Source organism: Oncorhynchus kisutch, linkage group LG19 (assembly GCF_002021735.2).
Source record: "Oncorhynchus kisutch isolate 150728-3 linkage group LG19, Okis_V2, whole genome shotgun sequence".
NCBI classification, from domain to species: domain Eukaryota; kingdom Metazoa; phylum Chordata; class Actinopteri; order Salmoniformes; family Salmonidae; genus Oncorhynchus; species Oncorhynchus kisutch.
Window position 1 is genome coordinate 20,636,684 of NC_034192.2, and position 288,358 is coordinate 20,925,041.

General features: G+C 43.4%; 6 protein-coding genes across 12 annotated transcripts; 3 read left to right on the forward strand and 3 right to left on the reverse strand.

Annotated features, from left to right (window-relative positions):
- The first annotated feature begins 3,546 nt into the window (after positions 1 to 3,546).
- Positions 3,547 to 35,568, forward strand: LOC109864664 (septin-5). The gene is made up of 11 exons (XM_020452531.1): positions 3,547 to 3,555; positions 10,296 to 10,535; positions 19,385 to 19,481; positions 19,658 to 19,744; positions 19,947 to 20,070; positions 20,253 to 20,387; positions 20,468 to 20,585; positions 20,871 to 20,972; positions 34,923 to 35,019; positions 35,149 to 35,294; positions 35,463 to 35,568. Exons 1-11 carry the CDS (start codon positions 3,547 to 3,549, stop codon positions 35,487 to 35,489), a joined length of 1,182 nt encoding a protein of 393 aa, XP_020308120.1. The 3' UTR covers positions 35,490 to 35,568.
- An 829-nt stretch (positions 35,569 to 36,397) lies between these two features.
- LOC109864431 (septin-5) lies at positions 36,398 to 64,822 on the forward strand. Of its 4 annotated transcripts, XM_031797333.1 has the most exons (13): positions 46,369 to 46,636; positions 46,948 to 46,955; positions 53,289 to 53,690; positions 55,696 to 55,792; positions 57,622 to 57,708; positions 57,901 to 58,024; positions 60,304 to 60,438; positions 60,584 to 60,701; positions 63,195 to 63,296; positions 63,415 to 63,511; positions 63,787 to 63,949; positions 64,133 to 64,244; positions 64,352 to 64,822. In XM_031797333.1, the coding sequence occupies exons 1-13, from the start codon at positions 46,588 to 46,590 to the stop codon at positions 64,421 to 64,423; spliced, it is 1,566 nt and encodes a 521-aa protein (XP_031653193.1). In that variant the 5' UTR covers positions 46,369 to 46,587; the 3' UTR covers positions 64,424 to 64,822. The 4 variants fall into 4 exon arrangements, with proteins under 4 accessions (XP_031653195.1, XP_020307808.2, XP_031653193.1 ...); XM_031797335.1 differs by lacking the exons at positions 46,369 to 46,636; positions 46,948 to 46,955 and adding an exon at positions 36,398 to 36,713; XM_020452219.2 differs by lacking the exon at positions 46,948 to 46,955 and having other exon boundaries at positions 46,359 to 46,636.
- On the reverse strand, positions 64,766 to 82,991 carry mntb (MAX network transcriptional repressor b). Its single transcript, XM_020453188.2, has 5 exons — positions 82,669 to 82,991; positions 76,156 to 76,765; positions 74,839 to 74,992; positions 71,070 to 71,262; positions 64,766 to 68,252 (listed from the first exon to the last, which is right to left on the reverse strand). Exons 1-5 carry the CDS (start codon positions 82,739 to 82,741, stop codon positions 67,492 to 67,494), a joined length of 1,791 nt encoding a protein of 596 aa, XP_020308777.2. The 5' UTR covers positions 82,742 to 82,991; the 3' UTR covers positions 64,766 to 67,491.
- Positions 82,992 to 87,784: 4,793 nt separating this feature from the next.
- Positions 87,785 to 139,755, reverse strand: LOC109864432 (lissencephaly-1 homolog B). 4 transcript variants are annotated; one of them, XM_020452220.2, is made up of 11 exons: positions 139,414 to 139,755; positions 122,790 to 122,941; positions 119,374 to 119,458; positions 119,156 to 119,230; positions 115,141 to 115,347; positions 100,638 to 100,806; positions 92,323 to 92,425; positions 91,886 to 92,114; positions 89,540 to 89,641; positions 89,085 to 89,241; positions 87,785 to 88,910 (listed from the first exon to the last, which is right to left on the reverse strand). In XM_020452220.2, the coding sequence occupies exons 2-11, from the start codon at positions 122,819 to 122,821 to the stop codon at positions 88,837 to 88,839; spliced, it is 1,233 nt and encodes a 410-aa protein (XP_020307809.1). In that variant the 5' UTR covers positions 122,822 to 122,941; positions 139,414 to 139,755; the 3' UTR covers positions 87,785 to 88,836. The 4 variants fall into 4 exon arrangements, with proteins under 4 accessions (XP_020307809.1, XP_020307810.1, XP_020307811.1 ...); XM_020452221.2 differs by lacking the exon at positions 139,414 to 139,755 and adding an exon at positions 139,287 to 139,405; XM_020452222.2 differs by lacking the exon at positions 139,414 to 139,755 and adding an exon at positions 138,793 to 138,960.
- Positions 139,756 to 190,932: 51,177 nt separating this feature from the next.
- Positions 190,933 to 196,129, forward strand: LOC109864435 (F-box only protein 40). Its single transcript, XM_020452228.2, has 9 exons — positions 190,933 to 191,008; positions 191,152 to 191,193; positions 191,560 to 192,175; positions 192,287 to 192,825; positions 193,040 to 193,222; positions 193,599 to 193,840; positions 194,020 to 194,151; positions 194,308 to 194,656; positions 194,834 to 196,129. Exons 2-9 carry the CDS (start codon positions 191,191 to 191,193, stop codon positions 195,053 to 195,055), a joined length of 2,286 nt encoding a protein of 761 aa, XP_020307817.1. The 5' UTR covers positions 190,933 to 191,008; positions 191,152 to 191,190; the 3' UTR covers positions 195,056 to 196,129.
- A 74,910-nt stretch (positions 196,130 to 271,039) lies between these two features.
- LOC109865085 (beta-crystallin A1-like) lies at positions 271,040 to 275,770 on the reverse strand. The gene is made up of 5 exons (XM_020453214.2): positions 275,704 to 275,770; positions 274,700 to 274,895; positions 274,261 to 274,402; positions 273,667 to 273,809; positions 271,040 to 271,683 (listed from the first exon to the last, which is right to left on the reverse strand). The coding sequence occupies exons 2-5, from the start codon at positions 274,873 to 274,875 to the stop codon at positions 271,536 to 271,538; spliced, it is 609 nt and encodes a 202-aa protein (XP_020308803.1). The 5' UTR covers positions 274,876 to 274,895; positions 275,704 to 275,770; the 3' UTR covers positions 271,040 to 271,535.
- Positions 275,771 to 288,358: the final 12,588 nt, after the last annotated feature.

Sequence of the window (288,358 nt, forward strand, 5' to 3'; positions counted from 1 at the left end):
CTAATAGGTTGGATAAGGTATAGTGAGCAGGACTAGAGGCTCTACAGTGAAATAAGCCAATAAACACTAACCAGAACAGAAATGGACAAGACATATTGACATTAAGGAGAGGCATGCTTAGTCGAGTGATCAAAAGGGTCCGGTGAGTGGAGAGGTTGGTTGGTGATTTAGACAGCTAGCCAGGGCATCGGTAGCAAGCTAGCATAGGATGGAGGTCTGTTGTTAGCCACCTCCTGCGCTCCGTCAGTAGATTAGTGGGGTTCCGTGTGGTAGAGGGGATCAATCCAAATCACACAACAACAACAAAAATAAAAACAATAGATATAGTTATAGAGGCCCAAGAAGAAAACATAATAATAATAATAAAAAAATAATAAAAAATTGTCCGATTGTCTATTCAGATAGCAGCCGGTAAAACAGCTAACGGTTAGCAGGCCGCAGATGGGCGTTCAGGTAACGTCGCGACGGAGGAGCCAGCCGAATAACTCCTTCGGGTAGATAATGTCGGCAGTCCAGTTGTGAAGGCCCGGTGGGGCTCCGCGAAGGCAGCAAAACGGGTCCGGATAGGCGACTGCAGCCCAGGTGCGATTGATGGAACTCAGGAGTGATTGACGGAGCTTGCTAGTTCCGGAACAATTGATGTTTGCTCCGGAATCGACGAAGGCCGATAGTCACACGGATAGCAGCTAGCTAGCTGTGAGATCCGGGCATGAATGTCCAGAGAGCAGTCGAAATCCAGGGACATGGAGAGAAAAATTGGTCCGGTATGCTCCGCTCCGAGCCGCGCTGCGCCGTACAGAACTGGCGATAGACTTTCGAGCCAAAGGATAGCCGATGACCACAAACCGTGGTTAGCTGAACACCAACGACTTGCCAGTAAAGGAGCCAACTAGCTTCTGAACTAGCTTCTGGATTAGCTTCTGGCTAGTTTCAGGCCAGCCTCCTGGAGTTTCTGGCTAGCTTCTTGGAGGATTACAGATCTGAGGTAAATAATACTTTTTTATAAATATACATTGGTGAGGCGGGTTGCAGGAGAGTGTTTTGAAGATGAGTTGATGGAAAATAAAAATAAAATGTATGTGAAAAAGTTGTAAATATATATATATATATATACAGGACACGACAAGACGAGGACAAAAGACGTCTGAACTGCTATGCCACCTTGGAGATATGAGAAACAGACATATTTCTAACAATGTCAGACTAGTATTAGACGTACTTGACTACTCAGACCTAATAACTGAGGATAGCTTCATATTATTTTTAGATTTTTATAAAGCATTTGACACAGTAGAGCATTGAGACTTGGCTTTGGGGATTTTTTCTGTAAGGCTATTAAGACTCTCTATGCAAATGGTAACAGCTCTATCAAATTGAAATATGGCACCTCACCTAGATTTGAGTTAAAGAGAGGAATTAGGCAAGGTTGTCCTATCTCTCCGTACCTGTTTTTATTAATCACCCAACTTCTTGCAAATTCTTTAAATAATAGTCCTGTACAAGGTATTTCCATAGCTGGTAAAGAAATTATTATAAGCCAGCTGGCTGACGATACTACACTTTTTCTGAAAGACGCTAACCAAATTCCCATATCGATCAATGTGATACAATCCTTTTCCAAAGCGTCTGGTCTATATCTTAACATTAAGAAATGTGAACTCATGGCTGTCAAAGATTGTGTGACACCTTCATATTATGGTATTCCAGTAAAAGAAGAACTTACATATTTAGGCATAACCATTACAAAGGATCAGAAGTCTAGAGGCTTACTAAATTTTAACCCTCTTATTAAAAAAACCCAGAAGAAACTAAATCAATGGCTACAGAGGGACTTATCTTTAAAAGGTAGAGTCCTGATAACCAAGGCTGAAGGTATCTCTAGACTAACATATGGTGCTCTATCTTTATATCTTGACCGTAAAATAAGCAAGGAGATAGACCAGATGCTTTTCAACTTTCTTTGGAGAAACCGTACCCATTACATTAGGAAAACTGTTGTAATGAACACTTATGAGAACGGTGGACTGAATTTTCTGGATTTTACTACTTTAAATAATACTTTCAAGATCATTTGGATAAAACAATTCCTAAGAAGACCCACTTCTATCTGGAATTTTATTCCTCATCATGTCTTCTCTACTTTTGGTGGCCTTAACTTCATGTTGTTTTGCAATTATAATATTGACAAAGTTCCAGTGAAACTTTCTGCTTTTCATCGGCAGGTTTTCTTGTCATGGTCCTTAATTTATAAACACCATTTTTCTCCACACAGATATTATATATGGAATAATCGTGATATATTGTATAAAAATACCTCTCTGTTTTTAGAATATTGGTTCAGAAATAATATCCTATTGGTGAGCCAACTGGTAAATGCAGAGGGTTTTTTACTCAGTTATAAAGAATTCTTATCACTTTACAAGGTCCCTGTAACACCTAAAGATTTTGCAATTGTTTTAGATGCCATTCCCTCAGGTGTTGCTATGTTATTCAGGAACATGTCAAGACCTGACCCTCAGAGCCTACCTTCTATTGACCCTGTTGACTCATCAGTAGGAAAGATTTGTTTCTCTTTTGGTCCATTCAATAACAGAGCGATACGATCCTTGTTTCAGCAGGATGTTGTATCTATACCTTATGTCATGCCTTATTGGAATGGATTTATTGATAATATCTGTTGGAAAAAAGTTTGGATGTTGCCACAAACATACCTACTTGTTAACAAAATTAAGGAAATTTCCTTTAAAATGATTCATAAATATTATCCTGCCAACCACTATATGAAGAAGTTTAAGGAAAACATCAACTCAAATTGCTCCTTTTGTAATGACCACCCAGAAACAGTTGTGCATCTTTTTTGGCATTGTATGCATGTAAGAAAACTGTGGCAAGACATCAGTAGGTTTATAATTGAACACATTTATGAAGATTTTACACTATTGTGGAGAGATGTACTGTTTGGATTCTTTACATACAATAGAAATAAGCGGAATCATTTTTATGTAATTAATTTCATTATTCTTTTGGCCAAATTTCATATACACAAATGTAAATTTACAAACAGAAAACCACATTTTCGTACCCTACAAAAAGAAATTGAACTGTATTTTAAGACGGTTAAATGCTCTACTAACAAAAAAGCTGTTAGAATTGTAAGTATATGCATGTCCCTTAAGGTCCTTGTGTAATTGTAATGTGATATTGTACCCCCTAGCTCGATTGTCTATTGTTTGTAATCTATGTATGCTTGTGTTCCCTCATGTGCTTTATGTATTGATTTGTTGTTAATAAAAAAAATATAAAAAAAATAAAGATTGATTTTTTAAAAATGGCTTCCTGCGGAACGCAAAGCGTTTGATGCATCTGGTGGACATGAGGCGTAACACATGCTGTAAGTGCATCTTGGCGCCACTAGCACGTCGTCGAGCGCGCGGGTTTTATCTATATGTTGGTGTCCGAACGCATTGGGTATATAGCCTACTTTTAAATGTAACGATTCTAACCGTTGACCCTCGCTATCTAACGACATAAATACAATGTACAACGATGAACAAGGTAAACACAAGTTGTAGACAAAACGAGACCATAATAAGCCAGCCACATCAATATATACTAAAATGACATTTATTTTCACCCGTCCCGTTTGCTTTTACAGTATACATTAAATAAGCTATTGGCTGTCTCCAGCTAGCTTGCCTTGTCTTTTGATTGTGGGTTGAAAACAGCTTATATATATATATAAGTAGACTAGACGTAACGTAGGAAATGTAAATCCTGTATGTACAAATTAGTATGATTTCTTAGGTTTGATGTGGTTAACGTTAGCTACATAAGACAGGACGCGAACATCTAGCCGCCCAAATGTTGTTCAAATCTCATCACGGAGAACTTTAGCTAGTTAATTAGCAACTTCAACTACTGTACTTAGTACGTTTTTGCTCCTAACCAAGCCACCTAGCTGATGTTAGCCACATGAAATTAGAATTTGTAACATATCATACGTTTAGAAAATTCTAATCAAGTTGTATTGGTCACATACACATATTTAGCCGATGTTATGGCGGGTGTAGCGAAATGCTTGTGTCCTAGCTCCAACAGTGCAGTAATATCTAACAATATACAAGGTAATTCAGACATTTTATAATTATTAGGACGAGCAAATGTCGGAGTTGCACTGACTAGAATTCGTAACATATTGTACATCTTTCAAGTTCTTAACAAGTCATACAAATTGTAATTCGTAACATTATACGAAATGGATGATGGATATCCACAAATTAATTACATACCATACGAAACGTAACATATCAAACTATATTTGATTTTCTTGGGTTATTTACAATAATGTGAAGTCCTCTGAGACCAGGTTGAGGTAGTTAGCAAACAAATCATAACTTCCCTGCTTCTCACTTGTCCATGTGTGACTTTGTTGTTCAGAGATAACAGTTGAACATGGGTTATTTAGTCATAACATGGCATTATGCCATTTGAGTTGGTTACAAAGCTAACTTTTATTTGCTAAAACCTGAAACATCTTTCCACTCCAGGCACACAGACAGACGAAGGCCTTCCAGGTAGGCTAGTCTAAGAAGTCTTATTTGCAGGTGTCTGTGTACATAGCTACATGGTGTTAGTTACAGGGTGGTGAGGGTGAATTCAATTCTTAAACGTATTGCTAACTAGTTATCTAGCCTGTGATCATGACTCCGTTTCATTACATTACACGTAAGAGTCATTGGATGAAGTCATTTTCTCTACGGGGGAGTTTCATTAAGAGCCCAAATTCGTGGTCTGAACGTTAATACGCATCGCTTGCGGTACGTTTTGGGAAGCATAAGGACCGTTTTATATACTCAAGAAATATTGTAATAATAAAAAACGTTTGATACACACCTTAGGGTTAGTGTTCCCAGACAGCCATATCTCCATGTTACAGCGCGTGTTTACGGAAGACTGAGTGCTAATTAGCTATCTAGCATGCTCCAATCACCTGTGTAATGGAAGAAGGCTCCCAGAACGTGTCATTGAAAAATACCGTCGGCGGCAAAAGTGAAATCTGGTTAAAATCGTGTGTATGTTGCATTTGTGAAGTTATTTTGATGTCATATGAAAGTAAAGGGCTTTATGTTTCTAGATATCAGATTGAGAATCGATTCCTGTTTAGATGGAGTATATGGCTGTTTTGGCTCCCAAAGCCAGTCTACCTCAGTAAATAACATATAAGGGCCCTGGACCTTAGGGAGTAACGGTTGGCTCTTTAAGAGTACATCTTGGACTAGCTAGTTGTAGCCAAATGACTTTCTACAAATTCTATCTAGCTAGCAACATTAGTAAAGCTCGCTGCACAGGCACATTGGCTACCTTACAACATGACATACTTTAACATTTCTGGGCATATAATTAAGAATGAGAAACTGGGTGGTTTGAGCCGTGAATGCTGACAGCCATGGAATATCAGACCATATACTATGGGTATGACAAAACATGTATTTTTAATGCTCTAATTATGTTGGTAACCAGTATATAATGGCAATAAGGCACCTCAAGGGTTTGTGAAATATGGCCAATATACCACGGCTAAGGGCTGTGTCCAGGCACTCTGCATTGTGTACAAGAACAGCCCTTAGCCGTGGTATATAGGCAATATACCACACCTACTTGGGCCTTAATGCTTAATTCGAAGTACTGACGTTTTATCATATAATAGCACATATAGCTTTCCAAGAACTCAACTCAAATTTAGCAGTGGTGGAAAAAGTACTCAATTGTCATACTTGAGTCATTTTCTATTAAGATATCTTTACTTTTACTCAAGTCACCCAGTAAAATACTACTTGAGTAAAAGTATTTGGGTTTTAAATATACTTAAGTATTAAAAGTAAATGGAATTACTTAAGTACATTTTAGCATCAGAAGTAAAAGTATAAATCATATCAAGTTCCTTATATTAAGCAAACCAGAAGGAACAATAAAAAAAAAACATTTTTATTGACAGATAGCCAGGGGCACACGCCAACACTGAGACATAATTACCAAACAGCATTTGTGTTTAGTGAGTCTGTCAGGTCAGAGCCAGTAGGGATGACCAGGGATGTTCTTTTGATAAGTGTGTGAATTGGACCATTTTCCTGTTACAATGTAATTAGTACTTTTGGGTATCGGAAAATGTGTGGAGTAAAAAGTACATTATTTTCTTTAGGAATGTAGTGAAGGAAAAGTAGAAGTTCCAAAAATATAAATAGTAAAGTACAGATACCCCAAAAACTACTTGAGTAGTACTTTAAAGTATTTTTACTGAAGTACTTTACACCACTGAAATTTAGACATTTATGGTCTGCTTACATATATTTTAGAGGGTATTTATGCAGAAAATGTGTATAAAACATATAACATAATTTTAGGTTGACAATAATGCTATTACAACATTTCTGATACACTATATGACCAAAGTATGTGGACACCTGCTCTTCAAATCTCATTCCAAAATCATGGGCATTAATATGGAGTTTGTCCCCCCTTTGCTGCTATAACAGCCACCACTCTTCTGGGAAGACTTTCCACTAGATGTTGGAACATTGCTGTGGGGATTTGCTTCCATTCAGCCACCAGAGCATTAGTGAGGTCAGGCACTGATGTTGAGAGATTAGGCCTGGCTCGCAGTTGGTGTTCCTTTTCATCCCAAAGGTATTTGATGGAATTGAGGTCAGAGCTCTCTGCAGATCAGTCAAGTTTTTCCACACTGATCTCGACAAACCATTTCTGTATGGACCTCGCTTTGTGCACGGGGGCATTGTCATGCTGAAACAGGAAAGGGCCCTCCCCAAACTGTTGACACAAAGTTGGAAGCACAGAATCTTGTAGAATGTCATTGTATGCTGTAGAGGTAATATTCCCTTCACTGGAACTAAGGGGCCTAGCCTGAACCATCAAAAACAGCCACAGACCATTATTCCTCCTCCACCAAACTTTACAGTTGGCACTTTGCATTGGGGCAGGTATCCTTCTCCTGGCATCCGCAAAACCCAGATTTGACTGTCGGATTGTGAAGCGTGATTCTTCACTCCAGAGAATGCTTTTCCACTGCCCCAGAGTCCAATGGCGGCTTTACACCACTCCAACCGAGACTTGGCATTGCGCATGGTGAACCCAAATTTGTCCACCGGACTGCCAGATGGTGAACTGTGATTCATTTTTACACGCTTCAGCACTCAGCAGTCCCGTTCTGTGAGCTTGTGTGGCCTACCACTTTGCGGCTGAGCCGTTGTTGCTCTTAGACATTTCCACTTCACAATAACAGCACTTTCAGTTGACCGGTGCAGCTCTAGCAGTGCAAAAGCTTGAAGAACTGACTTGTTGGATAGGTGGAATCCTATGACGGTGCCACATTGAAAGTCTCTGAGCTTTTTGTCTATGGAGATTGCACACAGCCGATTTTAACACCTGTCAGCAACGGGTGTGGCTGAAATGGCAGAATCCACTCATTTGAAGGAGTCTCCAAATACTTTTGTCTATATAGTGTATATAACATGCCTTTAATTTTTCTTGCTGGCTAATATGGCTGTCATTTTCAAACCATCCTGGAACTTTGAGGGGTTTATGACACTTCTGTTCAAAAGTTTGGGGTCCTTGTTTTTGAAAGAAAATATATTTTTTTGTCCATTTAAAATAACATAAAATTGATCAGAAATACAGTGTAGACACATTTTTAATGTTGTAAATGACTATTGTAGCTGGAAACGGCAGTTTTTTATGGAATATCAACATAGGCGTACAGAGGCCCATTATCAGAAACCATCAGTCCTGTGTTCCAATGGCACGTTGTGTTAGCTAATCCAAGTTTATCATTTTACAAGGCTAATTGATCATTAGAAAACCCTTTTGCAATTATGTTAGCACAGATGAAAACTTGTACTAATTAACGAAGCAATAAAACTGGCCGCCTTTAGACTAGTTGAGTATCTGGATCATCAGCATTTGTGAGTTCGATTACAGGCTCGAAATGTCCAGGAACAAAGAACTTTATTCTGAATCTCGTCAGTCTATTCTCGTTCTGAGAAAAGAAGGCTATTCCATGTGACAAATTGCAAAGAAACTGAAGATCCCATACAGCGCTGTGTACTACAGCTAACCGATCGCTGCAGCTGTATATTGTCCATCTGTAAATAGCCCACCCAATCTATCTACCTCATCCCCATACTGTTTTTATTCTATTTACTTTTCTGCTCTTTTGCACACCAGTATCTCTTCTTGCACATCATCATCTGCTAAATTGTAAGTATTCGCTCCTATTATTGCCTACCTCATGCCTTTTGCACACACTGTATGTATATAGACTTTCTTTTTTCTACTGTGTCATTGATTTGTTTATTGTGTTATTGGCTTGTTTATTGTTTACTCCATGTGTAACTCTGTTTGTGTCACACTGCTTTGCTTTATCTTGGCCAGGTCGCAGTTGCAAATGAGAACTTGTTCTCAACTAGCCTACCTGGTTAAATAAGGGTGGGGAAAAAAACTACTCCCTTCACAGAACAGCGCAAACTTCCCCCAACCCAGAATAGAAAGTCCTCAACTGGCAGCTTCATTAAAGATGACCTGCAAAACACTAGTCTCAATGTCAACAGTGAAGAGGAGACTCCGGGCTGCTGGCCTTCTAGGCAGAGTTGCAAAGAAAAAGCCATATTTCAGACTGGCCAATAAAAATAAAAGCTTAAGATGGGCAAAAGAACACAGACACTGGACAGAGGAAGATTAGAAAAGAGTGTTAGGGACAGACCATTCTAAGTGGTCTGTCCCTTTTTCGTGAGATGCAGAAAAAATGAAAAGATGCTGGAGGAGTGCTTGACGCCACCTGTCAAGCATGGTGGAGGCAATGTGATGGTCTGGGGATGCTTTGGTGATGGTGAAGTGGGTTATTTGTACAGGGTAAAAGGGATCTTGATTCATTTTGCAATGCCCTGTGGACGGCGCTTAATTGGAGCCAATTTCCTCCTACAACAGGACAATGACCGAAAGTACAGCTCGAAACTATGAGAGAACTTTTTAGGGAAGATGCTGTCAGCTGGTATTCTGTCTATAATGGAGTGGCCAGCTGTGCTATATGGAATTTGCTGTGCTACCTGGAACCAGTGCCCCTAGGAAGAAAAAATCACTCATGGAATAATTGTTGGAATGTCCCGCAGCCACAGAAGTGCAAATATGTGGTAGCACAAAGAAAGGGAAAGGGACTGCTTATAAAGTAGCTAGGATTCATAGGCCCAATCTTAAAAATAAAATGTTCTGGTGCTCCTAAACCCTGTATTTTGTTATTGCTGTCAATTCTAATAATTTAAAGGGGCTTGCTGCAGTAGTAACTACATCACTTTTTGGACTTATAAATGAATGATGTAAACCCATTGATTATTGAAGAATATCACTTTTAAATGCCCCATGAGCTTAGTTTAATTGTTGTACCACATCAGAAGCCAAAATATAAGCTTATTTTTCCAAGGTTTGTAAACAAGCTAAATGTAAACAAACACTATATAGCCTCAAAACATGGTTCAAACTGTCATTTTGATATCATGGATGCATCCATCTATGAATTTGAGTGTGGTTACGTTTCTCCAGCCGCATCCCTCAACCTTTTACAGAAACAGTGGTGCGGATAAATGCTTTATTGTTTCAACTGCGGATTGCCGCGTTAAAACCTCAAATATTTTTTCATTGTGCTCCTACATCTTTTTACTTAGAGCACATTGCTCACTGTAGAGCCCTGCATAGAGCCCATTCAATAGAAATGTAACTTATTGCTGTCTGTCAGATACTCACATTTATTGGCTGCAATTTAGGTATGTTGATGTTATGTTCAGCAGGTGTAGACTAGCCTATAATATAACAGTAAGATTCTGCCCTTTGGTGTTGAAATTGTGCTGACATCATCCTGGTCCCCTCTCTCTTTATGATCCTGAATGTGTGTGTGTGTCTCTCTCCTCTGCCACCATACCTGCACTGCCTTCAGATGGAGAGGTATGTAGGATGCACAGAAAGCAGTTAAAACAGTATCTCCAAAAAAATTGTTGCTATCACTGTGCCATGCCAATGATGATGAAGTGTCATCAGATTGTTTTCTCCATATGTAAGCTACTGTAAACCCTACACTCAGACATACAGTAGCACAAAGCACACCTTTTTAATAAGGAATCTATCCCCCTCCCTCTCCTCTCCCCCTCTCTACTTCTCCTTCCTCTACAACCCTCCCTCCCTCTCCTCTCACATTCGTTCTCATCTCCCTCCTCTCTGTCCTCTGTTCTGCCTAGTTCTCCAGCCTGGCTAAAGATGAATTGGGGAACTTAAATCTGGAGAGTTTCATCAGGGAGTTTCCCCAGAACAGATACAACTGTTCCTCTCACCAGGGCACAGGATTGATCTCAGGAAACTTCTGTTACTCCTCCCCTCTCCCGGAACACCACTACCTGGCCACACCCACCAGCTGGACCTCTGACCGCCCCCCACGACCCAAGAGCCCCTGGGGCTGCCTAGACCCCTACACCTCTGAGGTAATTTAGCTATGGCCTATAGCCGAATTTATTCCTTAAGGAAGTAAACACAGAAAGACCCAATTGGCTTCACAAAATTGCGACCCTGTGTAGTTGCGTCGAGCTACAAATTGCGGGGTTGCACATGTCTACATATTTTTGCTACGCAAGTATGCAGAACAGCCATTTTGTGTAGTTGTGTTATTGTGTTGCGTACTTGTGTAAGTTCACAATTAGGCTTTAGGCACAGCGTAGGGTTGCACATTTTGCGGAATATTCAGAGGTGGAAACTTTCCGTGGGAATTAACGGGAATACAGTTGAAGTCAGAAGTTTACATACACTTAGGTTGGAGTCATTAAAACTCATTTTTCAACCACTCCACAAATTTCTTGTTAACAAACTATAGTTTTGGCAATTCGGTTAGGATATCTACTTTGTGCATGACACAAGTAATTTTTCCAACAATTGTTTACAGACAGATTATTTCACTTATAATTCACTGTATCACAATTCCAGTGGGTCAGAAGTTTACATACTGAGTTGACTGTGCCTTTAAACAGCTTGGAAAAATCCATAAAATTATGTCATGGCCTTAGAAGCTTCTAATAGGATAATTGACATCATTTGAGTCAACTGGAGGTGTACCTGTGGATGTATTTCAAGGCAGCTTCATTGTGGTGCTCTTATTCTTCTCACTTTGCTTGGTGAGGTAGATTGCTGCTATAACTTGAACCACATACAGTGGGGCAAAAAAGTATTTAGTCAGCCACCAATTGTGTAAGTTCTCCCACTTAAAAATATGAGAGGCCTGTAATTTTCATCATAGGTACACATCAACTATGACAGACAAAATGAGTAGAAAAAAATTCTGAAAATCGTATTGTAGGATTTTTAATGAATTAAAGCATTAAAGCATTTGGTCACCTACAAACAAGCAAGATTTCTGGCTCTCGCAGACCTGTAACTTCTTTAAGAGGCTCCTCTGTCCTCCACTCGTTACCTGTATTAATGGCATCTGTTTGAACTTGTTATCAGTATAAAAGACACCTGTCCACAACCTCAAACAGTCATACTCCAAACTCCACTATGGCCAAGACCAAAGAGCTGTCAAAGGACACCAGAAACAAAATTGTAGACCTGCACCAGGCTGGGAAGTCTGAATCTGCAATAGATAAGCAGCTTGGTTTGAAGAAATCAACTGTGGGAGCAATTATTAGGAAATGGAAGACATACAAGACCACTGGTAATCTCCCTCGATCTGGGGCTCCACGCAAGATCTCACCCCGTGGAGTCAAAATGATCACAAGAACGGTGAGCAAAAATCCCAGAACCACACGGGGGGACCTAGTGAATGACCTGCAGAGAGCTTGGACCAAAGTAACAAAGCCTACCATCAGTAACACACTACGCCGCCAGGGACTCAAATCCTGCAGTGCCAGACGTGTCCTCCTGCTTAAGCCAGTACATGTCCAGGCCTGTCTGAAGTTTGCTAGAGAGCATTTGGATGATCCAGAAGAAGATTGGGAGAATGACATATGGTCAGATGAAACCAAAATATAACTTTTTGGTAAAAACTCAACTCGTCGTGTTTGGAGGACAAAGAATGCTGAGTTGCATGGACTGATCCGTGGAAAGGAAAGAATGAATGGGGCCATGTATCGTAAGATTGTGAGTGAAAACCTCCTTCCATCAGCAAGGGCATTGAAGATGAAACCTGGCTGGGTCTTTCAGCGTGACAATGAACCCAAACAAACTGCCCGGGCAACAAAGGAGTGGCTTCGTAAGAAGCATTTCAAGGTCCTGGAGTGGCCTAGCCAGTCTCCAGATCTCAAGCCCATTTAAAATCTTTGGAGGGAGTTGAAAGTTTGTGTTGCCCAGCAACAGCCCCAAAACATCACTGCTCTAGAGGAGATCTGCATGGAGGAATGGGCCAAAATACCAGCAACAGTGTGTGAAAACCTTGTGAAGACTTACAAAAAACGTTTGACCTCTGTCATTGCCAACAAAGGGTATATAACAAAGTATTGAGATACACTTTTGTTATTGGCCAAATACTTATTTTCCACTATAATTTGCTAATAAATTTATAAAAAATCCTACAATGTGATTTCCTGGATTTTTTTCTTCTCATTTTGTCTGTCATAGTTATCATAGTACCTATGATGAAAATTACAGGCCTCTCATCTTTTTAAGTGGGAGAACTTGCACAATTGGTGGCTGACTAAATACTTTTTTGCCCCACAGTACCTAACCATTTCCTTGGCTCTCTTGTAGAGTGTGTCCATTGTTTTCAGTGCCATTATGTCCTTGAGGAGCAGATTCAATGCATGATTAGTACAGCCAATGGGTGTGATGTGAGGGTAGGACTACTTCACTTTAGACCAAGCAGCCTTCATATTTGCAGCATTGTCTATCACCAGTGGAAATACCTTCTGTGGTCCAAGGTCATTGATGACTGCCTTCAGCTCATTGGCAATGTAGAGACGGGTGTGTCTGTTGTCCCTTGTCTGCTTTTGTAGAATACTGTTTGAGGGGTGGAGATGGAGTTAATTATTCCTTGCCCACGAACATTTGACCACCCATCAGAGATGATTGCAATACAGTCTTCTTTCTCTATGATTTGCTTTACCTTCACTTGAACTCTGTATCCAGCAAAATAGTAGATAAAGCATGTCTGGTTGGAGGGGTGTATGTTGGGCAAGGAACATTCAGAAATCTCTTCCAATACACACTGCCTGTGAACATCAGTGGTGAACCAGTTGCATACACAGCTCGAGCAAGACATTCATCAGCATTTCTCTGACGACGTTCCTCCATTGAGTCAGAAAAACTTCAGATTCCCCGAGGACCATGAGCTGTTGCTATCGATAAGGTGTCTGGGTCTTCATTTTCACCACAAATAGAAGTACAGGGACTTTTGTCAGAGGTTGCTTGTTGTGAGCAGAGGGAACTTTATGCACTTGGCCTGATGATTCTGCATCTTTGTTGCATTCTTCACATATGATTTGGCACAGTATTTGCGAATGTACACAGCTTTTCCTTCTACATTAGCTGCAGTGAAATGTCTCCACACATCAGATGGTGCCTGTGGCATTTTCCTGTAAAGATTAGGAAAAAATAAATAAAACGAAATCCCAAATACAATTCCATGTACAGATAAAATTAAACAGTTAAATTAAATAACTCCTTTGTAAGATAAATGTTTTAAAATGAAACATGTTTGGAAACAGGTGAATTAACCCCCCTCAGTTAGCAGGCTCAAGCAAGCTAAAACCCACATGGTAGCAAAAACTAACTAGCAGAAATTGCTTACAAGTTAGAAATGATTTAAACACACGTTGCTGTAGGCTACTATTTACTACTTAACAAAAAAAGCATGTATGTCATATATATATATACTCACCTCACCCAGTATTGTAATCAAAACGTACCAGAAAGCATGTGGTCCTTGGCTCAGACAGCGTAGTAGTGTGAGCTCAATAGCATCTCATTAGTGTGCAAGATCTTGAGAATCAGCTGTACTTGTGATGGGAGAGTGCACTGCACATGTGATGGAAGAATGCACTGTGCCTGCAGAGGGTGGCAATTCCATTGAATTGGGGATAGTTTAACCAAAATATGCCACAAGACTTAGAATGTGTATCCCACAAAAAAAGGTTCACTGTTATAAGCTTTTTTTTAAATAAATTTAAGCTTCCCACCTGGCCAACATTCGGTGAAATTGCAGAGCACGAAATTCAAAATACCGAAATAGTCATAATAAACTTTCATAAAAATACAAGTGTTATACATCGGCTTAAATATAAAATTCTTGTTAATCCAGCCGCTTTGTCAGATTTCAAAAAGGCTTTATATGCGAAAGCATACCATGCGATAATCTGAGGACGGCGCCCCGCTTACAAAAGCATACAAACGTTTTACAACCAAGTAAAGGAATTACAAAAGTCAGAAATGGCAATAAAATTAATCACTTACCTTTGAAGATCATCTTCTGGTGCAGTCACAAGAGTCCCAGCTACACAAATGTTTTTGTTCAATAAAGACCCTCTTTATATCCCAAAAACTCAGTTTTGTTGGCGCGTTTTGTTCAGTAATCCACTGGCTCAAAGGCGATCAAAACATGCAGACGGAATACATCCTAATAGTACCGCTAATGTTCGTTGAAACGTGTCAAACGATATTTATAATTCATCCTCAGATTGTCTATTTTCTAAATAATTGATAATATTTCAACCGGACAATAGCGTATTCATTAGAAAGGAAAAACAACGAAGGTCACGCACACAACCAGCTCTGCTTGATTCTACAGTCCACATACAAAATGGTCTCATTCTTCTTAATTTTTCAGAAATCAAGTCTGAAACAATGTCTAAAAACTGTTGACATCTAGTTGAAGCCATAGTAACTGCAATCTAGGTCCTAACCATTTAGATTGAAATTGAAAACTACCCACATCAAAAAATCCCACTGGATGGATGGATTTTCCTCAGGTTTTTGCCTGCCATACCAGTTCTGTTATACTCACAGACATTATTTTAACAGTTTTAGAAACTTTAGTGTTTCCTATCCAATACTATCATGCATATGCATATCCTAGCTTCTGGGCCTGAGTAACAGGCAGTTTACTTTGGGCACGTTTGTCATCAAAACTCCAAAATACTGCCCCCTATCCAAGAAAGGTTAAGCAAAATTCCCCAATTCCCGGGCTTAACTTCCCATGGAAAATTTCCAGGAAATTTCCCAACCCTTTGCAACCCTAGGCACAGGGAGAGAACAGTGGTATTAAGAGCCCACATTGGCTCCTGTGCTGAGTTGTTAATGGAGTTAGATTTTGCTGTTGAAAATCCAAAACTTAGATTTCAAGTGTCAAAGGTGAAACGTGATATATGGTCTGAAAACAGGCAGCTTTCAGGGCTTTCTCATGATTCCATCATAACTATTTACAAATGCCTCTGTTGATTGAGCTACATATTATAAACAAACAAAAAATGTCCTCTCACTGTCAACTGCGTTTAGTTTCAGCAAACTTAACATGTGTAAATATTTGTATGAACATAAGATTCAACAACTGAGACATAAATTGAACAAGTTCCACAGACATGTGACTAACAGAAATTGAATAATGTGTCCCTGAACAAAGGAGGGTCAAAATCAAAAGTAACAGAGAGTATCTGTTGTGGCTACCAGCTACATTAAGTACTGTAGTCCATCTCCTCCTCATGGACTGCACCAGATTTGCCAGTTCTTGCTGTGAGATGTTACACCACTCTTATACCAAGGCACCTGCAAGTTCCCGGACATTTCTGTGGGAAATGTCCCTAGCCCTAGCCCTCACCCTCCGATCCAACAGGTCCCAGACTTGCTCAATTTGATTGAGATCCGGGCTCTTTGCTGGCCATGGCAGAACACTGACATTCCTGTCTTACAGAAAATCACGCACGAACGAGCAGTATGGCTGGTGGCATTGTCATGCTGGAGGGTCATGTCAGGATGAGCCTGCAGGAAGGGTACCACATGAGGGAGGAGGATGTCTTCCCTGGAATGCACAGTTTTGAGATTGCCTGCAATGACAACAAGCTCAGTCCGATGATGCTGTGACACACTGCCCCAGACCATGACGGACCCTCCACCTCCAAATCGATCCCGCATCAGAGTACAGACCTCGGTGTAATGCTCATTCCTTCAACGATAAATGCGAAATTGACCATCACCCATGGTGAGACAAAGCTGCGACTCGTCAGTGAAGAGCACTTTTTGCCAGTCCTGTCTGGTCCAGCGACTGTGGGTTTGTGCCCATAGGCGACGTTGTTTGTTGCCTGTGATGTCTGGTGAGGACCTGCCTTACAACAGGCCTACAAGCCCTCAGTTCAGCCTCTCTCAGCCTTTTGCGGACAGTCTGAGTACTGATGGAGGGATTGTGCGTTCCTGGTGTAACTCGGGTAGTTGTTATTGCTGTCCTGTTCCTGTCCCGCAGGTGTGATGTTCAGATGTACCGATCCTGTGCAGGTGTTACACGTGGTCTGTCTTTGCAAGGACAATCAGCTGTCTATCTCCCTGTAGCGCTGTCTTAGGCGTCTCACAGTTTGGACATTGCAATTTATTGCCCTGGCCACATCTGCAGTCCTCATGCCTCCTTGCAGCATGCCTATTGCACGTTCACCCAGATGAGCATGGACCCTGGGCATCTTTCTTTTGTTTTCCAGAGTCAGTAGAAAGGCCTCTTTTAGTGTCCTAAGTTTTCATAACTGTGACCTTAATAACCTCTTTGGTACCAGTGGGACGGTAGCGCCCCACCTCGACAACAGCCAGTGAAATTGCAGGGCGCCAAATTCAAAACAACAGAAATCCCATAATTAAAATTCCTCAAACATACAAGTATTATACACCATTTCAAAGATACATTTCTTGTAAATTCAACCAGTGTCCAATTTCAAAAAGGCTTTACTGCGAAAGCACACCATGCGATTATGTTAGGTCAGCGCCTAGTCACAGAAAACCATACAGCCATTTTCCAGCCAAGGAGAGGGCTCACAATGTCAGAAATAGCTATTAAATTAATCACTTACCTTTGATCTTCATCAGATAGCACTCTCAGGACTCCATATTAGACGACAAATGTGTGTTTTGTTTGATAAAGTTCATCTTTATGTCCAAAAACATAATTTGAAATTGGTGCGTTATGTTCAGAAATGCATTGTCTCCAACAATCATCTGGTGAAAGTGCAGAGAGCCACATCAAATTACAGAAATACTCATTATAAATGTTGATGAAAATACTGTTATACATGGAAGATATACTTCTCCTTAATACAACCGCTGTTTTAGATTTCAAAAAAACTTTATGGAAAAAGCAAACCATGCAATAATCTGAGTACAGCTTTCAGACAACAAAGCAGCCAAAAAGATATCCGCCATATTGGGCAGTCAACATTAGTCATAAATAGCATTATAAATATTCACTTACCTTTTGATCTTCATCAGCATGCACACCCAGGAATCGCAGTTCCACAATAAATGTTTGTTTTGTTCGATAATGTCCATCTATGTCCAAATAGCTTCTTTTGTTAGGGTAAACAAATCCAAAAGCTCGTTCAGGTCCCGCCGAACGTCGGACGAAAAGTTCATAAAGTTCTGTTACAGCCCGTAGAAACTTGTCAAACTAAGTATGGAATCAATCTTTAGGATGTTTTTAACATAAATCATCAATAAGGTTCCAACCGGAGAATTCCATTGTCTGTCGAAAAGCAATGGAACGAGGGCTAACTCCCTCCTGACCGCACCTCAGAGCCTGTGGCACTCTGCCAGACACCTGGCTCAAACAGCCCTTATGAGCCCCCACTTCACAGTAGACTCCTCAAACAAAGTTCTAAAGACTGTTGACATCTAGTGGAAGCTTTAGGAAGTGCAACATAACCAATATCCCACTGTATGTACAATAGGGGCTAAGTAAAAAATTCATAAACTACAAGCCTCAGATTTCCCACTGGATTCTTCTCAGGTTTTCGCCAATCAAATGAGTTCTGTTATACTCACAGGCATCATTCAAACAGTTTTAGAAACTTCAGTGTTTTCTATCCAATACTACTATTAATATGCATATATTAGCATCTGGGACAGAGTAGCAGGCAGTTTACTCTGGGTACCTTATTCATCCAAGCTACTCAATACTGCCCCCCTGTCACCAAGAAGTTAATGCAACCGCTGTGTCAGATTTCAAAAAGGATTTACGGCAAAAGCACACCATGCGATTATGTTAGGTCAGCGCCTAGCCACAAAGAACCATACAGCCTTTTTCCAACCAAGGAGAGGTGTCACAAATATCAGAAATAGCGTTAAAATTAATCACTTACCTTTGATTATCCTCATCTGATGGCACTCCCAGGTCTCCATGTTAGACAATAAATGTTAGTTTTGTTCGATAAAGTTCATCTTTATGTCTAAATACCTCCTTTTTGTTTGCGCGTTCAGCCCAATAATCCAAATTCATGAGGCGCGGGCACTAAGTCAGACGAAATGTCAAAAAAGTTCCATTACAGTTTGTAGAAAGATGTCAAACGATGTATAGAATCAATCTTTAGGATGTTTTTATCATAAATCTTCAATAATATTCCAACTGGACAATTCCTTTGTCATTAGAAATAAAAGGGAACGTGCTCACGACTCTGCACGTGACTCAACTAAAGGCTTTCAGCCAGACCCCTGGTTGAAACAGCTCTTATTCGCTCCGCTTTCACAATAGAAGCCTGAAACAACGTTCTAAAGACCGTTGACATCTAGTGGAAGCCTTAGGAAGTGCAATCTGACCCCATTTACACTGTATATTGGATAGTCAATCACTTAAACTACAAACCTCAGATTTCCCACTTCCTGGTTGGATTTGTCTCTGATTTGTCAGAGGCGAAAGCCTGCCATATGAGTTCTGTTATACTCAAAGACATCATTCAAACAGTTTTAGAAACTTCTGAGTATTTTCTATACAAATAATATGCATATCCTAGCCTATGGGCCTGAGTAGCGGGCAGTTTACTCTGGGCACGCTTTTCATCCGGACGTGAAAATACTGCCCCCTACCCCAAAGAAGTTAATTGCCTACTGTCTGTAAGCTGTTAGTGTCTTAACGACCGTTCCATAGGTGCTTGTTCATTAACAGTGTTAAAACCCTTTACAATGAAGATCTGTGAAGTTATTTAGATTTTTACGGATTATCTTTGAAAGACTGGTCCTGAAAAAGGGACGTTTTCTTTGTTTGCTGAGTTTATTTTATGTAAGCAGTGAGTACAGTATATTCTCTTTTATGCAAGTAGTGAGTTACAGTATAATCTGTTTGTCTTTGCTTTATGTTGGTTTGTCATGTGGTCAACCCCTGCAGGACCAGGACAAGGAGTATGTAGGCTTTGCTACTCTGCCCAACCAGGTACACAGGAAGTCAGTAAAGAAGGGATTTGAGTTCACTCTGATGGTTGTAGGTGAGGACAGGGGAAGGGCTGTCAGGGAGTTGTAGTTTGTTCACTTTCATGACAATGTTTCCACTGCTAAATTAGAAGTATTTAGCAGGGATATGATCAGGGTAAGCAGGATCTCTTGCGTTCTATCTCCCTCATTCTCTTCATCATTCTCTCTCTCCCTCCCTCTCTTTCTCTAGGAGAGTCTGGTCTGGGTAAATCTACACTAGTCAACAGTCTGTTCCTTACAGACCTCTACAAGGACAGGAAGGTGCTGAATGCAGAGGGTGAGAGTGTGATTTCTCAATGGGTCTATTACTGTTGATATTGTACTTCTGCAACATCAAGTTGTATCATGTGGAGTGGTTTGTCTCTACTGTACCTACCCAACCCTGATCTACAAGATAGATTTTATACAACCTCTGATCTTCTGTGTATGCATGTGTGTGTTTTTGTTTGTGTGCGTGTGTGCATCTGTGTGTTGTCCAGAGAGGCTGGCTCAGACTGTGGGCATCACTAAGAACACAGTGTGCATCGAGGAGAAGGGAGTGAAGCTCAAACTCAACATAGTGGACACACAAGGTTATGGAGATACCATCAATAATACAGACAGGTATATAGGTATGCACCGGTACATGTAGGTTCATAAAGATGCTAAATAGTAATAAGCTTAGCCTAGTCTCAAAATGACATGGTGTGCTCATGAAAAAGTCCTCCCCAGAGCCATTGTGAGTGTGTGTGTCATGGGAGCTGTGCTTACACACCCTTCTGTCCTGTGTGCGTGTGCTGCTGTAGCTATAAGTGTGTTTCAGACTACATTGACCATCAGTTTGAGCAGTACCGCAGGGATGAAATTGGCCTGAACAGAAAGAACATCCAGGATAACAGAGTCCACTGCTGCCTCTACTTCATCTCTCCCTTCGGACATGGGTACCAGACTACACACACACTCAAACTACACACTCAACCTATGCAAACGTTACACACTGTGTGTCTGTGTGTGTCGTCAGTCTGCGGCCATTGGATGTAGAGTGTATGAGGGCTCTGCAGGACAAGGTCAACATCATCCCTGTTGTGGCCAAATCTGATGGTCTCACTTATGATGAGGTTAAGAAGAAGAAGAGCAGGGTAAATAAGATGGTTTTCCAGACCCTAGTTAGAGTGACATGTCTCAAGCTATCACCTTTCCCACCAGTTGTTTATTTCACTGTGCAGATATTTTACCTTTATTACACATTTTCACTCTAAAATAGAAGCCATAACTCCCCCTCACTCCCCCTCTCTCTCGCTTCCCCTTTCTTGCCTTCTATATCTCCCCTTCCCCCTATCCTGCTCCCCTATCCCTTGTATTCTCCCTCCCTTTTTCTCTACTTCACTCTCCCCCTCCCTCCCCCATCTCCCTCCCCTATACAGATCCTAAGTGAGATAGATAAGTACAGGTTAAAGATCTACCAGTTCCCAGACTGTGACTCTGATGAGGACGAGGAGTTCAGGAGGCAGGACATGGAGCTCAAGGTGAAAACGGACAGACGGATGATGATGACAATAACAGCTTTGTCAGCAAAATGTTGGTTAAAACAATTTGAATTCAATCACTTTTTGACAGCACACCCTTTGATTTGAACAAAACCTTCCATACATATTTGCCCATTGTAGAAGTGCTCAGAAAGGGACTTTTTGGACCTGTATGCCAAAACATTCAAGAGATAAAGGTGCTCAAAGTTTACCTATTTAGTATCCCCCACCGTACAATGAGACATCCATGTCTTCATCACTGGAAAATATAAATGGTTGAGATTTATATAATTTAAAAGCCTATAAACAGGGTTGTCAAACTGTTTTATAATTTCTTAAAAATATATATATTTTTTTACTTTTAACGTCAATTATCAAAAAAAATCTATTCTCTGATTTCTTTCAAATTCAAATATCAAATTGTATTGGTTGCATACACATATTTAGCAATGGTATTGCGGGTGTCATGAAATGCTTGTGTCCCTAGCTCCAACACTGCAGTAATATCTAACAATACACACATCTAAAAAGTAAAATAATGTAATTAAGAAATATTAGGACAAGTAATGTCAGAGTTTTGTGTGTGTATATATATTGTTAAGTTCTGAACAAACCGACTAAAATCTCAGACGTCTAGAAAAAGCTAAAACTGTGTTTGGGCCCACTGGGTGCTTCTGCTGTGAACACAACATACAAGTCACAAAATAACATATTTATACCATCTGACTAGGCAGTCACCTCCTTTTATGTGTAAGATAAACAATTCTCAGTCTGTTCCTCTAACTGGTATTGTCATGGCCTGCCTAAATCTAGGCGTGGAAGTGTGTGAATATGGGATAGGACTGTAGTCAGATGGTCTTCAGGGTGGACCCCCATGGCCCCCCTCCCAGCAGTGTCTTCTCTCTTTAACTGTTGACTTATCTTGAGTTGCATTCCACATCCCTCATTGTCCTAGTTCCACAGAAGCTGGCCTGCCTTATCAGGAACTGAAACCAAACTGCTACCTTTTGCCTCCTTCCTTTAGAAATATTAATATTCAGCAATAACATGTTTGAACAGAATATGAACTTTCTGCACTTCCCCCTGTCTCACTCAGTAACTTTCTATACACAAAGTTCTTATTCACCCTTCATTGACCTCCAACATATACAGTACCAGGCAAAAGTTTTGACACACCTACTCATTCAAGGGTTTTTATTTTTATTATTTTCTACATTTGTAGAATAATAGTGAAGACCATCAACTATGAAATAACACATATGGAATCATGTAGTAACCAAAAAAGTGTTTAATGTATTTCGCCTTTGAGTTGTCTCGCTGAAATGGTAATACTCTTTCAAATGACTGTTCGACTTGTTGACTGCTCGTTCCACACAGTAGATATTGTGGGCTAGGTAAGGAATGCAGTGTTGCTTGTGTAGCGCAAAACTTTACGTGACTTCATTACGTCATGTAATTATATAGGTATGCATGTCAGCTTCGACATTGGTTTTGCATATCAGCGTTAAACTAGACGTCGGGCCGATACCGATGTTGGCATTTTTAGCTAATATCGATATGTTCACCGATTTATCGTGCATCCCTAGTAGTAACCAAAAAACGTGTTAAATCAAAATATATTCTTCTTTGCCTTGACTGTTTTGCACAGTCTTGGCCTTCTCTTAACCAGCTTCATCTGGAATGCTTTTCCAAAAGTCTTGAAGGAGTTCCCACATATGCAGAGCACTTGTTGGCTGCTTTTCCTTCACTCTGCGGTCCAACTCATCCCTAACCATCTCAATTAGGTTGAGGTCGGGGGATTGTGGAGGCCAGGTCATCTGATGCAGCACTCCATCACTCTCCTTCTTGGTCAAATAGTCCTTACAAAGCCTGGAGGTGTGTTAAGTCATTGTCATGTTGAAAAACAAATGATAGTCACATTAAGCCCAAACCAGATGGGATGGTGTATCACTGCAGAATGCTGTGGTAACCATGCTGGTTAAGTGTGCCTTCAATTCTAAATAAGTCACTGACAGTGTCACCAGGAAAGCACCCCCACACCATCACACTTCCTCCTCCATGCTTTACGGTGGGAACCACACATGCAGAGATCATCCGTTAACCTACTCTGCGTCTCACAAAGACACAGCGGTTGGAACCATCAAACCAAAGGACAGATTTCCACCGGTCTAATGTCCATTGCTCGTGTTTCTTGGCCCAAACAAGTCTCCTTCTTATTTGTGTCCTTTAGTGGTGGTTTCTTTGCAGCAATTCGACCATGAAGGCCTGATTCACGTAGTCTCCTCTGAACAGTTGAGTTTGATGTTTCCAAGCATTTATTTGGGCTGCAATTTCCAAGGCTGGTATTTCTAATCAACTTATCTTCTGCAGCAGGGTCTTCATTTCCTGTGGCGGTCCTCATGAGCGGCAGTTTCATCATAGCGCATTATGGTTTTTGCGACTGCACTTGAAGAAACGTTCAAAGTTCTGACTGACCTTCATGTCTTAAAGTAATCTTTGCTAATTTGAGCTGTTCGGGCAATAATATTGACTTGGTCTTTTACCAAATAGGGCTATCTTCTGTATACCACCCCTACCTTGTCACAACACAACTGATTGGCTCAAACACATTGAGGAAAGAGATTCCACAAATTAACATGGCACACGTGCTAATTGAAATGCATTCCAGGTGACAACGTCATGAAGCTGTTTGAGAGAATGCCAAGAGTGTGCGAAGCTATCCTCAAGGCAAAGGGTGGCAACTTTGAAGAGTCAAATATATTTTGGTTTTGTTAACGTCAAGATAATGGAATTCTTTGCCCTTGACAATCAACCGTTCTCTGTCGTGGGTGATGTTGGCTTTAGCGACTGGTCGAGCACCAGTACACACTACCAAGTGAGCTATTTTTCAGATGTTGCCCTACCGGAGTTGCACAGTAATAGTGTCACTGCTATTAGCTTCACGACATACTATGGAATGCCGTTTGGGTCTTTTCGTGTGAAAAAAGATACACGTCAAATAAGCTTTTAATTTGACATGTCAAATAACACAGTTCTATTATAGAATGTGTGTTCAGAATTTGCACGTGCAAGCCAAGCGCCACCACTACTATCAGTAGCACTGTCAAAGCTGTACAAAAAGGTCTGCAAACACCGGCCACAAATAATGTGTTTACAATAAAGCCTTATTTGTTCGATCGCAGCTTCTAGCGAGCTAGCTAGCTTTAGCTTGGTACCTAGCAAGCACCAACTCAACCAGCCTGAAAACAATGACCAGTAGGAACTGCAGTCATTTTCATTATTCTTGGCAATGATTTAGGAATCCTTGTGAGGTAAGTATTAGCTAGGTAGCCAGTTGTCGTTCGCCTATTGAAATTGAACTTCAGTTAATGAAAATAAATAGCTAGCCAGCTACTAAACCCTTTTGCCCAAAAGCTAATGTTATAAGCAGCCAGCTAGCTTCATCTGGCTAGTGAGGCTCGACCGAACTGGGTTATGTGTTGTGAAGGATTAGGGCACAATAGTGTAATTTGTGGTTTGCCTTCAAAATAAAAGTATCTCTTAGACAGTGATGCAGAAGGTTACGATTGGTGGAGTTATGCCGTATTTAGACTAGATAATGTTAAACAAGGTTGAAATGTGAAGCAATGAAATGGGGTATCAGTCTACTCGCTGACACCCGCAGAACACAACTGTGAAGAGTTTACGCAAATATTGGCGTTGTAGCTCTTATCTCGTGACTGTGAAATCACCTCCCTTGTCAGGCTATTGTTTGTGTGTTGACATTCATATTGCACTGTACAGCTTTACCTAAGGATTGGGGATCAGTGAAATGGGGTATCAGTTTATCAATACCCAAGCAATTATTATTTATTTTTTCTCCCAACATCCTCATCAGAGTTATCAGACTCAAACATCCACGCAGTATTGTTTTTCCTTGGGAATAGTGTTCAATACACATAGTGCCTTGCAAAAGTATTCATCCCCCTTGGTGTTTTTCCTATTTTGTTGCATTACAACCTGTAATTTAAATGGATATTTATTTGGATTTCATGTAATAGACATACACAAAATATTCCAAATTGGTGAAGTGAAATGAAAAAAATAAACTGAAAAGTGGTGTGTGCATATGTATTCACCCCCTTTGCTATGAAGCCCTATTTAACCAATTACCTTCAGAAGTCACATAATAAGTTAAAGGCCACCTGTGTGCAATCTAAGTGTCACATGATCTCAGTATATATACACCTGTTCTGAAGGCCTCAGAGTCTGCGACACCACCAAGCAAGGGGCACCACCAAGCAAGCGGCACCATGAAGTCCAAGGAGCTCTCCAAACAGGTCAGGGACAAAGTTGTGGAGAAGTACAGATCAGGGTTGGGTTATAAAAAAATATCACACTTTGAACATCCCACATAGCACCATTTAAATCCACTATTAAAAAATGGAAAGAATATGGCACCATAACAAACTGACCAAGAGAGGGCCGCCCACCAAAACTCACGGACCAGGCAAGGAGGGCATTAATCAGAGAGGCAACAAAGATTACCCTGAATTAGCTGCAAAGCTCCACTGCGGAGATTGGAGTATCTGTCCATAGGACCACTTTAAGCTGTACTCTCCACAGAACTGGGCTTTATGGAAGAGTGGCCATAAAAAAGCCATTGCTTAAAGACAAAAATAAGCAAACACATTGGGTGTTTGCCAACAGGCATGTGGGAGACTCCCCAAACATATGGAAGAAGGTACTCCGGTCAGATGAGACTAAAATTGAGCTTTTTGGCCATCAAGGAAAACGCTATGTCTGGCACAAACCCAACACCTCATCACCCCTAGAACAACATCCCCACAGTGAAGCATGGTGGTGGCAGCATCATGCTGCGGGGATGTTTTTCACCGGCAGGGACTGGAAACTGGTCAATTGAAGGAATGATGGATGGCGCTAAATACAGGGAAATTCTTGAGGGACATCTGTTTGTCTTCCAGAGGTTTGAGACTGGGACGGAGGTTCACCATCCAGCAGGACAATGACCCTTAGCATACTGCTAAAGCAACACTTGAGTGGTTTAAGGGGAAACATTTAAATGTCTTGGAATGGCCTAGTCAAAGCCCAGACCTCAATCCAATTGAGAATCTGTGGTATGACTTAAAGATTTCTGTACACAAGCGGAACCCATCTAACTTAAAGGAGCTGGGGCAGTTTTGCCTTGAAGAATGGGCAAAAATCCCAGTGGCTAGATGTGCCAAGCTTATAGAGACATACCCCAAGAAAGAGACTTGCAGCTGTAATTACTACAAAATGTGGCTCTCCACAAAGTAATGACTTTGGGGGGGTGAATAGTTATGCACGCTCAAGTTTTCAGTTTTCTTTGGTCTTATTTCTTGTTTGTTTCACAATAACTTTATTTTTCATCTTCAAAGTGGTAGGCATGTTGTGTAATTCAAATGATACAACCCCCCCCCCCCCCCCAAATCTATTTTAATTCCAGGTTGTAAGGCATTAAAATAGGAAAAATTCCAAAGAGGTGAATCATTTCATAAGCCACTGTAGGTTGACAAATGTGGCTCAATTCAGTTGTTTCAGAGTCCCGCAATAAGAGCTACGATGCTAATGTTCTCTGGGTGTCACGGAGTAGACTGATACCCCATGTCATTTATTCACAATCCATAGGTAAGGCTGTGCAGTGAAATAAGTATGCTCCCAATACAATTCTAAAGTATAATACATCCAGTGTGATTTCAACAGATATTTTGTCAAATTAACTAATTATTGTCTTTTGTAGATTTTTATATAACATTCCAACCTTGTTTAGCATGATCTATTCAATTATGGCATAATTCTACTATTTGTATTCATTTGCATCACTGTCAGTGACATACGTTTATTTTTAAGGATAACCGCAAAGTCCACTATTGTGGCTAATCCTTATTGTGGCTAGCTTCACATAGATGGGTCTGACCATTTAGTCAAATCAGAACTGTCTTATAAATTAGGGTTATTTTAGATTATGATGTGCTGGGTCATCGGTTAGTCGGGCAAATTGAGGTATTATGTACATGTAGGCATAGTTAAAGGGACTATGTATAGATGAAAAACAGAGTAGCAGCAGCATAAAAGAGGAGTTGGCGGGGGGAACAATGCAAATCGTCCGGGTAGCCATTTGATTACCTGTTCAGGAGTCTTATGGCTTGGGGGTAAAAGCTGTTGAGAAGCCTTTTTGTCCTAGACTTGGCACTCTGGTACCGCTTGCCATGCGGTAGTAGAGAGAACAGTCTGTGGCTGTGGTCTTTGACAATTTTTAGGGCCTTCCTCTGACACCGCCTGGTGTAGGGGTCCTGGATGGCAGGCAGCTTCCACCTTCTCAATGCCCTTTAAGTGTAGAGAAGACACTGTACAAAGTGACAAGCAACGGTCATTTTCATCCTGGTGTCTTTATTTTAACTTTATTTCACCTTTATTTAACAAGGTAGGCTAGTTGAGAACAAGTTCTCATTTACAACTGCGACCTGGCCAAGATAAAGCATAGCAGTGTGAATAGACAACACAGAGTTACACATGGAGTAAACAATAACAAGTCAATAACACAGTAGAAGAAAAAAAATGTCTATATACATTGTGTGCAAAAGGCATGAGGAGGTAGGTGAATAATTACAATTTAGCAGATTAACACTGGAGGGATAAATGTTCAGATGGTCATGTGCAGGTAGATATACTGGTGTGCAAAAGAGCAGAAAAGTAAATAAATAAAAACAGTATGGGGATGAGGTAGGTAAATTGGGTGGGCTATTTACCGATGGACTATGTACAGCTGCAGCGATCGGTGAGCTGCTCAGATAGCCGATGTTTAAAGTTGGTGAGGGAGATAAGAGTCTCCAACTTCAACGATTTTTGCAATTCGTTCCAGTCACAGGCAGCAGAGAACTGGAAGGAAAGGCGGCTAAATGAGGTGTTGGCTTTAGGGATGATCAGTGAGATACACCTGCTGGAGCGCGTGCTACGGGTGGGTGTTGCCATCGTGACCAGTGAACTGAGATAAGGCCGAGCTTTACCTAGCATGGACTTGTAGATGGGTGGGTCTGGCGACTAATATGTAGCGAGGGCCAGCCGACTAGAGCATACAGGTCGCAGTGGTGGGTGGTATAAGGTGCTTTAGTAACAAAGCGGATGGCACTGTGATAAACTGCATCCAGTTTACTGAGTAGAGTATTGGAAGCTATTTTGTAGATGACATCGCCGAAGTCGAGAATCTGTAGGATAGTCAGTTTTACTAAGTTTGGCGGCGTGAGTGAAGGAGGCTTTGTTTGCGAAATAGAAAGCCAATTCTAGATTTGATTTTGAATTGGAGATGTTTGATATGAGTCTGGGAGGAGAGTTTACAGTCTAGCCAGACACCTAGGTACTTATAGATGTCCACATATTCTAGGTTGGAACCATCCAGGGTGGTGATGCTAGTCGGGCGTGCGGGTGCAGGCAGCGAAATGTTGAAAAGCATGCATTTGGTTTTACTAGCGTTTAAGAGCAGTTTGAGGCCACGGAAGGAGTGTTGTATGGCATTGAAGCTCGTTTGGAGGTTAGATAGCAGTGTCCAAGGAAGGGCCAGAAGTATACAGAATGGTGTCGTCTGCGTAGAGGTGGATCAGGGAATCGCCCGCAGCAAGAGCAACATCATTGATATATACAGAGAAAATGGTCGGCCCGAGAATTTAACCCTGTGGCACCCCCATAGAGACTGCCAGAGGACCGGACAACATGCCCTCCGATTTGACACACTGAACTCTGTCTGCAAAGTAGTTGGAGAACCAGGCAAGGCAGTCATTAGAAAAACCGAGGCTACTGAGTCTGCCAATAACAATATGTTGATTGACAGAGTCGAAAGCCTTGGCCAGGTCGATGAAGACGGCTGCACAGTACTGTCTTTTATCAATGGCGGTTATGATATATCGTTTAGTACCTTTTGCGTGGCTGAGGTGTACCCGTGACCGGCTCGGAAACTAGATAGCACAGCGGAGAAGGTACGGTGGGATTCGAGATGGTCAGTGATCTGTTTGTTGACTTGGCTTTCGAAGACCTTAGATAGGCAGGGCAGGATGGATATAGGTCTGTAACAGTTTGGGTCCAGGGTGTCTCCCCCTTTGAAGAGGGGGATGACCGCGGCAGCTTTCCAGTCCTTGGGGATCTCAGACGATATGAGAGGTTGAACAGGCTGGTAATAGGGGTTGCGACAATGGCGGCGGATGGTTTCAGAAATAGAGGGTCCAGATTGTCAAGACCAGCTGATTTGTACAGGTCCAGGTTTTGCAGCTCTTTCAGAACATCTGCTATCTGGATTTGGGTAAAGGAGACGCTGGGGAGGCTTGAGCGAGTAGCTGCGGGGGGGGGGGGGGGTGGAGCTGTTGGCCGAGGTTGGAGTAGCCAGGAGGAAGGCATGGCCAGCCGTTGAGAAATGCTTGTTGAAGTTTTCGATTATCATGGATTTATCGGTGGTGACCGTGTTACCTAGCCTCAGTGCAGTGGGCAGCTGGGAGGAGAATTTCTGCTTGAAAATGCTGGCCTTTGCTTTCCTGACTGACTGCGTGTATTGGTTCCTGACTTCCCTGAACAGTTGCATATCACGGGGACTATTCGATGCTATTGCAGTCCGCCACAATGTTTTTGTGCTGGTCGAGGGCAGTCAGGTCTGGAGTGAACCAGGGGCTATATCTGTTCTTAGTTCTGCATTTTTTGAACGGAGCATGCTTATCTAAAATGGTGAGGAAGTTACTTTTAAAGAATGACCAGGCATCCTCAACTGACGGGATGAGGTCAATATCCTTCCAGGATACCCGGGCCAGGTTGATTTGAAAGGCCTGCTCGCAGAAGTGTTTTAGGGAGTGTTTGACAGTGATTATGGGTGGTCGTTTGACTGCGAACCCGTAGCGGATACAGGCAGTGATCGCTGAGATCCTGATTGAAGACAACGGAGGTGTATTTGGAGGGCCAGTTGGTCAGGATAACGTCTATGAGGGTGCCCTTGCTTACAGATTTAGGGTTGTACCTGATGGGTTCCTTGATGATTTGTATGAGATTGAGAGCATCTAGCTTAGATTGTAGGACTGCCGGGGCATATCCCAGTTTAGGTCACCTAACAGAACAAACTCTGAAGCTAGATGGGGGGCGATCAATTCACAAATGGTGTCCAGGGCACAGCTGGGAGCTGAGGGGGTCGGTAGCAGGCGGCAACAGTGAGAGACTTATTTCTGGAGAGATTCATTTTTGTAAATTAGAAGTTCGAACTGTTTGGGTATGGACCTGGAAAGTATGACATTACTTTGCAGGCTATCTCTGCAGTAGACTGCAACTCCTCCCCCTTTGGCAGTTCTATCTTGGCGGAAAATGTTATAGTTGGGTATTGAAATCTCAGAATTTTTGGTGGCTTTCCTAAGCCAGGATTCAGACACAGCAAGGACATCAGGGTTGGCAGAGTGTGCTAAAGCAGTGAGTAAAACAAACTTAGGGAGGAGGCTTCTGATGTTGACATGCATGAAACCAAGGCTTTTTCAATCACAGAAGTCAACAAATGAGGGTGCCTGGGGACATGCAGGGCCTGGGTTTACCTCCACATCACCCGCGGAACAGAGGAGGAGTAGAATGAGGGTGCGGCTAAAGGCTATCAAAACTGGTCACCTAGAGCGTTGGGGACAAAGAATTAAAGGAGCAGATTTCTGGGAGTGGTAGAATATATTCAGGGCATAATGCGCAGACGGGTATGGTGGGGTGCGGGTACAGCGGAGGTAAGCCCAGGCACTGGGTGATGATAAGAAAGGTTGTATCTCTGGACATGCTGGTTGTAATGGGTGAGGTCACCGCATGTGTGGGAGGTGGGACAAAGGAGGTATCAGAGGTATGAAGAGTGGAACTAGGGGGTCCATTGTAAACTAAAACAATGATAACTAACCTGAACAAAAGTATACAAGGCATATTGACATTTGAGAGAGACATAAAGTAATCACAGGTGTTGATTGGGAGAGCTAGCTAAAAGAACAGGTGAGACAACAACAGCTAATCAGCTAACACAACAACAGCAGGTAAAATGGCGATGACTAGGCAGAGAGGGTTGGATGAACTACACAGAGCCTGAGTTCGCGGCTGGGGCCGACAGATAAAAAAATAAATAAACAGAATGGAGTACTGTGATTAATGGACAGTCCAGTAGGCATCAGCTATGTAGCCAAGTGATCATAGTGTCCAGGGGGCAGCAGTAGATGGAACAGGGAAGCACCACTACGCTAGCGACACGGCGTTTAAAGTTAGTAGCGTCTGCTCCGACGGAGGCCGGATGAAGGCACAGCGGATGGAGTATTCGTCGGCAGACCAGTCGTGGTGGTGCGGCGGGGCGCCGTGTCGACAGAATCCAAGCCAGATGGCGAAAGAGGTATTGTGGAATTTTGTTTGCTAGCCGGGAGATGTGCCTGGCTCACGGCTAAGTGGTGCTAGCTTCGTGGCAGTGGCGTTAGCCACTATATCCAATCGGTAGCAGCGGGGATCCGGTACCAAGGTCCAGAGTTTACAGCAAGGATCGGGTGGAGTTTTGGGCCCTAGCCATGTATGAGTGGGGTTCGGGTGAACAGCTGAGTAGGCTGAGTAGAGCTAGCTAGCTGTGAGCTAGCGAGCTGTGAGCTAGCTAGCTGTGAAGATCAGAAGTAGTGGTCGAGGGATTACTGCAGGAATCCGGCGTTGTTGTGGAGAGACAGTCCGATATTGGTAGACAAGCGAGTATTATCCAGGCTAAAAACAGGGCTGGTATCTGTGCAGAAGGTAAAAGCCGCTAGCAGTGGCTAACAATGACTAAATAGCTTGTAACTAATTAGCTGGTTAGCTTCTGGAAATGATTGAATGTGTTCTAAAATTAAAAATAATAGTGATTCCGTATCACATTGGGTGAGGCAGGTTACCGGAAGGTATAATCGAATAAAAATATCGAAAAGATTGAAAATAAATTGATATATACAAAAAATGCGAAAAAATACAAAAGTACACGAGAGGACAAAACAAACACGTCTTCACTGCTATGCCATCTTGGATTTCTATAAAGCACACGTTTTACAGAATTCTTATGTTCACTTATTCTCTATTTCAAGCTTCTGGATGTCTTGCCCATGTACATTCTATCACAAACAGCGTAGGATGTAAATCACAAAATTTGTTATGGCCTTTAACGCTATCTTTTTCCAGACCTAGGGTGTCGGAACGCTGAGGTGTTGTATTGGTGTTGCACTGAGCTCAATTGCCACAGGGGTAGTTTCCGCCTCAGGGGAGTAAGGAGGGTTTGTTTAGAACCCGTGTTGAGGCTGGCACGGACTAGTCAACTGTTAAAATTGGGTTCCCGTTTGTAGATGAATAAGGGGGATCCTTGAATTCCTGAATTCCAGTGCTGGGTCTGAGGTGAGCATATGCCAGTGAATGTAGAAATGCAAGTAACAAACAACTCAGAAGTTGTAACTTTCTTTTGTGTATCTTGGCGAGGTTTAGAGAGCACAATTTGGTATGCCTCTTCCAAACACGGAGTGGAGTAACCCCTGTCCAGAAAACGTTGTTTCATGTTGACAGCTTTATCAATATAGTCCTCTGTTGAATGACACACGTTTGAGCCTATAGAACTGGCTCTTGGGCACTACGATGAGTGCTACTTGCTAGTGTCACGCCTTGGTCATTGTGTTTTGTGTTTTCGTTATATATTTGGTCAGGCCAGGGTGTGACAGGGGTTTATGTTATTGTATTTCGTATTGGGTTGTAGTATTTGGGATCGCGGCTGATTAGGGGTGTTGTATAGGCTTGGCTGCCTGAGGCGGTTCTCAATCAGCAGTCAGGTGATTCTCGTTGCCTCTGATTGGGAACCGTATTTAGGTAGCCTGAGTTTCGCTTTGTCTTTCGTGGGTGATTGTTCCTGTCTCTGTGTAGTTTCACCAGATAGGCTGTAATTAGGTTTCACGTTCCGTTTGTTGTTTTCGTATTTATTATAGTTATTTCATGTATCGTCACTTTTTTCATTAAAGACATGAGTAACCACCACGCTGCATTTCGGTCCTCTCTTTCGACAAACGAAGAACGCCGTTACAGCTAGGAGAAATGTGTTTGTCAGTCTCTTTCTGATATAGAGTGGTGATAAGTTCCCCATTAGCAACCTCGATCCACATGTCCAAGAAATTGACCAGCTTATGGTCATATTCAATAGAGACTTCAGGTCAGTGTTCCTATTGTTCAAAACGGAAGTGAACTCATTGTCTTGTTCAGTGCCAATCCAAACAGAGAATTTCAGCAATATACCTAAACCATTGGAGGATCTTGGAGAAGTAAGGGTTTCTGGTCTCATCACAGAAACATTTGCTCAAAATGGCTCACGTATAAATTAGCATAATTAGGGGCGAAGGTGGAGCCCATAGCAACTCCACTAACAAAGGTTAAAGTAGTTGAGCTTGTGAACTAGAGAAGCCAGTTCACAGAAGAATTCACTAGGTGGTGACATTTCTCCGTGACGGTCCTGTTGGTAATATCCCAGTGCATCTAGGGCTTTTTCATAACAGATTCATGGAGAGGATCTCTAGATCAAATGTAGCCAATAAGTTGCCAGGGAGATTAGACAGTTCTGATATTTTGTTAATCACATCTATAGAATCTTTGATGAATGCTGGGAGTTTTTGCACTATAGGCTTAATGAAGGAATCAACAAAGTTGGAGAGTGGCTCCAGAAGAGAGTCAATACTGGCAATTTTGGGTCTGCCCTTAGGTTTGTATAAGCTCTTATGGATCTTAGGTAGCATATAGAAAACAGGTATGACAAGGATTTTGCAATGAAGGTAGTCAAATTCATGTTTAGAGATCCAGTTCTGATCGACAGCAATTGTCAGATAGTTGGTTATCTTTGGAAGTCCGATGCCGGGTCCGTTCTGAATTTCCTATAGAAAAATATTCATCAGGCTGGTGATAATCTTCTGCCTTATAGTGTGAATGACTATGGCCCCTCCCTTATCGGCAGGTTTAATGACAATCCAAGTTCCTGAATAGCTAGTCTTTCCTCTCGGCTCACATTCTTTGGGGAATAAGTCAGTTTGGAATGAAAAATGTAAAACATTCTGTTCCACACTTGTTCCACAAGTGAATGGAAGGATTTGATACTTGAGGCATAAATATACTCTTGGGTTTGTACAGAGAGATATTGGCCCTTTGTGCATCATTGGAGTCATTAGACTTGCCAAATATATGCCTAAGTTACATTTTTCAAAAAAAGCTAAAAAAGTGATCTTTATTTCAAAAGAGTTGGTTTCATGTGGGGACAAAAGGGAGGCCTTTGCTTAAAGCAGACACCTGATGTGTAGTAAGTACCTTATAAGATCAGTTGATTACAGCGTCCTCGCTAGGTGAGGGGTGTACCAGCTAAATTGCAGTGGTCTGAAGGGACAGGTCCATTCCGTTACTTATTTCTATGCTTGAAATGACATCCACACTTTATTCAAGAGCATGTTGTCCCAACCGATGGCGGGCACAACACAACAGCTTCAGATGTGAAATAGGGTCTAAGCTACCACATATGCGAATGACAATCTGAGTTGACACGTTTTTAGATAATTGATATTAAAGGTTTAAAAATGTTTTATTTTTTATAATGATATAATCAAATAGTTTGACAACACTGTAAGCTTTTAAATGATGTCAAACTCAACCGTTTATCTTTTTCAGTAATAAGACGTTGTCTCGTAAAGTATGCAAAATGGGTGAACTTTGAGGACCTTTATCTCCTAAATGTTTTTGCATTCAGGTCAGAAAAGTCCCTTTCTGACCACCTCTTCCATGGGCAAACATGTAAGGAAAGTTTTGCTTAAATCAAAAGGGATGCTGTCAATAACAACAAAAAAATCTAATCCGTTCAAATGGATTTACCCTGCTGCTAAATGAGGAAGTGTGTTCTATAAGTTTCTGTCTCTCATTCTCTGTCAGAGGAGTGTTCCGTTTGCAGTGATCGGCAGTAACATGGTGGTGGATGTTAATGGTCGGCGGATCCGCGCCCGTCTCTACCCCTGGGGAGTGGTGGAAGGTGCAGATTAAATACAGACACACACACGAACATGCACACTCACACACCTTGTAAGTGAACTTGAGATAAATGTACTGTACACTCCATTTAAGTTTATTGCAGTTCACTGTTGTCTTGTTGTGCTGTCAGTGGAGAACCCATATCACAGTGACTTTGTCCACTTGAGGAACATGTTGGTGAGGACTCATATGCAGGACCTGAAGGACATGACCCATGACACACACTACGAGAGTTACAGAGCACAGTGGCTGTGCAAGAGCCAACGCACTGATGTGGTAGGGAGACACGCGAAAGAGATTTATCCTTGTGCTTATGATTTTGGTCTATTTTTTTGTTGATTGATGAAATAATATTGATTGTATTAAATAAGTTATTAATTGAATCGAATAATACTTTATTGCCAATTAATATGTAAAATCTCCATTAACTTCATTCTCTTTTAGGATTATGACTTCTGCCACACAATCTAATCCAGGAGGCCTTTAGTGTTAAACAAAAGATGATACACTGCTTTCACTATTGCTGGAATAAAGTCACAAGCTAAATGTACTATCGGTTTCCCTTTTTGATACTGTGTGTACAGTATACTGTGTCAGTTTAGTTCATTTTCAATCTTTCTCGTTCTATTGTGCTAGATGACAAGACAAAATGCTTTAGACTTCAGTGAGGAATGCTTTACTTAAGAGAACAAGGAGCATATCAAACACACAGTGGGTACTGACAAGTATTTTTCTCTGCTCATACAGGAGTAATAAAGGCCTAGTTAAAAAACTTTTTTTTACTAACTTTACATACATTACCGGTCAAAAGTTTTAGAACACCTACTCATTCAAGTTATTATTATTTTTTTTTACATTCTACATTGTAGAATAATAGTGAAGACATCAAAACTATGAAATAACACATGTAATCATGTCGTAACCAATAGTGTTAAACAAATCAAAAATATTTTATATTTAAGATTCTTCAAAGTAGCCACCCTTTGCCTTGATGACATCTTTGCACACTCTTGGCATTCTCTCAACCAGCTTCATGAGGTAGTCATCTGGAATGCATTTCAATTAATTTGGGGTATTTCTTTCCTTAATGCGTTTGAGCCAATTAGTTGTGTTGTAACAAGGTAAGGGTGGTATACAGATAGCCCTATTTGGTAAAAGACCATGTCCATATTATGGCAAAACATTACTTTAAGACATTAAAGATCAAGTTAATACGAAATAAGCCGGATGCATGTTATGAGAGAGAGCCTTTATTATGCTGAAATGTTAGCATAGGGTACTTGGCTGGCTTGACTTCATCTCATGCACAGCTTGACATTATGGCCGTTTTTATTTTTCTCCACAATTTGAGGCATTGGGAGATATTCACGTCATTGTGCAATATACCGTAGATGGTGTTCTCGGTAGTTTACCTATATTGCAGAGAAATCTGAGTTCTCTAAGGCAGACAGAAAAAACAATCGTACCTCCTTGACATAACGTTATTCCGTCTTGAGCAACTGGACGGACATGGGACATTTCATGGATACTAACTAATGCATCTTAAATGTATCAGAACGGGTTATGTGGTGACCCAAAACAAAGTCATACATTTACTTCTAGACCCCATGGACTGCATTGGGCAGAAGTCTCTGGGAAGGAGATCAGCTAGCTACCTTACCTTCACCACTAAGAGGACATAGAGGAACGGTTTAGGTAAGTGTCCTTTTTGTCTTGTAATTTCATATTTGGACGGTGAAACAATTAGCTAGCATGATTATATATTCTCTAGCACAACCAACTAGTTAGCAAGCTTTATCTGAATGATGCACTGAAATTAACTACTCTCGAGGGGATCACTATTGTAGCTAGCTATGGCTATTCTCAAGAACAAGCAATACCCTATCTGAGAAGCGTGTCCGACTGACTGATGGAGCATATTCAATGAACCTTTAGTCATAATTTTGATGTTCCCAGATGTACTTTATTGTTAAGATTGGGGGGAGACCAACGCGGATTTTAGCTAGCGACCGTTAGCATTGCTAGCTATGTTTTTGACTAACTTTGCTAGCTGATGGCAAAGTTGTTTCCTTCTAAAGATAGCAATGTCTTATTTCCAGACCATTTAGACAAAAGTCGTTTGCCTCTATCACGACTTTTGGGCACCACCATGGCGCTGCTGGCAGAGGGCAGTTTAAGTACATTCATAACAATGCTGGAGTTTGTTTTGCATGGCCCGGTGCCCCAGGTGAGCAGAGTTAGCTTGACAGCGGTGCAACCTATGAATAAATCAAATCCATTTTTATTGGTCACATGCCTAATACACACAAATCTAAGTAAAGGGATGGAATAAGAATATGTACATATAAATATATGGATGAGTGGCGTAGGCAAGATGCAATAGATGGTATAGAATACAGTATACACATATGAGATGAGTAATGCAAGATATGTAAACATTATTAAAGTGACTAGTGCTCAATTTATGGAAGTGGCCAATGATTTAGAGTATGTAGGCATCAACCTTTGTGTCAGTGATGGCTGTTTACCAGTCCGATGGCCTTGAGATAGAAGCTGTTTTTCAGTCTCTCAGGCCCAGCTTTGATATGCACCTGTACTGACCTCGCCTTCTGGATGGTAGCAGGATGAACAGGCAGTGGCTAGGGTGGTTGTTGTCCTTGATGATCTTTTTGGCCCATTACCGTGACATCGGGTGGTGTAGGTGTCCTGGAGGGCAGGTAGTTTGCCCCCGGTGATGCGTTGGGCAGACCGCACCACCCTCTGGAGAGCCTTGCAGTTGTGGGTGGTGCAGTTGCCATACCATGCGGTGATACAGCCCGATAGGATGTTGTTAATTGTGCATCTGTAAAGGTCTGAGGGTTTTGGGTGACAAGCCAAATTTCTTCACCACACTCTGTATGGGTGGACCATTTCAGTTTGTCCGTGATGTGTACGCCAAGGAACTTGAAGCTTTCCACCTTCACTGCGGTCTCGTCGATGTGGATAGGGGGGTGCTCCCTCTGCTGTTTCCTGAAGTCCACGATCATCATCTTTTGTTGACATTGAGTGAGAGGTTGTTTTCCTGACACCACACTCTGAGTGCCCTCACCTCCTCCCTGTAGGTTTTCTCGTTGTTGTTGGTAATCAAGCCCACTACTGCTGTGTCGTCTGCAAACTTGATGATTGAGTTGGAGGTGTGTATGGCCATGCAGTGGCTGAGCATGCAAACGTGTGGGGCCCCAGTGTTGAGGATCAGCGAAGTGGAGATGTTTCCTACCTTCACCACCTAGGGGTGGCCCGTCAAAGTCCAGGACCCAATTGCACAGGGCGTGGTTGAGACCCAGGGCCTCAAGCTTAATGATGAGCTTGGAGGGTACTATGGTGTTGAATGCTGAGCTACAGTCAATGAACAGCATTCTTACATTGGTATCCCTTTTGTCCAGATGGGATAGGTCAGTGTGATGGCGATTGCATTGTCTGTGGACCTATTGGGGCGGTATGCAAATTGAAGTGGGTCTAGGGTGGCAGGTAAAGTGGAGGTGATATGATCCTTGACTAGTCTCTCAAAGCACTTCATGATGACAAGTGAGTAGTAATTTACTTCAGTTCTTTGCCTTTTTGGGTACAGGAACAATGGTGGCCATCTTGAAGCATGTATGGACAGCAGACTGAGATAGGGAGCGATTGAATATGTCCGTAAACACACCAGCCAGCTGGTCTGCGCATGCTCTGAGAATGCGGCTAGGGATGCCGTCTGGGCCGATAGCCTTGCGAGGGATAACGCGTTTAAATGACTTACTCACATCAGCCACAGAGAAGGAGAGGTGTGGCCCGCAGTCCTTGGTAGTATGCCGTGTTGGTGGCACTGTATTATCCTCAAAGCGAGCAAAGAAGGTGTTTAGTTTGACTGGAAGCAAGACGTCGGTGTTCGTGACGTGGTTAGTTTTCTTTTTATAGTCCGTAATTGCCTGTAGACCCTGCCACATACGTCTCGTCTCTGAGCTGTTGAATTGCGACTCCTTTGTCCCTATACCGACATTTCGCTTGTTTGATTGCCTTGCGGAGGGAATAAACTACATGGTTTATATTCAGCTATATTCCCAGTCATCTTTCCGTGGTTAAATGCAGTGTTTTGCGCGAATGCCGCCATCTATCTGGTTAGAGTAGGTTTTAATAGTTTTAATAATACAACATCTCCAATGCACTTCCTTATAAACTCACTCACCAAATCAGCGTATAAATCAATGTTATTCTCTGAGGCTGCCAGGATCACATTGTATGATTTTTAAGTAATTAATTTGCATTTTATTGCCTGACATAAGTATTTGATACATAAGATACGGCGTCTTCAGTCTCTGTCACATGTGCTCAGTGTGAACCTGCTTTCATCTGTGAAGAGCACAGGGCGCCAGTGGTGAATTTGCCAATCTTGGTGTTCTCTGGCAAATGCCAAACGTCCTGCACGGTGTTGGGCTGTAAGCACAACCCCCACCTGTGGACGTCGGGCCCTCATACCACCCTCATGGAGTCTGTTTCTGACTGTTTGAGAAGACACATGCGCATTTGTGGCCTGCTGGAGGTCATTTTGCAGGGCTCTGGCAGTGCTCCTCCTGCTCCTCCTTGCACAAAGGCGGAGGTAGCGGTCCTGCTGCTGGGTTGTTGACCTCCTACGGCCTCCTCCACGTCTCCCAATGTTACTGGCCTGTCTCCTGGTAGCGCCTCCATGCTCTGGACACTAAGCTGACAGACACAGCAAACCTTCTTGCCACAGCTCGCATTGATGTGTCATCCTGGATGAGCTGCACTACCTGAGCCACTTGTGTAGGTTGTAGACTCCGTCTCATGCTACCACTAGAGTGAAAGCACCGCCAGCATTCAAAAGTGACCAAAACATCAGCCAGGAAGCATAGGAACTGAGAAGTGGTCTGTGGTCACCACCTGCAGAACCACTCCTTTATTGGGGGTGTCTTGCTAATTGCCTATAATTTCCACCTGTTGTCTATTCCATTTGCACAACAGCATGTGAAATGTATTGTCAATCAGTGTTGCTTCCTAAGTGGACAGTTTGATTTCACAGAAGTGTGATTGACTTGGAGTTACATTGTTGTTTAAGTGTTCCCTTAATTTTTTTGAGCAGTGTAAATTACTGATAGTGTCACAAGCAAAGCACCCCCACACCATCACACATTCTCCTGCATAGTTCACGATGGGAAACCACACATGCGGAGATCATCCGTTCACCTACTCTGCGTCTCACAAAGACACTGGTTGGAACCAAAAATCTCAAATTTGGACTTAACAGGCCAAAGGACAGATTTCCACCGGTCTATTGTCCATTGCTCCTGTTTCTTGGCCCAAGCAAGTCTCTTATTCTTATTGCTGTCCTTTAGTAGTTGTTTCTTTGCAGAAATTCGACTATGAAGACCTGATTCACACAGTCTCCTCTGGACAGTTGATGTTGAGATGTCTGTTACTTGAACTCTGTGAAGCATTTATTTGGGCTGCAATTTCTGAGGATGGTAACTCTAATGAACTTATCCTCTGCAGCAAAGGTAACTCTGGGTTTTCCTTTCCTGTGGCGGTCCTCATGAGAGGCAGTTTCATCATAGCTCTTTAAGGTTTTTGCGACTGCACTTGAAGAAGTTATTGAAATGGTCCATATTGATTGTCCTTCATGTCCTAAAGTAATTATGTACTGTCATTTCCATTTGCTTATTTGAGCTGTTCTTGCCATAGTATGGACTTGGTCTTTTAGCAGATAGGGATCTTCTGTATACCACCCCTACCTTGTCACAACACAACTGATTGGCTTAAGAAGGAAAGAAATTCCACAAACTAACTTTTAACAAGGCACACCTGTTAATTGAAATGCATTCCAGGTGACTACCTCATGAAGCTGGTTGAGAGAATGCCAAGAGTGTGCAAAGCTGTCAAGGCAAAGGGTGGCTACTTTGAAGAATCTCAAATATATAATATACTTTGATTTGTTTAACACTTTTTCAGTTGCTACATGATTCCATAGGTGTTATTTCCTAGTTGAGGTCTTCACTACTATTCTACAATGTAGAAATAGTAAAAAATTAAATAAAATAAAAACTTGAATAAGTAGGTGTGTTTGGGGAAGGCCCTTTCCTGTTTCAGCATGACAATGCCCCTTCCTGTTTCAGCATGACAATGCCCCAGTGCACAAAGCGAGGTCCGTACAGAAATGGCTTGTCGAGATCGGTGTGGAAGAACTTGACTGGCCTGCACAGTCCTGACAGAGCCCCCATCGAACACACTTGGAATGAATTGGGGGGGGAGGACCAACTCCATATTAATGCCAATGATTTTAGAATTAGATGTTCGACAAGCAGGTGTCCACACACCTTTGGTAATGTAGATGAAGTTTACATTTTTTTTTACAGATTGACCAATGGTGTTTATATAAGTAGTGAAGTGAACATGTCCCAAAATTGGTACACCTTTATGTACTATGTACTATTATGAAATTCAGACTTAACCCCATCAGTCACGATAGCCTGAGTACTGTCAGTAAGAAACCATGAACAGGTGGCCGAGCTCAGGCCTATTCAGGACAACTTATTCATTAAAATAGCATGATCAACAATATCAAAAGCTTTTGACAGGTTCATAAACAAAGCAGCATATTTAATTTGTGTCTAAAGCATGGACAAGATCATTAACAACAAAAGTGTTTGCTTTAATGATTTGATTTTGTTTTGATAATAGTGCTATGCCCATGCATAAACTGTGATTGATTTACATTCAAAAATACCTTTCTCATACTTTTGGAATATGTCCTGATAACAATGTTAAGTAAAAAAAAAAAAATGTTATTCAGCCAACAATAATAGGCGCTGCACACTTAAGCAGACCAGGATCCAATTGGTCGGCCTCTAGATTTATTGTTGTCTATTGCTAGCAAAGCAGGACTTATTTTTCTATAAATAGCCTAAAAGAAAAGCTTTGACTATCATTTCGCTGATCATTCAGCAAGTTTACAAAGTAAATTCGTATTTACAATGGTGGCCTACACCAGCCAAATCCGGACGACGCTGGGCCAATTGTTTGGCGCCCTATGGGACTCCCAATCACGACCGGTTGTGATACAGCCTGGATTCGAACCAGAGTGCCTGTAGTGACACCTCAAGCACTGAGATGCAGTGCCTTAGACCGCTGTGCCATCGGGAGCCCGCTGGAGTAAAATTATTATTAAATGCATCAATGATGGCCAGTGTCTTAATTAATGTCTTGTGGCAGAGAGGAAGTAGAACCCTTCAGGGATTTGACAGTTTTCCAGAATTTAGCCGGGTTACCATTACATTCTGATAGTGGTTACATAAATCAGATTTATCTATTCTGATTTGTTTTACAAAATTATTCCTGAGTTGCTTAAAAAGCTTTTCAGTCTGGGCCTAAGCCTGTGTTCCTGGCCTTTACCAAAACATCTCTTTTATGAATAACTTCTGATAATTCTGTACCAGGCATTCAATCTACCTTTAATCCTTAATTCTTTGAAGGGTGCATGACTTTCCACAATAGTATTGAAGACATCTGCAAAGAGGCAGTAGTCTAAATCAGGTTCAGGGATAGCTGAAATACAATAAAGGTCACTAAAATAAAGATCACTGAAGTTTTTAATGTTCTTCTTTGTGATGACACAAGGCTAAGATTTTTGGTCACTAATGTCTTGGTTGAAGACACCAGTAGAAACATACAGTGGGGCAAAAAAGTATTTAGTCAGCCACCAATTGTGCAAGTTCTCCCACTTAAAAAGATGAGAGGCCTGTAATTTTCATCATAGGTACACTTCAACTATGACAGACAAAATGAGAAGAAAAAAAATCCAGAAAATCACATTGTAGGATTTATTTATTTGCAAATTATGGTGAGCCCCACTGCTTTGTAAGCCCCACTGTATTTCTCTGGTGTATTCATTAAATTAAGATCAATCAGAGTTGACTTTGAAGGATCTCTAGGGTTGGGCCATGTAGGCTTAGTCAGCAGCTGGGTTAGGTTAAGATCATTACACATGATCATTACACACAGTTTCCCATATCCGTTATGATACTTGTTTTGTCCAACTACTCGGCACACCCCTAATTGTCAGCTATACTCTGGTCATTATTTGAATTGGCCAACCAGCTAGCTAGCAACGAACCGAAACATTGTTTAGAAAATTGTTTGTAGTTGCCTGGTTTGCTAGGTTGACATTTACTGAATATGTTTTAAACGGATGGGTTTATTGGTGTTAATATTCTGGAGAGAAACGCACATAAATATATTTTTTTAAATCCATAGCTGATATGGCTGACATGCTTAAACAAATTTGGTTTCTACTGACAATTGAGATCTCCAAACTATGTCATAAGGGGGCGACGAGCGGATAAGAGGCAATCTGTAATTTCGATTAGGACATTAATGAGCGAGCTAGGATGGATGTAGTCAATATAACGATTTGTTCAGCACTTTTGAAATGTACAGCGACAGAATACATGGTCCTTTCTTACAGTATTCTCCCTGTACACCAAGTCAGAACCGTAGGATAAATAAAGGGGGCATATAAGCAGACAATGAAAGCTCTTACAATATTTGATTATTACATTTCTCTAAAACAGGCTATAGTCTACATGTGCACCACCAAGTCAGAGCAGTAGGCTAAATTATGAGAGGGAAAGGGACCTAATTATTAGGTTGAGGCACATGGGCTACAAACAGCTTACTACACAACATACACTTAGTATTATTATTTTCTTAGCTACAGTATACATATCTCCCTGGCATATTACATCATTTAAGCAGCAGCATACAATACATTTTTGGACTCACCTTGTTGTGCTGTGCTCACTTAAACATGAAGGTGGCGTGGCGGTCCTTTGTGGGCCAATTTTGTCAATGTCTGACATTCCCTAGATTTATGGTGCTTTCAAGACAACTGGGACCTCTTAAAAAAAATATATAAAAAAAGGTTGAATCATTGACGTCAGTGATCTTCAGGTCAGAGCTCTAGAAAAAGGCCTGAGTTCCCGACTTGGAATTCCGAGTTGGATGACCGTTCCCAGTCGGAGCTCGTTTTTTAAAAATAATTTCCCAGTTGTCTTGAACTCACTGAAGTCTGAGATTACCCAGTTCTGAGTTTCCAGTTGTTTTGAGTGCAGCAAAAGTCATGCTGGATTGACAGCATGTTCAATGTTGAATGTTTATCCTTTTAAGCTTGGAAGAGAGACCCTTAAACCCAGACTTGGGCCACGCACCCACTCCAATGAGTGATTACTTTGCAAGGCTTGCAGTGAGCCACTGATTCCTTCCAAACCACTCATTGTTGAATATGCGATTTCCAACTTGTTGTGTAATGGTTATGTCCAATGGCCGATGAGCACCGATACGTTTTATCTTCATACTTTCTCTTCATATGACAAGGAATGAAAATGATTTGCCAGTAGATTGTTGACTTGATTCATGATGATGACTGCTAGCTAAGATTTTGAAAGTATGATGTTGACATGATCAGTCCAATGAAAGCTACAGTAGATATAACCTGATTTTAAATCATATCTGGTGCCAATGACCTTGAGCATTCTTGGAGGGGCACTTCTAATGTAACTGGCAGCACCCAAGGGGCTTGGATTTTTTTGTTATAACTGTAGATTTTGCTGTGACGCAGTCCCTATGAGTGACAGAACACTGAGCCAATCACGGCGCAACTAGAGAACATTACCGACCCCTACACTCTGTATTTTCCGCTGGTTGCCCCACAACAGAGAGCACTGATCTAGGCTGAAACACCTGCATTTTAGAGCTCCCTTATTCAAGAAAGTAAAAAAGAGACCATGTTTGTATGCAGAGCCCCACCTGTTTTGAGCCCCACCTGCCCTGAATGACGGGTCGCCACTGCATAGGCCTATGCACTTGTGATTTGAAACAATCCACAGCAACAAAAAAAAAAAGAAAGGTAATGATCCTGTGTAGCTAAGTATTTTAAATGATTTCATTTAGACAGGAGTAATTATATAGTTTTGGAAAAACATACATTTGGTTTAGGGGAACAATGCAGTGCACCCGCCAACTTTTCTTTCTAATTTGCAAATGGCTGAAACCAGAGATCCATATATAATGGATACAAGGCGGTAATGCAGTCGACAAATTTAGGTCTGCATATTGTTTTTATCGAAACACATTGAGCATATTCAGGACAGATTTTTGAGAGATTGACCCGTCTCGCTTCGCCTCTTCCTCTCTGCTGAAACAACACCCCTGTCTTATGTAGTCAATGTATCTGATACTGTCTGGACAAAAAAGGTGACATGCCATACTCCTTTTGTCCCGACAGCATCAGATACATGGTCTACACATACGGAGACAGAGGGGCGCTGTTTCGCTCGCTCGGATGCTTTATGTGAGATTGATGCATCTTTCTGTTGGCGCGCCTCGTCAAATAAATGATCAATATTTTACATGGCCAGCCCATAACGCCTGCCCTGAATGTCCTGTGTTTCTGTTAACCATGGCAGCCAGCATTACAAGTAAAGAGATGTGCAGAAAGATAATCAGTGTCTGTGGATCCTTTCCCTTAATGTATTGTATTAATGTATTTTTAAAGAAACACCTTTATTTCAATCTCTAGTTCTGGTCACAAGATGTTCCAGAAAATTGCGGTAAACAGTGTCACACAGACAGAAAACTGAATGTTCTATTCTAAGCCAGGCCCATCTTTTTAAAGTAAACATGATTTAATTATCTTTCTATTTGAACATAATAAGTAGTACTGTCGTGAATATTGTGATCACAAGAACATCCTAACAATTGAGATAGAGTGTCACAGTCATGCAGAAAATTCTGTATGTGAGAACAATTAGTTTCCCTGGCTGACATTTAGCTGCTACTTAAAATACTATAAGAGTAAATTAATAGATGATATTCAATATAAAAATTGCATAGCTAACACAGACCCACCGGAGTGACCGGACCTTTGACAAAGTATCTGTGTGAAAAGGCATCCCATGGTTTTTGTCAACGAGCTCAATGTATTCCAAACATTGGTGGTAAACAGATGATCCCAATAATTTAGTTAGTAAAGATGCCTCAGTTTCTGACTTGGAATTCCAAGTTGGATGACAATTTCTCCCCAGTCGGATCTAGATTTCTTTCAGAGTTCAGAGTTGTCTTGAACTCACTGAAATCAGATATTTCGGCATCTCTGGTCTTGGAGTGGTGCAGGCACTTCATATTAGTTATTTAACCGACCCGGAAGACCAGGCGTGTTGAAGTGAACTGATGAATGAAAAACGGGGAAGGGCTGGGTTGTGGGTTCAAAATTCACCGCTGCCCTTTTAAATGGGTCACTCTTTGCTGCAAGCCACACCCCCGCACACATCTCAAAGTCTGTTCAAGAACGTTTTGGGAAAACGTACAAAGTACAAACGGTTCTGCAGCGTAGCAAACGTTCAAGCAAACTGAACGTACCCCTGGTTTAGGGCCAAGTTGGAACAAAATCCGGTCATTGACGGAGCGAGATTGTTTTGACAGACACCGAAGGTACGCGATCTTAGCCGTCCGATGACCAGCTGACAGCGCACTGCACCGCAACATGGACCACATGTCGTCGCCTGTCAGGTTACGTAGCAGCTTCAAACCTGGTAAATTCTGGGTGCAGTCATGGGATAGCCCTTTGAAATAGCAACTGCAATATATTTTTTAAATAGCCTGATTTAACATTTTCTACTTTTACTTGCAGTTATGGTGTAATGTTGGATGTTTTTTGTGCAATAGATGGTCTATAATTTAGTTTATTCTGCTGTCTTTTTTCTTTTCTGATATCCGTTTGGCCAGGTCAGACAGTTTTACATTGATCAATTAATCTCTTTATTGATTGAACAGCATGTTATCTTCCCATAACTTCTTGTGTCCTCCATACTCTCTCCTATGGTTTCTTCTGCACTCTGTTCAGACATCCAGGTAGGACCTTTAGTACCCCATTCATAGACTTTAGTGCCTATAAACGATAGTATCTTTATTAAGAGCCCAACACATCCTCTAATAACTCGCACTGCTTGCGGTACTGTTTTGGAAACGTAAGGAATATATCTTTTATATCAGCAAGAAATGATAAAACAACTAAAGGTAAATTACTACACACCTTTTTTATAGGGTTAAGATTAGTGTTCCCACATTGCCAGATCCCCATGTTTACAGGGCTTGTTTTCGGGAAAGACTGGCCCCCACCTATGCTAATTAGCTAACTGCTTTGAACACCTGTGTGTAGCAAACTGGGGGAAGTGTAGTTTCTCAACTGGAGGCACACACGGTGTATGGATCTGTGCAAAACTGCTACAGTAAGTGTCTCTTTTTAATTTGAAATATTATTTCTCGCTTAAATGAAAGATAAGAGGCATATTAGTATATGTTTAGGAAACCCTTATTGAAAGCGCTGATTTGACGTTTCTAAACGTTAAAATAGTGTCGAAATTGTAGTTTACACAGAGCCAAATGTGGGCAAATGTAATTGCTGAAAACCCTACACACGGAGAAGAGTTTAAGATATATTCCTTTAGTTCCATCTATATTTGTAGAATTGTTGTAGGTGACAATGTACTGTAGTAGGTAAACAAGTGTGTGTGCTAGACTAAGTCTCCAACCCCCCCATCCTCTTACCGGAGATCAGCGTATTAGAGAGAGCCTAGCGTTAAGCCGGTTGTAGTGGGTTGTGGGTAATATGATGTGACGGGTAGGATTGGGCCCATAGAATTAGAATGATTAGAACAGTGGTAACCAACCGGTCACAATCGACCGGTCGATCTTCAAGGCATTCTTAGTCGATCACAAAACATTTTTGTAAAAAAAAAAAAAACGAAAACCTTGCATTACAATTTGTTTTTTTTGCGCTGTCAATTAGCAGCCCTCGCGCTGGAAAGGCAAATGGTGTCCAGAGAGCAAATCATCTCCGATCACTGTGTCTGTACAGCAGAGATCATCAACTAGATTCAGCCACGGCCAATTTTTTTCTTGAGTAGATGGTCGGGGAACCGGAACATAATTGCAAATCATTTGTTGACTGCAAATTGACAGCAAGAAGCCCAAACATATGTTTGACTAAAACATACATTTCCAACCTTGCTTACATTTGTACACAATCACGTGTCTCTTTATTATGTGTGGGAATACTTGGGAACAGATTTCTGAAATAAAATCATATGGAGCTCATTTCCTGGTGTTTTTACAGTCTTATGTCCAACAATAAATAAATGTGTGTGTGTATATATATAATGACACACAATATACCAGTCAAAAGTTTGGATGCACCTACTCATTCCAGCATTTTTCTTTGTTTTTACTATTTTCTACATTGTAGAATAATAGTGAAGACATCAAAACTATGAAATAACACATGGTATCAGTTAGTAACCAAAAAACGGTTAAACAAATCAAACTATTATTTGAGATACTTCAAAGTAGCCACCCTTTGCCTTGACAGCTTTGCACACTCTTGGTATTCTCTCAACCAGCTTCATGAGGTAGTCACCTGGAATGCATTTCAATTAACAGGTGTGCCTTGTTAAAAGTTAGTGTGTGGAATTTCTTTCCTTCTTAATGTGTTTGAGCCAAACAGTTTTCAGAAGATGGCCCTATTTGGTAAAAGACCAATCCATATTATGGCAAGAACAGCTCAAATAAACAAGGAGAAAGGACAGTGAAGGATAGTCAATGCGGAAAATGTAAAGAACTTTGAAAGTTACTTCAAGTGCAGTCGCAAAAACCATCAAGCACTATGATGAAACTGGCTCTCATGAGGACCACCACAGGAAAGGAAGACCTAGAGATACCACTACTTAAAGACACTAATAAGACTTGCTTGGGCCAAGAAACACGAGCAATAGCATTATACTGGTGAAAATCTATCCTTTGGTCTGATGAGTCCAAATTTTTGGTTCCAACCGCCATGTCTTTGTGAGATGCAGAGTAGGTGAATGGATGATCTCCACGTGTGGTTCTCACCGTGCAGCATGGAGGAGGAGGTGTGATGGTGCTTTGCCGGTGATACTGTCTGTAATTTATTTAGAATTCATGGCACACTTAACCAGCATGGCTACCACAGCATTCTGCAGTGATACACCATCCCATCTGGTTTGGGCTTAGTGGGACAATTATTTGATTTTCAACAGGACAATGACCCAAAACACACCTCCAGGCTGTAAGAGCTATTTGACCAATGAGGAGAGTGATGGAGTGCTGCATCAGATCACCCGACCTCAACCCAATTGAGATGGTTTCGGATGAGTGAAGGAAAAGTAGCCAAGAGTGTGCAAAGCTGTCATCAGCAAAGCGTGGATACTTTGAAGAATCTAAAATATGTTTTGATTTGTTTAACACTTTTTTGGGTAATACATGATTCCATATGTTATTTCATAGTTTTAATCTGTTCTCTATCTATTATTGTACAATGTAGAAAATAAACACCCTTGAATGAGTAGGTGAGTCCAAACTTTTGACTGGTAATAAATATATCAGCAAAAAAAGAAACGTTCTCTCATTGTCAACTGTGTTTATTTTCAGCAAAATTAACATGTGTAAATATTTGTATGAACAAAACAAGATTCAACAACTGAGACATAAACTGAACAAGTGCCACAGACATGTGACTAACAAAAATGTAATAATGTGTCCCTGAACAAAGGGGGGTCCAAATCAAAAGTAACAGTCCTGCAATAAGTACTGCAGTGCATCTCCTCCTCATGGACTGCACCAGATTTGCAAGTTCTTGCTGTGAGATGTTACCCCACTCATCCACCAAGGCACCTGCAAGTTCCCAGACATTTCTGGTGGGGAATGGCCCTAGCCCTCACCCTCCGATCCAACAGGTCCCAGACGTGCTCAATGGGATTGAGATCCGGGCTCTTCGCTGGCCATGGCAGAACACTGACTTTCCTGTTTTGCAGGAAATCATGAATAGAATGAGCACTATGGCTGGTGGCATTGTCATGCTGGAGGGTCATGTCAGGATGAGCCTGCAGGAAGAGTACCACTTGAGGGAGGAGGATGTCTTCCCTGTAAAGCACAGCGTTGAGATTGCCTGCAATGGCAACGAGCTCAGTCTGATGATGCTGTGACACACCGCCCCAGATCATGACGGACCCTCCACCTCCAATTCGACCCCGCTCCAGAGTACAGGCATCGGTGTAATGCTCATTCCTTCGACGATAAACGCAAATCCAACCATCACCCCTGGTGAGACAAAACCGCGACTTGTCAGTGAAGAGCACTTTATGCCAGTGCTGTCTGGTCCAGCGACGGTGGGTTTGTGCCCATAGGCGACATTGTTGCCGGTGATGCCTGGTGAGGACCTGCTTTACAACAGGCCTACAAGCCCTCAGTCCAGCCTCTCTCAGCCTATTGCGGACAGTCCGAGCACTGTTGGTTGAATTGTGTGTTCCTGGTGTAACTCGGGCAGTTGTTGTTGCCATCCTGTACCTGTCCCGCAGGTTTGATGTTCGGATGTACCGATCCTGTGCAGGTGTTGTTACACGTGCTATGCCACTGCGAGGACGATCAGCTGTCTGTCCTGTCTCCCTGTATCGCTGTCTTAGGCATCTCACAGTACGAACATTGCAATTTATTTCCCTGGCCACATCTGCAGTCCTCATGCCTCCTTGCAGCATGCCTAAGGCACGTTCACACAGATGAGTAGTAGAAAGGCCTCTTTAGTGTCCTAAGTTTTCAGAACTGTGACCTTTAATTGCCTACCGTCTGTAAGCTGTTAGTGTCTTAATGACCATTGCACAGGTGCATGTTCATTAATTGTTTATGGTTCATTGAACAAGCATGGGAATTAGTGTTTAAACCCTTTACAATAAAGAACTGAAGTTATTTGGATTTTTACAAATGATCTTTGAAAGACCGTGTCCTGAAAAAGGGACGTTTCTTTTGTTGCTGAGTATTTTTATATATATATATATATATATATATCACACACACACATACACGAATACAGTTGAAGTCGGAAGTTTACATACACCTCAACCAAATACATTTAAACTCAGTTTCTCAATTCCTGACATTTAATCCAAGTAAAAAATTCCCTGTTTTAGGTCAGTTAGGATCACCACTTTATTTTAAGAATGTTAAATGTCGGGGCCTCCCGGGTGGCGCAGTGGTTAAGGGCGCTGTACTGCAGCGCCAGCTGTGCCATCAGAGTCCCTGGGTTCGCGCCCAGGCTCTGTCGTAACCGACCGCCTAGGGGCCAATTGGTCGGTAGGGGTGTCCTTGTCTCATCGCGCACCAGCGACTCCTGTGGCGGGCTGGGCGCAGTGTGCGCTAACCAAGGTGGCCAGGTGCACGGTGTTTCCTCCGGCGCGGCTGGCTTCCGGGTTGGATGCGCGCTGTGTTAAGAAGCAGTGCGGCTTGGTTGGGTTGTGTATTGGTGGACGCATGACCATTCCAGGTGGGTCAGAAGTTTACATACACTCAATTAGTATTTGGTAGCATTGCCTTTAAATTGTCAATTAGTATTTGGTAGCATTGCCTTTAAATTGTCAATTAGTATTTGGTAGCATTGCCTTTAAATTGTTTAACTTGGGTCAAACACTTTGTGTAACCTTCCACAAGCTTCCCACAATAAGTTGGGTGAATTTGGCTTCATCCTTGCTGAGTGGCTTCATCCTTGCTGAGCTGCCTTTCAGTTTTTGATCAAGGGACAGAGCAAAGTACAGAGAGCTCCTTGATGACAACCTGCTCCAGAGCGCTCAGGACCTCAGACTGGGCCCGGCTGGTAATTTAACCATGATAACAATTTTGCCAAATTAGCTGGCCGCTAAACTATCTAATCTAAAAGACTATCAGTGACTGACCTGACAAGAGAACCGCTAATGCACTATCCTAACTCGCAAAAGTAGTTGAGACCTAGACCGAGTTCCTAAAAATAAATAAAAAGTGGATGGGGATTGATCCGAGGGCCTTCAAAGTGGGGACCACGCATCCCTGCCCTAGACAGTTTTCTTTATGTCACAATTAGATAACAGCCTCTCTTTGCTCACAAACTACTCGAAAGGTAAGTCACCATATTGGAATGTGTGGACTAGAATAGCCTAGTTATTTATAAGCCTGTTATTTTAGGTGTACCTAGCTAGTTACCTAATCATTCTCTTGCAGTTCTTGGCCATTACTCAACACTTGATAAAAATAAAAAATAAATGGTTTTGAACAGTGTCTCTACTCTTAATTGTTTTGTTTGTAGGATAGCCCAATACCAGATTGTGGCTTTAGCTAGCTATGAAGCTGTGCCTTGTAAGACCGCTACATAGATAAAGCCAGGCACAATCCACATGCACGTATGGGCTGAATAAAGCGGAAACATCCTCTTCATTATGCTTGTTTTAATATTATTGTTGGCTGCCAGAAGAGCACCGTAAGCAACCTGGTTAGCTACAGAAGATCTGTTAACTAGCAAGCTAATTAACAACAGCATGCGTCAAGCTAACTTAGCTAGCAAGCAGATGATGGTCCTCTTCGTCTGGACGCAGCTGGTTTCTTCCAAAGACCTCTTACAGTCAATGGTGCAAGTTGGGGTTCATTCAGGGGAATTTGTGCATTCGGGTAGGTCAGGTTGTGTGTTTTGATTATGTCAGGCCATTCCTTGGATCAAGGAAATATTGTTGACATATTCTGGTCGTGTGTCCTGGCACCCCCTCAAAATGCAGTTTACATACAGATGTCCACTTACTACTTTTACGTCTGTCGTTCTGAATTAAAGTGTTCCAAATTGCTTGTTGTTTTGGGTCAGTCGGTAGTTGGTGAATTTGCACATTGTGTCATGTGGAATCCAACCGACAGTAGGGTACACAGCAGTTTACATTGTTTATGTTGTGTCAGCACAGGACCCCCGTGTTTCACCTAATTGGGTCAGTGTTTACCTCAGACTTTGCAAATTTACCACCTATCGATCCCAGAGTGAAACACGCTGTTTAAGGTGTGAAGTAGGGCAATTCTATGGTTAACTAGTGTGAGAAGGTAGACGGGCCTGTTGATCAGACAGTCTGAGCTGATTCTTCCTTACGAAGCCCTGCATTCAGCACAAGAGGCTTCCTTTACTCATGTCCTTCAACATGAAATGACGAGACAGATGTTAGTAATGTGGTGGACAATCTGTTCTGCGGGTATATATCCTAGTTTCCCTCCTCCACTATGTTTCTGCTTTGTTTGCGCTTCAGTGTCTAGGCCGGTATTTGTTAAGCACTTTCAGACAAGTAAGAAGGCTATATGATTGATATTTGGCTTTATAACCCCCTCCTCCCCCAGTTGTCCAGTCTGTCTATTGAGGAGCCAGAGGATGCAGAGCTGGCCTACACCATGAGAGACCTTCCCCCCACCCCCCCACCCCGGGGTGCATCTGTGGACCAAAACACGACTCCGGGATGCCACACACCTGTCGTTGACCGAGAACCAGAAGGAACTGGGCTTGAGATGGGGCGATCCCCTCACACCCCAGGAGGGACACCCCTGCTTTCTCGGCCCTCCCCTAGTGGCCCCCCTCCCTTCACCCCCCCCAGGACCAAACGTGCCCCCCTGGAGGGAGAGTTTGAGCCGCTGAAGTTGAGGAAGTACCAGCTGACCTCTATGGGGTCGCGGTCCATGGACTCCTCCCCTCAGTCCCGACCACGCAGCCCCTGGGGACACTTTGACCCTTACGACTCTGCAGAGGTGGGTGAGGTGTGGATACGTGTGTGAGTGAGACCTATGTGTGCACAGATGTAGTGCTAGAATCATTATGAAAACTTCAAGAAGAGTGTGCAGAAGTGTGATAGCATTTGTATCTAATGATGTAGTGACTAATAAGCATCTTTTATAATGTGAAACTACAGTGCACTACAGGAAAGTATTCAGACCCTTGACTTTTTCCACATTTTGTTATATAACAGCCTTATTCTAAAATATATTACATTGAGGAGGAAAACAATCTACACACAAGTGAACACAGGTTTGCAAATGTATTACAAATAAACATACCTTTATTTACATAAGTATTTAGACCCTTTTGCTATGAAGACTCTAAATTGAGCTCCGGTGCATCCTGTTTCCATTGATCATCCTTGAGCTGTTTCTACAACTTGATTGGAGTCCACCTGTGGTAAATTCAATTGATTGGACATGATTTGGAAAGGCACACACCTGTCTTTATAAAAGGTTCCACGGTTGACGGTGCATGTCAGAGCAAAAACCAGGCCATGAGGTCGAAGGAAATGACCGTAGAGCTCCTGGACAGGAATGTGTCGGCACAGATCTGGGGAAGGGTACCAAAAAATATCTGCAGCATTGAAGGTCCCCAAGAACACAGTGGCCTCCATCATTCTTAAATGGAAGAAGGTTGGAACCACTAAGACTCTTCCTAGAGCTGGCCACCTGACCAAACTGAGCAATCGGGGTAGAAGGGAGGTGACCAAGAACCAGATGGTTACTCTGACAGAGCTCCAGAGTTCCTCTGTGGAGATGGGAGAACCTTCCAGAACTCCACCAATCAGGCCATTATGGAAGAGTAGCCAGAAGTAAAAGGCACATGACAGCCCACTTAGAGTTTGCCAAAATCCACCTAAAGGACTCTGACCATGAGAAACAAGATTCTCTGGTCTGATGAAACCAAGATTGAACTCTTTGGCCTGAATGCCAAATGTCACGTCTGGGTGAAGCATGGTAGTGGCAGCATCATCCTGTGGGGGCGATTTTCAGCGGCAGGGACTGGGAGACTAGTCAGGATCGAGGGGAAAGACGAACGGAGCAAAGTACTGAGAGAGCGACTTCGGGATGCTGGCCTTCTCGGCAGAGTTGCAAACAAAAAAGCAATTTCTCAGACTGGCCAATAAAAGAAAATATTAAGATGGGCAAAAGAACAGACACTGGACAGAGGAACTCTACCTAGAAGGCCAGCGTCCCAGGGTTGCCTCTTCACTGTTGTCGTGGAGACGGGTGTTTTGCGGGTACTATTTAATGAAGCTGCCAGTTCAGGACTTGTGAGGCTTCTGATTCTCAAAATAGACACTAATGTACTTGTCCTCTTGCTCAGTTGTGCACCGGGGCCTCCCACTCCTCTTTCTATTCTGGTCAGAGCCAGTTTGCGCTGTTCTGTGAAGGGAGTAGTACACAGCGTTGTACAAGATCTTCAGTTTCTTGGCAATTTCTCACATGGAATAGCCTTCATTTCTCAGGACAAGAATAGACTGATGAGTTTCAGAAGAAAGTTCTTTGTTTCTGGCCATTTTGAGCCTGTAATCCAACCCACAAATGCTCATGCTCCAGATACTCAACTTGCAGTTTTCAGCTGTGCTAACATAATTGCAAAAGGGTTTTCTACTGATCAAGTTAGCCTTTTAAAATTATAAACCTGGATTAGCTCACACAATGTGCCATTGGATACAGGAGTGATGGTTGCTGATAATGGGCCTCTGTACACCTATGTAGATATTCCATAAAAAATCTGCCGTTTCCAGCTACATTTGTCATTTACAACATTAACAATGTCTACACTGTGTTTCTGATCAATTTAATGTAATTTTAATGGACAAAAAATGTGCTTTTCTTTCAAAAACAAGGACATTTCTAAGTGACGCTAAACTTTTGAACAGCAGTATATGTAAGTGAGATATTTCTGTATTTCATTTAATACATTTGCAAACAGTGTGTTTTTATGTCCCGTCTTCTGTCTTCCCTACAGGACATGGACAGGGAGTATGTGGGCTTTGCCACTCTACCCAACCAGGTACACAGGAAGTCAGTCAAAAAGGGTTTTGCCTTCACCCTCATGGTAGCAGGTGAGACATCTAAATTACTCAGATTACTACTGAAATGAATTATAGACAGAAAATAATCTATTCCAAATAAAGTTTTATTGAGGTGAACTTTGCCCAACATTTATTTGTGCAGAAAAAAGTAGATATTTATTTTATTTTATTTATTTATTTATTTTTATTTAACCTTTATTTAACCAGGTAGGCTAGTTGAGAACAAGTTCTCATTTGCAACTGCGACCTGGCCAAGATAAAGCATAGCAGTGTGAGCATACAACAAAGAGTTACACATGGAGTAAACAATTAACAAGTCAATAACACAGTAGAAAAACAAAGGGGGGGTCCATATACAATGTGTGCAAAAGGCATGAGGAGGTAGGCAAATAATTACAATTTTGCAGATTAACACTGGAGTGATGAATGATCAGATGGTCATGTACAGGTAGAGATATTGGTGTGCAAAAGAGCAGAAAAGTAAATAAATAAAAACAGTATGGGGATGAGGTAGGTGAAAAGGGTGGGCTATTTACCAATAGACTATGTACAGCTGCAGCGATCGGTTAGCCGCTCAGATAGCTGATGTTTGAAGTTGGTGAGGGAGATAAAAGCCTCCAACTTCAGCGATTTTTGCAATTCGTTCCAGTCACAGGCAGCAGAGTACTGGAACGAAAGGCGGCCAAATGAGGTGTTGGCTTTAGGGATGATCAGTGAGATACACCTGCTGGAGCGCGTGCTACGGATGGGTGTTGCCATCGTGACCAGTGAGCTGAGATAAGGCGGAGCTTTACCTAGCATGGACTTGTAGATGACCTGGAGCCAGTGGGTCTGGCGACGAATATGTAGCGAGGGCCAGCCGACTAGAGCATACAAGTCGCAGTGGTGGGTGGTATAAGGTGCTTTAGTGACAAAACGGATGGCACTGTGATAGACTGCATCCAGTTTGCTGAGTAGAGTGTTGGAAGCCATTTTGTAGATGACATCGCCGAAGTCGAGGATCGGTAGGATAGTCAGTTTTACTAGGGTAAGCTTGGCGGCGTGAGTGAAGGAGGCTTTGTTGCGGAATAGAAAGCCGACTCTTGATTTGATTTTCGATTGGAGATGTTTGATATGAGTCTGAAAGGAGAGTTTGCAGTCTAGCCAGACACCTAGGTACTTATAGACGTCCACATATTCTAGGTCGGAACCATCCAGGGTGGTGATGCTAGTCGGGCATGCGGGTGCAGGCAGCGACCGGTTGAAAAGCATGCATTTGGTTTTACTAGCGTTTAAGAGCAGTTTGAGGCCACGGAAGGAGTGTTGTATGGCATTGAAGCTTGTTTGGAGGTTAGATAGCACAGTGTCCAAAGACGGGCCGAATGTATATAGAATGGTGTCGTCTGCGTAGAGGTGGATCAGGGAATCGCCCGCAGCAAGAGCAACATCATTGATATACACAGGGAAAAGAGTCGGCCCGAGAATTGAACCCTGTGACACCCCCATAGAGACTGCCAGAGGACCGGACAGCATGCCCTCCGATTTGACACACTGAACTCTGTCTGCAAAGTAATTGGTGAACCAGGCAAGGCAGTCATCCGAAAAACCGAGGCTACTGAGTCTGCCGATAAGAATATGGTGATTGACAGAGTCGAAAGCCTTGGCAAGGTCGATGAAGACGGCTGCACAGTACTGTCTTTTATCGATGGCGGTTATGATATCGTTTAGTACCTTGAGTGTGGCTGAGGTGCACCCATGACCGGCTCGGAAACCAGATTGCACAGCGGAGAAGGTACGGTGGGATTCGAGATGGTCAGTGACCTGTTTGTTGACTTGGCTTTCGAAGATAGAAGAATGACTGACTTGCCTTCTTTCTCTAGGAGAGTCTGGTCTGGGTAAATCCACTCTGGTCAACAGTCTGTACCTTACAGACCTCTACAACAACAGGAAGGTGCTGAATGCAGAGGGTGAGACAGAAATATTGTCAGAAACTCATTTCTCAATGTGTCCGTTGCTATTAACTACTATTATTGTTTTGCTATAACAGCAAGTTGTGTCCTTTTTGGAATTATTTGCCTCTTCTATTACAACCCTGATCTTCAAGATTGCCTTTGTGTGTGTGTGTGTGTGTGTGTGTGTGTGTGTGTGTGTGTGTGTAGAGCGGATCGTGCAAACAGTGTTCATCACCAAACACACCGTGGGTATCGAGGAGAAGGGGGTCAGACTCAGACTCTCCATCGTAGATACACCAGGGTTTGGTGACGCTGTCAACAACACAGAGAGGTACATGGGTTATCTAGGCTGGAATCATGACTATCTCATGATGATTTGCTGCTATCAATAGTCCCTCATGGAATGACGATTCAGTGGCCACGCCCCTCTACTGGGGGCACAGATGTAAAAAGAAATCCCTCATCTGCCTGTTGGCACCAAGTCACATTAGTCCCAAGGTTGTCTTGTTAAATCTTGTTCCTACTTTTAAATTAAATACTCATTAGCTGTTTGAAATATCTAATACAGAATACTTTGGTGACATTGTTATCAACCTGCTGCATACCCCTTAAAAATATACATTTACGTGTGCAGGTTGTGCTAACACTCATTAATACAGACTGGTAGATTAGCTAGCATTCACTGGTTAAGTAACTTGAGTGTAATGGAGTTGACTGGTAACTATGACATATACAGTGGGGCAAAAAAGTATTTAGTCAGCCACCAATTGTGCAAGTTCTCCCACTTAAAAATATGAGAGAGGCCTGTAATTTTAATCATAGGTACATTTCAACTATGACAGACTAAATGAGAGAGAAAAAATCCAGAAAATCACATTGTAGGATTTTTAATGATTTTATTTGCAACCTATGGTGGAAAATAAGTATTTGGTCAATAACAAAAGTTTATCTCAATACTTTGTTATATACCCTTTGTTGGCAATGACAGAGGTCAAATGTTTTTATGTCTTCAAGGTTTTCACACACTGTTGCTGGTATTTTGGCCCATTCCTCCATGCAGATCTCCTCTAGAGCAGTGATGTTTTGGGGCTGTTGCTGGGCAACATGGACTTTCAACTCCCTCCAAAGATTTTCTATGGGGTTGAGATCTGGAGACTGGCCAGGCCATTCCAGGACCTTGAAATGCTTCTTACAAAGCCACTCCTTCGTTGCCCGGGCGGTGTGTTGGGATCATTGTTATGCTGAAAGACCCAGCCACGTATCATCTTCAATGCCCTTGCTGATGGAATGAGGTTTTCACTCAAAATCTTACGATACATGGCCCCATTCATTCTTTCCTTTACACGGATCTGTCGTCCTGGTCCCTTTGCAGAAAACAGCCCCAAAGCATGATGTTTCCACCCCCATGCCTCACAGTAGGTATGGTGTTCTTTGGATGCAACTCAGCATTCTTTGTCCTCCAAACACGATGAGTTGAGTTTTTACCAAAAAGTTCTATTTTGGTTTCATCTGGCCATATGACATTCTCCCAATCTTCTTCTGGATCATCCACATGCTCTCCAGCAAACTTTAGACGGGCCTGGACATGTACTGGCTTTAGCAGGGGGACACGTCTGGCACTGCAGGATTTGAGTCCCTGGTGGGGTAGTGTGTTAGTGATGGTAGGCTTTGTTACTTTGGTCCCAGCTCTCTGCAGGTCATTCACTAGATCCCCCAGTTTTGTTCTGGGATTTTTGCTCACCGTTCTTGTGATCATTTTGACCCCACGGGGTGAGATCTTGCATGGAGCCCCAGATCGAGGGAGATTACCAGTGGTCTTGTATGTCCTCCATTTCCTAATAATTGCTCCTACAGGTGATTTCTTCAAACCAAGCTAGTTACCTATTGCAGATTCAGTCTTCCCAGCCTGGTGCAGGTCTACAATTTTGTTTCTGGTGTCCTTTGACAGCTCTTTGGTCTTGGCCATAGTGGAGTTTGGAGTGTGACTGTTTGAGGTTGTGGACAGGTGTCTTTTATACTGATAACATGTTCAAACAGGTGCCATTAATACAGGTAACGAGTGGAGGACAGAGGAGCCTCTTAAAGAAGAAGTTACAGGTCTGTGAGAGCCAGAAATCTTGCTTGTTTGTAGGTGACCAAATACTTATTTTCCACCATAATTTGCAAATAAATTCATTAAAAATCCTACAATGTGATTTTCTGGATTTTCTTTTCTCATTTTGTCTGTCATATTTGAATTGTACCTATGATGAAAATTACAGGCCTCTCTCATCTTTTTAAGTGGGAGAACTTGCACAATTGGTGGCTCACTAAATCCTTTTTTGCCCCACTGTATACTTGTGTATGTGTGTTTACTGTATATCATTCACAACATTTGGACGGGAGCTATAATTGAAGAAATGCTTTTAACTATGCGTGTTGTTATTTCTTGAATTCGGGCTTGGCTTGACTACTTTCAATGGGTAAAGATTGCTTCTATGCCCCACTACCGTGATTTTTGTAGGAAACGTCACTTTGCAGAGTGGAGCTATAGTGGAGAGTGTACATCTATCATCATGTTGATCCACCATGTTTGTAGTTTCCTCTGAGTGGTGTTTGTGCTCTTTATAGCTGGAAAGAGATAGAGGACTACATTGACCAGCAGTTTGAGCAGTACTTCAGAGACGAGAGCGGCCTGAACAGAAAGAACATCCAGGATAACAGAGTCCACTGCTGCCTCTACTTCATCTCTCCCTTCGGACATGGGTACCAGACTACACACACAATACATATTTTTTTTTTCTCTCTCTCGACACAAGTATGAGATAGATACACACAGTTCTTTCACAGTAAACCTGCTTTTCCACGATTATTTTAATAATTTTGTCTGTGTGTGTGTGTGACTCTCCAGTCTGCGGCCGTTGGATGTGGAATGTATGAGGGCTCTGCATGACAAGGTGAACATAGTCCCTGTTCTGGCCAAAGCTGACAGCCTCACACCCACTGAGGTCCGCAGGAAGAAGATGAAGGTAAGAGACTAACTGTGCTATGGTAATCTTTAATTATCTTTACCAGTGCTAATTTTACCTGATATTCCTATCTGTGCTACAGAATTTCTGGAATCTATATCTGTTCTATAATATTGGGGTATATACTTGCCCTGTGCTATAATGGTGGGGTATATACTTGCCCTGTGCTATAATGGTGGGGTATATACTTGCCCTGTGCTATAATGTTGGGGTATATACACTGCTCAAAAAAATAAAGGGAACACTAAAATAACACATCCTAGATCTGAATTAATGAAATATTCTTCCTAAATAGTTTTTTCTTTACATAGTTGAATGTGCTGACAACAAAATCACACAAAAGTTATCAATGGAAATCAAATGTATCAACCCATGGAGGTCTGGATTTGGAGTCGCACTCAAAAAATTAAAGTGGAAAACCACACTACAGGCTGATCCAACTTTGATGTAATGTCCTTAAAACAAGTCAAAATGAGGCTCAGTAGTGTGTGTGGCCTCCCTAAAACGCCTGGGCATGCTCCTGATGAGGTGGCGGATGGTCTCCTGAGGGATCTCCTCTCAGACCTGGACTAAAGCATCTGCCAACTCCTGGACAGTCTGTTGTGCAACGTGGCATTGGTGGATGGAGCGAGACATGATGTCCCAGATGTGCTCAATTGGATTTAGGTCTGGGGAACGGGCGGGCCAGTCCATAGCATCAATGCCTTCCTCTTGCAGGAACTGCTGACACACTCCAGCCACATGAGGTCTGGCATTGTCTTGCATTAGGAAGAACCCAGGGCCAACCGCACCAGCATATGGTCTCACAAGGGGTCTGAGGATCTCATCTTGGTACCTAATGGCAGTCAGGCTACCTCTGGCGAGCACATGGAGGGCTGTGCGGCCCCCCAAAGAAATGCCACCCCACACCATGACTGTTGCAGGCAGCAGAACGTTCTCCACTGCGTCTCCAGACTCTGTCACGTCTGTCACATTGGGCTGTAAGCACAACCCCAACCTGTGGACGTCGGGCCCTCATAACACCCTTATGGAGTTGTAGACTTGTGTGGGTTGTAGACTCCATCTCATGCTACCACTAGAGTGAAAGCACCGCCAGCATTCAAAGTGACCAAAACATCAGCCAGGAAGCATAGGAACTGAGAAGTGGTCTGTGGTCATCACCCGCAGAACCACTCCTTTATTGGGGGTGTCTTGCTAATTGCCTATAATTTCCACCTGTTGTCTATTCCATTTGCACAACAGCATGTGAAATTTATTGTCAATCAATGTTGCTTCCTAAGTGGACAGTTTGATTTCACAGAAGTGTGATTGACTTGGAGTTACATTGTGTTGTTTAAGTGTTCCCTTTATTTTTTTGAGCAGTGTACTTGCCCTGTGCTATACTGTTGGGGTATATACTTGCCCTGTGCTATACTGTTGGGGTATATACTTGCCCTGTGCTATACTGTTGGGGTATATACTTGCCCTGTGCTATAATGTTGGGGTATATACTTGCCCTGTGCTATAATGTTGGGGTATATACTTGCCCTGTGATATAATGTTGGGGTATATACTTGCCCTGTGCTCTAATGTTGGGGTGCAAAATGGGATTCAAATGGATTTGTCTTTTTAATTTTTCAATCTACACAAATTACTCTCAACATGGAAGAACATTTTTAACATTTGTAAAAAAAAAAAAAAAAGAATATGAAAAATAAAACATCTTGATTAGATAAGTATTCAACATCCTTGAGTAAGTACAGAATTACCTTTAGCAGTGATTACATCTGAGAGTCTTTCTGGGTAAGTCTCTAAGAGCTTAACACACCTGGAATGTACAATATTTACCCATTATTCTTTTCAAAATTCTTCAGCTCTGTCAAATTGGTTGTATATCATTGCTAGACAACCATTTTCAGATCTTTCCATAGATTTTCAAGCAGATTTAAGTCAAAACTGTCTTCTTGGTAAGCAACTCGTGTAGATTTGGCCTTGTGTAGTAGGTTATTGTCCTGCTGAATGGCGAATTAATCTCTTCACTGTCTGTTTCTCTAGGAATTTGCCTGTGCTAAACTTCATTTATTTTTTTATCCTGAAAAATTACCCTGTCCTTAACGATTACAAGCATACCCATAACATGATGCAGCCACCATTATGCTTGAATATATGGAGATTGATACTCGGTAATGTGTTGTGTTTAAGGTAAATCCAATACAACAGAATTTTTTTTGCAGTATTTCTTTAGTGCCTTGTTGCAAACATGATACAAATTATTGTGACTTGTTAAGCACATTTTTATTCCTGAACTTATTTAGGTTTTCTTAACAAAGGGGTTGAATACTTATTGACTCAAAACATTTCCGCTTTTTATTATGTTATTCATTTGTAAAAAGCAAGACAAAAAAATCTATTTGACATTATGGATGCAATTGAATCCATTTTAAATTCTGTCTGTAACACAACATCGTGGAAAAGGTCAAGGGGTGTGAATACTGTATGCATGTGCCTGTGTAGATCCGAGAGGAGATGGAGAAGTTTGGCATCAACATCTACCAGTTCCCAGACTGTGAATTTGATGAAGATGAGGAGTTTAAACAGCAGGAGCAGCTGCTCAAGGTGACTTCAGACCTGGGGAGGATAGAGGGCTATTAGGGCATCTGTATGTTTTGTCCATTGCATATAGCACTGACCACATGGCTTAACCATGAAAACCTTGATCTCTCTCTCTCTCTAGGACAGTATTCCTTTTGCTGTAATAGGCAGTAACATCCAGGTTGAGAGTAAAGGACGCAAGTTCAGAGGTCGGCTCTACCCCTGGGGTGTAGTGGAAGGTACGCTGCACAGGCACACCTTCACGTTTACACTACAGAACTCACACACACACACACACACACACAACTGAACTTTCCTCGCTATGGTGAACAGCAGAGTTGGGCCTCACTGAGCTTGCCTGTAAAAAATACACATTCGCACAGATTACCGTGAATGCAATCTCCGCGAACTACAAGGAAATGACTTGTCGACAGTGTACTACCTTCGATTGAATTCCAGCCTAAATGTCTTTCTGTGAAAACACACTGACCTAATAGCAGTGTTGTGTTGTCAGTGGAGGACCCGGCCCACAGTGATTTCCTGCTGCTGAGGAACATGTTGGTGAAAACTCACATGCAGGACCTGAAGGATGTCACCAGAGAGACACACTACGAGAACTACAGAGCACAGTGTATACAGAACATGACACGCATGGTGGTGCAGGAGAGGAAACGCAGGTTGGTACTACACACACACACACACACACACACATAGAATAGATGTACACAGAACTACCCAGACCCATACACACTAAAGTTGTACTGATGTACAACACATTTGGCACAACGGTTGTGCTACAAGGTTTTTCTGCACAAAAAGAATGACAATTTATTTGACCTTTGTTTTGTTCTGTGTGTTAGCTTGCGTGATAAGATTCAGAGTGAGAGCAGCGCTGACTTCCCCATGACCCCACTCCCACTGGCCCCTGTAGACCGCGAGACAGAGAGGCTCATCTGGGAGAAGGACGAGGAGGTGAGAACACCCACGTGCACTCCTAGACCGACAACACACACACCCGTACCTGGATGTATTGCAGACACACAAACACTAACTTTCCTGACCTTCTCTCTCCCTTCTAGTTGAGGAGGATGCAGGAGGTGTTGGAGAGGATCCACGAGCAGATGCAACAAGGACAGAAACCAGACTACTGATTTACCAACAATCCTCCTGGGCCTCTGAGGTCCATTCCTGTAGACACCTAGAAAAGGGAAGGAGGGAATTTGCATCAGAGGAAGAAATGTGACAACCTCACTCAAACCAGCACCATTCTCCTCATTGGTGTATCAGCCTTCAAGGTCTCCATGGAGATGAGATGGGGCAGGAATCCTCTGCATCTGAATGTTCTGAACCCATGTCATTTTTGTTCCCTGAGAAATAAGGAGGTCCTGTAAACGTTGTTAGTAATGCTGTGGCCTAGTCTTGATTACCGACATACCTGAGGTGTCAACTTAGACCGTTGAAGTGTCAGAAAGAAAGAAGCAGCACAAACAGTGTGTAGTAAATGTAATATGATTTATTAAGAATCTTCATTATTATTTGTTTTCATCATACTTTTGTCCTAATGAATAGTTTGTAGTACTGTTGTTATCTTTAAACATGGTGGACAGTTGGATCCAAAAGGCAGCCCAAAGTGTACAGGCGATATATAACTTCAACTTTCTCCATAGGGAAAACATCTGTGTTTTATATTTATATATAATAACATTGTAGCATGAGGTCCAAGATCCTGCCCACATCATACAATATTGTACATGGTCCCAGAAAGAAACATACAAAAAAAAACTACATTGAAACGGAACCTAAATCGCAATCTACATGCAAGGTTAAAGAGTAAAATACACACATGTATATGCAAAACAACGTGCATACAATCACACATATACAAAAATACACCCATACGTACCTACACACATATATTAGAAAAGTCAAACATCAGAGTGTTCTAAAGAGAAAATATTTAGTTCCCCCCCCCACGTTTCAGTCGCTCTCCTACCAAACACACACACTTGAACACAAAAGGGACATCACACCCAATGCTTTTCTGCTTGCTCTCAGATCATCTCCGGGTGTAGATCAAGGTTGTCACAGTGCTATGGTTGAAGGAGAATGTTATGACTGATTACACACCGACAGGAGCGCGCTGCATGCACACACACACACACACACACACACACACACACACACACACACACACACGTCAAAATGCTACAACAGAAATAGAACCATGCACCAGGAACAGTAGATTTATCCACCATAGTGTAGAATAGAAAACCTACTGAATATAGGCATACGCGCACACACACACACACCTGAAACAACCAGTAGGACCATATGAGATTGCTTACATACATATATGATGGTGACTCGAACGTAGTCAGACATGCATAGGCTGGCAAAGGGGCATATAATTCACTATCTCTCTCACACATACACAGCAGGTATGCTATGTGTCCAGCCCCCAGAGCTGTTCCCTTGTTCTAACACCAGGATAAGGTTTTCAGTGGCTATGATGGGAGACGGGCAGCAGGGGGGGCAATGAGCAGGAGAAGAGCAGTCCTGGATGAGGCTGCAATGTTGTGGTACGGTTTTATGAATGAATGAGTAGGACCCCTGATGCCTGAGTGAATATTCATCTTACGTTAGTGCGTCTGAGGAGATGAGAGAGGGAACGAGAAAGACTGGCGGCGGGTAGACAACCTGTGTCTACAGGTGACTGCTACCCAATGCAGGCTCTGGCTATAACAGGAGTCAGTGTCCTCGAGAACAATTCATGTATGAGGTCATCCATGGATCTGTCCCAAATGGCATCCTATTTCCTATTCACTTCCTATTTTGACTAGGGCCCATAGTAGTGCACTATATATGGAATCGGGTACAATTTGGGTGCTACCCATAAGTCTTGAGAGTTAATGTTCTGGGGAGGAATGTTCTGGTCACAAATCCTGTAGTCTGAATCAACCTGATCATGTACTCCTTGGTACCTGGGATCAATGAGCACCAACGGCTTCACTCGCTCTTTCTCTTCCTGCCCTCTCCGTCAGATTGTGATTTGAGTCCAGGGTTGCATTCAGTACGACAGAACGGTGTGCAACGTTGAATTCAGCGGAAACTGTACTGAACGACCAGTTGATAAGCTTTGTGATTACAGAGGCAAAGAGGGCGATTAATATATGGTGTTGCTGCATGAGTTTTGAGATTTCAAATGGTCACACCCATATTGATCAGGCCACACCTCGCTATACTCACCAAACGGGAGCAAAACGTTGAATGGTACAAATGTCACACTGTGTAGCAAATGTTGAAGCGAACTGTCACACCCTCCCTCCCTGTCGCACCCTCTCTCTCTCTCTGTCGCACCCTCTCTCTCTCTGTCGCACCCTCCCCCTCTCTCTGTCGCACCCTCCCTCTCTCTGTCGCACCCTCCCCCTCTCTCTGTCGCACCCTCCCCCTCTCTCTGTCGCACCCTCCCCCTCTCTCTGTCGCACCCTCCCTCTCTCTCTGTCGCACCCTCCCTCTCTCTCTGTCGCACCCTCCCTCTCTCTCTGTCGCACCCTCCCTCTCTCTCTGTCGCACCCTCCCTCTCTCTCTGTCGCACCCTCCCTCTCTCTCTGTCGCACCCTCCCTCTCTCTCTGTCGCACCCTCCCTCTCTCTCTCTGTCGCACCCTCCCTCTCTCTCTCGCACCCTCCCTCTCTCTCTCTCTCTCTCTCTCCCTCTCTCGCACCCTTTCTTTCTGTCGTACCCCCCCTCTCTCTCTGTCGTACCCCCCCCCTCTCTCTCTGTCGCACCCCCCCTCTCTCTCTGTCGCACCCCCCCTCTCTCTCTGTCGCACCCCCTCTCTCTCTGTCGCACCCCCGCTCTCTCTCTGTCGCACCCTCTCCCTCTCTGCCGCACCCTCTCTCTCTCTGTCGCGCCCTCGCTCTTTCTGACGCGCCCTCTCTCTGTCGCACCCTCCCTCGCTCTTTCTGACGCGCCCTCTCTCTCTGTCGCACCCTCCCTCGCTCTCTCTGTCGCACCCTCCCTCGCTCTGTCGCGCCCTCGCTCTCTCTGTCGCGCCCTCTCCCTCTGTCGCGCCCTCTCTCTCTGTCGCGCCCTCTCCCTCTGTCGCGCTCTCTCTCTCTCTCTCTCTCTGTCGCCCCCTCTCTCTCTCTCTGTCACGCCCTCTCTCCCTCCCGCTGTCTCTCGCGCCCTCTCACTCTCTCCCCTCCCTGTCCTGTCTCTCAGGCCAGTTTGAGTGTGCTAACAGGGAAGGGTGGTACAGTCACCATGGTGACTGGGTTGAGGACGGTGGTTTGTCCCACCAGCTGTGGGTGGTGATGGTGGTGGTGGTGGTGGTGGGCCAGCATGGTTGTGGGCTTCCCCAGGGACGAGCCACACTGGCCAGGCACAGCCGCCCCATTGACCTGGGGCACGTTAGCGGTAGCATGGCTAGCCTGGACGTGGGGAAGAGTGTGGTGGGTGAAGGTGTGGGTGATATGCCCCAACACCGTGGGCTGGGAGACCGTCAATCCCTGGGGGTACATGTGGGGGGGCAGGGGACCCCCCAGGTGGGCCACAGGGTGGACGGTGATGTGTCCGATGGGTTGGGCCGTGATTGTCTGGTGGGCAGCGGCGGCGGCTGCTGTGATTGGCTGCGAGATGGAGGAGGCAGGACTGGGAGAGGGAGCGATGTGCGTAAGGTGTTTGTGATTAGCCGGGAGGACGTGATTGACAGCCTGGATGACGGAAGGGTGGGTGATGACTTTGGGTGAGACTTGGACGGTCGGATGGGGGTGAGGTGGGGGGGCGGGGGCGATAGCTTGGGGGTGAGGCGGGGGGGCCAAGAGGGAGGGGCTGGTCAGAACCCCAGAGGAAAGGGTCTTGTGTGTGATGGAGAGGTGAGGAGTGAGGAATGATTTGGCCTGTATAATGGGGAGGGAGAAGGGTGGAGGAGGAGGGGAGAGGTCTTCATCAATGTCCTGGTCAAAGTTGTCTTCTCCTTCTGAAAGAGAGGGAGAGCGATTACTCATACAGCACATGTCACTATAAGAACACATCACACATATTGACATGTATGTCTACACCAGGGTTTCTGTGGCGCTGGACAAAGTGAACGGGAAGATTTTAATATACCATCCATCCGACAAATTTACCGGACCCATATGCATTGGGTACGTAACCCATTAGGGCATCCACTCACGGTGCTCAGAATGACAGAAATCACATATAGATTATGGTCATTCATTTTAGAAGCACATGCAACTCCTGTATTGAAGTAGCCAATAAAACACAATTTTGAAAACCAAAATGTAATTTGAGGGAAAAGTCCATTCTAAACAGTGAAACTGAGAAGAGCAGTTTGTGATAGAGATGAAAACGTGTTAAAACCCTTTTGGCTTCTGGACAACGGAAGAAAGTTGATATGAAAACCAATAGAAGAGGAGAGAAATGGCACATGAAGTCTTTCATAGGCGGCGAGTCAAATAGGCTAGGAAGTAGACAAAATTATCAAATAATTCAAATTATAAATAATTACTCCTGGCAAATAAATCAAATAAAATCACCAGAAAGCATGGCTTAGCCACAAAGGAATCGAGGATGTGTTTTATATAGCTGTGGATTGTTTCAAATCACAAGCTTGTAGGGCCTATGTCTATTTGGGATCACAGCAATCTGGTGCATGGCAATAGGCCTCGCCAATTGAGTTGCGGCTGTCAGTGAAAAGTATCTTAAGATCTGTGCCTCGAGTCTAATTTCTAATGTTGAGACAAGAAGAAGGGGAGAGATGTGGTGGCATAGATAAGAGGTGAGTCTCTCTCCAGAATGGCTGGCTCAGCTTGTCTCCTGACAATTCTTACACATTCACTGTGTACATTTTTTGGCCTTTTGAATGTTAATTTTTGTTGACCAATTCCCCCAATTGCATATGTCCCCAGCAGTAAACGTATGTAGGCCTAACGGGAGGGGAATTGACCAAAAAGAGAGGGGGGGCAGTGAGGCGAGTAGAGAGGTGAATCAACCTGAATTGATCATGTTTTTTATGCCTATAGGCTGCTATGAAGCAAGGTAAGACGTAAGGTAAGACGTCCCTGGTCAGATTTGCCTATAGGCTGCTATGAAGCAAGGTAAGACGTCCCTGGTCAGATTTGCCTATAGGCTGCTCTGCTATGAAGCAAGGTAAGTCGTCCCTGGTCAGATTTTCCTATAGGCTGCTCTGCTATGAAGCAAGGTAAGTCGTCCCTGGTCAGATTTGCCTATAGGCTGCTCTGCTATGAAGCAAGGTAAGTCGTCCCTGGTCAGATTTTCCTATAGGCTGCTCTGCTATGAAGCAAGATAAGACGCCCCTGGTCAGATTTGCCTATAGGCTGCTATGAAGCAAGGTAAGTCGTCCCTGGTCAGATTTGCCTATAGGCTGCTCTGCTATGAAGCAAGGTAAGACGTCCCTGGTCAGATTTGCCTATAGGCTGCTATGAAGCAAGGTAAGTCGTCCCTGGTCAGATTTGCCTATAGGCTGCTCTGCTATGAAGCAAGGTAAGTCGTCCCTGGTCAGATTTGCCTATAGGCTGCTATGAATCAAGGTAAGACGTCCCTGGTCAGATTTGCCTATAGGCTGCTCTGCTATGAAGCAAGGTAAGACGTCCCTGGTCAGATTTTCCTATAGGCTGCTCTGCTATGAAGCAAGGTAAGTCGTCCCTGGTCAGATTTTCCTATAGGCTGCTCTGCTATGAAGCAAGGTAAGTCGTCCCTGGTCAGATTTGCCTATAGGCTGCTCTGCTATGAAGCAAGGTAAGTCGTCCCTGGTCAGATTTTCCTATAGGCTGCTCTGCTATGAAGCAAGGTAAGACGTCCCTGGTCAGATTTGCCTATAGGCTGCTATGAAGCAAGGTAAGTCGTCCCTGGTCAGATTTGCCTATAAGCTGCTATGAAGTAAGGTAAGACGTCCCTGGTCAGATTTGCCTATAGGCTGCTATGAAGTAAGGTAAGTCGTCCCTGGTCAGATTTGCCTACAGGCTGCTCTGCTATGAAGCAAGGTAAGTCGTCCCTGGTCAGATTTGCCTATAGGCTGCTATGAAGCAAGGTAAGACATGCCTTTATAATATGAAGTAAAACAGTCAGGTTTCAAACTATTAAGTAGGCCTGTGTTTTCAGAATGCATACTGCCTCCAGCTCACATTGTAAAGTGGTGGTGACGCACTGATAGGCTGTTGCCTGCACTTTAATGGTGAATGGGAGGCGTGCTTCAATTAGGCTACCAATTGAGAAATAAAAATAGTAGGCCTAGTTCTTTTTAATTGTTCACCAAAACTTAAAACAAGATTGCATTTCAAATTGTTGCACAATGAACGGGCTTTTACAAAAGCACACGTTGTACTTCAGCAGCACCAGCCGAGGAGCTGCAAGAGAAACATCCTGCTCAAAATAGGCTCTGTATGCTGTGTACGTGTGACAGTTGTGTTGGATAAAAAAGATAGTCATCATGTAGCCTAATGAAAATACACACACGGCAATTTAATTCCACTATATTATGCAAATTAACCTGTAGACCAGCATTTCCCAAACTCGGTCCTGGGGACCCCAAAGTGTCCCTGTTTTGGTTTTTGCCCTAACACTATATAGCTGATTTTGAAATAATCAAAGCTTGATGATTAGCTGATTGATTTGAATCAGCTGTGTAGTGCTAGGTGACCCTTTGGGGTCCCCAGGACCAGGTTTGGGAAATGCTGCTATAGACTGATAAGCATGACGGTCAAATGTGTTTCTGACGGAAACCCTGGTATGCACACAGCATGCGTTCTTCTGCAAATGTGTATGTGTGTACCTGAGGCAGTAGAAGTAGAAGCCTGGTCATCCTCTGGTTGTACGGTCTGTCTGAGAACCTTGTCTATCTCCATAACGTCCATACACTGACTCAGCTCGTTCTTCAGCTCAGCCAGTCTCTGCTGCGTGGAGATCTTCTCTCTCGCCAGACGCTCCATCTCGTGTTCATACTCCTTCTCCTTTCGCTTCAGAGTCTGAGGGACGGGGAGACACACACACACACACATCAGCATATGTAATACCAACACACTTGTTACACATTACCGTAAATTAAACTCATTCTCAAAGTCTGAGAAAAGGACATTAACACACTCCTTGCTCATACCACACATGCAAACACACATTTCACGTAAACCAATAACAGCTGCCCAGAACTGACCCAACCGTGTGCGTGTGTGCACTCCAGACAACATGGAGATGAGAAGAGTAAACTTATGACAGGGAGCGAGGGGAAGACGTGATGGAGGAAAAGGGAGAGAGAGGCGTGCAGTAGTCATGCAGACAAATGGTTCTCGGACCAAGTTACTGAGTGGTCTGAGGGGCTCCTAAACACAGGCACACGCAACTCTGCTGAGAGGGAGAAAGGGGGAGTGAGAGAGGAAGAGAGAGCACAGGGTGGAAAGAAAGTGTTAGAGAACAGAAGATCACAAGATGGCGGCGATAATAGAGATGGGATAGAGGAGAAGACGGATAGCAAACAAACGAAAAAGGGAGAGAGAGGGACATCACATGATCCGACTACAGGGCACTGAGTTCAGTGAGCAAAGCGGTTTACTCTTAGCAGGCACGTGATGGAGTCCACACGCGAGGTCAGTTTCTCTCCCCACCCCTCCAAATACACTACATTCACTGCTAGCCAGGAACACGCCATTCCGGCTCAACATTCAAAGGGCTCCCATTTCTCTCTGCAGAGGTGTTACTGGAGCTTTGTAAGAGAGGCGTGTGTGTGTGTAGTCCAGTGATCAGGATTAGCCTATACGCTTCTACAGTCTGTGTGGTTTGTTGTACCATTAATCATATTGATAATCCTATATCATGTGAGACAAATCATTCATTTTTACATTGCATATTCATTCATCAATATCAGCGAAGAAATGAAACAAGTAATTTTGATAGCTATATGTATGATAGCCTTTCCTTCTCTCAGTGCACCACTGACTATTCATTGACCAACTGGCTCGGTGTCTGGTTGCGAGTGTGTTTGTCTAACTGTGTGTATTGGTGTAATTGTGTGTGTTGGTGAACAGACCAGCTCAGCACACACACCTTCACGATGATGACACGCATGGTGGTGCAGGAGAGAAACGCAGGTTGGTGTGTGTGTGTGTGCTCATTAGGTCTACTTGCTTCTCCAACACCACGGCAACACCTGCCACACATAGCCGTTTCCTTGGTAACAACATCCACAAGGGTTTCTGCAGTTGAGCAGGAGAGTGACAGTTTATAAGGAGGAATCTAATTGGAAGATATATAAAAGGTGGAATTTCATCTAAAGAGTCATGTAATTGGTTGTTTTCCAGCTTACTGATCCAGCTGACGTCTCCCCTCTCTTCCTTAATCTCCCCTTCAATCCCCCTCTCCTTTCCGCCATCCCCCTCTCCTTTCCGCCATCCCCCACTTCCATATACACTATAAGGCCAAAAGTATGTGGACTGGTCGTTGAACATCTCATTCCAAAATCATGGACATTAATATGGAGTTGGTCTCCCTTTGCTGTCATAACAGCCTCCACTCTTCTGGGAAGGCTTTCCACTAGATGTTGGAACATTGGAATCAAGTCCCCGCAGCATTCAGCTATGAGCGTTACTGAGGTCGGGCATTGATGTTGGGCGTTTAGGCCTGACTTGCAGTCGGTGTTCCAATTCATCCCAAAGGTGTTCGATGGGGTTGAGGTCAGGGCTCTGTGCAGGCCAGTCAAGTTATTCCACACCGATCTCAACAAACCCTTTCTGTATGGACCTCGCTTTGTGCATGGGGGCATTGTCATGCTGAAACAGGAAAGGACCTTCCCCAAACTGTTGCCACAAAGTTGGAAGCACAGAATCATCTAGAATGTCTTTGTATGCTATAATGTTAAGATTTCCCTTCACTAGAACTAAGGGGCCTAGCCTGAACCATGAAAAACAGCCCCAGGCCATTATTCCTCTTCCACCAAATGTTAGTTTGCACTATGCATTTGGGCAGGTAGTGTTCTCCTGGCATCCGTCAAACCCAGATTCGTCCGTGGGACGGCCAGATGGTGAAGCGTGATTCATTACTCCAGAGAATGTGTTTCCATTGCTCCAGAGTCCAATGGTAGCGAGCTTTACACCACTCCAGTCGACACTTGGCATTGCGCATGGTGATCTTAGGCTTGTGTGTGGCTGCTCGGCCATGGAAACCCATTTCATAAAGCTCCCGACGAACAGTTTTTGTACTGACGTTACTTCCTGAGGCAGGTTAGAACTCGGTAGTAAGTGTTGCAACCGAGGACAGACAATGTTTATGCGCTACACACTTCAGCGGTTCTGTGCTGTGAGCTTGTGTGGCCTACCACTTTGCAGCTGAGCCATTGTTGCTCCTAAACGTTTCCACTTCACAATAACAGCACGTACAGATGACCGGGGCAGCTCTAGCAGGGCAGAAATTTTACAAACTGACCTGTTGGAAAGGTGGCATCCTATGAAGGTGCCACGTTGAAAGTCACTGAGCTCTTCAGTAAAGGCCATTCTACTGTCAATGTTTGTCTATGGAGATTGCATGTGTGTGCTCGATTTTATATACCTGTCAGCAACGAGTGTGGCTGAAATAGACATCCACTAATATGAAGTGGTGTCCACATACTTTTGGCCATGACGTGTATCTCCTACCACCCTCTAAGGTTCCCTCATCTCTCTTTGCTCCCCCTCTCTCTCTCCCCATCACTAGGATGGAGATCTCCTGCCGATACCCTCCCAGAGATCATTGTATCAGTGACCAGTGTGCTTCCGGAGATATCTTCCTCAAAACAACCACAGCACCTATTTTTGAAAAGCCTTCGTTCGTCATCATGATCCTCATCATCAATCAGCATAATATTTTTCATTTTGTGCTGGTGTGAGTACAAACCCTGCAGACTTAACACACAATTCCACAAACACATCCTTGTATAAATACACCCGGAACACAAACACACACACACACACACTGAGTAAAGAATTGGACCTCCTGCAGTGTTCTGACCACCTGCCGCCTGTCTCTATGGTTACCAAGTGTTCTAAAGGGCAGAAACTGAGAGAGGGGGAGGAGAGAAAGAGAGGAAAAGGGGGAGAGAAAGGGATGTATAACTGGAAAGAGAAAGCATGAGAAGGAAAGAGGGATGACAGTGCAAAAAAGAGAGAAACAGAGGTAGACAGAAAGAGAGAGAGGGAGGTAGAGACAAAGAGCTGAGCAGCAGCAGAACAGAGTGTGCTCAGTGTGTCTCTCTCACTCTGCCATGTGGGTGAGGGAGGGGCATAGCCAAGCGGGGCAGAGGGAGGGAGGGGGGTTGACGTCACTGAGCTCGCGTTAGCCATGTGCTCTCAACTCACGTGGCCAAGGATCCAGGAAAAGAGAGGGAGGGAGGGAATGAGAGAAAAAGGAAATGGTAGCTTAATTAGAATACAGCTCTAATCGCTATGTTTTCTGTGAATTTTGGCTAATAAAGAAAAGAAAAAATATTTGAATTGGGAGCGAGAATGAGAACAAGAAAAGCAAGATAAAAGGCAGAGGGAAAGAGAAAACCAACCTAACATCACACACATGTATCCTACCTGTATGTATCGCAGGGCACTGCGTAGAACACTGAGGTTGGAGGTCTTCTTCTCATCTACGTTTGGAACGTTCTTCTTCAGTGTATCAAAACAATCCTTCAAGTGAGCTCTTCTGTTCTTCTCCAGTTTGTTGTGCACCTCTCTGGTTCCAGCTCTGCAAAACGCAACATCTGTATAAAAACTGACTTCCACACCAATTGTTGGTGTTTGACTACACTGTTTGTGTTCGATGACATGCCGTCATGTTTGACTACACTGTGCGTGTTCGATTACATGATATCATGTTTGACTACACTGTGCGTGTTCGATTACATGACATCATGTTTGACTACACTGTGCGTGTTCGATTACATGCCATCATGTTTGACTACACTGTGTGTGTTCTATTACATACCATCATGTTTGACTACACTGTTCGTGTTCAATTACATGTCATCATGTTTGACTACACTGTGTGTGTTCGATTACATGACATCATGTTTGACTACACTGTTCGTGTTCGATTACATGTCATCATGTTTGACTACACTGTTCGTGTTCGATTACATGATATCATGTTTGACTACACTGTGCGTGTTCGATTACATGATATCATGTTTGACTACACTGTGCGTGTTCGATTACATGCCATCATGTTTGACTACACTGTGCGTGTTCGATTACATGCCATCATGTTTGACTACACTGTGCGTGTTCGATTACATGACATCATGTTTGTGTTCGATTACATGACATCATGTTTGACTACACTGTGCGTGTTCGATTACATGATATCATGTTTGACTACACTGTGCGTGTTCGATTACATGATATCATGTTTGACTACACTGTGCGTGTTCGATTACATGCCATCATGTTTGACTACACTGTGCATGTTCGATTACATGCCGTCATGTTTGACTACACTGTTTGTGTTCGATGACATGCCATCATGTTTGACTACACTGTTTGTATTCGATGACATGCCATCATGTTTGTGTTCGATTACATGACCTCATGTTTGTCTATACTGTGCGTGTTCGATTACATGCCATCATGTTTGACTACACTGTGCGTGTTCGATTACATGATATCATGTTTGACTACACTGTGCGTGTTCGATTACATGCCATCATGTTTGACTACACTGTGCATGTTCGATGACATTCTAATTTGTTCAACTACACTCGTGGTGTTCCACTGTTGACTGGCTGATCTACAAATCACCTTGCATCCTAAATAACTACTCCTTTATTATAGTCGTTATTATTATCCTTAGTCGGTGATCAGTGAAAATCCATGCAAAATGTATGCCCTCAAAAGCGAGGACTCTCTCACCCTCCAGGTCGTCTCTTCCCGTCCAACCCTCTCAGGTCATCCATGATGGTTCCGTTTGGGCGTGGCTGCGTGGGAATGGCTTGCTGTGGAAGTAGTGCATGTTGGGAAGCGGCTTTGGTGATGATGGAGTTCGGGTACGGAATCTGAATTGGAGGTTGGGATTGGCTAGGGCTTCCGCCCGTCTGTGGTGTCATCGAGTTAGGCTCCGCCTTCACCTGGGCTGCCAGCTGGCGCTGGATTGGCTGCTGCTGAGTAGGGGAGGAGCCTCCCTTCATCACCTGGGTGCCTCCGAGGTGGAGCGAGGTTGCCGCAGCAGCGATCGTCGTGATGACGGGAAGGGGCGGTACAGAGGGCGTAGCTGTGACAACGGGTACCATGGGGATGACAGCGATGGAGATGGGGGGAGGAGGGAGGGAGAGGGGAAGAGGGTGAGAGGAGGGAGAGAGGTGCTGGTGCTGACAATGTTGTGATGACTCAGGCCAATGCTGTGATGGCCCCCAGGTGACATGGTTGAATCTGATTGGCTGGTCCGCACAGGTCACAACCTCTGCTCGTCTGGACTCTGCCTCCCGGCTGTGAAGCTCCGCCTTCTCTCTGCAACGCTCCTCCTCTTTGGGCGAGGAGAAGAATAACATATAGGAGGAAAGAGAGAGGCGGATGATGGTTAGAAATTTAGGCACTTCAAGGCTTCATCTCGTATAGCAGTACAAAAATGTAGTAGAATTTATATCTCACAGACAAAACTGTCTTAGGTGAAGTGGTGAACACCCACCACCCCACACACACACACACATAATGATGTCATCCTAGAGGCAGACCGACCGATGGGACGTGAGGACAGGGTCTCTCTCTGACAGCCCTTGGTCCAGGCCTGTGATAGGCTGGTGGGTTGAATGGGTCTACTCAGCGGTGTCATTGGAGCCGGCAACATGCGCAACGCACACCAAACACGGTGTAGCTGACACGCATATACACATGCACACGTACACACACAGGTCAACACATATGCACATCAGTAAACACAGCACACAGCAGACACACAGGCAAGCAAAATCACAGACACACACTAGACAAAAGGGGTTTGTCTTAAATGAGCATGCTCAATGAAACGGCAGTAACCATAGATCCAAGGCAAACTTAGATGCACACGACACGAGGGATCCCACAGGCAAGAACACTAACTAAAAAAGGTGACACACCACGGAGTTCACTCATGCTTAAATGTACTACATATCAAATATACACTGTACATACAGTTACAAAACCAACTGTGTGTACATTGCTAGAAGTTTGACAGACACACACACACACACACACACACATTGAAAAAAGGCACAAGTTTCAGTTTGTTCCACCTGAGCGAGTCTAACCACAAGTCAGAGACCATATTGATGACACACCGAATGGGTGTGATGAATCGCGGGAAAGGGCTTTTGTAGGCTACAGTCCAATGGCATGACTGCTGTCAGCATCCAAGGATTATCCAGTACATCCAACTGGAGATAAGGACAACAGCAAGAGTGTGGCCTACGGGCGATATGGATATCACTTATTATTGATATATCTACATAGCCCAATGATGTGAATCACACTGCTGCTCTCTCATTTAGCTAATTGCACCTTACAGATGGTTTTTATTCAACCTTAATTTAACGAGGCAAGTTAGTTAAGAACAAACCTTATTTACAATGAAGGCCTACCCTGGCCAATTGTGCAACGCCCTATGGGACACCCAATCACAGCCGGAAGTGATTCAGCCTGGATTCGAACCAGGGACTGTAGTGACGCCTCTTGCACCGAGATGCCTTAGACCGCTGCGCCATTCAGGAGCACGTTGTTGTGGAAGGCTGTAAGCAAATGTTTAGGCCTATGTCTGTATTTTAACCCAATAATATGGTTTAATTGTAGAAGTTTAAGCTGCCTTTCAAGCATTGTTTTTGCAACCAGTGGACAGCCAGTGAAAAATGTGCTCTTGCAACAGCTGCATAGTGAGTATCCAGTCTGTGTGGAATAAACGTTTGAGGGTGTTCCTCCCTTCTAAACTCCTCCGTGGTATTGTGCTTTACATACGGGCAAAAATGAGTTTCATATAACACGACCATGACTGGGGCTTTTATTGCTCAATCTAATTTGTCCTGGGATTTTTTCCATAGGCCTAACATGCTAACATGCTAACATGCTAACATGCTAACATGCTAACATGCTAACATGCTAACATGCTCAAACTCACACACTTTTGATAGACTTTAAACAGCTGCAAATGATCAAGGTTTCAAAGTGTCACCAACAAAAAACGTGAACAATAGGCCTATAACAAATGTAGCATATTTCATTCATTTTCACATGCAAATAGGCCGTCATTGGAAATAATCATTTGTTCTTAACTGACTTGCCTAGTTAAATAAAGGTACAAAAAAAAAAATGGGTAAGTGCACAAAGCATGCCATTCCATGAGAGCAGTATTTATTTTGCAACTCGAAGCAATGAGCCCAATCAGTTCTTCATGACAACAAAATCCTAAACAACAGAGTAGGCTAATAAGTCCTTTGTTTTGGGGTTATGCTCAGGTAAAACTATTTGGCTAATCTATATATTTCTAAGTCCAATTCTTGAAGATCAAGTGGTATTAAATTCATTGGAATGACTTGAAATCTGACAGCCTAAAGATATAGCCTAATCAAATGAATATCTCTATTGAAGTAGAAAGCAATGATTTAGAAGAATCCTACATAACCCATACATTTAAATGCAGCATCCACTTATGGCCAGCTATGTAAACTCTAAAATTGATTTATCCTTATATATATATATATATATATAATTAGGATAAAGGACATATACATATATATATGTATATGTCATTCAATTGGCAATATTCATTTTGGTCTAAAAAGTCGTCTAAAAGTAACTGAAAGTAATTAGATTGTTACTGATTACAATTTTGGACAGGTAACTAGTAACTAATGGATTACATTTAGAAAGTAACGGATAAGTAAATGAGAAAACAAGAGTTAGGTTGCGAGGGAGAGATGGACCTCTGCATTGCAACGGGGATTGGGGGATAAGCACACTTTCCAGACTCCCTTTCTCTTCCGCTCTGAAAAAGTTCTCACACATACATACAAAAGTTTGTGGTCGCCTTTTCAAATGACTGGATTTGGCTAGAATTTTTTGGGGGTTTGTTGTTTTTTTACCCATTTTTCTCCCCAATTTTGTGGAATCCAATTGTTTAGTAGCTACTATCTTGTCTCATCGCTACAACTCCCATACGGGCTCGGGAGAGACGAAGGTTGAAAGTCATGCGTCCTCCGATACACAACCCAACCAAGCCGCACTGCTTCTTAACACAGCGCCATCCAACCCCGAAGCCAGCCGCACCAATGTGTCGGAGGAAACACCGTGCACCTGGCAACCTTCTGCTTCTTAACACAGCGCCATCCAACCCGGAAGCCAGCCGCACCAATGTTTCGGAGGAAACACCGTGCACCTGGCAACCTTGGTTAGCGCACACTGCGCCCGGCCCGACACAGGAGTCACTGGTGCGCGATGAGACAAGGATTTCCCTACCGGCCAAACCCTCCCTAACCCGGGCGACACTAGGCCAATTGTGCGTCGCCCCACGGACCTCCCGGTCGCGGCCGGTTACGACAGAGCCTGGGTGCGAACCCAGTGTCTCTTGTGACACAGCTGGCGCTGCAGTACAGCGCCCTTAACCTGCCTGCCCCAATGCATAGTGCCAACTGTAAAGTTTGGTGGAGGAGGAATAATGGTCTGGGGCTGGTTTTTTGTTGTTCTTTTTTTCCCCTTTTTGAATTGTACAACCGCTTTCTCCCCAATTTGTAGTTGTGATTTTGTCTCATCGCTGCAACTCCCCAACAGGCTCGGGAGAGGCAAAGGTCAAGTCATGCGTCCTCCGAAACATGACCCGCCAAACCACGCTGCATCTTAACACGCTGCTCGCTTAACCGGACGCCAGCCGCACCAATGTGTCGGAGGAAACATTGTTCAACTGACGACCGAAGTCAGCTGGCAGGCACACGGCCCGTCATCGCTTGAGTGCGATGGGCAAGGAGGACCCCCCCCCAGCCAAACCCTCCCCTAACCCAGACGACGCTGGGCGAATTGTGAGCCGCCCTATAGGGCTCCCGGTCACGGCCGGCGGTGACACAGCCTGGGATCGAACCCCTGGGGCTGTCTTTCATGGTTCAGGCTAGGCCCCTTTAATTCCAGTGAAGGGAAATCTTAACGCTACAGCATACAATGACATTCTAGACAATTCTGTGCTTCCAACTTTTTGGCAACAGTTTGGGGAAGGCCCTTTCCTGTTTCAGCATCACAATACCCCTGTGCACAAAGCCAGGTCCATTCAGAAATGATTTGTTGAGGTTGGTGTGGAAGAACTTGACTTGCCTGCACAGAGCCCTGACCTCAACCCCATCGGACACCTTTGGGATGAATTGGAACGCCGACTGCGAGACAGGCTTAATCGCCCAACATCAGCGCCCGACCTCACTAATGCTCGTGACTGAATGGAAGCAAGTCCCCACAGCAATGTTCCAACATCTAGTGGAAAGCCTTCCCAGAAGAGAGGAGACTGTTATAGCAGCAAAGGGGGGACCAAATCCATATTAATGTCTGTGATTTTGGAACGAGATGTTGGATGAGCAGGTGCCCACATACTTTTGGTCATGTAGTGTACATACATGCAACACACACACACACACTGTTTCTTTTCAGCCCTGCTCCAGATTTAAAAACATGCTAACATTAATTACATAACTCTTTCATTGAGAGAGGGAGAAAGGTGTCCATATACTTTTAATTTGAGAAAAAGGAAGAGAGAGGGAGAGAAAAGGGGGGGTTGCCCTACTTTCCCCCCACTGTGACCTGTGCGCCAGTCATTCTGGCATGCACGTGGTGGTCGGGGGCAGGTCCTCTTAGGCACACGGTATGCATGTGCCACTAGGGGCGTGTGGATGAACTGACACGTCACCAGATGAGTGAAACAAAAAGCCTTCTTCCCAATATGTGGCGATAAATCACCAACCGTCGATGAAATATCCTGTGAATAACTGTGATTCAGTTCACAACCCTGTTAAACGGACACCCATGCTGTGTTTGACGTTTCACACACACAGCTGGACAGGGAGTAAGGTTGTGTGTGTGTCCCGCCCCGGAGTGTCATAAGATATCTGAGCAATGTCAGAGCATTATGTAAAAGAGAGAGCCTGCTTGCAGGAGCCTCTCCGGTTGTTCTGCTGCCTGCCACCGCCCTATGCAACCTGGTATCAGATCATTTTGTATTATTCTGTACGTAGACACTCCATTTAGTATGATATGTTATGTTTTGTATGGTATGTACTAATTTGTGGATGTCCAGCACCTATTTTCGTACGATATGTTACAAATTACAATTCATAATATATGTTATGAATTTGCTAAACGTATGATATGTTACAAATTCTAGTTAGGTGGCTAACGTTAGCTAGGCCAGGGGTTTGGGTAAGTTTTTAAGTTAACTAACATCCTAAGTAGTTGCATAGTAGCTAAAATGTAGTAAGTAATTGAAAGTTGCTATTTATCAAAAATGATAAAGTTGTCTGTGATAAAATTTGAACTGACAACTTTTGGGGTTGCTAGACTTCGCATTATACACCCACCCATGTCCACCTCAACCAACCACCCTTCTTTCGTTTTTGCCTTAAGTAACCATCTGTCTTATGTAAGCATACCAAACATAACATATCATGTTAAATAGTGTCTCGGATTTATATAACGAATAATACGAAATGCTCTGAGACCAGATTGCAACATCGACCATCAATAGCCTTGCCAAAATTCTGCAATCATTAGTCTACTACTGCAAATCAAGCTACAAATATAACCCTACTCGACCTATCTTTTACGCCCAAAACATGTTAAGAATTTCCAAGAGTATAAAAGACTGAAGACTAATGATGACATAGTACATGTAATGTACTGTTGTAACATAGTAACACGCGTGTGTGTGATCCACAGTTGCAACATTGTAGCAAGCAACAACACAGGCTTTGGAGCCAACCCGAAACAAATACAGAAGCGTTCTGGAGTGCAGAACGCGCGGCAATATGTCAGTAGATACAGCATAACTAGCCACACATAGACAGAGTGCGCATATTAGTAGCAGCAAAGCTATATATAGCTGGGATTTAACCCGGAAACCGAGGTAGAAAAATACCTCCTGCTCCCGTATTGATAAATGAAAATAAATGCATTAGTTAAACTATAGAGGGTCAGTTGTTCTATGTTCATGAATGACCGATAAAGGGTCCATGAACAGGCTATTGAGTGAAAACGATGTTTCCCAGCAGGACCTAGGCTGATCGGTGGGAATGCATGACCGTTCGGGGTTAAAGTAGGTGTGGACCCCCCCAATATACCGACCAAGCCTAATCCTGCTATTCCAAAGGTTTACCTAGACTGTGAACTCACGCAGGCCCCCCGCCGGTTCCCACCTGAGTACCCCTTTCTTACCATGTGTGATCTGTTGTTGCTGGGCTTGCCATTCCAGATATCTGGCCGCTTCCAGAAGAGTATCGATGCTCATCGTGCGCCCCTCACCGTAGGCTACCCGATCGCCCAGGACAGAAGAAAAAAGGCACAGCCGAGATCCGCCTGGGAGCACTGTCTGGAACGCAGCAGACACGAACGCGCACTTAGTTTATTCCTTTCTTCCTCTCACCGGAAAGAAAATTAGTAAAAATATATTCCTTGGATAAATGCTTTCTCACACGTAAAAGAGGGATTGCAACAAGATGGCGATGCGATCACGGGAATACATTACAAGGCGAATGCAGTCAGGGCCCGCCCTCCACGTTTCTACCCCTCCCTGTTACTACAGCCTGGGGTAAAAGACGGCAGGGTGAGCGCTACTGTATGTAGAGGACATCAGAACCAAACAGAGGGGTTATACCGCCTGTGGCCTGCTGCCTGTACACACTACAGGCCAGACACCGTCGCTCCAAAAGTCCAACGTTTATTGCGTCTATGAATATGAAAGCGTTTGGGTCGCTTTTTGACGTTAAACTGCGTGGCATCAACGCCTGGCGGGACTCTAAAGTCCCTGAGAGATTCCGTCCGTGTGATCCACTCGGGACCGCTCTCCAGGGTTTAGCCCTTCCCCTGGCCCGCAGTGCATTAAAACATGTCGATGCGAATTGGCCAATGAGTGCACAGAACAACAAGGCATGGTGCCTGTCCACATGGGCACCCGCTCCGCCCGAGCGCGGCTCATTTACATGCGCTCCCTCTCGCCCGGACCTGTCAGTCACACAGAGGGGGGCGGGGCATCTGCTCGACAACATAAAGATGTCATCTTATATTTGCAATAGTGCTAATCTGCTTTTAATGTCTATAGTGCTACTATGGGATAGGCAAAAATATACGTGTTTTTGTTCGGGAACAAAACATTTCACCTGACAGTGTCCCAAAGTGGGGGGGGGGGGGAAAGCAGCTATTGGCATATTGAGCCAGAATTGCTTCTTTAGTTTATTTCCTCTTTCTGGACTTCTGGTTCACCACAATCTTATCTATTAGACTGGCAATGGTCAATGCATCAATATCATATTTGTTCTTGGTTGCAGACAGCACCGCTCTCTACCCACATTCTGATGATCTCTTTGCAGACGCCTTCAAGTTTCTCGCCCTCCAAAAAAGCGCAGATAGCATTCCAAGCAGTGTGTCGTCCTTCTTTTCGTGACTCTCCTCCTAACCTAACATAGCAGGCGTACAAGAAAATGCTTGAGTGGAGTTCCCACATCCGGTTTTCAGCAAAAAAAGGAAGCTAGGTTGAATTAGCTGTATCCCTGAAAACCCAGAATCATTTGCTTGTTAGCAACTCCGCTAAGACCACTCTCCTACTTTTAAAATATAAGCTCCATACACCGCCTGGTCAACTTCTAAGGAGTCTAGTCGTTCATTCAGCTACTTCTCCAACTCCTCGGTATCTGCTATGGACCCGGCCATCTTGACCGTTCCACATCCTACCAGACCACTATGACCAACAGCAGAAAGCAGCACTAATGGATCTCACTGCCCATTTATTTACTTTGTAAAAAATCTGATGGTCATTGTCTTGATGTTAAGGCATTTTTGTAGTTGTTGCCACTTGCAATACTACCTCAATGGCCAGCCATTCTCTCTCTCTCCCTCTCCCTCTCTCTCTCTCTCTCTCTCTCTCTCTCTCTCTACCATTTACTTTCTATTTCTCTACCATTTACTTTCTATTTCTCTACCATTTACTTTCTATTTCTCTACCATTTACTTTCTATTTCTCTCTCCCTAACTCTTTTACGTTATGCCGCTCCCAGCTACTCTCTTTCACTCCTCCTTCTACTTCTCTCACCTCCCACACGCTCACCCCTAATGTTGTCATTTTTGAGACTCGGGGGATGGCTCAGAGTTTCAACACAAGCGAGGGAACCAGTGTGTGTGTTGTTGGACATGCATGTGTGTGTCAATATGAGTTGTTGACTATGCATGTACAGCGTGTGTGTGTGTGGATGTGCTGGTACAGTGTGTGTCCCTGCATGGTAACAGTCTGTGATTGGACAGAGCTCAGTGGAATACCCTCTGCTCTCATCACAGAGTCGGACTGTCTCGACCAATCATAACAACTGCTCAGAAGTGCGTAGGGGCTGCTCTAGCTTTACTGCATGCTCGTTCTCTCTTTCTCTCTCTCACACACACACACACATGCGTATGGATAAGCCATTTACCCTCCTCATTAACACTGAACCCAGACATTATCCCCTACCACCAATGTAGGTGTGAAAGAGTATGTGTTTGTGTGTAAGCGTTTGTGTGTGAGACTCAATGAGCACATTGGCCTCAGAAAAAGCCACAAAATGCACACATACCAAAGCCATGCATGATTCACTATGATCAGTTCAGGGAGAAATATTCCACCTCCATGTTGATTACAGACAGAAAAGGTGCTGATCAATCGATGAGTGCAGATATATTTATGGTTCAGCCATTTACCCTCCTCATTAACACTGAACACCGGCACTACTAAAGGGAGGGAAGAGAGCAATATAGATGAGAGCAAGCAAGAAAGAGAATATAGAGACAGAAGGAAAATGCTACAGATTCATGAAAGAGACAGGGAAAGAGCACAAGCGAATGAACTGGGGATAGACACAGACAGACACGTACACGCCAAATCTGTTGTTCTCCGTTCGGACAAAATAACAATCAAATCAACTGATAAATACTGTACCAAATTAGCATGTGTATGACAACAAACCAGGACTATCTCTGGGATTAGTCTCACAATGTTGCGGGTGTGGAGAAAGAAGTAGGCTAGAGTTTCTGTTCCTGTGGTTCTCTGGAGAAACAGAGTTCAACTCAGGGCAACCTGGGTCTAGGTAGGTGTCTCTCCTTTAACCTCTTCACACTCCATCCTTCCTCTCATCCCCTTTCTATCTTCTCTCTATCCTTCATTTTAACTCCACCTCCTTTACTCCGTTCTCTCCTCCCATTTCCCCTTTTTGATACAAAATTGTAGGAAGAAAATAGTGTATTTGTATTTATTAAGGATCCCCATTAGACAAGATGCCAAGGCAGCAGCTACTCTTCCATGTGTACGTGTTTGTAGAGTGTGTCTTATCATATGTATGCGTGTCAGTGCCTCTTCACAGTCCCCGCTGTTCCATAAGGTGTATTTTAATGTTTTTTAAAATCCGATTCTACTGCTCGCATCAGTTACCTGATGTGGAATAGAATAGTACTGTGTGCCTCCCATAGTCTGTTGTTGACTTAGGGATTGACAATCCACCTCTCTCTCTCTTTACAAAGGCTGCAAAAGGTGCTCATGCATTCACCGTCGTGGCAACTGTTGCCAAGATACGGTCCTCTGTGATACAGTAATAGCTCTGTGGGTGAGGGAGGGAGGGAGTGAGCAGGTGTGTTTGAGCAGTGAACGGTGCATTATTAATAAGGTGACCTGACAATTTGGACACACCCACTCATTCAAGGGTTTTTCTTAATTTGTACTATTTTCTACATTGCAGAATAATAGTGAAATCATCAAAACTATGAAATAACACATATGGAATCACGTAGTAACCAAAAAAAGTGTTCAACAAATCAAAATATATTTTATATTTGAGATTCTTCAAAGTAGCCACCCTTTGACTTGATGCCAGCTTTGAACAATCTTGGCATTTTCGCAAGCTTCATGAGGCATTTTAGGCCATCATTGTAAATAAGAATTTGTTCTTAACTGACTTGTGTAGTTAAAGGTGAAATAAATCAATACAAATATTGAGGTAGTCACCTGGAAAGCATTAGAATTAACGTGTGCCTTGTTCAAAGTGAATTTGTGGAATTTCTTGCCTTCTTAATGCGTTTGATCCCATCAGTTGTGTGACAAGGTAGGGGTGGTATACAGAAGATAGACCTATTTGGTAAAAGACCAAGTCCATATTATGGCAAGAACAGCTCAAATAACAGAGAAATGACAGTTTCTTCAAAGTGCAAGTGCAGTCGCAAAAACCATCAAGCGCTATGATGAAACTGGCTCTCATGAGGACCGCCACCGGAAAGGAAGACCCAGAGTTACCTCTGCTGCAGAGGAGTAAGTTCATTAGTTACCAGCCTCAGAAATCGACAATTAACTGCACCTCAGACTGGAGCCTAAATACTAGTGACTTGTCAGTGATTTATTTAGAATTCAAGGCACACATAACCAGTATGGCTACGGTCATGGAAATTCACAGGAACACTCAAAGTCAATCTTAAATGAATCATCCTTTATTGGTCAGTGCGCTGGAGAGGTTCCAATCAAATCAATGCAGCATGGCACATGTCAATCAGGAGCTCACTTTGGGCAAACCCAGCAGTTGTCTTATATACGGCTATACACAGACAAGTTATATATATGCATGATTTAGCATAATTCCTTAATCATTACCGTTTTGTTTCATAACATGTGACAGACCAATACCGCACAACTTCTTCTCTCCAAGCCGAGACCTTGAAACTGAGATATTTTTTGTTCTCGTTCTCAAAATAAGGTCTGGGTGTACTGCCAAATTCCAGATACTGATAAGTGAGGATTCGTTAAATCAGTCACTTGCATGAACACATCCATTGGTTATTAGAACACAGAAATGAGTTTTAAGAAAAGCACAAACATTGAAATTCCCATTACACTACCAAAGCATTCTGCAGCGATACGCCATCCCATCTGGTTTGCGCTGAGTGGGACTAAGGAAAAGCAGCCAATAAGTGCTCAGCATATGTGGGAACTCCTTCGAGACTGTTGGAAAAGCATTTCAGGTGAAGCTGGTTGAGAGAATGTCAAGAGTGTGCAAAGCTGTCATCAAGGCAAAGGGTGGCTACTTTGAAGAAACTAAAATATATTTTGATTTGTTTAACACGTTTTTGGTTACTACATGATTCCATGTGTTATTTCATAGTTTTGATGTCTTCAATATTATTCTACAATGTAGAAAATAATACAAATAAAGAAAAACACATAAATGAGTAGGTGTCCAAATTTGACCGGTACTGTAGTTTGGCGTCCTGAAGCTGTGCAAAACTTGTAGAACATTGATTTAAAAAAAAATTTAAAACAAGGCCAACGTTATATTTACAGATTTTTATTTTTTAATTATGGTGCAAACAATGACATCCAGATATATTGATACACAATTTTACTGTGCGTGTGTATGTGCATCTGTGTGAGTATGAGTGTATGTGTATATGAAAGAGAGAAATAGCGAGCGAGCGCACAGAACTTAGTGAGCATACTCCTATGAGTAGCTACTAGAAGCCAGTCGGTCAGTCAGAAAGCGAGGGAGTAAAAACAGAGGGATAGAAGCCTTGCCTCCACACAATTCTCTACATCTGTATAAACAGACGACCACAGAGAGAGAGAGATAATGATAAGAGGTTATCCTATGTACACATGTACAGTACGCATTGCACGCACGCCGATGAACAAACGCGCACACACTTTGTCACTTCAACTAAAGGACTAAATGTTCATTTCTATTTCCCCCCCCGCTATCCCCCCCCCCCACATATTTTATTCTACTCCTTCTCCTCCCCACTTCATCCTCTCTTCCTTCTTTCACACTCCTCTCCTTCCCTCTCTCCCAGGTAGCGTCAGACTATAACAGCGGAGGCAAGATACTAAATAAAACCCTTAAAGGACATACGTGATTGGGTTGCGTGCACTGTGTCACAATTACCCAGCATCCACTGGGACAGAACACAAACCATTTACCCCCATCAGGACGTCATGACAACGGTATGCAAATTTACAGTATACAAGTTTTGGGTGAATTCACCATGCAAGGAATACTTTTCTCTTTTAGTGTGTGTGTGAGAGAGAATGTGCGTGTTAGTGTGTAACATTTATTAAGCGTACTCTATATCCAGAATAATTTACATAAAAGGACAATATTTATTTGAACAGGGCAGGGCGGAGAGCCTGGGTAACCATGGTATGGAGTGCGAGAGGTGGGGCTTAGGTGAGTGTCAAAGAGACAGGGTAGGATAGGGGGGAAGGGGGGGGGGGGTTATAGGGCTGCTGTTTGGGGGGGATAAAGGAGGAGGCTGCGGTGAGTTTGTGGGAAAAGAGGTGGTTGTGGGGTAGAGAGGAGGATGAGGATAGGGAGGTTGCAGGCAGACTCAGCGACACTCCCACACTTTGACTGTCTGATCAACGCTGCCTGTTACCACGTATGGAGCAGTCCGGTGCATATCTGGAAGACAGAGATACAGATGTAAGAGACAATGGAAGATGGACTGGGTGGAGGCAGAACTGTGGAACTGGCAGAAGGGTGTTGGAGATTACACACAGAAACAGGTGGTTTTGACGAGACGTGCAACAATGTGAGGGAATGCCCACAAACACGTGGATACAAACACACTCTTACCCAGAGAGGTAACAAAGTGTTCGTGGGCACACAGGGTCTTCATGCAGCGCTTGTTCTTGTAGTCCCAGATCCTCAGAGTCTTATCATCAGCACAGCTCACTATGAACCTGCCTCCAGGGTGCACCAACACACCACGCACCCAGTTATCATGACCCACCTAGACGGAGGATAGAACACGTTACACACACTAGACCAGTGTTTCCCCAACTCCAGTCGTCGAGTACCCCCAATAGTACATGTTTTATTATATCCCCAGACAAGCACACCCGATTCAACTTAATCACCAAACCCTTGACTTGAATGAGGTGTGTTTGTCTGGGGCTACAATGAAAATGTGTGCGGTTGGGGGTACTTGAGGACCGGCGTTGGGAAACACTGTACTAGACCAACCTGTGAAAAAAAACACTGGAAACCAATCGGGTTACCTGAGGAGGAGGTAACACACACACACTCACCAGAGTCATAAGGCACATGCCAGTGCTGATGTCCCACATCTTGATGGTCTTATCTCTAGAGCCAGAGAGAAGGAACGGACCAGACTTCCCATTCTTCTTACTCTACAGAGAGAGAAAGAGGGGAGGGGGAGAGAGAGCGAGAGACAGGGGGAGAGAGAATATGCTCATCATTTAAAAGCAAGTGTGTATGCACCGTTACATTGTTAACCTACAAAAGTACCCACGGTTTTGAAATTAATATCTAGAAAATTACAGAGGGTTAAAGAATGGTTTGACACTAGCTGCCCGTTTTCATTTCTCCTGGTTAAAATCCTGCAATCTTGTGGCCTAGTGGTCTTAAACCACTGCCTCTGGATCACATTTACCGCTGTGGCATGGGTTGCACCACTGCTATTGCACCAAAAATCCTTGTTCTACTGTCTCTTCTCTATCCAATAAAGCATAAAATGCAAAAAATATGCCTTTAAAAAAAATCTGCTATCTTATTGGTTGAGCTCTGGTACTATGTTCACTGGTTTTCAAAGACACCACCAGAGAGTCTTTAAATTCCAGGTTTCACAGACATCCTGGTTGGAGGATTATGGATTTCCTGCTTATTCCTGCCTGATTCTGGGAATCTTCCAACCAGGATTTCTGGTAAACCTGGGAATTTTGGTAGAGTTACCAAATCTTTGCAACCCTAACCAAATGTGACTCACCATCTGGATTTGGTCTTATGTAGCAACATGTTCAATTGTGTTTTTTACATTGGATAGTAGAGACAAAATGGTATATCATACACTGAATTTTTGTGGAACAATGGGAAAGTAATTCTGCTTTGAAAGTTGATAAACTTGTAAACTCACTTTTGAGAAAATGGACCTTGAATATTTTGGTACCTACTTGAGAGCTCTTATTTGTCTAAACCCATTCAGCATCGTTCACACCCTCTTAAGCTTTAGCCCCACCCATCTCCTTGCGTTCAGAGCGCACACTTGAGGCTCTGGTCAATGATTTGTTTACCTCTGGATAACATGAAAACAGCCTAACCAGCTCTGCTAGCAACAATTTCATTACACTTTTTTTGCCGACGTTTACTGACACTGGCCATATTCAACGCGTGTTGTATCCTTTAGCTTAAGACACGTAGCTAGCTAGCTAGGTAAACAATGAACCTAGCTAGGTAAACAACGTGTAAGATCACACACACGTCACATAACGTTAGCTAGCGAGCCAGCCAGCAAACGTTAGCTAGTTAAACAACAATGAACATAGTGCCAAATCATGCCATTACTACCCTGCATGAATCTGCAGGGAGCTAACCAACCAGGTTCAATGTTAGCTAGCTAACATTAGCCTTTAACTAGCAAAGCAAACGGTTCTGGGATACGAATAGTCATACACATAATGTTAGCTATGGAGCCAGCCAGCTAACGTTAGCCAACTAGCTAATAGTACACTTTAGCTTGAAATTAAACCACTTTCTGTCAAAATTAGAAAATTAATATCTGAAAACGTAGCTAGCTAGACTATCTTACCTGTATACATCATCGTGCATGGACGTGTCTCCCTGTCATGAAGACCATGCCACGGTTGCCCTTAGTTTGATGATGTAATCCGGAGACAGGTGTTTCCTCCATCTCTTTAACTATCATACTCTAATTCTACTGATTTCAAAACTTGATCCTCCAGGAAGTGGAGAGCAACACTTATGCAGCTCCGCTACACAATACATTTAAAAAAAGCTGCGTTCTACAGGATTACCAACACAGACTGACCAGCTCAAATAGACTGAAGCCTTCTATATGGCAGACCAATTCAAACTCCTCTCTCTGCATGTCCTGCCCACTCATTATCTTAGTCAATAATGGCTAGTGGGAAGGTTGCTGGATTTTTCTGTGTGCTTAATCAACAAGGCTTGTAATGTAACAATTGTATTTGTATTTACAGATGACATACAAGTTTGTTATTAAGGCACATGAAAGTTTACATGTTCAAGATGGTATTTCTGCCCAAAAAAGCATTTTGATAAAAAATGAATAACATTCAAATGGCTCTCTTGTGAAGTCGATACTTGCGACATACGCCAAGTTTCCTGAAACGGGTCACAAATAGGGTTACTGCAGTGTTTCCCAAACTCGGTCCTGGGGACCACAAGGGGTGCATGCTTTGTTTTCTGCTCTAGCACTATACTGCTGATTCAAATAATGAAAGCATGATGATTAGTTGATTAGTTTGAATCAACTGTGTAGTGCTAGGTGAAAAACAAAATGTGCAACCCTTGGGGTCCCCAGGACAGAGTTTGGGAAACACTGGGTTACGGAGTCAGGATTAGGGTTAGTGTGTGTACATAGAGGTTCTCCTCACCTCCGAGCTGGTAGCCTCCAGGATGGTAGGGTGAGCGGTATCGGGGGCCCATGCGATACACTCCACCACGTGTTCGTGCTCTCGCAGCTCAGCCTTACACTCCTTGGAGGTTGCCACCCACACACGCACCGTCTGGTCGTTGGAACAGCTGGCGATAAGAGAACCATCCTGGTTGGGCCGGACCATCCTCACCCACTCCCTGTGGCCTGTAAATGTCTTTACACAATACCTAGAGAAAGAAAACACTGGAGAGTTATATACATACACTACTGCAGCAACACTGATATACGAGACATTTTGCAACACCAGAATGTGTCTGCCACTGGATTAATAAAACATGAGATTAAGTATTTCAGCACCTGATAAGTGAGAAGTCAATCAAATGTATTTATAAAGCCCTTTTTACATCATTCGATAAGTGTGTTTGTGTGTCTCACCCAGTGGCCACCTCCCACATTTTGATGGTCTTGTCTCTGGAGGCGGAGACTATGTGGTCTCCGTTGGGCATGATGGCTACAGACGACACGTTATGGTCATGACCTGAAACAGATGGCGGAGAGAGGGAAAGAGATATCAGTAAACCTAATACAAAATAAACAGTTCCACTTTACAGTAATTACATAGTAGTAACCAAATATATAGAATAATTCTATTTCAATTTAAAAATATTTATTCAGGGTTTTCAGGTCATGTTTCATACATACACTACATGACCAAAGTATAAGGACAAATGCTTGAACATTTAATTCCAATATCATGGGCATTAATATGGAGTTGGTCCCCCCTTTGCTGCTATAACAGCCTTTACTCTTCTGGGAAGGCTTTCCACTAGATGTTGAAACGTTGCTGCGGGGACTTGTTTCCATTCAGCCACAAGAACCTTAGTGAGGTCCAGCACTGATGTCGGATGATTAGGCCTGGCTAGCAGTCGACGTTCCAATTCATCCCAAAGGTGTTCGATGGGGTTGAGGTCAGGTCTCTGTGCAGACCAGTCAAGTTCTTCCACACCGATTTTCAACAAACCATTTCTCTTTGGACCTCGCTTTGTGCACGGGGCATCATCATGCTGAAAGAAAGTGCCTTCCCCAAACTGTTGCCACAAAGTTGGATGTCATTGTATGCTGTAGAATTCAAGGCACACTTAACCAGCATGATTACCACAGCATTCTGCAGCGATATGCCATCCCATCTGATTTGCGCTTAGTGGGACTATCATTTGTTTTTCAACAGGACAAATAACCCAAAACACACCGCCAGGCTGTGTAAGGGCTATTTCACCAATAAGGAGAGATTGATGGAGTGCTGCTTCAGATGACCTGACCTCCACAATCACCCAATCCAATTGAGATGGTTTGGGATGAGTTGGACCAAAGAGTGAAGGAAAAGCAGCCAGTGCTCAGAAGATGTGGGAACTCCTTCGAGACGGTTGGAAAAGCATTCCTCATGAAGCTGGTTGAGAGAGTGTGCAAAGCTGTCATCAAGGCAAAGGGTGGCTACTTTGAAGAATCTAAAATATATTTTGATTTGTTTAACAATTTGTTTGACTCCATGTGTGCTATTTCATAATGTTGATGCCTTCACTATTATTCTATAATGCAGAAAACAGTAAAGAAACCCTGGAATGAGTAGGTGTGTCCCAAACTTTTGACTGGTACTGTATGTGTCTGTATACAGTGGGGAGAACAAGTATTTGATACACTGCCGATTTTGCAGGTTTTCCTACTTACAAAGCATGTAGAGGTCTGTAATTTTTATCATAGGTACACTTCAACTGTGAGAGACGGAATCTAGAAAATCCAGAAAATCACATTGGATGATTTTTAAGTAATTAATTTGCATTTTATTGCATGACATAAGTATTTGATCACCTACCAACCAGTAAGAGTTCCGGCTCTCACAGACCTGTTAGTTTTTCTTTAAGAAGCCCTCCTGTTCTCCACTCATTACCTGTATTAACTGCACCTGATTAAACTCATTACCTGTATAAAATACACCTGTCCACACACTCAATTAAACAGACTCCAACCTCTCCACAATGGCCAAGACCAGAGAGCTGTGTAAGGACATCAGTGGTACAATTGTAGACCTGCACAAGGCTGGGATAACTTTTTGGTCTAAACTCCACTCGCAGTGTTTGGAGGAGGAAGAAGGATGAGTACAACCCCAAGAACAACATCCCAACCGTGAAGCATGGAGGTGGAAACATAATTCTTTGGGGATGCTTTTCTGCAAAGGGGACAGGATGACTGCACCGTATTGAGGGGAGGATGGATGAGGCCATGTATCGCGAGATCTTGGCCAACAATCTGCTTCGCTCAGTAAGAGCATTGAAGATGGGTCGTGGCTGGGTCTTCCAGCATGACAACGACCCGAAACACACAGCCAGGGCAACAAAGGAGTGGCTCCGTAAGAAGCATCTCAAGGTCCTGGAGTGGCCTAGCCAGTCTCCAGACCTGAACCCAATAGAAAATCTTTGGAGGGAGCTGAAAGTCCGTATTGCCCAGCGACAGCCACCGAAACCTGAATGATCTGGAGAAGGTCTATATGGAGGAGTGGGCCAAAATCCCTGCTGCAGTGTGTGCAAACCTGGTCAAGAACTACAGGAAACGTATGATATCTGTAATTGGAAACAAAGGTTTCTGTACCACATATTAGTTTCTGCTTTTCTGATGTATCAAATACTTATGGCATGCAATAAAATGCAAATTAATTACTTTAAAATCATACAATGTGATTTTCTGGATTTTTGTTTTAGATTCCGTCTCTCACAGTTGAAGTGTAGCTATGATAACAATTACAGACCTCTACATGCTTTGTAAGTAGGAAAACTTGCAAAATCGGCAGCGTATGAAATACTTGTTCTCCCCACTGTATATAAATAATACATATTTCATGGTTTACCATTTCAGATAACTTCAGTTAGATAGAATGCATTCGGAAAGTATTCAGACCCCTTGAATTTTTCAACATTCCTACGTTACTGCCCTATTCTGAAATGGGTTAAATATGTTTTTCCTGAATCTCCACAATACCCCATAATGACAAAGCAAAAACAGTTTTTTAAGAAACGTATAATTTTTTTTTACCTTACGGAAATAAGTATTCAGACCCTTTGCTATGACGCTCAGGATGGTCTGAATACTTTCCAAATGCACTGTATCTTTAGATGGGTTATGTACAGGATTTGGACATTTTCACATTGTTAGAAGGCAGTGCTTCTGTCGTCCCAGGGACCGAAAGGGGTGCACCCCCCCCCCCCCCCTTTCATACATCGAACTCCAATGAAAGGTTTGATGGGTCCCGAGGGCAAGGACCAAGAAGCACAGCTCAAAGATGTATGGACAGGTATGGTAGCAGATTCTCAGCGGGACCAAGCCATCCACACACAATGGAGGCAAATTAAATATTTGAAAATAAATAAACTAAAGTCGAAAGGAGGGTTTGGTCTTTGGAGGTCTACTGTGGAATGAAATACAATTGTTTTCCCTTTTTATAAATAACATATTTTTCCAGTTTTAAAAAGTCAATCAAATACTGCAGCCATTGACTGCAATGGAGGGTGGACCTTTTTCCACTCAAGAACTACAAGTATCTTATAGAAAAACCAGCTGCACTGACCTGGACACCATTAAACCAGTAGGTGGTGGACCAAAAAAAGGCCAGCAGGGGGCACAATTATACACGGACTCCAAACATTACAGACAATGTTGAAAAAACACTTGGCAAAAATAGGGATGGGCATTCGACAGTTTTTTTTTACCTGTTCAGTACATATATTCAAGTACTAGAATGAAAACAAATATAATATTTAGAACAGGCCCACATTGAAGAAAAAAAGTGTGCGTATTTAGACCTATGCCAACAGTGCGCAACAAACACCTAATTTATCATAACCATTACAGATAACAAATCATGATTGCAGCATTTCTCCATCTATACTGAACAAAAATATAAATGTAACACGTAAAGTGTTGGTCCCATGTTTCATGAGTTGAAATAAAAGGTCCCATAAATGTTCCATATGCACAAAAAAAGCAGATTTTGTTCAAATTTACATCCCTGTTAGCATTTCTCCTCTGCCAAGATAATCCATCCACCTGACAGGTGTGGAATATCAAGAAGCTGATTTAACAGTATGAGCATTACACAGGTGCACCTTGTGCTATGGACAATAAAAGGCCGCAAAAATATGCACACAACACAATGCCACAGCTGTCTCAAGTTGAGGGAGCGTACAATTGGCATGCTGACTGCAGGAATGGCCACCTGAGATGTTGCCAGATAATTATGTTAATTTCTCGGCCTCCAAAGTCATTTTAGAGAATTTGGCAGCACGTCCAACCGGCCTCACAACCGCAGACCAACCCAGGACCTCCAATCAGGCTTCTTCACCTTCGGAAGCATCCGAGACCAGCCACCCGGACAGCTGATGAAACTGTGGGTTTGCAAAACTAAATCATTTCTGGAGGCACATTGTCATGCCATTCATCTGCCGCCATCACATTTTTCAGCATAATAATGCAAGGCCCCGTGTCAAGCTGAAAATGTCCCAGTTCTTCCATGGCCTTCATACTCACCAGACATGTCACCCATTGAGCATGTTTGGGATGCTCTGGATCAACGTATACAACAGCGCATTCCAGTTCCCGCCAATATTCAACAACTTGGCACAGCCATTGAAGAGAGGGACAACATTCCGCAATCAACAGCCTGAGATGCGAAGTAGATGTGTCACACTGCATGAGGCAAATCGCTGGTCACATCAGATAATGACTGGTTTTCTGATCCACGCCCCTACTTGTTTATTTTTTTACGGTATCTGTGACCAGAGGTATATCTGTATTATCAGTCAGACCCTAATCTATGGATTTCACATAAGTAATTTATTTCAATTGACTGATTTATGTACAGTGGCAAGAAAAAGTATGTGAACCCTGTAGAAATACCTGGATTTCTGCATAAATTGGTCATAAAATTTGATTGGATTATCATGTAGGTCACAACATTAGACAAACACAGTCTGTTTAAACTAATAACAAACAATTATATGTTTGTCTTTATTGAACACACAGTGTAAACATTCACAGTGCAGGGTATGTGAACTCTTGGATTTAATAACTGGTTGACCCTCCCTTGGCAGCAATAACCTCAACCAAACGTTTTCTGCCGTTGCAGATCAGACCTGCACAGCGGTCAGAAGGAATTGTGGACCATTCCTCTTTACAAAACCGTTTCAGTTCAGCAATATTCTTGAGATGTCTGGTGTGAACTGCTCGAGGTCATGCCACAGTATCTCAAATCGGGTTGAGATCAGGACTGACTGGGCCACTCCAGAAGGCGTATTTTCTTCTATTGAAGACATTCTGTTGTTGATTTACTTTTGTGTTGTTGTCCTGTTGCATCACCCAATTTTTGTTGAGCTTCAATTGGCGGACAGATAGCCTAACATTCTCTTGCAAAATGTCTTGATAAACTTGGAAATGCATTTCGATGATAGCAAGCTGTCCAGGCCCTGAGGCAGCAAAGCAGCCCCAAACCATGATGCTCCATCCACCTTACTTTACAGTTGGGATGAGGTTTTGTTGTTGGAGTGCTGTGCCATTTTTTCCTCCACACATAGTGGTGTGTGTTCCTTCCAAACAACTCAACTGTAGTTTCATCTGTCCACAGAATATTTTGCCAGTAGCACTGTGGAACATCCAGATGCTCTTTTGCGAACTTCAGACGTGCAGCAATGTTTTTTTTTGACAGCAGTGGCTTCTTCCGTGGTGTCCTCCAATGAACACCATTCTTGTTTAGTGTTTTACGTATCGTAGACTCGTTAACAGAGATGTTAGCATGTTCCAGAGATTTCTGTAAGTCTTAACCTCATTTAGCATTCTGCTCTTGCAGTCATCTTTGCAGGACGGTCACTCCGAGGGAGAGTAGCAACAGTGTTGAACTTTCACCATTTACAGGCAATTTGTCTTGCCGTGGACTGATGAACATCAAAGCTTTTAGAGATAATTTTGTAACCCTTTCAAGCTTTATGCAAGTCAACAATTCTTAATCTTAGGTCTTCTGAGATGGTTCACATCAGGCAACGCCTCGTGAATAGCAAACTCAAGTTTTGTGAGTGTTTGTTATAGGGCAAGGCAGCATCTACATTCTCGTCTCATTGATTGGACTCCAGGTTAGCTGACTCCTGACTCCAATTAGGTTTTGGAGAAGTCATTAGCCTAGGGGTTCACATACTTTTCCCAACCTACACTGTGAATGTTTAAATTACGTTTTAACTATAGTTAATAATGTGTGTGTTATTAGTTTAAGCACACTATGTTTGTCTATTGTAGTGATCAGATCACATTTGATGACCAATTTATGCATAAATCCAGGTCAATCCAAAAGGGTCATACTTTTTCTTGCCACTGAATATGAACTGTTACTCAGTAAAATCTTTGAACTTGTTGCATGTGTATATTGTAAAAAAAAGACATTCATTTTCACAGTATTTATGCATCCAGATAAAAGGGAAGAAGCAACCAGCGCTCAAAGTCAAGTTCTAGTACCTTCTTAAAGTTTGCTTTTAGGTCTTTAAAATGGCAGGTAACAGACAACCAAACCAGTATTCAGACTCACTTTTTGTTACGTTACAGACTTATTCTAAAAACTACACACAATACCCCATAATGACAGCGCAAACAGGTTTTTAGATAGATTTTTGCAAATGTAATACAAAAAAATATTTAAAAAACAGAAGGTATTTACATAAGTATTCAAACCTTTTGGTATGAGACTCAAATGAGCTCATCCTGTTTCCATTGATCATCCTTGAGCTGTTTCAACAACTTGGGAGCCTGCGGTAAATTCAAGTGATTGGACATGATATGGAAAGGCTATAGTTTGTCGAGTTTGGCTGGGCGGACAGCTCTATGAAGAGTCTTGGTGGTTCTATACTTCTTCCATTTAAGAATGATGGAGGTCACTGTGTTCTTTTGGGTACCTTCAATGCTGCAGACATTTTTTGGTACCCTTCGCTAGATCTGTGCCACGACACAATCCTGTCTCGGATCTCTACGGACAATTCCTTCGACCTCATGACTTGGTTTTTGCTCGGACATGCACTGTCAACTGTGAGACCTTATATAGACAGGTGTGTGCCTTTCCAAATCATGTCCAATCAAATTGAATTTACCACAGACTCCAATCAAGTTGTAGAAACATCAAGGATGCACCGGAGCTCAATTTCTAGTCTCATTGCAAAGGGTCTGAATACTTTTGTAAATAAGGTTGTTGTTGTTTTTTTGCAAAAATGTCTAAAAACCTGTTTTCGCTTTGTCATTATGGGTTATTTTGTGTAGATTGATGGGGAAGAAAATGCATTTAATCCATTTTAGAAAAAGGCTGCATTGTAACAAAATGTGGAATAAGTCAAGGGGCCTGAATACTTTCTGAATGCACTGTATAATATTAAACAGGTGTCTCAAATTTGAACAATAATGCCTGTTTTGAATTAATCCTGTCTGATCGGGGATGATTATGGAAGGTAAGTGCTAGGGTTTTAGCTAATATCCAATCCAAAAGCGAGAGAGGGTCCTTATCTTTCTTTAGGATGAGTGATATAGTGGCTTGATAAAAAGTCTGGGGTATAGAGATTTATCAAAACAGTGGGAGTAGGCTGAAGCTAATAGTGGACGGAGTTGTTTAGAAAATGTCTTAAAATTCAGCTGAAAACCCGTCTGGTCCCGGTAAAAATTCTGAAGTGGTAAATGGTTTATTTATCAAGATCCATTCTCACTGCATCTGTTAGCTTGGGTATTGGTAAACTTGAGAGGAAAGCATCTGTCAAGTGATCTCCAGAGGCTTCAGTGCGATATAAATCAAAACTCATTTGAGATCAACCCTGCTTCGGTACGATATTAGGTGGGAGGCTGTGGATTGTCTTAATTGGTGGGCTAGAATTCTATTTCTATGGTAGGAACCATGTAAGTACACTAACAGTGTAGGTAGGTCAGGGTTTCTGTTAGCCGGTAAATGCCGGCTTTAGGACATGCTGTAGCGGTTTGTCACATGCAATATGCTTTGTGGACTTCACCAGACAGAGGTTACTCTCCGGTTTTGTGAGTAAACAAAAAGGTGTGGTGAGGTATCTCCTGATTGTCTCGGCCTTTAGGCATATACCACGGCTCAATCATGGCTAGAAGGGATCCAGCTATTGCCAAATTAACGTCAAATGTAGATTTTCTTTGCATTTTAGCTAACCTTAACCCAAACTCCGTTACCCTTACCTTTTCCTAGCCTTAGCCGGTTAGGATTATTCGGTTATGTTAATTCTCCTAACCTGCTGCCTAAATTCTCCTAACCTGCAATGAAAAGTCAAATATGACATTATTTGACAAAAGCTGGATCGCTTTAAGCCATGACATGCTGGCCCGCTGTTCGCAGACAGTCATGATTTGTTATTTATTAGGCCTAATTAAAAATGTTCATGCCTAGGCTCAATTGCCTAACGTTTTCAAAGAAATAGCCTATAGGACAAGTCGTTTGCAAATAATATTATATTTTGAAGTAGTGCTTTATTACTGTATATACATATGGATGTCCAGTTCATTCTAATCTTGCTGGTCACATTGTCCGGCACCAAAACATAAATCCTGAGGTAGGTACACATTGGTAAATAGTGCTTGTTATGCTGTTGTACCATTTGGAGGAACACACACACACACACACACACACACACACACACACACACACACACACCTCAGCCCCTCACCGTGCATGGTGCGGATGCACTCGAAGCCCTGGAAGTCCCACAGCTTGATGGTCATGTCTGCAGAACAGGAAGCCAGCAGCTTGCCCGTCTGGTCAAAGGAGATGTCCTGGACAGAGTCTGTATGGCCCTTCAGTGTCCGCTCAAAGTCCCCTGCCTCATAGTCCCACACCTAGAGAGATACACACACATTACAAACACACAGTCAGTTAATATCACTTTGAAACCTTTTCAACATGACAATAAATGTCCTCTGGATCAATGCAAACGAGCATACAATGTTTTGGAAATTGGAATCATACCCAATGCAAATGAGTGAGAGAGAGAAAGAAAGGAGAGACGACAACAAAAATATAAAGAAAGAGTAGAGGGAAAGAGAGACAATGAAAGAAAGAGCAGGAGAAGATTTGCATGTATCCCAGGGTACAGTACTCTGTGCTCTGCCAGCGTTGCCCCTGGTTACCAGAGCATCACCCCATCTCAACGTAGATAAGCAGTGACACAGCAGAAAAGAGTGAGGGAGATTGAGAGAAAAAGCAAGAGAACAGGCTGAATGAACAACAAAACACTGAATGCAATATGAAATTGTATGAAATATTTTGGGGAATGGCCTCGTCTCCGAGGGACGATGGCAGGTAGCCCTAAGAGATATTCTGTTGAATCTGACAATTAATCTTAATGGTTGTACAGTCGTCTCAAATAAAACTGAAGGACATCGGCGTTACTCTGGACCCTGATCTCTCTTTTGACGAACATATCAAGACTGTTTCAAGGACAGCTTTTTTCCATCTACGTACCTATCACTCTGATTTGGTCCTGCCATACATACCTACACGTACGCTACGGTCACAAGACGCAGGCCTCCTAATTGTCCCTAGAATTTCTAAGCAAACAGCTGGAGGCAGGGCTTTCTCCTATAGAGCTCAATTTTTATGGAATGGTCTGCCTACCATGTAAGAGACGCAAACTCGGTCTCAACCTTTAAGTCTTTACTGAAGACTCATCTCTTCAGTGGGTCATATGATTGAGTGTAGTCTGGCCCTGGAGTGGGAAGGTGAACGGAAAGGCTCTGGAGCAACGAACCGCCCTTGCTGTCTCTGCCTGGCCGGTTCCCCTCTTTCCACTGGGATTCTCTGCCTCTAACCCTATTACAGGGGCTGAGTCACTGGCTTACTGGTGCTCTTTCATGCCATCCCTAGGAGGGGTGCGTCACTTGAGTGGGTTGACTCACTGATGTGATCTTCCTGTCTGGGTTGTGCAGTGGCGGAGATCTTTGTGGGCTATACTCGGCCTTGTCTCAGGATGGTAAGTTGGTGGATGAAGATATCCCTCTAGTGGTGTGGGGGCTGTGCTTTGGCAAAGTGGGTGGGGTTATATCCTTCCTGTTTGGCCCTCTTCGGGGGTCTCATCGGATGGGGCCACAGTGTCTCCTGACCCCTCCTGTCTCAGCCTCCAGTATTTATGCTGCAGTAGTTTATGTATCGGGGGGCTGGGGTCAGTTTGTTATATCTGGAGTACTTCTCCTGTCTTATCCAGTGTCCTGTGTGAATTTAAGTATGCTCTCTCTAATTCTCTCTTTCTCTCTCTCAGAGGACCTGAGCCCTAGGACCATGCCTCAGGACTACCTGGCATGATGACTCCTTGCTGTCCCCAGTCTACCTGGCCGTGTTGTGCCTGTGATTATTATTATTTGACCATGCGGGTCATTTATGAACATTTGAACATCTTGGCCATGTTCTGTTATAATCTCCACCCGGCACAGCCAAAAGACTGGCCATCCCTCATAGCCTGGTTCCTCTCTAGGTTTCTTCCTAGGTGTTGGCCTTTCTAGGGAGTTTTTCCTAGCCACTGTGCTTCTACACCTGCATTGCTTGCTGTTTGGGGTTTTAGGCTGTGTTTCTGTACAGCACTTTGATATATCAGCTGATGTACAAAAGGCTATATAAATCAATTTGATTTGATGTGGGGCTGCTGGCATCGAAACCCACCCCACTGGGGAAGAGGAGCTCCAATGATGTGCCTTAAGGTTATTATAGCTGGTGGTGGTGAGGGTGGTGGATGGTTGTCGAAAACTGTTGCTGAAAAACAGCAAGTGAGAGAACGAGGGTAAGTTGACATATACAGTTGAAGTCGGAAGTTTACATACTCTTTAGGTTGGAGTCATTCAAACTCGTTTTTCAACCACTTCACAAATTTCTTGTAAACAAACTATAGTTTTGGCAAGTCGGTTAGGACGTCTACTTTGTGAGCATCCTTGGGAGCAATTTCCAAACGCCACATTCATCTGTACAAACAATAGTACGCAAGTATAAACACTATGGGACCACGCAGCCGTCATACCGCTCAGGAAGGAGACGCGTTCTGTCTCCTAGAGATGAACGTACTTTGATGCGAAAAGTGAAAATCAATCCCAGAACAGCAGCAAAGGGCCCTATGAAGATGCTGGAGGAAACAGGTACAAATATATCTATATCCACAGTAAAACGAGTCCTATATCGACAGAACTGAAAGGCCGCTCAGCAAGGAAGAAGCCACTGCTCCAAAACTGCAAAAGGGGGAGGCTTGCAAGCCGAAGAACACCATCCCAACCGTGAAGCACGGGGTGGCAGCATCATGTTGTGGGGGTGCTTTGCTGCACGAGGGACTGATGCACTTCACAAAATAGATGGCTACATGAGGAAGGAAAATTATGTGGATATATTGAAGCAACATCTCAAGACATCAGTCAGGAAGTTAAAGCTTGGTCACAAATGGGTCTTCCAAATGGACAATGACCCCAAGCATACTTCCAAAGTTGTGGCAAAATGGCTTAAGGACAACTAAATCAAGGTATTGAGTGGACATCACAAAGTCCTGACCTCAATCCTATAGAACATTTGTGGGCAGAACTGAAAAAGCGTGTGCGAGCAAGGAGGCCTACAAACCTGACTCAGTTACACCAATTCTGTCAGGAGGAATGAGCCAAAATTCACCCAACATATTGTGGGAAGCTTGTGGAAGGCTACCCACAACGTTTGACCCAAGATAAACGATTTAAAGGCAATGCAACAAAATACTAATTGAGTGTATGCAAACTTCTGACCCACTGGGAATGTGAGGAAATAAATAAAAGCTGAAAGAAATCATTCTCTCTACTATTATTCTGACATTTCACATTCTTAAAATAAAGTGGTGATCCTAACTGACCTAAAACAGGGAATTTTTACTTGGATTAAACGTCAGGAATTGTGAAAAACTGAGTTTAAATGTATTTGGCTAAGGTGTATGTAAACCTCCGACATGAACTGTAAATACATCCCAAGATTTACACCCATTGGTTGAGAGAGAAGGTGATAATTGCAAGAGTGAGCCCATAGGCTGAACAGCAAGCATGAGGAATGTGCATTTTTGTAAATAGGTGAATGATATTCTGCACATGGTTAATAGGAATGAGAAGAAACAAGACGCCGTTAGAATAGGAAAAAGTGAATTGTGTGATTACTGGATGAAATTAATCAATCATTCAGACCAGCCTTCCTGGTAGAATTCTCGTAAAGTACAGTGCATTCGCAAAGTATTCAGACCCCTTGACTTCGTCCACATTATGTTACAACCTTATTCTCAAAGTGATTTAAAAACATTTTTTAAATGTTTTCCCCATAATCAACCTACACACAATATCCCATAATTACAAAGCAAAAACAGGTTTACACATTTTTGCTAATGTATTAAATGTAAAAAACAGTCAGTACTTTAGTTGAAGCACCTTTGGCAGTGATTAGTCTTGGTTATGGCTCTACAAGCTTGGCACAACTGTATTTGGGGAGTTTATCCCATTCTTCTCTGCAGATCCTCTCAAGCTCTGTCAGGTTGGATAGGGAGCTTCGCTGCACAGCAATTTTCAGGTCTCTCCAGAGATGTTCGATTGGGTTCAAGTCCAAGCTCTGGCTGGGCCACTCGGATATGCAGAGACTTGTCAGAAAAGCCACTCCTGCATTCTCTTGGCTGTGTGCTTAGCATCGTTGTCCTGTTGGAATGTGAACCGTCGCCCCAGTCTGAGGTTGTGAGCACTCTGGAGCAGGTTGTCATTTTTCCCTTGATCCTGACTAGTCTCCATGTCCCTGCCTCCAAAGCATGATGCTGCCACCGCCATGATTCACCGTAGAGATGGTGCCAGGCTTCCTCCAGACGTGAGGCTTGGCATTCAGGCCAAAGAGTTCAATCTTGGTTTCATCAGACCAGAGAATCTTGTTTCTCATGGTCTGAGTGCTTATAGGTGCCAGCCACTCTACCATAAAGGCCTGATTGGTGGAGTGTTGCAGAGATGGTTGTCCTTCTGAAAGGTTCTCCCATCTCAACAGAGGAACTCTGGAGCTCAGTCAGAGTGACCATCAGGTTCTTGGTCACCTCCCAGACCAAGTCCATTCTCCCCCGATTGCTCAGTTCGGTCGGGCGGGCGGCCAGCTCTATGAAGAATCTTGGTGGTTCCAAACTTCTTCCATTTAAAAATGATGGAGGCCACTGTGTTCCTGAGGACCTTCAATGCTGCAGAAATGTTTTGGTACCCTTCGCTAGATCTGTTCCTTGACACAATCCTGTCTTGGAGCTCTACAGACAATTCCTTCAACCTCATGGCTTTGTTTTTGCTCTGACATGCACTGTCAACTAAGGTATTTTATAATGTATTTTATACATTTATAGAAACCTGTTTCCTTTTCTCATTATGGGGTATTGTGTGTAGATTGATATATTTTTTTTTTTAAGAATAATTTTTCAGAATAAGGCTGTTATGTAACAAAATGTGGAAAAAGTCAAGTGGTCTGAATACTTTCCGAATGAGGAATAAGGAAAATGAGAGCAACAGAGCAAGAGTAGGAGCGAGAGAGAGAGGATAGAGAGAAGATTAAGAGGAGATAATATCTAATGGGACACAGTCACTGACATACAGTATGTGTTTAAAAAAAAAAAAATTGTGGACCAGGGAACCATAGGCCTACATAAGATACATAGGCCTATTGAAACAACCAGCTTGGATTGCAAACAATACTACCATATAAAAGTTCAAAGAAATACTTTGTTTCTAGGAGTGACCGAAGACAGGCAGACAAAATGAATAAAGTGAGCAAAAGAAGCATAGTGTCATATAAAAAGTGAATGAATTCACAATCGTAATTCAATTAGACCCCAAATACATTTCTGAATGTCCAAGTCCCAAACCCAACACAAAATTGTCCCCAAGTCAATCAAATCCAAAAATGAGCAATCACCCTTCAAAATACAAAAATATAAGTAATCCAATACAGGCACAAACTAATACAGTCAACAGGATCAATCTCACCAAATGGTTGAGGAGGAAAATCCGGCCTGGTGGAGATTTCCTTAGAACAGCTCAATGTTCATGGCATCTTCCAAAACAATCAATCAACATATGGAATTCTTTGTCGTTGGGGTTAACAATCCACAAGATTGAGCAACAATTATTACTTGGAATGGCTAATATAGGTTCTTAAAATATTTTTCCAAACAAATAAAACCTCAGCTAGGTACACAAATATTTCTCAAAACTCTCCTCCATTTCTAAAAGAGACATTCAGTCTTAAAAAGGGACAGCCAACCAAATTGAGACGGACAGCCTTCTTAGATTTGACAGTGAAAATAACACAGTCAGAAATGGAAAATACATAGTAAAACAGCATGACAATAGACAAAGGTTTAACCTTGCAAGGTCTTTTCAGACATATAATTATGTCAGATTTAAAGTTCATGTGCCTATCACCTCACACTTGTGGCAGCGTCACAGTTCGATGTATGAGCCTCTTCAGTGGCCCTTTGAGATGCCTGCCAATGGCAAGTTCTGCAGGGGTGCAGCCAGTGTACTCTTGTTTGGAGCTGTTGATGGTAAACCGGAATTCAGGCAACTACTTAACCCACTTCCTGTGATGCTCACCAACGAAACACGCCATCATGGTCTTTCGAGTCCTGTTGACCCTTCCAGATGTATCTAAGGGTGGAAGCTGGTGGTCAGCTTTTGGATCACCCCCCACTTTTTTCAAAATGTCTGAGAGGACTTTGCTCGTGAACTGTGAACCACGATCAGTGACGATGAATTTAGATGAACTCTTCACAAGATGGGTGTCCCTTTTATAATTTGGCAGTCTGAGTTTTGCTATCTCAGGAGGCAAAAAAGCTCCCCCCACTTTGTGAAATAGTCCACAATCACAAGTAGAAAGGCATTTCCCTTCTTGCTCTTGGGAAACGTCTTGGTGTACTTTCCATCCAATCCCGTCAGGCCGGTCATCATGTGTCGCCTCTTGCTTTCAATCCCCTCACGCAGTCATTTTGAGCACATACAACCTCTGCGAGGGATGTCGGCAGATCAGAGGCACAAGATGCTTGTTAGCGAGCCACATAAGGAGCCATCACTGTGTTGTCTGACGGTTCTGCAGCCCTTGTCTGGGCCGACATTCATGCAGCCTTTACTTGAACAATTGCAGCCCATAAAACGGAACTCCTTCCAAACAATGGCGCCATTCTCAACTGCCCACAACACACTACTTTCCCAAAGTAGAGTAGTTGTACTCTGCCCCTTTCAGACCTCTGGAGGAATATGCTATGGCCCTCTCATCCCCATTGATTTTCTGTGTCAGGACTGCTCCAAGACCCACGCCGCTGGCGTCAGTTTGTACCTGGAAAGGCAAGGTCAGATCAGGTTGTGAGAGCCGGAGGCTTTTCTAGGGCGATGCAGCTGGTCCACACACTGCTGGCATTTCTCAGTCTATTCCCACTTCACTCTTTTCTGCATGAGGTTATTCATCGGAGAGGCAAGGTCAGCAAAGTGGGGTATACAGTGATTTCTGAAAGTATCCAGACCCATTTAATTTTTCCCCATTTTGTTACGTTACAACCTTGTTCTTAAAATAGATTAAATACATTTTTTTTTAAATCAATCCAAACACAATACCCCATAATGAAAAAGCGAAACCAGGTTAAGATTTTTTTGCAAATTTATAGAAATACCTTATCTACAGAAGTATTCAAACCTTTTGCTAGGAGACTCGAAATTGAACTCAGGTGCATCTTGTTTCCATTGAACATCCTTGAGATGATGTTTCTACAACTTGATTGGAGTCAACCTGTGGTAAATTCAATTTATTGGACATGATTTGGAAAGGCACACACCTGTCTATATAAGGTCCCACAGTTGACAGTGCATAAAATAGCAAAAAACAAGCCATGAGGTTGAAGGACTTGTCAATAGAGCTCAGAGGCAGGATTGTGTCAAGGCACAGATCTGGGGAAGGGTACCAAAACATTTCTGCAATATTGAAGGTCCCAAAGAACACAGTGGCCATCATTCGTAATTGGAAGAAGTTTGGAACCACCAAGACTCTTCTCATTGCTGGCCGCCCAGCCAAACTGAGCAATCGAGGGAGAAGGGCCTTTGTCAGGGAGGTGACAAAGAACATGATGGTCACTCTGACAGAGCTCCAGAGTTCCTCTTGGAGATGGCAGAACCTTCCAGAAGGACAACAATCTCTGCAGCACTCCACCAATCAGGCCTTTATGGTTGAGTGGCCAGATGGAAGCCACTCTTCAGTAAAAGACACCACAGCCCGCTTGGAGTTTGCCAAAAGGGAGCCTGATGAACTCTGACCATGAGAAACAAGATTTTCTGGTCTGATGAAACCTAGATTTAACTCTTTGGCCTGAATGCCAATCTGGAAGGAACCTGGCACCATCCCTACAGTTAAACACGGTGGTGGCAGTATCATGCGGTGTGATGTTTTTCAGCTGCAGGGACTTGGAGACTAGTCAGAACAGAGAAAAAGATGAACGGAGAGATCCTTGATGAAAACCTGCTCCAGAGCACTCACACCTCAGACTGGGGTGAATGATCACCTGCCAAAAGTACTGACTAAAGGGTCTGAATACTTATAAATGTAATTTCAGTTTATTTTTATTACATTTGCTAAACATTTCTAAAAACCTGTTTTCACTTTGTCATTATGGGGTATTGTGTGTCGATTAATGAGGAAAAAATGCATTTAATAACTTTTAGAAAAAGGCTGTAATGTAACAAAATATGGAGAAAGTGAAGGGGTCTGAATACTTTCGGAATGCACCGTAGGTTTCCAGGGTCCACACAGTACCATGCCACAAGTGAATTGGGTTTTTCAAATCAAATCCAACTTTATTTGCCACATGCGCCGAATACAACAAGTGTAGACTTTACAGTGAAATGCTTACTTACAAGCCCTTAACCAACAGTGCAGTTCAAGAAGAAGAAAATATTTACCAAGTAGGCTAAAATAAAAAGTAATAATAAAAATGAGCACAATAAGAATAACAAGGCTATATACAGGGGGTACTGGTACTGAGTCAGTGTGCAGGGGTACAGGCTAGTTGAGGTAATCTGTACATGTAGGTGGGGGGCAAAGTGACTATGCATAGGTAACAAACAAACAGCTAGTAGCAGCAGTGTACAAGAGGGATGACGGGGGGGATTTTAATTAATTGTTCAGCAGTCTTATAGCTTGGGGGGGTAGATGCTGTTGAGGAGCATTTTTTTTGTCCTAGACTTGGACCTCTGGTAACACTTGCCGTGCGGTAGCAGAGAAGACAGTCTATAACTTTGGTTACTGGAGTCTGACAATGGTTACTGGAGTCTGACAATTTTCTGGACTTTCCTTTGACACCGCCTATTATATAGGACCTGGATGGCAGGAAGCTTGACCTCAGTGATGTACTGGGCCGTTTGCACTACCCACTGTAGCGCCTTACGGTCAGCTTCCTTCAGCTGTGTCTGTGTGTGAGAGACTTTCCATCAGTGAGCACAAAGGCTCTGGAATCCCACGTGATGAGCTGCTCACATGGTTTGGGCAACTCCTACCATAGCTGCTTCTGCATCAAGCTTAAGGTGTATCCTGTATCTAACACAGCCTCCACTTGGGTGCCCCAAACTTCTATGGGGACTACCAGTAAGGCAGGAAACTCAGCGTGCTATGGCCATGTGTTTAGTAGGTCTACCATCTCTTATGATTGGTGGTTATTCACCTTGGCCCAGTAATCCTTATTTGAAGCCATGTCCTTTTCCACTATAGAGCAGACTTTGACAAACTTCTCAACAGTCATGACGGATCCTCTTAAACTGCTAGCAAGAGTTATTATTCAAGAGCTTTCTCACCATCGCAGTCTCTGACATGTCCGGCTTCCATTTCAGGCACAATGCCCTGTAATCATAAGAAAAGTCCCGAATCTATCGGTCTGGATCTTGAAAAATTTTTCTTCCCCTGTTCTTCAACTTCAGTCAGGTAATCAGATGGTAAGAAAGCAAACAGGAAAAAAACTATTGAATTCTGCCCAATTGTTAACATATTTCTTTTTTAGCGACCCACCAGGTCCCGTGAGGACTGTGGAAAAGCTTTGAGTACATGGAATGGGAACTTCATGATGCTCCTTTTGGGATATTACTGAGATCAGGGATGTGACAGCAGAATATTATATTAGAGGATGGGGTGCTTGTGGATTTGACTTTAGAGATCTCCCTGTCCCATTTCTCCGCTCTTCTGAGCATACATTTGACCACTGCTTGCTCCAGGTGGGCTAGTGAGTTTTTCATTGTTACTTCCATGGCCTCAAATCGTTGCTCCTCATACTCTGAGGCTGGTCTCTCTGTTCACAGCATTCTCCAGAGTGTTTACTTGATCTTGGAATCCTTTGACAGTGTTGTTGACTTCCTCCAAATCAACTGTAGTAGTAAGTGTGGCACTTTTACCACCACCATCATCATCTTCCTCCATACTGTCAACTCACACAACAGTGATGATATATTTGAGCCACAGGATTTCAAAAGGTAACGCCAGGCCCAGGGTTGAAGGGCGGTGTACTTTGGCCTGCTTCATCTTGCCCTGGGTCAATGTCTGTTTGTACCTCTAAATGGCTACGGTCAGACCCGACACCAGCCATATTAGCAACAACATAACTCTCATAAAAATAAAATGAACAAGTCTCCCAGTACTGGCCACCAGTCAAAAAAATCAGCTTGCATCGCAAACTATGCTATCATAAAAGTTCCAAGAAACAAGGTGTTCATATGAGTGACCGAAGCAAGACAGACAAAATGAATAACGTGAGCAAAAGAAGCCTATTTTCATGTAAAGTGTATAAATTGAGGAAGAGGAAAATCCCACCTGGTGGAGATTTCCTTATCAAATCTAACTTTATTTGTCACACGCGCCGAATACAACAAGTGTAGACTTTACAGTCAAATGCATACTTACAAGCCCTTAACCAACAGTGCAGTTCACGAAGAGTTAAGAAAATATTTACCAATTAGACTACAATAAAAAGTAATAATAAAAAGTAACACAATAAGAATAAAAATAACGAGGCTATATACAGGGGAACCGGTACCGAGTCAGTGTGCGGGGTTACAGGCTAGTTGAGGTCATTTGTACATGTAGGTGGAGGTGAATGCATAGATAATAAACAGCAAGTAGCTGCGTGTACAAAAGGGAGGGGTCAATAAAATTGACCGGTGGCAATTTTATTAATTGTTCAGCAGTCTTATGGCTTGGGGGTAGAAGCTGTTGAGGAGCCTTCTGGTCCTAGACTTGGCGCTTCGGTACCGCTTGCCGTGTGGTAGCAGAGAGAACAGTCTATGACTTGGGTGACTGGAGTCTCTGACAATTTTATGGGCTTTCTTCTGACACCGCCTATTATATATAGTTAAAGTCTGAAGTTTACATACACTTAGGTTGGAATAATTCAAACTTGTTTTTCAACCACTCCACAAATTTCTTGTCAACAAACTATAGTTTTGGCAAGTCGGTTAGGACATCAACTGTGTGCATGACAGATTATTTCACTGTATCACAATTCCAGTGGGTCAGAAGTTCACAGACTTAAGTTGACTTAAGTTGACTTTAAACAGCTTGGAAAATTCCAGAAAATTATGTCATGGCTTTAGAAGCTTCTGATAGGCTAATTGACATCATTCGAGTAAATTGGAGGTGCACCTGTGGACGTATTTCAAGGCCTACCTTCAAACTCAGTGCCTCTTTGTTTGACATCATGGGAAAATCTAAATAAAATCAGCCCCCAAAAATTGTAGGACCTCCACAAGTATGGTTCATCTTTGGGAGCAATTTCCAAACACCTGAAGGTACCACGTTCATCTGGGCAACCAATAGTACATAAGTATAAACACCATGGGACTACGCAGCCGTATTAATACTAGGTTTAAATGTCAGGAATTGTGAAAAACTGAGTTTAAATGTATTTGGCTAAGGTGTATGTAAACTTTCGACTTCAACTGTAGGTCCTGGATGGCAGGATGCTTGGCCCCAGGGATGTACTCGGCCGTTCACACTACCCTCTGTAGCGCAGAGCAGTTGCCATACCAGGCGGTGATGCAACTGGTCAGGATGCTCTCGGGCAGCGCAGCTGTAGAACCTTTTGAGGATCTGTGGACCCATGCCAAATATTTTCAGTCTCCTGAGGGGGAAAAGGTTTTGTCGTGCCCTCTTCATGACTGTCTTGGTAAATTTGGACCATGATAGTTCGTTGGTGATGTGGATACCAAGGAACTTGAAAAACTTTCGACCTGCTCCACTACAGCCTGTTAATGTGAATGGGAGCCTGTTTTCTATGCCTTTTCCTGTAGTCCACGATCAGCTCCTTTGTCTTGCTCACATTGAGGGAGAGGTTGTGGTCCTGGCACCACAATACCAGTTCTCTGACCTCCCTATAGGCCGTCTCATCGTTGTTGGTGATCAGGCCTACCACTGTTGTGTCGTCAGAAAACTTAATGGTGTTGGAGTCGTGCTTGGCCACGCAGTCGTGGGTGAACAGGGAATACAGGAGGGGACTAAGTACACACCCTTGAGGGGCCCCAGTGTTAAGGATCAGCGAGGCAGTCGTGTTGTTGCCCACTCTTACCACCTGGGGGCAGTCCATCAGGAAGTCCAGGATACAGTTGCAGAGGGAGCTGTTTAGTCCCAGAGTCCTTAGCTTAGTGATGAGCTTCGTGGGCACTATGGTGTTGAACGCTGAGCTGTAGTCAATGAACAGCATTCTCACATAGGTGTTCCTTTTGTCCAGGTGAGAAAGGGCAGTGTGGAATGCAATTGAGATTGCATCATCTGTGGATCTGTTGGGGCGGTATGCGAATTGGAGTGGGTCTAAGGTGTCTGGGATAATGCTGTTGATGTGAGCCATGACCAGTCTTTCAAAGCTCGGGGCAGTAATCATTTAGGCAGGTTACCTTTACTTCCTTGGGCACAGGGACTATGGTGGTCTGCTTGAAACATGTAGGTATTACAGACTCGGTCAAGGAGAAGTTGAAAATGTCAGTGAAGACACTTGACAGTTGGTCCACGCATGCTCTGAGTACACGTCCTGGTAATTCGTCTGGCCCAGCGGCTTTTGTGAATGTTGACCTGTTTAAAAGGTTTTATTCACATCGGCTACCGAGAGCATTATCACAAAGTCTTCCAGAACAGCTGGTGCTCTCGTGCATGCTTCAGTGTTGCTTGCCTCGAGGTGAGCGTAAAAGGCATTTAGCTCGTCTGGTAGGCTTGCGTCACTGGGCAGCTCGTGTCTGGGTTTCACTCTGTAGTCCGTAATAGTTTTCAAGTCCTGCCACATCCGACGAGCATCAGAGCCGGTGTTGTAGGCTTCAACCTTAATCCTGTATTGACGCTTTGCTTGTTTGACGGTTCATCTGAGGGCATAGTGGGATTTCTTATAAACGTCGGGTTTAGTCTCCCGCTCCTTGAAAGCGGCAGCTCTAGACTTTAGCTCAATGCTGCCTGTAATCCATGGCTTCTGGTTGGGATATGCATGTACAGTCACTGTGGGGACGTCGTCGTCGATGCACTTATTGATGAAGCCTGTGACTGAGGTGGTGTACTCCTCAATGACATTGCATGAATCCCGGAACATATTCCAGTCTGTGCTAGCAAAACAGTCCTGTAGTGTAGCATCCGCGTCATCTGAGCACTTCCGTATTGAGCGAGTCACTGGTACTCCCTGCTTTAGTTTTTGCTTGTAAGCAGGAATCAGGAGGATATAATTATGGTCAGATTTGCCAAATGGAGGGCGAGGGAGAGCTTTGTATGCATCTCTGTGTGTGGAGTAAAGGTGGTCTAGGATCTTTTTTTCTCTGGTTGCACATGTGATTTCCTAGTAAAAATTTGGTAGAACTGATTTAAGTTTGCCTGCATTAAAGTCCCCGGACACAAGGAGTGCCGCTTCTGGGTGAGCATTTTCTTCTTTGCTTATGGCCTTATAGAGTTGGTTGAGAGCGGTCTTAGTTCCAGCTTTGTTCTGTGGTGGTAATTAGATGGCTACAAATAATATAAATGAGAACTCTCTTGGTAGATAGTGTGGTCTACAGCTTATCATAAGGGACTCTACCTCAGGTGAGCAATACCTCAAGACTTCTTTAATATTACATTACATTGCGCACCAGCTTTTATTGACAAATAGACACAAACCCCCACCCCTCGTCTTACCAGAGGTAGCGTTTCTGTTCTGCCAGTGCATGGAAAATCCCGCTAGCTCTATATTGTCCGTATCGTCGTTCAGCCACGTCTCGGTGAAACATAAGATGTTACAGTTTTTAATGTCCCGTTGGTAGGATCTTAATCGTAGGTCATAAATGGTATTTTCCAATGACTGCACATTAGCAAGAAAAACATATGGCAGTGGGTGTTTACTCGCTCACCTACGGATTCTCAGAAGGCTGCCCGATGTGCGGCCCCTTTTCTTCACGCAAATGGCGGGGATCTGGGCCTGTTCCAGTGAAAGCAGGATATCCTTCTCGTCGGACTCGTTAAAGGAAAAAGTTTATTCCAGTCCGCGGTGAGTAATCGCTGTTCTGGTGTCCAGAAGTTATTTTCAGTCATCAGTAGCAGCAACATTATGTACACAATAAGTTTAAAAAAATAAGTTACACAAAACGCAAAAAAAATAACAAAATAGCACAATTGGTTGGGAGAATGTAAAACATCAGCCATGTTCTTCGGCGCCATCTTATTACAGCTCAATGTTCATGGCATCCTCAAACACCCAACATATAAATGATTTGAAGTTAACCATTCACAAATGATCAACAATTATTACATGGAATGACAAATATAGGTTCTTAAAAGGTTTTTCCAAACAAATAGAACCTCAGCCAGGTACACACCAAACATTAGAAAATGATCCTCCATTTCAAAAATAGACATGCTGTCTTAAAGGAAAAGCCCACCAAACTGACAATGGCAGCCATCTTAGATTTGACAGTGAAAATAATGCAGTCTAAACTGGCAGATACATAATACAATAGCATGAAAATATACATAAAGTTTCACCTTGTAAGATTTTTTTTTTATCTTTAAAACCTATCATAATTATATGTCTATGTTCCTATCACCTCATACTTGTGCCAGCATCCCAACTATGGCTCCCTGGTCCACATACACTTTTGCTGTACTTTTAAACCAAGAGCTTAGCAAATGATTGAAGCACACGCACACACCTTGATGGTGGCGTCCTCGGAGGAGGTGACCATGACGGAGAAGACAGGATGGAAGATGACCCGTGTGACGGGGGAGCGGTGGCCGCTCAGGGCGTATCTCTCTGGGGGACGGGGGATCCACTCCTTAGGGTCCCTCTTCTGGGCCACCGGACCCCCTAGAGTGATCTCCTCTTTGGCCTCATTCAGCTTCGACTCCAGCTCCATCACCTGGAGGAGAGAAGGGGTGGGATTGGGAAAGAGCGACGAGAGAGGTATAAAAAGAAGGAATAGTTGGAAGATAAGGGGTAGAAAAGAAGACGAGAAGAGAGGAATAAAGAGGTGATAGTTCAGTTGGTTGTTTATTATTCTCCAACAGTGTTGTTCCACGCATACTCCAGCTATACACTGCATTCAAAGTATTCAGACCATTTCACTTTTCCATATTTTGTTAGGTTACAGCCGTATTCAAAAATTTCTTAAATGCAAAAAATGTGCCTACACACAATACCCCATAATGACAAATCAAAAACAGGTTTGTAGAAATGTTTCAAATGTATTAAAAATAAAAAACAGAAAAACCTTATTTACATAAGTATTCAGACCCTTCGCTATGGGACCTTAAATTGAGCTCAGGTGCATCCTGTTTCCATTGATCATCCTTGAGCTGTTTCTACAACCTGATTGGAGACCACCTGTTGTAAATTAAATTGATTGGACATTATTTGGAAAGGCACATACCTGTCTATATAAAAGGTTGACAGTGCATGTCAGAGCAAAACCAAATTGGAATTGTCCATAGAGCTCCGACGCAGGATTGTATCTGGGGAAGGGTACTAAAAATGTATTGCAGCATTGAAGGTCCCCAAGAGCACAGTGGCCTCCATCATTCTTAAATGGAAGAAGTTTGGAACTACAAAGACTCTTCCTAGAGCTGGCTGCCCGAGGGAGAAGGGCCTTGGTCAGGGAGGTGACCAAGAGCCGGTGGTCACTGACAGAGCTCCAGAGGTCCTCTGTGGAAAACCTTCCAGAAGGACAACCATCTCTACAGCACTCCACCAATCAGGCCTTTATGGTAAAGTGGGCAGATGGAAGCCACCCTTCAGTAAAAAGGCAGATGACAGCCTGCTTAGAGTTTGCCAAGAGGCACCTAAAGGACTCTCAGACCAGAAGAAACAAGATTCTCTGGTCTGATGAAACCAAGATTGAACTCTTTGCCCTGAATGCCAAGTGTCTGAATACTTATGTGAATGTGATTTAAGTTGTACATTTTTAATACATTTCCAAATATTTCTAAAAAACATTTTTTTCTTTGTCATTATGGGGTATTGTGTGTAGATTGGTGAGGGGAAAATGTTATAATAAGGCTGTAACATAAAATGTGGAAAATGTCTAGGGTTCTGAATTAGGGATGCACGATATAATGGTAAGCATATAAGAATCGGCCGAAATTAACTAAAAATGCCAACACCGGCATCGGCCCGATGTGTAGTTTAACGCCGATGTGCAAAACTGATGTCATTGCTGACGTGAGTACTTATATATATACACACTACCGTACAAAAGTTTGGGGTCACTTAGAAATGTTCTTGATATCCATGAAAATGTACATGAAATGGGTTGCAAAATGAATAGGAAATATAGTCAAGTCATTGACATGGTTATAAATAATGATTTTTAACTGAAATAATTGTGTCCTTCAAACTTTGCTTTCGTCAATGAATCCTCCATTTGCAGCAATTACAGCCTTGCAGACCTTTGGCATTCTAGTTGTCAATTTGTTGAGGTGGCCAGTCTGAGATATGGCTTTTTCTTTGCAACTCTGCCTAGAAGGCCAGCATCCCGGAGTCACCTCTTCACTGTTGACGCTGAGACTGGTGTTTTGCGGGTACTATTTAATGAAGCTGCCAGTTCAGGACTTGTGAGGCGTCTAAGTAGACACTAATGTACTTGTCCTCTTGCTCAGTTGTGCACCGGGGCCTCCCACTCCTCTTTCTATTCTGGTCAGGGCCAGTTTGCGCTGTTCTGTGAAGGGAGTAGTACACAGCGTTGTATGAGATCTTCAGTTTCTGGCAATTTCTCGCATGGAATAGCCTTCATTTTTCAAAACAAGTATAGAGTGACGAGTTTCAGAAGAAAGTTCTTAGTTTCTGGACATTTTGAGCCTGTAATCGAACCCACAAATACTGATGCTCCAGATACTCAACTAGTCTGAAGGCAAGTTTTATTGCTTCTTTAAATCAGAACAATAGTGTTCAGCTGTGCTAACATAATAGCAAAAGAGTTTTCTAGTGATCAATTAGCCTTTTAAAATGATAAATTTGGATTAGCTAACACAAAGTGCCATTGGAACACAGGAGTGATGGTTGCTGATAATGGGCCTCTGTACGCCTATGTAGAGATTCCATTATCTACAATAGTCGTTTACAACATTAACAATGTCTACACTGCATTTCTGATCAATTTTATGTTATTTTTTAAAAAAGGACACAAGTGACCCCAAAGTTTTGAACGGTAGTGTAGGTAGATGACGTAATGACGTCATGAAAAATACAGCACTACACGTGCAACACAGCATTCCTAACCTAGCCCACAATGTCTGCTGTGTGAATCTATTTTGAAGTTTCAAAGGAAGGTAAAGGCCATTTGTAATGTTTGTGCTGCTATTATTTCCAGAGGGGAGAAAGTGAAATATTTCAATATCACAAACCTAATTACTCATTTGAAAGTGCATCACCCCCAGACGTTCAGCGACTACTTAGAAGAAAGAAAAGCTGAAAAAAACAAAGCTCACATTTCCAACAACTAAACAAGTTCAAGTCGAGCAGTCATTTGAAAGAGTAAGAACATTTCAGCGAGACAACTCAAAAAGGTGAAATCCATTAACGCCAAGATAATGAGATTCATTGCCCTTGACAATCAACTGTTCTCTATCGTGGATGATGTTTGCTTTCGCCGACTGGTCGAGCACCGTGAGCCCCGGTACACAATACCAAGTAGGCGCTATTTTTCCAATGTTACCCTACCGGAGTTACACATTCTTGTTGAAAAGCACATCCATGAGCTCCTTGCTGTGGGCGTCATTGCTATTAGCTTCATGACTAACGTTTGGAACAGCGATGTCAGCCCCATGGGCATGCGGAGTCTGACAGCACAGTTAGTCGACGAGGAACGTGTAATATGGAAAACTGTATTGCATGCTCAAGAATGTGCTGGTTCTCCTACCACTGCTGCCATTTCAATGGAATTTGAGAACACGTTTGAAACTTGGAAACATGAACACACTCCAACCTCCATTCGAACAACTGATTCAAGAAATAAGCTCATCAACTGTGTCTGCAGCAGACGTGATACCCTCTGTCATGGCATGTAAACGCCTGCTCAACTACACTGCCGACACAGACCGTGGGGTTATAACTTGCAAAAGTACTCTACTTGTGGCTGTGAAAAAAGGATTCGGTGGCATTCTCTCTGAGCCTCTTTACTGTGTTGCCACCATGCTCGATGCTCGGTACATGGACCACTACTTCGATGCAGACAAGAAACAGGGTTTACGTGAAATGTTACAGACACAGCTGGACAAGATGGAAACGGACACAGTGACAGTGCCCACCGAAGAAGAGTACCCACGACAGAAGAGGCTTGACATGTATGATGAAATCCTGGTTGAGAATGAAACGACTGAACAAATGAACAACAAAACAGCACAGCAAGTAAATTAAAGAAATAGGTTTTGACTATGTTTTACAGGTAATGGGGACATACGTAAATGCCAACAAAATAACTTTTTGGTGTGTGTGTTTTTCAACTATTTAACTTAACTAGAATGCTTAAAAAGGCAGCTAAACTGTTAAATATCGGTATCTGTTTTTTTGGCAAGGAAAATATCAGATATCAGATATCGTATCAGCCAAAAATGTAATATCTGTGCATCCCTAGTCTGAATACTTTCCAAATGCACTGTTCACACATACAAGTCACAGTCAACTGACATACACATCAAATACCATAACACCACAAACGTGACGTCAACAATCACCTTCTTCTGTAATCTGATGACAGAGGTCCATTTCTTTTCCAAAAGACCAGCGTACTTCTTATCTAACTCCTCATTCTGTGGAAGAAAGGGAGGGGAGACAGAAATGGAAATATGAGAGAATGATCTCTAGGTTTAAAATTGTTGTGAGGAAATAAAATAATAGGTTAGTGTTGCAAATCGGGAATGTGTGGGGTTAGTTAGTGTGTGTGTACTCTTACCATATCTAATTCAGCCTCTTTCTTGAAGGTGGAGTAGGCTTCCTCATAGCCATTGGAGCGTAGGTAGTCTGCTATAGCTCGGTTTCTAACACACAGAGACAGAGAAAGAGAGAGAGAGAGAATTTGAACGCAGTGGCTGTACAGACACATAGTACACATAACGTCAGGGCTCAGGTTCTCCGCTTCACAGCGCTGTATAAGTTTTGACTGACAGCCATTATAAAGTTGAGCAACACGCGTGACAAAATGCCTCCATCCCCCTCGCTAATTGGGCTACTCTGAGTGAGGGAAACATTGAGTATTATAACACTGCTTTGATGTCACAGAAGAAAACCACACACCCTTGAGTCCAAATGTGCACTACACATTTTCATTATCAAATATTTATTACTGCCATGTTTGATCCACAGTTACAAGGATGACATGTGTGACACCCTGCGTTGTCCTGAAAGAATGAGCCTGTTTGTCATATTGTGAAGAACATCTGCTGTGGAACACGCACTTGAAAGCACTCATGATTGCATTCTATGCGCACCAGAATTACAATTCTATGCGCACCAGAATTACAATCCGTTTGTCTGAAGTGCCTTCTGAAAGCCTAACACTAAGATCAGATTCTTTAACAATCCATGTTGGATTCGAGTTATGCACACCTGACCCAGATTGGGATTTATAAAGGAACTTTTGGGGATTGCGTAAACAACCGTAATTGTGTTAGGGTGTGGACGCAGGGCTGTATTCCAAACCAAAAACTGCAAGTGTGCTTGCTTCAGTTCCTCAACGGCTAAGCTAGGAGAGCTAAAAGAAAGCACCTCTTTCCTTGAGTCAAAAGTGCATTGAAATGACTTAGGAACCGTGCACAGTTTGAAGGGGTGTGTGGCCACCTGGAGACACCAGTTAGACCTCTCACTCAAACCCTTGTAAAAGTGTTTTAATTGCTGCCATGGTCATGCATATGCTTTTTAAAGTTCTTCCATATTAGGACAATTTCCAAGAGTGGTTTTCAGAGTATCATAAAAAGGTATGTAACCTACAAAAACGATCTGTAACGTACATTGAGTTAGTGCACCATTCCAGTTTCAACCGAGCGTGTTTTATTGAGTAAGTGTTTTCTGTGATGACTTATTGCTAAATGTATCCTTGAATGACAACAGTGATATCAGCAGTTCTACCTTAAGAGAAATCTCAGTTCCACCTTAAGGCAGAAAGAGACCACACCCTGTCTGTCTGGCAGAAGCTGTGCTGCAGTGAAAGTGGGTGTGTGTGCTCGAGTGTGAAGTCCAGTGACATGTTTCATGAAAACGACACTGAGAATTGAATCACAGATGGTGTGTTTATGGTTGTCATGGAAACATGGCGACACTCAGGAGAAGCAGATCGACCAACACGACCAAAACCACATGCGCGCACACAGAGTTGTGTCTGAGTGGCAGCCTGGGTCCATTCTCTGATGAGGGCTACATTTTCTATGAGCAGCAACAAAACATCTCTGACATCATCAGCACTCCTCAAATGGCTTTTGGATAATTGTAATATGTGTGAGTGTCAGAGAGGGAGAGAATGTGAGTGTGTGTGCACAATTTTTTCAGAGAGAATGTGGTGTGTGTGTCACATTTACATAAGTATTCAGACCCTTTACTCAGTGCTTGTTGAAGCACATTTGGCAGCGATTATAACCATGAGTCTTCTTGTTATGACGCTACAAGCTTGGCACACCTGTATTTGGAGAGTATCTCCCAGTCTTCTCTGCATATCCTCTCAAGCTCTGTCAGGTTGGATGGGGAGCGTTGCTGCACAGCTATTTTCAGGTCTCTCCAGAGATGTTCGATCAGGTTCAAGCCCGGGCTCTGGCTGGGCCACTCAAGGACATTCAGAGACTTGTCCCGAAGCCACTCCTGTGTTGTCTTGGCTGTGTGCTTAGGGTCTTTGTCTTGTTGGAAGGTGAACCTTGACCCCCAGTCTGAGGTCCTGAGAAGGTTTTTATCAAGGACTCTGTTCATCTTTCCCTCGATCCTGATCAAGTATTTTTCACTGTGTGCCTAAATATCTTTGTCTGCGCCTACATTTTTTTACTTCGAACACCTTGCAAAAAAGGGTCAGCGTAGAGCCCTGGGGATACAGAGTTCTGAAAACAGCCTGCAGTTCCCCGGTTAACATTAACCTTCATGGCTTCAATGAGAGGGGGCTGTCATTCTCCCCTGGTTTTACAAGAAAACACATTTTAATATCATAGCACATCTTGCCCTCCGGTCAGCCCTGACAACCATATGCTATTTTCCCCACTTCAAATTAGCCTACAGGCACGTACAAACCGAGGGTCCACAAGACCTGACACAGATCAAGGCAAAAAAAACACAAAATAAATCAATAATAATAATCTGAAATCAGTTTTATGGATGGCGAACAGCAGACTTTTCACTGTTTTTAGCGTAGGCTACTGTTACCCCAAAACTCCCCGAATACTACCCAAAAGATAAGTGTGCATTGTTTGCTGTGGCCTTTTTTAAGCATACTTCTGATTGGTTAAGAGACTAGAGCAAATATTTTAAACTATCCGGATATCCCCCCAAAAATAAATGATATTATTTAAATAGTGAAATAATTTCAAATGCCCATCTAAGGGTGTTTTCTCACGTGTTCTCTTTCAGCAAATTTTTGTGAACTCAGTGCAGTTCGCTTAAAAAGGAACTCAAACCCCCTCAAAAGAGCCCCTGAAGCAAACCGAGACCCTTTTTAGGACAATGTTAATGCAAAGCTCCCAAAGCTCGCATGTCATAATTCCAGCCACTAGAGTACTGCAACACCGGTTACTCTGCCATAAACCCTCACATTGGTGCCACAAAAGAGAGAACTCAAAAAAAACTCTGTTCGTTTCACATCGGGGGCTCTTTTGAGGGGTCTGAGATCCTTTGGAGTGTTCAAACTGCACAAAAAAAATTAAGCAAACCGCACTAAGTAAAAACATTGTCTGGACCAAGTGTGAAAACATCCTAACACACACCCCAAAAAATTGGGTCTGGGAATTGCCTGGGACCTCACAAAATGATGTGTATACGATATGTATTGCGATTTGATACTGAGATTTTATTGCAATCTGATGTTCCAAACATATTGCTCACTATATTCCTGCTGCAGAGAGAAAAAAAGGTTTTGAGCAGTCAAGGAAATAGGTGCGGAAAAGATGTTGCCGCACTTTTTAAAAAGATTTAGAACAAACCATAGGATGAATAATATCAGCGTTTTGGCAAATGTACAGCCAGCTATCGCTAGCTAATGCTACCTAGCATTACAAATCGATACTTTGAGTCAAAGTATCAATGTAATATCGCCCAAAATAATATTGCGATATGTAACTATCGATCCCCTCCCACCCATATCACTAGTGTGTGTGTGCGCGCGCGCACGCGTGTACTTACAGTTCGTCTCGTTGTCTCTGTGACAGCACCATGTTGGCTGTAGTGGCTGCTCTCTCCCTCTGAGGGAGGCGGGTGAGACAGGGTGAGATGGTGTAGGGAGGTTCTCAGGTCCCTCGGTCAGTCGTTCAGACTTCAACCCTCAGAAACTATAACTGGTATTCCACAAAGACAGACAGGCAGACAGAGAGAGAGAGAGACAAAGAGACACAGAGAGAGAGAGAGAGAGAGAGAGAGAGAGAGAGAGGCAGCCAGAAAACACGGGGGAGAAAAGCAAAACAGAGGTAGAGGGAGAGTGGATGAGAAAGACAAAAATGTACTGTTGACGGAAAAACAATTACAGATAAGAAATGAACACGGTATACAAACAATGACTGATATCTGCCATTCTGCCTAATGGCAAGGCTCACTGCTCCTTTCAGTCTGGACTGACAGGTGTGGAACAGGTTTAGGCTAATAGAGCTATATAAACTCAACAAAAAAGAAACGTCCCTTTTTCAGGACCCTGTCTTTCAAAGATAATTCATAAAAATCCAAATAACTTCACAGATCTTCATTGTAAAGGGTTTAAACACTGTTTCCCATTCTTCTTCAATGAACCATAAACAATTAATGAACATGCACCTGCGGAACGGTCGTTAAGACACTAACAGCTTACAGATGGTAGGCAATTAAGGTCACAGTTCTGAAAACTTAGGACACTAAAGAGGCATTTCTACTGACTCTGGGAAAACCCCAAAGAAAGATGCCCAGGGTCCCTGCTCATCTGTGTGAACGTGCCTTAGCTATGCTGCAAGGAGGGATGAGGACTGCAGATGTGGCTAGGTCAAGAAATTGCAAGAAATGTCAGTACTGTGAGACGCCGAATACAAGGCTAAAGGGAGATGTGGTAGACCACGTGCATCAAAAACCTGCACAGGATCAGTACATCTGAACATCACACCTGTTGGACAGGTACAGGATGGCAACAACTGCCCGAGTTACACCAGGAATGCACAATCCCTCCATCAGTGCTCAGACTGTCCGTAATAGGCTGAGAGAGGCTGGACTGAGGGCTTGTAGGCCTGTTGTAAGGCAGGTCCTCACCAGACATCACCGGCAACAACGTCACCTATGGGCACAAACCCACCATCGCTGGACTGGCAGAAAGTGCTCTTCACTGAACGAGTCTCGGTTTTGTCTCACCAGGGGTGATGGTCGGATTCGCGTTTATCGTCAAAGGAATGAGCGTTACACCGAGGCCTGTACTCTGGAGCGGGATCGAATTGGAGGTGGAGGGTCCGTCATGGTCTGGGGCGGTGTGTCACAGCATCATCGGACTGAGCTTGTTGTCATTGCAGGCAATCTCAATGCTGTGCGTTACAGGGAAGACATCCTCCTCCCTCATGTGGTACCCTTCCTACAGGCTCATCCTGACATGACCCTCCAGCATGACCAGCATGATCCTCCAGCATGTTTATTTTTTTGCTGAGTTTACAGTTGAAGTCGGAAGTTTACATACACCTCAGCCAAATACATTTAAACTCAAGTTTTTCTCAATTCCTGACATTTAATCGGAGTAAAAATTCCCAATCTGAGGTCAGTTAGGATCACCACTTTATTTTAAGAATGTGAAATGTCAGAATAATAGTAGAGAGAATTATTGATTTCAGTTGCTTTCACATCTTTCATCACATTCCCAGTGGTTCAGAAGTTTACATACACTCAATTTGTATTTGATAGTATTGCCTTTAAATTGTTTAACTTGGGTCAAACATTTTGGTTAGCCTTTCACAAGCTTCCCACAATAAGTTGGGTGAATTTTGGCCCATTCCTCCTGAAAGAACTAGTATAACTGAGACAGACTTGTAGGCCTCCTTGCTTGCACACACTTTTTCAGTTCTGCCCAAAAACTCTCTATAGGCTTGAGGTCAGGGCTTTGTGATGGCCACTCCAATACCTTGACTTTGTTGTCCTTAAGCCATTTTGTCACAACCTTGGAAGTATGCTTGGGGTCATTGTCCATTTGGAAGACGCATATGCAACCAAGCTTTAACACTGATGTCTTGAGATGTTACTTCAATATATCCACATAATTTTCCTCCCTCATGATGCTTTCTATTTTGTGAAGTGCACCAGTCCTTCCTGCAGCAAAACACCCCCACAACACGATGCTGCCACCCCGTGCTTCATGTTTGGGTTGGTGTTCGTCGGCTTGCAAGCCTCCCCCCTTTTCCTCCAAACATAACGATGGTCATTATGGCAAAACAGTTCTATTTTTGTTTCATCAGACCAGAGGACATTTCTCCAAAAAGTACAATCTTTGTCCCCATGTGCAGTTGCAAACCGTAGTCTGGCTTTCTTATGGCGGTTTTGGTGCAGTGGCTTCTTCCTTGATGAGCGGCATTTCGGTTTATGTCGTTTTACTGTGGATATAGATACTTTTGTACCCGTTTCCTCCAGCATCTTCACAAGGTCCTTTGCTGTTGTTCTGGGATTGATTTTCACTTTTCGCACCAAAGTACGTTCATCTCTAGGAGACAGAACGCGTCTCCTTTAATTTTTAAAAAATGTGTACCTTTATTTAACTAGGCAAGTCAGTTTAGAACAAATTCTTATTTTCAATGACGGCCTAGGAACAGTGGGTTAACTGCCTGTTCAGGGGCAGAACGACAGATTTGTACCTTGTCAGCTCGGGGGTCGGAACTTGCAACCTTCCGGTTACTAGTCCAACGCTCTAACCACTAGGCTACCCTGCCGCATCTCCTTCCTGAGAGGTATGACGGTTGCGTGGTCCCATGGTGTTTATACTTGCGTACTATCATTTGTAAAGATGAACGTGGTACCTTCAGGCGTTTGGAAATTGCTCCCAAGGATGAACCAGACTTGTGAAGGTCTTGGCTGATTTCTTTGGATTTTCCCATGATGTCAAGCAAAGAGACACTGAGTTTGAAGGTAGGCCTTGAAATACATCCACAGGCACACCTCCAATAGATTCAAATGACGTCAATGAAGCTTCTAAACCAAGACATAATTTTCGGAAATATTCCATGCTGTTTAAAAGGCACAGTCAACTTAGTGTATGTAAACTTCTGACGCACTGGAATTGTGATGCAGTGAATTATAAGTTAAATAAATCGGTCTGTAAACAATTGTTGGGAAAATTACTAGTGTCATGCACAAAGTAGATGTACTAACAGAGTTGACAAAACTAGTTTCTTAACAAGAAATTTGTGTATGTAAACTTCCGACTTCAACTGTACATATGAGATGAGTAATGCAGGGTTTGTAATCATTATACACTGCTCAAAAAAATAAAGGGTAACTCCAAGTCAATCACACTTCTGTGAAATCAAATGTCCACTTAGGAAGCAACACTGATTGACAATACATTTCACATGCTGTTGTGCAAATGGAATAGACAACAGGTGGAAATTATAGGCAATTAGCAAGACACCCCCAATAAAGGAGTGGTTCTGCAGGTGGTGACCACAGACCACTTCTCAGTTCCTATGCTTACTGGCTGATGTTTTGGTCACTTTTGAATGCTGGCGGTGCTTTCACTCTAGTGGTAGCATGAGAGTCTACAACCCACACAAGTGGCTCAGGTAGTGCAGCTCATCCAGGATGGAACATCAATGCGAGCTGTGTCAAGAAGGTTTGCTGTGTCTGTCAGCGTAGTGTCCAGAGCATGGAGGCGCTACCAGGAGACAGGCCCGTACATCAGGAGACGTGGAGGAGGCCGTAGGAGGGTAACAACCCAGCAGCAGGACCGCTACCTCCGCCTTTGTGCAAGAAGGAGCAGGAGGAGCACTGCCAGAGCCCTGCAAAATGACCTCCAGCAGGCCACAAATGTGCATGTGTCTGCTCAAACGTCAAAGGGTGGTATGAGGGCCCGACGTCCACAGGTGGGGGTTGTGCTTACAGCCCAACACCGTGCAGGACATTTGGCATTTGCCAGAGAACACCAAGATTGGCAAATTCGCCACTGAAGCCCTGTGCTCTTCACAGATGAAAGCAGGTTCACACTGAGCACGTGACAGACGTGAGAGTCTGGAGACGCCGTGGAGAACGTTCTGCTGCCTGCAACATCCTCCAGCATGACCGGTTTGGTGGTGGGTCAGTCATGGTGTGGCATTTCTTTGGGGGGCCGCACAGCCCTCCATGTGCTCGCCAGAGGTAGCCTGACTGCCATTAGGTACCGAGATGAGATCCTCAGACCCCTTGTGAGACCATATGCTGGTGCGGTTGGCCCTGGGTTCCTCCTAATGCAAGATAATGCTAGACCTCATGTGGCTGGAGTGTCAGCAGTTCCTGCAAGAGGAAGGCATTGATGCTATGGACTTGCCCGCCTGTTCCCCAGACCTGAATCCAATTGAGCACATCTGGGACATCATGTCTCGCTCTGTGGTTGCACCACAGACTGTCCAGGAGTTGGTGGATGCTTTAGTCCAGGTCTGGGAGGAGATCCCTCAGGAGACCATCCGCCACCTCATCAGGAGCATACCCAGGCGTTGTAGGGAGGTCATACAGGCACGTGGAGGCCACACACACTACTGAGCCTCATTTTGACTTGTTTAAGGACATTACATCAAGTTGGATCAGCCTGTAGTGTGGTTTTCCACTTTCATTTTGAGTGTGACTCCAAATCCAGACCTCCATGGGTTGATAAATTGGATTTCCATTGATCATTTTTGTGTGATTTTGTTGTCAGCACATTCAACTATGTAACAAAAAAAAAAAAGTATTTAATAACAATATTTCATTCATTCAGATCTAGGATGTGTTATTTTAGTGTTCCCTTTATTTTTTGGAGCAGTGTATAAAGTGGCATTGTTTAAAGTGACTAGTGATACATTTTTTACTATTAATTATTAAAGTGGCTCGAGATTTGAGTCAGTATGTTGGCAGCAGCCACTCAATGTTAGTGATGGCTGTTTAACAGTCTGATGGCCTTGAGATAGATGTTTTTCAGTCTCTCTGTCCCATCTTTGATGCACCTGTACTGACCTTGCCTTCTGGATGATAGATAGCGGGATGAACAGGCAGTGTCTTGGGTAGTTGTTGTCCTTGATGATCTTTTTGGCCATTCTGTGACATCGGATGTTGTAGGTTTCCTGGAGGGCAATGTGTAATGCGTCATGCCGACCTCACTACCCGACCTCAGAGCCTTACGGTTGTGGGAGGAGTTGCCGTACCAGGTGGTGATACAGCCCGACAGGATGCTCTCGATTGTGCATCTGTAAAAGTTTGAGTGTTTTAAGTGACAAGCCGAATTTCTTCAGCCTCCTGAGGTTGAAGCGGCACTGTTGCGCCTTCTTCACCACGCTGTCTGTGTGTGTGGACCATTTCAGTTTGTCCGTGATGTGTACGCCGAGGAACTTAAAACTTTCCACCACTACTGTGCCCTCGATGTGAATAGGGGGTTGCTCCCTCTCCTGTTTCCTAAAGTCCACGATCACCTCCTTTGTTTTGTTGACGTTGAGTGTGAGGTTATTTTCCTGACACCACACTCCGAGGGTCCTCACTTCCTCCTTGTAGGCCATCTCGTCGTTGTTGGTAATCAAGCCTACCACTGTAGTGTGAACAGGGAGTACAGGAGAGGGCTGAGAACGCACCCTTGTGGGGCCCCAGTGTTGAGGATCAGCGGGGTGGAGATGTTGTTTCCTAGGGGCAGCCCATCAGAATATCCAGGACCCTGTTGGACAGGGCAGGGTCGAGACCCAGGGCCTCGAGCTTAATGACCAGTTTGGAGGGTACTATGGTGTTAAATACTGAGCTGTAGTCAATGAACATCATTTTTAATCATAGGTAAAGTTTGTATCGTTACGGATTCTGCAACACGGTGAGACTTTATGGCTGGAACTGCAAGTGTGTCCAGGATTCCTGTTAAGTAGCAGTTAGCTGCTAGCCATTGTGAAAACAGAGCAGTCTAACGCTAGCAGTGCTATCCCACCAGTGTTTATATCCACACCTGGGCACAAATGTAACAAAAAAAAGAAAGTGTGAGATGATTTAGTTATTATGCCCACAGCCTCTGGAATAGCCTGCAAGAGAACCTAAGGGGGGGGGGGGGGGGGGGGGGGAGAACTGTGGACATATTTAAAACATATTTTTTTTACATTGGAGTATTGTGTAGATCGCAGATTTTTTTAAATACAATTAAATCCATTTTAATCCCACTTTGTAACAACTACATTTGGAAAAATCAGGGGCGGTGTGAATACTTTCTGAAGGAACTGTATTAGTGAACACGTGAATATCTAATGCAGTCCAGTCAAACGTTCAATTTTGCGCCAAAGTTTCATGTAGCATGCACCACAGATCTCAAGGTAGATCTTGGTCAGTTACTTGTCTCCTGTCCATCTCTCAATCTGTGAACTACATCATACTCAACAGCCAGACCGTATAGTAAGTAATACCACAGTAGACTTAGCTAGGAGACTAACTCTCCAAACCATCCAGAGAGTCACAGACACACAAGGCCCCTATAGACAACCGGGATCTTAGAAAGGAGCTAGGGCTAGTATTACTGGACAACATTTAGGCCACACACAAAGGGATGGGCATTTGACTGTTCGTGTACTGGCCTAGGCTGACCAAATTTGAATGGCACTAGCAGTTCGCAAAGTAGCCTAAGCGGAAAATAGACAAAGAAATGATTTCAAAACTGCAGCTCGTTGGAACACATTTTACTACTTCAAATCAACCATTGGATTTAGAATTTGTGATTAAACGGTTGTCATTTGGCAAGGAATGTAGCTTGTGTCAGATACACATCTCATTCTAAAATCATGGGCCTTAATATGAGCTGGTCCCCTCTTTGCTGCTTTAACAGCCTCCACTCTTCTGGGAAGACTTTCCACTATATGTTGGAACATTGCTGCGGGGACTTGCTTCCATTCAGCCACAAGAGCATTAGTAAAGTCGGGCACTGATGTTGGGAAATTAGGTCTGGCTTGCAGTCGGTGAGGTGTTCAATAGGGTTGAGGTCAGGGCTCTGTGCATGCTAGTCAAGTTCTTTCACACCGATCTTGACAAACCATTTTTGTATGGACCTTGCTTTGTGCATGGGGGCATTGTCATGCATAAACAGGAAAAGACCTTCTCCAAACTGTTGCCACAAAGTTGGAAGCACAGCGTTAAGATTTCCCTTCACTGGAGCTAAGGGGCCTAACCCAAACCATCAAAAACAGCCCCAGACCATTATTCCTCCTTCACAAAACTTCACAGTTGGGACTATGCATTGGGACTGGTAGTGTTCTCCTGGCATCCGCCAAACCCAGATTGGTCCATCGGACTGCCAGATGTGGAAGCGTGTTTCATCACTCCAGAGAATGCGTTTCCACTGCTCCAGAGTCCAATGGCAGTGAGCTTTACACCACTCCAGCCGACGCTTGGCATTGCGCATGGTGATCTTAGGCTTGTCTGCGGCTGGTCGGCCATGGAAACCCATTTCATGAAGCTCCTGACGAACAGTTATTGTACCGACGTTACTTCCAGACGCAGTTATGAACTTGGTATTGAGTGTTGCAGCCTAGGACAGATGATTTTTTACACGCTGCAAGCTTCAGCAATCAGCGGTCCCGTTCTGTGAGCTTGTGTGGCCTACCACTTTGAGGCTGAGCCGTTCTTGCTCCTAGAGCAATAACAGTACTTGCACTTGACTGGGCAGCTCTAGCAGTGCATAGATTTAACAAAGTGACATGCTGGAAAGGTGGCATCCTATGACAGTAAGGTCTACACCTGTGGTATTCGATGCATGAGACAAATAAAACCTGATTTGACGGTGCCATGTTGAAAGTCATTGAACTCCCCAGTAAGGTCATTCTACTGGCAATGTTTGTCTAAGGAGATTGCATGGCTGTGTGCTTGATTTTATACACCTGACAGGAAAGGGTGTGGCTGAAATAGCAGAATTCAGTCATTTGAAGGGGTATCTCATACTTTTGTGTATGTAGTGTAGATAATATCCCTATAATCTAAAATAGACATAAAAGTGGCCTTGACAATTTATTTCCTGTTAAGAAAATTCAGACATGCTTGGTTTCTGTAAAAGAAACAAACCTTGAACTTCAACACCAGCTCAGTGACATGTTCTTTAAATTAGTTTGGTATCAAGCCAAATACCAGGATATTTGTAGGAAGGAACTCGCTCAAATTGTGTACCGTTTAGGGATGTGGCGATCATTTCATCAGATGGTGATTGTCAAGCAAATAACTGGTCGGTCTCAAGGTAATTGACCGTTAATGAACATAAACACATTTAGCATCTCCTGGCTTCAACGTATAGCCTACAAGCCACTGATGCAGACCTTTGGAACATTTTAAAAAGTCTAATAAATCCATCTAATATAGCCTACACCTTCACAACAAATCCATTAGTTATTTTAGACAGGTCTATAGAAACATGATACGAAGAAAATGTAGTCTATTTCAAAAGAACAGAATAGCATAGTCTGAGTTTAAAAAAAATAATACATTATTTAACTAGGCAAGTCAGTTAAGAACGACAGATTTTTACCTTGTCAGCTCAGGGATTTGATCTGTTACTGGTTTAACGCACTAACCACTAGGCTACCTGCCGCCCCTTATGTTAGGTCCTGATCTGGCTATGCAAAATGGCTGTGGGCTACACATTTAGCAGATTAGATTTCCTTCGAATTCTGTGGCATTATTTTATAGTATGAAGAATACAATTGAACAAAACTGGATAAAATATAAATTTTTTCTCCAAACGATTTGGGGGAGTGCGCATATGCGGCTATTCTGTGTTGAGCGGTTAACAAAGAAATAGGTACTCCTATATGCTTAAGTTAGAGTTATTCATGTAACTTTAGTTGTTCTACATGTTTTGAGTTTTAATACATTGTAAGGCTGCATGATGCAACTAATGATGATTTGAAAAAAGTAGCTTGAAAGGCATGAGCTCTGCTTTGTTTATTTTGCGCAGGGCGTACACGCTTTATCAGTCTCTCATTCACAATTTGACAAGCACTTGATAATGCACTTTCATGGCGGCATCCCCTCTGTGTGGCAGTAATGCACCCTAAAAAATAAATCCATGCCTTTTGCTTCCAGTGGAAATTGTGCCCTTGGCCCGGAGCGCTGCGTTGCGCTAACTCACTGAGCGCTGCGCTAACTCACTGAGCGCTGCGCTAACTCACTGAGCGCTGCGCTAACTCACTGAGCGCTGCGCTAACTCACTGAGCGCTGCGCTAACTCACTGAGCGCTGCGTTGCGTCCTTCTCCCTGAGCGCTGTGTTGCGCCCTTCTCCCTGAGCGCTGCGCCCTTCTCCCTGAGCGCTGCGTTGCGCCCTTCTCCCTGAGCGCTGCGTTGCGCCCTTCTCCCTGAGCGCTGCGTTGCGCCCTTCTCCCTGAGCGCTGCGTTGCGCCCTTCTCCCTGAGCGCTGCGTTGCGCCCTTCTCCCTGAGCGCTGCGTTGCGCCCTTCTCCCTGAGCGCTGCGTTGCGCCCTTCTCCCTGAGCGCTGCGTTGCGCCCTTCTCCCTGAGCGCTGCGTTGCGCCCTTCTCCCTGAGCGCTGCGTTGTGCCCTTCTCACAGGCTACAAATGAAGACAGACATCGGGGACGCAACCTTATCCAATTCCGAGATGCATATTGAAGATATTGGAAGAACTGTCCACATGTACTTTTCATCAGCAAACAACAACAAACATCAATTGTGCTAGCATATGTCAATCTACTAAATTGAACTATTCTATGCAAAAAAAATATATTCCACACATAGTCTGGGACAGTTGTGGGATGCGATAGATGCCAAATGAATACAAAAACTAGCATCAAAAAACGTTTTACGCAATGTGGCTGCCGCAGCAGATCAGAACATTTAGCATAAAATGTTGATAAACTATTAAGCTATTTCTTCACATTAGAAACACAGCAATGCGCACATGGTAGTAGGCTATACACATGAATGTTCCATTAGCAACAAAATACCATTATTATTATTAAAGTGTTATTATTAAAGTGAATGCAATTATGCATGTAATGCCTTTATTATAAAGGTGCATTTTTATGATGAAAATGATCTTCCCCAAACATGAAACTCACGCGCTGCTTATGTATGCTAATGAAGCTCTTACAACCCTTGTAAAGCGGATTAATGGGCTTCATTTTAAAGATGTTATTTGGCCACTTAAATTGCGATACAAACCCTATCAAAACATAAAGGCTAGGCTACATGAGGCGACTATGAGTTGAAAAAGTCACAAAAAAATAATTGTTTCTTATGCTGGGCATCATCCACAAGTGATAACATAGGCTAATATTGTCACCCATCAGACTATTCTTGATTTAATCTCGTCTTTGCATATACTAAATAATAATATATATGGGTGAAATTTGTTTTGATGCAGCCGTCTCCAAACAAGGGGCAGCGGGAAAAAATACATGTCATCTATGCACTTAAACAGCAAATGGAGGACGCTTTTCCCGTGGTTCAGTTTCATGCCAACCAGGTAGGCTATACAACCTGCTCAGCACTTGTGGGAACTTCAAGACTTATCCAAATATAGTGTGGTATAAGCACAGCACGTATTAATGAATAAAGAGTTCCTATTTACTATTTTACCATTATCAGTTCTTAAATAACTTAAGTTAATTATTTATTTATTCAGGCAGCCATAGTCTTATGATTGTGTAATGATGCATAAGTAGGCTCAATCCTTAAAATTGAATAACAAAATACCTTAAAAACATGTAACACATAGCCTACTGATTACAAGGTGCAGCCTGTGTCTAAAACATTGGAGTCTGGTCCAGTCATTCAACGCGACATGTTTAAACTTCTCCCTTCATTTTGTTATACAGTGTTGGGATGGCGACTTTGGAGAAATATGTGCAAGATGGAATCTTGAATCTCCTGTCCAGCTTGTTTATCATATTCTTGAAGCTGTCTTTGCAACTGTAAATAGGAACCATGTATTTGGCTATGTGATAGGTGATGTGTCTGCGGGATGTTTTAGGTAGGGCATTATACTTGAAAACACATCGGCATTCAATGCCTGTTTGACGTAGGTGGCTGGTTGTGGCTGAGGGGCTTTGCTGCTGTTGGGCTTTTTTTCCCACCACCATTCTTCAAATGATTGAATCAATTTGTTGTGTTACCTCTTGTAGTCGCCACAAATCTGAGGTACTTTTAACAACTTGCATTTGGTTGTCATTGGTTTGCCTGGTGCCAAAATACTGCCATACCACTGAAGAGGCACCCTTCTTTGGCACCATATACGACACTGTCGTCAGTACTAACATCACTCATGTATCCAACACACACTCGGAGGTAAAGCCACAGAGTTTCTAAACCTCATACTGTACGGTCTTTGGTAAAGCACTTTCTCTCCTCACCCACCAGCACCTAACTGCGTGCTCTAAGCGGGGAAGCTCGTGATTGGCCTGCATGTGCATTCCAAGCGGAGTGAATGAACAGTCTAGATCGTCTCATTGGAGGAGGTACCGGAGTCTAGTTGTTGTTGTATTAACAGATCGTCAAATAAAGAAGAAAAATCACAGCCTCTTGCGATATGGATATTGCACATACCAATATCTCAATTTCGATCTGAATTGCATTAATCATGCAGCCCTAGTTTCGATGTTCCAAACATATTGCCCATCATGTCTTCTGAAGGGAAATGAGTAATGAGAAAACGAATTTTGATGAGTCATGGAAATATGTGCTGAAAACAAATTGGCTCCCTATTTAAAAAGACTGAGAACAAGCTACGATATAACAACTCTGGAGCTTTGGTGCAAGTACAGCCAACTAGCTCAACATTTTGAACGCGATATTGTCGCTACATCGCCAAAAATAATATCCCAATATTAGGATGCACATTTCGGACAATTTTTCTGCCGACTCACCGAACCCCATTCACCAGTCACAAATTGTTTTAAAAAAAATGTCCAAACAAAATGACGTGACCAACAGAAAATACTATGCATGCTTGTACAAAGAACTGACATTTTTCATTAAGAGCTTAATGAAAACATGCAACAATAGCACACCCATTGTCTTATAGTAAAACGTCTATAGCCCATTATTGAACATGCAACTGCCGTAATGAAGCAGCTAAATAAACATGTTCAAACATTTACCAAAATGCAATTTGTGGGAAAACACTGACACAGGGCTGGGCGGTATACCGTATAGGCACGGACGGGTTTGGGTTTTTACTTTACCTTCTATAACGGCATTTGAATGTTTGGTTTGTTACATGTGATACGCCGTGTGTAACGTCCATTTTTATAGTTTACTCCGCTACTTGAGTCCTCTCTCTCGCTCTCCCTAGTCCGTCACTCAACGAGCGCATTTGTTGTTGCTTGACCAAGAGACACTTTCGTTCAGTCTGCATGGTCAATGCAGCACATGCAACACATCGATGTTGTTTCCACTTTGATCTTAATATAAATCCACAAGTGTTCCATAATTACAATATTAGTTTGTTTCTTACATCTGCAAACAACTCGTTTGTATTTTCTTAGCAAGTTACTCGAAATTGTGTTAGCCACTAATGCTAATCGCTAGTTAGCTGACTAGATAAAGTACTGAGTCAGAGCAAAGGTATCTAGCTAATACAGCCTGATACCAGTACTGGTGGAGGCTTAAATCAGCATGTTTTTTGTGCAACAGTATCTTCTAAATCAAAGAGGAATAGGCGAAGCATGAATATGTTGGCTATATGAATGAAGATTTAATGTAGCCAAAAATTATATGAACGAAGATTTAATGTAGCCAAAAATTATAGGGTACCCTAGGAAACACTGAACATCATATTGGTTCCTACCCTGTCACTATAACACGTCAATGGCATTTTCATTCGTTGTCATGTCAAACAACACTGTATTCAAAGTGCACACTATTATTTATAATCTAACTATAGAATTACAATAAACATTCTATTTCCATGGTTCCAGAAGTTCACCCAAGTGTTTTGATCTAAATCGCAATTGCAACATTTGGTTAAAAATAAGGCCTGGTATTTTTGCCCACAGCAGTCTGGAAATGATCTCAAATGAGTGCAGGAAATGCAAAAATTGATGGAAATTGTTTTAGGTTGAAGTTGAAACTGAAAAGTATAAAACAAATCAGAACTGAGAAAGACCCATTGAAATCATTTAGAATATGTGTTGCCACCCTAGGGTCACACACTGCTGATAAAGCAAATGTTGAACTTTTATTAATCAAAAACATAAATACCGTCATACCATCAAAGATTTGAAAAATACCATACATGATATTTTGGCCATATCACCCAGCCCTAATCTGACAGAGACGAACATTTATGTTAGAAACTTAGAGAGGGAATATAACAGCAACAAATAGTATGGGTTGCTAATATGACTAGGATTGTGCATTTGGGTTCTGGACAACGAAAAAAAGTTTTGAAAACCAATAGAATAAGCAAGAAATTCTGGTTAATGACATGAGGTAGTCTTTATAAAGAATTGCCTCCACCTTTCTATGGTTGGATTTTGGCTAGGCTATTTTGAAGCAAGGTAAGACATTCCTCATTATTTGAAGTACAATTATATTGCCTCAATCTCACATTGTAAAGCGGTGGGGGACACGCTGATAGCCTGCCTACCGTTGACTATAGACGATGGAGTTGATGGTGAAATAAAAATATGAGCTATTTCAAAATCGTGGCATCAAAACAGTTAGCACGCAATTTAATTTTGAATTATTTGTTTTGGATTTATATTTTGCCTCCACTGGTTAAGGTCAATGGCATCATGAACTTTACCCAGTACAAAGACACACACACGCACAAAAAAACATATATATATATATATATATAAATAATACACACACACACACACACACACACACACGTTTGCCTCTGCCAGGTGGCTGAAACTTGACCACAAGACAAGTGGATCTTCCAGCAAGACAACAACCTCAAGCACACATCAAAATCCACAAAGAAATTGTTAATTAGCCACAAAAATCTATATTTTACAAATGGCCATCTCAGTCTCCAGACATGAAGAGGCCAGTCCATAAGTGCAGATGAATGATATCAAGGATATGGAAGGATTCTGTATGGAGGAATGGTCTTAGCTCTCTCCCGATGTGTTCTCCAACTCTTAAAACATTTTAGAAAAAAGGTGAAATATTGGAAGGTGTTAAAACATGGTTGTCAATCATTTTGACCCCTACCTTTGAGAGAAGAAAAAAAAGTATTAGTTAAACAAAATCTCATTCTCTGAGCAATTGTATTAGTATAAAATATCTCAATATTTTAATTATAATGTTTGCTCATCTTTTTTAAGCGTGTCAATTTCAGACCCAACTGTACATGTACTAATAATAGCAGACTGACAAAAACAGTGAAGTTTAGCACAGGCTCATTAATTGTGGTTTTTAATGTCCTGTTGCTCGCTGTTCATTCCACCCTCACTCAAATCATGGATGACAGCTGCCTACTAGCTTAAACGCAAATAATGACCTAGAATTCAGATCAGGTGTACCTTGATGTTTGGTTAAAAAAAAAACGTTGAATTGTTAGTGGGTTCAAAGGGAGATTATTTGCCAGGTAATGTCTGCCTACATCACAAACAGCTGTGTCAAGACAGCATTGGGAGAGTTCGTTTTGTATGGCACTGTGCTGCAAGTTTGCTGAGTTAATTAAGCAATAAGGCACGGGGGGGTGTGGTATATGGCCAATATACCACAGCTAAGTGCTGTTCTTAAGCACGACGCATAGTGGAGTGCCTGGACACAGCCCTTAGCCGTGGTATATAGGCCATATACCACCAACCCCTGAGGTACCTTATTGCTATTATAAACAGGTTACCAATGTAATTAGAGCAGTAAAAATATATTTTTGTCATACCCATGGTATACCACAGCAGTCACCTAATCAGCATCCAGGGCTCAAACTACCCAGTTAAGTGCATTTTAGACCATTCAATTGGTCCTCAAGGGTAATCTCCACCCACTGGGTGGGCCATGCAAAACAAACTCGGCTAATAGAGCTAGCCAGTTTGAAGTCCTAAAAAACGGAAATGAGTTACCTCTGGTTCGTTCAGCCATTCATATTCAATTGGGTTTAGGGATAAACACCAAAAATAGGGTCTAAGGTTAACACAGGCTTAGGAGATCGTATATTGATTTTTTTTCTTATGAAATAAAGAGTCTGTTAACATGACCTTTATGAATTATGACGCCTTTATATGCGGCAGGTAAATTACTAAAACGTAATTGTTTGTTCCGATTACATAATTAAAAATTCACAAAATGTGACATTAGCTGCATAAGAGCATCTCAGAACAATGTGTATAAGATCTAAGCATGCGTTTACCACAGACCTTATACGCCATTCATTTTCACATGGGCCTCTGCCAATGAACCATGGCGGATTTAGTGCTTACAGAAATACGCCATTAACGTTACTTTTTATTTTCGACGAGTCCCCTCCAGTGACAGCTAACGTTAGCTAGCTAGCTCAAACTACGTTGTCTTTGCCATAAAGGCGCATGAAAATAGCATTCTGGCTTGCTAACTGTTGACAACAAATCGTGAATCTAACGTTATACTATCTGAACCGAAATGTAGATATAAACCCAGCCAATGTTTGGTGTAGAGTAGCCACTAGACAATCAGAGACCACTATCTGTGTAACGTTATTCATGATGAACACCATAATGCCAAAACTCCACCCTGTTAGACTTACATTCTGGTGGCAAACAAGCCGTTTCATCACATGAACGATGTGATTTATTTTGGACATTCAGCCCATTTAAGCCTTTATCGACATGTGCATATATGCTCGAGGAATCAACACCAGAAATGTGATGTTACTAATTTAACTCAAATGGCACGCAAGATCGTTAACGTTACCTAGTTGACGCCCTAGTTTGCTAACGTCTAACATTAACGTTACTATAGTTAGCCATTTTCCAAAAGTGCTTACACCAGTAGACTTCTCCTTACCTTAGCTAGATTAAATATCGGCGCAGGTGGTAAAGCAAAGGTGATACTTAATAAGTGGTTTACTAGCCAACATACCGGTAGGTGGCTACATGATCTAGCATGGAGGGAATTGGCTATCCAAGGTTGCAGCAATGACCAACATACGCCCTTCCAGCCAGTTAGCTAGTTGACGAATGCAGCTTGTTACGTTAGCTAGTAAGACCGAAATTGAAGCTGTTCGTTAGCATTTTATCTTGCCCAAGTCCTCTCACCAAACATGACATTGCCACCTACCATAAGTAAGAAACCTATACTATATTCTATAGTTCTGTAATTTCAATCAAGCATTCCGCATTCGGACCATTTAAAGTCGAACCAACTGATCCGTGGCTAATTGCTATGCTGACTTGCTATGTTAGCTACTAAAGTTTAAAACCTTAGTAAGCTAACGTTCCACGTAAACAAACTCGATGTGAATGCTAGCCAAGTTTCCAAATGTCATGGATTAAAACTACACGTCGAGACAACATTGGATACATGTATCAGAGTAAGATAGGTCATGATTTAGCTACAATAATCAATTTCCCAACCGTGTGTTGTTGCTGTAACTGCCTCTCCGCCATTTTGAGACAGACGGGAAGCGCAAAACAACTGCAGCCACATCGTCATCATTACCGCTTCGTTGTATATCAAGATAATAAAATCAACTCAACTCACCCCTCTATGTATGATCTGTCTCAAAGTCCGTGTTCTGTGATCTAAATAGGCGATAAAATGTTATGTTTTTGCTGGGATATGTCCTATCACCAGGCAGGATCAATCTTGTTTTCAGTACGCGCACGGGTTGGTGTTGCTTCGCAGGCGGTGACAGCGCAGTGCGCACGCCCGGTTCAGATGAACAATAATAATAATAATAATAATAATAATAATTCTTCTTCTATGATATCATAGCGGTCCGCAAACAATCGTTTAAGTGCACGTCACCACCTACTGTGCTGGAATGTACGATCAATCATGGTCTGCCCAATTCTGTAGTACCATGAACAAATTCTAAACCAAATAAATCCCTAACTTCTTCCACACCCTCCTCCAAACCCCCAACCCCATTTAACTTTATCTATATCATGCTGAAACACTCCACCCGTAGGTTTGTTCAGCATGTCAACAACCATTTCAACAGTAACATCTGTTACTCCCAATATCTATTTTGCCATCTCCACAATAACCTTCAACCTGGCATTTCTGCTTTCCACAACCCGAGTTGTATTGATAACCTTACCAATAAAAGCTACGAAGTCCACTTTATTCATTATCAAAGTTTCCTTTGCCGCCGCACATTCATGAGCACAGATTTCTGAACAGGCCTCGAAACCATGCCAGGACCATCAGAAGCGTAGGTGTAGTATGTAGTATGTCATCAAATGAGACTTAATTTCAACCAGTAGAGAATGTGAACCAACTCCAGTAGAGAATTTGAAAAGCTTTAATGAAAGAAGTTCATTATCCAAGTGTTATAAATACATAGTACATGCATTATAATTGTAGTATGATATTATAAATACAAGTTCAAGCTGTACTTCAATGCACATCTGGTGTGCATAAAAAACACACAGGAAGAAAGAAGTTTGGGAGAGGGGTGTGAGAGTGTAAAAGACAAAGGGAAAGAGTTAAGAACTGAGGAGCAGGGAAGATAGAATATGATTAATGAATTATAGTGCTGCTAAACTTCATATTCTCTCGGGTCAACACAATTACATAAGTGTCTAGCAGTGTTTCCTAACCAGCCTTGGGCACCCAGTAGGCCCGTCAGTTATCTTAGAGCAGGTGAGGTGGCAATGACGGGACTGGGAGTTGGTATCCCTCACATCAAAACATACAGTACCTGCAGACGAGAGGAAGAGCATGATTAAGCCTTATGTTATTTTAATCCCAACACTGTCAGTCATCATAATCATTCGGAGGTGAATGCAAAACTGACCTTGGATCCTTAACTCTGGGACTACTACATCACTATCTGTATTTCAATGTAAACATCTCTTTAATAATACTTCATGTTGACCTGACCAAGTGACCTTTCACCTCTGATCATGCTGTGCCCTCTGTGTCAGGCAGTTCACAAGCTGGAGGGGTTTACCGACACAGCTGATATAACCTAGAGGATTTAGGGAGAAGGGGGAGAGAGATGAAGTGAAGGAGAGAGACTTATTGAAAAAACAAGGTAGTTAAAGAGACAGTGTTCAACAGGAATATTTGTGTGTGGCCTCACCTGGTGTCCCACACGGAGTGGCTGCAGAGTACTTTATACTGAAAAACAGACAAGGCACACTAGAACAAACAAATAGCATCGATGCATAAATACACAAGTGTGTACTGTAGGTTGGGTTATAGGGTGTCTAGTTGTTCTACATTTTTTTCAATATGGGTGACTCTTAAAAGAGCCTGTTGTTTTTGTATAGACATCCCCTTATCCTGAACAGCACCCTCACCTGAGAAGTAGAAATCCAACAGAGAGAAACTGGTTATTGAATAACTGTAGTTGACATAGCTAAGTAAATGGAAGAAAACTCTTATTGCAATGTGGGTGGCTCTTAAAAGAGTTGTGCATAGTGTAGTCTTTGGTGTTGCCAGGGAACAGCACCCTCTTCGAAGAAGTAGGAGGTGAAGATCTCCCGCATACGGATTGTCTCCTGTGCTGTGTTGTTGGCCCCCATCCTTGCAACATCCTGCAGAGCAGCAGACCTCTCCTATGGCAGTCGGCGGCGAGCTGCAGGTCCCCTCCTGGTCCTCATGTCCATCATGAAGTTATGCAGGACACAGATGGCTTTCACACATACTTGAATTCCCCCACGAGGCAGTGCCCTACATTTCCTTCCAACTGGAATTTCCAGTTGGAAGGTATCTACAGGAATATGGAAGATAATGTCATTATTAGGCTTTTACATAACCAGGTCATTGTGAATTAGTAATGTATAATATTATAACAAACCATGATAACATTGGATAGATAGATAGATAGATAGATAGATGCATGTGAACACACATAGCAAGATCATACCAAAGATTACATCACAAATGCATACATGAATACCACTTGAAGCTTGATGAGTTGATCATTTGCATCAGCTGTGTAGTGCTAAGGCTAAAAACTAAAATGTGCACCCCTTTGAGTCCCCTTCACCAGGACTGAGAACCACTTCTCTTCATTGAGCCCTCTTCATCTGCAAACAGGCTTTCACAGCTCTCTGTATCTGAGGACAGAAAACATCAAAATAAACAAACTTCATTTTACTCAAATTAGACAGAACCAGTGGTGACCTGTCATTTTGCATGTTATTTTGGCATTAATACATTTGCTATCAATAAATGCATTTGTTTTCTTTCTTGAGTAAGGCAGCTCCAAAATGCAGGTGTTTCAGCCTAGATCAGTGCTTTCTGTGTTGGTGGGGCAGCCAGTGGACAATACAGCCAGTGGACAATAGGGGTTGGTATTGTTCTCTAGTTGCGCCGTGATTGGTTCAGTGTTCTGTCACTCCTGGGGACACTACACCACTGCAAAATCTACGGGTAGAGCTAGAAAATTCAAGCCCCCTTGGGTGCTGCCATAGAGTTACATCAGAAGTGCCCATTAAATTGGCTCAAGGTCATTGGCCACAGATAAAATGACAGTAAATCACATGATATCTACAGAAGCTTTGATTGGACTTAACAAATCCTTTTCAATCATTGTATTATAAAGAGAAATAATGAAGAGAAATTATAGATAAAACGTATCTGGCTCACCAGCCATTGAACATAAACATTACACAACATGTTGGAAATCACAAATTTAACAATGAGTGGTTTGGAAGGAATCGGTCGCTAACTGCAAGCATCACAAATCAATCACTAGCCTACTATTCAGTGGAGAGGTTGTGTGGTCCAAGTGTGGGTTTAGGGGTCTCTTTTCCAAGCTTAAAAGGACAAACATTAGGCATTCTGTCAATCCAACATTCTGCCGCACTCAAAACAACTGGAAACTTGGAACTGAGAAATATCAGACTTCAGTGAGTTCAAGACCACTGGGACCTCGGGAAAAAAACAAACTCTGACTGGGAAAATAAGTTTTAAACGGTCATCCAACTCAGAATTGCAAGTCGGGAACGTCGTCCTCTTTCTAGAGCTCTGACCTGAAGATCACTGGCGTCATTAGGCATAGGGGTTGGTATTGTTCTCTAGTTGCGCCGTGATTGGTTCAGTGTTCTGTCACTCCTGGGGACACTACACCACTGCAAAATCTACGGGTAGAGCTACTGCTACGCCAAGATGGCGTAGCAGTAAGTCGTCCTGTCGTGTCGTGTCCCTTGTATATATCATTTCTTTTTCGTTTTTTACATATTTTTCTTCGCATATCTCTTTAAAAACATTTTGCTAAACCTAAGCTTCCAAATACTCTCCTGCAACCCGCCTCACCCAATGTAGCTATTTTTCCTAAAGTTTTTATATTTACTTCGGAACCGGAATCCCTCAACTGAAGCTAGCCGGCTAACCACCAGCTATGCTAGCGGTCTTCAGCTAACCGGTCATCAGCTAACCTGTAGCTCGGCAAGCTCTCGCCAGTTCGAACAACGCGACTCTAACCAGAGCATAACGGACCTATTTATTTTTCATCCCCGGATTCATCCCCGGATTCCCACCGCAAACGGAACATTTTTCAGCTGGATCTTCACAACTAGCTATCTAGCTAAACCGCAACCCCGGATGATTACTCCTGGCTAGCGTTTCCACCCACTTAGCTTGAAGCTAGCCCGGCCAGCTCACCTGTGCTACCACCGTAGCATACTCCTGGGCTACAATACCCGGGCCCACGACCGGTCTATCGATGTCACCGCATGAAGAGGAATAAACAGACTCACCCCATCGCGACGTCCCCCAAAGGCTAACTCTCTAGCCCTCGCTATCTCCCTGCTTGCTAATTCGGCCGGCTAACTGCTAGCTTGTCTAGCTCCGGTCAGCTAACTGCTACCTTGTTTAGCCCGGGCCTACGAACTGTTAGCTTGTTAGCACAGGCCTGCTAACCGTCTGAATCGCCACGTCCCAAACACTCACTGGACCCATATTTACTTTCTATCTCTTTGATTTTTAATTTGTTTATACCTTCCGGAAACCTGCCTCACCCAATGTGATACGGAATCGTTATTATTTTTTACTTTTTAGAACACACTCAAGAACCTCCAGAAGCTAACCAGCTAACTAGCTACAAGCTATTCAGTCATTGTTAGTTTTTTTTAACCTGGATAACACTCGCCAGTCCAGCTTCCCTGTCCCATCCACCGCTGCCCCCTGGACACTGATCTCTTGGCTACATAGCTGATGCACGCTGGACTGTCCATTAATCACGGTACTCCATTCTGCTTGTTTGTTTTATCTGTTGGCCCCGTTGCCTAGTCAACGCCATTTTACCTGCTGTTGTTGTGTTAGCTGATTAGCTGTTGTCTCACCTACTGTTTTAGCTAGCTTTCCCAATTCAACACCTGTGATTACTGTATGCCTCACTGTATGTCTCTCTCAAATGTCAATATGCCTTGTATACTGTTGTTCAGGTTAGTTATCATTGTTTTAGTTCACAATGGAGCCCCTAGTTCCACTCTTCATACCCCTGATAACTCCTTTGTCCCACCTCCCACACATGCGGTGACCTCACCCATTACAACCAGCATGTCCAGAGATACAACCTCTCTCATCATCACCCAGTGCCTGGGCTTACCTCCGCTGTACCCGCACCCCACCATACCCCTGTCTGCGCATTATGCCCTGAATATATTCTACCATGCCCAGAAACCTGCTCCTCTTATTCTCTGTCCCCAACGCTCTAGGCGACCAGTTTTGATAGCCTTTAGCCGCACCCTCATACTACTCCTTCTCTGTTCCGCGGGTGATGTGGAGGTAAACCCAGGCCCTGCATATCCCCAGGCACCCTCATTTGTTGACTTCTGTGATCGAAAAAGCCTTGGTTTCATGCATGTCAACATCAGAAGCCTCCTCCCTAAGTTTGTTTTACTCACTGCTTTAGCACACTCTGCTAACCCTGATGTCCTTGCTGTGTCTGAATCCTGGCTCAGGAAGGCCACCAAAAATTCAGAGATTTCCATACCCAACTATAACATCTTCCGTCAAGATAGAACTGCCAAAGGGGGAGGAGTTGCAGTCTATTGCAGAGAGAGCCTGCAAAGTAATGTCATACTTTCCAGGTCCATACCCAAACAGTTCGAACTACTAATTTTAAAAATTACTCTCTCCAGAAATAAGTCTCTCACTGTTGCCGCCTGCTACCGACCCCCCTCAGCTCCCAGCTGTGCCCTGGACACCATTTGTGAATTGATCGCCCCCCATCTAGCTTCAGAGTTTGTTCTGTTAGGTGACCTAAACTGGGATATGCTTAACACCCCGCCAGTCCTACAATCTAAGCTAGATGCCCTCAATCTCACACAAATCATCAAGGAACCCACCAGGTACAACCCTAACTCTGTAAACAAAGGCACCCTCATAGACGTCATCCTGACCAACTGGCCCTCCAAATACACCTCCGCTGTCTTCAACCAGGATCTCAGCGATCACTGCCTCATTGCCTGTATCCGCTACGGAGCCGCAGTCAAACGACCACCCCTCATCACTGTCAAACGCTCCCTAAAACACTTCTGTGAGCAGGCCTTTCTAATCGACCTGGCCCGGGTATCCTGGAAGGACATTGACCTCATCCCTTCAGTTGAGGATGCCTGGTCATTCTTTAAAAGTAACTTCCTCACCATTTTAGATAAGCATGCTCCGTTCAAAAAATGCAGAACTAAGAACAGATACAGCCCTTGGTTCATCCCAGACCTGACTGCCCTCGACCAGCACAAAAACATCCTGTGGCGGACTGCAATAGCATCGAATAGTCCCCGTGATATGCAACTGTTCAGGGAAGTCCGGAACCAATACACGCAGTCAGTCAGGAAAGCTAAGGCCAGCTTCTTCAGGCAGAAGTTTGCATCCTGTAGCTCCAACTCCAAAAAATTCTGGGACACTGTGAAGTCCATGGAGAACAAGAGCACCTCCTCCCAGCTGCCCACTGCACTGAGGCTAGGTAACACGGTCACCACCGATAAATCCATGATTATCGAAAACTTCAATAAGCATTTCTCAACGGCTGGCCATGCCTTCCGCCTGGCTACTCCAACCTCGGCCAACAGCTCCGCCCCCCCCGCAGCTCCTCGCCCAAGCCTCTCCAGGTTCTCCTTTACCCAAATCCAGATAGCAGATGTTCTGAAAGAGCTGCAAAACCTGGACCCGTACAAATCAGCTGGGCTTGACAATCTGGACCCTCTATTTCTGAAACTATCCGCCACCATTGTCGCAACCCCTATTACCAGCCTGTTCAACCTCTCTTTCATATCGTCTGAGATCCCCAAGGATTGGAAAGCTGCCGCAGTCATCCCCCTCTTCAAAGGGGGAGACACCCTGGACCCAAACTGTTACAGACCCATATCCATCCTGCCCTGCCTATCTAAGGTCTTCGAAAGCCAAATCAACAAACAGGTCACTGACCATCTAGAATCCCACCGTACCTTCTCCGCTGTGCAATCTGGTTTCCGAGCCGGTCACGGGTGCACCTCAGCCACACTCAAGGTACTAAATGGTATCATAACCGCAATCGATAAAAGACAGTACTGTGCAGCCGTCTTCATCGACCTTGCCAAGGCTTTCGACTCTGTCAATCACCATATTCTTATCGGCAGACTCAGTAGCCTCGGTTTTTCGGATGACTGCCTTGCCTGGTTCACCAATTACTTTGCAGACAGAGTTCAGTGTGTCAAATCGGAGGGCATGCTGTCCGGTCCTCTGGCAGTCTCTATGGGGTGCCACAGGGTTCAATTCTCGGGCCGACTCTTTTCTCTGTATATATCAATGATGTTGCTCTTGCTGCGGGCGATTCCCTGATCCACCTCTACGCAGACGACACCATTCTATATACTTTCGGCCCGTCATTGGACACTGTGCTATCTAACCTCCAAACAAGCTTCAATGCCATACAACACTCCTTCCGTGGCCTCCAACTGCTCTTAAACGCTAGTAAAACCAAATGCATGCTTTTCAACCGATCGCTGCCTGCACCCGCATGCCCGACTAGCATCACCACCCTGGATGGTTCCGACCTGGAATATGTGGACATCTATAAGTACCTAGGTGTCTGGCTAGACTGCAAACTCTCCTTCCAGATTCATATCAAACATCTCCAATCGAAAATCAAATCAAGAGTCGGCTTTCTATTCCGCAACAAATCCTCCTTCACTCACGCCGCCAAGCTTACCCTAGTAAAACTGACTATCCTACCGATCCTCGACTTCGGCGATGTCATCTACAAAATGGCTTCCAACACTCTACTCAGCAAACTGGATGCAGTCTATCACAGTGCCATCCGTTTTGTCACTAAAGCACCTTATACCACCCACCACTGCGACTTGTATGCTCTAGTCGGCTGGCCCTCGCTACATATTCGTCGCCAGACCCACTGGCTCCAGGTCATCTACAAGTCCATGCTAGGTAAAGCTCCGCCTTATCTCAGTTCACTGGTCACGATGGCAACACCCATCCGTAGCACGCGCTCCAGCAGGTGTATCTCACTGATCATCCCTAAAGCCAACACCTCATTTGGCCGCCTTTCGTTCCAGTACTCTGCTGCCTGTGACTGGAACGAATTGCAAAAATCGCTGAAGTTGGAGACTTTTATCTCCCTCACCAACATCAAATATCAGCTATCTGAGCAGCTAACCGATCGCTGCAGCTGTACATAGTCTATTGGTAAACAGCCCACCCATTTTCACCTACCTCATCCCCATACTGTTTTTATTTATTTACTTTTCTGCTCTTTTGCACACCAATATCTCTACCTGTACATGACCATCTGATCATTTATCACTCCAGTGTTAATCTGCAAAATTGTAATTATTCGCCTACCTCCTCATGCCTTTTGCACACATTGTATATAGACTCCCCCTTTGTTTTCTACTGTGTTATTGACTTGTTAATTGTTTACTCCATGTGTAACTCTGTGTTGTCTGCTCACACTGCTATGCTTTATCTTGGCCAGGTCGCAGTTGCAAATGAGAACTTGTTCTCAACTAGCCTACCTGGTTAAATAAAGGTGAAATAAATAAAAAAAAATATAATAAAAAAATGATTCAACTCTTGTTTTTTTTCCACAGTTCCCAGTTGTCATAAAAGCACCATAAATCCAGGGAATGCCAGACTTTGATGCCAAAGTTTGATGACATAATTTGTCCACCAAGGACTGCCGTGCCACCTTTCTGTTCAAGTGAGCACAGCGCAACAAGGTGAGTCCAAAATGTCTTGTATGTTGCTACATAAATGATGTAATATGCCAGGGAGATACACTACCACTACCATTCAAACGTTTGGGGTTATTAAAGAAATGTCCTTTTTTTTTTTTAAGAAATTAAAATAACATAAAATTGATCAGAAATACAGTGTAGACATTGTTAATGTTGTAAATGACTATTGTAGTTGGAAATTCCATTTTTAATGGAAGAAGCAATAACACTGGCCTTCTTTAGACTAGTTGAATATGTGGAGCATCAGTATTTGTGGGTTCGATTTTAGGCTCAAAATGTTTCTTCTGAAAGTCTATTCTTGCCCTGAGAAATGAAGGCTATTCCATGCGAGAAATTGCCAAGAAACTGAAGATCTCGTACAACGCTGTGCACTACTCCCTTCACAGAACAGCGCAAACTGGCTCTGACCAGAATAGAAAGAGGAGTTGGAGGCCCCGGTGCACAACTGTGCAAGAGGACAAGTACAGTAGAGTGTCTACTTTGAGAAACAGACGCCTCACAAGTCCTGAACTGGCAGCTTCATTAAATAGTACCCGCAAAACACCAGTCTCAACACCAACAGTGAAGAGGTGACTCCGGGATGCTGGCCTTCTAGGCATAGTTCCTCTGTCCAATGTCTGTGTTCTTTTGCCCATCTTAATCTTCTTTTTTTGGTCAGTCTGAGTGCTTTATCTTTGCAACCTTGCCTAGAAGGCCAGTATCCCTGAGTCTCCTCTTCACTGTTGATGTTGAGACTGGTGTTTTGCGGGTACTATTTAACGAAGCTGCCCGTTGAGGACTTTTGAACGGTAGTGTATACAGTGGGGAGAACAAGTATTTGATACACTGCCGATTTTGCAGGTTTTCCCACTTACAAAGCATGTAGAGGTCTGTCATTTTTATTATAGGTACACTTCAACTGTGAGAGACGGAATCTAATGCAAATTAATTACTTAAAAATCATGCAATGTGATTTTCTAGATTTTTGTTTTAGATTCCGTCTCTCACAGTTGAAGTGTACCTATGATAAAAAAAATTACAGACCTCTACATGCTTTGTAAGTAGGAAAACCTGCAAAATCAGCAGTGTATCAAATACTTGTTCTCCCCACTGTATATACTGTAGCTAAGAAAGTAATACTAAGTGAATGTTGTGTAGTAAGCTCTTAGTAGCCCGTGTGCCTCACCCTAATAATTTGGTCCCTTTCCCCCTCATAAATTAGCCTACTGTTCTGACTTGGTGGTGCACATGTAGCCTATAACCTGTTTTAGAGAAATGTAATCATCGAATATTGTTAGAGCTTTCATTGTCTGCTTATATGCGCCCTTTATTTGTCCTAAGGTTCAGATTAGGTGTACAAGGATGCCCATGTTCTGAATTCTGTACATTTCAAAAGTGTTAAAACAAATAGTTGTATTGACTACATCCATCCTAGCTCGCTCATTAATGTCTTAATTAGGGATAGCCCCCTTTTTTTCCAATTTTCGCCTAAAATGACATACCCAAATCTTACTGCCTGTAGCTCAGGCCCTGAAGCAAGGATATGCATATTCTCGGTACCATTTGATAGGAAACACTTCGAAGTTTGTGGAAATGTGAACTGAATGCAGGAGAATATAACACAATCGATCTGGCAGAAGAAAATACAAAGAAAGAAACAACCGTTTAAAAAAAAATCTATTCTACCGCCGTCTTTGAAATGCAACAGAAAGGTCCCAAATCTAGCCATCAATCTGGTTGTAATTCCGATGGTGTGATTGTGCAAAGTCAGACTGATAACTTGAATTATGAGCAAACTACATGACATATAGTGTGAAGTCACCCAGGTACAGTGCCTTGCAAAAGTATTCGGCCCCCTTGAACTTTGCGACCTTTTGCCACATTTCAGGCTTCAAACATAAAGATATAAAACTGTATTTTTTTGTGAAGAATCAACAACAAGTGGGACACAATCATGAAGTGGAACGACATTTATTGGATATTTCAAACTTTTTTAACAAATCAAAAACTGAAAAATTGGGCGTGCAAAATTATTCAGACCCTTTACTTTCAGTGCAGCAAACTCTCTCCAGAAGTTCAGTGAGGATCTCTGAATGATCCAATGTTGACCTAAATGACTATTGATGATAAATACAATCCACCTGTGTGTGATCAAGTCTCCGTATAAATGCACCTGCACTGTGATAGTCTCAGAGGTCCGTTAAAAGCGCAGAGAGCATCATGAAGAACAAGGAACACACCAGGCAGGTCCGAGATACTGTTGTGAAGAAGTTTAAAGCCGGATTTGGATACAAAAAGATTTCCCAAGCTTTAAACATCCCAAGGAGCACTGTGCAAGCGATAATATTGAAATGGAAGGAGTATCAGACCACTGCAAATCTACCAAGACCTGGCCGTCCCTCTAAACTTTCAGCTCATACAAGGAGAAGACTGATCAGAGATGCGGCCAAGAGGCCCATGATCACTCTGGATGAACTGCAGAGATCTACAGCTGAGGTGGGAGACTCTGTTCATAGGACAACAATCAGTCGTATATTGCACAAATCTGGCCTTTATGGAAGCGTGGCAAGAAGAAATTCTTCCATTTCTTAAAGATATCCATAAAAAGTGTCGTTTAAAGTTTGCCACAAGCCACCTGGGAGACACACCAAACATGTGGAGGAAGGTGCTCTGGTCAGATGAAACCAAAATTGAACTTTTTGGCAACAATGCAAAACGTTATGTTTGGCGTAAAAGCAACACAGCTCATCACCCTGAACACAACATCCCCACTGTCAAACATGGTGGTGGCAGCATCATGGTTTGGGCCTGCTTTTCTTCAGCAGGGACAGGGAAGATGGTTAAAATTGATGGGAAGATGGATGGAGCCAAATACAGGACCATTCTGGAAGAAAACCTGATGGAGTCTGCAAAAGACCTGAGACTGGGACAGAGATTTGTCTTCCAACAAGACAATGATCCAAAACATAAAGCAAAATCTACAATGGAATGGTTCAAAAATAAACATATCCAGGTGTTAGAATGGCCAAGTCAAAGTCCAGACCTGAATCCAATCGAGAATCTGTGGAAAGAACTGAAAACTGCTGTTCACAAATGCTCTCCATCCAACCTCACTGAGCTCGAGCTGGAAAAATGGAATGGAATGGAAAAAATGTCAGTCTCTCGATGTGCAAAACTGATAGAGACATACCCCAAGCGACTTACAGCTGTAATCGCAGCAAAAGGTGGCGCTACAAAGTATTAACTTAAGGGGGCTGAATAATTTTGCACTCCCAATTTTTCTTTTTTTGATTTGTTAAAAAAGTTTGAAATATCCAATAAATGTCGTTCCACTTCATGATTGTGTCCCACTTGTTGTTGATTCTTCACAAAAAAATACAGTTTTATATATTTATGTTTGAAGCCTGAAATGTGGCAAAAGGTCGCAAAGTTCAAGGGGGCCGAATACTTTCGCAAGGCACTGTATATTTGGGCAAATCGTGAAGGACATATTTACATTTATCTTACATTTTTATGCAAGAATATCATCAAATCTGTATACTTGGACTTTGATTTAGCTTTTTCAATATTAGTAGCCATATTGTAAGTTCAACATTTTCAAAACACATAATTCTCCATATTCTTGCAGTGTTTGTCCAAAAGGAAAAGGCTTGTTGTCGCACAAGGTTAGCAGCAAAAACGTGTGACAGAAACCGGGTTTCCATAAAGCCCAGCTCATTGGCTATCTAGCTAGCTTTGTTTGCCCCCGATTAGTGCTTATTTGACAAAGTTACAGTCAATCAAGTGAAGACCGCTCGTGTTATCGGCGTGCCATGGAGCCGCACTTCTCTGACTAAATTTGGTGTCCTATAGGATATACTACACTCCTAATGATATAGTGAAGTCTGGTTACTTTCTAGGGTCTCTGAGGAATAAATACGAACGCAATTTGACTGGTTGAAACAACATTTAGGGTTAGATTTTCACAGATTACTTTCTTTGCAAATTGAACGGGGGGAAATACACAATCGATCGTGCATGCTATATGGACCTTTTTAGGATATGAAAAAGGATTTTATCTAACTAAACAACACTTCATGTTATCTCTGGGACCCTTGGGACGATAAATCAGAGCAAGATTTCAGAATGTAAAGACACATTTCACCTTCAGAGGTGAATTTATCAAACCTATCGTGGTGAAAAGTATTTTGTTGTTAGGAGCTCTCCTCAAACAATAGCATGGCATTTTTTTGCAGTAATAGCTACTGTAAATTGGACAGTGCAATTATGTTAACAAGAATTTAAGCCTTCAGCCGATATAAGACACTTATATGTACTGACATTTGTTGTTTCTCTAAAATGTGCAATCATGACACACGGCGCTACATGATTTACAACTGTCCCGTTGACGGAATGCCTTAATTGAAATTACGGATTGCCTCTTGTCCGCTCGTCGTCCCCTTATGCCATAGTTTGTACATCTCAATTGTCAGTAGAAACTACATTTGTTTAAGCAAGTCAGCCATATCAGCTATGTTTTTTTTAAAGGCAGTAAGTGAGACTGAATTAACTGTTTTGCGGCCAGACAAGGCTCCGCTGACAGCCAGGTGTAGCAGTGGTAAGGTTTTGGGACTGCTGTTGGGACTCTGCTTTTGGGACAGTGTATGGGCACCATTTGTCATCGTTATATAGCAATTCATGTATTGTTTTGTGTTGTGTGGTGTAGTGGCTTTGCTAGCATGCATCTAAAAACAATGTGTGGGAGTTTGCCTCACCACGATTGACATGCTAAAATCGCCACTGGAAAACACTGAATATTATGTTTCTATTATCTCTGTTCTCACATTCTTTCTGGGGACTGGAACTACACAAAAGTGCCTGACCTATCCTGAATAGCCTACTCTCTCCCTTTTTAACAGTTGGAGCTGCTATCTGTTAGCCAATATAAAGTTAGGAAACTGGGATATGTAGTTCCCTTAGCTAGCTACACAGTATGTAAAGTTGTCTGGATAGCTAGCTACATTAGCAGCTCAGTTGAGTTAACTAGCTACAGTGCAGGCTATCATTTTTTTTACATTTTCAAAATGTATTTAATTACTTGAATAGGTTCTCCCAGCCATGTGGACGATTGGAAAAGTTTGTTTGTCACCATAGCAGTTTAGATTATATTACCATTTACCTGTGAATAAATTCATGAAATGGACAATGGATTAAACTAATTGTTGATGCACAACCGAACTGCTGCCATATGCTCCTAGCACGCCCACAAGCGAGCTACTCTGGGCACTGAAGCAGCACGCAGCAATTGTGTACACAGGCCGAAGGTTACATATGTAACCACGGTTATGTGAGCTATATGGATCACTCCAATATATTGGTATACATCCGAGGTGAGGATTTACAGATTTACTCCCGTGTACACCTGTGTCATGGCTGGGTCTACCCCTATCTACAGACACCATGGTGGCGACTACATCATTTTTGAGGCACCTCTAGCACCGTAGAGGATTGGAGTGATCCATATAGCTCATAATCGTGGTTACATACATAACCTTCGTTACGTTTGACTATACTGGATCACTCCAATATATTGGTATACCTGTACCAGATTAGTTGGTGCAAGAGGGACCTGGCCAGCCAGCGGCAAAGTCCCAGCGTGGGATTGTGACGCAGGGGCTGTCAATGCGGAAGGGGGGGTCCCGGCACAGTCCTTTGATAGCCCAGCCTCCAGGACTCTCTCACCATAGGAGACAAAGAGCTGGTCTATTGTTCTCACTGACCGTGTCCACTCCACATAGGCAGCCAGTGCCCTCACAGGGCACTCCCGTCACTGCAGTGGGGTCGTAAGCAGACAGGATAAAAGGGATGTTCACATGCCTTTCTGACAGAACCTTTGGGAGGAATGACAGGTTGGGGCAGAGAGATATACTCCTCCTCTCCCGAGGTCCATCCGGTAGCACTCAGAACTTACGAAAGAGCATGGAGCTCACCCACCCTGTTCATGGAAGTAATTGCTACCAAGAAAACCACTTTCATAGAGAGGTGTTTCAGGAAGGCAGACTCCAACTGTTCGAAAGGGGGCTTTGCCAAAGCTGCAAAGACCACTTCCAGATCCCAGCTCGCCATTGAGTGGGTCCTAGCTGGATGTAGGCAATGAACCCCCTTCATAAACATGGAGACCAAGAGATGGCACCCCACTGACCTGTCCATCCACCCCGCACGGCAGGCAGATATAGCGGCCAAATACCCTCTCAGTGTAGAGGCTGCCAAGCCCTCATCCAAATGAGACTGAGGGTATTGGAGGACATATTGCACCTTGCATAACTTGGGCACAATCTCAATACCAGTGCACAGAGAACAGAACAACCGCCAGAGCAACTGGTGTGCCTCGGGTGTAGCAGGTGCCCTTGTTGTGTTCATTACACCCTCCTGTAGTCCTAACATGGACCATTGGTGCCAGCGGTGCTGCCTCGGATACCACAGAGTTCCCCCGGCCTGAGACAGCAGGTCCGGTCTCAGGGGAAGTTGCCAAGGTGTCCCAGACAACAAGGACAGGAGAAGGCTGAACCAGGGTCGTCTGGGCTAGTATGGGGCCACCAGAAGCAGACGATGCTCTGCCATCCTGGTCCTGTCCAGCACAGCCTGGATCAGGGGAAAAGTTGGGAATGCGCAATGCTCCAGCCCTGGCCAATCGTGAGCCAGAGCATCCAAGCCCAGAGGCCCAGGTGGCTCCGACATGGAGTACCACAGGGGGCAGTGTGATATGTCCAGGGAGGCAAACAGGTCCACCTGCACCCTCTCAAACTTGTCCCACAGGTGCTTCACCACCTGGGGATGTAGGCTCCAGTCCCAAGGTGGCGGGCCCAGCCTCGAGAGCATATCCGCTGCCACATTCAGGATGCCAGGTATGTGTGCTGTGCGTAGAGACGCTAGATGTCCCTGAACCCAGAGAACGAGCTCCCATGCCATAAGATAGAGGAAGTGGGACCCCAGTCCACCCTGATGGTTGATGTAATCCACCACTGTGGTATTGTCCATTCTCAGCAGGACATGTCTTCCTTGCAGATGTGGAAGGAAAGACTGCAGGGCCAGCAGTACTGCTTGGAGCTCTAGTGTATTGATGTGTCTGCCGCTCTAAGGGGGTATCCAATAGCCGCTGGCAGACATGCCCTTGGTCACAACCCCCAGCCGATCTGGGAGGCGTCTGTGCTGACCAGCTCCCGGCGGCATCTCCACCCCATCTGAGAGAAAGGAGTGACAGCGCCACCTCTACAATGCCCTGAGGCACTGTGCGGTCACCGGCAGCTGGAGGTGATGCTGGCGCTTCGGGTGCAGCTGGTGGAAGAGGCTGGAGATGGAGCAGGCCTAGGGGAATCAACAACGAGGCCACCGTCAGCAAGCCCAACATGCGTTGGCAGGTTAGGCCGGATACCACCCATCCCTGCCGAAAGTGGTCGAAGCAAGATAAAATTGCCTGAACCCTTCTAGTGGGCAGGTGTGCTCTCATGAGGACTAAGTCCAGTTCCATGCCATTGAAGGTCACCCTCTGGGTGGGCGTCAGATTACTATTATTTTCGTTTACAGTAATGCCCAGCCTGCCAATGTGGGTCAGGAGCCTGTCTCTGTCTGACAGGACCTCGGTTCTGGTCGGTGCACAAATCAGCCAATCGTCCAGGTAATTGAGGATTAACACGTGAGAGGTGGGACGTGAGAGGTGCCAGGACAGCGTCCATGCACTTTGTGAAAATGTAGGGTGCCAAGGAGAGGCCGAAGGGAAGAACTGTGAATTCATAAGCCCTCCCTTCGAAAGCGAATTGGAGGTACTGCCAATGTGCTGGGTGAATAGAAACATGGAAGTACGCATCCCTTAGGTCCAGCATCACAAACCATTGGTCCCTTGACACAGACTGCAACACACACGCTGGGGACAACATGTGGAACCTCAGTACCTTCAAGTACCTGATGAGGTTGCGGAGGTCCGGAATCAGTCGAAACCCTCCGTCTCTTTTTGGGACAACAATGTTTGTTTGTTTGTGCTGCCTGCCAGCTATGAACATCAAGCAACCTTAACCTCAAAACTGTGATCAAAGCCACCATTTGTGATTGTGTTGAGTAAATAAAAATGTGAAATTTGCCCACCAAAGGACAGAAATCACCAGTAACACGCATTATAACATTGTAAACGATAAACTAAGCATGAATTTCCCATGTAATTATGCTACCAATTGGTATCTTAACATTATGAATTATTATGGTATCTTAACATTATGAATCTCGTATTTTATAGCTTATGGATCTTTAATTATTCTTGTCATGACATTGATGATTATAGCTTACATTAGGAAAGTATTCAGACCCCTTGACTTTTCCCACATTTTCTTACATTAAAGCCTTATTCTAAAATTGATTAAATCGTTTTTTCCTCATCAATCTACAAACATAATGACAAAGTAAAAACAGGTTGTAATGTGTGAGGGTGTGAAGCAATTACAGTAGCTCCTGAGGCATGCAGAGGCAAAATTCTTTGAATTCTTTGAATTCTGTACCGCATCGCTGTGCTCCTCCCAAATTGTGTAACAATGCAGAAGGCTCTGTATAGCTCCACATTGACATGATTGGTTGACGATTGGTGGGGGTGGGGGCGGTGGCGGGAGGCCCAATATCACTTCCTTGGCAACTTCTTCAGAGGCCATATCACCGTAAATGCTGCACGGCCAATGCTGATGTCAGATTGACCATGCAGTGCTTTTTAGATGGATCTTTATCTTATCCTAGCTTCAACCAAACAAACCACAAATCAAATTGGTTACAAACTATAACATAGAGATTTAGATGGAAAGCCTGTGTAACATCCGAAACAACAGTCAGATTTTCAAATCAAATTGGTTACAAACCATAAAATAGAGATTTAGATGGAAAGCCTGTGTAACATCCGAAACAACAGTCAGATTTTCAAATCAAATGTTATTTGTCACATTGATCATAAACAACAGGTATGGACTAACAGTGAAATGCTTACTTATGGGCCCTTCCCAAAAATGCAGAGAACAGAAAATAGAGAAATATTAGAAAAGTAAAACACGTAATAATAAATACGCAATGGGGAACGATAACTTGGCTATATACACAGGATACCAGTACCGAGTTGATGTGCAGGGGTTTGAGGTAGATATGTACATATAACTAGGAATAAAGTGACAGATAATACCAGCAGTGTATGTGATGAGTCAAAACATTTGCTACAGCCCATGATGTCATTTTAATGTCTTATTCTGGGTATATGACCAGAAAATACGTATTTAGCCTAACGTCTTCCCAACTGACTCAAACCAGACATCGTTACAGGTCTCATGGTGGTCGTCGTTATTGAAAACAAATATTTAAATGTTTTATCGTCTCATCAAACTTCCGGGCGCTGCTTGGTGGTGACCCGCGTGCGGCTTGTGTTTGCGCCTGGCATCTCTTTAGTGTTTTCTTGTGATGCTTTATTAACTCCACTTGGTCATCAGTGTTTAATCATGGTAACTAAGTTGTGGACCTATAGACTGATCCTGATACTTTTAACCATATTTGAAAGCACAAATTAACTCAACTATGGAAACGCTTTGGGCAGCGGTATACGGGTGATTCTGAATCTTCGTGCACTTTGGCCCTGCAAGCTTTCAGAAATTAAAATGTATTGAAACACCATTTTACCAGTATTATAATTTGATTTGTCTATAAATAATATCTGATAAAGGCTGTGATCGTACTATTCAGGAATATATATATTTTTGCAGTTTTTCTCAGACAGCCATAGACAAATGTCATTTCCATCACATCATTAAACATCCATTTTAGTTGAAAATGAAATATCATACAATTATTTTACAAGACATTTCTTATAAATTTGTACATGAACTTGCATTGAATATTATTTTAAGTGCTTTTTAAGGTTTTCCTGAAATTAATAATTCAACACAACTAAAACAAATCAATCAATGTCAATTATACATAACATACTCATTTACCTAAAAACAATGGGTGCGGTGGAAATGACAAATTAAGGACATCTACGTAAAAAAAAACGTATGAAGACAATATTTAATTGCAAACATTTTGAACAACAACCATTGTAGAACATTTAATTAATTTAAGAAAAAGTAAGAATCCAAAAGTAGGCCAGTGTTTTTTGAGATTGCAGAGGGGTCATCCGCATAGAAGAGCTCAGTGAGCAAAGTGAAACGGTATCATTTGTGGTATGTCCAACACAGGTGTGGAGGGTCACTTGCGTGTGAGAATCACCATAGTGAACTGCCTGGATTTCACTGGTGAATTTACACAGGTTGTTGACAGTCTGTCATTTTTCTCCAAAAACAGCAGAAGCGTCATTTCCATCACAGTTAAGTTTGTGATGGAAATGACGCTTCTGCTGTTTTTGGAGAAAAATGACAGACTGCTTAGCATGCTTTGGCCAGTATTACAGCTAGCATATGGTTTACACTAAATACATCAAATATATTTAAAAAAATCTAAATTCTACCACAAATTCAAGAAGTTGTAGCCTGTTTGGAAATGACTGACAACAAAAATATTCTCTACACAACAAGCAATATTTACCTAGATTTTCCTTCAACTTCTGGACATCACACCTGGAACAACTGTCCTCTGCAGCCATGTGCTTCAGTGTCACAATACGTTATCATGGTAACTAAGTTAACATTCTCTTGACAAAACTTTATTAATTTGTCCGCAGTGGTGGAAATGACAACACTCCCAAAGGATAGGTATATGTTGTGTAAATAACAATATAAAGGGCATACCCACAGCAAATATTGATATAGATTTGATTTAATTGACCCTTTCTCTGTAAGATAACATAATGTGTAATTATTCATGTTTTCTCATAGAAAAACATAGTAGAAGCTCAAAAGTCTGGGTCATGGACAAGAGCAAAACAGTGAAATTGAGGTATAAAATGCATCTGAAAAGAAGCTAAAATACTTGATAGAGAGGTGTTGGGAAAAAATGGGGTGATTGTAGTGTGAACTTGCCATTTAAAGAATAAAAACATATATTTTTTTATAAAATCACCAAAATTGACCCTGAGGACATAGAAGTTCCTGTAGTTGCGGAATTACCCATACAGTCTTATAGCAGAGTTCCTGCTCTCTAGCGCTGGAAAGCCCAGTGGTGGATTTAATTCTAGACTTCCTGAAAGCGAATCACAAGACAACTTTAAAACGCAAGCGAGGGAAACGACAAAAGTGGTTAGCCTTGTAGTTCGAGAGCTAGGAAACTGCCTTGACGTTATGAACTTCCGTTGGTACCACCCACAACAAAAGCAACGCTCAAGTTGAAAATATTGAAGCATGTGGTACACAGAACGCACCACAGCCTAGTGCGGCATTTCCAACGCAGCGTTGCGGACTGCTTCATTGAAAATGCATGACTTCCACCGGAGCACAAATAGTTTGAAGCATCTGGTGAATATGAGGCTTAACTCGATCCGTTTGTATATGACGATACGAGTGCTATTTCAAAGAGCGCTATGTAAACCACAACCCAGTGGGCAAAGTTAGGCATGTTGCACTGGGACACATTTTAATATGTTAAAAAGCCCCTAATGTTACGTCCGCCGTGGTTCTGTGTAGCCTAGTTATGCTAATATATTTGAGACCAGTGTAATTGCAGTTAATTTTGGCTTTGATTTAATAAGTCAAATATCTTTAAGTAGTTAAACAGGGAAAAAACGAGTCCCAGACAGTTCGCAATAGAACAGAGGGGGCCACCGTTTAATACCTACATTATTGGGCTCATCTGGTTACCAACAACCTGTGTTTGGAATACATTAGAAATACAAGTAAATATCTTTGAGTACTAAACAGGAAAACGAGTTTACTACCAAAACTATTTGGATTATCTGGTTACCACCAGTGTTTGGAATAGATTGAATTGGTTGGCAAAACAGGCCATTTCACATGGAGATTTATTTGTTCCGCAGTAGGTCTGTGGAAACTATGCGATTTAATATGGAGACAGGTTTATAGCAGTGAATGTCATCTATTCATCTACTGTTACAGTACTTCTAACTAGCAGCCATTGTAACGCTCAATGAGTGAATGGGTGTGGAGTCAGGCGCAGAGAGCAAAGGATGCGGGAAAAAACACGCTTTAATGTCCCAAAAAAATCACAGGAACAAAATAGTATACCCAACACAGGTGTAACTATAAAACAAAATAGTACCCTTATGTGAAATACTAGGACAGCACGAAAACCCAACAAAACACTAACTACTCTCACAAATACAGAAGAACAAGCCCGCACAAACAGAAGCGGGCTAAACAAACTTAAATAACCCCACCCTAACGACCAAACAATGAACAGGTGAAACCAATTAGACAAAACCAAATGAACACAGAACAAAGGATCGGTGGCAGCTAGTAGACCGGGGACGACGAGCCACCTTCGGTAATATTCGTGAAAGCCATATAACAAACAGCCAGGGAAACTAATTGTTCTCACTTTATGATATAACATTCAGATTGTTCTGCCTGACTTTAGCGCTTTTTAACTGATTTGTTCGGGTTTTCTTGTGATCCACTACTTATTTTGCTCAAATAGATATATAATTAAATGTGTTTTCTTTGACAAGTTGGGCCTGGCTGAGAATAGAACATTCAGTTTTCTGCCTGAGTGTGGTGCTGTTTACCATAATTTTCTGCAATGTCTTGTGACCAGAACAAAGCTACTTCATTTAATCAACTATACATTGAAATAAATGGTGTTTCTTTAAAAAGACAGGCCTGACTGGCATGGACTGTGTCCTCATCTTATTCACCTCGTGGTTATCCATCTACCACTCAAAGATATTTGACTTATTAAGTCAAAGACAAAATTAACTGCAATACACTGATCTCAAATATATGAGCAAAACTAGGCTACACAGAACCACGGCGGACCAATAGTAAAACAAGAGGCTTTTCATCATGTTTGATTGCCTTACGGAGGGAATATCTACACTGTTTGTATTCGGCCATATTCCCAGTCACCTTGCCATGGTTAAATGCGGTGATTCGCGCTTTCAGTTTTGCAAGAATGCTGCCATCTATCCACGGTTTCTGGTTAGGGTAGGTTTTAATAGTCACAGTGGTACAACATCTCCTGTACACTTCCTGATAAACTCAGTTACCGTATCAGTGTATTCGTCAATGTTATTCTCAGAGGCTACCCGGGACATATCCCAGTCCGCGTGATCAAAACAATATTGAAGCATGGATTCCGATTGGTAAGACCCCTGTTGAATAGTCCTTAGCACGGGTACTTCCTGTTTAAGTTTCTGCCTATAGGAAGGGAGGAGCAAAATGGAGTCGTGATCAGACTTGCCGAATGGAGGGAGGGGGAGGGCCTTGTAGGCATCCCGGAAGTTGGAATAGCAGTGGTCGGGTGTTTTTAACAGCGCGAGTACGACAGTCGATGTGTTACTTCGGTAGCGTTTTCCTCAAATTTGCTTTGTTAAAATCCCCAGCTACAATAAATGCGGCCTCAGGATATGTGGTTTCCAGTTTGGATAAAGTCCAGTGAAGTTCTTTGAGGGCCGTCTTGGTATCGGCTTGAGGGGGAATATGCACTGACTTTAACCGAAGATAATTCTCTTGGGAGGTAATAAGGTCGCATTTGATTGTGATGTATTCTAGGTCAGGTGAACAAAAGGACTTGACTTCTTGTACGTTATCACAATCACACCATGAGTAGTTAACCATGAAACATACACCCACCCCCTTCTTCTTTTTTTATTTTATTTCACCTTTATTTAACCAGGTAGGCTAGTTGAGAACAAGTTCTCATTTGCAACTGCGACCTGGCCAAGATAAGGCGTAGCAATTCGACACATACAACAACACAGAGTTACACATGGAATAAACAAAACATACAGTCAATAATACAGTAGAACAAAAGAAAACAAAAGTCTATATACAGTGAGTGCAAATGAGGTACGTTAAGGAAATAAATAGGCCATGGTGGCGAAGAAATTACAATATAGCAATTAAACACTGGAATGTGTCGTGGAAATTTCCTCTATTTACCTAATCATGGGAGCAAACCACACACACACGTCAGAGTTAGTTATAAAAGTCCATCTTTAATTATATGAGCTCTTATCACAATCCTGTGACTCTCAGATAAATTCAGTGTCTCCCCAGTGAATTTTCTGAGAGTCCCCTCACAATGCAACTGAGTTCCTTTAATAGCAAAGACACACATAGTCAGACCGTATAGACATAACTCATCGTTCAGCTTTGTCTCCTTTCCCAAACCTCAGAACCATAAACCAAATCCTCGATATCAACAGGCATATATCAAATTGTCATTTATATACAACCAACTCAAAATACAACCTCCTGGACAAACTCACAGATAGGAGACTGACCCTACAGGTCAACAAAGAGGGAGCATAGAATGATTCCAGACACTGCAACCCCTCCTTTCCCCACTGGGAAAGGTAAGGAGTAAAAGGTATGTTTACACATGATGACACTTTGACCTCTCCCCTCTCATCAGCGGCCATGCAACTTAGTTTTGACATAGAACAGATAACTGCAACCTCACCACAGAATTACACAAAAATACCATTCTGATGGGAAGTAACGTACACACATTTGATGAATACTAAACATCTTACAAATGTTACCAACATATTCTGATAATTCCACGACAAATGGTAGATCGGCAGAAGATGAATGTGCAGGTAGATATACTGGGGTGCAAAAGAGGTAGGTAGATAGATGGGCTGTTGACAGATAGACTAAGTACAGGTGCAGTGATCTGTAAACTACTCTGACAGCTGGTGCTTAAAGCTAGTGAGTGAGATGTGAGTCTCCAGCTTCAGAGATTTTTGCAATTCGTTCCAGTCATGGGCAGCAGAGAACTTGAAGGAAAGACGACCAAAGGAGGAATTGGCTTTGGGGGTGACCAGTGAGATATACCTGCTGGAGTTCATGCTACGAGTGGGTGTTGCTATGGTGACCAGTGAGCTGAGATAAGGCGGGGCTTTACCTAGCAGAGACTTGTAGATAACCTGTAGCCAGTGGGTTCTTCCCGGAGAGATATTTATTCCTGTCTGCGCGATGAACTGAGAACCCAACTGGCTGTACGGACTCAGACAGTATATCTCGAGAGAGCCATGTTTCTGTGAAACAGAGTATGTTACAATCCCTAATGTCTTTCTGGAAGGAAATCCTCGCACTAAGTTCGTCAACTTTGTTATCCAGAGACTGGAAGAAGTGGGTACTCGGAAACGGAGGGTGGTGTGCGAGCCTCCTGAGTCGGACTAGAAGACCACTCTGAGTACCTCTTTACCATCTATGTCCATAAAACCTCTTGCATGTGTGGTGGGCATTTTAGAATGGTGTTTTCCTGTAAACTGCATTTGGAACATTCACGCATAGGCCAACTGCCGTGTGAACATTGCTGTACCTAAAATGTGAATAAATAATAGATAATCAACATTTTAAGCTAAATATTCTGATCTGCTTCATCAGCCCCTTTAATTGATACAGCATGTACCTCCACTACACTACTTTGATCAGTGGGGATTAAGAAGTGAGTAGACACAATGCCCACTGAAAAATAAGTGGATATATGGCATACACCTGCGTATACCCTCTACCACACCACTGGGGGGGATTTAGTAGTGATTAGCAAAATATTCCCTAATCATAAACCATCTAAGAAACTGAAAGCGGTACTAAATAAGAAGAAGTTAGTACCAGCAGAGGGAAATCAAAATCAAATCAAATTTTATTAGTCACATGCGCCGAATAAAACAGGTGAAATGCTTACTTACGAGACCCTAACCAACAATGCAGTTTATAAAAATACGGACAAGAATAAGAAATAAAAGTAAGAAGTAATTAAAGAGCAGCAGAAAAATAACAATAGCGAGACTATATACAGGGGGGTACTGGTACAGAGTCAATGTGCGGGGTCACCGGTTAGTTGAGGTAATATGTACATGTAGGTAGAGTTATTAAAGTGACTATGCATAGATCATAACAACGGAGAGTAGCAGCGGTGTAAAAGAGGGGGGCAATGCAAATAGTCTGGGTAGCCATTTGATTAGGTGTTCAGGAGTCTTATGGCTTGGGGGTAGAAGCTGTTTAGAAGCCTCTTGGTCCCAGACTTGATGTTCCGGTACCAATTGCCATGCGGTAGCAGAGAGAACAGTCTATGACTAGGGTGGCTGGAGTCTTTGAAAATGTTTAGGGCCTTCCTCTGACACCGCCTGGTATAGAGGTCCTGGATGGCAGGAAGCTTGGCCCCAGTGATGTACTGGGCCGTTCGCACTACCCTCTGTAGTGCCTTGCGGTCGGAGGCCGGGAAGTTGCTTCCTGCCCTCCCGGACACCTACAGCACCAATGTCACAGGAAGGCCAAAAAGATCAACAACCACCGAGCCACAGCCTGTTCACCCCGCTATCATCCAGAAGGTGAGGTCAGTAAAGGTGCATCAAAGCTGGGACCGAGAGACTGAAAAACAGCTTCTATCTCAAGGCCAACAGACTGTTAAATAGCCATCACTAGCCAGCTACCACTCAGTTACTCAACCCTGCACCTTAGAGGCTGCTGCCCAATATACAGTGGGGCAAAAAAGTTGCTAAGATTTTAGTTGACAGAGTTTTCTGTTGTGTATTATATCCATAGTGTACAGATTATTCGTACATCAGCTGATATCTCAAAGTGCTGTACAGAAACCCAGCCTAAAACCCCAAACAGCAAGCAATGCAGGTGTAGAAGCACGGTGGCTAGGAAAAACTCCCTAGAAAGGCCAAAACCTAGGAAGAAACCTAGAGAGGAACCAGGCTATGTGGGGTGGACAGTCCTCTTCTGGCTGTGCCGGGTGGAGATTATAACAGAACATGGCCAAGATGTTCAAATGTTCATAAATGACCAGCATGGTCGAAATAATAATAAGGCAGAACACTTCGATTCACACAGGACACCGAATAGGACAGGAGAAGTACTCCAGATATAACAAACTGACCCTAGCCCCCCGACACATAAACTACTGCAGCATAAATACTGGAGGCTGAGACAGGAGGGGTCAAGAGACACTGTGGTCCCATCCGAGGACACCCCCGGACAGGGCCAAACAGGAAAGATATAACCCCACCCACTTTGCCAAAGCACAGCCCCCACACCACTAGAGGGATATCTTCAACCACCAACTTACCATCCTGAGACAAGGCTGAGTATAGCCCACAAAGATCTCCGCCATGGCACAACCCAAGGGGGGGCGCCAACCCAGACAGGATGACCACATCAGTGAATCAACCCACTCAGGGGACGCACCCCCTCCAGGGACGGCATGAGAGAGCCCCAGCAAGCCAGTGACTCAGCCCCTGTAATAGGGTTAGAGGCAGAGAATCCCAGTGGAAAGAGGGGAACCGGCCAGGCAGAGACAGCAAGGGCGGTTCGTTGCTCCAGAGCCTTTCCGTTCACCTTCCCACTCCTGGGCCAGACTACACTCAATCATATGACCCACTGAAGAGATAAGTCTTCAGTAAAGACTTAAAGGTTGAGACCAAGTTTGCGTCTCTGACATGGGTAGGCAGACCGTTCTATAAAAATGGAGCTCAATAACAGCTGGTGTTCGATGTCTAATATTAAGGACGTCTCGAGATATTGCTCGCCTGAAGTAGAGTACCTCAAACGCTGTAGACCACACAATATACCAAGATAGTTTTCATCTATATTTTTCGTAGCTGTCTATTTACCACCAAACACCGATGTTGGCACTAAGACTGCACTCAACGAGCTGTTTAAGGCCATAAGCAAACAAGAAATGCTCATCCAGAGGCGGGGCTCCTAGTGGCTGAGGACTTTAATGCAGGCAAACTTAAATCAGTTTTACCTCATTTCTACCAGCATGTCACATGTGCAACCAGAGGAAAAACATCTCTAGACCACCTTTACTGCACACACAGAGACACATACAAAACTCTCCATCGTCCTCTATTTGGCTAATCTGACCATAATTCTATCCTCCTGATTCCTGCTTACAAGCAAAAACTAAAGCAGGAAGTACCAGTGACTCGCTCAATACTGAAGTGGTCAGATGACACGGATGCTACGCTACAGGACTGTTTTGCTTGCACAGACTGGAATATGTTCCGGGATTCATCTAATGGCATTGAGGAGTATACAACCTCAGTCACTGGCTTCATGAATAAGTGCATTGACGATGTCATCGCCACAGTGACCATACGTACATATCTAAACCAGAAGCTACAGCTGGTGCGCAATGTCTAATATTAAGAAAGTCTTGAGGTACTGCTCGCCTGAGGTAGAGTACCTCATGATAAGCTGTAGACCACAATATCTACTAAGAATTTTCATCTATATTTTTCGTAGCTGTCTATTTACCACTACAAACCGATGCTGGCACTAAGACTACAGGCAACATCCACACCGAGACTAGAGCTGCCGCATTCAAGGGGCGGGAAACTAATCAGGATGCTTATAAGAAATCCTGCTATGCCCTTAGATGAACCATGAAACAAGCAAAAAATCAATACAGGACTAAGATTTGAATCCCACTATTAAACTTCTTCAGGATTGGTTGATCCCCTGCAGGATGGTTGAGCTAACGTAGGCTAATGTGATTAGCATGAGGTTGTAAGCAACAATAACATTTCCCAGGATATAGACATAAAGCTTAAATTCTTGTTCATCTAACTGCACTGTCTAATTTACAGTAGCTATTACAGTGAAATGAAATGCAATGGTTCATTGATCAGACTAAAACTTTGCACATACACTGCTGCCAACTAGTGGCCAATATCTAAATTGCACCTGGGCTGGAATAATACATTATGGCCTTTCTCTTGCATTTCAAAGATGATGGTACAAAAAAAATACCACACAAAAAACAGTTGGTTTTTCTTCGTATTATCTTTTACATACATGAAGGGAACATTTTGACATTTCAAATTTTGGTCAATTTTCCCTTGTCCCAGGAAATCCCACCAGAGGGCGAATGGAATCATATTGCAAATGTACAAAACATCACCAATCACGACGTGGCCTTTTCTCTTAAACGGAAAATACTTTGAAGACGAAACTTGGTGAGCATAGGTTTGGCATAATGGGCAGTTGGCCCCGAACAAGATGGCGTCGAGGCCTAAACGCTTTTTGAGTTATGGCCATTTTTCTGGGATTAAATAGAGCGCTAATTTGACCGCTTCACGTCAAAGTACATGAGCCTACGGTGTCAGGAAAAAAAGAACCAGCCATTTATCTATCGTGTTTTTGTGTCCAATAATGTTTTTCATTCCCAAAAAAGTTACAGATCCAGTTGCAGCGTGTTCAGACAAATCTTTTTTAAGTGAGTTTCGGAGCTCTGCGAGATTTCTGTGATTTTCTGTGATTTTCTGAAATAGCACACACTCATTCAACCCTATGTAAATAAGTCAGTTCTTAACATAAAGCCTTAAAACTCAAAACACATATCCCAAGGAGGATATGTGTTCAATTTCAGCTTCCTGTGTCACCTGAAAGTACCTTAAAATGTTTTGAAGGGTTAAAAAGGTCAGATCTTTCTAAACTTCATGTGTGATTAGGCAAACCTCATGAACTTTAAATCAGTCATTTCCCCCAACAGATGTCAAAGAAATGCTCTCTCTCTCTCTCACACACACACACACACACACACACACACACACACACACACACACACACACACACACACACACACACACACACACACACACACACACACACACACACACACACACACACACACACAAAGTTGGCCCATAATGAAGCCTGGCCCTAAATTGCAGGTGCTTTTGGGTGACAGCGGGAGAACAGTTATGGGTTATGAATGTCTTATGAACCTGTCTTCAATGACAATCTATCAGGCCACTATGAGTTCTACCTGTGTTGATTCTAAGCTTCCTGGAGCAACCGGAAGTGGTTAAAATCACCCTAAAAGTGTTTTTCCATACCCAACCAGCAGTTTGTGATAACTAGTGCATTCAACCCTGTGTAAATAAGTCCCTTCTTACCGTAAAGACTTAAAACTCAGGATTCTGTAAAAGCATACCCCAATCAGGATATGTGTTTACTTATAGCTTCCTGTGCCAACCGGCAGTGCCTTAAAATGGTGTCATAGGGGCTGTTTCTAAGGGTTAAAAAGGTCAGATCTTTTCAAAACTTCATATGTGTGATTAGGCAACCCTCATGAACTGTAAATCAGTCATTTCCCCTCAATGAAATGCTCTCTCTCTCTCACACACACACACACACACACACACACACACACACACACACACACACACACACACACACACACACACACACACACACACACACACACACACACACACACACACACACACAGCAAAGATTGAGTGACAAAGTGCGGTGCATAAAGACACTCAGAGCCTGCAATGGCATTACCATAATCTCTAGGCTGTGCTGAGTTCAACAAGATACCCTGCTTGACCGTAGCTTGCTCGGTCTGAGCGCAGCGACCGTGAAAAAAAGAAGGCCAAAAAGTTCAGGTGTTTTTGGGTGACAGTGGGAGAACCGTTAGGGTGAGAAGCACAATTCGACCTCCGGAACGTTCCTGAGGTCCTCCCAATCTGTGCAAACCTTGACCGTTTAGCATTACCCCTAAATAGTGAAAAGAAGGTGTTTACATGAAACAGTTTGCATTGACTTCTCTCCCCATAGGAATACATTGCCTGCACCCCTAAATTCAACCTGAAGCCTATGTAGGTTATCAATGCCTTATGAACCTGTCTTTGATGACAACTCATCAGGCTACTATGAGGTCTACCTGTGTTGATTCTAAGCTTCCTGGAGCAACCGGAAGTGGTTAAATTCACCCTAAAGGTGTCTTGATATACGTGACCTGCAATTGTGAAAATCACTGCATTCAATTCTGAAAAAGCCTACCTCAAGGAAGATATGTGTTCACGTTCAGCTTCCTGTGCCAACAATTGGGGTGTTAGGTGCTGTTTCGAAGAGTTAAAAAAGTCAGATCTTTCCAAAACTTCAAATGTGTGATTAGGCAACCCTCATGAACTGTAAATCAGTCATGTCCCCCATCAAATTTCGGAGAAAAACTCACACACACACACAGCTAGGACGGAGTGACACAGTGTGGAGCTTGGAGACACACAGAGCCTGCAATAGTTACCTTTGTTCAAACTATTAAAGAACCGTCAGACCTAGAGCTCTGAAACTTTAGAAACCTGTTATAGAGCTCAAGTCGATAGTGCACGGTGAGTTATGTGGCTCTTGAAGGTTCTGAGACCGAGAAACAGCCTTGAACATTTGCAATAACTTCAATTAATTTTGACATCACGAAAATTGTCCCAGAGTTGTAAGACTAGGTGCATTGAAACTGCCTCGGCCCATAGAGATGGACCTTAACGTTTCTGTCCGATAGCTCATTCAAGGACCCCGTAGCAACGCCTGGAAAATGTGGATTTTCAACACCAACTAAGGTCGCTACTCGGGCTCCAAATGACCTATTGAGCCGAAACTTGGGATTCGGGGTCGCCTCAGCTAGGCCTACACATACTGTCAGAACTGGACCCACAGCTAGAACGTAACTACGTGTTTTATGTTTTTATTATGGTTTGAATAGAAGGCGCTGTGAATTTTGGGCCTGCTCTGAAATATGTGATATTTGGCTTCTAAACGACTTGGAAAAGTGGGTGTGGTGTCAGTTTGTATCAGTTTGGTTTCAGAATGAAATCTAATTGACTGATGGACGGTGACTTGCTGGCTGACTTTTGTCCATTTGCAATATGTTTAAACAGTGAGGTACCATCACCAAAATGACATTCTGAAATCAACACCAACGAGCGATGGAGAGGAACCAGAATCACTGCCCGGCCATCCCGAGTTCATCGGGCCAGTCAATTTCGCATTTCTGCAGGTTTTTTGAGCATGTCAAATTCGTGATGGTAAATGCCCATTGAAACATATTGCAAATGCACAGTACATTTGCAATATGATTCAACAGTGAAAAAACATCACCAAATGGACATGATGAAATCAACACAACGAGCGATGGAGAGGAACCACTATCACTGCCCGGCCATCCCGAGTTCATCGGGCCAGTCACTTTTTCATTTCTGCAGTATTTTTGAGCATGTCCAATTCGTGATGGTAAATGCCCATTGAAACATATTGCAAATGGACAGCCGTGCGCCTGGTGATTGGAACGGGTTACCAGGATAACATTTTTATAATGGTTTTAAATGCCTTTAGGGGTGTTCAAGGGGTCCACGGTTGGGTAGGCAGCACCTGTGCCCATCCAATAGGGGGCGCCCCTCGTCATTTTGGATGTTTTTCAAAATATCGTTAAAAAACAACGAAGTCGCACTTCTCCTTCATCATACATGACACATAGACCATCTAGGTTGTTTCATTGCTTAACATAATGCTATATATCATTTGGACATGGTTCACTGACGTTTGGGTTTGTAAACCGATTCCTTATGATCATACATGACAAATGGAGATAACATCCTGATTTGCCACTTTCAAATCTTTCATATTGCATTTGGACATTTCTTATGGCATTTGGCAAAAAAAAGTGACTTTTGACTTCGACTTTTGACTTCCTCTGAAATCATATTGCAAATGGACAAACACATGGCTTATGGACAATTTAAAAAAAAAGAATTATGATAATAAAATATGACAAAAGTATGTTCATACAGTTCTTATACATGTGTAATTGACAAAAAAATCTAAAGAATTTCAAAAAATGGTACAGAAAGCACTTTTTTAAGGGGGTGATACGTTTTTGATTTTTTTATTCACGTTCAAAATTTTACTCTTGGGTCTTGACTTGTGTTAAATTTGCAATATGAAAGTTTACGGTGGAGGGTGCTCGCCTTCTATTGGATTTTTGCAGTGTTACACTTGACATTTGCCATATGTGTCACGCCCTGGTCTTAGTATTTTGTGTTTTCTTTATTATTTTGGTTAGGCCAGGGTGTGACATGGGTTTATTATGTGGTGTGTTTTGTCTTGGGGTTTTTGTAGGTATTGGGATTGTGGCTTAGTGGGGTTATCTAGTATAGTCTATGGCTGTCTGGAGTGGTTCTCAATCAGAGGCAGGTGTTTATCGTTGTCTCTGATTGGGAACCATATTTAGGCAGCCATATTCTTTGAGTGTTTCGTGGGTGATTGTTCCTGTCTTTGTGTTTGTTTGCACCAGATAGGCTGTTTAGGTTTTTGCGTTAGAGAGACCGGGCAGGCACCGTGTTATGCTGTGGAGCGCACGGTGTCTCCAGTGCGGGTGTATAGCCCGGTGCTGTACATACCAGCTCCTCGTATCGGCCGGGCTAGAGTAAGCATCGAGCCAAGTGTCATGAAGCCGGCTCTACGCATCTGGTCTCCAGTGCGTCTCCTTGGGCCGGCTTACATGGCACCAGCCTTGCGCACGGTGTCCCCGGTTCGTCTGCATAGCCCAGTGCGGGCTATTCCACCTCGCCGCACTGGCAGGGCGACCGGGAGTATTCAACCAGGTAAGGTTGGACAGGCTCGGTGCTCAAGAGCTCCAGTGCGCCTGCACGGTCCGGTCTATCCAGTACCACCGCAATGCACCAGCCCTCCGGTGGCAGCTCCCCGCACCAGGCTTCCTGTGCGTGTCCTCGGCCCAGTACCACCAGTGCCAGCACCACGCATCAGGCCTACATTTGCGCCTCGCCTGTCTAGCGCTGCCAGAGCCTTCCTCCTCTTCAGCGCTGCCAGAGTCTCCCACCTGTTTAGCACTGCCAGAGCCTTCCTCCCCTCCAGCGCTGCCGGAGTCTCCTGCCTGTTTAGCGCTGCCAGAGCCTTCCTCCTCTACAGCGCTGCTAGAGTCTCCTGCTTGTTCAGAGATGCCAGTCTGTAAGGAGCAGCCAGAGCTGCCAGTCTGTAAGGAGCAGCCAGAGCTGCCAGTCTGCAAGGAGCCGCCAGAGCTGCCAGTCTGCAAGGAGCCGCCAGAGCTGCCAGTCTGCATAGAGCCGCCAGAGCTGCCAGTCTGCATGGAGCAGCCAGATCTGCCAGTCAGCATGGAGCAGCCAGAGCCGCCAGTCAGCATGGAGCAGCCAGAGCCGCCAGTCAGCATGGAGCAGCCAGAGCCACAGTCAGCATGGAGCAGCCAGAGCAGCCAGACCGCATGGAGCAGCCAGAGCCACCAGTCTGCCAGGATCCGCCAGTCAGCCAGGATCTTCCAGATCCGCCAGTCAGCCAGGATCCGCTATTCAGCCAGGATCTTCCAGAACTGCCAGTCAGCCAGGATCTGCCAGAGCCGCCAGTCAGCCAGGATCTGCCAGAACTGCCAGTCAGCCTGGATCTGCCAGTTCCATTAACCTGCCTGAGCTTCCTCTCAGTACTGAGCTTCCTCTTAGTCCTGAGCTTCCCCTCAGTACTGTGCTTCCCCTCAGTGCTGAGCTACCCCTCAGTCCCGAGCTGCCCCTCAGTCCAGTGGGGTCAGTAAGGGTTACTAGGCCAAGGTCGGCGGCGAGGGTCGCCAATCAAAGGACGCGATGCAAATGGACTAAGACTTTGTTGGAGTGGGGTCCACGTCCCGCGCCGGAGCCGCCACCGTGGACAGGGGGGGGGGGGGGTGGACCAGGTGGTAAGGGTATGCAACAACACATCTGCTACACTAATCCTCAACACGGGGTCCCCTCAGGGGTGCTTGTTTAGTCCCCTCCTGTACCCCCTGTTCACCCACGACTGCTTGGCCAAGCACAACTCCAACACCATCATTAAGTTTGCTGACGACACAACAGTGGTAGGCCTGATCACCGACAACGATGAGACAGCCTATAGGGAGGAGGATTAGAGACCTGGCAATGTGGCACCAGGACAACAACCTCTCCCTCAATGTGAGCAAGACAAAGGAGATAATTGCGGACTACTGGAAAAACATGCGCTCATTCACATAGATGGGGCTGTAGCGGGTCGAGAGTTTCAAGTTCCTTGGTGTCCACATCACCAACAAACTATCATGTTCCAAACACACCAAGGCAGTCGTGAAGAGGGCATGACAAAGCCTATTCCACCTCAAGAAACTGAAAAGATTTTGCATGGGTCCCCAGTTCCTCAAAATGTTCTATAGCTGAACCATTGAGAGCATCCTGACCGGTTGCATCAACGCCTGGCATGGCAATTGCTCGGCATCCGACCGTAAGGCGCTACAGAGGGTAATGCGTACGACCCAGTACATCAATTACATTAGCCCTGGGTGACTTTTTTCATGCATCAGGTAATTCATCCACATGAAATGGTGGGATGGAAGCCTGGTTCATGTGATATAAACAATCGTTGTATTCCAAAATGTGCACTTGCGTTCTCCCATTCTATCAACGGTGATATTCCAAGATGTGATGACCCTCCCACTCTGTCTGCCGTATTCTTTCTTTGTTCTTGTTTCCTTATTAGGATGCTGGTGGGCGGAGTTGGGAGGGTCGTCAGCTACATGGGGAAACACCTGGGCCCGGTGTCTCCAAGGATAAATACACCACTTCCCCACTAAAAGAATGAAGGTTACGTATGTAACCACGGTTATCTGAGCTATTGGATCACTCCAATATGCTATCTTTCTGCGTGGCAGGATACATTCCGAGTAAAGATTTTAGATTAGTCTTGTGTAGCGGGTAGTGCTTAGGCTGACACCCTTAAACAGCTGCCGCCGCACTACTTCCTCCTCTTATCGTTTTTCGAGGCACCTTAGAGGATTGGAGTGATCCAATAGCTCACATAACCGTGGTTACATACGTAACCTTTGTTTGGATCAATCCAATATGGTGTCACAATTCCAGATTAATTAGTGAACTAGGTCTGGGCCAGACAGAGAGCAAAGTCCTGTAGGACTGAGCTCAAGGCAGTCATAGTTGTTGAGTCCTTCCGTCCCCACTCAGGGAAACGGAGCCAACACTCAGCACAGCCGTCCCAACATTATTGGTGGGGTCAACATCGACTCAATAGTACCTAAGAAAGATGCTCGACGAGGCCCAACTGGCCGAGGGAACACTTCAGAGTAGGGCCAACAATGTAGCTACTCGGTTATGCTATAGTATTAGTGTCCACAACCCAACATGAGAGTCTTTGTATCGATACTCTCTGGCCCAGAACTCTCTCACCGTAGCAAACGAATAGCCGATCAGACTATCGTATTGTCTATGTAATATAAGTGTCCAAGGCCCTTACCCGAGCAGGGCACACTTGGGTAAAACACTAAGGTCACCTGCAGCTGCCGGAGGGGCGTATACGGACAAATGTAAGGGCCAGTTCACACGTTTGTCAGACAGGAACTTCGGAAAGAATGAGGAGTTAAAATGGAGGGAGACACTCCTCTTGTCTGGAACAATTCGTAAAACATTCAGTGCTTCAAAGACATTGACTCTAGGGGCTCAATGGAGGCTTAGCAAGCACTGACAGCACCACGTCAAGGTTCCAGCTTGGCACCGAGTTACTGAACACATACATTCATACATTTGGAGAGCAATGGGTAGCCACCAATGGGTCCCTCTTGGCCGTTGTCATGAAATGCCGAGATAGTGGCTAGACACAGTCTCAATGTGGATGCCGCTTGGTGACTGTAAATCCATTTGTACATATGGTTAACACACCGGGTACAGAATATTCCCCACCACATTTGATATGACACATTGGTGGAGGAAGCCATGGCACTCTGCAATGTGTTCAGCACATTGCCTAGAATGCCTAGACTGGTCCACTAACACCTCTCAGAGGCCAAGCCCAAAGCTGGAGGCGGTGCGGAGTCTGGATGCCACAGTGTCCCCCGAGCCTGAAAGAGCAGGTCGTGCCTCAGTGGCAGCTGCCATGGGGTCCCCGAGAGGAGAGACAACAGCAGGCTAAAACATGGTGGTCTTGGCCAATATGGAGCTGTCAAGATTTAGATGATGCTGTCTAGCGTAGCTGTGATCAAGTGAGATGATGTGAACGTGTAAAGCGTTGTTGCCAGCCAATCGTAAGCGAGGGCGTCCAGACCCAGAGGGCCTGTAGGGTCCAACATCGAGAACCAGCTGGGGCAATGAGAATTCTCCTGAGATGCAAACAGGTCCACCTGTGCTCTCTCGAACATGTCCCAATGCTGTAGAACCACCTGAGGGTGTAGACTCTAGTCCCCCTCCGACAGGCCGTCTCTGCATGTCCACTGCATTGTTCAGGACCCCGGGGGTTTATGTGCTGCCTGCAGCAATGCCAAGCGATTCTGAGCCCAACCTGTCAGAGAGGCCCCAGCGCACACACCAGCTCTCTGCGGTGGACTCTGAAGGAGTGGGATAGCCCCTTTGATAGGGTCCTCAAACAGGCGGTCATCACCAACAGTTGACGGTGTCTGTGTTGTTTTGGGTGCTGGCTGTGGGAGTTGAACCGTCGCTGGAGTGGCCTGATGGAGAATGCCTAGCAAAACCAACAGTGAAGCCACGTCAGTAGGCCGAGTAGCCGTTGACACACTAACACCGACATGGCTTGTCCGAGCTGGAAACGGTTGAGGTAGGATAGAATTTTGTTACTCTCACCTGAGGGAGATGTGACCTCATGAGAGGTGCAAATTCTCCAAATAGATCTTCAAGGTAGATGGATGATTTTAAATATGTTATTGGACCATAAACAGATATGGCTTATTAACCTATACGATCCAAATAATGATGATCCAAGCGTCTTTGAAAATATATATAATAATTGATCAACCCTACAAGCAATACCTGACTCTATTTTTATGGTGGGGGATTATAATATGGTTTAAAATACCTCTATGGACCTTAAAGGAAATTATATTTCAAACTGTCACCTTCATGCATTTAAGGAAATAATGAACGTCATGGATATATTGAAAATAGTGGATACACAGTGGGGCAAAAAAGTATTTAGTCAGCCACCAATTGTGCAAGTTATCCCACTTAAAAAGATGAGAGAGGCCTGTAATTTTCATCATAGGTACACTTCAACTATGACAGACAAAATTAGAAAAGAAATCCAGAAAATCACATTGTAGGATTTTTAATGAATTTATTTGCAAATTATGGTGGAAAATAAGTATTTGGTCAATAACAAAAGTGTATCTCACTTTGTTACAGTATATACCCTTTGTTGGCAATGACAGAGGTCAAATGTTTTCTGTAAGTCTTCACAAGGTTTTCACACACTGTTGCTGGTATTTTGGCCCATTCCTCCATGCAGATCTCCTCTAGAGCAGTGATGTTTTGGGGCTGTTACTGGGCAACACGGACTTTCAACTCCCTCCAAAGATTTTCTATGGGGTTGAGATCTGGAGACTGGCTAGGCCACTCCAGGACCTTGAAATGCTTCTTACAAAGCCAGTCCTTCGTTGCCCGGGCGGTGTGTTTGGTGTCATTGTCATGCTGAAAGACCCAGCCACGTTTCATCTTCATTGCCCTTGCTGATGGAAGGAAGTTTTCACTCAAAATCTCACGATACTTGGCCCCATTCATTCTTTCCTTTACACGGATCAGTCGTCCTGGTCCCTTTGCAGAAAAACAGCCCCAAAGCATGATGTTTCCACCCCTATGCTTCACAGTAGGTATGGTGTTCTTTGGATGCAACTCAGCATTCTTTGTCCTCCAAACACAACGAGTTGAGTTTTTACCAAAAAGTTCTATTTTGGTTTCATCTGACCATATGACATTCTCCCAATCTTCTTCTGGATCATCCAAATGCTCTTTAGCAAACTTCAGACGGGCCTGGACATGTACTGGCTTAGACAGGGGGACACGTCTGGCACTGCAGGATTTGAGTCCCTGGCGGCGTAGTGTGTTACTGATGGTAGGCTTTGTTACTTTGGTCCCAGCTCTCTGCAGGTCATGCACTAGGTCCCCCCGTGTGGTTTTGGGATTTTTGCTCACCGTTCTTGTGATCATTTTGACCCCACGGGGTGAGATCTTGCGTGGAGCCCCAGATCGAGGGAGATTATCAGTGGTCTTGTATTCCATTTCCTAATAATTGCTCCCACAGTTGATTTCTTCAAACCAAGCTGCTTACCTATTGCAGATTCAGTCTTCCCAGCCTGGTGCAGGTCTACAATTTTGTTTCTGGTGTCCTTTGACAGCTCTTTGGTCTTGGCCATAGTGGAGTTTGGAGTGTGACTGTTTGAGGTTGTGGACAGGTGTCTTTTATACTGATAACAAGTTTAAACAGGTGCCATTAATACATGTAACGAGTGGAGGACAGAGGAGCCTCTTAAAGAAGAAGTTACAGGTATGTGAGAGCCAGAAATCTTGCTTGTTTGTAGTTGACCATATACTTATTTTCCACCATAATTTGCAAATAAATTCATAAAAAATCCTACAATGTGATTTTCTGGATTTCTTTTCTCTCATTTTGTCTGTCATAGTTGAAGTGTACCTATGATGAAAATTACAGGCCTCTCATCTTTTTAAGTGGGAGAACTTGCACAATTGGTGGCTGACTAAATACTTTTTTGCCCCACTGTATGGAGGCTTAAATATCCTGACCTATTGAGATATACATAGCAGAGGCTCAATCAAGCTAGTCATATTGGCTACTTTCTTTTGTCATTCTCGCTGGCACCAAAAGTTTAAAAAGTGTTGTAAAGGACAGAATGCGGTCCGTCCATATTTGCCATGTATATTACTCTTACAGAACTTCCACGTGGGTGAGAATATTGGAAATATAAATCAAAGCCTATTGGATGATAACTTGTTTGTAACCAGGACAGAATAATGTATTGGTTATTTTATTTAACCTTTTAAGTAGGCAAGTCAGTTAAGAACAAATTCTTATTTACAATGACGGCCTATCAAAGTGCATTAATTATTGTATCTGATTTTGAATATATTGGGTACCATGGGTTCCTCCTGACAATCTGACAATTAATCTTAATGGTTGTACAGTCGTCTCAAATAAAACTGTGAAGGACCTAAGCGTTACTCTGGACCCTGAACATATCAAGACTGTTTCAAGGACAGCTTTTTTTCCACCTACGTAACATTACAAAAATCAGAAACTTTCTGTCCAAAAATGATGCAGAAAAATTGATCCATGTTTTTTTTACTTCTAGGTTAGACTACTGCTAAATAGGTCTGCTAGAATCCTGACTAGAACCAAAATATTTGATCATATTACTGCAGTGCTAGCCTCCCTACACTGGCTTCCTGTCAAGGCAAGGGCTGACTTCAAGGTTTTACTGCTAACCTACAAAGCATTACATGGGCTTGCTCCTACCTATCTCTGATTTGGTCCTGCCGTACATGCCTACATGTACGTTACGGTCACAAGACGCAGGCCTCCTACTTGTCCCTAGAATTTCTAAGCAAACAGTTGGAGGCAGGGCTTTCTCCTAGAGCTCCATTTTTATGGAATGGTCTGCCTACCCATGTGAGAGACGCAAACTCGGTCTCAACCTTTAAGTTTTTACTGAAGACTCATCTCTTCAGTGGTTCATATGGTTGAGTGTAGTCTGGCCCAGGAGTGTGAAGGTGAACGGAAAAGCTCTGGAGCAAAAAACCGCCCTTGCTGTCTCTGCCTGGCCGCTTCCCCTCTCTCCACTGGGATTCTCTGCCTCTAACCCTATTACAGGGGCTGAGTCACTGGCTTACTGGTGCTCTTTCATGCCGTCCCTAGGAGGGGTGCGTCACTTGAGTGGGTTGAGTCACTGATGTGATCTTCCTGTCTGGGTTGGCACGCCCCCTTGGGTTGTGCCGGTGCGGAGATCTTTGTGGGCTATACTCGGCCTTGTCTCAGGATGGTAAGTTGGTGGTTGAAGATATCCCTCTAGTGGTGTGGGGGCTGTGCTTTGGCAAAGTGGGTGGGGTTATATCCTTCCTGTTTGACCCTGTCCGGGGGTATCATCGGATAGGGCCACAGTGTCTCCTGACCCCTCCTGTCTCAGCCTCCAGTATTTATGCTGCAGTAGTTTGTGTCAGGGGGCTAGGTTCAGTTTGTTATATCTGGAGTACCTCTCCTGTCTTATCCGGTGTCCTGTGTGAATTTAAGTATGCTCTCTCTAATTCTCTCTTTCTCTCTTTCTTTCTCTCTCTCGGAGGACCTGAGCCCTAGGACCATGCCGCAGGACTACCTGGCATGATGACTCCTTGCTGTCCCCAGTCCACCTGGCCGTGCTTCTGCTCCAGTTTCAACTGTTCTGCCTGCGGCTATGGAATCCTGACCTGTTCACCGGACGTGCTACCTGTCCCAGACCTATTATTTGACCATGCTGGTCATTTATGAACATTTGAACATCTTGGCCATGTTCTGTTATAATCTCCACCCGGCACAGCCAAAAGAGGACTGGCCACCCCTCATAGTCTGGTTCCTCTCTAGGTTTCTTCCTAGGTTTTGGCCTTTCTAGGGAGTTTTTCCTAGCCAACGTGCTTCAACACCTGCATTGCTTGCTGTTAGGTGTTTTAGGCTGGGTTTCTGTACAGCACTTTGAGATATCAGCTGATGTACAAAGGGCTATATAAATAAATTTTCTCTGGTACCTCAGAGAACAACACTGTAGCCTAACCACATCCTTATTTTTGAGAGTGTATGAATATATGTTCTTGGTAATAAGTATGTACCTGGTGGATCTGCAGAAATACTCATGCACTTCACACCAAGAGGTTGGAAGTTCAAAGCCCCAGATCATTCATGCACACTTTACGTTGAGTGTCATTAAGTACTGCTATTTTTACGTTGGTGTTGTCAGATAGTAGATCGAATGATTGATTTGATATTGTGCAACTTTTATCAAAGTGCAGAAATGTATTCTTGCTAATAAATCAGTGGCTAATCTCTATCACACCCACAGATATGGGACATTTCAGGTTGCTGGCATCCAAGAGGTTGTTAGTACAAGTCCCAATAGAGGTTGAGTCCCAAGTGTGTTTACAGTACAAGATAAAATTACAATATCTTTAACGGCTACTGAGTTGCAGTAAAAATACAGTCAATATAAGTGTACTGTAATTAGAATACAGCAGCATACTGTCATTTTACAGCAATAACACCTTCAAGTTGTTGCATATATACTTTCTCTTTTATTGTCTCTGACCTGGTGTCGCAGCAGGGAATTCATGTCGTTACCAACGAATAGGTTATGAGTTCAAGTCCTAAGTGAGATATAGTTCCAATTAATTAGCACTCAGCAGCATACAGCAAAAACACCTTATTTTAGCACTAGAAACACAGTGGGCGTGTCTGAATACCCATAGTAGCATACTACATACTTAAACTGCATAGTCGCATGCTATTTATGATCAAATTGTTAGTAAAACATTGTAGCATACTCCGTAAAGGATCATTTGTAGCCCCACCCAATGACCTTTCACTAACACTGCAGTGTTATTGTTTTGGGCTTACGTTTTGTGAAGTGCAACAGACCCTCCTGCAGCAAAGCACCCCCACAACATGATGTTGCCACCCTCGTGATTCACGGTTGGGATGGTGTTCTTCGGCTTACAAGCCTCCCCTTTTTCCTCCAAACATAACGATGGTCATTATGGCCAAACAGTTCTATTTTTGTTTCATCAGGCCAGGGGACATTTCACCAAAAAGTACGATCTTTGTCCCCATGTGCAGTTGCAAACCGTAGTCTGGCTTTTTTATGTGTAAGGATCTGGGTGTAGCTGGTGCAGAGGAGTCAGGCACAGGACAGCAGAGATGAGTAACAAAAGGAAATTTACTAAACAATTAAAAATACATGAAGTAACACCAAGCCCACAAACATCGGACCAAACTTACAATAAACAAACAGGCACAAAAACCATGGGGAAAACTGAGGGTTAAATAATAAACATGCAATTGGGAAATTGAAACCATGTGTGTAAAACAAAGACAAAACAAATGGAAAATTAAAAGTGGATCAGCGATGGCTAGAAGGCCGGTGACGTTGACCGCCGAATGCCGCCCGAACAAGGAGAGGGACCGACTTCGGCGGAAGTTGTGACAGTACCCCCCCTTGACGCGCGGTTCCAGCTGTGCGTCGACACCGACCTCGGGGACGACCCAGAGGACGAGGTGCAGGGCAATCCGGATGGAGACGGCGGAAATCCCGCAGCAACGAAGGGTCCAAATTATCTTCCACCGGCACCCAGCAGGTCTCCTCTGGATCTTACACCTCCCACTCCACAAGATACTGAAGGCCCCTCGCCCGATGCCTCGAGTCCAGTATGGCTCGAACAGCATATGCCGGGCCCCCTCGATGTCCAGGGGGGGCGGAGGAATCTCCCACACCTCAGACTCCTGGAGTGGACCAGCCACCACCAGCCTGAGGAGAGACACATGGAACGAGGGGTTAATACGGTAATCTGGGGTAAGCTGTAACCTATAACATACCTCATTCAGTCTCCTCAGGACTTTGAATGGCCCCACAAACCGTGGGCCCAGCTTCAGGCAGGGCAAGCGGAGGGGCAGGTTTCAGGTCAAGAGCCAGACCCGGTCCGCCGGTGCGAACACCGGGGCCTCACTGCGGTGGAGATCGGCGCTCACCTTTGACGCCTCACAGCCCGTTGCAGGTGCACATGAGCAGCCTCCCAGGTCTCCTCCGAGCGCTTAAACCATTCGTCCATCGCAAGGTCCTCTATCTGGTTCTGATGCCATGGTGCCAGAACTGGCTGATACCCCAGTACACACTGGAAGGGGGAGAGGTTAGTGGAGGCGGGGCGTTCATACCCTGGGCCATCTCTGCCCAGGGTATGAACGCAGCCAACTCCCCCGGCCGGTCCTGGCAATAAGACCGCAGAAACCTACCCACATCCTGGTTTACTCTCTCCACCTGTCCGTTACTCTCGGGGTGAAAGCCCATGAACGCCCTCCAGACCCTTGACGTGAACTGGGGACCTCGATCAGACACTATATCCTCAGGCACCCCGTAGATGTGTGTAAACAGGGCCTCCGCTGTCTGTAGGGCCGTAGGGAGACCGGGAAAAGGAAGGAGACGGCAGGACTTAGAGAACGGATCCACAACGACCAGGATCGTGGTGTTACCCTGTGAGGGAGGAAGATCCGTGAGGAAATCCACTGATAGGTGCGACCACGGCTGTTGTAGAATGGGTAAGGGCTGTAACTTCCCTCTGTGCAGGTGCCTAGGAGCCTTGCACTGGGCGCACACCAAGTAGGAGGAAACATACATAGTGTGATCCATGGACCACTTCTCTGTGTCATACATCCGGGACAGTGCGTCTGCCTTAGCGTTCTGGGAACCTGGTCTGTAAGACAGGGTGAAAACAAAACGAGTAAAGAACATGGCCCACGTTGCCTGGCGAGGGATCAGTCTCCTCGCCGCCCGGATGTACTCCAGATTGTGGTGGTCAGTCCAGATGAGAAAAGGTTGTTTAGCCCCCTCAAGCCAATGTCTCCACGCCTTCAGAGCCTTGACAACAGCCAACAGCTCCCGGTCCCCCACGTCATAGTTTCGCTCCGCCGGACTGAGCATCTTCGAAAAGAAAGCACAGGGGCGGAGCTTTGGTGGCGTACTCGAACGCTGAGTGAGCACGGCTCTGATCCCAGTCCCGGACGCGTCCACCTCCACTATGAATGCCAAAGAGGGATCCGGATGAGCCAGCACCGGAGCCGAGGTAAACAGAGCCTTCAGGTGACCAAAAGCCCTGTCCGCCTCAGCCGACCACTGCAGTCGCACCGGTCCCCCCTTCAGCAGTGAGGAAATGGGAGCCACTACCTGACCAAAACCCCGGATAAACCTCTGGTTTACTCAGCAATTCAAAATACATGAAGTAATACTTACAATAAACAAACACGCACAAAAACCTTTGGGAAAACATAGGGTTAAATTGTGGGAGCAAGTCCGTAGGTTTCCAACTAGGCAGTCGACCACGACGGTAACCTCCCAGCCCCTCTGTAACCTGGCTGGTAGCAGCGCCATCACCCTGGTTTCCTGGGAACCCCGCTTACCTCCCCCGGAGCGCTGTGATGGAGATTCCAGAACCTGTTGTGCCTTTCTCTCCCAGTGCTCCCTCGTTTTCGAGCTGCAGCCTTCTTCATTCCCCTCGGACTCCTCAAAGATAGCATATATTATTATGCTGATGTCCGGGAGGGCACTCGCCTGGGCCACGGCAGTGTGGGAGCAACAATCTGCCATCTGCTTTAGTATGGAGGTATTCGTGGCGGAGGTGAGTAAGGTGTTCGAGGCTCCGATGTCCGGGAGAGAGGCTTGAAGTTACTCCAGCTTTGGCAGGACACACTCAGTGTGGCAGACTATGCGGTGGATTTCCGCACGCTAGCAGGGAGGGTACCTGGAACCCGTGAGCGCTGGTCGACACGTTCCTGGATTATCGGAGGAGGTAAAGGATGAACTGGCAGCCTGAGAACTACCGACAGATCTCGACTCATTCATCACTTTAACCATCCAGATTGATGGTCGGCTACGGGAACGTGGAAGGGAGAAGAGGTTTGATTATGGTTCCAATCGCTCACTCAGGGATCCCACCTTGCAGCTGATAAACTCCGGTAGTTCCCGGTGTCTACGACCCCGAAAAGATCTGTGCTTACCCAAGTCCCTCCAAGAGTTTCCGGAGACTGACGCTTCACCTCTTCCCGAGCTGATGCAGCTCGGCAGGACCTTTGCTCCACCTCTGGATTACTGAACCCTGCCTTTCCCTTACCCTGAGACCGCCTGCCGTCCTGTACCTTTGTCTTACCCTGGATTTTTGACCCCTGCCTGCCTTGACCTGTCTTTGCCTGCCCCTGTTGCTACAATACACAGTGTTACTTCAACTGTCTGCATCTGGGTCTTACATTGATTCCTGATACGCTCTTTATTGTCAACAAGCTGGAGAGGTCATAGTCAAATTTAGATGCATAAAGTGCCGGTCTGAAGTGAGCTCTAACGGGGCAGTCCCGTTAGTTCCCTTATATATTGACAAATTATATTTGCATGATTTAGCTTATTCATCATTCATAATTAATGTGTGCTTCATTCATGTGATGATCAATACTGGGTCATGCAGACCAGACAGACCAATACCTCACCAATTTCTGTGTTCTATGTTTGTGCTTTTCTAATAACCCATTTCTGTGTTCATGCAAGTGACTGATTGAACAAATCCTCATTATCAGTATCTGCAATTTTACAGTACACCCAGAATCTTGTTTTGAGAATGAAAGGATATCTCAGTTTAGAGATCTTAAGCTGTTCGCTAGGTGTAGGCATGTCCATAAGCAAATAGGTAAACTGGGATTTTTCAACAAATAGAAAGGCATTTACGCTTCCATGGTAGCAAAATCGTATCTATTTTTGGTAACTTTCTATAAAAATGTATTGGAGTGAGATCATTTATTTATTTCGGGATATGTATACCGAGTATATCCAGATCACCATCAGACCATTTTATTGGTAAACTACACAGTAATGTAAAAGTTGTATTTTTTATTGATCCAATACGTAATATAGTACACTTATCGTAATCTGGTTGTTATCCAGAGGTTTGAAAAATGATTTAGATCCTCTATGAGGCTGTGGAGGTTTCCAAGTTATGGATTTAAAGTAAAACATGAATCATCAGTGTACAATGACACCTTTGTTTTTAAGCTCTGTATTTCTAATCCCCTGATATTATTGTTGGATCTGATTTTAATAGATGACATTTCGATGACCATAATAAATAGATATGCTGATAGTGAACAACCTTGTTTTACTCCTCTAGACAGTTAAAAAATTCCTGAGAAGTAGCCATTATTTACTATTTTACACCTATTGTCACTATACATTATTTTAACCCATTTTATAAGAGATTCTCCAAAATTAAATTGTTGAGAGAGCAGAGACTTACAGTTTGATGTTTGCTCCTTGTTTACATCACACTTCCTGTGATTGGTAGATTGTTCCTCACCACCGCCAACACTTGGTCTGGAATGTAATTACATGCTAGCATGGCTAGTGGCTAACGTGTACTACTTGGTACCTCTGTTTTGTTCTGTTCGCATTCATTCGCATTCAGAATCTTGGAGATGGGGAAAGGGTCGATAAAACGCAGGGGACAGTTTGTGGGACTCTACCCGGAGGGTCAGATCCCAAGTGGACAGGCATACCCTCTGCTCGAAACAATAACGGGGAGCCGGGGTCCGGTGGTGGTCCGCCTGTCGTCAATACCTGGAGGTGGTCTGGAGCAGAGCCGACCAGTCTCTCTTCCAAGCACGGCGACAGTGGCGGACGAACATCTGGGCTGAGGATATGCTGACCTCGTCCTCTTGCTCCGGGAAGAGCGGGGACTGATATCCCAGGGAGCACTCAAAAGGCGAGAGACCAGTGGCTGAGCAAGGGAGGTTGTTGCGGGCGTACTCTACCCATACGAGCTGCTGGCTCCAAGTGGTGTAATTAGCAGAGACCAGGCAGCGAAGAGTCATCTCCAGGTCCTGATTGGCTCGCTCCAGCTGGCTGTTAGACTGGGGGTGGAACCGGAAGTCCATGGATCTGGAAGACATGCTGCACCATGAGCTGGGCTGAGGGTAGCTTTGGGAGAAGAATGAAATGGGCGACCTTGGAAAACCGGTCCACCACGGTAAGGATAACCATGTTGCCATCAGACGGGGAGAGAACAGTGACAAAGTCCAGGGATGTACGTGACCAGGGACAGTGAGTGATGGGAAGTGGTCGAAGAAGGCCAGCCGGTGCTTGCCATGGAGTCTTATTCTGGGCACACACGGTGTAGGCAGCAACGAACATAGAGACGTCAGGAACCAAGGTGGGCCCACCTAAAACGTTGTCGTACAACAGAGTCTATGAGCACCTGGAGAGATTTGGAACGGTCACCCCACAACAGGGCAGCATGGAAAGGGGTATGAGAAATGGAAGATGGAGAATTCCCCGTACGGTTCATCAGCGCACCTACATCACCTACTTGATGAGCCTGGTTATTTAATGGGCAGGTAGATAACAAAATGTCCCGTAGCTCCACAATGCAGACAGCTCTAGGTGTTAAGTCTGCGTAACCTCTCAGCAGGAGACAATCTAGCCCTGCCCAGTTGCATGGGCTGCGGAGGAGACGACTTGACAGCCCTTTGTGACCTCCAAGAGAACTCCGGGATTATCCGGGATTCCTCCAAGGTGAGGTGGAAATCGAAGGCAAGCGTTGGCGACAGGGAACAGACTCCCTTTCCCTCCTACATTCCCATAGCCGCTTATCGATCCGGATGGTCAAGGCTATAAGGGAGTCGAGGTCCAGGAGGCGGATAGTACAGTTTTCAGATAATTTATTATAAACACGGTGCAGGCAAAGGGCAGGTCGAGGACAGGCAGAGGTTTGTGATCAGAGTCAGGCAGGTACAGGATGGCAGGCAGGCTAGGCTACTACTGAATAACTAGGCTACTACATTTAGTTTGTAGTATTTTGGTAAGACAGCTGTGTGTATGGCTGCATTCAAATAGGCTGTTTGTAACAGGTTAATTACCTTATCTATCTTGTAGCCCATATTTATTAGCAAAACAGCCTTGCTTTGGTGTGAAAGGCGCTGTCCATTGTGCTCTTACAGCAGAGTGGAGATAGGCTACATATTTCGCGTCAACCTACCGGTCACTTCAAAAGCACTCAAAGATCTCTGAGTCTCTGCATTTTAACATTGTGTTTGTGGTATAGGTGATGTAAGCAGAATTCAATATCATTCCAATACAAGAACCCCCCAAATTGTTGACCAATTGCCAATTTCACTGCCCCCTTAGTCACTTTATCCTGGCGCCGGGTGTGACTTCCACTCCATGGAGCAGCACACCCACGCTGGCGGGACAGACCTGCAGGTAGACCGCCAGCCAGGCACAGGGCATACTGATTGAACAGCCGAAGCCGGCATTGAGGCATGGCACCTTTTCATTGGGGGAGAGCAGCGCATGCTCCTCCTCTTTGCACAGGTGGAAGAGGGCACCACACAGCAGGTGTCAGGGGATGAGCACACAGGACACAGAGATATCCACAGGGCCTTTCAGGGCCAGCTGAAACAGCTGTCACAGTCGCGTGACGGCGGGGCGGGAAGGACGAACTTTTGGGGAGGGTGAGACACAGGGAGAGAGGGAGGGAATGAGAGATAGAGAGAGGGAAAAAGGTAAGAGAGTAACTTCCTCTTTTATGATTGTCTTTATTTGGTTTCAATAGCTATTGATTTGAGTTAATTTTGAGTTTAAATTAATTTCATGTGAATATCCTGGAAAATACACTCTGGCTGGGAGCCCTGACAATCCTGTGACTACACTGAATGGTTCTAATAAACACCTCTAATACAGAACCTAGAGTAAATCAACCCTGGTCCTGGAGAGCCGTGGTGTGTGCAGGTTTTGTCCCAAACCAACACTACACACCTGATTCAAATAATCAACTAATCATCAATACCTTGCTTAGCTTAATCTGGTGTGTTAGTGCTAGGCTAGGACAGAACCCTGGGCATGCTGCAACCAGGGTTGGGGCATTGTCTTGCATCAGATAGTGTGTCGAACCGAGTGATGAACGTCGCATAGGAGTGAACACCATCTGAACTTAAGACAATGGGGTTGGGGTCAATTCCATTTAGATTCAGTCACTTCAGGAAGTAAACTGAAATTCCAATTCCATTGTGTTTCAGTGCTTTTCTCAGACAAAAAATGAATTGGAACTTCCAGTTACTTCCTAAATTGGCTGATTTGAAATGCAATTGACTGCAATCCTCTGACAGTGTTGTCTTACCAGGATATCAATGCTAAAGAGTCTTACCTCTTGTCTCTCTGTCTCCTCTGAGGCTGAGTTGCAGTTAGTCACCTAGTCAGTCACAAAGTCAGTCAAACAGACAGTCGGTTAGTCAGTCTGTCAGCCTTGCATGGGTTACAGTCCTGAATTTTGTTACGACATTTACCAGGGCAGTGATAAATATAGCTAGGTTGCATTCTGGTCTGCAGGGTGAAGGGGGTCTCTCTCTGGAGCAGTGGAGTCAGGTTACACAGTGAGACAGACAGAATGAAAGCACAAAACACTGCAGAGATTTCATTGGTGTTTTAATTATGGCATTATAGATCCAACATGGATGTCATGTTGTCAATCAGTTCATTGTGTCTGTAATGGTCAGGTGAAAACTGTCATGGTGGAAGGCAGGCAAGCCTTCGTGGGTTGGGCAGTTGTCTGACATATTGCTAGCACCCATCTAGTTGCTTCAGCTCTACAAGGGGCCATCAAGACTTGTCTGATGGTAGGGCTAGACTATACTCAGAGGCAGTGGTTGCTGGTGGGAGGAGCTATAGGAGGATGGGCTCATTGTAATGGCAATATATTGAAAGGAGTCAAACATGTGGCTTCCATATGTTTGATGTGTTTGATACCCTTCTATTTATTCCATTCCAGCCATTACAATGAGCCCGTCCTCCTATAGCTCCTCCCACCAGCCTCCGCTGCTGAGAGGATATGTCTCAGAGTGGGAGGTAAGAGTTGGTATCCAACTGGCTTTTGCACAAGCTTTACTTTTGCACACATTTTTTTGTAAACAGCCACTAGAGGATACTGTGTTGTATATGGAGGAGTGTTACTCACATAGACTTAAATATACTCACTGGAGTACAAGTATACTCACTGGAGGTATACTCACTGGCTGTTTGCAGCCTGGAGCAGCTGGACCACATGGCCAGCCCCTCTTCTTGAGTGCTCCACTCGCTGCGTGTGGTTCATCTGTATCTTCTGCCTGTGGTTTGTCTTGCTTTTGTTTCGTTAGTGTTACACTACGACTCCGTGTGCATCCTTTAATATATTGGTGGCTCTTGCTGCCACAAACTGTATTTACCTGACACAACTTTGCCGACTGGCTTGTTCTGTGTGTGTTGTGAATTGTTAACATGCTGTCACGTTAAAGCAATTCACATGAATCAAATCCATAACAAATCCATTACCTGTTTGCTGTTTTTTGTCTGCCTGTTTTTCAGAATTATTGGGTAAGTTATCCATCACGAGTTCCTATTCCTCCAAGCGGGTCATACGACATAAGCTTTCCCAGGGCATTGGACCCCTGCTAAGTGGCCTTGCTGGCTGGGCTGAGTTTATGGCTTCCCTTTGTGACAGGTGTGATGGTGACATCCCCTTGGAGATCCGCATACCTCAGTGTATGCACTGCCTGGGTTTGAGCAATGCGGAGAGGGCGGTGGAGCGCCCTACTGTGGATGCCTGTTTTGTGTGGTGTTCTCAGAACGCCTGCACCTGGCGAGATTGGAGGCCATGCGCGAGTGGGTCGGCCAGGCACAGGCTGTTAGTCCCTCTACTGGGCCCAGTACCCCTCCCAGGAAGTGTGGCCGGTGTCACCGCAGGCAGAGCCCATCTGCTGCCAGTCCTGGACGAGGGCAGGAGTCGGACCGCTGGGACCACCTTGAATGGAAGGTGCGTGCCCTGCGTCAGGAGGTTGATAGCTTCGATGGCGACGACAGCTGTTACCTGTTGGGCAGTGATAGGCTGTTCCTGATGGACAATGCTGGCACTGTTCACCACCATGAGCGGAGCTACCAGGCCATCAGAAGCCCGAGGGGTGGCTTCATCAGCCCCCAGCAGCTCGATAGGCTATGAGGGGCCTACTCACTCGGGTAGCCACTACACGGGACATCAAACTGGTGACTCTTCTCTGCTGAATTCTGCCAGGCCTTGCAGGAGAGCTGAGCCTCTGCCAGGGGGTGCTTCAGACTCACAGACTGGACCATGGAGTAATGTGGCGGGCGCAGAGTCACTCAGCCTCTGGGAGTACCCGACCATGGACACCATGATAGCTGCCATGGTCCTCTTGGCCGCCTTTCCAATGCGGCCATGCTGCTGCAGGCCTACGTGTAGACTCTGTTGCCCCGGCTGCAGGGGGGTACAGAGGAGCTCTTCTGGGAAACAACAGAGGTGTCCCGCCTGCTTTTCCTGCTCCAGAGGGATGTGGCCCACTCCAATGGACGGGCCATGGCGCAGGTGGTTACTTCCCTGCGCCATCTCGGGCTGGACCAATCCCGTCTGCCAGCTGCTCTCCAGAGCACATTTGCCACTCTCCCCATCACCCCAGGGCTGACCTTTGGCACCTTTGGTTAATGACATTCTGGAGCAGACTGATAAGGTTCTTAGGGACCGGGAGACCCTGAGACGGTTCATGCCTCGTCCTCAGGCCCCGGGTCCAAGGCAGGCGGACTGTTGCCACCCTCATCACCTCGTGCTGAGGAAAGACAGTGGGGAGTGGCACAGCGTGCGGTGGAACAACAACCTGTCAACTGTCACCGCCATAGGGACGTGCCTGGGGGACCCAGGCGCTCGGGCACCAGAGGAACGGCCCCGGCAGATTAATGACTTCAAAATCATACAATGTGATTTTCTGGATTTTTGTTTTAGATTCCGTCTCTCACAGTTGAAGTGTACCTATGATAAAAATTACAGACCATGCTTTATAAGTAGGAAAACCTGCAAAATCGGCAGTGTATCAAATACTTGTTCTCCCCACTGTATATGGATCACTCCAATCCTCTACGGTGCTAGAGGCACCTAAAAAATGATGTAGAGAACGTGTGTCGCGACCATAGGATCTTTATATAGGGCCGGACCCCAGCTGTGACACAGGTGTACACGGGAGTAAATCCTCACCTCGGATGTATCCCTCCGCCACAGACTGATACCAATATATTGGAGTGATCCAAATAGCTCACATAACCATGGTTACATACGTAACCTTCGATCCTTCCTTAAGCCTTATTCCCCACCCAGTTGACTACTTTAAAATGGTGGAAATCCTCAATGGCAATGTCCATGCATAAACAGGTTATCTCCAAGTAGGGATCTCTATTGCTATGGTTCCTCACAAGTTTCTCCCTATCACTCAGTCACACTGGTTGGTTGAATAACTGAGTTCTCAACTGACCCAGGGTCAGCCCTTGTCTGGTAACCAGAGCATGTTTTTGAACAGGCTGTGTAGCATTTCTCAGTCAGCATGTTGGCCTATTTATAGCACTAACACATGATCTTCAGAAGGGACAGATACCATGCAGTAGTACTGTAGCGGCACAAGGGAAATGGTTTACTTCAGGTAATGTTCAGACTATGGACTATAAGACAGTTGTGTAACAATTGTTTGTATGGTTTGAAAGCTTTAAACTTTTTAGGTTTACATTATAATATAAGGTTAAGTATAAAGTAAAGGTTGCATTCAACATGTCTTTCTGTTTAAAGGGATTTCAGTTGAACAATGTTGAACTGAAGAATAAGAACATGGTATGTTTAATTTTATTTAAATTGAAGCTCACTTTATGGCACGTTAAGGTAAAAACCACAATACAACCAAATTGAACAGCATTTCTCAATGTTTTCATTGAATTGATTTAGTCATTATGTTTTTATGGGGAATGTGTACTATAGAGCTTCTGTGAAAGGGTTGATGCTGTTTCCCTGTAAAAAAAAATAGTTAACCATGTCTAGCCCACAAGACTTTAGATGCGTGTTTACAATTCATGTCTAGTGTACAAGTGAAGACTATGCCATCCCATGACATTAATATGTGAGAGGTGGAGTAGTTTTGACTGTGTTCTCTTCCTCTCACACTTTCTATCATTCTCTCTCTTTCCATCCCTCTTCCATCAGAGACGTCATTCCCTTTTCTCTCGTCCCCCCCGTCCTGCCGGTCATCGCCACTGTGACAGCTGCTACAGCCGGCGGTGTAAGGCCCCCGTGGAGATCTCCGTGTCTTGTGTGCTCATCCCCTGCCGCCTTTTGTGTGGAGCCCTGTTCCACATGTGCAAAGAGGAGGAGCATGCGCTCCTCTGCCCCAATGAGAATGTGCCATGCCTCAACGCCGCCTTCGGCTGTCCAATCATCATGCCCCGTTCCTGGCAGGCGGGCCACCTGCAGGTCTGTCCCGCCAGTGTGGTGTGCTGCTCAATGGAGTGGATCCGCTGGCCAGCCGATGAAGCCTACGCAAACACACACCCCGACATCCACGCACACACACACACCCTGCATGAGAACCTGCTGAAGGAGCAGAAGGCAGGAGAACAGTTGGACCTGGCCATGGCCCTGGATGATCAGAGACACCTGTACGCCCGTATGAAGATGAAGACTCTCTACCCAGAGATGATAGTGAAGGTGGAGGGAGAGGAAGAGGAGAAGAAAGAAGATAAGAAAAAGGAGAAGACAGAAGACTGGGCCACAGTGCGTCTATGTAATGGGGCTTCTACCCTCTGTACGGCTGCTGATGATGGTAACTGGATTTTCTGGACAAATCCCAAATGTTAATTTTACTTTATTTGAACTTTGTTATAAATTACAATAACTTGTTTTTCCTCATTATTACCCTCTCTCTCCACGCCAGGCGTTCCAGAAACAGCCGTGACAGACCTTTCAGACTTTTCTTTGGAGAAGGAGGAGGGAGATGTGGGTATGGAGGAACCTGGGGGAGACATCAGCTCTGACAGATACAACAGGTATGAGAGGATGTTCAATATGGATAAAGGAGGCTGTAATGTGGACACCAAAAACAGCCTGGGCAGAGAAGGGAAGGAGTGGAAACATTGGATGGAGTTGGAGCAGCAGTCGTGCAAAGAGAAGAAGGAGAGAAGAGATGCAGAAGAGTTGATGGGCGCTCTGCAAGCTACAGGAGCTCCAGAGGGACCAAGGGGGACCGAGGCCAACCGTAATGCCACAGGGATTACAGGTATGGCCCCGTGGCAGGATGGGGTCCTGCAGCGCATGGCCAAGGAGGTCACCCCCCAGGAATTCAACATGTACCTGGTGCACCACGGACGCATGCTGCTCACCTTTGGCCAGATGGATGCCTGCACGCCACGGGAAAAAGACTTTGTCTACGGAAACATAGAGCCCATCCCTGTTCAGACACTGTACTCCTTCAAGGTAAGGGTGGAAGGTAGAAGTGAGGCCTGCATTGACTTCACACACAATGTAAAAAATAAGGGCAAGCAGAAACTCGATGCAGTTCTGTTGATTTTTTTTCTCTCAAAGGCATATGCATGTTCATGTACACACAGATACAAACACTTACATGCACAAATCTCTGTAAAGTAATGACATGTTACTGTATGTGTTATCAATCATTGTTCCCCTGCAGGTTCCTGTCAGCTACCGTGAGAAGCAGCGTAGTGTCCACTACTATGACGCATCAGCCCGTGCTGAGAGTACCTGGGCATGTGTGGATACGTCTGACCTGGGGGCATTAAAGGAGTCCTGGTGGACGGACGAGGCTGACAGCACACTACTGGGATACGCAGAGAGAGAGGTCATGGGGCATCAGGTAAGTTATGCCTATCAGAAGAGCTCAGCAGGTTAAAATAAGTGCCAGTGCTAGGTGCAATAAAATGCTGAACAAAAATAGAGCATATGTTTCACAGCTATCAGAACAGAAATACAATACGGACATCCACAACACATAAAGATATTATAGCGATGTTAACCCAACACTTGGCTACTTTATCAAGTGGTTTGGATCTGTTGGTGTAACAGCTAAGGTGTTGAGTTGACAAGCCAATGTCCCGGGTTCCATCCTCAGTTGCGAGTATCCCCTAATAAACAATTGGTGGAGATTTCTCGCTATATCTGCCTGGATAAGGTTCTTAGAGCTGTTCTTGAGTGAGCTGAGATGTCTTTCTCTCTGTCTTCCTGGTTCTAAGATCAGTGAGGAGCGTGGACAGGACGGGCTTTATGTGGACATGGGGATGCAGACCCACTCCTTCAAGACGGCACCGTTCAGACGAGACACGACGTTAGCAGACCTGACAAGGGACAGGCCTCTGAAGCTCCGCCTCCAGCTGCATGCGGACAGCACCTCCAGCCGACACAACAAGGCTAGCTCTGCCTTCACCTTCCTCTGTGGACACTCCTTCCAACGAAGGGAATTCCCCAAACACTTCAGGTATCCCAAAATCTTCAGGTACCCCAAACACTTCCAATGCAAAGAGTTCCCCAAACACTTCAGGTACCTGGGCCCCTGTGATGTCATGTCGCCTTGAGTAGTTGCCCTGGTATGGCTGTATAGCCTCCATTGTAATGTTTTCCACACATCTAAAATGAAACATTTTTATCATTATTCAGGAACGTGCACACAGACATTCAGACGTGTGCTAGTGGCTGGTTTGAGCAGAGGTGTCCCCTGGCCTACCTGGGCTGCACCTACAGCCAGAGAAGGTTAGAGCCTTTCAAACAACCTGCCACGGTCACCTACAAGTAAGAACCATTCAACTAACTACTCACAACTCATGCTCTGATTGTGGAAGTACCAGTGTTTGTATATATTTCAGTATTTGTATGCACAGTCCTTCAGTACATCTGAATGTTTTCATTACCATACCCTAATCCTGAACTCTGACCCTTTACCTACAGCCAGGAACTGAGCATCTTCAACCTCCGACCCACCGTCCCAGCTTCTCAATGGGAGGGACCAGAGCCCCTTAAATCCTCCAAGTCGCAGTCTGCTCCAGAACCTGTCGGAACCCCCAGGAGGAGGCGGTCGAGGGGAGAAGGGGACTGCGATTCTCTGAGTGCTTTGCCATCCGAGGTGCTGTGCCACATGGCCAGCTTCCTGGACAGCCTGTCCCTGTCCCAACTGGCCCTTGTGTCCCGCCTCATGAGAGAGGTATGTTCCTCTCTGCTGCAGGACAGGGGGATGGTGTCCCTCCTCTGGGAAAAGAAGACCTACAAGTCTGGTGTGGCCAAATGGAAGGCCAAAACGGTAAGAGCACTGGAGTTTACAATGACAACAGTCTGTTGAGTAAGTTAAATACAGTGAAATGGAAACGTAACCCCCTTCTGTGACTTGTCACATTTCCCATGTTCTCCTCTCTCTCCCTGCCTACCCTCTCCTCTCTTTCTTTTCTTTCCTCTCCTCTCATCTTGTATCGCTCCCCAGGTGTGGGAGTTCAGTCATCTGTTCTCTACAGTAGATTTGTGGCGTTTTATAGACAACGTGCCGTCCATGTCGGAGCACCTGAAGGTTTGTCCCTACTACCAGACCTGGGTACCACCCCAGCCGGTGGCCCTGCCCAGCATGAGTCACCTACAGGGTGGAACACAGGAGCAGGACAACCAGCAGAGACAGAGCCTGGTTGCTCAGTTCATGGGCAACAGATAGCAGGGAAAAATAGTATTCTGATGATCCTACCTGACAGTCAGTGCTGGCTGGTGGCACTTCAAATCTGAGGATGTGCTGACAGTAATGGCTGGAATGGAATAAACGGAATGGTTTCCATGTGTTTGACACAATTCCATCAACTCCATTCAAGCCATTATTATGAGCCAGCCTCCCCTCACCCGCCTCCTCTGCTGACAGTCCACCCTTGAAGCATGAATAGAACAAATAGAACAAACTATGTGCCAGACATTTTCAACTACAGAGAATTCAGTTAAAAAGTGTGTGTTAATTACTAAAACCTTTATTACTTAAGGGTTACTTGCTATCTCACAGTTGGATTTACCAGAATCTCGAAGCAGCTCGAAGAACCAATCACACACGTCTGTAGGAGACAGACAGGTCGAGTGACTACCTCCCCTCATACTAAAGAGCCATTTTCGTCATCTCTGATCATTCTCGAGCATGCCGAACTTCCTCACACTCTTGCAAGTAGGGGAATGTGGTGAGATATCCCACTCATAATATCAGAGAACCTGGGTAACGCAAGTAACCTTAAGTTATTTTTCAATAATTTGTTTCAATATCTCACAAAAGTCACAATATCCAAGGTGAGACAATTGTATTGCCGCTGACCTTATGCATAAAGGCAGGGTTGGATAAGAAGGTAACCTGGGCAAACTGTAGGCACAAATGGTGAACTGGCAGTGCATCTAGTTCACTCACTCACTTTGCCAACATAAGGGCACCAGTGAAGCAGTCTTAAAGGGGGCTTATTTTCATCATGTCTGAGGCATTTATAGGAGAGTGTGATGCGTTTCACACATAATTGCCCAAGAGGAAGGCAGGTCAGGTCTTAGCGCAATGAATGATACACCCTATAATGGCTTTCGGTGATTGATGAGGGGAGTTGGGGGGGGATCTAAAAATACATGAAGTCCTGCTTTGTGGCATTTCGTGAAGGCTCTATGTTATACTGATCAAACTATATGTGAATGACACAAATATTAATTTCCACATAGTTTGCTGCTTCAGTGTCTTTAGATATTTTTTGTCAGATGTTACTATGGAATACTGAAGTATAATTACAATAATTTCATTTGTGTCAAAGGCTTTTATTGACAATTACATGAAGTTGATGCAAGAGTCAATATTTGCAGTGTTGACCCTTCATTTTCAAGACCTTTGCAATCCGCCCTGGCTGCTGTCAATTAACTTCTGGGCCACATCCTGATGGCAGCCCATTCTTGCATAATCAATGCTTGGAGTCAGAATTTATGGGTTTTTGTTTGTCCACCCGCCTCTTGAGGATTGACCACAAGTTCTCAATGGGATTAAGGTCCGGGGAGTTCCCTGGCCATGGCCCCAAAATATCAATGTTTTGTTCCCTGAAACACTTAGTTATCACTTTTGCCTTATGTCAAGGTGCTCCATCATGCTGGAAAAGGCATTGTTTGTCACCAAACTGTTCCTGGGTGGTTGGGAGAAGTTGCTCTCGAAGGATGTGTTGGTACCATTCTTTATTCATGGCTGTGTTCTTAGGCAAAATTGTGAGTGAGCCTACTCCCTTGGCTGAGAAGCAACCCCACACATGAATGGCCTCAGGATGCTTTACTGTTGGCATGACACAGGACTGATGGTAGCGTCCACCTTGTCTTCTCCGGACAAGCTTTTTTCCGGATGCCCCAAACAATCCGAAAGGGGATTCATCAGAGAAAAGGACTTTACCCCAGTCCTCAGCAGTTCGATCCCTGTACTTTTTGCAGAATATCAGTCTGTTCCTGATGTTTTTCCTGGAGAGAAGTGGCTTCTTTGCTGCCCTTCTTGACACCAGGCCATCCTCCAAAAGTCTTTGCCTCACTGTGCATGCAGATGCACTCACACCTGCCTGCTGCCATTCCTGAGCAAGCACTGTACTGGTGGTGCCCCGATCCCGCAGCTGAATCACCTTTATGAGACAGTCCAGGAGCTGGACTTTCTTGGGTGAACCTGAAGCCTTCTTCACAACAATTGAACCGCTCTCCTTGAAGCTCTTCATGATCCGATAAATGGTTGATTTAGGTGCAATCTTACTGGCAGCAATATCCTTGCCTGTGAAGCCCTTTTTGTGCAAAGCAATGATGACGGCACGTGTTTCCTTGCAGGTAACCATGATTGACAGAGGAAGAACAATGATCCAAGCACCACCCTCCTTTTGAAGCTTCCAGTCTGTTATTTGAACTCAATCAGCATGACAGAGTGATCTCCAGCCGTGTCCAGCCTTGTCCTCGTCAACACTCACACCTGTGTTAACGAGAGAATCACTGCGATGATGTCAGCTGGTCCTTTTGTGGCAGGGCTGAAATGCAGTGGAAATGTTTTTGGGGGATTCAGTTAATTTGCATGACAAAGAGGGACTTTGCAATTGATTTGCAATTCATCTGATCACTCTTCATAACATTCTGGAGAATATGCAAATTGCCATCTATCAAACTGAGGCAGCAGACTTTGTGAAAATTAATATTTGTGTCATTCTCAAAACTTTTGGCCACGACTGTAGATATGGTTGTCCTTGTTCGATAGAGCAATTGGATGTCTTTCAGCGATGTTCCTACTGGTGCATTCATTGCTAAATATACAAGCAAATACATTTTTTCCAGTCTCTGAAAGACTACAACTTGCATTGGGCGGTGCATCGTGCTGTAGCCCCCGTCCCTCCCCCAAGGCGGGCTGTTTTGAAAAAGAGATGGACACTCACAACAATCCTTAGGGCAAAACTGAAAGAACTGACCAGATGCAATCAATAACATTTCAATTAAACTTATTTATATAGCCCTTTTTACATCAGCCGATGTCACTAAGTGCAATACAGAAACTCAGCCTAAAACCACAAACAGCAAGCAATGCAGATGTAGAAGTACGGTGGCTCATAACAAGTTAGTAGGCACAAGTCTAACTAGCTAGCCAACTCCAGCCATGTGCTAACATTTGCTGGTAAACTAAGATTTAGATGTCTGGTTGTAACATTGTAGCTTGGTATTTAGTAGCTAGCCACACCAACAACTAAAAAGAGAAGAGCTTTTACAATCAAGATACAAAGATCTCCAATTGTTGATCTCTATTAGACTGGCTAGCCAAGCATACCTAACACGGATATTTCAATATTGTTAGCTTGCTGTTAGCTAACTAGCATCAGTAATTTGGCAGCAAGATTGATAGCTAGCTGAGGCGGCAGGGTAGCATAGTGGTTAGAGGGTTGGACGTTCAAATCCCTGAGCTGACAAGGTACAAATCTGTTGTGGTTTGCCCCTGAACAGGCAGTTAACCCACTGTTCCTAGGCCGTCATTGAAAATAAGATTTTGTTCTTAACTGACTTGCCTAGTTAAATGAAGGTTAAAAAAAAACTCAACCATAGACAATTTATACAGTTGAAGTCGGAAGTTTACATACACCTTCGCCAAATACATCTAAACTCAGTTTTTCACAATTTCTTACATTTAATCCCACTAAAAATTCCCTGTCTTAGGTCAGTTAGGATCACCACTTTTTTTCAAGAATGTAAAATGTCAGTGGGTCAGAAGTTATCATACACTCAATTAGTATTTGGTAGCATTGCCTTGAAATTGTTTAACTTAGATCAAACGTTTCGGGTAGCCTTCCACAAGCTTCCCACAATAAGTTGGGTGAATTTTGGCCAATTCCTCCTGACAGAACCTCCTTGCTAGCACAGGCTTTTTCAATTCAGCCCACACATTTTCTATAGGATTGAGGTCAGGGCTTTGTGATGGCCACTCCAATACCTTGACTTTGTTGTCTTTAAGCCATTTTGCCACAACTTTGGAAGTATGCTTAGGGTCATTGTCCATTTGGAAGACCCATTTGTGACCAAGCTTTAACTTCCTGACTGATGTCTTGAGATGTTGCTTCAATATATCCACATAATTTTCCTACCTCTCATGTAGCCATCTATTTTGTGAAGTCCCTCCTGCAGCAAAGCACCCACACAATATGATGCTGCTATCCCCGTGCTTCACGGTTGGGATGGTGTTCTTCAGCTTGCAAGCCTCCCCCTTTTTCCTCCAAACATAATGATGGTCATTATGTCCAAACAGTTCTATTTTTGTTTCATCAGACCAGAGGACATTTCTCCAAAAAGTACGATCTTTGTCCCCATGTGCAGTTGAAAACCGTAGTCTGGCTTTTTATGGCGGTTTTGAAGCAGTGGCTTCTTCCTTGCTGAGCGGCCTTTCAGGTTATGTTGACATAGGACTCGTTTTACTGTGGATATAGATACTTCTGTACCTGTTTCCTCCAGCAACTTCACAAGGTCCTTTGCTGTTGTTCTGGGATTGATTTTCACTTTTCGCACCAAAGTACATTCATCTCTAGGAGACAGAATGCATCTCCTTCCTGAGCGGTATGACGGCTGCGTGGTTCCATGTTGTTTATACTTGCATACTATTGTTTGTACAGATGAAGGTGGTACCTTCAGGCTTTTGGAAATTTCTCCCACGGATGAACCAGACTTGTGGAGGTCTACAAGGTCTTGGCTGATTTCTTCTGATTTTCCTATGATGTCAAGCAGAGGCACTGAGTTTTAAGGTAGGCCTTGAAATACATCCACAATACACCTCCAATTGACTCAAATTATGTTAATTAGCCTATCAAAAGCTTCTAAAGCCATGACGTCATTTTATGGAATTTTCCAAACTGTTTAAAGGTCAATTTAGTGTATATAAACTTCTGACCCACTGGATTTGTGATACAGTGAATTATAAGTGTAATAATCTGTCTGCAAACAATTGTTGGACAAATGACTTGTGTCATGCACAGAGTAGATGTCCTAACCGACTTGCCAAAACTATAGTTTGTTAACAAGAAATTTGTGGAGTGGTTGAAAACGAGTTGTAATGACTCCAACCTAAGTGTATGTAAACTTCCGACTTCAACTGTACATATTCATCATTGCTACCAACACACAAACAGAGAATGAGTAAGCTATATCCCCTCCAAAAAATTATGCAGACAAGGGTGAAATAGATCGCTATTTGGTAACATTAGCTAGCTTACATTAGGTAACGTCAGTCAAAGATAGACCCAACAATCTGTCAAGTGTCAGTTGTGCAGAGGTGAGGACGGAGTCAGGCGCAGGACACAGAACTGAGTAAAATAATGTACTTTACTCTGAAAAATATATCAGCCAAATAAATCCACACAGGGATAACAAACCCTAACACAAAAGAAAAGACTAACACAAGACCAGGAACAATCATGCACAAAACAAAAATGAGAACCAGAGGGTTAAATAGGGAAATAATAATAACGTAATGGGATCCAGGTGTGTACAATCAAGACATAACAAATGGAACTTCGACGGAAGTCGTGACAGTACCCCCCCCCCCCCCTTGACGTGCGGCTCCAGCAGCGAGCTGACACCGGCCTCGGAGACGACCCGGAAGGATGAGGCGCAGGCAGATCTGAGTGGAGACGGTGAAATTCCTGCAGTAAGGAAGGGTCCAGTATGTCCTCCACCGGCACCCAGCATCTCTCCTCCAGACCGTACCCTTCCCACTCCACGAGGTCCTGAAGGTCCCTCGCCCGACACCTAGAGTCCATGATGGCTCGCACAGTATACGCCGGGGCCCCCTCGATGTCCAGAGGTGGCGGAGGAACCTCCCGCACCTCAGACTGCTGGAGCGGACCAGCCACCACCGGCCTGAGGAGAGACACATGGAACAAGGGGTTAATAAGATAATCAAGGGGGAGCTGTAACCTATAACATACCTCGTTCAGTCTCTTCAGGACTTTAACTGGCCCCACAAACCGCGGACCCAGCTTCCGGCAGGGCAGGCGAAGGGGCAGGTTTCGGGTCGAGAGCCAGACCCAGTCTCCCGGTACATACACCGGGGCCTCACTGCGGTGGCGGTCGGCGCGTGCCTTCTGTCGCCTGATGGCCTGTTGCAGGCGTACATGGGCAGTGTCCCAGGTTTCTTCCGAGTCCTGAAACCACTCATCCACCGCAGGTGTCTCGATCTGGCTCTGATGCCACGGTGCCAGAACCGGCTGATAACCTAGTACACACTGAAACGGAGACAGGTTAGTGGAGGAGGGATCCGGATGAGCCAACACAGGAGCCGAGGTAAACAAAGCCTTCAGGTGACCAAAAGCCCTGTCTGCCCCAGCTGACCACTGCAGTCGCACCGGTCCCCCCTTCAGCAGTGAGGTAATGGGAGCCGCTACCTGACCAAAGCCCCGGATAAACCTCGGTAGTAATTAGTGGCAATTGAGTTGCCACCAATGTAAAGGAGACAAAACCTTAACTTTGCTGGAGTATTTAAACACATCCTCCTAAGATGTTTTGAAACATTTGAAACAGAAACAGATCTCTTCTTCTGCAGCATTTGAATGTTTAACATTTATTTATGCATCTGATCATTTGCCAGTTTAACCCATTTTGTCAGTCATTGTTGAGCAGTGTTCAATCCACCAGCAGTAACTAGCGGTTTTACAGCAAACATTGCAGGATAGTGTATTTGTCTCTAACATTAAAAGTTGGAAATGTGAGAATGGGTCGTCTCATCATTGAATGTAATTTTTCCTGTAGGTTTTTATGTTCGTTCATCATGATCCATTACACCCCATGGCACAACAACAAGCTGAATAAAACTCAAACAGAAGTATACTTTTCTTTCTTCAACCGTGCATACCTTGTGTATAATAATCATAAAGTCAAAATGTTGAAATACCCACAATCCTCTTAAAACAGGGTCATGTAGCAAGATAGGAAGTGCAAGGAGTTCAATCATTCAATTTTCTGTCTTTGGTCATCTTCATAAATGAGACTTACACTTTGAGCAACATGTTAAGTTGGATTTATACTTACATTATACTTAAAATTAAAATAACAAATCTTAACAAATGACTTGCATTCATTTTTAAGTATATGTTGTAAAATAGTAAATAATGACAACTTCTCAGAAAAAAGGAGGGAAACAAGGTTGTCTACTATCAGCATATCTATTTATTATGGCCATCGAAATGTTAGCTATTAAAATGATTTCCAACAATAATATCAAGGGGCAAAAAATCCAGGGCTTAAAAACAAAAGGTGTCATTGTACGCTGATGACTCATGTTTCCTTTTAAATCTGTAATAAGGATCCCCTGCACAGCCTCATGGAGGATCTAGATCATTTGTCCAACCTCTCTGAATTACAACCGAACTATGATAAGTGTACCATATAATGAATTGGTTCACAAAAAAATATAACTTTACATTACCGTGTAGTTTACCAATAATATGGTCTGACGGTGGACATACACGGTATTCATTTCCCAAAAGAAAGAAAAGATCTCACTACAATACATGTTAACAGAAAGTTAGCAAAAATAGATACGATGCCATGGAAGCTGTCTGTGAAAAAAACCCTGTGATTATTTATTTAGTCATATCCCAATTTACCATTTTTTTATGGCCCTGCCTACACCGGATTACTTGTCTAAAAAAACATTTTTTTTAAATCCCACTTTATTTGCAACTGCAAGTTAGAAAAAATATTTTCACAGCATAAACGTACAGGTATCTATTGACTTCTGTAACTTACACTTTCACCAAGCCAAGTCATTTTCAGAAACAGACATTAAACTCAATGATCTTCCTTACTTCTTTTGTCAGATGATCTGTGGCTCCCAGAATCTCCTCACTAATAATGTGGAACCCAAGTGGTCTGGCTCTGTGCACGATTCCCACATTTTCTGAGAATCTACCCTGTACCAGGGATTTCCGCAAGGTATGGTGCCTTCGGAAAGTATTCAGACCCCTTGACCTTTTCCACATTTTGTTACATTACACCCTTATTCTAAAATGGATTAAACAAAACAAATATCCTCAGCAATGTACACACAATACACCACAATGACGAAGCAAAAGCAGTTTTTTGGACATTTTTGCGAATGTTTTATTAAATATAAAAACATAAATACCTTATTTACATAATATTCAGACCCTTTATTATGAGACTCAAAATTGAGCTCAGGTGCATCCAGTTTTCATTGAGATGTTTCTACAACTTGATTGGAGTCCACCTGTGGTAAATTCAATTGAAAAGGAAAACACACCTGTATATAAGGCCCCACGGTGCATGTCAGAGCAAAAAACAAGCCATGAGGTCAGGATTGTGTTGAGGCACAGATCTGGGGAAGGGTACCAAAAAATTTCTACAACATTGAAGGTCGTCAAGAACACAGTTGCCTCCATCATTCTTCAGTGGAAGAAGTTTGGAACCACCAAAGACTCTTCCCAGAGCTGACCTAGAGCTGGCCGCCTGGCCAAACTGAGCAATCGGGGGAGAAGAGCTTTGGTCAGGCAGGTGACCAAGAACCAAATGGTCACTCTGACAGAGCTCTAGGACAACCATCTCTGCAGCACTCCACCAATCAGGCCTTTAGGGTAGAGTGACCAGACGGAAGCCACTCCTCAGTAAAAGGCAAGCCAATCCGCTTGGAGTTTGCCAAAAGACAATTAAGACTCTCAGACCATGAGAAACAACATTCTTTGGTCTGATGAAACCAAGATTGAACTCTTTGGACTGAATGCCAAGTGTCTGGAGAAAACCGGGCAGCATCCCTACAGTGAAGCATGGTGGTGGCAGCATCATACTGTGGGGATGTTTTTTCAGCAGCAGGGATTGGGAGACTAGTGAGGATGGAGGGATAGATCAACGGAGCAAAGTACAAAGAGATCCTTGATGAAAACCAGCTCCAGAACACTCAGGACCTCAGACTGGGGCGAAGGTTCACCTTCCAACAGGTTAACGACCCTAAGCACACAGCCAAGACAATACAGGATTGGCTTCGGGACAAGTCTCTGAATGTCCTTGAGTGGCCCAGCCAGATCCCGGACTTGAACCCGATGGAACATCTTTGGAGAGACCTGAAAATAGCGGTGCAGCGACGTTCCCCATCCAACCTGACAGAACTTGAAAGGACTTGCAGAGAAGAATGGGAGAAACTTCCCAAATAAAGGTGTAGTGTCATGCCCAAGAAAACTTGAGGCTGTAATTGCTGCCAAAGGGGCTTCAACAAAGTACTGAGTAAAGGGTCTGAATACTTTTGTAAATGTGATATTTACGTTTTTATTACATTTGCAAACATTTCTAAAGACCTGTTTTTATTTGGTCATTATTGAGTATTGTGTGTAGATTAATGAGGAAAAAAAGCCATTTAATACATTTTAGAATAAGGCTGTAACTTAACAAAATGTGGAAATGTAACTTGGCAAAATCACTGGAACTGGACGTCTTTCATGCGGAAAATGTAGTTCAATATTTAAAAGGCACTCGCACGTCTGAGCACCTCTTTTTTGCAGGTGCATGGTAACAATCGAACAAGATGAAGGAAAAAGGAAACCGCACACTGCTCTTGATAGTATCACTGATCTTTAATAATCTTACGTATCGGCCTCACGGCCTTCGTCAGAACTTTTGTGAGTTTTCTAAAATGCCAAAACTGTAGGAAATCTTTTGTATGCTAACAGCATTCTGTTCGGAGAGGGAGTAGGGAGGATGAGGTAGTGGAGAAGATGATGAGGGATTAGGGAAGTGGGTGAGATAGTCAATATAATTGCATAATGGAACTGTATTTGATTTGTGTTTGAATTGTATGTCCAATTACAAAAGACTTTGTTCAGTAATCATCTCACTTGTTACTGGCCATTGAGACAAGCAGTGTCGATCAGATGGAGAAATGTCTTATACCACTTGTTGGTTTTCCGAGCGCGTGCCAGAAAGTTATTTATCATGTCTGCTGTATCCACTGCCCCCATTTTGCAGTTATAGTCAAGCACACAGTCAGGTTTGATCACTCACTCACTCACTCACTCACTCACTCACTCACTCACTCACTCACTCACTCACTCACTCACTCACTCACTCACTCACTCATTCACTCACTCACTCACATCAGGTGGTCCACCTCCCCTATGGCTCTCTCCTCTCTTGTAGCTCCAAGGCATAGTGATTTGGTCTCCTCCCCTATGTCTCCCACCAGCTCCTCTGTCAGAAACAGCTTGAAGCACTCTGCCTCAGAGGGAAATGGCAAGGGGCTTTGCATTCCAAAATAGGACTCATTAAAGCCAACAGCAGGGCCAAGAGGGGTGAAATGGCTGGAGGCCTTCCAGCTACCGCAGACCTCCCATAATTCACTCAGTGTGGTGTGCCTCTATCACCACCAGCATCTTCAAAGGGATCTGGGACTTCAAAAGGTGGGCAAGGAGCCCTCAGATTCAGGGTTCTCAATGACCACAAGATTGGGGGGCAGCTCCTCACTGTCAGAATCTGATTCCCCACTTTCATACTACAAAAATCGACAAGATGTCTCCTTTTGAAAGACATAGCTAATACTACAGCTTCGCCCACTTGCTGCATACATAAAACACAACACTAAATGGCTCCAAGTAAGTGTCAGGGGTGATGTGATTGGCTTCCGGTGTGGTTAGGATAATTAGCAGGGTAGGATAATTAACATGGCAGGTTAGGAGATCTAACGTAGGAGGTTAAGATAATGAGGAGGCTAGGTGAATTAACGTAGGAGGTTAAGATAATGAGGTTAAGGTTAGGAAAAGGGTTAGACTTAGCTACAGTTGCCAAAAACTGCTGTCTCCGACGCGACCGCTAGATAGAGCTGTTGCAAGCCTAGCTACTCCATCTAGCCACAATGGTAGAAATGTAAACAAGCCATCTGTGGCAACAAATAATCAGTATCATAAACACCCGCAAACCATCAGAAAATGGTTTGTGTGGTATTAATTTCTTTACTTACATCTTTATTCAAATGTTCTCAAGTACTGGTAACAAATTATGCATTCTGATTTTTGCATAGATTATAATGGATAAATATATCCCAATCGTCTTCCTCCGGCTGGTCACTGAACCTTCACGTTTATAAAATACTTTTTTGAAGGCTGCACTGATTATGATTAGCTAATGCCAAGCTATTTGTGGAGCCATGTTTGTTAATTTCATTCAATGCATTCTGGGTGTCACGTAAACATCTGTCAGACCAAAGACTTTCTAGCAAAACGAGGAGAACCGATGGTTTTACACGTCTTTCGAGTAAACTTACAGAAGTGAATGATGGGAAGTGAATGATGGTAGACGACAGACCCCCTTCGCGTTCAACATGCATTGTCACCTTTTTGGATTTTCTGAACATATCCGGCTAATAACGACACAGGGTGAGACCCAGATGCAGACACTGGAAGCAGATGGTTTGAGTCTCTGATATTTATTGAAATACAAGGGGCAGGCAATGGGCAGGTCAGGGACAGGCAGAAGTTCATAAACCAGGTCAGAGTACGAAAGGTACTGTGGGGGTCAAGGCAGGCTGAATGGTGAGGCGGGCAGGCTCAGTGACACGACAGGCAGAAATGGTCAGAACTGGGAGGGCTAGAAAAAGAGACTAGGAAAACAGGAGCACGGAAAAACACGCTGGCAAGCTTGACAAGACGAACTGACAACAAACAAACAGAGAACAACAGGTATAAATGGTATAACTGCATTGGGGATTATGAGGAAGATTGGCGACACCTGGTGGAGACAAGCACAAAGACAGGTGTAACAGACCATGCTGTGACACGGCTTGTTTTAACCAGATGTGGGAGTCCAGGATTTCTTGGTTCCAGAATGGCTGCTTCTCATTTAAGTGAATCGCAGATTGGTTGATCTGAAAACTGGCGCGTGCACGCAACATTCAAAAAAGGTCCTCATATTAATGACAAACAATGATAGACATCATGGAGTCAAAAGACAACAAATTATAGTAACTGACTACAATCCTTATGTTGAAATCTTTACCAAAAAAAGTAACACCCAGAGCATGGCAGAACATTACTGTCAGAGTAAATGCGTGAAGTGACACGATTTCAATATGTAATTCCTATACACATGGGTGATTTAGATATAATGTCTTCACTTTAGAGAGCACTTTTATTGATGCTGGTGATATTACGTGTCAAGGATATAGCTTGCAAGTTGCATAGCAGCCTATGTCACAATGCCAATGTAGCCAGGATGAATGATTTATTGAATTCATAATGCTTTTCAGGACAACGCCTCTATTTGGCCTCTGTGCCAGGATAAACTGTAGCCTAACCCATGGTTTCACCTGGCCCACTGGCTACTGCTATGAAAACATCTGACTTAAAATCACATCACTTGCTATTTAAAGTAATCACATTTGTTTAATTTATCGAAATGCCAGTTTGGCTGATTGTATGATTTGTTGCACTGTTGCACTGGGGGGGGGGGGGCTTGAAAATTAAAAGTGAACGGCTGGAAATGGAGAAGAGAAAGGTAGACTGTGTCGAGGAATGACTGAGAATGAAATGCAGTTGACAACTGTTCATTTTTGACAGGAGCAACTTGAACAACAATAACAAAATAAAGATGATTAATAACTTCTTCAGGATCGGTGGTAATTCCACGGGACGTTTGAGCTAACGTGGCTAATGCGATTAGCATGAGGTTGTAAGTAACAAGAACATTTCCCAGGGCATAGACATATCTGATTTTGGCAGAAAGCTTACATTCTTGTTAATCTAACTATACTGTCCTATTTACAGTAGCAATTACAGGGAAATAATACCGTGCTATTGTTTTAGGAGAGTGGACAATTTTGAATATGAAAAGTTATTAATAAACAAATTAGGCATATTTGGGCAGTCTTGATACAAAATATAACAGAAATACAATGGTTCATTGGATCAGTCTAAAACTTTGCACATACACTGATGCCATCTATTGGCCAAAATCGAAATGGCACCTGGGCTGGAATAATACATGATGGCCTTTCTCTTGCATTTCAAAGATGATGGTACAAAAAATACAAAGCTTTTTTTTCTTTGTATTATCTTATACCAGATCTATTGTGCTATTCTACTACATTCCTTTCACATTTCCATAAACTTCAAAGTGTTTCCTTTCAAATGGTACCAATAATATGCATATCCTTGCTACAGGCAGTTAGATTTGGGTATGTCATTTTAGGTGAAAATTGAAAAAAAGGGGCTATTCCTCAATTAAACCACCCTGGACCACTCTGCCTGCCTGCTGTTCTGTACCTTTCAGATTCTGCTCTGGACTATTGACCTCTTTGAAACTGTCTGCATCTGAGTCTTCTCCTGAGCCTTGACACTCAAAGAAAAGTGTTGAGTGAGTGCACCACAAACATATTTCCAGGGTGTTAATGCATCCTCCCAGCACAGACTCTTCCAACACCACAGGTAATGGAGGGATCCATCTGCAAAAGTTAAGTTTTACTTTGATGTCAAATCAACTCATTTTTGATAGCTAGCTACCTTAGCTATTGTGTTTGCTAACATGCTACTGAACCATGACACTACCATATTGGTATTAAAAGACAGCAACGCATTCACTTAATGTTTAGGCAACTCAGTTAGCTAACTACCCATCACATGCATTGTGCAAAAATGTGATAGCTAATGTTAGCTAACTAAGCGCTAGCCAGTCAAGGGCTCTGACAAATGTAAACCGGTATCAACAAAACGTGTTTCACTCTATCCCATAAAACATGACATTGCTAACTAGGCATCATTTAGCTAATAAAATATTCAAGTTTAGGAAGTGTAATAAGTTAGACACTCACCAGACAACTTTGGTAGGGAGCTAGCTAAATAGCTTGGTTTCCATCTTCCAACCGATGTTTCTAATCCCCCTGATTGGTCATCAGTCAAAGGAATTGGTCTTGGAACTTGTTGCCACAGGTTTGCCACAAATTCAAATTGAATCTTGAGAGAATTGTCAGCCAGAAAAAAACTATTGCGAACTGTTTGCCACTAGTGGCAATACATATGATTGTAGCCAACCTTTGCAAACTTCTGGCAACATTCTGTGGTACACTATTTAGTACATTCTGTGGAACACTATTTAGTTTGCAGAACATTAGCCACAAACTTGCAGGAAGTGTGCCGCAACAAATACATTTTTCTAAGAGTGGACTATCACAGAGAAGTGGTAAGTGTGTTGATAAAATCTTGTATGGCAAACATGTTAGGAATGATGATTGAATAATGTCCTGAATGTGAATTTGGCCAGGGTATCAGGGTTTCAAAGATGGGTCAAGAAACATGAAAACCTACCACTTCTATTCCTGGGACAGAGCACCAATGCATCACACCCATAATGGATGAGAATATAGCTGTTATTTGTGAGCACGTGATGCCGCGGAGCTGAGCAGACGTTGACAAACTGAGCTCTTCAAAGTTATTCTATTATTACCCAAATAACAACGTCGAAACAAAATTCTAACATCGGCTGATAAATTGTTAAGTACCTTCCCGAAGAGCCATGGACCTCCGACCGAGAGTCAAGAAGGATGACCAAAACGTTGTTGATTCCCAAGATAACGGTAGCGCGAGCCTGCCGACATGCTGGCTACTCTCCTCTGGGAAATTCAGGATGGTAACAAAGGTCTTTCTATGAAAATTGACAAGAAATCGGCTGAACATTCTTCCATTGACAACCTGAAATCCTCCTTGAATGATCTCCTTTTGAGAACGACTGAGAGTTGCGCATTAGCACAGTTGAAGATACCATCACTCGACATGACCAGGTTCTGATACAACTGCAGAAGGACAATGCCTATCTCAAAAACAAGGTAGACCAGATGGAGAACCAGAGCAGATGTAGTAATATCCGTGTGGTGGGATTGAAAGAGGACAGTGAGGGCCGTGACCCGGTCCGTTTCTTCACTCAATGGATCCCTGATGTCCTAGGCATAATCAACTTCACCAAGCCGCTGGAAATCGAACACACCCACAGAACCTCAACACCGAAACCCACACCAGATGAGCAGCCACGGGCTGTCCTGATCCGGTTCCTCCGTTTCCAGGACAGGGAGAAGATATTGCGACACGCAAGAGCCAAAGGGGAAATAACCATTGATGGTAAGAAGGTCAGCCTTTTCCCGGATATGAGCGAGGATCTCGCCAGACGTCACAAGCAGTTCAGACCGGCCGCCAAAGCACTGAAGGAGAAGAACATCACCGGCTACCTCATCCACCCTGCGTGGATGAAAGTTCAGTACAAAGGCCGAAGCCATCTCTTCGACACACCGGGAGAAGTGTTTACTTTTCTCAAAGAACTGAACTGCGTCTGAACCAGGACGGTCTCTCTGGGAGATAAGATGCAATTGGTTTGTTTTCTCTTATCCGGACTGAACTGCTGATATCTTCTTGGAATTTGGATCCGTTTACCCTGCTATCCAGTCGCTATAATTGATTTGTACATTTTCAACGAACAATTTTTTCCCCGGGGTGAGTTCTATTACATTTACAGGAGAGTATAGTTTGGTTTAGGTAATATCCACTGGGCAAAGCAAATAAGTGTGCTTAGGAACATTGCTTTCCCCCCCAATTTATGTTTCTCCTCTCCCGAAAAGAGACTCAAGCAGCTTTTACCGTGGGCAGTAAATATTCAGCCATAAATGTCTATTCACAACGTTTGTTTTCAACTTAGAGAGCTCGTAGGTTTTAGTTTACGCCAAGGTTTAGCTAGTAAGAGCAAGATGGAAAGCGAGTAGCAACGTATCTCTACAACTGTATTCATGTTTGATTGTTGGGATTGTTGTTTTAGTCTGACAATCGGGGTGGGATTTAAAAAATGTTTTTCTATATTTATTGTTGATTCCTTCCTGAAGAGACACATTGGTCACTTCTGTGTTCAAACCAAAGTTGACACATTTGCTGACTATTTACATATGAGAGATTTCCATTCGGTTACATATTTGAAACCCAACCTATGCTTAATCCACTAAAATATGTATTTTTTTGCGCCCTATTTTAACTCCAAAGCAAGAGGAACTGCAATTTTGATAAGTAGACGCATCCCCTTCTGCGTCAACAACACCATCTCTGATCCCTCTGGCAGGTTTGTTCTGGTGCAGGGGCATATGTTTTCAGAGTCTTGGACCCTATTGAATATTTATGCTCCTAACTTCAATGACCATATGTTTATTCAGAATGTCTTCCTTCAGGTCGCTCAAGCACCACCAGGATGGCTACTGGTTGGAGGAGATTTACATTTTTGTTTCGATACAGTTCTTGATAGGTTCTCTGATAAACCCTCACTTCTTACCAAAGCCGGCAAGCTCACCATTTCATTCATGAAAGTTCTCAATTTACTAGACATCTGGAGACAGTTGCACCTACAGGATAGGGAATACTCTTTTTTATTCACACCCACACAAGACACACACACGCATAGATAACTTTTTTACTATCGACCCAACTGTTTCATAGAGTGTTAGATATCGAGTATCTCCCCAGATTGCTTAGTGACCATTCTCCTCTGGTATTATCAATCTCCATTCCTACCAAGGTAAATGGAGCATATAGATGGAGACCAAATTCTACACTCCTAAAGCAACCTGAATTTTGTGCATTCATCAAAGATCAGATCAATATTTTTACTTTGACAAACAAACCCTCCCCTCCTGACAGTTTCATTCTTTGGGACACATTGAAAGACTTTGTGAGGGGCAGATAATTTCCTATACTAAAGGGCTGAAGAGAAAACACGGTGCGGAACTAAGTGCCCTTGAATCTGAAATCTCAGATCTAGTAAAGAGGCCCGACTAAAGATCTATACAGGCTTTTGGTAAATAAAAAACTGAAATGTAATATTCCGAACACATATCAAACTTCCCAATCAAACGATGATCTATCAGAGATAGACTCCTTTCTCTCCTCTCTCAATCTCCCATGCCTGTCAGAGGAAGACAGAGAGCACCTGAGTGAACACTTCTCAGTTCCTGAATTGTTGGAGGCCATTAAATCCTTACCTTCTAATAAATCACATGGGGAGGATGGCTTCCCCCAGAGTTCTATAAAGAATTTAGGAAGCTGTTGGTCCCCTACCTTATGGAGGTACTTAAAAAAGCCAGGGAAGACAACTGCTTTCCAGAGTCTTTCTCTCAAGCAGTGATCCACAAGAAAGGGAAAACCCCACTAAAGTGCGCCTCCTATAGACCAATCTCTCCCCTTAACACAGATTGTAAACTGGTCACTAAGATGCTCTCTAAGAGACTGGAGTCATGTCTCCCCCTGTTGGTCAACCCAGATCAGACTGGCTTCATAATTAATAGATTGTCCTCCAATAATCGCAGAAGGTTCTTAGATATAATTCACCTGCTAACACAAACAAAATACCTAGTATCGCAGTCTCCCTCAACGCTGAAAAGGCATTTGATAGGGTTGAATGGCCATACCTCTTTCGCATTTTGGAAAAGTTTGGTTTAGGTACCGTGTTTGTAAATTTGATAAAATCCCTCTACAAATCTCCCAAAGCTAGGATTACTACCAATGGGATTGCTTCCTCCTCTTTCCGTCTCTATAGGGGGAACAGACAAGGTTGCCCATTTAGCCCCCACCTCTTTGCCCTCGCCATCGAACCGTTGGCTGAGGCTATTAGAACATGCCCTGACATACAGTGGGGCAAAAAAGTATTTAGTCAGCCACCAATTGTGCAAGTTCTCCCTCTTAAAAAGAGTAGAGAGACCTGTAATTTTCATCATAGGTACACTTCAACTATGACAGACAAAATTTGAAAAAAATCCAGAAAATCACATTTGCAAATTATGGTGGAAAATAAGTATTTGGTCAATAACAAAAGTTAATCTCAATACTTTTCACACACTGTTGCTGGTATATTGGCCCATTCCTCCATGCAGATCTCCTCTAGAGCAGTGATGTTTTGGGGCTGTTGCTGGGCAACACGGACTTTCAACTCCCTCCAAAGACCGGCTAGGCCACTCCAGGACCTTGAAATGCTTCTTACGAAGCCACTCCTTCATTGCCCGGGCGGTGTGTTTGGGATCATTGTCAGGCTGAAAGACCCAGCAACGTTTCATCTTCAATGCCCTTGCTGATGGAAGGAGGTTTTCACTCAAAATCTCACGATACATGGCCCCATTCATTCTTTCCTTTACACGGATCAGTCGTCCTGGTCCCTTTGCAGAAAAACAGCCACAAAGCATGATGTTTCCACCCCCATGCTTCACAGTAGGTATGGTGTTCTTTGGATGTAACCCACCATTCTTTGTCCTCCAAACATGACGGGTTGAGTTTTTACCAAAAAGTAATCTGACCATATGTCATTCTCACAATCTTCTTCTGGATCATCCAAATGCTCTCTAGCAAACTTCAGACGGGCCTGGACATGTACTGGCTTAAGCAGGGGGACACGTCTGGCACTGCAGGATTTGAGTCCTTGGTGGGATAGTGTGTTACTGATGGTAGGCGTTGTTACTTTGGTCCCAGCTCTTTGCAGGTCATTCACTAGGTCCCCCCATGTGGTTCTGGGATTTTTGCTCACCGTTCTTGTGATCATTTTACCCCACGGGGTGAGATCTTGCGTGGAGCCCCAGATCAAGGGAGATTATCAGTGGTCTTGTATGTCTTCCATTTCCTAATAATTGCTCCCACAGTTGATTTCTTCAAACCAAGCTGCTTATCTATTGCAGATTCAGTCTTCCCAGCCTGGTACAGGTCTACAATTTTGTTTCTGGTGTCCTTTGACAGCTCTTTGGTCTTGGCCATAGTGGAGTTTGGAGTGTGACTGTTTGAGGTTGTGGGCAGGTGTCTTTTATACTGATAGCAAGTTCAAACAGGTGCCATTAATACAGGTAACGAGTGGAGGACAGAGGAGCCTCTTAAAGAAGAAGTTACAGGTCTGTGAGAGCCAGAAATCCTGCTTGTTTGTAGGTGACCAAATACTTATTTTCCAACATAATTTGCAAATAAATTCATTTAAAAAATCCTACAATGTGATTTTCTGGATTTTTTTTCTCATTTTGTCTGTCATAGTTGAAGTGTACCTATCATGAAAATTACAAGCCTCTCATCTTTTTAAGTGGGGGAACTTGTACAATTGGTGGCTGACTAAATACTTTTTTGCCCCACTGTATATAGAGAGAGTACAGGGAACATAAGGTTTAATACATTATTATGACCTGCTAGATCTACTGTCTCTTTTATATTATGACATTTCAGCTAGATCTACTGTCTCTATTATATTATGACAGACCAGCTAGACCAGCTGTCTTTATTACATTACAACATTACAACAGACCAGCTGTATCTACTGTCTCCATTTCACTTTCGCCATTGTTTTGCGGGCCTGCCCTCCCCTCAACAGCCTCAAATAGGCTATTTCATGTGGGTTGGGGTGGGCCGCAGACACACGCATCTCACATTTCATGACATTACATGTTTTTATATTGCTTCTAAAATGTACATAAAATCACAAATAATATTTTATATTATTAATTTCAAACAAGGGCATTAGCATGATAAGAATTTACCAGTCCAAAACGATGTCCTCTCCCGTTTAAAAAATATTCCTCCACAATCGCTAAATGAATCGTCCTACAACAATCTCTGTCGCACCTTCCCAATCAATTTATTCTAAAATTTTGTGTACATCTATATATCTAGACTTAGATTTAGCTTTCCCTGTCTTAGTCGCCATAATGATTGATGTATAAACAGCTGAATCTGCGCATTTACCAAACAATGCAATGCGTAATATTTGTTTCTCCTTCCGGTATGAAATTTCAATAGCGAATGACTCACTTTACGCTGGAGCTTACTACATGGGTTGGTCTTGCAACACATAAACATGGCCTTTTGCCTTTACCTCAGCTCATTAGCTATCTACCCAGCTAGATTTCAAGACGATCAGTGGTCATTGGGTTAAGACAGTCAATCAACGAAACAGCGGGCAAATCATTGGTGCACAATGATGTCATGACTTTTTGTCTTCAAATCGGTTTCTTTCAGTCAATACGTCCCGCGAAATGGCCCATCAGGTTTGATTGTGTTACAAACAAACCAGTTGATTGCAGTGAAACCAAACATGACTGGAAAAGTCACTTTCTGTGTGGGGTATTTACCTGGAATGTGTGGTCGAAAATGGAATGAGACGGAATTCATGACACAAGCGGTTCACAAAATGTTTCGTGTTAGGCTATAAAAACAGATTTTATCAAACATAAGATCATTCATTGTGTAACAATGAGCATTGGGATTGCAAACAGACAAAGATTGTCAAAGGTAAACAATTTATTTTTATGCAGTTTGTGAATATGTTACGCCTGTGCTGGTTAAAATTGTGGTATTTTATGGGGCTCTATGCTCAGAAAATTGCATCGTAGTCTTTCGCAGTAAATCCTTTTTTAAATCTGACAACGCAGTTGGATTAGCAAGATTTTAGGTTTTCGATACATGTGAGACACTTGTATTTTCTTGAATGTTTAATATGACTATTTATGTAGCGATCACCGTATGTCGTGGGATTTCAGCCCGCTAGCGGGTTCCGTGCGCAGAGAGGTTAATTCCACCACAGTGTCCGATTTCAAAAAGGCTTTAAAGCGAAAGCACACCAAACGATTATGTTAAGTCAACGCCAAGTCACAGAAAAACACAGCCATTTTCCCAGCCAAAGAGAGGAGTCACAAAAAGCAGAAATAGAGATAAAATTAATCACTAACCTTTGATCTTCATCAGATGACACTCATAGGACTTCATGTTACACAATACATGTGTGTTTTATTTGATAAAGTTCATATTTATATCCAAAAATCAAATTTTACATTAGTGTGTTATGTTCAGTAGTTCCAAAACATGCGATATTTTGCAGAGAGGCACATCAACTTACAGAAATACTCATAATAAACATTGATAAAAGATACAACTATTAAACCTGGTCAAGAACTACAGGAAACGTATGATCTCTGTAATTGCAAACAAAGGTTTCTGTACCAAATATTAAGTTCTGCTTTTCTGATGTATCAAATACTTATGTCATGCAATAAAATGCAAATTAATTTCTTAAAAATCATACAATGTGATTTTCTGGATTTTTGTTTTTTGATTCTGTCTCTCACAGTTGAAGTGTACCTATGATAAAAAATTACAGACCTCTCTACATGCTTTGAAAGTAGGAAAACCTCCCCACTGTATAACTATATCAGTGGAGGCTGATGAGGGGAGGACGGCTCATAATAATGGCTGGAATGGTGTCAATTGAATGGTATCAACCACATGGAAACCGTGTGTTTGACACCATTCCGTTTACTCCATTCCAGACATTATTATGAACCATCCTCCCCTCAGCAGCCTCCACTGAACTATGTGTATAGCTAGCAACTAGCTAACGTTAGATGAAAAATGGTTGTTGAAAAATGTTTGTACATAGCTAAATCCGTCCAGTTATCTAATAGAAGTTAACTACTTAACGTTACCCTGAATTGTGAATTTCTTTGAATGTTGCGCCTCTTGTCGAGATCAGTGGTGTCTTCATAGTACCTCGCCTGGTTGGAAAGATATAAGAAAATCTCTGAGGGATGCCATTGAAGTGCAAGCTACATACCAACAGAAAGCTGCAGTAACAGCTACAGTAGCTTGCTAGCTAAATAAAACTGTCTGGATGGCTAGTACTTGTGTGTACTATACTTGTGTGTTTATCCTCCCACTTGAGGAAGACATTGAGGATGACACCCGTATGGTAGACCCCAGTCAGTGATGTTGACCTACATCTTATCTGTTTTTGTCAACTCAATCAAGTTAACCCAGATGGTATACTTTTGGGGGGCAAGTGCTAGCAACATTGAGTGGAAATAGTGAGTGGGTAGGTAATTCGAGCCTATGTAATCTCGGAACACCCAGAGCATCTGTCCACAAGAAATTATACCTTTTGTGGTAGTTATTACTTAATAGGATGCAGTTGAGAAGAAACAAATCACTAAATTTTTTAATTTAGTGGAAACTTGCCCAATTGTAACAAGCATAGTAACAAGCATTTGTTGTTACACCTCTGTAAATAGCCTGCAATTACCACCAGTCACATGTTATTGCAGTGTAACTATGAGTTATTACGATGAACTACAATTCTTACACAGCAATAAGGACCCCTTAAAATGAAGTGTTACGACCTGCTCTTGTGGCAGCAGGTCACATATTTTGTTGCTGGGATTGCACACTGTGATATTTTGCCTAACAGATGAGATAGTTTGTCAAAATTTGATTTGTGTCAAAATTCTTTATGGGTTTGTGTAATTTCAGCAAAATATGTGTCTCTTATATGGTCCTACATTTGGCAGGAGGTTAGAAAGTGCAGCTCAGTTTCCATCTCTAACTATCTTACTGCTATCTCTCTGTCTCTATGTCTCTCTCTCTTTCCCATACACATTTTTAATACTAATGTTTAGTCTTAGACACAGGACTAGGCTAGTGATCCACCCTAATGTCTCTGGCGCACGTAAAAATGGTCAATTAGTTTCAGACATTGTTTTTGCTCTGTCGTGTAATGTAGCCTAATGCAGTGGTCCAGCCACTGAGGGGATGCTGATGGTTATAGGGAGTGGTAATACACACAAGGGGTTTCCATTTCAAAAAGCAGGGCTTGCACTTACCTTAGTGAAGACTGGAGAACCGGGTGGAACTAGAGATACATCAATATCATCACGCTTACATTGGACATATTGGCAAGATTCAATTGCTTGTTTTTTTTGTGTACCATTCAATAACTTTGTATTGATATTAGATATGTTATTTTATCATATATAATCAAATTAATGTGTTCAAACGACTGTTAATGCTGATGACTACCGCCCAAAGGAGAGTTACTGACACCCTGATTTCATCAAAAGCTCATACAACATTTAATTCAAAAAGGGATTTCTGACGCTTGTCTTGGAGGATTATATAGACATTTGTATCTAAAGAATGGCTATCAACATGGATGTCGCATTTGGTAAAAGCGCCCTGGGGGAGAGGGAAGTCTCACATCCCACCGACTTCCAAGACACAGAGAAACTCCTGAGCGCCGTGACCACCGAACCCACCGGGGAAAGAAGCCTCAAACCGTCCGACACATCTCTCAACTTGAGAAGCAGCATCCATTCCCTGAATGCCGAGCAGACCGGACACCAATCGCCATTAAGGTCAGGCTCTGCACCAGTGTCCCCGTCCCAGCTGAGCTTCGGACCCCCCTTCGGACCCCCCCTCCTCCTCCTCCGCTCCCCGGTGCCACCCGGTTCAGAGCCGCCGAGCTACCTGTGGCTTGCGGTGTTGTCCTGCTTTTGTCTTGCTGTGCCGGTGAACATGTTCGCGCTGTGGTATGCTCACATGGTAAGTTTTCTTGCTTTGGTCTGTGGTATGGTAACAACATAACTTAATCATCTTCTCTAGTGCTTTGTATCTGGAATATCACCAATCTTATAGGCCGACCCAATAACATCACCATATATTAGTGCATTTGGGGGTATTTTGAGAGATGGTGCGGTGCATTCTCTTAAGATTTTTTGCTTTCAACCTATAGTAATATGTATGTGTGGGAAGGGCCAGCCCTAACCATTTGGGGTCCTAAACGAAATTTTGTGGGCAAATGCTTCAGAGACATTTTTTTGTTTTTAAGTTTAATTTCCTGCAATTCCAAACCAAGGGGAGTAGAGACACATTTTGTCATTTTAATGCAAACTTTCTGTAATTCTACACATTTTGCCATGCGGCAGAAAGAGGTTTAGCAATTTTATAACACGTATCATGCAGTTCTACTCAGTTTGCTACGAGACAACTAATTTCCTGTAATTCTACCCATTTTGCAATGGGGTGGAGAGGCATTTTTGCAGTGTTAAAACTAATTTCCTGTAATTCTACACATTTTGCAATGGGGTGGAGAGGCATTTTTGCAGTTTTAAAACTAATTTCCTGTAATTCTACCCATTTTGACTTATGACATGTTAATTATATCTGAGTTAGAGTGACTAACAAAATCAATGTGGGCCTCCTGGAAGTCAGGGCCCCTGGGCACATGCCCTGCGTGTCCGGATGGTATTCGGCCACGACTACTAAGAGTTTAGATAGCTGGCTTGACTAACTTACCAATCCAAAAACGGTTTGCTGCCATGGCTAATTGAGTGACTGTCAGTGACTGACATAACAACCCCACAACCCCAAATGCACAACCCCAACTGTGTTTCTGGGGGTTGGGGGCCTGTCATGCCAAATAATGTCCCCTGGCCAAATAGTGTCCCCCTCTACGTCACAATGGAATTCGTTAAACTATTAGCTGTCCATTGCTATATCAACGGTGTGATGACCTAATGATTATAATTGTGGAGATCATTTCACCAAAAATTATGTTCTTGTCATGTTCATCAAACAAGGCTGATTTCCGCAACAATTTTGCTGTTAAAACAAGTTTTGTTGAGCTAATAAAATGAAAACATGAATTCTAACTACTTTTTGGGACCTTGTTAATGTTACAACATGAAATCCATGTCTTAAACATTGCTACGTTTTGGAAATGGCAAAGACAACGTTTCATCTCCTTGACACAAAGTTACTTACCTTACGAGGTCAGCTAATTCCCACTCCATTCATTTGCAAATCCATTTGATTCATACACTGGTTTGTCTGGCTGTCATGTTTCCCTTATCTACAGTGAAATAATATAATTTCAGTTGTCTACTATGATTAATTTTTTCTATCTCGTACAGCTCATTAGTACACCCTTGTGGTTGAATATATATTTATCTATTATAGGTCCTGGGATACAACAATGAATCATGTGGAACAAATAAATACCATCAAAGGATACCTTAAAATTTACAATAATGAACACCTTATGAAACTGCTGTTTTAATACATAAACTTTGTTTTTGGTACAGTTGTGTCCATTAATTTATTTTAACCAATTATTTCTTTGGACACTCACATGGAAATCAGACTGAAATACTTAATTCTGGTGTGTGGAATAGGGAGGAGGGTGCTGTGTGGTTGAGAGGTTCTGCCTGTCACTTGTTCTCAACAGACAGTCTTGGAAGTGGGACTTGAAGAGGGAGACTGCGAAGACCAGGCACTGCTGCTCTCTTTGTTCTGAGTGTTTGCATTGCTAGTGTTTTTGGTTAATCTGTGTATCTCACATATTATATGCCCAGTATGATACAGCTAGGAAACTCTATTAGCAGATAATGACAACATGATAATAACAGTAGCTTTAAATTATGGAGGGGACGTGATGAGTGGGCAGATTGTTGGGCAATCAGAAGTCACTAGATGCAGAATTTTGTCTGGAGGGAGAGGAGAGAAAGAGATAAAGGATGAGGAGAGAAGAAAGAGGCAGAATCAAGAGATGCTTGATCAGGTGCTGCAGCTAGTTCTTCCTGTCACTTGTCCTCGACAGGCAGCCAGTCACAGTCAGGGGTTCAGTAACATGGGCCTGGTTTAGTTGGAAGCCCTCTCACCACATCAAGGTACAGGCCAATGATTTTTTATTTTACCCAGTTTGATTAAGGCCTTTAACCCCCTACTCTATCTTTGTAGTGTTTGACCTGATGGGGTGTAACGAGTTCGCTGAGAGTTGGAAAGCAAGTTCAGGGAGTGAGTGTTTAAATAAATAAAGAAACAATGAACCCAAAAAACAAACAAACACACCAACATGAAAACAAGCATCTTTCTGGTAAGAAGAGGTACGGGGGTATGCCTTATGAATAATGAGACGTGGTGTGATCATAACAACATACAGGAACTCAAGTCCTTCTGTTCACCTGACTTAGAATTCATCACAATCAAATGTCGACCGCACTATCTACCAAGGGAATTCTCTTCGATTATAATCACAGCCGTATATATCCCCCCCCCCAAGCAGACACAGAGGGCCCTGAAATAACTTTATTTGACTCTATGCAAACTGGAAACCACATATCCTGAGGCTGCATTCATTGTAGCTGGGGATTTTAACAAGGCTAATCTGAAAACAAGACTCCCTAAATTCTATCAGCATATCGATTGCACAACCAGGGCTGGTAAAACCCTAGGTCATTGTTATTCTAACTTCCGCGATGCATATAAGGCCCTCCACCGCCCTCCTTTCGGAAAAGCTGACCACGACTCCATTTTGTTGCTCCAAGCCTACAGACAGAAACTAAAACAAGAAGCTCCCGCGCTCAGGTCTGTTAAACGCTGGTCCGACCAATCTGATTCCACGCTTCAAGACTGCTTCGATCACGTGAATTGGAATATGTTCCGCATTGCGTCCAACAGCAACATTGACGAATACGCTGATTCGGTGAGCGAGTTCATTAGAAAGTGCATTGATGATGTCGTACCCATAGCAATGATTAAAACATTCCCAAACCAGAAACCGTGGATTGATGGCAGCATTCGCGTGAAACTGAAAGTGCGAACCACTGCTTTTAACCAGGGCAAGGTGACCGGAAACATGACCGAATACAAACAGTGTAGCTATTCCCTCCGCAAGGCAATCAAACAAGCTAAGCGTCAGTATAGAGACAAAGTAGAGTCTAAAGTAACGGAGCTAAACGACTAACGCCACGTAGCACTCACTTCCGTCATCATGAAGTGCTTTGAGAGACTAGTCAAGGACCATATCACCTCCACCCTACCTGACACCCTAGACCCACTCCAATTTGCTTACTGCCCAAATAGGTCCACAGACGACGCAATCGCAACCACACTGCACACTGCCCTAACACATCTGGACAAGAGGAATACCAATGTGAGAATGCTGTTCATCGACTACAGCTCAGCATTTAACACCATAGTACCCTCAAAACTCGTCACCAAACTCGTCACCAAACTTGAGACCCTGGGTCTCGACCCTGCCCTGTGCAACTGGGTGCTGGACTTCCTGACGGGCCGACCCCAGGTGGTGAGTGTAGGTAACAACATCTCCACCCCGCTCATCCTCAACACTGGGGCCCCACAAGGGTGCGTTCTGAGCCCTCTCCTGTACTCCCTGTACACCCACGACTGCGTGGCCATGCACCCCTCCAACTCAATCATCAAGTTTGCGGACGACACTACAGTGGTAGGCTTGATTACCAACAACGACGAGACGGCCTACAGGGAGGAGGTGAGGGCCCTCGGAGTGTGGTGTCAGGAAAATAACCTCACACGCAACGTCAACAAAACAAAGGAGATGATTGTGGACTTCAGGAAACAGCAGAGGGAGCACCCCCTATCCACATCGACGGGACAGTAGTGGAGAGGGTAGTAAGGTTTAAGTTCCTCTGCGTACACATCACGGACAAACTGAATTGGTCCACCCACACAGACAGCGTCGTGAAGGAGGCGCAGCAGCGCCTCTTCAACCTCAGGGGGCTGAAGAAATTTGGCTTGTCACCAAAAGCACTCAAAAACTTCTACAGATGCACAATCGAGAGCATCCTGTCGGGCTGTATCACCACCTTGGTACAGCAACTGCCCCGCTCACAACTGTAAGGCTCTCCAGAGGGTAGTGAGGTCTGCACAACGCATCACCGGGGGCAAACTACCTGCCCTCCAGGACACCTACACCACCCGATTTTACAGGAATGCCATAAAGATCATCAAGGACAACAACCATCCGAGCCACTGCCTGTTCACCCCGCTATCATCCAGAAGGTGAGGTCAGTACAGGTGCAGCAAAGCAGGGACCAAGAGACTGTAAAACAGCTTCTGTCTCAAGGCCATCAGACTGTTAAACAGCCATCACTAACATTGAGTGGCTGCTGCCAACATACTGACTCAACTCCAGCCACTTTAATAATGGAAATTGATGGAATTTGATGTAAAAATATATCACTAGCCACTTGAAACAATGCTACTTAATATAATGTTTACATACCCTACATTACTCATCTCATATGTATATGTATATACTGTACTCTATATCATGTACTGCATCTTTATGTAATACATGTATCACTAGTCACTTTAAACTCAGCCACTTTGTTTACATACCCTACATTACTCATCTCATATGTATATACTGTACTCGATAATATCTACTGCATCTTGCCTATGCCGTTCTGTACCATCACTCATTCATATATCTTTATGTACATATTATTTATCCCTTTACACTTGTGTGTATAAGGTAGTAGTTTTGGAATTGTTAGGTTAGATTACTCGTTGGTTATTACTACATTGTCGGAACTAGAAGCACAAGCATTTCGCTACACTCGCATTAACATCTGCTAACCATGTGTATGTGACAAATACATTTGATTTGATTTGAATAACACCTGTGGAAAGAACCAAGGGGAGTGACAGATGTAGGGAAGATAATCAAGGAGGTGATGGAGTCCAGGTGAGTGTCATGAGGCGCAGGTGCACAAGACGATGGTGACAGGTGTGTGGGATAATCAGCAGCCTGATGACTTAGAGGCCGGAGGGGGAGGATACATGACATAGGGCTTGGATAGGTGTAGCAATATGGTGATGACTCAACCCTGCTGTGTAATGGACTCTGGGAGACTTCTGCCATATTACACACACAAATCTAGAACCTCGAGATATGCAAACACTAACTAGAAACCAATGTCCAATTCCATACCAACCCTGGCCTAAAATTTGATTTGGAATTGGACACAAAAGATTCATTGCTTGGGAGAAGGGGTTTAAGGACCAGTAAGAAACTGGGCAACTGAAGAGTCAATTTTAGTCAATTGAACATTTGACTTTCAATGAATACATTTAGTATGCAAATATATACTGGTACATTTACAGCCAATTCGAGCAAGTTTTAAATATTTACTAGCAAACAAATGGAAAAATATACAAATATTTACATGCTTGTAAACGTTACTTGAAATTCAAGACAGATACATACGTATGCTATATACATACCAAATGACTTGCCAATGTCTACAGGAAAACACATCTTCATACAAATTTAATGAAAAATGGTTGTACATAAATCCTTCCAGTTATCTAACAGTAACAGTAATAGAAACTAAATGCTTATGTTACCCTGAATTGTGAATTTCTCTGCCCCCCTACGAATGTTGCGCCTCTTGTCGAGATCAATGGTGCCTTCATAGTACTTCGCCTGGTTGGAAAGATAAAAGAAAATCTCCTTGAGGGAGATTATGGACATAAAGCAAAATCTACAATGGAATGGTTCAAAAATAAACATATCCAGGTGTTAGAATGGCCAAGTCAAAGTCCAGACCTGAATCCAATCGAGAATCTGTGGAAAGAACTGAAAACTGCTGTTCACAAATGCTCTCCATCCAACCTCACTGAGCTCGAGCTGTTTTGCAAGGAGGAATGGGAAAAAATGTCAGTCTCTCGATGTGAAAAACTGATAGAGACATACCCCAAGCGACTTACAGCTGTAATCGCAGCAAAAGGTGGCGCTACAAAGTATTAACTTAAGGGGGCTGAATAATTTTGCAAGCCCAATTTTTCAGTTTTTGATTTGTTAAAAAAGTTTGAAATATCCAATAAATGTCGTTCCACTTCATGATTGTGTCCCACTTGTTGTTGATTCTTCACAAAAAAATAAAGTTTTATATCTTTATGTTTGAAGCCTGAAATGTGGCAAAAGGTCGCAAAGTTCAAGGGGGCCGAATACTTTTGCAAGGCACTGTATGAGATGAGTAATGTAGGGTATGTAAACATTATTTAAGGTGGCATTATTTAAAGTGACTAGTGATACATTTATTACATCCAATTTTGAATTATTAAAGTGGCTAGAGATTGAGTCAGTATGTTGGCAGCAGCCGCTCAATGTTAGTGATGGCTGTTTAACAGTCTGATGGACTTGAGATAGAAGCTGTTTTACAGTCTCTTGGTCCCAGCTTTGATGCACCTGTACTGACCTCGCATTCTGGATGATAGCGGGGTGAACAGGCAGTGGCTCGGGTAGTTGTTGTTCTTGATGATCTTTTTGGCCTTCCTGTGACATTGGATGGTGTAGGTGTCCTGGAGGGCAGGTAGTTTGCCCCCGGTGATGCATTGTGCCGACCTCACTACACTCTGGAGAGCCTTACGGTTGTGGGCGGAGCAGTTGCCGTACCTGGCGGTGATACAGCCTGACAGGATGGTCTCGATTGTGCATCGGTAAAGGTTTACAAGTGTTTTTGGTGACAATCTCAATTTCTTCAGCCTCCTGAGGTTGAAGAGGAGCTGTTGCGCCTTCTTCACCACACTATCTGTGTGCTCGGACCATTTCAGTTTGTCTGTGATGTGTATGCCAAGGAACTTAAAACTTTCCACCTTCTCCACTACTGTCCCGTCGATGTGGATAGGAGGGTGCTCCCTCTGCTGTTTCCTGAAGTCCACGATCATCTACTTTTTTTGTTGACTGTGAGTGTGAGGTTATTTTCCTGGTAAAGAAATAGTGTTCTCTTTCCAGTGTTCTCGGTCCTCTGAAGCAGCAGGTAGTCAGCAGGTTGTCACCATCAAAAACACCATCCTTGTAGAGCAATTCTGAGGTAATAATTCTGCGTGGACTGAGCAAGCACTTCTGAGGTGAACTAGAACAGCTGGTGTCCTGGTTCCTTTGCGACCGCTACAAGGAAACCAAGCAACCAGCATAGCAATGGACACTTTGGTTCAATACATAATCCGGTCAGAATGTTGCAAGTTCTAGCAACACCTCTAGCATCGAATCCCATTGTGACGTTGAGGGGGACACTATTTGGCAAGGGGACATTATTTGGCATGACAGGCCATAAGCAACCACTGATGTCGTTTATGCTTGGAGCCGGCCCTACATGTGTATGTGTGTCACTTCTACATAAATCAGTTTAATGGATATTTCGGGATTTTGGCAATAAGTATGCTAACAGTTACTCATAGACTTTCAGTCATTGCACTAATGATAGTTAGCATTGGCTTCCGAAACTTCCTCAAACTTCCTTCATACACGACACAGAGACATAAAAATGGTATCCTCGAGTTCATCTCACTCTCACTTTGCCAAAATCCCAAAGTATCCCTTTAAATAAATGCTTTAATTACCGTCTCTTATTGCCCCACATTCCCTCTACTCTGTCTCTCTCACCCCACTCCCATCTCTGTCTCTCGCTTGCTCTCTAGTCGCAGTCTGTTCTCCAGACCGGGGATGTAGACGGAGCTAAGAGGCTGGGTCGTCTCTCTCTGCTGCTCAGCTGTATCTCCATGTTCCTGGGTGTGGCCGTCATCATCTTCATAGTGGTCACTGGTAGGTTATACACACACACACACACACACACACACACACACACACACACACACACACACACACACACACACACACACACACACACACACACACACACACACACACACACACACACACACACACACACACACACACACACACACACACACACACACACACACACACACACACACACACAGATCTACTGTATTCTAACTCTCTCTCTCTCTCTCTCTCTCTCTCAGGAGACATCCTCAGATTAAAATAAATGAGCATTGAGTAGAGGTGGAACAAGCTTAATACCAAAGAAAAGCAACACTGAAAACCGAAGTCATGAATGAATTCAAGGCAAACCAAAGAATAGAAGCCATCACTTACATTCTGCGAGAATCTGCTCTGTTATGATCCAAAGCCCAAAGGGAGGAAAGTAGAATGAGTGAAATATCTTTGACTCTAAGCAAGGCTACTCTGAAACAACAGGAAGAACTCTATGATCAGTAACAGTACTACCATAATCTATTCACACGCATTACAAAGGTATTTCATAACATAGGTATTTCATAACATAGGTACCATATACCAGTGTGCTTCCATGTGCTTTTTCTAAAGAGTATACAAAAGTCTTAACTGCTGCTGAGGCTCACAATGGACTCTCATGGCCGTCATTCCTCCAGTGTCTCTTAGAGTGCATCTCAAATGGCACCCTATTCCATATAAAGTGCACTACTTTAGACCTGGGCCCATCAAGCCCATAGAGCTCTGGTCAAAATTAGTGTACACAGTGCCTTGCAAATGTATTCATCCCCCTTGGCATTTTTCCTATTTAGTTGCATTACAACCTGTAGTTTAAATTGGTTTTTATTTGTATTTCATGTAATGGACATACACAAAATAGTCCAAATTGGTGAAGTGAAATGAAAAATAGTACCTGTTTAAAAATGTTAAAACAAAAGGAAAAGTGGTGCGTGCATATGTATTCACCCCATTTGCTATGAAGCCCCTAAATAAGATCTGGTGCAACCAGTGATCTTCAGAAGTCACATAATTAGTAAAATAAAGTCCACCTGTGTGCAATCTAAGTGTCACATGATCTGTCACATGATCTCAGTATATATACACCTGTTCTGAAAGGCCCCAGAATCTGCAACACCACCAAGCAAGCGGCATCATGAAGACCAAGGAGCTCTCCAAACATGTCAGGGACAAAGTTGAAGAAGTACAGATCAGGGTTGGGTTATAAAAAATATTAGAAACTTTGAACATCCCACAGAGCACCATTAAATCCATTATACAAAAAATTGAAAGAATATGGTACCACAACAAACCTGCCAAAAGAGGGCCAACCACCAAAACTCAGACCAGGGAAGGAGGGCATTAATCAGAGAGGCAACCAAAGAGACCAAAGATAACCCTGAAGGAGCTGCAAAGCTCCACAGCGGAGATTGGAGTATCTGTCTATAGGACCACTTTAAGCCGTACACTACACAGAGCTGGGCTTTATGAAAAGGTTTCCAGAAAAAAACTATCAAACACGTTTGGTGTTCACCAAAAGGTATGTGGGAGACTCACCAAACATATTGAAGAAGGTACTCTGGTCAGATGAGTCTAAAAGTGTGCTTTTTGTCCATCATGGAAAACGCTATGTCTGGCACAAACCCAACACCTCTCATCACCCTGAGAATACCATCCCCACGGTGAAGCATGGTGGTGGCAGCATCATGCTGTAGAGATGTTTTTCATTGGCAGGGACTGGGAAACTGGTCAGAATTTTAAGGAATGATGGATGGCGCTAAATACAGGGAAATTCCTTAGGGAAACCTGTTTCAGTCTTCCAGAGATTTGAGACTGGGATGGAGGTTCACCTTTCACAAAACATATATTTTGCATCTTCAAAGTGGTAGGCATGTTGTGTAAATCAAATGATACACCCCCCCAAAAAAAATCCATTTTAATTCCAGGTTGTAAGGCAACAAAAGGCAAAAATGCCAAGTGGGATGAATACTTTCGCAAGCCACTGTATACGGAATAAGGTGACATTAGGAAAACATCCTTAGAGGGTTAGCTATGACTGATGACATGAGACATGAGAATGGGGCTGTTTTGTTAAGTGTGTTTTCATGTATGTGTTTGATTCCTGTAGTGTTTCTCAGAACTAAGGATATATAAATAGCTTTGTGAAGAATTAAAACAGCGTTTCTAACTCTTCATGGTGAGGATTGCTGGCTTGAAATATCAATTAATCTTGCACTACTATGCTGGCATATCACAATACCTCTCCTTTAGTCCTAGATCCAGGATCAAGCTATGATAATCTTAAGGCTTATATCGGTTGAAAGCTTAAATTCTTGTTAATCTAACCACACTGTTGGATTTAAATGAGCTATTATAGCGAAAACATGCCATGTGTTTGTTTGAGGATGGCGCCACACATCAAAATATTTTACCACCGGCACACGTTTCATAAATTCACAAATAGCGATTAAATATTCACTTATTTTTAGAAAATCTTCCTCTGGTTTGTCATCCAAAGGGTCCCAGTTATAATGTTGTTTTGTTGATAAAATCCTTCTTTATATCCCCAAAAGTCAGTTTAGTTGGCGCCATTGATTTGCGTAATCCACTCGTTCAACATGCAGAGAAAGGAATCTGAAAATCTACCACTAAACTTTGTTTCAACAAGTCAAAATACGTTTCTATGCACTCCTCAGATACCATAAAATGTAATCAAGCGATAATATTTCTTACGGAAAGAAGTATGTTCAATTAGGAAACCGATTTTAGCATGTGCATCCTGTCTTCATGGCGAGCGCCCACACAAATTTCCAAGACTGTGTCCCTGTAATAAAGCTGATATTTCTTATTAGTTTTGGAAGTAACAAACCTGAAACTTTGAACATAGACTGCTGACACCCTGTGGAAGCCATAGGAATCGCATCCTGGGAGCAAATTTTCAGTATGGCCTTATACTTGCCATTGTATCTCTCTCTCTCTCTCTCTCTCTCTCTCTCTCTCTCAAAAAAAGGGGTTTCTTTGGATTTTCTACTACCATATCGATTGTGTTATATTCTCCTACATTATTTTAACATTTATACAAACTTCAAAGTGTTTTCTTTCCAATGGTACCAATTATATGCATATCCTGGCTTTAGAGCCTGAGCAACAGGCAGTTTACTTTGGGCACATCATTCAGGCGGAAATTGAGAACAAAGGGGCCTAGCCCTAAGTTAAAGGTCCAGTGCAGTTAAAATTAAGTTGTTCCTGTGTTTTGTATAATACTTACAACAGCTGAAAAAACTAACACTGTAAAAGTGTGCAAAAATTTGAGAAGTGTTATTCCTAATAGTTGCTGGTTGAAAATACAATTTTCACAGGGATTTCTAATCAAAAGGTTTGAATTGACTGGAATTTCGGCTTTCCATGGTGACATCACTATGTGGTAAATTTGTTAATAGACCAATAAAAAAATTGTTCCAAACCTCTCTGCCAAAACCAGCTAGTTTTCAGTTTTCCCCTCCCCTCTCAGACCTCTCGTAACAGCCCTATAATTTTTGTTCTCCCATAAAAAGCAATTAACGCCAAATTGAATGGAAATCTATTACAGTAAGGTACTTAATTGTTACCCAGAAATGATTTGCTTTTGATATAGAAACAGCTGCACTGGGCCTTTAAAACATATTAAGAGTTGAAATCTCTGTTGTATTGAGACAATGATACTAAATATGTAACAGCAACCATGTTTAATACTACTACACCATTCCTCTGTATCCACTCTGCCAAGACATTTATTTGAATGGTTTTCTATGCCATATTTTTGCATGTCTGAAATAAACTTGAATAAGCATGGGGAACTGGTGTGTGAGCTTGTCAACGGAATCCCTCCCTCCACACACATTAACACGTGTGTTCCAATGAGGCCTAAAAATACATTTTTACAATTACAGTTTTCTATTTTTACACTCAATATTCAAAATGAATATTGAACTCAACTTAAACAGTATTCCAGATAAAAATGATGATTATCATAGTTATCATGTCATCATGCTTTGCTCTCTTTGGAGTGGTACCAACATGGTTTTTATTTTTATTTTTATTTTGTTAAACTCCATTTTGACAAAAAAATTCAAGATACAGTGCATTCAGAGGATAGCTTCTTCCTTGCTGAGCGGCCTTTCAGGTTATGTCGATGAAGGGCTCGTTTTACTGTGGATATAGATACTTTTGTATCTGTTTCCTCCAGCATCTTCACAAGGTTCATGAATGTGGTACCTTCAGGCATTTGGAAATTGCTCCCAAGGATAGCCCGGACTTGTGGAGGTCTTTGCTGATTTATTTTGATTTCCCCATGATGTCAAACGAAGAGGCACTGAATTTGAAGGTAGGCCTTGAAATACATCCACAGGTACACCTCTAATTGACTCAAATTATGTCAATTAGCCTATCAGAAGCTTCTAAAGCCATGACATCATTTTCTGGAATTTTCCAAGCATTTTCCAAGCTGTTTAAGAGGGATATATATGATAAGTTGTTTGTTATTATTAAAACAGAATATCAACAGGATAAGGCAGTCATAACCATAGGCATAGAATTGACACACTGAGGCTCTTGTTAGGTCTGTAAATGTGTCTTAATCGACAGGCTACAGTTGAAGTTTGAAGTTTACATACACTTAGGTTGGAGTCATTAAAACTTGTTTTTCAACCACTCCACAAATGTCTTGTTAACAAACTATAGTTTGGCAAGTCGGTTAGGACATCTACTAAGTCATTTTCCCAACAATTGTTTACAGACAGATTATTTCACTTATAATTCACTGTTTCACAATTTCAGTGGGTCAGAAGTTGACATACACTAAGTTGACTGTGCCTTTAAACATCTTGGAAAATTACCCAAAATGATGTCATGGCATAAGATGCTTCTGATAGGCTAATTGACATAATTTGAGTCAATTGTAGGTGTACCTGTGGATGTATTTTAAGGCCTACCTTCCAACAGTGCCTCTTTTCTTGACATCATGGGAAAATCAAACAATAGTACACAAGTATAAACACTGTGGGACCACGCAGCCGTCATACTGCTCAGGAAGGAGATGCGTTCTGTCTCCTAGAGATTAACGTACTTTGGTGCGAAAAGTGCAAATCAATCCCAGAACAACAGCAAAGGACCTTGTGAAGTTGCTGGAGGAAACAGGTACAAAAGTATCTATATACACAGTATAACGAGTCCTATGTCGGCATAACCTGAAATGTTGCTAAGCAAGGAAGAAGTCACTGCTCCAAAACCGCCATAAAAAAGCCAGACTATGGTTTGCAACTGCACATGGGAACAAAGATCGTACTTTTTGGAGAAGTGTCCTCTGGTCTGATGAAATAAAAATAGAACTGTTTGGCCATAATGACCATGGCTATGTTTAGAGGAAAAAGGGGGATGCTTGCAAGCCGAAGAACACCATTCCAACCGTGAAGCACGGGAGTGGCAGCATCATGTTGTGGGAGTGCTTAGCTGCAGGAGGAATTGGTGCACTTCACAAAATAGATGGCTTCATGAGAATGAAAATAACGTGGATATATTGAAGCAACATCTCAAGACATCAGTCAGGAAGTTAAAGCTTGGTCGCAAATGGGTCTTCCAAATGGACAATGACCCCAAGCAGACTTCTAAAGTTGTGGCAAAATGACTTACAAAGTCAAGGTATTGGAGTGGCCATCACGAATCCCTGACCTCAATCCTATAGAAAATTTGTGGTCAGAACTGAAAAGCGTGTGCGAGCAAGGAGGCCTACAAACCTGACTCAGTTACACCAGTTCTGTCAGGAGGAATGGGCCAAAATTCACCCAACTTATTGTGGGAAGCTTGTGGAAGGCTACCCAAAACGTTTGACCCAAGTTAAACAATTTAAAGGCAATGCTACCAAATACTAATTGAGTGTATGTAAACTTCTGACCCACTGGGAATGTGATGAAAGAAATAAAAGCTGAAATAAATCATTCTCTTTGCTATTGTTATTATATACATTTCACATTTTTTAAATAATGTGGTGATCCTAACTGACCTAAAACAGGTATTTTTGCTAGGATTAAATGTCTGGAATATTGAAAAACTGAGTTTTTCTTTGCGTTTGGCTAAGGTGTATGTAAACTTCCGACTTCAACTGTACATATGAGATGAGTAGTGCAAGATATGTAAACAATATTAAAGTGACCAGTGTTTCATTTATTATAGTGGCCAACTATTTCAAGTCTGTGTATGTAGGCTGCAGCCTCTTTGTATTAGTGATGGCTATTTAATAGTCTGATGGCCTTGAGATAGAAGCTGTTTTTCAGTCTCTCAGGCCCAGCTTTAATGCCCCTGTACTGACCTCGCCTTCTGGATGATAGCGGGGTGAACAGGCAGTGGCTTGAGTGGTTGTTGTCCTTGATTATCTTTTTTGCCTTCCTGTGACATCGGGTGCTGTAGGTGTCCTGGAGGGCAGATAGTTTGCCCCTGGTGATGCGTTGCGCAGACCGCACCACCCTCTGGAGAGCCCTGCGGTTGTGGGTGGTGCAGTTTCCGTACCAGGTGGTCATACAGCCCGACTGGATGTTCTCAATTGTGCATCTATAAAAGTTTGAGGGTTTTAGGAGACAAGCCAAAGTTTGTTGGTGATGTGTATGCCGGGGAACTTAAAACTTTCCACATTCTCCACTGGTGTCCCTTCATTATGGATTGGGGGGGTGCTGTTTCCTGAAGTCCATGATCATGTCCTTTGTTTTGTTGACGTTGAGTGAGAGGTTATTTTCCTGACACCACACTCCCAGATCCCTCACCTCCTCCCCTGTAGGCTGTCTCATCGATGTTGGTAATCAAACCTACTATTGTTGTGTTGCCTGTAAACTTGATGATTGAGTTGGAGGCGTGCATGGCCATGCAGTCATGGGTGAACATGGAGTACAGGAGAGGCTGAGCACACACCCTTGTGGGGCCCCAGTGTTGAGGATCAGCAAAGTGGAGGTGTTGTTTCCTACCTTCACCACCTGGGGGCGGCCGTCAGGAATTCCAGGACCCAATTGCACAGGGCAGGGTTCAGACCCAGGGCCTCAAGCTTAATGATGAGCTTGGAGGGTATGGTGTTGTTGAATGCTGAGCTACAGTCAATGAACAGCATTCTTTTATAGGTATTCCTCTTGTCCAGATGGAATAGGGCATTGTGCAATGTGATGGCGATTGCATCGTTTGTGAACTTATTGGGGCATTAAGCAAAGTGGAGTGGATCTAGGGTGGCAGGTAAGGTGGAGGTGATATGATCCGAGACTAGTCTGTCAAAGCACTTCATGATGACAGAAGTGAGTGCTACGGGGCGATAGTCATTTAGTTCAGTTACCTTTGAGTTCTTGGGAACATGGACAATGGTGGCTATCTTAAAGCATGTGGGGACAGCATACTGGGATAGGAAGAGATTGAATATGTCTGTAAACACACCAGCAAGCTGGTCTGCGCATGCTCTTAGGACGCGGCTAGGGATGACAGGTCCTCCAAGCAGCCCTGCGAGGGTTAACACGTTTAAATGTCTTACTCACTTCGGCCACGGAGAAGGAGAGCCCACAGTCCTTGGTAGCTGGCCGCGTTGGTGGCACTGTGTTATTCTCAAGAATTGGTCAGACAAGTGTTGAATAGTCTTTAACAAGGTTACTTCCTGTTTGAGTTTCTGCCTATAGGAAGGGAGGAGCAAAATGGAGTTGTGGTCAGATTTGCCGAAAGGAGGGTGGGGGAGGTTCTTGGTATGCATCCCGGAAGTTGAAGTGGCAATGGTCAACTGATAGAATTTAGGAAGCCTTTTCCCCAAATTTGGATTGTTAAAATCTCTCGCTACAATAAATGCAGCCTCAGGATATATGGTTTCCAGTTTGCATAAAGTCCAGTGAAGTTCCTTGAGGGCTGTCGTGATACCGGCTTGAGGGGGGATTTACACGGCTGTGACAATAACAGAAGAGAATTCCCTTATGAGATAATGCATTTGATTGGGAGGTATTCTAGTTCGGGTGAACAAAAGGACTTGAGTTCCTGTATGTTATTACAATTACACCAAGAGTCGTTAATCATGAAACATACAACCCTCCCTTCTTCTTCCCGGAGAGATGTTTATTACTGTCGGAGTGATGGACTGAGAATCCAGATGGCTGGACCGACTCCGACAGTATATCCGGGAGAGCCATGTTTCCGTGAAACAGAGTATGTTACAATCCCTGAAACACTTACCCTGATCTCGTCCACTTTGTTATCCAGGGACTGAACATTAGCGAGTAATATACTTGGAAGTGGTGAGTGGTGTAAGCGCCTCCTAAGACTGATTAGAAGACCGCTCTGACTACCTCTTCTCTGCCGGCATTGTTTTGGGTCGGACTCTAGAATCAGTTGAATTGCCCTGGTTGGTACGATCAAAGGATCCGCTTCGGGGTAGTCGTATTCCTGGTCATAATGCTGGTAATACTGTTGAGTTACCGCTGTTCTGATGCCCAATAGTGTCACACCCTGATCTGTCTCACCTGTCTTTGTGCTTGTCTCCACACCCCTCCAGGTGTCTCCCATCTTCCCATTATCCCCTGTGTATTTATACCTGTGTTCTCTGTTTTTCTGTTGACAGTTCGTCTTGTCTTACCAGCGATCTTTTCCGGCGTTCCTGTTTCTCTAGTTATGTTTCCTAGTTTTTCCCGGTTCTGACTATTCTGCCTGCCCTGACCCCGAGCCTGCCTGCCGTCCTGTACCTGCCTGACTCTGACCTGATCACGAACCTCTGCCTGCCCTTGACCTGCCCTTTGCCTGCCCCGAGTCTCTAATAAATCATCTGAGAACTGTACTATCCGCATCTAGGTCATATCCTGAGTCATGATAGTACGAACTCGCCATGACTGACCCAGCAGATTCACAAAAGCTCCGCAACGCTGTCTCCTCCCAGGGAGCCACCATTGGAAGACACAAGGAGTTACTTCAAGGTCTTATGGAAGGATTCCAGACCATGCCAGAACACCAGGAACGTGCCTTCAATACATTATTGGTGCAATTCCGTGGATTGTCTGTGAGGCAGCCAGCCACTACAGTAACCCCCCTGACTGTCAATTATCCTGCTACCGGTGGCGTTTCTCCCCAATTTCCCCCGGCTTCCCAAAAAACCCTGCTTACCTCCCCCAGAGTGCTACGCTGGAGATCCTGGATCCTGCCGGCGTTTCTCTTCCAGTGTTCTCTCATCTTTGAGCTGCATCATGATAATGCTGATGTCCGGTAGGGCTCTTGCCTGGGCTATCGCAGTGTGGGAGCAACAATCCACCATTTGCCTCAGATTGGAGGAGTTTGTGGCGGAGGTACGGAAAGTGTTAGATTCTCCGTTGTCCAGGAGAGAGGCTGCATGTAAGCTGCTCCAACTACGTCACGATTCCCGTAGTGTGGCTGACTATGTGGTGGATTTTTGCGCGTTGGCGGATGAGTGCCTGGAACCACGGGTTGTCGGAGGGGATTAAAGATGAGCTCGCAGCCGGGGAGCCGCCCATGGACCTTGACTCCCTCATAATCTTGACCATCTGGATCAATGGGCGGGTACGGGAACGTAGGAAGGAGAGGGGGTCGGTTCCCTGTTGCCGACGTTCGTCCTCGAATTCCACTTCGCCTCCGAGAAATCCCAGAAGCCCAAATTTCCGAGTGGAGTCTCTTAGGTCATGCAACTGGGCAGGGCTAGATTGTCTCCTGCTGAGCGCTTATGCTGACTGTATTGTGGAGCTACGGGACATTTTTTTATTCTACCTGCCCATTAAAGAACCAGGCTCATCAAGGAGGTACTAGTACGAGTATGCTGGTGAGCTGTACAGGGCGTTTCCCTTCTTCCATTCCTCATACCCCTCTCCATGCTACCCATGCTATCTCTCCGGTTAGTCATAGACTGTGGGGCCGACGACAGCTTTATGGACGCTACCCTGGTGTCAGAGCTGGGAATCCCCATACAACCCCTCTCCATTCCCATGAATGGCAGAGCGTTGCATGGGCGCTTTATTTGCAAAGTCACCCACACCACTTGTCCCATTAACTTCTTGCGACTAGGTGGCGCTATTAACATTTTTCCCGTTTTAAACAAGATATTTTGTCACGAAAAGATGCTCGACTATGCATATAATTGACAGCTTTGGAAAGAAAACACTCTGACGTTTCCAAAACTGCAAAGATATTGTCTGTGAGTATAACAGAACTGATGTTACAGGCAAAACCCAGATAAAAACCCAACCAGGAAGTGCCGCATTTTTTAAAACCGTCTCATGCCAATGACTCCTTATATGGCTGTGAATGAGCTACGAATGAGCTTACGTTTTCCACGTATTCCCCAAGGTGTCTACAGCATTGTGACGTCTTTTTAGGCATTTCCATTGAAGAATGGCCGTAAGGGACCATATATAGCATGTGGTCACATGGTGTCTCCCGCAGAAAATCTTGCGTAAAATAATGAGGTAGCCATTTTTCCAATCGCTTCTTATGAGAAACAAATTGCCTCAACGGATATATTATCGAATATATATGTTAAAAACACCTTGAGGATGGATCCCAAACAACGTTTGCCATGTTTCTGTCGATATTATGGAGTTGTAGCATTTTCCGGTCGATTTCTCAGCCAAGCATGATGAAGAAACGGGAGCTATTTCGCCTACAAAAATAATATTTTTGGAAAAAAGGAACATTTGCTATCTAACTGGGAGTCTCCTGAGTGAAAGCGTCTGAAGTTCTTCAAAGGTAAATTATTTAATTTGGTTGCTTTTCTTATTTTCGTGAAAATGTTGCCTGCTGCCAGCAGAGCCTAGCATAGCATTATGCCATGATAAACTTACACAAATGCTTGTCTAGCTTTGGCTGTAACGCATATTTTGAAAATTTGAGATGACAGTGTTGTTAACAAAAGGCTAAGCTTGTGTTTGAATATATTTATTTCATTTCATTTGCGATTTTCATGAATAGGAAAAGTTTCTAGGGGTATTTATGTCCGCTGCGTTATGCTAATGCATTTGAGGCTATGATTACGCTCCCGGATACGGGATTGCTCGTCGCAAGAGGTTAACCTAAGAGTGTCAGGTAGTCACAGTGAGTATATGCAGCTCCTGCCCATGCACCCTTGGTTTTGAGGTTTCCCTGTCTCCAGAGGTACAATCCCCTGATCGACTGTGCTACTGGTTCTATCCTGGGTTGGAGCCCGTTTTGTCATGGGTAATTCTTGAAGTCGGCGCTGCCTGCCCCGGAACGTCTTCCTGCAGGCTTGGGAAAAGCCACGGACCTCTCCGCCGGAATACCATGACTTCTGGGAGGTTTTCAGCAAGGCCCATGCCATCGCACATCCTCCGCATCGGCCCTTTGACTGCGCCATCAACCTCCTCCCGGGCACTACACCACCTGTGGGACGGCTTTATTCCCTGTCAGGTCCGGAGACCAAGGCAATGGAGACGTATATTGAGGACTCCCTGGCTGCAGGGGTATCCGTCCTTCTGCCTCCTCCTCTGGCTTAGGGTTCGTTTTTGTGGAGAAGAAGGAAAAAAAACCTGCGTACATGTATCGACAACCGGGCCTGAATGACATCACGGTTAAAAACTGTTACCCGGTTCCACTCATCGCCTCGGCATTCGAGCCTCTCCAGGGGCTACCATCTTCACCAAGTTGGACCCCTGGAACGCCTACCATATGGGACAGATCCGGTAAGGGGATGAGTGGAAGACCGCCTTTAACACAGTTAGCGGGCACTACGAATACCTGGTGATGCCGTTTGGACTGACCAACGCCCCTGCTGTGTTCCAGGCCCTGGTAAACAACGTTCTCTGGAACATGTTGAACCGGTTCATATTCGTCTACCTTGATGATATCCTCGTGTTTTCCCACTCGGCACAAGAACATGTCCTCCATGACAGGCAAGTCCTCCAGCGTCTTCTGGAGAACCAGCTGTATGTCAAAGCGGAAAAATGCGAATTCCATCGCTCCACAATCTCCTTCCTGGGGTACATCATAGCTGCAGACAACATCCAGATGGATCCTGAAAGCTGAGAGCGGTGGTGGATTGGCCGCAACCCACCTCCAGAGTACAATGCTTCCTGGGGATCGCCAATTTTTATCGACAGTTCATCCGGGGCTACAGCACCCAGGATTCCTCCCTGTCAGCACTCACCTCTTCCATCGGACCCCGAGACCATCCTCCCTACCTCTTTGTCTCGTGGCTGCACTCATCTGGGGTATAGAGACCCGGGTCCTTGAAGCACAGTGTTCCCAGCTGGGGGGGGGGGGGGTCCTGGACTCTGCCCGTTCCTTGGTTCTGGAATGGGCTCATTTACCCTCGATTGGCCTGCCATCCTGGCTCCCGTCGGACCCTGGCCTTTTTGGTGGCCCGTGATCCCCCGCCATCGGATTCTGACAAGGCACTCCAACCTACGACCCCTATATCTCCGTCTCTTCTTCATGCGAATGACGGGGATTTGGGCCTTATCCGGTGTCTGAAGTAAATCCTTTGTGTCTGACTCGTTAAAGAAAAAATAATTTACCAATACGAGGTGAGTAATGGCTGTTCTGATATCCAGAAGCTCTTTTCGGTCATAAGAGACAGTGGCAGAAACGTTATGTACAAAATAAGTTACAAATAACATAAAAAACACACAATAGTACAATTAGTTAGGAGCCCTTAAAACGGCAGCCATCTCCTCCTGTGCCATTGTCCTTCACTAATCAGTACAGTATGTCAACGTGAATACCGTTCCCCAACATGTATAGCGAACAAAAGTCAATACATCTTGGCCCTCACAGCTAACGTCCATTTGGAAAGCATAAGCTAGGTTTGTGAGAATTTCGGTCAGTTTCCTCTTGATTGCTTGCTATAGCATCAATTATTTGTTTAACAGTAATATCTGACAAAGGTATTCATGTGCGTTTCTGTGCCTCTGCACACATTGTTTTTACCATATACATTTTTTCCGGTAATATCAAGTCTCTGTAGTAGTGTGTGGTTTCATAGCGTAGAATGCCTAGCCATTCACTGTGGGAATGATTTAAGTGCAAAGTGCAGCCTTTTCCTTTGATCTAAGGCTGCTCACTAGTTTAAATATATATTTTAGAATTTAATACTTTTCATTCAGATTTTTAAGGTTAACCACATTATAATGATTTTGAGATACAAAGATGATATTATAATATACATGTATACAGTGCGTTTGGAAAATATTCAGACCCATTGACATTGTACACATTTTGTTACCTTACCATTTTAGACTTATTCTAAAATGGAAAAGAAATCCTTAATCAATCTACACACAAAACCCCATATGACAAAGCTAAAACAGGTTATCAGAAATGTTTGCACATTCGTAAAACAAAATGTAAATATTTATATCACATAATTACTTTACTGAGTACTTTGTTAAAGCACCTTTGGCAACGACTTGCAGCTCTTTTGGTCATAAGACACGGTGACAGAAACATTATGTACAAAATAAGTTACAAATAATGAGAAAAAACATAATAGCACAATTGGTTACGGGATTGTAAAATAGCAGCCATCTCCTTCGCCGCCATTGTGTAGAATTTTACAAAGGTACATTGTGCTATCAAGCAACAGACAGCAATATTTAGGTTTCTGTCTCTAGGTCATTTACTGCTTGTTTGTACAGGGATATCTTCTCAGTTTCGCACTACTTAACACACAGATACTAATGCAACATGGGACACTGGTTCCTCATAAACATTTCTGAAGTCCAGTGTTCATCTGCATGTGAGAGAGAAACTGGGGGGAGGGTTCACCTGGCCCTGGCAGACAGGCCAGCATTTCACAGACACTAATCAATCAATGGAATGCAGGCTGTAGGTTTTATCACCAAGCCATCATAAATAAATTGCCAGCGCCAAGCCCCAGAGGCCCAACTCAGTCCCACAGACACAGATGAGAGAGTACTGAGAAACCTTATTCGATCCATAAACAGCATTAAAACATAATCTTGTCATTTTCCACCATAATAGTCACTTTACCCTACATGTACAAATTACCTTGACCAACCTGTACCCACGCACATTAACTCGGTACCGGTACCCCCTGTATATTTTCTTAACTATATTTATTGAACTACATTGTTGGTAAGTAAGCATTTCACTGTAAGGTCTACACCGGTTGTATTCGGCACATGTGACAAATAAAAATTGATTTGATTTTGATTTGATTTGAAATAAGAGGTGATGGCATTGGATGAGTGGCAGAACAATGGGCCTCAGGATCTCATGACGGTATCGCTGTGCATTCAAATTGCCATAGATGAAATGCAATTGTGTTCGTTGTCTGTAACCTATGCCTCCCGATACCATAACCCCACCAAAACCATGGGGCATTCTGTTCACAACGTTGACATCAGCAAACATTTGCCCGGTACAGTTGAAAACAGGATTCATCCGTGAAGAGCACTTCTCCAGCTTGCCAGTGGCCATTGAAGATGAGCATTTGCCGACTGAAGTTGCTTACGATGTAGAACTGCAGTCAGGTCAAGACCTTGATGAGAATGACGAGCACAGAGTTTATGCAGAAATTCTTCTGTTGTGCATACCCACAGTTTCATCAGAGGTCGAGAAATTAACATTAAATTATCTGGCAACAGCTCTGGTGGACATTCCTGCAGTAGCATACCAATTGCATGCTCCCTCAAAACATTGTGTTGTGTGACAAAACTGCACATTTTAGAGTGACCATCTATTGTCCCCAGCACAAGGGGCACCTGTGTAATAATTATGCTGTTTAATCAGCTTCTTGACCTGCCACATCTGTCAGTAGAACAGATTATCTTGGTAATGGAGAAAATGCTCCCTAACAGGAATGTAAACAAATTTGTGCACAACATTTGACAGAAATAAGATTTATGTGTGTATAGAACATTTCTGGGATATTTTATATTAGCTCATGAAACATGGGACCAAAACCAAAAACAACAGCAGACTCGCACAACTCAATCGCTGGTTGAAATCTATTTTCTATGCCTCCCAAAGATTGAATATGTAGATAATTGGCCCTCTTCCTGGGACTCACCCTCAAATGGGACCAAGCTTGGCCTGCTGACGGACTGCATCCTAGCTGGAGGGTTGCTCTTATCTTATCTATCAACATAGACAGGGCTCTAACACCTCTAGTTCCACAATGAGATGGATATAATATTCACATTTTTGGTGACTTCAATATTCCCATGGACAAGTCCACAGACCCACTCCAAAATGCTTTCTGAGCAATCATCGACTCGTCCAACATGTCTTGGAACCTACGCATTGCCTCAATCATACCCTGGATCTAGTTTTGTCCCGTGGAATAGATATTGTGGATCTAGATGTTTCTCCTCATAATCCTGACTATCGGACCACCATTTTATTAATCACAACAAATAAGGATTATCAAAGCTGTTCTCCCTCGACCTACCCAAGGATGTCGGAGTACAAAAATCAGTTAACCTCTAAATGTCTAAGCTGTCTACTAAGCTAACATATGACATTTTGTTAAGAGGTTCATACCATGGATCATTTAGCTATTTGATTTGGAATTTTAAGACCCCTTAATTAAGGTATACATTAAAAAAAATTGGTCTTATAGCCCATAGAAAAGCATTTGATTAACACATTCTTAAATGGCAAAAAAAAAAGACAATGAAAAAAATGTATCATAAGGAATAAGGCTTTAAGTGTTAAGTGTTTGTAAGTCTGTGTCCTATATCTAGGAGATATAAGACAGCTCAGGAAATGTTTGTTTAACCCCAAATTTTTGTTGCCATAAAACTCCCTCCATAATTCCATTAATTTGTATGGATTACCTTACGAAGAGTCCAATGGCACTTGTGGGGTTTGCAAAACAGAGAATGCCATCGTGTTCGTTAGAGAGTTTTCCCTTTCCACAGTTGGGTCATATTGGTTTGTAGCCCAAACAGTTCAGACACCACAGACAGAAGTTAGCACATCACCATTACCGACTTCAGGCTTGCGGGGGTTATAGAGCAAAACGGACTACATAGACGTTTTCACAAACATCGCTGTAGCTTTGCCACCTTCCACTGCAGATGCAGAAGAAGGGTAGAGACACAGCCCATGCAAAGAAAATGTATCTATAGCTTAAATTGACGGATGCTGATGGGGATTTTTTTATTATGTTTCTTAGATTGGCACACCCGTGCATCAATCTAAGTAACATAATATAAAAATGAATAGACTCTTAAGGATTTAACCACGTAACCCAGGATCTAAACGTAACCTTGCATAACACCCTAGATGCAGTCACAATGCTAACAATAAAAACAATTGTCACAAGTAACTAGCTCCTTGAAGCAAGTTTCCAGAAAATTGGAACAGAAATGGTGCTCGACCAAATTTCGACCAAAACAGCATATTGTTGATGATTGTTGATGCTGTCCCAAAGCTAACTAAAAAGCATCATTCCCCAGGTGAGGATGGCCTTCACTTCAGCAGTGATGACTTCATGAACTTCTCTGACTAAAATATCATGATCATTAGAAAGCAAATTATGGACTCCTATTTGAATATGTGTACTTCTCCTGAACTCAGTTGTCCTGAGTCTGCACAGAACTGCCAGGACCTTGGATCATTGGAGACACTCAAGTTTTTTAAATCCTATATCTCTTAAAACCGCTACCCCCTAGTTTTTAAAATTTCTGCCTGAAGACATACTCAAATCTAACAGCCTGTAGCTCAGGCACAGAACCAAGGATATGCATATTCTTGGTAGAATTTGAAAGAAAACACTATGAAGTTTGCGTAAATGTGAATTGAATGTAGGAGAATATAACACAATAGATCTGGTTTAGACAAAAAAACATACATTTTACTTTTTCTTTTTGTATCATCATCTTTAAAATGAACAAGATAAAACAAACATTCAGATAGGATGATGGGGACAATTTCAGGGAAAAACATAAGAGGGCAACAGTACTTGTGCAAAGTTTCAGAATGATAACTTCCAAAATGAGTGTGCTTACATGACATTTATCATGAAGACACCCAGGTGTCCCACACAAGTAGCCCAAATGTACCCAAGTGGCCAAATTGGTGAAGGTATACATTTTGAAACAAATAACTATATACAAAATACCAAAATGGTATTCTAACACACCCCACCCCCCCAAAAAAACGGAGAAAAAAATATGAAGAAAAAAAATATACATTTACAAAATAACATGCTGTACAGAAACCCAGCCTAAAACCCCAAACAGCAAGCAATGCAGGTGTAGAAGCACGGTGGCTAGGAAAAACTCCCTAGAAAGGCCAAAACCTAGGAAGAAACCTAGAGAGGAAACAGGCTATGAGGGGTGGCCAGTCCTCTTCTGGCTGTGCCGGGTGGAGATTATAACAGAACATGGCCAAGATTTTCAAACGTTCATAGATGACCAGCAGGGTCAAATAATAATAATCACAGTAGTTGTAGAGGATGCAACAGGACAGCACCTCAAGAGTAAATATGAACAGTTTAGGGTTCCATAGCCGCAGGCAGAACCGTTGAAACTGGAACAGCAGCAAGGCCAGGTGGATTGGGGACAGCAAGGAGTCATCATGCCAGGTAGTCCTGACGCATGGTCCTAGGGCTCAGGTCCTCCTCCGAGAGAGAAAGAGAGAATTAGTACTTAAATTCACACAGGACACCGGATAAGACAGAAGAAGTACTCCAGATATAACAAACTGACCATAGCCCCCCGACACATAAACTACTGCAGCATAAATACTGCAGGCTGAGACAGGAGGGGTCAGGGGAAACTGTGGCCCCATCCGATGAGACCCCCGGACAGGGCCAAACAGGCAGGATATAACCCCACCCACTTTGCCGAAGCTGTACACAATATTGTGCTGCTGATGCCATAGCAGTCTCTTTCTGCTGTAAAGCAGAGAGTCACCAAGCATGTGGCACAGGTGATGGGGGACTTAATTTAGCAAAGAACACAGCGACGCTTCCATGCTGTGCCCTTTTGGCCCTGAGGCACATCCAATGCCTGCAGAAATACATTTGGGCAGATGAACACCACTTGTGGCAGGAGCTGGATGAACCAGCTTCAGTGGGGGATGGACACCTTGGCCCTGGGCGGTGCCATTTGGAGTCAGTGTCACTGTGAAAGAAAATGTTCAGTTAGAATAGTTTCACATTTGAGCCCTGTATCAACAGGTATAATAAACATATATATATATATATATATATAGAGTTCAGGGAACATAAAGTTGAATATATTATGACAGACCAGCTAGATCTACTGTCTTTATTATATTACAACAGACCAGCTGTGTCTACTGTCTCCATTTCACTTTGGCCATTATTGTGGGCCTGCCCTCCCCTCAACAGCCTCAAATAGGCTATTATATGGGATTTGGGGTGGGGCGGCAGACACACGCATCTCACATTTCATGACATTACATGTTTATATATTGCTTTTAAAATAAATAAAAAAATCGCAAATAATATTAAGGGCATTAGCATGAGAAGAACTTTCCAGTCCAAAACGATGTCCTCTCCCGTTCAAAAAAATATACCTCCACTTGGGAATCGCTAAATGAATCGTCCTACAACAATCTCACTTTCCCAATAAATGTATTCTAAAATTGTGTGTACATCTGTATATCTAGACTTAGATTTAGCTTTCCCTGACTTCGCCATAATGATTGATATATAAACAGCTGAATATGCGAAACAACTCTGTGCGTAATATGTGTTGCTCCTTCCGGTATGAAACTTCAATAGCGTATTACTCTCTTTACACCTTACTACATGGGTTGGTCTTGCAACACATAAACATGGCCTTTTGCAGTTTACCTCAGCTCATTGGCTATCTACCCAGCTAGATTTCAAGACGATCATTGGTCATTGGGTTAAAATACATTCAATCAACGAAACAGCGGGCAAATCATGGGTGCACAATGATGTCATTACTTGTTGTCTTCAAATCGGTTTCTTTCAGGCAATCCGTCCTGCGAAATGACCCATCAGGTTGTGTTACAAACAAACCAGTTGATTGCAGTGAAACCAAACATGACTGGAAAAGTCACGTTCTGTGTGGGTTATTTACCTGTAATGTGTCGTCGAAAATGGAATGAGACAGAATTCACAACACAAGCAGTTCACAAAATGTTTTGTGTTAGGCTATTAAAACGGATTTTATCAAACAAAAGATCATTCATTGTGTAACAATGAGCATTGGGATTGCAAACAGATGAAGATCGTCAAAGGTAAACAATTTGGTTGAAATTGTTTTTTTTTATGGGACTCTATACTCAGATAATCGCATCGTATTCTTTCGCAGTAAATCCTTTTTTAAATCTGACAACGCAGTTGGATTAGCAATATTCTAGGCTTTCGATAAACGTGAGACACTTGTATTTTCATGAATGTTTAATATGACGAATTTATGTAGAGATCACCGTATGTTGTGGAATTTCAGACCGCTACCGGGTTCCGTGCTCAGAGAGGTTAACACATTCACGAAAAGAGTCATTGCCTCTAAACATTCCAGCTGTCTCCTGGACCCTATTCGAACTAAACTACTGAAAGAGTTACTTGCTATGCTTTGCCCTCCTACAATGAATATAATAAATGGCTCCTTACCCTCTGGATGTGTACCAAACTCACTAAAAGTGGTAGTAATAAAGCCCCTCCTGAAAAAGACATACCTTGACTTGGAACATTTTATTTTATAAAATATCGGCCTATATCGAATCTCCAATTCTTCGAAATGTTTTTTGAAAAAGCTGTTGCTCATAAACTCACTGCCTTCCTGAAGACAAATAATGTATACGAAACGCTCCAGTCTGGTTTTAGATCCCATTATAGTACTGACACCGCACTCGTGAAGGTGGTAAACAACCTTTTAATGGCATCAGACCAAGGTTCTGCATCTGTCCTCGTGCTGCTAGACCTCAGTGCTGCTTTCGACACCGTAGATCACCACATTCTTTAGGAGAGATTGGAAACCCTAATTGGCTTACGCAGACAAGTTCTTGCCTGGATTAGACGTTATCTGTCGGGAAGATATAAGTTAATATAAGTTCATCTCTGAGGATGGTTTGTTCTCTGGCAAATCAATGGTAAGTTTTGGTGTTCCTCAAGGAGGGGCTTTATTACTACCACATTTTAGGACCACTATTGTTTTTTCACTATATTTTCTACGTCTTGGTGATGTGATTCGGAAACAAAATGTCAACTTTCACTGCGGACAACACACAGCTGTATATTTCGATGAAACATGGTGAAGCCCCAAAATTGCCCTGGAAGCCTGTGTTTCAGACATAAAAAAGTGGATGGCTGCAAATGTTTTACTTTTAAACTCGGACAAAACAGAGATGCTAGTTCTAGGTCCCAAGAAACGAAGAGATCTGCTGTCAGATCTGACAATGAATCTTAATGGTTGTACAGTATTCCCAAATGAAACTGTGAAGAACCTCTGTGTGAATCTGGATCCCGATCTCTCTATTGATGAACCTATAACACATATTTGAAGAGCAGGTTTTTTCCACCTTCATGACATTTGTAGAGAAACGAATACATGCTTTTGCCACTTCAAGATTAGACTATGCAATGCTGTACTCTCCAGACTTGGGCTGATTTCAAGGTTTTACTTCTAACCTACCAGGCATTACATGGACCTGCTTCTACCTATCTCTCCGATTTGGTCCTACCATACATACCTACACGTATGCTACAGTCACATGCAAGCCTCCTTATTGTTCCTAGAATGTCTAAGTAAACAGCTGGAGGCAGAACTTTCTGCTAAAGGTTTATGAAATGGTCTGCCGATCCAAGTCAGAGATTTAGACTCGGTCTCAACTTTTAAGTCTTTACTGAAGACTCATCCTCTCAGTAGATCCTATGATTGAGTGTAGTCTGGCCCAGGGGTGCAAAGGTGAACGGCGAGGCACTGGAGTGATGAACCACCTGTCTCTGCCTGGCCGGCTCCCCTCTCTCTACTGGGATTCTCTGCCTCTAACCCTATTACCTGGACTGTCACTCTCCGATGCTGTCCCTCTTTCTCTCTCTTTCTCTGTCTTTTGCACCTGCTGTTTCAACCTCTGAATGCTTAGCTTTGAAAAGCCAACTGACATTTACTCCTGAGATGCTGACCTGTTGCACCCTCTACAACCACTGGTATTATTATTTGACCCTCTACTAATTTATGAAGAACGATATGGGCTTAACGGCCATGTACTATTATAATCTCCACCCGACACAGCCAGAAGAGGACTGGCCACCCCTCAGAGCCTGGTTCCTTTAGGTTACCTCCTATGTTCCTGCCTGTCTAGGTAGTTTTTACTAGCCACTGTGCTTCTTCATCTGCATTGCCTGCTCTTTGTTTTTCTGTTGCTGCTGATGTAAAAGGGGCTTTATAAATACATTTGATTGATTGATTGATTGAGTGATTGATTGACTAACACTGAAGACTTAAACTGAGAGAGATACATTTAAAAGTGACTGGTTCAGGTTCCTATGCATCTAGGGTTTTGACTCACTAGTAGCTCTTGGAATTTTCCTGTGAACCACCATATAAACAAAATACATGTACAGAATCTCTAGACCTATCCCAGCCTGGGGGCCAGTCTGTTTCTGCTCTCTTACTAGCCTGGGGGCCAGTTTCTGCTCACTAGCCAAAGTGATTGAGTGGTTGTGGTTCAGGATAGACAGACAGGCAAACAGACAGGAGATGCCTTCAGTCAGGAGGCTGAGCTGAGATGTATCCCAAATGGCAACACATTCCCTATATAGTGCACTGCTTTTGACCAGGATTGAGAAGGAGGGATCATACAGGGTCATACACAAAGCAATACTACTCCACTCTGCTCTTAATCTTTCCTCTCTCTCTTATTCCTCTTCTGTCTTACCATTTCTATCCCTGTCTCACTCCCACTTTACCTTCCTCTCTCTCATTCCCTCCCTCCACTCCTCCCTCTCTCCTCATTTTACTGGAAGCTGACACTGATGGACTTCCTGCATTAAGGCTTTTAAGCAATTAGCTCAGTTTTACATCTCAACTTTCTGTTTCACACCATCTGTCACGAATCCCGCAAGATGGTGCCTCTTCCTGTTCGGGCAGCGCTCGGTGGTCGTTGTCGCCGGCCTACTAGCTGCCACCGATCCCCTTTTCTGTTTCATTTAGTTGTGTCTGATTCGTTGCACCTGTTTCATGTTTAGGTTTGGTTGTGGGCTATTTAAACCCTGTAGGCCCGCCGGCTTTTGTGCGGGCTTGTTATTTCTGTTTATGGTGTTTGATTATTCTTGTGGTTTATTTTTTCCGATGAGTTTCGTCCTGTTTGTTTGTACTGGGACTTTACGCGCCCTTGTGTGTGTGTGGCGTGACAGTCTCTCTGTTTTTTTTGGAATATTAAAGATCCACATCTTTTGAACTACCCTGCTCTCTGCGTCTGACTCCTGCACTCACTACTTATTGAAGTCGTGACATCATCTCCTTCTCTTTCATCAACACCAAGACTCTCCCTTATCCTTCCACCTTCTCTCCTACCATCTACATCTTTCTCTTTACTCTGGTAATCTCTATCTCTGTCTCTTCCTTTTCCCCATCCTCCTCTCTTGTTCATTGTCTCTTGTTCCATGTCCCCATACATCTCTTTTGTTCTCTCTCGTTCTCTGTCCTCCTCTCTCCCTTTACCCCCATCTTTCTGTCAGAGCTCAGCCACAGCCCAGTGAGCAAAACTGATTGAGAAGACATATTTTCAACCAGTTTTTAAGTTGAAGACGTCAGTCAGGCACTCTCGCTGAATGTAAGCTTTGTGGATTGAATTACTGGAGAAGGCACTTAGGACTGGGATCCCGAGAGAGAGAGGGGGGGGGGGGTAGGAGGATAAAAAGACCGAGAGGAAGACAAAGAGCAAGAGAGAGAAGGACAATTATGTGGACGGAGAGGAGAGGAAAGGAAAGGGAGAGAGAAGAGGGAAGAAATTAAATGAATGAGAGGTGAAAAAAGTCAGGGAGGAGGAGGAGGAGAGCATGCCCCCTATTGGTGGGAAATAAACATGCAGTAGTGATCTCTGAGACGTCACCAATCAGCAACAGTCTGGTGGCCAGACCAACTGATCAGTTGTATTTAATGAAGGGCATCAGTATAATTCTACACCACTCTAGGTCAGTGTGGTTGGTTGTCAATACATAAAAGGGTCAAAGAGTCTCCACATAGACGAAGATGCTTCTGTCTGGTATAATCCCACTATTTGGGATGGGGAGAAGTCAATAGTTTGGGGGAAATTGGTAAGAGAAAGGGTTTATACCCTGGGAGACTTGCACAAAAGTGATGTATTATGTCATTTGAAGAAATTGGAAATTAGTATAAATTGTGTGATAATGATGTATGGAGCTATAGTATGTGTCATTAGGTGGTGCAATTATGTCAAAATACAACCATTTTGTAGAATATTTATTTCCCCTACCATGCGCTGTACAATCAGATTTGCTACGTTTCAAAATGCTGTTAAAAGTGAATAATGATGTGAACATTTTGGAATTGTATGGCTAAGGTATTTATAATGTAAAATAAATAAGGAAACATGCAGTGCTTAATTTGTAAATTGGGAGGTGTCAGAACAGAATGTGAGCCCGAGAGGGGCTCCGAGGTACCGGAACACATATATTTGTAAAAACCTTTACAATAAAGCATTGGAAGCATTATCATTGCTTTTGCATACTGGCATAGAGTAGAGAGAGGTGCTTGCAGAATTTGCACACATGGGGAAATTTGTTTGTAACCTAGGGTTTAGGATTTGTTTTACAAATGCTTTTCATGCAATTGTACATCATTTTAGATGACTGGAGACTTTAGCAGAATCTTTTTGAATAACTCACAAAATATTGAAATGACAGGCTATACTTTGACACTGACAAACGAGAATCTGATATCAATAGCCTAAGCCTAGGTTAGTGGAGACACACATATTGTACAATACAGTGGCTTGCGAAAGTATTCACCCCCCTTGGCATTTTTGGGGGTTTGTATCATTTGATTTACACAACATGCCTACCACTTTGAAGATGCAAAATATTTTGAGCGTGCAAAACTATTCACCCCTCCCAAATGCAAAACTTTGTAGAGCCACCTTTTGCAGCAATTACAGATGCAAGTCTCTCGGGGTATGAGCTTGGCACATCTAGCCATTGGGACTTTTGCCCATTCTTCAAGGCAAAACTGTTCCAGCTCCTTCAAGTTGGATGGGTTCCGCTGGTGTACAGCAACCTTTAAGTCATACCACAGATTCTCAATTGGATTGAGGTCTGGGGTTTGACTAGGCCATTCCAAGACATTTAAATGTTTCCCCTTAAATCACTCAAGTGTTGCTTTAGCAATATGCTTAGGGTCATTGTCCTGCTGGAAGGTGAACCTCCGTCCCAGTCTCAAATCTCTGGAAGACTGAAACAGGTTTCCCTCAAGAATTTCCCTGTATTTAGCGCAATCTATCATTCCTTCAATTCTGACCTGTTTCCCAGTCCCTGCCGATGAAAAACATCCCCACAGCATGATGCCACCACCACCATGCTTCACTGTGGGGATGGGGTTCTCATGGTGATGAGAGGTGCTGGGTTTCCATCAGATATAACATTTTCCTTGATGGCCGAAAAGCTCACTTTTAGTCTCTTCTGACCAGAGTACCTTCTTCGATATGTTTGGGGAGTCTCCCACATGCCTTTTGGCAGACACCAAATGTGTTTGCTTATTTTTTTCTTTAACCTCTTAGAGCTACTACCCCCCTACTTTTTTCAATTTCCGCCTTAAGACATACCCAAATCTAACAGCCTGTAGCTCAGGCACAGAACCAAGTATAACGATGGGAGTCATACGCAGAGAGCAAAGTAAACGGGAAAAAATGCTTTAATGTCCTTAACAAAGTAACAGGTCCAAACATGGGTGAATGCCCTAAAACACAGGTGCAAAACAAACCCAAAACCTAGTTACACAAACCCGGACAGCGAAAACCCAAAACCGACGATACACCACAAACGTAACAAACACAACAAGCCCGCACAAACACCAGCGGGAAAAACAAACTTACAGTTGGGAGAACAAGTATTTGACACACTGCCGATTTTGCAGGTTTTCCGTACTTACAAAGCATGTAGAAACACAAATAACACCCATCCCAAAACCACATCAAGGAACAGGTGAAAACAATTAGACAAAAACAAACGAAAAGGAAAAAGGGATCGGTGGTATTCATGACACCAAGGATATGCATATTCGTGGTACCATTTTAAAGAAAACACTCTGAAGTTTGTGTAAATGTGAATTGAATGTAGGAGAATAACACAATAGATCTGGTTTAGATAATACAATGAAAACACCATACGTTTTTTTATTGTTGTATCATCATCTTTAAAATGAACAAGATAAAGCAAACATTCAGAAAGGAGAATGGGGATCATTTCAGTGAAAAACATAAGAGGGCAACAGTACTTGTGCAAAGTTTCAGAATGATAACTTCCAAAATGAGTGTGCTACATGACATTTATCATGAAGTGACCCAGGTGTCCCACACAAGTAGCCCAAATGTACCCAAGTGGCCAAATTGGTGAAGTTGGTGAATAATTATATACAAAATACCAAAATCGTATTCTAACACACCCCCCCCAAAAACAATTGAGAAGAAAATCTGAAGAAAAAAAATATACATTTACAAAATAACACTTTCAATATTTGGAAGACCCTCAGTCCTCTACACAATATTATGCTGCGGATGCCAGGTGCCATAGCACATCCATGCCTGCAGAAATACATTTGGGCAGATGAACACCACTTGTAGCAGGAGCTGGATGAACCAGCTTCAGTGGGGCATGGACACCTTGGCCCTGGGTGCTGCCATTCGGAGTCAGTGTCACTGTGAAAGAAAATGTTCAGTTAGAATAGTTTCACATTTGAGCCCTGTATCAACAGGTATAATAAACAGATATATTTATAGAGTACAGGGAACATAAGGTTGAATATATTATTATAGAGCTGCTAGATCTACAGTCTCATTTATATTATGACATTTCAGCTAGATCTACTGTCTCTATTATATTATGACAGACCAGCTAGATCTACTGTCTTTATTATATTACAACAGACCAGCTGTATCTACTGTCTCCATTTCTCTTTGGCCATTGTTGTGGGCCTGCCCTCCCCTCAACAGCCTTTCATTTCATTTCACAAATAATATTTTATATTATTAATTTCAAACAACGGCATTAGCATGAGAAGAACTTACCAGTCCAAAACGATGTCCTCTCCGTTCAAAAAATATTCCTCCATTTGGGAATCGCTAAATGACTCATCCTCGATCAATTTCTTCTAAAATTGTGTGTACATCTGTATATCTAGACTTAGATTTAGCTTTCCCTGACTTAGTCGCCATACTGATTGATATATAAACAGCTGAATATGCGCTTTACCAAAACAACGCTGTGAGCAACACGCGTTGCTCCTTCCGGTATGAAACTTCAATGGCGAATGGCCCTCTTTATGCCGGAGTTTACTACATGGGTTAGTCTTCCAACACATAAACATTACATATTGCCGTTTACCTCAGCTCATTGGCTATCTACCTAGCTAGATTTCAAGACAATCAGTGGTCATTGGGTTAAAATACAGTCAATCAACGAAACAGCGGGCTTCAAATCGGTTTCTTTTAGTCAATACGTCCCATCCAGTCAATACGTCCCGCGAAATGGCCCATCAGGTTGTGTTACAAACAAACCAGTTGATTGCAGTGAAACCAAACATGACTGGAAAAGTCATGTTCTGTGTGGGTTATTTATCTCGAGTGTGTCCTCGAAAATGGAAAGAGACAGAATTCACAACACAAGCGGTTCAAAAAATGTTTCGTGTTAGGCTATAAAAATGGATTTTATCAAACAATAGACCATTCATTGTGTAACAATGAGCATTGGGATTGCAAACAGAGGAAGATCGTCAAAGGTAAACAATTTATTTTATTGCAGTTTGTGATTTTGTTACGCCTCTGCTGGTTGAAATAGTTGTTTTTATGGGGCTCTATCCTCAGATAATCGCATCGTATTCTTTCGCAGTAAATCCTTTTTAAATCTGACAATTCAGTTGGATTAGCAAGATTCTATGCTTTCGAAACATGTGAGACACTTGTATTTTCCTGAATGTTTAATATGACTATTTATGTAGCGATCACCGAATGTTGTCGAATTTCATCCCGCTACCGGGTTCTGTGCGTAGAGAGGTTAATAAGCAATGACTTTTTTTCTGGCCAATCTAAATCAAATCAAATTTATTTGTCACATACACATGGTTAGCAGATGTTAATGCGAGTGTAGCGAAATGCTTGTGCTTCTAGTTCCGACAATGCAGTAATAACGAACAAGTAATCTAACTAACAATTCCAAAAAAAACTACTGTCTTATACACAGTGTAAGGGGATAAAGAATATGTACATAAGGATATATGAATGAGTGATGGTACAGAGCAGCATAGGCAAGATACAGTAGATGATATCGAGTACAGTATATACATATGAGATGAGTATGTAAACCAAGTGCATAGTTAAAGTGGCTAGTGATACATGTATTACATAAGGATGCAGTCGATGATATAGAGTACAGTATCTACGTATGCATATGAGATGAATAATGTAGGGTAAGTAACATTATATAAGGTAGCATTGTTTAAAGTGGCTAGTGATATATTTACATCATTTCCCATCAATTCCCATGATTAAAGTGGCTGGAGTAGAGTCAGTGGCATTGACAGTGTGTTGGCAGTAGCCACTCAATGTTAGTGGTGGCTGTTTAACAGTCTGATGGCCTTGAGATGGAAGCTGTTTTTCAGTCTCTCGGTCCCAGCTTTGATGCACCTGTACTGACCTCGCCTTCTGGATGACAGCGGGGTGAACAGGCAGTGGCTCGGGTGGTTGATGTCCTTGATGATCTTTATGGCCTTCCTGTAGCATCGGGTGGTGTAGGTGTCCTGGAGGGCAGGTAGTTTGCCCCCGGTGATGCGTTGTGCAGACCTCACTACCCTCTGGAGAGCCTTACGGTTGAGGGCGGTGCAGTTGCCATACCAGGCGGTGATACAGCCCGCCAGGATGCTCTCGATTGTGCATCTGTAGAAGTTTGTGAGTGCTTTTGGTGACAAGCCGAATTTCTTCAGCCTCCTGAGGTTGAAGAGGCGCTGCTGCGCCTTCTTCACGATGCTGTCTGTGTGAGTGGACCAATTCAGTTTGTCTGTGATGTGTATGCCGAGGAACTTAAAACTTGCTACCCTCTCCACTACTGTTCCATCGATGTGGATGGGGGGGGTGTTCCCTCTGCTGTTTCCTGAAGTCCACAATCATCTCCTTAGTTTTGTTGACGTTGAGTGTGAGGTTATTTTCCTGACACCACACTCCGAGGGCCCTCACCTCCTCCCTGTAGGCCGTCTCGTCGTTGTTGGTAATCAAGCCTACCACTGTTGTGTCGTCCGCAAACTTGATGATTGAGTTGGAGGCGTGCGTGGCCACGCAGTCGTGGGTGAACAGGGAGTACAGGAGAGGGCTCAGAACGCACCCTTGTGGGGCCCCAGTGTTGAGGATCAGCGGGGAGGAGATGTTGTTGCCTACCCTCACCACCTGGGGGCGGCCCGTCAGGAAGTCCAGTACCCAGTTGCACAGGGCGGGGTCGAGACCCAGGGTCTCGAGCTTGATGACGAGCTTGGAGGGTACTATGGTGTTGAATGCCGAGCTGTAGTCGATGAACAGCATTCTCACATAGGTATTCCTCTTGTCCAGATGGGTTAGGGCAGTGTGCAGTGTGGTTGAGATTGCATCGTCTGTGGACCTATTTGGGCGGTAAGCAAATTGGAGTGGGTCAAGGGTGTCAGGTAGGGTGGAGGTGATATGGTCCTTGACTAGTCTCTCAAAGCACTTCATGATGACGGATGTGAGTGCTACGGGGCGGTAGTCGTTTTGCTCAGTTACCTTAGCTTTCTTGGGAACAGGAACAATGGTGGCCCTCTTGAAGCATGTGGGAACAGCAGACTGGTATAGGGATTGGTTGAATATGTCCGTAAACACACCGGCCAGCTGGTCTGCGCATGCTCTGAGGGCGCGGCTGGGGATGCCGTCTGGGCCTGCAGCCTTGCGAGGGTTAACACGTTTAAATGTCTTACTCACTTCGGCTGCAGTGAAGGAGAGACCGCATGTTTTCGTTGCAGGCCGTGTCAGTGGCACTGTATCACAACAATCTTCCGTAAAGCCCAGTTCTATGGAGTGTACAGCTTAAAGTGGTCCTATAGAGAATCTCCACTGTGGAGCTTTGCAGCTCCTTCAGGGTTATCTTTGGTCTATTTGTTGCCTCTCTGATTAATGCCCTCCTTGTCTGGTCTGTGAGTTTTAGTTGGTGGCCCTCTCTTGGCAGGTTTGTTGTGGTGCCATATTCTTTCCATTTTTTAATAAAGGATTTAATGGTGCTCCCTGGGATGTTCAAAGTTTCTGATATTTTTTTGTAAAGCCACCCTGATCTGTACTTCTCCACAACTTTGTCCCTGAACGGTTTGGAGAGCTCCTTGGTCTTCATGGTGTCGCTTGCTTGGTGGTGCCCCATGCTTAGTGGTTTTGCAGACACTGGAGCCTTTCTGAACAGCTGTATATATACTGAGATCATGTCACTTAGATTGCACACAGGTGGACTTTTTAAGAACGAATTATGTGACTTCTGAAGGTAATTGTTTGCACCAGATCTTATTTAGGGGCTTCATAGCAAAGGTGGTGAATACATACAGTATGCATCCACCACTTGTAATTTTTTTATAAAAAAAATTAGATTTTTTTTTAAACAAGTTATTTTTTTCATTTCAATTCACAAATTTGGACTATTTTCTGTATGTCCATGCCAATGGCGATGAATACTTTCGCAAGGCACTTTTGCCTTTTGCAAGGCACTGTATGAGGAAATTATAGTCCTAAAGCTTTCCAGTATTGTATTATGAAGTACAATGCTGGAGAGATGAGAGTTACAGGTGCATGTCTATCAGAGTAGGGAGAGGGAGAAAGATAATAAAAAGTGCATCTCATTCTAGTTCTGTGAGGTATACAGGCGTGCTTCTCTCACCACAGCAATAGCCACGTGTTGGTCTATATGGGCTACATACAATGTTGTGCAAACCATACACCTGGAACAGCCCATCACAAATCAATGTTAAAATATGAGCCACTGACATTACGTTTTTTAGGTGGCAGCCAGGAGAACTGCAGAGGAGTCATCTTGAATGAACTCTGATTGCTTTATTCCAATTTTTACATTGCAAACAGTGAATTTTTTGGTGTTGATTGGCTCAAATTAGGCATTGTACTTTGCTGTATATTATTTCAAATATTGGACAAAGGGAAGCCAAGGTAAAAAAGTATGCAGTTGAACGTTTTTCAGAGATGTTATTTTACTCACCTTAGGTTACATAATGAGTTTTTCACAAGATAATGTGTGTTGGCGATGTAAGGGAGAAACAGGAATTGTCCTACATGCACTGTGGGAATGCCCAGTAGTGCAATCCCTATGGAAAGCAAAGCCTTACATTGCATGGAGGACGGCCTTGGAGTTCCGATATCTAATTATTCTAGACCAGGATTTACAAAACTTGGTTCTGTATTCCACTTTGTGACATCGGCTGATGTATAAAAGGGTTTTATAATAAATACATTTTATTGATTGATTAAGGTACATCAAGGAGTACCATGGCCATGAAGTATCACTTATCAGAAAAAAACCTCTCCCTATGTTATTATTATTTGTTGGTTTGGCTTTATTTAACTAGGAAACCAGTTAAAATCTTTTGTGACTAGGGGGCAGTATTTTCATTTTTGGAAAAATAATGTTCCCGTAGTAAACGGGATATTTTGTCAGGACAAGATCCTAGAATATGCATATAATTGACAGCTTAGGATAGAAAACACTCTAAAGTTTCCAAAACTGTAAAAATATTGTCTGTGAGTATAACAGAACTGATATTGCAGACGAAAGCCTGAGAAAAATCCAATCCGGAAGTGACTCATCTTTTGAAAGCTCTGCGTTCCAATGCGTCCCTATTGAGCAGTGAATGGGCTATCAACCAGATTACTTTTTCTCCGTATTCCCCAAGGTGTCTACAGCATTGTGACGTAGTTTTACGCATTTATGTTGAAGAATACCGGTAAGCGGCTATATTGCGCAAGTGGTCACCTGATGGCTCTCAGAGTGATTCTCGCGTAAAATACAGAGGTAGCCATTATTCCAATCGGTCCTACTGAAAAACCAATTGTCCCAACGTTTGCCATGTTTCTGTCGATATTATGGAGCTAATTTGGAATATTTTTCGGCGTTTTCGTGACTGCAATTTCCGGGTGATTTCTCAGCCAAACGTGAAGAACAAACGGAGCTATTTCGCCTACAAAATAATATTTTGGGAAAAAAGGAACATTGGCTATCTAACTGGGAGTCTCGTGAGTGAAAACATCCAAAGCTCATCAAAGGTAAACAATTTAATTTGATTGCTTTTCTGATTTCCGTGACCAAGTTACCTGCTGCTAGCTGGACAAAATGCTATGCTAGGCTATCGATAAACTTACACAAATGCTTGTCTAGCTTTGGCTGTAAAGCATATTTTGAAAATCTGAGATGACAGGGTGATTAACAAAAGGCCAAGCTGTATATATATTTCACTTGTGATTTTCATGAATAGGAATATTTATGTCCGTTGCGTTATGCTAATTAGTGTCAGTCGATGATTACGCTCCCGGACCCGGGATGGGAAGTTAGAGGTTTAAGAACACATTCTTATGTACAATGACGGCCTACCCAAGCGACACTGGGCCAATTGTGCACAGTCCTATGGGACTCCCAATTATGGCCAGATGTGAATCAGACTGGTTTTGAACAAGGGACTCTAGTGACCCCTCTTGCACTGAGATGCAGTACCTTAGACCTCTGCGCCACTAGGGAGCCCAGACTTTAAACAACAATTATTTTACAGATTACTGTGTACACTTTATACTCCCGTTTTAGAACACCGACTCATTCAAAGGTTTTCTTTATTTTTTAAAACTATTTTCTACATTGTAGAATAATAGTGAAGACATCAAAACTATGAAATAACACAAATGGAATCATGTAGTAACCAAAAAAGTGTGAAAGAAATGGAAATCTCTTTTATTTTGGAGATTCTTCAAATAGCCACCCTTTACCTTAATGACAGCTTTGCTCCCTCTTCACATTCTCTCAACCAGTTTCATGAGGTAGTCACCTGGAATGCATTTCAATTAACAGGTGTGTCTTTTTAAAGGTTAATAATTTGTGGAATTTCTTTTCTTCTTAATGCGTTTGAGCCTATCAGTTGTGTTGTGACAAGGTAGGGGGGTATACAGAAGATAGCCGATCAAGTCCATATTATGATAAGAACAGCTCAAATAAGCAAAGAGAAACAACAGTCCATCATTAGTTGAAGACATGAAGGTCAGTCAATATGGAACATTTCCAGAACTTTGAAAGTTTCTTCAAGTGCAGTCGTAAAACTATCAAGAGCTATGAAGATATTGGCTCTCATGACGCCCGCCACAGAAATGGAAGACCCAGAGTTACCTCTGCTGCAGAGGATAAGTTCATTAGAGTTACCAGCCAAAGTGCAGCCCAAATAAATGTTTCACAGAATTCAAGTAACAGACACATCAACATCAATTGTTCAGAGGAGACTGTGTGAATAAAGCCTTCATGGTCGAATTGCTGCACAGAAACCACTACGAAAGGACACCAATAAGAAGAAGATACTTGCTTGGGCCAAGAAATACGAGCAATGGACAATAGACTGTTGGAAATTTTTACTTTGGCCTGGAGTCCAAATTTGAGATTTTTGGTTCCAACCAAAAATGGAGGTGTTATGGTGTGGGGGTGCTTTGCTGGTGACACTGTCTGTGATTTATTTAGAATTCAAGGCACACTTAACCAGCATGGCTACCACAGCATTCTGCAGCGATACGCCATCCCGTTTGGTTTGGGCTTAGTGGGACTATCATTTGTTTTTCAACAGGACAATGACCCAACACACCTCCAGACTGTATAAGGGCTATTTTATCAAGAAGGAGAGTGATGGAGTGTTGCATCAGATGACCTGGCCTCCACAATCCCCTGACCTCAACCAAATTGAGATGGTTTGGAATGAGTATGTGCGTGTGTTTGTGCCTTTGTGTCTCTTCACAGTCGCCGCTGTTCCATAAGGTGTATTCTTAAGGCCTGTAGGACCTGCCTTGTTGATCATGCTGTTAAGAAGGCAAAGCAGTGCTTTATTGTGGACAAACTTCTCCCAATCTTAGCTGCTGTTGCATCAATATGTTTTGACCATGATAGTTTACAATCCAGGGTTACTCCAAGCAGTTTAGTCTCCACAACTTGCTCAATTTCCACATTATTCTTTACAATATTTAGTTGAGGTTTATGGTTTAGTGAATGATTTGTCCCAAGTACAACGCTTTTAGTTTTTGGAAATATTTAGGACTAACTTTTTGTTAAGTGTTGCAGTAATTTCACTCACTGTAGTAGCTAACATATATAGTGTTGAGTCATCCGCATACACAGACACATTGGCATGTCATTAGTAAAGATTGGGATCGGGATTATGTTGGAGAGGCTTCCATTAAAGAACACCCTCTGTGTTCTGTTAGACAGGTAACTCTTGATCCACAATCGGTCACAAGTGTTAAGTATGGTGTCTTATATATTGGAGAGTTGAGACCAAATCACGGACGCTGGACAGAGTGGATTTCAGTTGTAACAAAAGGCAGTTTTAATGAGTCAAAGATATCTTGTCCCGCAGTTTTACGTGCACGGATCTAGTTCATATAACTCGGCAAGGAGTCAGGTGAAAAAGAGGCCTTATACAAAGGTTACATTCATTTTTATACATAGAATAAAGTAGGTAGAGTCTTGTCGTTTTTGTCTTCTGATTGGTCCCAAAAAGTTGGAGGCGGACCTGCTCTAATCCAGAGCATGAGCCCCATTGGTACAGAACAGAGTCTTGTTCTCTGAGCCTCCGACCAGTAGAGGGGGGAGATGTGTTTATACTAGGAGATGTTTGTGTCAGGGGTTCGTGAGGTAGAGGGGCAGTTTTTTATGGCTGGGTGTATGTGTTCATGCGATGGAATGTCTTTGTTTCCTGGGGTCGGGAGACAACCAAGCTGAGGGGATAGTTTTAGGGGGGTAGTTTTATTGCTGGATGTGTGAGCTAGTTCCTGTTTTAGCAAGGGTACGTAAGATGACTTGAGTCAGGCGGTTTAGCTTAGCGCTGTATAATATATGAGTCCTGTGTATGAATATTTATATAACAAAAGCCATAACACATATGTTTTTCCAGCAGCAGACTATGATCGATAATGTCAAAACAGCTACCACAATAATTTCATAATCCATTTCTCTTTGCAAATCATCAGTCATTTGTGCAATTGCCGTCCGTGCATGTTGAATGTCCTTCCCTATAAGCATGCTGAAAGTATGTTGTCAATTAGTTTACTGTAAAATAGCATTGTATCAGGTCAAACACATTTTTTCCCAAAAGTTGACTAAGGGTTGGTAACAGGCTGATTGGTTGGCTATTTAAAGCAGTAAAGGGGGCTTTACTATTCTAGGGTAGCGGAATGACAATTGCTTCCCTCCAAGCCTGAGGGCACACACTTGTCAGCTTATATTGAAGATATGGCAAATAGGAGTGGCAATATCATCACTATTATCCTCAATAATGTTCCATCCAATTTGTCAGACCCAGGTGGCTTGTCATTGTTGATAGACAGCAATACGTTTTTTCACCTCTTCCATACTCTCTTTTCAGAATTTTAAATGACAATTTTAGTCTTTCATAATTTGGTCAGTTATGCTTGGATGTGTATTGTCAGCATTTGTTTCTTGCATGTTGTGCCTAAATTTGCTAATCTTGCCTTTGAAACAATCATTAAAGTAGTTGGCAATATCAGTGGGTTTTGTGATGAATGAGCCATCTGATTCAATGAATGGTGGAGCTGAGTTTGCCTTTTTGCCCAAACCTTCATTTAAGGGGCTCCAAAACATTTTACTATCATTCATTTTTGTTTTATAGTATAGTTTCTTCATCATTTTATTCAGTTTTGTCACATGATTTCTCAATTTGCAGTACGTTTGACAATCAATTGTACAGCCAGACTTATTAGCCATACGTTTTGCCTCATCCTTCTCAACAATGCACTTTTTCAATTTCTCAATATATGAGGATTTAACCATTTTTACAGTAATTTCTTATTCAGTGTATGCTTATTTTTTTATTTAACCTTTATTTAACTAGGCAAGTCATTTGAGGATAAAACCCTAACCTGGACGACATTGGGCCAATTGTGTGGCATCCTATGGGACGCTCAATCACACCTGGCTGTGACACAGCCTGGAATCAAACCAGGGTCTGTAGTGATGCCTCTAGCCCTGAGATGCAGTGCCTTAGACCACTTCACCACTCGGGAGCCCAGTTATTATTAACTGGAATAAACAATTTCATAAATGATGCATCTGGTTGCTCCTCATTACACACCACAGACCAACAAATATGATTTACATCATCAACATGGAAATCACTACAAAACTTATTGTATTACTTTTTATACACTATATTAGGTCCAGCTTTTGGAACTTTGGTTTTCCTACATATGGCTATTAAATTGTGATCACTACATCAGATGGATTTGGATACTGCTTTAAAGCAGATCTCTGCAGCATTAGTAAAGATGTGATTAATACATGTTGATGATTTCATTCCTGTGTTGTTTGTAAATACCCTGGTAGGTTGACTGATAACCTGAACCAGGTTAAATGCAACGGTTACAGTTTGAAGCTTTCTCTTGAGTGGGCAGCTAGATAAAATCCAGTCAATATTAAGGTCACCCATAAAAATATACCTCTCTGTTGACATCACATACATTATCAAACATTTAACACGTTATCCAGATACTGACTGTTTGCACTTGGTGGTCTATTGCAACATTCCACAAGAATGAGCTTTAGGTGAGGCACGTGAGCCTATATAGAACAAGAAGGTCCGCACACTGTTAAAGCTCCAAATTCACCGCTTTATTGACAATGTTTCAATTTGAAACGGATCTCCGTCAGGTCAAACGCAGTGTTTACGTCCCAAAATAAGCACAGTATGCAATAGCTGTAGGATCAACACAAGGAGAGTTAGAGGGACATAAATTAGATGACTTACATTGTGACTTCCAAAGCACCTGGGATAATGTACATTTGCTGCTGCTTTACGACTACTCAGCAACACAATGGTAGGGATTATTTGAGCTGGGCTTGGGTCATTGATAAGTAATTTTCTCATGAAATGTGTGAACAGTGTCCTGGAGCCAAGATGATTTCGATGGACTCCATCATTCCTGTAGAGCATCTTCTGCTTCCAGAAAGTCTCAAAGTTATCTATAAAAGTTATTTCAACTGAGCTACAGTAATCTTGTAGCCAGGTGTGTAATGCCTGTAACCTGCTGAATCGTTCACAGTCGCAGACCAACGATGGTACCGGACCTGAAATGATTGGCAGTTTTTTTATCTTTCAGAGCTAGAATCAGTTCTTTCAAATCTATTTTCAGCCATTTCGAGTAAGCCTTCCTAATGTTGTTTGACCCCACATGGAGTTCGACAGCGTCGTAGAATGGTCCGAAGCAGCCTTGCAATTGTCCTGTACTCATGCTGCAGGATAGAACAGGGTTTTTGCTCTGGGAACCGAAAGTACTTTGGAAAAAAAGATTATAAACATTATAAACTCAGCATAAACAGAAATGTTGTCAACTGCGTTTATTTTCAGCAAACTTAACATGTGTAAATATTTGTATGAACATATCGAGATTCAGCAACTGAGACAGAAACTGAACAAGTTCCACAGACATGTGACTAACAGAATTTGAATAATGTGTCCCTGAACAAGGGGGGGGGGGGGTCAGTATCTGGTGTGGCCACCAGCTGCATTAAGTACTGCAGTGCATCTCCTCCTTATGGACTGCACCAGATTTGCCAGTTCTTGCTGTGAGATGTTACCCCACTCATTTCTGGGGGGAATGGCCCTAGCCCTCACCCTCCGATCCAACAGGTCCCAGACGTGCTCAATGGGATTTAGATCTGGGGTCTTCGCTGGCCATGGCAGAACACTGACATTCCTGTCTTGCAGGGAATCACACACAGAACGAGCAGTATGGCTGGTGGAACTGTCATGCTGTAGGGTAATGTCAGGATGAGCCTGCAGGAAGGGTACCACATGAGGGAGGAGGATGTCTTCCCTGTAACGCACAGCATTGAGATTGCCTGCAATGACAACAAGCTCAGTCCGATGATGCTGTGACACACCGCCCCAGACCATGACGGACCCTCCACCTCCAAATCGATCCCGCTCCAGAGTACAGGCCTTGGTGTAAAGCAAATTCCTTCGATGATAAACGTGATCCGACCATCACCCCTTGTGAGACAAAACCGCAACTCGTCAGTGAAGAGCCTTTTTTGCCAGTCCAGTCTGGTCCAGTGATGGTGGGTTTGTGCCCATAGGCGACATTGTTGCCGGTGATGTCTGCCTTACAACAGGCCTACATGCCCTCAGTCCAGCCTCTCTCAGCCTATTGCGGACAGTCTGAGCTCTGATGGAGGGATTGTGCGTTCCTGGTGTATTACGGGCAGTTGTTGTTGCCATCCTGTACCTGTCCCGCAGGTGTGAGGTTTGAATGTACCGATCCTGTGCAGGTGTAGTTACACGTGGTCTGCGTGGACAATCAGCTGTCCGTCCTGTCTCCCCATTGCGCTGTCTTAGTCATCTCACAGTCCGGACATTCCAATTTATTGCCCTGGCCACATCTGCAGTCCTCATGCCTCCTTTCAGCATGCCTAAGGAACGTTCACGCAGATGAGCAGGGACTCTGGGCATCTTTCATTTGGTGTTCTTCAGAGTCAGTAGAAAGGCCTCTTTAGTTTCATAAGTTTTCATAACTGTGACCATAATTGCACTAAGCTGTTAGTGCCTTAACGACCGTTTCACAGGTGTATGTTCATTAATTGTTTATGGTTCATTGAACAGAATTGGAAACAGTGTTGAAACCGTTTACAATAAAGATCTGTGAAGTTATTTAGATTTTTATGAATTATCTTTGAAAGACAGGGTCCTGAAAAAAATATGTTTTTTTTTTTGCTGAGTTTTTAAGGGAGAAACACAGTCTGGATTTGGAGTCACACTCAAAATTAAAAAGTGGAAAACCACACTACAGGCTGATCCAACTTTGATGTAATGTCCTTAAAACAAGTCAAAATGAGGCTCAGTAGTGTGTGTGGCCTCCACGTGCCTGTATGACCTCCCTACAACGCCTGGGCATGCTCCGGATGAGGTGGCGGATGGTCTCCTGAGGGATCTCCTCCCAGACCTGGACTAAAGCATCCACCAACTCCTGGACAGTCTGTGGTGCAACGTGGCATTGGTGGATGGAGCATCTTTTCGTGACAAAATATCTCGTTTAAAACGGGAACGTTTTTCATCCCAAAATTAAAATAGCGCCCCCTATATCCAAGAAGTTAACAGAAAATGCACATTAAGTCTAATTTTGCTTAATATAAGTCTGTTTTGGTAAAAAAAAAAAATCAGATAACATTATTCATGTCTAATGATGTTTTGATAAGAATTAAGTTGATATTTGTCTAGAAATGTTGTGAACACCCCTTCAAATTAGTGAATTTGGCTATTTCAGCCACACCTGGTCTTGAATCGGTCTCGCTTTAGATTGTCTCAAACACAACCATTTCTGTAGGTGAAGATGGGGATAGTGATCGATCACTTGCTTCATCCAGGAGAGAGGTTTCATCCGAGGGTTGTTATGCCACACCTGTCAAGTGGATAGATTATCTTCGCAAATGTGCACACATTTGCATAAAAAATAACTCTTGAATTGGTCAAGCTAGAGACACTGAACCAACTGTCACATTTTCAGCATAGTCTAACCTCCAATTCTTAAAAACATTTGCATAAAATAACTCACCAACAGTAACTTTTCCACTCCCGCATGTGGAGAAACCGGATGTGGTGGTCCTGGGCTGGCGTGGTTACATATGGTTGTGAGGCCGGTTGGACGTACCGCCAATTTCTCTAACATTGGAGACAGCTTATGGTAGAGAAATTAACATTAAGTTCTCTGGCAACAGCTCACTCTGACATTCCTGCAGTCAACATGCATATTGCACACTACCTTAAAACATGAGGCATCTGTGGCTTTGTGTTGTGTGACAAAGCTGCACATTTTAAAATGCACCAAACACATGTTCACATTATCAGCCTATCCTAACTTCAAATTCTTTCAAACCTTTGATCAACTATAAGTTTATACAATTGCATACATTTGAATAAAACAACCATTCAACAGTAACTCTTGAACCTAAACTAGAGACACCAAACCAACTTTCACATGTTCAGGCTGTCCTATCCATCAGTCCTTCACAAGCTATGATGCACATCACATTTTCTTATTATCATTTTCTTATTATTAGTTATTATTATTTGACTGACTCCGCTCGCTATAGCGCTTAAACGACGTAAGCTATTAACATGAAACCAACTTCTAAATGTGCAGACTGCCCCAAATGAGGTTTCTTGAGAAAGCATCTATACATTTTGTACTACAATAATATTTAAATGGGATACCAATGCATTGCAATGGTCAAGGTGTCAAGGCTCAGGAGAATACCCAGATGCAGACAGTTCGAAGTAACAAAAACAGGGGTGCAGGCAAATGACAGGTCAAGGGCAGGCAGAGGTCAGTAATCCAGAGCAGAGTCTGAAAGGTACAGAAAGGCAGGCAGACTCAGAGTCAGGGCAGGCAGAGGTCACTAATCCAGGGTGGTGTGACCAGGAAAACTAGAAAACCGGAACTAGAGAAAGACAGGCGCATGGGACAAACCGCTGGTAGTCTTTACGAAACAAAACAAACTGGCAACAGAGAACACAGGTATAAATACACTGGGCATAATGGGGAAGATGAGCGACACCTGGAGGGGGGTGGACACCAGACAGGTGAAACAGATCAAGGTGTGACAATAGACTTACATGGTGGCATTTTTTTAAATGTGGGCTTTTTTCTCCTCCTACACCGTTTAAACTATCAAAGCCAAACCAACTTTGAGATGTTCAACCTGACCAAACGTTTGCATTCAGATTTGTCATACAGTGCCTTGCGAAAGTATTCGGCCCCCTTGAACTTTGCAACCTTTTGCCACATTTCAGGCTTCAAACAAAGATATAAAACTGTATTTTTTTGTGAAGAATCAACAACAAGTGGGACACAATCATGAAGTGGAACGACATTTATTGGATATTTCAAACTTTTTTAACAAATCAAAAACTGAAAAATTGGGCGTGCAAAATTATTCAGCCCCTTTACTTTCAGTGCAGCAAACTCTCCAGAAGTTCAGTGAGGATCTCTGAATGATCCAATGTTGACCTAAATGACTAATGATGATAAATACAATCCACCTGTGTGTAATCAAGTCTCCGTATAAATGCACCTGCACTGTGATCAGAGACCATGTCCATCGGAAGTCCATGGATCCAGAAGAAGTGTTGATTCCAAGATTTCGAATTAACCCATTTTTGTCAAACCACTGTACAAATTGTGTGAATGGTCTCTGTTTCAAAATGTAATGTTTTCCTAGAATAACCATGGCTCCGTGCATTCCTCATGTGAGTAGGCTACTGGTAACAATCAGCAATAGCCATTTGGGATATTCCATTATATTCTTACTGTAAAATAATGTGTGTTGACTGTGGTAGGGCAGGGCCTGTGACTTCTGTTATAGGAACAAGTTCATTTAATTGGTATTGCAGAGAACTACAACTCAAAACATGCTATTCTGTTCTTTTGATATACATTTCCTTGTATCATGTTTTTTTATGACTTTCCTAACCGAAATATGCATACATTTATTTGTGTAATGGGCAGTAATATTTGACATGTACAGTATATACTGAGTGCACCAAACATTAGGAACACCTTCCTAATATTGAATGGTCCCCTCTTTTTCCCCCCAGAACAGACTTAATTTGTCGTGGCATGGACTCTACAAGGTGTTTTTTTTGTCTTGCCCTTTCACCCTTTGAATGGTACACATACCCAATCCATGTCTAAATTGTCTCAAGGCTTACAAATAATTCTTTAACCTGTCTCCTCCCCTTCATCTACATCAGTTGAAGTGGATTTAACAAGTGACATCAATAAGAGATCATAGCTTACACCTGGATTTTTGATGGTTATTCCTATGTCATGGAAAGAGCAAGTGTTCTTAATGTTTTGTATACTCAGTGTATACGGTAAATACGGTAAATACCTCACATACGACTCATAATGACTGAGTAATTATTCCATTAAAATAGTTCTGTCTCTATAAAGATGATTTAGCCATTTGCAAGAACACTATAGCTGAGTTACAGTAATAGGCAATCAAAACATGTCTGAGAATGGAATTCTAAATACAAGTGTATTTAATTGCATTTTAAAATGAATGGATTCATATACAAGGCATACAGCTTAAGTTGCAAAGCATTACAAGGCCTTATTTGAAGCATGATCAAACAGAGAAAGAGACAGACAAAGAGACCATGGCCCATAGCTCACGGGAAAGGGAGAGAAGGAGTGTAGGTACACTATATATACAAAAGCACAGCACCAGTCAAAAGTTTGGACTCATTGCAGGGTTTTTCTTTATATTTACTATTTTCTAATGGCGAAGACATCAAAACTATGAAAATAGCACATATTGAATCATGTAGTAACCAAAAAAGTGTTAAACAAATCTAAATGTATTTTATATTTGAGACTAATCAAAGTAGCCACCCTTTGTCTTGATGACAGCTTAGAACACTCTTGGCATTCTCTCAACCAGATTCATGAGGTAGTCACCTGGAATGCATTTCAAGGTGTGCCTTGTTAAAAGTACATTTGTGGCATTTCTTTCCTTCTTAATGTGTTTGAGCCAATCAGTTGTGTTGTGACTGGTACTGTATGTGGACACCCCTTCAAATGAGTGGATTTGGCTATTTCAGCCACACCCGTTGCTGACAGGTGTATAAAATCGAGCACACAGCCATGCAATCTAGCCAACACTGGCAGTAGAATGGCCTTACTGAAGTGCTCAGTGACTTTCAATGTGGCATCATCATAGGAGGCCACCTTCCCAACAAGTCAGTTCATCAAATTGCTGTTCTGCTAGAGCTGCTCCGGTCAAATATGAGTGCTGTTTTTGTGAAGTGGAAACGTCTAGGAGCAACAACAGCTCAGCCGCAAAGTGGTAGGCCACAGAAGCATATAGAATGGGACTGCCGAGTGTTGAAGCGCGTAGCTTCAAAAATCATTTGTCCTTGGTTGCAATACTCACTACAGAGTTCCAAACTGCCTCTGGAAGCAATGTCAGCACAATAACTATTAGTCGGGAGCTTCTTGAAATTAGTTTCCATGGCCAAGCAGCCGCACCCAAGCCTAAGGGCACCATGCGCAATGCCAAACGTCATCTGGAGTGGTGTAAAGGTCGCTGCCATTGGACTCTGGAGCACTGGAAACGTGTTCTCTGGAGTGAATTTGTCCAAAAAAAGCTTTTGTTTACATCTGTTGGACTAATGATTACACCCTAGGTTAGCTAGATGCAGGTGATATTGGATTTGTCACTGTCTGTCCATGTGTCACACGGACAGGCATGTCTCCCCAATATTCCGACATTGCATTTTGCCCCCCCCCAATTTCATCATTGGAATATGATACAAAACGAGTCAGCAGTGTGCTTTAGGACCATGTGGATGCCTCCGAGTGGCAGGGGTAGCCTATTTGGAGTGTTTATCTGACTGGATGTAAAAAATAAACAGTTATGTCCCCCCTACTTCTAAAACATGTATGTACTTCTCAAAGAAAACCATTGACTCTTCCCAACGAGCTGTTCTTGTCAATGGGGAGAAACTGAAACTTGTGTCTAACTTAAATCATCTCTGCATAATTTTGGACTCCAAATTGCCATTGCAGAAATGGGTGAAGGTGGTTAACACTGTCAAGTTTGGACCATCCAACTTTTGACTTATAAGACCTTACCTTCCCCTGGAGGCCATCAAACTCTATATGCATGCTATGATCTTATATATGAGTTTTTGACTCACAAGTTGGTCATGAGCAGGAACTACCGTTCTAAAACTAATTGTCTAACTCTTCAAACAAATGCTTATCCAAACCGTTACCACCATTGTCACATCATGAAGATGGCGCCAGAGGGGATGGCTGCTGTTTTATGGGCTCTTAACTAACTGTGCTATTTTATTGGTAACTTTTTTTGTACATAATGTTGCCGCTACCGTCTCTTATGACGAGCTTCTAGACATCAGAACAGCGATTACTCACCTTGAACTGGATGAAGAATGTCTCTTTAATGAGTCGGACGAGAGGGTCCTCATCCCAGTCACTTCCAGGACAAAGAGACGGAAGAGGTATTGCTGAATGAGATCGGGGTTCCTTTACCTTTGAAGAACTTCGGATGTTTTCAATGAGGAGACTCTCAGTTAGATAGCAAATGCTCAGTTTTTCCTGAAAGATTATTTGTTTAGGAGAAATCGCTCCGTTTGGTGCGTCACATTTGGCTACCAAAAAAAAACGAAAATTCAGTCATCAAAACGCCGAACTTTTTTCCAAATTAACTCCATAATATCGACTGAAACATGGTAAACGTTGTTTAGAATCAATCCTCAAGGTGTTTTTCACATATCTCTTCATGATATATCGTTCGTGGAAGCCTCCTCTCTCCTCTCAATTACTGGATGACTGCGTGCAGCTTGTAGATTACGCACCAATTTAGACAGAGGACACCGGGTGGACCCCTGGTAAATGTAGTCTCTTATGGCCAATCTTCCAATGATATGCCTACAAATACGTCACAATGCTGCAGACACCTTGGAGAAACGACAGAAAGGGCATGCTCAGTCCTGGCGCATTCACAGCCATATAAGGAGACAATGGAAAACAGAGCCTCAAAAATTCTGCTCATTTCCTGTTTGAAGTTTCATCTTGGTTTCGCCTGTAGCATGAGTTCTGTGGCACTAAAATCTTTGCAGTTTTGGAAACGTCAGAGTGTTTTCTTTCCAAAGCTGTCAATTATATGCATAGTCGAGCATCTTTTCGTGACAAAATATTGCGCTTAAAACGGGCACGTTTTTTAATCCATAAATTAAAAGAGCGCCCCCTATATCCAAGAAGTTAAGGGGAAAGTAATCTGAAAGTAATTAGATGACATTACTGAGTTTGGGTAATTCAAATGTGACGTTACTGATGACAATTTTGGACAGGTAACTAGTAACTGTAACGGATTACATTTAGAAAGTAACCTGCCCAATCAACAGGAGGTTGGTGGCACCCAAATTCATAATGGCTGGAGCTGAATTAGTGGAATGGTATCAAATACGTGATGCCATTCCAGCCATTAGTATGACTAACCATCCCCTCAGCAGCTTCTACTGACCGAAACCTGCACTCACACATCTTCAGCATAAGCCAAGCTATGTTACATATAGCGGTACTCTTCAGCCCTACAGTAAGTGCTCAATACTCTGTCCGTACGTAAATGCACACACATTTCTTCGGGCACTGTCCAAACAGCAATACTCTCAGCTATAATTGCATGCTATACCGAAACAGCAGAGTTTGGCTCTCTGCCACTCCACACGGTGTCCTCGATGCAATGTTTCCCCAACCCAAGAGAACAGGGTTTCCTTCCCGGCAAGTGAGTCCTTTCTCACTTGCACCTGCGCAGTTACCCCCCCCCCCCAGTTACCCTAAAGCAGGTTAATTAATAAGTGCTTGGCCGTATGGTCTATAAACTCTGTTTATCAGGGTACTATATTCCCATGTCAAGCCTCATCTGTATCCACCCTCTTTCCCCCATATCGCTGTGTGTGTGGGTGGGAAGTGCGGGACAAACAAACACAGTTACACAACTACAAGCCAGTCATTGTCTTGTTATTCTCTCTTTCTTTTGCTTGTTCTCTTTATTCATCAGTCTCATACAATGTTTACCATCACAACTACAGTGACAGGCAATAGTGGTGATGATGATGATGATGATGATGATGATGAAGAAGAAGCTGATGATAATGATGATGTCGTGGACAAAGAGGAGCAAAAAAGTTTGGCGTCCAGCCTCTGGGAGGTGTTGAGGATTCATTACTCTTTCTCTCATCTCTGTAATTCCCTGTCTTTCAATTCGTTCTTCCTTTGTTTTTCATGATGGTTTAAAAAATAAGCACCGTGAACATTTGACGTCGCCGGTAAGCACCTGAGGCCCGGCCCGCAATCCTGCCTGGACTAGCTGGACCAGCGGAACCGGGATGGGCGAGGGAGAGGAGGCAGAGTATAAGGCGGAGTAGTAGGAGAGGGGAGAGAAGAGAGGGAGGAGGAGTAGGAAGTAGAAGAAGAGGAGGAGGGATGAAGAAGGTGTTTCCTGCTCAGTGCTGAATCCTCCTGATAGACTGGATCTGAGGGGTCTGGGCGTGGGAGCCAAACTCACGGTAACACTTGTACTCTCCTCCGTGGCAGTCACACTCCATGATGTACTGGTGGCCACGGTAGCCGGGGAACTGGTAGCACACGAAGCTAGAGGGAGAGAAGAGAACAGGTCTATCAGATACACTGTTACTGTGAGGTAAGTCAGAGTGTGCCATGGGAATTAGGATGAGAATCAACTTAGGCAATAGGACAGAGTATTGCAGGCAATAAACGTGTGAAAATGATTACAGTGTAGTGTATTATTGGAATGGCAGCTTCAGGTTTGAAATGATAAAGGTTGGCCAGCTGTAGTAGTCCAGTAGAAGTAGTAGTGGTATTGGTATTAGTGTTGTATTAGTAGTAGTAGTAGTAGTAGTACTAGTAGTAGTAGTAGTGGTAGTAATATCGGTATTAGTGTAGTAGTAGTGGTAGTGGTAGTGGTAGTATTGGTATTAGTGTTGTATTAGTAGTAGTAGTAGTGGTATTGGTATTAGTGTTGTATTAGTAGTAGTGCAGAAGTGGTGGTGGTTGTAGTAGTAGTAGTAGTAGTAGTATTAGTAGTAGTAGTAGTAGTGGTAGTATTGGTATTGGTGTTGTATTAGTAGTAGTGGTATTGGTATTATTGTTGTATTAGTAGTAGTGCAGAAGTGGTGGTGGTAGTAGTAGTAGTAGTAGTAGTAGTGGTAGTAGTATTGGTATTAGTGTAGTAGTAGTGGTAGTGGTAGTATTGGTATTAGTGTAGTAGTGCAGTAGTGGTAGTAGTGGTATTAGTGTAGTAGTAGTAATAGTAGTAGTAGTACTAGTGGTAGTATTGGTATTAGTGTAGTAGTAGTAGTAGTAGTAGTGCAGTAGTTGTAGTAGTATTGGTATTAGTGTAGTAGTAGTGCAGTAGTAGTAGTGGTAGTAATGATATTAGTGTAGTAGTAGTAATAGGAGTGTAGTCGGTAGTAGTAGTAGTAGCAGTACTAGTAGTAGTGCAGTAGTAGTAGCCGTACTATTGGTATCAGTGTAGTAGTAGTAATAGTAGTGTAGTCAGTAGTACTAGTGTTGTAGTTGAAGTAGTAGTAGTAGTAGTAGTGTAGCAGTAAAAAAAGAGCTTGTGGTGTTTTAGTAGTATTAGTGTAGAAGTAGTAGTAGTATTAGTGTAGTAGTAGTAGTAGTAGTAGTAGTGTAGTAGTATTAGTAATAGTGTTAGTTGTTCTAGTTAGTTGTACTAGTTGTTGTAGTGTTGTTGTAGTAGTGTTGTAGTAGTAGTGTTGTAGTTGTTGTAGTGTAGTAGAAGTAACAGTCATTACTGGTAGTAGAGATTGGTCTGTGTCAGTAGTGTACTACTAATAGTAGTAGTAGTAGTAGTAGAAGTAACAGTCATTATTAGCAGTAGAGATTGGTCTGTGTCAGTAGTGTACTAGTAGTAGTAGTAGTAGTAGTAGTAGAAGTAACAGTCATTATTAGCAGTAGAGATTGGTCTGTGTCAGTAGTGTACTAGTAGTAGTAGTAGTAGTAGTAGTAGAAGTAACAGTCATTATTAGCAGTAGAGATTGGTCTGTGTCAGTAGTGTACTACTACTAGTAGTAGTAGTAGTAGTAGTAGTAGTAGTAGTAGTAGTAGAAGTAACAGTCATTATTAGCAGTAGAGATTGGTCTGTGTCAGTAGTGTACTAGTAGTAGTAGTAGTAGTAGTAGTAGAAGTAACAGTCATTATTAGCAGTAGAGATTGGTCTGTGTCAGTAGTGTACTACTACTAGTAGTAGTAGTAGTAGTAGTAGTAGTAGTAGTAGTAGTAGTAGTAGAAGTAACAGTCATTATTAGCAGTAGAGATTGGTCTGTGTCAGTAGTGTACTAGTAGTAGTAGTAGTAGTAGTAGTAGTAGAAGTAACAGTCATTATTAGCAGTAGAGATTGGTCGGTGTCAGTAGTGTACTAGTAGTAGTAGTACAAGTAGTAGTAGAGTGGTAGTATTATTTCAGTTGTAGTTAAAGCTGAGTGAGTAGATGGTTCAGCTGCAATTGTGCACTTGTAGTTATAGCAGAAATAGCAGTGGTAGTATATTTAGCGTGACGTGGCAGTGTCCCTGTCATGGCATTAGTACTTACGCTCCGCTCTGGATGTGCATGGATCCAACCTCGTTGTTGAACCAGCCCATGGCCTGCAGGGAGGGGTAGTCATCACACATCTCAAACTGGCGACCAATCATGTTCTCCTTTTCATAGATGGTCATACGGGACTCCTTGTGGCTCTGAGAGAGAGAGAGAGAGAGAGAGAGAGAGGGGGAGAGAGAGAGAGAGAGAGAGAGAGAGAGAGAGAGAGAGAGAAGAGATGAAGAGAGAGACATATTAAGCAGCAGTTTACATTATTATAGTATTTCATGTATTGTTATTGATAATTGAATGTATCATAAGGTTATACAATATTATGCAATGTAAGTAATCTGGTAACCTTTGCATGATAATGTCATAGAATGTTATGTTGTCTTGAGTTGTTATAGTAAAGGTAATGCAATGTGATTTGATGCATTGTAGATAATGATAATAATGTGATGATCCATGATAATGTGGGATGGGATAGCATTGTATGCTGTAAGGTTCCGTATATAGGCTACTACTTTTGACCAGAGCACTAGCCCTAGATCAAAAGTAGTGCAGTATATAGGGAATAAGGTGCCATATTGGATGCATTTAAGGGCTCACAGCGGAGCAGATGGGTCTGAACGAGATCATCCTCTCGATGCGGTAGGAGTTGCTGCCGCTGTAGGCCTCAAAACGGGGGTAGTCTCCCTTCTCCAGGACAAACTGCTGGCCACAGAAACTGGAGTGCTCATACCCAACCCAGCTAGAGGGAGGCAAAAGGAGGGATACAGGGAAGGAATGTTGGAGGGAGAGAAAGGGAGAAGGAAAGAGTGAAATAGTGATGGAGAGAGATGTAATGACAGAGAGGGCGATGTAGGGAGAAAGAAAGGAAGGTAGGGAGAGAGAAAGAAAGAGATAAATTACAGAAGAGATAACTAAGGAGCGAGAGAAAGATTAGTCAGTGCCCAGTGCAATAATGGCTGACATTGGCTCATGTTAGCCTGCTGGAAAACCTCCCCTAAGTCTTCCATGTTTTGGGAAAAGTTCTGGGACTACTTACGCTCCACACTCGACCTTCAGGGAGCGGATGTTCTCCATGCCACACTCCATTATGTTCTGGCAGCAGGCAGTGAACTCCATACGCTTTCCCTGGAAGTACTCCTGGTCGTACACTGTGATCTTCCATGGGCCCATGGGCATGGGGTTCACAGGGTTCATTGGGTTGGTCAGAGCCATTATGTCCTTCTGTCTCAGTGCTGAAATGGAGAGAGATAGGAGAGAGGGATACAGAGGGAGATATTAACTGAACATATAAATAATTCAGTTAATTCTTGACCAAAACATTTTTTTATGCCTACACCAAGAAATCCCACCCTGCCTCGAAGCTCCCAGTGAATGGCCCATAGCCTTTGGTCCCCTGACCAGTAGCTACAGAATAACACAGTTCAATGAACCTTTAGGTAAAGCCTCAGACTGACGTGTGCAGGACGCCTGACCATCTCTATACACCAGGCTCTCCCTGTTAATCTGCTGCTCTACCAAAGCCCTGGTAAGCTCTTTTAAACAAACAGAGTGATCTATGCATGATGACCAGTCATACCACTGCACTGAAGCTCCCGGTCATCATAGCCTCAATGGTTCTCAGATTATTCTATACCATTCCACCTAAACTGAAGCCTTTCAAATAATAGTATTCTAATCCTCCAAACAAGATAAAACAAAAATGTATCCTGCTACTAACAGTCTAACAACTCCCAGTCACCACTGGTTCCAGACCCATCATTTGGGAAACATTATTTTATAGTCCCCTCTTCTTAAAGCCCTGCGAAGCTCTATCACACAGACAAATAGAAATCTATGGTCCGGTTTCCGGGACCCAGATCAAGCCTTACGTCTTAAAAAAAACATGCTCAATGGAGAATCTCCAATCAAATAACTTTGTGGTTCATCACTATTTGATAAACATAAAGCTATGTGCCAAGGCCCATTAGATCAGATCTATCCAAACATAGGAGTAAATTAAATCTATTAGATAAACATGAAGCCATCTGCCAGCAGACCTACCTAAAACGTAAGCTGTGTGTTTCGCAGGGTTCCACTAAGCGCTCTGCCAGGGAGGTGTGTGTGTGGGTATATATACACACCTTCGGGGCTAGGGGGTCGGCCACACCTACTTCACTGTCAGCACTTTGCTTTGGGATCCATTGTTACTGGGCCTGAGCCTTCCTGATACACACACACACACACGCGCACGCACGCACGAACACACACACACACACACACACACACAGACAGACAAATAATGAATGTGCGTCTTTACATTGGCCCGTGTACACGTAGCATGGGTTAATTTTGTATGGACATACACATACGCACACACACACACATTTGCTCACAGAGAGACACCTAGTGTTCACACAGGAGCACAGACATACAGAGACACACAGACACCAATATAGACACCGTACATACGGTGAAACAAACACACCTACTGTATAGGATATAATGAAGTAATAAGACCCAAAGGGGGTGTTATTTATTGACCATGGCTAAGAGCTGTACTTAGGCACATGGCTTTGATTTACGTCATGCCTGGATAAAGCCCTTAGCTATATTGATACCTTATTGATATTATAAACCGGTTACCAACACAATTACAACATTAAACAAGTATTTTTGCATCATACCCATCATATATTGTCTTATATGCACTCAGTGGCTAGTTTATTAGGTACACCACCCAGTTCATGAAAATGATTAGCTCCTACAGACTGACACGTGGCCTTAGCTTGCTATATAAAGCAGGCAGACAGGCATCGAGGCATTCAGTTACTGTTCGATTGAACGTTGGAATGGGCAAAACGAGTGACCTAAGTGAATTTGAGCGTGGTATGAACTATGTGCCAGGTGCGCAGGGGCCAGTATCTCAGAAACGCCTGGCTTCCTGGGCTTTTCACGCACGACATTTTCTAAGGTTTACAGAGAATGGTGTGACAAACAAAAAACATCCCGTCCTCAGTCCTCTGTGTGATAACAGATCGCTGATGAGAGAGGAAAGAATTGTGCAAGCTAAGACGTGGGCCACAAATGGGCAAATAACAGAGTAGTACAACAGTGGTTGGCAGAAAGGCATCTCGGAACACACAACTTGTTTGTCCTTGTCAAGGATGGGCTATTGCAGCAGATGACCACACCGGGTCCCACTCCTAACAGCTAAAAACAAGAAGAAGCGGCTCAGATCTATGCATTAGCAAAGACTGGCACTGTTGTGGTATTGGCTGGTTATTGCTGATTGGCAGAATGAACGGACCATGTGAATGGACCATGATTAAATAAAATGTCAGCTGTGGGGGTCGTATAAAAAGGAGAAAGTGATGTAAAACAAGAACCTTTCGAGCCATGGATACAGAGCTGTCCTCCTCTGCAGCAATGTTACATACTTTAGATGACATTCGGGAAGAGCGTTGTCAATTATGTTGCTTACTGTTTACATAAGCCTTGTTCTTTGGTTTGTGATGTAAAATAGTGTACAGTATAGTTAAGTATGTACCTAATGATAGGCCTTCACCATTTCAGTTGTAGGCAGCAGCTCTTTAGAAATGAGATGATGACTTGAAATTAAATTATAAAGTCATCAAATAATACAAATATTTTATTAAGGTAAGGAAATGTGAAAAGTGAATAACTTCTGGTTAATAAGTGATAGTATTAATTGTTTTATTCAGTGTTGTTACAGCACTCAACCCACATAATGTATAGTGCATTTTAATGTTAAAACTTAAAACGTGCATTTAAAAAAATTATGGAACCAAAACCGAATCGACCTCAAAAAGCACTAGTTGTTCAGCACGGCAAGATTCTTCCTAGATATGTTTTGTTCTTGTCTACATGCTTGTGTATGTACACTTGTCTGTCCTTCTAAGTAAATTCACTGATGTGCTATAAGCGATGACGGACTGTCTTGAAATAGTTTCTAGTATGCCTGAGGCAGAGCAATTTTCCATTTCAGCTCCTTTTCCTTTTTTAAAATATTTTTTACAATGAATCTAAATGAACATGAATTGTGGCGTTGCCATTATTTCCATGTACGTTACAGTATTGCCCGTCCATACGTAGGCAGGGCAGGCATGCTCTGTCTGGTGCAATGGGAGAGCAGAAAGGGCAGTGCTATGGTAGCATGCTAAAGCCTATTCTAACTCTCTATGTATTTCATTGTGCTGCTAAAGCAAACAGGCAGAGAGAAAAAAAACAGCGTTGAGAGAGACTGGTAGGGCTGTACAATGCTAAATATCTAACAGAGACTACGGCATCCCATTCACTTCACTCCTCAGCAAATAATGAACATGTAGGGAAGAGCTTACTGACGTCAGCACATTGCCCAGGCCTCTCTCTCTCCGTGTGTGTTTGCGTGTGCGTGTGCGTGCGTGCCTGTGTGTGTGTGTGTGTGTGTGTGTGTGTGTTTGGAGGGCCTCTGCTCCTATTATGTGAATAAATCAATGTGTGTCTGTGTGTGTGTTGTTTTGTGTGGAGGGCCTCTGCTCCTAGTATGTGTATAAATCAATGTGTGGGTGTGTGTTGTTTTGTGTGGAGGGCCTCTGCCTCTAATATGTGTAGACGTCAATGTGTGTGTGTGTGTGTGTGTGTGTTTGGAGGGCCTCTGCTCCTATTATGTGAATAAATCAATGTGTGTCTGTGTGTGTGTTGTTTTCTGTGGGGGGCCTCTGCTCCTAGTATGTGTATAAATCAATGTATGTGTGTGTGTTGTTTTGTGTGGAGGGTCTCTGCTTCTAGTATGTGTATAAATCAATGTGTGTGTGTGTGTGTGTTGTTTTGTGTGGAGGGCCTCTGCTCCTAGTATGTGTATGAATCAATGTGTGTGTGTGTTGTTTTGTGTGTGGTGCCTCTGCTCCTAGTATGTGTAAAAATCAATGTGTGTGTGTGTGTTGTTTTGTGTGGAGGGCCTCTGCTCCTAGTATATGTATAAATTAATGTGTGTGAGTGTTGTTTTGTGTGGAGGGCCTCTGCTCCTAGTATGTGTATGAATCAATGTGTGTGTGTGTTGTTTTGTGTGTGGTGCCTCTGCTCCTAGTATGTGTATAAATCAATGTGTGTGTGTGTGTGTGTGTTGTCTTGTGTGGGGGTCCTCTGCTCCTAGTATGTGTATAAATCAATGTGTGTGTGTGTGTGTGTTGTCTTGTGTGGGGGGCCTCTGCTCCTTGTATGTGTATAAATCAATGTGTGTGTGTGTTGTTTTGTGTGGAGGGTCTCTGCTTCTAGTATGTGTACAAATCAATGTGTGTGTGTTTGTGCTGTTTTGCGTGGAGGGTCTCTGCTCCCAGTATTTGTATAAATCAATGTGTGTGTGTGTGTTGTTTTGTGTGGAGGGCCTCTGCTCCTAGTATTTGTATAAATCAATGTGTGTGTGTGTTGTTTTCTGTGTGGAGCCTCTGCTCCTAGTATGTTTCTAAATCAATGTGTGTGTTTATGTGTGTTGTTTTGTGTGGAGGGCCTCTGCTCCTTGTATGTGTATACATCAATGTGTGTGTGTGTTGTTTTGTGTGGAGGGCCTCTGCTCCTAGTATGTGTATAAATCAATGTGTGTGTGTGTGTGTGTGTTGTTTTGTATGTGGGCCTCTGCTCCTAGTATGTGTATAAATCAATGTATGTGTGTGTGTGTGTGTGTGTGTGTGTGTGTGTGTGTGTGTGTGTGTGTGTGCGTGTGTGTGTGTGTGTGTGTGTTGTTTTGTGTGGAGGGCCTCTGCTCCGAGTATGTGTATAAATCAATGTGTGTGTGTGTGTGTGTGTGTGTGTGTTTGTGTATATGTGTGTGTTGTTTTTTTGTGGAGGGTCTCTGCTCCTAGGATGTGTATAAATCAATGTGTGTGCGTGTGTGTGTGTGTGTGTGTGTTGTTTTTTTGTGGAGGGCCTCTGCTCCTAGTATGTGTTTAAATCAATGTGTGTGTGTGTGTGTGTGTGTGTGTGTGTGTGTGTGTGTTGTTTTGTGTGGAGGGTCTCTGCTCCTATTATGTGTTTCAATCAATGTGTGTGTGTTTCTGCTGATGCTAGCAGTAGCCCAGATGTGACAAAGAGATAAGCACAGTCAGCAAGCCTATGGCAGGAGCTCTCTGACCATATATATACTCTACCGTATTCAGACATTCAACACACACACACACACGCACACGCACACGCACGCACACACACACACACACACACACTCACACACGTTATGCTCTTCTATCCTTGTGGGGACTTTGGGGGATTTTAGGTCCCCACAAGGATAGAAGAAAAAGCTCAACATAATCCACAAAGAAAAGACTGCCAATCATTCTCCACATTCATGAAGTCTGCCCTTTTCTTTTGAAGTGTTCTCTTTCTGTTCTGACACCTTTTGTGGAGACAAACTTAGCAATATATATATTCCAATTGAACTTTTCATTAAGAAACATTCTGGAAAAAAATTTCACCTTTGGTGACAAACCAAACCATGGCATACAACACCCTGAATTGTGACTGGTTCTTGCAGTAGAGACAGCTGGCCTCTAGGGAGTAGCATTTCCTCATTGATGACCTGACATTTCACGACCTGTGTGAGATTCCCATCATGGACCACTTTAGCATTTGAGCTTTTTGCAAATTCCTAACATATTGTCTGTTTTACAAATTCATACGATATATTTTGTTTTGCAAATGCGTAACATATACGAATTGTAATTCATAACATATCATAAGAATGGACATCCACAAATGAATACATACCATAGGAAATGTAACATATCATACCAAATGTAGCGTCTTCAATTTACACACAGAATAATATGAAATGCTCTGAGACCAGGTTGGGAAGATGATGCTGCCACTTCCATGAGATCGCTTTAAAAAATCATCCACTCACCACCCTTTTCAATTAAGCTACAACCAAAAGGCATAAACTTACTTTGCTTTGCCTTGCCATCTTTAGTGGCAGCTGCAAGCCTGCAGCGACCCTACCAGAGACGATCCTACCAGAGACGATCCTACCAGAGACGATCCTACCAGAGACGATCCTACCAGAGATGATCCTACCAGAGACGATCCTACCAGAGACGATCCTACCAGAGACGACCCTACCAGAGACGACCCTACCAGAGACGACCCTACCAGAGACGACCCTACCAGAGACGACCCTACCAGAGACGATCCTACCAGAGACGATCCTACCAGAGACCATTTCGGTCATAGGCTATTAGTGTGCTGTTGGCTGGTTCATTCGGTGAGAGAACAACTACAGAAGCATCATCTACTGCACACGCCAGACTTCAACTCTGAAAGTAGGGCTTTGAATTAAGCAGGAAGGAGCTACAGAGACAGCAGCTGTGCAGCCTTCGGAGAGGGAGGGAGGGAATGCAGCAAGGAGGGTGGCCGGCTGTTTTTGTTTCTTGCAAGCCCGGGCTTTGAGATGGGAGAGGAGGGACGGGGAATTAGATATTCTTGTACCAGCAAAGGCAACAGCCAGGACCTGTCAAGCGCTGAGAAGTCTGCCGATAATAATCCAGGCAGTTGCGGTGGAGGAAGAGATACTGGAGGAAGCAGCAGTAACAACAGTGTTAAGGGTTGCGTCAATCGAATCTGGTATCAGGATAAGTTTGACACTGAGTCATTGTATTGTATACTATGTACTTTTTATTATCTAAGCAATAAGTGGTAAATGCAATTTTCGTATATACGGGCTCTCTGTCACACCTCGCATAGCAAACAGAGAACTGACTTGTTCCTGACAAAGTTATTAGTAGAAACTGGGCGTGGTTTAAACTCACTCAGCCTATCATTGATTGTTGGCGCCCGAGCTGGTCCCAGCCCCTTAGGTACTTCAGCGGTCAGTCATTGTAGTTGTGTAGAATATACAGTTATCACGTACCTGGCTCCTGTTATCTAACAAAAGACCATTTGTTCCCTACCCTACGTTCTGTATGTGCCCCCAACAATTCATGATAGCTGCCTACACCCAAGGCCAGCCACAGCCTTTCCGCTAGTCACACCATATGTTGCAAAATGTTGCTTTTAACACACACAGACACCCTCAAGATAGGCCAATCATATTTTCAATGCTCACAACAGCAACGGCCAGACGAGCTTGAACGCGATCCCAAACCCAACGGTGGCGATAAAAAAAAAAAGGCTGCAACTTGATGAATGTTGGGGTCCCGGCGACCATGGAGAAGGGACAGCTCGCGAACATGGTGATCACTCCCGATGATGTACTAGGCTTGCAAAAGATCACAGAGAGTACATTTGATAGTCCACATACCACACTGGGCTAACTGATTGACTGGCTGATATGGCTAATAGTAATACACGCTTAAAACACCATTCATTCATTGACGAGTGCCCATCGACGCGTTCCATCTCTGGTTAATCAATACATTGTGAACAGCTGATGTTTCCCGCCATTAAAGACTGGGAACTGGGCGCTACCTAGCTAACAACATTCACCAGAACTTAAGAGAATGTTCCCTTCAGAGTCTATTTAGGTTGTTAACTAATGGTTTCAAAGGAGTGTTTCCAGTGATGTGCAAGTGGCACGCCCTGGTCTTAGTATTTTGTGTTTTCTATATTTATTTGGTCAGGCCAGGGTGTGACATGGGTTTATTTTGTGTTGTGTTTATGTATGGGGTTTTTTCGTAGGTTTTGGGATTGTGGCTTAGTGGGGTGTTCTAGCAAAGTCTATGGTTGCCTGAGGCGGTTCTCAATCAGAGGCAGGTGATTCTCGTTGTCTCTGATTGGGAACCATATTTAGGCAGCCATATTCTTTGAGTGTTTCGTGGGTGATTGTTCCTGTCTCTGTGTTAGTTTTCACCAGATAGGCTGTATAGGTTTTCACGTTCCGTTTGTTGTTTTTGTATTGTCGTGTTTATTCATTTATTAAACATGTATCGAATTAACCACGCTGCATTTTGGTCCGACTCTCCTTCGACGGAAGAAAATCGTAACAGAATCACCCACCACACCAGGACCAAGCAGCGTGGTGACAGGCAGCGGCAGCAGGAGTTACGAAGTTTAGAGTATACGACTTGGGAGGAAATAGACAGGTGGGCGGTCGACCCAGAGAGAGTGCCGGAGCCCGCCTGGGATTCGCTGGAGCAGTGCGAAGAGGGCTATAGGAGAATGGAGTCGAAGAGACAAGCACGGCGGTGCAGAAGGAAGCCCGAGAGTCAGCCCCAAAAATGTCTTGGGGGGAGGCTCAGGGAGAGTGCGGCAGAGTCAGGGTTGAAACCTGAGCCAACTCCCCCTGTTTATCGCGAGGAGCAGCGATCACAGGACTTCTGGACTTGGGAGGAGATATTGGACGGAAAAGGACCCTGGGCACAGTCTGGAGAATATCGCCGCCCCAAAGAAGAACTGGAGGCGGAGAAAGCAGCGAGGCGCTGGTATGAAGAGGCAGCACGGCGACGCGGATGGAAGCCCGAGAGTCAGCCCCAAAAATGTATTGGGGGGGGCTCAGGGAGAGTATGGCAGAGTCAGGGTTCAGACCTGAGCCAACTCCCCCTGTTTATCGTGAGGAGCCAAGGAGGAGACCAGAACCAGAGCCGGTGTTGGAGGTGAGTGAAGCAGAGACTGTGAAGGAGTTAATGGGGAAAGTGGAGGAGAGAGTTATGAGGGAGTTACTAGTTTGGTGCTTTAGGTACGATATTCGCCCGACGGAGCGTGTCGGGGATTTGATGGCACCTGGGTCAGCGCTCCATACTCGTCCTGAGGTGTGTGTTAGTCGGCTGGTGAAGAGTGTGCCAGCCTCACGCACTAGGCCTCCTGTGTACCTACCTAGCCTTGCACGTCCTGTGCCAGTCCTGCTCTCAGGCTCTCCAGTACACCTTCACGGTCCGGTCCATCCTGTGCCACCTTCACACACCAGTCCTCCGGTGGCAGCTCCTCGCACCAGGCTTCCTGTGCGTGTCCTCGGCCCAGTACCACCAGTGCCAGCACCACGCACCAGGCCTTCAGTGCGCCTCGCCTGTTCAGCGCTGCCAGAGCCTTTCTCCTCTCCAGCGCTGCCGGAGTCTCCCGCCTGTTTAGCGCTGCCAGAGCCTTCCTTCTCTCCAGCGCTGCCGTAGTCTCCTGCCTGTTCAACGCAGCCAGAGCTGCTAATCTGCATGGAGAAGCCAGAGCTGCCAGTCTGCATGGAGCAGCCAGAGCTGCCAGTCTGCATGGAGCAGCCAGAGCTTCCAGTCTGCATGGAGCAGCCAGAGCTTCCAGTCTGCATGGAGCAGCCAGAGCTGCCAGTCTGCATGGAGCAGCCAGAGCTGCCAGTCTGCATGGAGCAGCCAGAGCTGCCAGTCTGCATGGAGCAGCCAGAGATGCCAGTCTGCATGGAGCAGCCAGAGCTGCCAGTCTGCATGGAGCAGCCAGAGCTGCCAGTCTGCATGGAGCAGCCAGAGCAGCTAGAGCCGCCAGTCAGCCAGGATCTTCCAGATCCACCAGTCAGGCAGGATCCGCCAGTCAGCCAGGATCTTCCAGATCCGCCATTCAGCCAGGATCCACCATTCAGCCGGGATCCGCCTGTCAGCCAGGATCCGCCAGTCAGCCATGATCTTCCAGATCCGCCAGTCAGCCAGGATCCACCAGTCAGCCAGGATCTTCCAGATCCGCCAGTCAGCCAGGATCCGCCAGTCAGCCATGATATTCCAGATCCGCCAGTCAGCCAGGATCCGCCAGTCAGCCAGGATCTGCCAGAACCACCAGCTAGCCAGGATCCGCCAGTCAGCCAGGATCTGCCAGAACCACCAGCTAGCCAGGATCTGCCAGAGCCTACTACCTGCCTGAGTTTCCTCTCAGTACTGGGCTTCCTCTCGGTACTAGGCATCCTCTCAGTGCTGAGCTTCCCCTCAGTGCTGAGCTTCCCCTCAGTGCTGAGCTTCCCCTCAGTGCCGAGCTACCCCTCAGTCCCGAGCTACCCCTCAGTCCCGAGCTTCCCCTCAGTCCCGAGCTTCCCCTCAGTCCCGAGCTTCCCCTCAGTCCCGAGCTTCTACCTCAGTCCCGAGCTGCCCCTCAGTCCAGTGGGGTCCTTGGTGAGGGTTATTAGGCCAAGGTCGGCGGCGAGGGTCGCCAATCAAAGGACGCGTTACAGGGGGACTAAGACTTGGTTGGAGTGGGGTCCACGTCCCGAGCCGGAGCCGCCACCGTGGACAGACGCCCACCCGGACCCTCCCCTATGGGTTTAAGTGTGCGGCCGGGAGTCCGCACCTTGGGGGGGGGGGGGGTTCTGTCACGCCCTGGTCTTAGTATTTTGTGTTTTCTATATTTATTTGGTCAGGCCAGGGTATGACATGGGTTTATTTTGTGTTGTGTTTATGTATGTGGCAGTCAGCAATTTTACCAGTGTTTGTGAAAGTCAAAATCTACCAGTGCCAAAATAAAGCACAGAATTGTAATTGTTACATGATGAGGATGGGATTCGAACCCATGCATGCAGCGCACAATGGATTAGCAGTCCATCGCCTTAACCACTCGGCCACCTAATCCTGATTTTTTGGATGTGCAAATGATCTTAAAAAACTGTTGTTGCTGTATGTAAACCCTAGATTGAAATCAATGAAAGTGAGGTAGAGCAATGGCAGGGCCATGTGTCGATCCCATCGAGACATTTAACAAATGTTTTGTCAGGCCGAGTGGTCTCAGGTGCTTGATTAAGTGTGTTGAGGTGTCGGTTCAAATCCCACCATTGAGGTTGCCCTTGGTGAAGCTATTCTTCAATACCTGAATCTTATTAGTCGCTCGAAGCTTGAGCAGGGATTCTATTTTCATGTGGGGCCATGTAAGAGAGGAAATAACAAATGTTTTGTGAAGAGGTTGGTGTTATAATCCACACATGCAGTTCATCGCCTTCACCACTCAGATACCAAGTCCTGTGCTCTCGCTGTGGCAGTCAGCAATTTTACCAGTGTTTGTGAAAGTCAAAATCTTCCAGTGCCAAAATAAAGCACAGAATTGTAATTGTTACACGATGAGGATGGGATTCGAACCCATGCATGCAGAGCACAATGGATTAGCAGTCCATCGCCTTAACCACTCAGAAAACCTCATCCTGCTTTTCAAATTGGCAAATGATCTTAAAAAACTGTTGTTGCTGTATGTAAACCCCAGATTGAAATCAATGAAAGTGAGGTAGAGCAATGGCAGGGCCATGTGTCGATCCCATCGAGACATTTAACAAATGTTTTGTCAGGCCGAGTGGTCTCAAGTGCTTGATTAAGTGTGTTGAGGTGTCGGTTCAAATCCCACCATTGAGGTTGCCCTTGGTGAAGCTATTCTTCAATACCTGAATCTTATTAGTCGCTCGAGGCTTGAGCAGGGATTCTATTTTCATGTGGGGCCATGTAAGAGAGGAAATAACAAAAGTTTTGTGAAGAGGTTGGTGTTATAATCCACACATGCAGTTCATCGCCTTCACCACTCAGATACCAAGTCCTGTGCTCTCGCTGTGGCAGTCAGCAATTTTACCAGTGTTTGTGAAAGTCAAAATCTACCAGTGCCAAAAAAAAGCACAGAATTTTAATTGTTACACGATGAGGATGGGATTCGATCCCATGCATGCAGAGCATAATGGATTAGCAGTCCATCGCCTTAACCACTCGGCCACCTAATCCTGATTTTTTAGATGTGCAAATGATCTTAAAAAACTGTTGTTGCTGTATGTAAACCCTAGATTGAAATCAATGAAAGTGAGGTAGAGCAATGGCAGGGCCATGTGTCGATCCCATCGAGACATTTAACAAATGTTTTGTCAGGCCGAGTGGTCTCAAGTGCTTGATTAAGTGTGTTGAGGTGTCGGTTCAAATCCCACCATTGAGGTTGCCCTTGGTGAAGCTATTCTTCAATACCTGAATCTTATTAGTCGCTCGAGGCTTGAGCAGGGATTCTATTTTCATGTGGGGCCATGTAAGAGAGGAAATAACAAAAGTTTTGTGAAGAGGTTGGTGTTATAATCCACACATGCAGTTCATCGCCTTCACCACTCAGATACCAAGTCCTGTGCTCTCGCTGTGGCAGTCAGCAATTTTACCAGTGTTTGTGAAAGTCAAAATCTACCAGTGCCAAAAAAAAGCACAGAATTTTAATTATTACACGATGAGGATGGGATTCGAACCCATGCATGCAGAGCATAATGGATTAGCAGTCCATCGCCTTAACCACTCGGCCACCTCATCCTGTTATTTTTGAAGTGGCAAATGATCTTAAAAAACTGTTGTTGCTGTATGTAAACCCCAGATTGAAATCAATGAAAGTGAGGTAGAGCAATGGCAGGGCCATGTGTCGATCCCATCGAGACATTTAACAAATGTTTTGTCAGGCCGAGTGGTCTCAAGTGCTTGATTAAGTGTGTTGAGGTGTCGGTTCAAATCCCACCATTGAGGTTGCCCTTGGTGAAGCTATTCTTCAATACCTGAATCTTATTAGTCGCTCGAGGCTTGAGCAGGGATTCTATTTTCACGTGGGGCCATGTAAGAGAGGAAATAACAAATGTTTTGTGAAGAGGTTGGTGTTATAATCCACACATGCAGTTAATCGCCTTCACCACTCAGATACCAAGTCCTGTGCTCTCGCTGTGGCAGTCAGCAATTTTACCAGTGTTTGTGAAAGTCAAAATCTTCCAGTGCAAATGATCTTAAAAAACTGTTGTTGCTGTATGTAAACCCCAGATTGAAATCAATGAAAGTGAGGTAGAGCAATGGCAGGGCCATGTGTCGATCCCATCGAGACATTTAACAAATGTTTTGTCAGGCCGAGTGGTCTCAAGTGCTTGATTACGTGTGTTGAGGTGTCGGTTCAAATCCCACCATTGAGGTTGCCCTTGGTGAAGCTATTCTTCAATACCTGAATCTTATTAGTCGCTCGAGGCTTGAGCAGGGATTCTATTTTCACGTGGGGCCATGTAAGAGAGGAAATAACAAATGTTTTGTGAAGAGGTTGGTGTTATAATCCACACATGCAGTTAATCGCCTTCACCACTCAGATACCAAGTCCTGTGCTCTCGCTGTGGCAGTCAGCAATTTTACCAGTGTTTGTGAAAGTCAAAATCTTCCAGTGCCAAAATAAAGAACAGAATTTAAATTATTACACGATGAGGATGGGATTCGAACCCATGCATGCAGAGCATAATGGATTAGCAGTCCATCGCCTTAACCACTCGGCCACCTCATCCTGTTATTTTTGAATTGGGAAATGATCTTAAAAATCTGTTGTTTCTGTATGTAAACCCCAGATTGAAATCAATGAAAGTGAGGTAGAGCATTGGCAGGGCCATGTGTCGATCCCATCGAGACATTTAACAAATGTTTTGTCAGGCCGAGTGGTCTCAAGTGCTTGATTAAGTGTGTTGAGGTGTCGGGTTCAAATCCCACCATTGAGGTTGCCCTTGGTGAAGCTATTCTTCAATACCTGAATCTTATTAGTCGCTCGAGGCTTGAGCAGGGATTCTATTTTCATGTGGGGCCATGTAAGAGAGGAAATAACAAATGTTTTGTGAAGAGGTTGGTGTTATAATCCACACATGCAGTTCATCGCCTTCACCACTCAGATACCAAGTCCTGTGCTCTCGCTGTGGCAGTCAGCAATTTTACCAGTGTTTGTGAAAGTCAAAATCTACCAGTGCCAAAATAAAGCACAGAATTGTAATTGTTACACGATGAGGATGGGATTCGAACCCATGCATGCAGAGCACAATGGATTAGCAGTCCATCGCCTT

Bases quoted from the DNA above. Each gene is read 5' to 3' on its own strand.
- mntb (XM_020453188.2), bottom strand. From the start codon at position 82,741: ATGAGCATCGATACTCTTCTGGAAGCGGCCAGATATCTGGAATGGCAA. The intron at 76,766-82,668 runs GTAAGAAAGGGG...CCTCGCCCAAAG, and splicing joins GCAACAACAGATCACACATG to AGGAGGAGCGTTGCAGAGAG. The intron at 68,253-71,069 runs GTACACACATAC...CCTCTCTTTCAG, and splicing joins TTCTACTTCTACTGCCTCAG to AAGGAGAAGACAACTTTGAC.
- LOC109864431 (XM_031797333.1), top strand. From the start codon at position 46,588: ATGGACCACATGTCGTCGCCTGTCAGGTTACGTAGCAGCTTCAAACCT. The intron at 60,439-60,583 runs GTACCAGACTAC...GTGACTCTCCAG, and splicing joins ATCTCTCCCTTCGGACATGG to TCTGCGGCCGTTGGATGTGG. The intron at 63,512-63,786 runs GTACGCTGCACA...TTGTGTTGTCAG, and splicing joins CCCCTGGGGTGTAGTGGAAG to TGGAGGACCCGGCCCACAGT.
- LOC109864664 (XM_020452531.1), top strand. The intron at 19,745-19,946 runs GTGAGAGTGTGA...TGTGTTGTCCAG, and splicing joins GAAGGTGCTGAATGCAGAGG to AGAGGCTGGCTCAGACTGTG. The intron at 35,295-35,462 runs GTAGGGAGACAC...ATTCTCTTTTAG, and splicing joins AGAGCCAACGCACTGATGTG to GATTATGACTTCTGCCACAC.
- LOC109864432 (XM_020452220.2), bottom strand. From the start codon at position 122,821: ATGGTGCTGTCACAGAGACAACGAGACGAACT. The intron at 100,807-115,140 runs GTGTGTGCGTGT...GTATCTCTCTAG, and splicing joins CCGAGGACGCCACCATCAAG to GTGTGGGACTATGAGGCAGG. The intron at 89,242-89,539 runs GTGAGTGTGTGT...TCCTCCGTCTAG, and splicing joins GCATGTGCCTTATGACTCTG to GTGGGTCATGATAACTGGGT.
- LOC109864435 (XM_020452228.2), top strand. The intron at 192,826-193,039 runs GTAAGGGTGGAA...GTTCCCCTGCAG, and splicing joins AGACACTGTACTCCTTCAAG to GTTCCTGTCAGCTACCGTGA. The intron at 193,841-194,019 runs GTATCCCAAAAT...ATCATTATTCAG, and splicing joins GAATTCCCCAAACACTTCAG to GAACGTGCACACAGACATTC.
- LOC109865085 (XM_020453214.2), bottom strand. From the start codon at position 274,875: ATGGCTCTGACCAACCCAATGAACCCTGTGAACCCCATGCCCATGGGC. The intron at 274,403-274,699 runs GTAAGTAGTCCC...GCCTCCCTCTAG, and splicing joins CTGAAGGTCGAGTGTGGAGC to CTGGGTTGGGTATGAGCACT. The intron at 273,810-274,260 runs GTGAGCCCTTAA...TCTCTCTCTCAG, and splicing joins TCAGACCCATCTGCTCCGCT to AGCCACAAGGAGTCCCGTAT.